At 40.4% G+C, this 288358-nt stretch overlaps 1 protein-coding gene across 6 annotated transcripts; it reads right to left on the reverse strand.

Annotated features, from left to right (window-relative positions):
* Nucleotides 1-43848: 43848 nt before the first annotated feature.
* Nucleotides 43849-152197, reverse strand: IKZF2 (IKAROS family zinc finger 2). Of its 6 annotated transcripts, XM_054381490.1 has the most exons (11): nt 152114-152197; nt 151524-151572; nt 150708-150815; nt 91052-91318; nt 81581-81748; nt 74129-74134; nt 73936-73970; nt 63366-63405; nt 57336-57497; nt 50143-50286; nt 43849-44573 (listed from the first exon to the last, which is right to left on the reverse strand). In XM_054381490.1, the coding sequence occupies exons 2-11, from the start codon at nt 151555-151557 to the stop codon at nt 43849-43851; spliced, it is 1689 nt and encodes a 562-aa protein (XP_054237465.1). In that variant the 5' UTR covers nt 151558-151572; nt 152114-152197. The 6 variants fall into 6 exon arrangements, with proteins under 6 accessions (XP_054237465.1, XP_054237468.1, XP_054237469.1 ...); XM_054381493.1 differs by lacking the exons at nt 63366-63405; nt 73936-73970; nt 74129-74134; nt 152114-152197 and having other exon boundaries at nt 57336-57473; nt 150711-150812; nt 151524-151557; XM_054381494.1 differs by lacking the exons at nt 63366-63405; nt 73936-73970; nt 74129-74134; nt 152114-152197 and having other exon boundaries at nt 57336-57473; nt 91130-91318; nt 150708-150812; nt 151524-151557.
* Between the last annotated feature and the right edge of the window lie 136161 nt (nt 152198-288358).

The raw sequence follows: 288358 nt of genomic DNA on the forward strand, positions 1-288358 counted from the left end.
CACATCCTGGGAGCTGAAGGTTGCAACAAAACTCGGCCCTGAAAGGAAAATGGAAGCAGAAGGTATCGAAAAACCACAATTCCCATGAGACTTGCTAATGCCATTTTGCACAAAAATACTTTGGTTTTCAGCCAGAACAGCTTGGTTGTCAGTAGTAGGATATATAAATACCAAGATTTGGGGTGGAAAGCAGACGTGCACATCAAAAAGGTCATTTTTAGTAAAAAATCCCCAACTTTGCACAAAAGGAGGAATCTGCAACATAAATCTGACAAGCTGTATTTCTAGGGGAGTGCTGTGAGATCTCAGCCCCGCAGGGAATTTGCTATCACCACACTGGGGTCAGGATTTCTCCTTTAGGATGTTAAATGTGCACAGCATTGACCAAAACTGGCACTGACCTTCACATGCACAAACTGGTTCTCCAGGTTATGCTCTGCATGTGGAGTGACAGAGACATCCCATCAAAACCATCTCATGACAATAGCTACTACTATAACCAGCACATTTTCTTGGGCTAAGGTTACCAGTCCAAAACCAGGCCTCAGTGTCACCAAACTGGGCCCCAATATTCAGGTCCCATTTCCACTGGTAGGTATAAATTTCTACTGGAAGTTATGGGTATGATAGGCACAACTAATTGAAGACTTGTGCCTAAGCAGGACACAGGCAATCTGAAGACACTGTGCTTAAGCAAATAGGCTGAACACTGCTGGAAGTATCACCTGCCAAGACTATCCCCCAACTCTTAGTTTCAAACTTGCTGCAGTGCAGTCATCTGGTGGGTGGAGTGGCCAGGTCCATGCAGTTCTGCCTGTAAAAGCCCTTGTAGGTGCAGTACAATCCTTCAGTTTGCAATCCTTTCAGTGGCATATAATACCTGCCCGCACACCTCCTAAAAGTACCTTTTCTTTCCTTGAGGCAAAGGTCTTGATTCCAGCAGATTCAGCTGAACTTTTCATATTAACTCTCAGATTGAAAATTTGTATGAAAATGAAGACAAATTAGAAGACAGACAAGTCCAAGTCTGTGAGTTTTTTGTGTACAGCAATTCTCAGCCATCTCTGATACTGTGGTGACCTGTTCAGAGCAATCAATTCTGTTGGACAGTCTTATTCATCCACTCCTACAAAACTTTGCTCTCAAAATTCATAAGATTTTCTGACTTGTTACTGCAAGGGTTAGTAGCGGTCCAGGCTGAGTAAGTATTGTAGTAGCTCAGGGCTTTTCTCAAGGAGAACTTAATTTTGGTTACAAAATGCAGGTATTATAGGAAATTGCATAGAAAAGCCAAGTAAACCACTCATCAGGTTTACACAGGTAAATATTCAAAGGATCTGAAGCCCACAAAATGGCAAAGAAAGAGAAAAAAACCTAGCTGCGAAAACTCTCCATGCAACCTTGCGCCCAGAACCTCTCTAAGGCAAGAATAAAACTGTGTCTTCACTAGTGCTGTGGCAAGACCAGCACAAGCACATAAGGTAAGGAAGGAGTTGTTCCCTTTCCATTTGAGTTATTCCACTTGAAATACTCCAAAAGAAGTTGAGGGCACACCTGTGAGTATGACTCACTAGGAGGAACAGCCATTGCATGTACAACCTATAAAATACCAAGATGAGCTGATTCAGAATCTGGCCCTTGGACTCCACAGCAGCACTTGGCTTCTGAGCAGCCAGGCAGAAGGACATGACACACCAGGGATGGGCTGTTAGTTACTGAGAGGGAGGGATATGTCTTTCCTACAGTCAAGGATGCAATTGGTATGTTCTGAAAGGACAGATTTTGGCTACCCTGCAGGAAAGTTTGAAAGTGAAGTTGTCATCCTTGAGAGGGCTGGAACACCTCTCCTATGAAGACAGCCTGAGAGAGTTGGGGTTGTTCAGCCTGGAGAAGGCTCTGGGGAGACCTTATAGCAGCCTTCCAGTACCTGAAGGGGGCTGCAAGAAAAGTGGGGAAGGACTGTTTGCAAAGGCATGTAGCACTAGGACAAGATGCAAAGATTTTAAACTAGAGAAGGATAGATTTAAATTGGACATTAGAAATAAGTTCTTTACTCTGAGGGTGGTGGAACACAGGAACATGTTGCTCAGGGAGGTGATGGAGGCCCCATCCCTGGAGACATTCAAGGTCAGGTTCATGAGGCTCTGAGCAACCTGATCTAGTTGGGAATGACCCTGCTTACTGCAGGAAGATTGCACTAGATGATCTTTAACAGTCCCTTCCAACACAGCACTTTCTATGACTCTATGATTCTACTTTTCCTGTTGCACCAAAGTTTCACTGAAACACTTATTTGAAAGGTTTATGGAGATTGCTGGAAAAAAACCTCAGTGAATTCCTATCTGTGGGTGTGCATTTTGCATGCACACAAAGTCCATCAAAAACTCCCAATAACTTTTAATATGCAAGTAATCACCTACTTGGGAGACACACCTCTGCCATGCCATGCCATGCCATGGCAGACGGCTCTGGGGACAGCCTTTGTCATATAGGCCACAAACATACAGAAGTCGTGCTGTAAAACATACTATATTCAGAGCTGAGAGCAAAATATATTTGCTGTCATCTCTGCATTGCATGGAAAATTGTTAAATGTGAATAGTATTAAATCATCATGTATCATGAAACCATAACCATTAAACCATCAAATCATAAATTTGGAGGGCTAAAGTCCTCTGTCTGAATTTCTTGAAGCATTGCACATGTAAGCACAGGCTCCAAGCACTGTGGTGGTGTGAAGCACAGCATCAATCCCCATTGTTCAGCAAAAACATGACAGAAAGAATGTTAGCGCGCCATGGAGCTGTGAGTGGGCAGAGAGGATCTGTGTAATGGATAGCAGAATATCTTTTCTTGTCCTTCATGAGATAGGCTGCTTTAAAGCATAGGGCACACACTTCTCCCAAGGAACCAGATGTATAGTTATAGAGTCATAGAATGACTTGAGCTGGAAGGGACCTCAATGATCACCTAGCTGCACTCTCCTGCCCTGGCCATCGACACCAGTTTGCTCAGAGCGTCATGCAGTCTGATCTTAAACGCTTCCAGAGATAAGGTGTCCACAACCTCTCTGGGCAATGTATTCCAGTGTCTCACCACCCTCATAGCAAAGAAATTCTTCTGTAAAAATTAAAAAGTAAAGAACTGTTACTATAAAATGAGGGAATCATGCTGCTATGGCCTGCCTACAATGCACTGCCACCCTGATCACTGCTGCTACAGTTCATACCCATGGTGCTTGTAAGGCTGCAGTTGCATCCTGGCAGTTCCATGACTGTACAAATAGGACACTTCTTTAAAAAAAAAAATTCATTACAGAATGAGCCACCTCTTCAAATTAACAGCCTTCACAATACCATGGACCTGCACACGCTGCAAGTGAGAACTGAGATGTAACGTCCCACTCTTCCACCACCAACACCACCACCACCACCACCACCAGCAGCTCATGCCCAGAGCTCCTACATCATCTCTTAGTACATCATGATGGGATTTGGACTGCCTGCATCTTACACAGTTGTATAGGGCTGCTCTGGTGGGTTTGCTCCTTTTCCTTTTCTTTGGAGATGAGGCTTTCAGGAAAAAGATGGAGACTACAATGATACAGGGTTCTTCTCCACATTTCCATTCATAAGCCACCGAGCTGGTAATTTTGTAAGCCATAATTAATGTTTTCTGACACCTAATCCTCTCAAGTGTCTGTTTTAATTTTCCCCATCGAATGTGCAGAGGTAGGCGACAGCAAAACAATACCCTCCTTATTCACTGCTCGCCAGCCTCTGGAGGACAGCCGCTCTGGAGAGCTGTGATGGCACATTTCTGAGCTCAGGGAAGTGAGGCACCAGCAGTGCTGGGAAAAGTGACGAGGGTGAGCCTAGAGCCTGAGCAGGGCTCTTCCCTCTGCTCCCCTGCAAAGGCACGCAGCCCAGCTTACTGTAAGCAGCAAAGTTTCCATTCCAAGCATAGGAACTGGAGAGGAGAGCACTGCCCTACTGGGGCATGCCGGACATAAGCAAGAACCAAAGCGAGCATTTCTGGACTCCTCATGGCTCAGGAATGCTGGCAGTGCCTCATGTTGCAGGAACTCAGGAAACCCCTCCTTTCCAGCAGGTTCTTTCTTTCTCTTTTTTTATTTTTCCCCAAACAATCCCAAATTTGCAAAATGTGCTTTACTGAACTTTGTGATGTTTGTGTGTCGCAGGCTTTGCTTCTCAGTGTTCTTGAAGCCTCATTCAGCTCACAGATGCACCTCTGTGTGCTGTGCCCCCTGTCCATCCCAGCAGCCTGGGCACATCCTTAACCACAGAGGCATTGCCCCAGACATTGACAGCACTTGTTCCAGCCTTGGGATGGTTCAGGACTCCACAAGGTAAATACAAAGTGACAGTGTAATTGATGTGGTTTTTCTCTGAGCAAGTCAAGAGTTTTGTTTGTCTGGATTTGAGTGTCAGATCACTGCAACTCATTTCATCAGTGCATTATCAAATTCCTTTCTTTCAGGTAAAAGGGTGCAACCAAATCAGGGCTAAGAGGATTAATGGACATGTGTGGCACCTGAGTCTGAATTAAGTTTAAGTGAGAGCAAACAAAAATTCATCATCTAATGACCAGATATCCACTAAAGGGCTGACTATTTCCAGAAAAGCAGTCAATCTCCAGTGCCAGATGCCATCAGCAGTCCATTGTGAATCATCCCTGTGGCGAAGCTGTAGAACAAAGTGTTAGTTTGTTGTGTTCTCGCTTGATAAGGCACAACCTTGCAAATCCAGGGAAAGGCAGGGAAGGTTCAAGAATTTTTAACATAAGGATTGTGAGGTGGGGTCTGCCCTATGGAACACGTCTCTCTTGAAGTACCAAATGGAAAGGACAGTCTGAGTAGACAGGAATGGGGTCCATTGGTTGTGTCTCGTCTGCAGTTGGTTGTGTGTGGCAATTTAGGCTGGATGCCCCCTGACACTGCTACATGAGATACACCTCTGGTGTCCTGGGTGCCCACCCAGAGGGGTGGACACAGGAAATGGCATATTTCTACCCATAAATCCTGCGCCCTATAAGGCCATCTGCAGAGTCATTCTCTTCCTCTTTCTTCCCTCTGCTCCCATGGGAGATGTCCTCTCTTATCGGGTAATGCCGGGGGAGTATCTCAGGCCTCTTAGGCCTGTCTAGGCCTAATGCCAGGAGGAGAATGGAGGGGGAGGCAATCTCAGACCTGGCCAGCCTGAGACTTGCCTAGCAGTGGGAGGGGGGGGGAAGGAAGAGCCCTGAGGGGTTGGGTAGACCCTCAGGTGGGAGGAAGGGAGGACTGGGAAGCTTTTGGGAATCCTGTGAGGGGATTCTGTATGCTTTAGGATGTTCTTTTCCACTATGCTTTGTAGTTTGTAGTTTTCTGTAGCTTCACCAATTCGTTTTTCCATTTTAACTTTTTCCATCACTCTCCAATCCGTTTGCGTGTGTCATTCTTTTGTCCCTTTCGGGGCAAGAGATGTTCTGGCTGGCCTCAAACCAGCACATTGTGTTACCTAGATAATTGACTTCAGCTTTTTTCTCTGAAAATGGAGGCAAATTCTCCAACACCTCAGTGGTTAATGTCTAATAAATGTCTTTACCTGAAGAGTGATGAGGAATTAGAACAGGCTGTCCAGGGAGGTGGTAGAGTTGCCATCCCTGCAGGTGTTCAAGAAACGTGCAGATGTGCACTTCAGGATTTAGTTTAGTGGTCTTGGTAGTTGGACTCAAAGATTTTAAAGGCCTTTTCCAACCTTAATGATTCTATGACTCTATAATATTGACTACAGGAGGCTCAACACCCTGGTGATGTCACTATACAAAATATAGGATGGAAGAAAGGTACTAAATAAATACATGAAGAATTCAGCCCAAGGAGAAACAGAGTTATGGAAAACATTGATGAGAGGTCACTGAGGAAGCAGAAACTGTCAGCTAGCCTAAGCCAGTGGTGATGAGGGGACTTGTCTCACTGGCTGGTAGGCAGACAATTTGATCTGTGATTAGGCAGCTGTATGTGGAACTAGGAAAAGGGAAAATGGCTGGGATTTTAAGAGAGTAGAACTCTTTTATCTATGAAGCACTACCTTTGTGAGTAAGTTGGCAGACTGTCCAGAAGCACTTGGGATTGGCACTTGCATTTAGTGTGATCAGAAGTGCAGAGAGCTGTGGATGAGGAAGGAGATGTTAATTTACTCTGAGACTAGCAGGGACCCACCCACGAAGTATCAGGTTGGTTTTCTGAAGGGATTAAGGAGTTCTCACCCTTTTGGGAATTCTCTGTGCTGTTTTTGTTGCTGTCATCCAACAAAGGTGCGGCACTGGAGAGGTCACAGGAGAGATGAGCAATGTGTTGAATGCTCTGCTTCACCCAGAATGGAGCAACAAGCAGTAACCAGACAAGGTGAGTCAGAAGATGGGGAAAATAACAGGGAAGACTGGGAACTTGTATTGGAGTCTCCTGTGATCAGCGTTCAGACCCTTACTGTCCTTTATACTGATAATCAATGTTAATAGCTCCTGAATTCATTGTTTGTCTTCATTTTCAGTTGAATAAGCCACTGAAGAAAGAAAATTAACACTCTTCAAATAAATAATTTGCCCTATGGACTTGCATGGCTTGGACTTAGCCATCCTTCCCATAGATTTGGTGCAGCTCTTCCCCATCTAGGGAGGTCATGGCCACAGAGATCTGCTTTCCCCTTTAACAGTAATGCAAAGACGTACACAAATCCCATAAAACCAGGAAATTGATGTCGTCTTCTACAGTCAAGCTCCCGCCCGTGGGATCTGAAGGAGAAATGCAGTGATGAGAGGGCCACTCTTCTTGGTAATGCCAGGTATGGGCAATGGCCACATCTTGTGGCTTATAAGGTTCAGACTGGACACTAAGAAGAAAAAAGAAATATTGCACTAGGAGGGAAGCACAGACCTGGAACAGATCACCCGGAAAGGTGGCAACATCTCCATCCACAACAGTGATCAAGCTTGGGGTAGTCAAAGTCATGGCTGACCTGATCTGGTATTTCAGAGAGACTCGCTCCAGATGGGAGGTTGAATTACAGACCTCCTGAGGTTCATGCTTGCCATCACTTTTATGAGACCTTGGGGAAGGAATAAAGCAGAAGTGGCTTAGCCTGATGCTTCCCATTCTGAAACATCTTGTTCTTTTTGCAAGTCATCAAATACGCATTTTCCCTCAAATGAGGACAATGCCAGACACCAGTGGGTAAGCATGGCATGGTCTGCCACTTCTCTTACAACTGCCTTGTCTCACAACAGGAAGTAATGGGAACCAACTCTTCTCCAGTCCTTCTCGGTGTGCAGAAGGTCTTTTGAGCAGTGGGTTGTGTCTTCTGAGAAACTGCTGGAAGGGACTGAGGACTAAGCTACGCAAGTAAGATGATGGGTCAGAAAATTGGGTATTTTGATCCCCAGATGTTAACTTTTTTTTTTTCACCATCTACAAATAGCCTTTTTATGTGGCACTCACTCACAGAGGTCTCACCAGGAAATTGGAAACAACTAGTTTAGAAACATGAGATGACAACCCAACCACCTCCTTACTGCTCCCATGTTGATAATCCACACAGCACCCCACTGTAGCTTCTAAAGATGCTTTTGTATTGATTCTACCAAAAAAGCCACACTTGAAGCCTTCACATGACAGGAAAAGAATGGTTTTCAGTATGAGACAACCAATACATGCAGCAGCTAGTGACTGGGCACATGCTTGGCTGATAGCAGCTCCGTGGATGCCACTGGAAATGACTGTGGGATTTTTTTTAAGGGCACATCAAATTGATTTCGATCTGTTAAAACCTAACGCCTTGAGCTCCATCTGTGTTTCAAGTGTCCCTGCTGGAGGAGCAGAGGGAAGAACAAACACAAGCAGAGAACAGGATTTTCCTTGCCTTATCCCCACCAAGTATGTTTGTTTAAACAAGATGGGTGGAACTGAAGCCATGCATGGGTGAAACTAAAAGGAGTCAATCTCTGTGCCTGAACATTTCATACCAGCACATTTGCTCAAGTGCATTTCCTTGCAATGCAAAAGCCGATGGAATCCTCACAGCTCACCCAAGTCAACACCTTCTTTTCTCTGAAAAATGTTGGTTACCACCCAGGCCTTTAAATTTAGCCTTTGCCCCGCCCCCCCACCTGCTTCTAGTTCACTTTTGCCTGCCTCCAATATTCCAGGCAGTGGGTTTACCTTCCTCACATCACACATCACCTTCTAAAACAGACAGTATGGGGTGGGGATCCCTACTCCGTGCTAGTGCTAGCAGGTAACGCCCCAGCTCCAGCCTGATTTCTCAGCCCTTCCTTAATGCTCACCCCATAAAGAGGCCAAACAGGTCTGCAGCTCATCCCCTTCCAATCCATTATTCCACTACTTTCACAAATTCAGTCTAGCAAATGAGTTGTGAGGGTAGAAACCTTTATGCCACACTACTATACTTAATTTCCTGTTTAATATCTTTATTGCTGATCTGGATGAGGAGATAGAGTGAACCATTAATAAGTTTGTAGACGACACCAAGTTGGGAGCAGGTGTCAATCTGTTAGAGGGTAGCAGGGCTCTGCAGAGGGACCTTGACAGGCTGGACAGATGGGCAGAGTCCAACAGGATAGCATTTAACAAGTCCAAGCACCAGGTTCTGCACTTTGGCCACAACAACCCCATGCATTGCTACAGGCTGGGGGCAGAGTGGCTGAGAGCAGCCAGGCAGAAAGGGACCTGGGGGTACTGGTTGACAGGCGCCTGAACATGAGCCAGCAGTGTGCCCAGGTGGCCAAGAAGGCCAATGGCATCCTGGCCTGCATCAGGAATAGTGTGGCCAGCAGGAGCAGGGAAGTCAGTCTTCCTCTATACTCAGCAGTGGTTAGGCCATACCTTGAGTATTGTGTCCAGTTCTGGGCTCCTCAATTTACGAAGGACATTGAGATACTTGAATATGTCCAGAGAAGGGCAACAAGGCTGGTGAGAGATCTCAAGTACAAGCCCTATGAGGAGTAGTTGAGGGAGCTGGGGTTGTTTAGCCTGGAGAAGAAGAGGCTCAGGGGAGACCTTATTGCTCTCTACAACCAGTGACAGAAGAAGAGGACAGTCTCAAGTTGCACCAGGGGAAGTTTAGGCTCGAGGTGAGTAGAAAGTTCTTCCCAAAAAGAGTAATTGGCCAGTGGAATGGGCTGCCCAGGGAGGTGGTGGAGTCACCATCTCTGGAGGTGTTCAAAAAAAGATTGGGTGTGGCACTTGGAGCCATGGTTTAGTTGTCAGGAGATGTTAAGTATTAGGTAATAGGTTGGACTTGATCTCTGGGGTCTTTTCCAACCTGGTTGATTCTGTGATTTCAGCAGTGAAATAGTTCTGAAGGAATTCTGCCACGTACAGAATGTCCTTTGCATCCCCTTGCTTACCATAGGTGGATATTTGCGCCACATCTGATTTCTGATTCACCCTTTCTAGAGTGAAGGCTGGGAATATGCTCAACATTCCTTGCAAAGAGCAAGACATGTTGCTTACAGTAAGGGAGAGATCTCTCCACTGTTTCTGGATGGCCCCGCTGTCAGACAGAAGGCATTTAAGACCTTTGAGGGCACTGAGCTAAAGCCATACCTATTGAACTATAGGTAAAGGAGCTGCTACAACAAACCAAGACAGACACAGATCTGCTTAGCCTATCCTGGAATAGTTTGCTAGCAAATGGGTGACACATGGCCATCAGGAGTCTGACAGCATTGCTCCAACATGGCCCAAAAATACTTCAGTGCTTGCATGTGCCTCCACAGCATGTCCTACCCCACCGTCAAGCAACCTCACTCCCACCAACAGCACCATGCAGAGCTTCACAGTAATACACACAGTGAGGTATCAGGAAACCAGGAGTAGAGTGGATGAAGAGTTTGGAAACACGTCCTTGGTGAGTAAACACTCTTTTCCTTAAAAGAAAACCAAACCTAAAACAACAACAAAACATTTATTCACACTCTTTGGAAGATGCTAATTAAAGTTTACTTTAAAATACTAGCAGACATGAGTGTGGGCTGTAACAGGAACATACTGTGAAGTGACAGGTCTGCAATAATCCCATGCCTCAGCCAAGTCTAATTCATTCTGATCACACACGGGTCCGAAATCCAGAGAGGCTCTTGGAGCAAAAGCATGTGCACTTGTGGGAGGTGCAAGAAGTGGCTCTGGAGCTCTGGAGGTGCGAGAGTGAGAACAGGTGTGAGAGCAAGGGTTAATAAATAGGGGGTGCCAAAATGCCCAGCTCTGCAGCAAGCAGAAGGAAAGCTCCCCCCGCTTTGCTACGGCAGCTCTGCAGAGCTCTCCCTTACTCACCAGCTCAGGGACGGCACCGCCTTCCAAGGTTTGCTTTAGTCTAGAGCAACCTGGGTGCAGAGGACTGGTAGGAGCCACAGAAAAGGCTGAACACAGCTCAGTACTGAAGGAGGAGATGCTGTGACTGCTTTGCCTCTGTGGAGATGGACACACACCATCATCACCCCAAATGGAATAACTCCCCTAGCAATTAAGAGATGACAAACCACTTGCTCCTCAGTGAAGATCAGCACTGCCTCAAAACTGATGAACTATTGAAGAACAGTTACTTTTCTCCTGTTCTCTCAAGGTTTTCATTCATGCACAGTGATGTAGGGACATGCTCTGATTGCACCTAGGTGTCCAAAAGAGACATGGGTGCACATTAGCAGGCACTGGGAGGGCCGGAATAAGTGGCTGGGGAGTAGCTGTGTTAGGGGCAATGCAGAGCACTGGACTGGAGCTGCAGATGAAGACAACTGAGCAAGGCCTATGCTTTCCAAGAGGAACAGAAGTTCTCCATACTGTGAAGACAGGTGTTAGGTGAAACATCAGCCACTGACAGTACAGGAAAAAAAAAAAAGTGAGGGCAATACTTGAATAAAAATTAGCTTGTTTTAGTGATGGGCTCCCCTAATGCCAGAGGAACACCACGACATTTAGGCCCAGGCAGATACAAGCTGTTGAGGAAAGGGCTAATAGAGATGGGCTCCATGCCCCTGAGCATAGCTCCACACCATGTGCTGTTCTGCTTGTTTAAACTCATATAATGTGTTCCAGGTTGAGTAAGAAAAGCTACAGAATGGGATGCCTGCAACTTTTTTAGAGACACCACTTCCTAACTTAAATAAGTCTGTTCCTAAAGGACTCAGAGTTACCTCCATTTCAAGGTCCTTCAGTTAAAGAGATCAAGAACACCAATACTGCAGCATAGAGAGGTCACTGCAGAGGCACAGGCAGTGATGGCAGCATAGCCTCCAGCAACCAGATTTCAGTGAACATGACCTGTTGCTACTCAGTGCCTGACAGCTTACTCAAGTTGTAAAGACAACATGCATCATAACTACTGCAAGGTTTAGGACTGGACCTAAACCACATCCAGAGCTGCCTTCCCTCCAGAGGAAGGGTTTGCAATTTCCACACACATGCCCCAGCCACGCATGAAGGGATGTGCCTCCCTGTCCCTGCAGAGGGAAAAATCAGCTTCAACACATCTGAATTCTGGGCATGTTTTAACCTGCTGAACACCAACACTGAGCAAAAGTGCCACAGAGATCACCTCCAATTTACAAAGGACTGACAGAGTTTTCTGAAATCACAGGAGTAAACTTGAAAGACCATCATGGCAGGGCAAGAGGCAAACATCTATGTGAGGCCTCTGCAGTGCAGAAAGATGGTAAAAACTCATTCTGAGTCTGCCATCTCTGAGTACAGCTTGGGAATTACCTCATGTGTGCAGCACTGCCCCACTCCTGCCTCTGTCCTCTGGGGGATGGCAATGAGGAGAAGCACACTAGGTGTAAGAGGAAATAATTTCACCCATTTCCTGCAGCCAGCATTATGTATTTTTATTCTGCCTTTCTTTCCTCTGGTCTGCACATACCCTGGGCAGGCATTTCAGGTGTAGGATTTCAATGGGATCCCACCTGTGCTTGCTGCAGCACTTCTCTCCCAGGCATACTTTAATTAGATGGGGCCAATAACCCATATGTCAAATGGGTGATTTCACTTCTAATTACATTTTCCAAAAGGTAATAAATAGTTCCATTAAAGCAAACATGAACCACCAAGAACTCGCTTGTCAAGCCTGGTGTCATGTCACCTCTCTGAGAAGTCTCACTTGCTGCAGTAACAGATCTGGGGAGCCCAGTTTGCTCCTCGCTGCTTTCTACCTGGCTGATGCTTATAGGGACCTGGCTTCCCCCACTGTGGTGACATGTAGTGCTCTGTGTTTCAGACATGGTGGCTGCTCCTCCTTTAATCCACTGAAAATTTCACACAGACACTGAACAAGAAGGGAAACATATTCCCCTAAGTTACTGTAGGAGGAAACGATGAGTCTCAAGTGCTTGGGAAAATCACAGAATCAGAGAATTGCCTAGACTGGAGAAGACCTTTAAGATCATTGAGCTCAACCATTAGCCTAACACTGACAAGTCCTTGGCTAAACTGTATGCCTAAGTGCTCCAAATACATGACTCTCAAATGCCTCCAGGGACAGGGACTCCACCACCCTCCTGGGAAAGCCATTCCAATGTCTGATAACCCTTTCAGTGAAGAAATTCTTCTTAATATCCAACCTAAATTTCCCTTGGAACAACTTAATGCCATTTCCTCTTCTTCTATCACTTGTTATTTGGTTGAATAGACCAACCCCCACCTCTCTACAACCTCCTCTCAGGTAGCTGTAGAGAGTGATAAGGTATCTCCTGAGTTTCCTTTTCTCCAGACTAAACAACCCCAGTTCCCTCAGTTGCTCCTCTTAAGACTTGTTCTCTAGAGCCTTCACCAGCTTTGTTGTCCTTCTTCGGACATACTCCAACACCTCAAGGTCCTTCCTGTCTTTGCACATGAACTTGAGGTCTCACGTCAGACCCCACCATCCATCTATGCTTCTAGGTACAGCAGTTACATGTTACACACTCTGCAATATAGCATGGAACTAACCTGAGCTTGCTCACATCCCACTTACCTGTCATTAAGTTTGTGTCCATATGACACATGAAAGCTCTCTTAGACCCTTCATTGACAAAGTTTCATTCATGTGATTTTTTCTCCTGTGAAATCCCCATTGCTCCCAGAGAGATGAATACATACAGATCCTAAAAACCAACCCAACAGATGGGAAGCAGTATAATGAAGGAGCCTCACTTCTTACAGCATCTCAAGCTTTCTCCTTGGGTCTCTGAGGAGTTGGAAAACAAGGTCAATATAAATAATTTTGAATCCCAAAGCTGTTTAATAAAAACATCCTATGTTTACCAGACTGCTGCTTAGCTGTGTGCTCACTGACATCTCCCTAATTGGAGAGCAAGAACTTCAGAGTAGCTACTTCACACTGATCAGAGTTTCTGCCTAGAAATCTGGGTCACATCCAGTGCTGCATGCACTGGAATTTGACTTTTTCTGCATTAAGAGTCTCCTCTTTGAGCTGACATGTTGCAGTTGAAAATAAATATTAGTAAGTAATGTCAAGTGTGAACGGCAAGCCTCGGGGAATTCTCCTTAAAAACATGGTTAGCTCCTTATCAAGCAAATGCTCCTGCACATACCTTGTGGACTTTGGGTAACATGGACTGTAACCTACAAAACCCAAATGAGCTTGTTTAATTTCTGCCATGAGATAGCGGTATTTGGGGATGAACACTGCAGCTACTCAGTCCAGAGCACAGCCACATCAAATGGCCTGACTGTGCTGATCTTGCAAAAAAGAAATCACATTTGCACCATGATTCCTGAGCAATGTGAGTCACAGACCTAAAAGCTTGAGAAAAACTCAGTCTTTAAGTTTAACATAAAGGTCTAGAACCTGAACAAGACTGTCTACATCCCACAGGCAGTTAGCAGAGAAAGCTGCTGTCGGCATCCATGGATGCTTCCCACTAGACCGCTTTTAAATAGTAGCTGCTATTCAGCATCCTACAGAAGAAAATCCAGCTATAATGTCTCTATATAAGGTAATTTTGTTTTGATCCAAAGCAGCATCTTCATTTCTGATTTAGCAAGTGCCAAGCTGTGTGTCAGATACTGCCCAGATGAAACCTGTCTTAATTAGAGTTGAAGCTGCTGCTGACAAAACATGACTCTTAACCTCAGGAAAACTTAAATCTTCTCAGTTACTGCCAGTTTGTATCTTCAAGATCGATGACAAGCTTCTGAGAAGGTCCACGAAGGACCTGAGCTTGTGAACTTGTTGCTGTAGGCTCAGAAGAGGATGCTGTGCCTGTCTGGACTATGTTTCTAAGGATACAGATGGACAAAAAGCTGGAAGAGAGCTGGACAGTCCATGTGTCTCTTACCATGGGCCTTTTCCTGACATGTCATAAAATACTGACTATGACTACACCAGCTTCCCCAGCTGCTTTTGGGCTGTCAGACAGCAAGGGAGCTACTCCCAGCCTTGGGAGAGACAGCGTGCACATACCAAGGAATTATGGTTTCAGATCTACTCTGGAGCCCTGTGGCACTGTGCACTGAGAACAGCATTTTTGTGACTCATTCATCATCTCTCTCTCCCCTCCGCCCTGCAAGCCAGCAAAGTGGGGCATTCTGGGGACACTTCAGGTTTGCCAGACAGCTGAATTTGACCCAGGCTGTCTGAGCTTGCCTTACTATGGGTACATGAGCTCACCCTCCCTCTGCCAACCTCAGTGTCACCCCAGGCTCCAGGGTTAAATTGAAATGAATCCACAAAAGGAAAGGAGGAGAGGGGAAAAGAGATCTGCATTCCAACTCTGAAGCCTCTTGGGAAGGTGTGAAGGAACAAGGAGAAAGGGGCTGAGAAATACCAGAGCCACATGGCTAGCGCAGGGCAGGCGACTGCAGTACAAGGATTTTTGGAGGGGTAAGGAGCTTGAGACTGATGGATTTTGCTGTGAATATGACAGATTTCTCCTCTGGGTGAGAAGGGAAGTAATTCCACCCTATCTACACACTAAACATTGGCTGTAAAGCTACAGAATCTGCTGGCTGAGGCAGAATAGTCTTGAAAAGGGTTCACCATCCAAACTGACACATCTTGTCCTTCTGCCTCTTTGCCAGCGCCAGTTGAAGAACATGCTGTTCTTCTCCTTACAAATGAAAATCATCAGCCTTTATATTCTGCATTGACATTACAAACTCTCTCAAAAGCAGACCCAAACCTTCAAATAATAGCAAATGTGTGGACAACTGCTAGAGCTGGACACTGCCACTGGGGCCATGACAGCAGCACCCTTATGCTCCCTGCCCTACATTCAGCGAGGGCTTCTCTTCATGTTTGCTCTTCCTCTCCTGCACATCTGTGTGTAGTAGGGGAGATGTGTCCCTAAGCATGGACTTTTCTCTCTGCCCAAACTTTCCTGAAACATTTCATCCTTTCCACCTCTACAGTTTTTAGAGTATGCATATAACTTATACCTACTTATAAATAAATGTAGCTTGCAGTTAACTGTAAAGGCAATCATGATATACAGCTTCAGACACTTGTAGTAATGAGGAGAGAGGATTTCAAGGCAAAGCTCTCTTCAGTTTCCCTAAGCAATATTACCACACTTGAGTGCGTCATTTTTGAGTCTTACTCCATGAAGAAACCGTGGAGAAATATCCTTTGGTACAAAAAGTACTGACTTACACACCTACACAGATTCCTGAAAGGCCAACATCACCACTATGGCCTTTTCAAGGCTGTATTATTCAATCCGAGATCAAATTCCTCCAACAAGGAAAAAAAACCCTCACCTTCTCCTGCAAAAACATGGACTGCCTGTTCAAAGTGTCAGTATTACCCTTCCCATACAGGTGGTGTCCAGCTTATGCATGCCACATACCCTAAGCTCTTACTGCAGTTATTATTTACTACTTAAAAATGTACAGCTCCCATTATGCGTAAAAATTCATTGTCAAACCTAATTCTTAGCAGGTTTAAACAGCCTGATGAGTTAAAAAAGGAACAAAATACACATTAATTATGCTTAATTTGTGGCTAAGAGTAAACATTCTTATCATCCATCCTCCAATTCCACACACACTGATTTCCCTAGCACAGGTATTTTCTTGCAAAAAAATAGTAATGGCTTACCTGGCCTCTCGCTGTCCATTTCAAGGAGGAGGGGAAGAAAGAGTTGGTCCAGTATTTCCAGCTGCTGTAGTCAGGAGCAGGTGGCAATATTCCTTTGGCAACTTCCAATGACAAGTCTTTTTTCTTCAAAAATGCCTTCTTGAATATTGTCTTAGATGTGCTGCTGCTGTCTGCTGGTATACTCTGAACCTTACAGGCCAAACCTCTTCCCATCCTGCATGTCCTCTGTGTTCGGTACCCAGCATTTCTTGCTGGAGAAGCAGAGGAATGCAGCAAGAGTTTTCTTTCCAAGGCTCTTCATACCCTACAGTGAAAACATGGTTAATGCTGATAGGAACAAAAGCTGTGCTCACAGGGAAATTTTTTCCTCAGCTCCATCAGAAAGGAATGAGGGAGTAGGGTTTGACAGAGCAAGCAGAAAACCAGGATCATCTGAGTTAGACAGGGCTGTTGGCAGTTATTTTCTTCTTAGTTTTGATGGCTCTTAGCTATTGTCATACCTGGAACCAAATCAAATGCATGTTTATCCTGCTGTGCAAAGCTATTCCTTTTAGCTTTTATAATAAATTAGGGGTATTAGCAAACTCTTACATAGGTTGCAATAAAGAAGCATCCTCTGTTTACAATGCATGAACTTCCAGCTGAGATCCATCATGCACCATTTTAATTCTAATTAATTTTAAGCCAGCTGAACTCCCCCTTCTTCCAAGACTTCTCATGTCAAATGCTGAATTTCCCAATAACCTTCTGGCCCCAATGGGATGGAGGCAGCCCTCAGTTCCCTGAGGATCCCACCTGAACATCTGCTCCCTGAAGAACTGGTCTCACCTGGGTTGCTCATACCCATTTTCACTACTCATGTGGTGAAGTGAATGCACAGCCTTTAGAACAACATTCTCCAGATGGTATCGAAAACCTCATGGCTCACCCTGAAGCATGCCTCTCCATCAGTATAGTTTGCACCTGTACATGCTGCCACTGCCTGGGACCTCCTCCATTCCCACCAGCCATGTAGCTTTGCTTCTGTTTTGTCAGGAGTGGATGAGCATCCACACTGCCGAGGATGCTCTCCAGGATTCTCATTGCACATCAGTATTTTCACAGCAATGCCATGATGCTCCTCACCATAACATCAGGGAGAAATTTAAACAGCAGCAGTGTCTTACAAGAGACAGGTAGCAAATCATCCTGTCCATTGATGGTGTCTCACTGGAGTGTTGTGCTTCATTTTTTTTATGTATTTGAAAAAACATAGTAGACCAATTTCCAATCAAACCAGCTGTTTGTACAGGCTTATTCCTCCCTACAAGCCATGCGTTCTGGAGATGAAATAGCTCATCAAGGCTTCCAATCAAGTGAATCTGGAAAGCCTGAGAAAACCCTTTTGGTGAGTTATGAGAAGAATGAGTTCTGCCTAACCTGAAAAAAAAAAAAAGCCAGAGAAACAAACAAACAAACAAAAATCCTGAAGATTGCCATTCCTACAATGGAAAAAATGTTTCACTGGTGATCTAACATCAGCTATGAACAGGCATGAAAATACCGCACAATTCTGAAAAATGGTGACTGACACCCCTGCTGCTGCTGCTCCTGCAAAAGGACGATGAACATTAACACTTTCTCTTCAGGATGATGACAACCATTCTATATTATTGCTCAGACCTGAGTATTTTAAGTGAGTAGAGAAATCTACTGCTCCAAATAAAATTAGACGTGAATAGCTGAGGAGAGTCTTGACCTTTTATGTTAGTTTTTCTGTGAAATTTTGTAAACTTTATTGGAAGCCACTTCCTGCATTCACAGAAAGCTACTTTTCTCTGTTAATACCCCAAAAAGTCTGCAGAACAACATCAGAAGCACAACTGCAAAAGAATTTTTTTAACTGTTTCCTTTCAGATAAATGTAATCATTTGCTCAAATGCAGTTATCAGAAATCAGCCAAAATCTTTTGCCATCTCTTCAAGAGCTTTTCTCCCCCCATGAGGAGCAGCATGAAGAACAGTCACGTAACCAACTGCTGACAGTGGGAGATGTGAACTTTGAATAGATTGACTATGTCATTCCAAGTCCTAGCTCCATAGCACTAACTTTAATTGCCAGATAATTTCCACCTGCTCCTCTAAAATGTTGTATGAATATACAGGATATTTCCGCTATGAAGTAGCTTTCAACACCATATGGGAGACTAAGTTATTCCCATTTCAAAGATGAGTTTGTCAGACCAAGAAAAACAGCTTGTTGACACTTGAAAATCGACTACAAGCGCCTTTCTGGATGCTCTTAAGCCAGAATAGGAAAATGTATTAAGTTAAAATAAATCAGCTCTTATTCCAGAATGAGCACTATGCTATTTTGCATTCAGTACATCAATCCTTATGGATGTGCTTCTAGATACACATGAGCCCAAAGACTCTCGGAGGCCATGATTACATCTTCAGTGGGTCAGGCTCTTGAGAAAGAGGCTGAAGGGCTGCAGCCTTGAGACTTACTAGAGCTCCCAAAAGTCTGGTTCCATAACAGAAACCTGAGCCTAGAGTGTATGGAGATATTTCTGGTAGGAAGAGTTGCAGCTCAGCAAGGGGCAGTTGCTCCAGCTCAACAAAAGGACTAGGAAACCTTCAGTGAGGGAATAATGAGGATGGAGGTATCTTTCACTTCACCTCCCCATAATTCTGTACTCATGGGATTTCTTCATGCTTGACATTGACTCCTCAATATGGCACTTCAATCTTTCAGATTAAGAATTGGAGCAAGATAATTCCTCTTCCAAAAAGGAAAAGAGGGAAGGCAAAAGCAAAAGTTTTGGTTCAGTATCTCATTGATTAAAGTAATTTCACCAAACATGTGGGACTTAATTTCAACCTGTGTCTGAAAATCAGACACATTTTTACAGGAGAAGGAAAGAGTGAAATTGTTGCTCAGACTGACTCAACCATGAGAAAACGTAACTATTACTACAGTGCCACCATCACTACACCACACCATCACTCTCACTCAGTGAGACTTGAAGTTATCTGATGTTATTAGTAATTTGAACATAAGCACTCATCAGCCAGACAAATTATGTTAACCTTTGCAGAATGCTGAGAAGCCCAAAAGTGCCATACAAGAAGAGTGAGACTCTGGTGCCCAAGTCCCTTACACACTTTTGTACATTCCATCCACAGCTTATCAAGTACACCACGGTACCGCACTGCAGCCCTTGCCCAGGCTCTTCTGCACAGTCCTGTCCCCACAGTGTCCCTCAGCAAGCCTGCAGATATGCAGTGAGCATCAGCTTCACACTGTATATTACCTTCAAGTGCCTGCCTGAAGTCAGACCCCAGCCTCTGTCACATGCACCTGCAACCACTCTTGGCACAAAATGAGACTTCTCCAAATCCTGCTAAGTCCAAATAAGACAACTCTAACAAAATGCTAACAGTGATTCCATTTGGAGCCCAGCTCCTTGATAACCACCTAACGCATTCACTCCCTTGCAGGGTCTGTTCTGCATTTCATCCACCCATTGCAGCTGACAAGGTGATTTTGTAGCTGTCAGAGCTAGGATCCTGTGCCTTCAACAAGACACATCCCTGGGCATTGTCTCTGTGGACACCTCTCATCATAACCATTCTCATGCTTACTGACAGCTATGGTTCAGCTCAGTGGACACCCCACAACTTCATGTACTACTTTTTTTTTTTTTTTGAGGAAAAAACCTGTTCTGGGTACTTAAGGCTTGTTTATTCCTGAGAATCAAATTTCAGAACAAAACCAAAGTTCTTCTCATCTTTCTTCCTAGACTGAGCATATTCTGTAAGTGCAAGGGATGCCAGCAGGTTGGGGAAACCCATAATGCCCTTGGTGCTATGTGCTATGTCAGATTTTTCAACCTTGGCCCATCACTCCCACCTGGAAAGAATAGAGTTATCAGCACCTTCATCTTCCTCTGACTTGTCAGCCTGGTGGTATTTTCTCACAGCACTACACTAGTTCTCAGCACTATGCTCTTCTTGACAGATTTCACAAGCCACACTATAGACAGATGCCTCAGTTTCCCATTTGCTGTCACACTTAGATAATACCTATGAGTGCAGAAGAAGCTGGGGGAGAAATTAGCCAGAAAAGCCTGAGGAAAATTAAGCAGAGGATGCCTGGAAAGAGCAGAGAACAGCAGAGGGGACCACAGCCTGGCAAACAGAAGAAACCTAGGTGGCAAAGCTGCCAGGCAAAAGAGGACCTGAGGATATTGGTTGACAACTGGCTGAACATGAGCTAGCAGTGTGCCCAGGTGGCCAAGAAGGCCAACAGCATTCTGGCCTGTATCAGGAATAGTGTGGCCAGAAGGAGTACGGAAGGGATTGTTCCCCTATACTCAGCAATGGTGAGGCCACACTTCAAGTAACGTGTTCAGTTTTGGGCCACTCACTACAGGAACACTGAGGTGCTGGAGTGTGTCCAGAGAAGGGCAGCCAAACTGGTGAAGAGTCTGGCAACAAGTCTTGTGACTGGAACTGGGATTGTTTAATCTGGATGAAGCTGAGGGTAGACCTTATTGCCCTCCACAATTACCTGAAATTAGGTTGCAGTGAGGGGGGGATTGGTTTCTTCTCCCTTGTATCAAGTGACAGAAAGACAGGAAATGGCCTGAAATTGTGTCAGGGAAGGTCTAGATCAGGTATCAGGAAAAACCATTACTGAAAGGGTGGTCAGGCATTGGAATAGGTTGCCCAGGAAGGTGGTAGAGACACTGTCCCTGAAGATGTTAAAAGACCATGTAGACATGGCACTCTGGGACATGGTTTAATGGCCACGGTGGTATTAGAATGACAGCTGGGCTCGATGACCTTAGAGGTCTTTTCCAACCAAAATAATTCTATGATTCTATGAATGGGACTGCTAGGATGGCTCCATCACTGTCCCTCATCCCACATCAGTCATCAGCACCACTTGTACAGGGAGACTCCATTCATAAAGCCATCCCAGGCTCTGGCACAAGCGTGCACAGCCGACGCTGGCAAGAGGAGCAGCACGGGTGCCGCAGGTTACGAACCGCCTGTGCTTGCCAAATCAAGCTGGGGAAATTCATAAGGCAACTGCCTTCCACTTTGCTTGGCTCCAGGCAGTGCTATTAGTCTCTCGGCTTAATGAGCATTAACCACCAGCACACACAAACAAACATGCCGAGCGTTTACAAGCCGGGCTGATGGAGCAATAAACAGATGAGCCAAGCTGCTCTTTACATAAGGATACATTCCACGCATCGGCACGGGAGGGAACGCAATTTTTCTGCCACAAAGCATATTCCGTGAGAAATTACAGGTGTGTTTCTCATGCTCAGAGAGAATAATAATAATTTTAGAATTCCTGAATTAAGCCAATCATTCATCCATGAGGAAAAAAAAAAAAAGAAAAAAAAAAAGAAAAAAAAAAAAGGCAAAGCAGCTAAAATCCTGCCTGACAAGCTGCCACCTGAAACCAGAGGCAGGTTATTGACTGAAAACAGGCCCTTGCCAAAAGGTATCTGAAGGAGGTAAAAAGAAACTCTTTGTTTTTGGAAAGATTGTTATTTATTATTTTTTGGAAGGTAAATCACATGGATGTTAAAACCAGCTGCTTGACGAGTAGGACAGCGTAATGTAAGGAGTTCCCATAGTATGATGAATAAAAGTATTGTATTTTTGCTATCCACACACACGGCAAGACAGGTTCTGCCCTAAAGTGTATGCAGTGGGGTTAGAATTTTATTTAGAGATCTGAAATATCTCAGGGTTGGATTTGACTTTTCCCTTGTCATCTCCTTGCACTAAAGTGTAGATGTAACTGGAAAACACTGCATCACCAGAGTTTCGTTTTCCTTTCTGCCTTTTCAGTAGCAGCTCCAAAGGTGGGGAAATCACTAGGTAGCCAGCAGCAAGGAGAAAAAAAAGCCTGGAAGGATGCAAAACAATAGGCATCAATTAGGCATTTGTTCAGATTTTTTTCTTCTTTCTGTGGTGAATGGGATGAGAACATTTTTTTAAATGCCCAGGCCTTTACAAATGCTGCACATTTCTGCCCCCACAGATGCAGGGGTATAAAGCATCAGTTAAAGCCAAGCACAGACTATACTGATACAACCTGCAAAATTATTTTTCTTGTTATTTTGATGCATGCTGAATAATCAGCAAGACAGCACCTGAAAGTCCCGATTTCTGTAATCCCAGTCCTTTTGCAGCCCAGCTCCTAGAGGCCAGGCAGGTGATTTCATCCCTTTTGGCCTGCAGCAGCGATGTTTGCTGGGGTGTGATGGGGAAACCACAGGACTGGAGCACCCTTCAGGGCACTGGGGAGATCAACCACATGCTGCCAGGATTTGCTGTCTCCACCTGCCAAGGTGGCCTGAGCAGGTGCAGGATGAAGATGGGCCTCGTTCCCCTTGCACAATAAATCTCCCCAGCAGACATACTGCAATAAATATTATCCTGATTTTTTTTTTTTAATTGTGGGAGTTAAACTGGCTCTTGTCTCTGGGTGGTGACTGCTTGGTCTCCTAAGCTCCTTTTTAAGCTCTATGTTTCCTCGTTTCTATTTTATTATTGGAGCTAGGTAAAAACTTGTGCAGGGAGGGAAGGTGGTGGATTCACTTTTTCCACCTTTTGTATTTTTTGCCAGTCAAGTTTTAGAATGACCTTATTCATGTCAAAACTCCCCTAAAACCAAGATGGGCTCCTGGCTGGTGCCTGCATCTCTGTGCATAAACCAATATTTTCCAAATGCAACAGATGAGGTGATTCCTGTCCAGGTTTTTCCACTTGGTCTTTGCTTTGCCCAATGCCTTTCATGACACATTGCCATGCCATCATTTCTCCTCATCCCCCAATGAGTTAGCAAACCTCACCCAGTCTCCATGAGCAGCTCAGTTATAAATCACTGATGGCTGCTTTGTGAGCTATACAAAAATTGACCATTTTCCTCCTCTCCTTAATTTACTTTCTCATGCCTGTGTAGGGGCTAACCCCCCCCCAAAAAGAAACACAGATGTCCCACTGCTGATTTGCAATTCATCAGCGCTTAAACCCACAGTAGACAACCCAACAACTGCTGGCTTGGGGAAAACCATCCTGCTTGTAACCTGGTTGGTGTCCTTATCAGAGGAAGAAATTCAGCTGTCTATGCATCTATGAGCCCAGGTCAAATCTAGCCAGTGCCTCTGAAGAGGATGGTACCTTCAGAGGTCATATGATCACAGTCCACCCTCTGAGACTCAGCATCTGTACATTACTGTATGAATTACAGCTATGGTACAGATGGACATAGATAGACCTCTGTCACCCTTGTCTTGATCTCTAGGTTAGCCTGTGGGTAAAAGCAGAAGCGAATCATGAAGTGGCACAAAACCCAAGCCTGCATAGCAGAGCTACACAGCAGACTGCACTGAGTAACAGGAATAATAGTTTATGTCTTTATATTTGAGGTCATTTAACTAACTTTTATCATCCCTTAGATGATGTGTCCAAATACCACGAACCCATTCAAGCCTTACAATAAGAGCAGTGGCTTTAGAACTTTTAGAGTTTTCCACAAGAAGAGCTTCAACAGAATCTTTGTTTGCAGCCTTACTTGTCACCTGCCCTGGCAACTGAGTACCTACCTGTTTGGTGCCAAAATAGGACAGTGCTAGTAGTTCCCATGCCAGGTCTCAGAAAATAGATGTTTGAGTTACACAAGAGGTATGGTACAGATGGTGATCCTGGAGAGACATGGTACGGATTCCTCCCAGGACAGGTCTGAGGAGCACTGGGGGCTTCACTGGAATTGAACAGCCTCAGCCTCAAATGCCTTACTGTAGCTACAAAAACAAAGGTTTCCATTCACTTGATGAAACAAGCAAAAAAGGTAAAATTATTTCTGAGTTTAACCAAATTCCAGCACATTTCAGCCAAAGCCCTGAGCAGACTACCTGATGGCGAGGAGGAGGAGGGCCACGTCCTGTAACAGGAATCATCACACATGCTCCACTTCCTCCGCTCACCAGATCTTTATCATGAGAGATCGTTCATGCTGCACTGTTTCCTCTTCTTGTGACAATTTCCTACACAACAGGGGAATTCTCAGAATTTTAATGCTTAATAATATATTTGATCTTTTCATGAGTCCAGCTTTTGGTTGGCTTTCACATTAAGTTCATCTCTGTTTTGGGTGGCAGACATTGTTAACCGGGAAGAAACAGGCACCGACACCAAGTCACCTTAGGAAACACTAAAAATCAGACTACTCTGCAACCAGGTTTCAAAGAATTCAGAAGTCATTACAGCGTGGGGAACGATACCACCTTCTTCAAAACAGAAGTGGTGCCAGGTGTACTGGAGATGACTAAGCTTTGAAAAAAAACAAGCCATACCTCTCATACATTGGTAAAATTCAAAAAGTTAAATAATATTATTTGGCATTGCTGGGGACTGAGCGTTCTCTCTTACTGCTGCAGAAGCGTAGGGCAAACAGTAGCAATACAAATATTAGCTGGTGGTGGGACTCAAATGCCACCACTTCTCACATCACCCTTTTTGACATTTCCCAAGAAATCAGCACTAACAGTTTCTTTGTTTTTATATCTCTGGTGCCTGCTTTCATTCTCTGTTATAAAAGCCTTATCTGGGATAATCTGAATGTATCTGACAGCAGTATTTCATGCATCGGTGTATTAAGATGCTTTCCAAGAGCCTGCATTGGGTTCTCTTTTGAAACAGATTTTAAGCTAGTCTAAATTGAGATAAATTTATGAATTCTATTAGTAATGGTTCATACTGATTCTGGTGCTTATTCGGGAATAAATAAAGTGAATCAATTTTACTTTGAATATTGCAGCCGCTTATAGGATTCCACTCTAACTGCCAGTGATTTTCTGGCTTCCGTTCTCTCACTTCTCCACAGAGATTTAATACTTGGTCCATTATTTTAACAAGGACAGCGGTGAAAACTACCTATTATCTGATGATGATCACCAGATGAACTCATCTTCTGAAGACCCCTTCTTGAACCACACTTTGACTTCTCTGGACATCTTCCATTGTTGACATTTTCCTAGAAGCCCCCTGCAAGCATAAGGCATCTGTTGAGCAGAGAAAGGGACTGCCTTGAGGTAAAAATTTAGTTCTATAAATTTGGCTTGAGGTCACACATCAAACAAGTCCAGCAAAGCCTTCAGTGCCCTGTCTCTGGGCAATTGTTGGTACCCAAGATGACAAACACAACACAGTAGAAATCCTTCTTTTGACCTGCATTTTTCTGCATGCTCTTACAACCCCCCACACCTCCTACATATCTAAATACACATTTAAATACAGGTGTACACACACATTAGGAAACAAAATAGTGAGAAGAGTTGAGGAAGAGAAACGTCCCTGTTCCTTCTCCCCTGAAATAAAGGGATTAAAATTAGTCACTGTCGCACTGAGACATACGAAGGATAAGTTGGGTGACTTTATCTTGTCATCGCTGGTTTACAGCTACAAGGGCCTGTTATTCCCCTTTGATATTTCCTCTGGGGTGACAAAAATCTGTTTCAAAATGTTCCCAGCTGTGGTTTGAGGCTTCTTTGCTCAGGGCCAGTAGATAAGGGGGCTCCTCATCACTACACGTGCTGCAAGCAGGGAGCAGAGCCCAGCAAGTTGCACCAACTGAAAAAGGAGCTCTGCCCTGATCTTATCCATCCGGTGCACGCAACAGCCTGGGGAGCCTTGCTCCATGCAGGCGTCCTGTTTCCCAACACTGCCATGATCTTTGCACAAGAAAAACACATCTGTAACTGTGAGGGTGCAGCAACTCCATGGTTGGAGATACTCAAAATCCAGCTGGACACTGCCCTAGGCAACCTTCTGTTTAGCTTACCCTGCTTGAAAGGTTGTCGGAGCAGATGACCTTTCAAAGTCCCTGCCATGCTCAGCTGTTCTGTGATTCAGAAAACTCCATCCTCACTCAGCTACAAAAAGTGACTTTGGCAATGACACAGAGAAAATGGCTACTCTTTAATGTAACTATCATTTGCACAGTGCTAATGCCAAAGTGCCCCAGTTGACCAGCAAGAACTGGCAGTGCTGCACCCTGTACAAACTCAGAGAGGACGACTTGACTCCTTTCCTCTTTCTGCTGCCTTGTATAAACAAAGTGATGTTTCAATGTATGGAGAGACAATGCTCTGACCAAAGAGCTACATTCATTATTAATATTGTTTAAATTAAATGTCACATATGGGATATATTAATTAGAGTGGTTCACTGGCAACTGCCAGGTTTTGTTTTTCCCTCTTGCCAAGCTCCCCAAATGAAGTATCAAGTGGTGCCTTGTGAGTAGAACAACATGTGTATCACCTGGGTGGAGTAAGTGATTAGCAATGAACTGATTTTAAAGTGAGACAGAATACTAAGAACACGGGAGGTGGCAAGAAAAAGATCTGTGACACACAGCTGCAACTCCATATGCCAGCACAGTGAGATAGCTCCACATTGGCTAAGGAAAGCAAGTTACATTCTTCCTCGCCACCTATGGATGAATGCATGGGAAAAAAAATAAAATCAAAGATGATTGTGCTTGAGAAGCACTGAGTGTAACAGTGACACTTCATATGATCAATGGAAGTAATGAAGGTAAATTCAAGAAAGCAAAAGGCTATGTGCCATGTGAAGACAGCCATCAACTGATTTGCTCACTTGTTTTGCCATTTCCCAAAAGCAGAATCCGACAACCCTTACTAGTTGGATGTGCATGATTACCTCCCTTCTCTCCTCTCCTTGCAGCTGAAACTATAAAGTCAACCAAGTCTCTTGTCACTGGCACCTTGGCAACAGTCTGACCAGTCTCTTAAACTGATTTTAGGTTGAAGAGGAAAACTCTTATTTTAGTCCCACTTTACAACCATGTCTTCTATGACAGTGTCCATAGTTCTCTCTCTGACAGTCTATCCTGGAAGGTCTAGAGTCCCAACTGTCCTATTCACAACTGCCAGAATTATTATCTTTTTTTTTTTTTTTGCCAAACCATCCAGTGGCAAGGTAAGAACAGGATCATCTCTGTCACAATGATGGATTTGTTTACACACAGATTCAGGGAGAAGAGCATTTCCTGAGCATTTCTTGTCACACTGTAGAACAGAGGCATTCACAGAACCTAATATTCAAAATAGGAAACAAGACCAAATTCTGCTTAACTATACACATGGTGACTCTCCAGGAAACTATCAAAATTAAGACCAATCAGCTCCAGCAGATAAAGCCATTTTGACAGATAATCATTCACTAGAAAATGGCTTAAAAGTATCATCTTAATTCCAAATAAATTAACACACAAGATTGCATTGGCTGTACCTGCTGCGAGGCTAAACCTGAAATTTAAGAGACAACACATTCACTACCTTGACTACCTATATTCAGTCCTTATCTATTTTTGGAGGCTCCAAAGGTGAGCACTAGTGGATTGCTAAAACATTGCTTTCACTGAAATTGCTTTGGATATCGAAAAGAGATAACACAGTTGTGTTGGGGATTTTTTGTTTGTTTGTTTGTTTGTTTTAACAGGCAAAGAAAACAAGGTAACAAGTGTCAAATTATACTATAAAGTTCCTTTCTTTGTTAGGAGATTCTTAGGAATACTTAAACCTCAATAATTTATATGAATTAAATGCACCAGAAATATATTCTTAAAGCTTTGCCCATAGATAATTTATCGGCTGATTAAGAATAGAGATTTCTCTCCTAATTATGTTAGCATGGAGCATGAATATTATTCATTAATCTGGTTTCCCTGCCCCCACCCCAGCTCTGCTAGAAGCAGTAAGTTAAGTGGGTCAGGAGAAGGGTTACAAGTGATGCTGCAAGACCAGAGATAAGCCATCAGGCAGTTGGAGGGGAAAGCATTTTATCTAGAAGAACAGGCCTGACTTTTGTTCCATCGAGATAAGCACTAGAGCTTCTTTATGTGAGGAAATAGCCCAAAATAGCTGTTGTGGAATACCCCTGCCTAAATAGCTCCCAAGACAGATGCATGATACTTTACACTAAACCTTCTTTTCATTCCAGTGTGCCGTGAGATGTAGCAGTGGTGCAAAGGCACCAAGAATGATGAATTAGAGGGTACCCTGAGAGAGCAGCAGTGGAAGAACTACTGTGCTATAAAATCACCATTTGGCCTCTTCCATCATCATTTTCCCCTAAAAAGAAAAATCAGGTTAGGGATTCCAGTAGTTGTAAGATTGGTAGAGGGATAGGACAAACGACTAAAGACAAAATTGTTATCCATGGCTTATACAGCCTTAGATGTGCACAGATCCTATTAATAGCCTGGGCCTCAAAGAAGTATCAGCAATGAAGCAATACAGGTGCTGAAACTAAGTATGTGGGCAGTATTGCAGTCATCTGCATTTGGCAGGATGGGAGACCCAGAGGTCACTAAAATATTGGTGATTTCACATGAGGCTGAATGAATTGGCTAGTGACATTGTCTTCAAAACCATTCCTTCCTTACGAGATCAAGATTTCTTTTATAACTGAGCCTATACCAAAGGCAGAAAGCCTCTCAACTTTCATCTGTTACATAAAGGTGTTTCCTAAGAGCAGTTGGAGTGTCTTGTACTGGGTGCATCACGCCAGCTTAATCTAAAAAACTTTCTGGCAGATATGACCAGCATAAAAATGGTGTCCTATTGATACTGTTATCTCTCTGGAGAAAAAACCAAACCAAAACAAAACAAAAAAATCAAGGCTCACATATTAAACGGACCACAGCCCACCTATGTACTGGAAAGTTTTCAGTAGGAACAGTGAACAGGACATCATCCAGCTGCAGTGTTTCTAGCAGGATCTTACCACAGACCATTTAATATCTTATCAAAAGATCTGACAAACCCCCAGATAAATAGAGCCAGTAATATTCACGGATGCGGCAGATCTGTGAGAGCGTGATAAAGGCTAGGATGTCAGTTATCCAGAGCCATCTGGATCTGTTGGGTAACTGGACTCATTTGACCAATGTGTCTTAGTACATCTCAGCTTCAGATCAGACACCAAGGAGCTACAAGGCTAGTTGCATTTATAAGGAGGGATGTTGTATTCTGAAAAGCAGTGATTCAGCCAAAGCCTAGAAGTTAGCTAAGCACAGAGTAAAAGTGCAATGAATAATGGTGAGCACGGCTCATTGCTCCACAAATACTAAAAAGCCCTTCACTGGACCACAAGGCTATAGCTTTCTGTATATATCCACACATAAATACATCGGGAACAGTCTTGAGAAGTAGCAAAATGTTAGAGGGACAGTTGCCAGAATACTGTCTCCAAGTCTAGTATCCATGCTCTGACAAATAAAGGAGTCAGAACAGCATTACCAAAATATCTTTGGAATTCTGAAAATGAGAAGAACCTTGGTTTCTTTTTATAATTAGATGATAACCCCATTAGAGGTAGCTAGGGCCTACTTTTCCTCCATGCTAGACACCACCTAGCTCTGAAGGGTTTCTAAGAACTAAGACAATGCAAATACTTAGTATCAATCTGGACTGACATAAACTTTGCTGTGTTCTAAGGTCTACTAACAGCTTCTGCTTTCTTACTGGAAGAGAGGAGGAAATTTCAAGGCAAATAGAACATTCAACTAAAGAAAGAAAGAAAAAAAAATATCCCAAGAAAAAGCACTTTCAGTGTCTTATGATGACCACAGAGCAAAAACTTAACTCTCAGGATGTACTGCAGGCATCCAAACTGCACATTTCACTGCTAGGGAAACACAGCCATCACCCAAACACTACACATTTCTGCCACTTCAGTCAAAGGAGAAGCTTTTCAGGCTGGTAGAACTTGGGTTGTTTTCAGGTCAACTATCAAAACATTTCTTCGACAGATAACAATATACACAGGTATCCAAGGACAACTATCCCACACTTCTGCTGGCTATAACAGTCACCTGTAGCCATCAGTTCTGAGTATGCAGCACCTAATCTTGAGTTTTCATGGAGATCAGTGACTGATACTAGCCACTACCTCAGGCACAAGGAGTCTAAATGACTCAAACTAACTTCTTTACTGTGAAGGTGATAGAGCACTGAAACAGGTTGCTTGGAGAGGTTGTGGAGTCTGCTTCTCTAGACTAGACTTTCAAAAACCTGCCTGGACATGTTCCTACATGGCCTGATCTAGATGATCCTGCTTTGGCATGAGGGCTGGACTAGGTGATGTCCAGAGGTCCCTTCCAAGCTCTACCATTCTACGATTCTAACCATGAAAAATAAAATTATAAAATCTGCAATAACTGTACTCCTAGATATCTGGATTTATCTGTAAATAAGGTACAGACTGAACTGACAACTAGAAGCTAAGTTGCACTAGCACAGGCAGATGCTGTCTCAAAATCACCTGTTTTGGTGGTTACAATGACTGTCATCAGAACAGTGATGTTAAAGAGGATTTGCACAGAGGAGATCATGCCCATAAGAGCACACACAGCAGAGAGACCTCAGAGACAACTCCTGTACCTCACAGAGAAACTGGGTAAATCAGCTTAGCTGCAGTAAGGCTGCTCAGGCCACCCAGATTTGTAGCAGCTGAGAATCTGTTCCTACTTGTGATGTACCCCCTTCACACCTTAAACAGCAGTCCTAACATGGGACTGGTTCAGAAAAGGATTTTGGGGAGCCAGAGAACCTGTGGTACCCCTGACAGGATGCTGCCAAAATGCTTCTTCAGAGCTTGGGTGAAAATACAACTGTGTTTCAGGCACATGTCTGCTGCAGCTCACATGGAACTGAAAACAGTTTGACAGCTTTACTTGAGTCCAACAGCAATTGTGGAGCTCTCTTTTGTAGAATAGTCCTTTTTCTTCACTGTCATGAATCACATTCAGAGGCAAACCTTTAAACTTGTTTTTTTTTTTTTTTTTTTTCAAAGTCAAGAGACAGCCAGTGGCAGGCTATCATGGGAGATGAATTTGAAAAGGGAGGTTGGTCAGATTTTGCAACTAACTGATAAAAACATATCAACCACAGAAACAAATTCCTCTACTCATTTCAAAGGAGAGAAAAAAAGAAAAAAACGAGAAAGGCTTCAAGCAAGATCTCTTTTTTTCCATCTCAGAGATTTCTGGGAGCACTTTGAATGCTTTATTTTAGCAAGGAATAAAAGTCCCTGCTCTTGATAGATTGCAACGTTCTCTGCCCTGAAGACAGATCAATATTACACATCACAAATAAAATAGTCAGAAGGATTGAAAACAGGATTTACAACTGAATAGCTACCACACCTACACGAAAATAATAATTTACATTCCTCACCACACCCTATAAACTACACACGGGCAGCCTGAAACAGGAAAAGTAACAAAAATAATGGGAAAGAGCAGCAAAGAGTGTCTTGATATTATTTGAACTGATATGAAAACAAGAGTTGAGGGCAGGAAAGTATTTCCTCTTGAAACCAAACAAAATAACCCAGAAATCTTCAGAGGGTTTAGAGCTTCAGGCTTTCTTATTGAGGAAAAAAATCCCCAAATCCTCCCAAATCTATGAAAACCAGACACTTTCCATAGAGAATGGATTCATTGAAAAGCAATTTTCTGTTAAAAATCAGTTTTGACAGGGTAGTTTCATCTGGGCTCAGATGTTGGAGGCAACAGGAATAAAAATAGGCATTCAGCTCCAAAGGGCCAGGTTGCCAGGGTTAAAGACTTCTTCCTGCCTTCAGGAGAGGTTCCTCTGTCCCAGGGGCAGCCAGTGACAGATCAGAAGGGATAGAGGTTCACGATTTGTGTGGGAGTCTTGAATAATCTGTTCCTATTTTAATGTGAACATGGGTGGTAACATGGAATTACAGTGTGTGGAGGCGGGCTGGTGTGTGTGGATTAATGAAAAATAATGAGATAATATTGAGCATTTATATAGTCTCATTAGAAGGGATCGGTTTCTCCACTGATAGAAATCCCTGCAAAATGTGTATTCTGGAACTCCATCCCTAATCTCTGTACTGGGAATTAATAGGACATACAGAGACTGTTTCACAAGTATATTCCTTTGAAAAGGGCTTTCATTCTTATACTTAAATTTTAAGCGACCTGAGTACTTAACAGTAATCCCTTCAACTCATATTTCATTGAATCCAGAAGTCATTATGGCTCCTAAGGTACTCTGCTGTGAAAAAAAAACCAACAACAAACATAAGCACTGATAATTGCACACTGGAAATTATGACATGCTTATACAATGCAGCAAGAAAAGATGAAAATAAGCACTGAAGGGCAATAAGGTAAAGCTGAGTTTATTGAGGCCTAACTACAGTAGAGTTCACTAAAAAGAAAAAAAATAAAATCAAGCATGTTCAAACTGCAATCCAAGCAAAAATTTTTAGTCCCTCAATTGTTGTGAGTTTCACCATTTTGAGGGACAGCCATCAACTCCCATTAAGACAGTTCTGTTAACACAGTCTGTACTGTCTTGGTGGGAAATGATTCATCGAAGGACATCACCCTCAGATGAAATTTTGGTAATTTCTTCAAAGTACTGCATAAAAATAGGAATGCTAGCACTACAGAAGCAAAAGCCAGGAACTGACAATGTTTATTAACTGGGAAAAATAATAGTGGTTTTGGTAAAGCACTTGTCAGAACACACTGCTCAGAATTCACTTGTGCTGTCATGGCCTGCTGGTGACACAGGGAATTCCAGTTTAATGCCAAGGTCAGAAATACATCACTTACCTGGCTACTAAAGTAAGCCCAGATGATCAGCCCAGTTGAGCAATATGAACAGTGATGGTACAGTTTAAAAGACCTGCTGTGATTACAGTTTTTGGTCCAGTAACAGACAAAATGAAGAAATATTTTTAAACCAGTTGCCTCCCAAAGACCAAATCAAGACTCAGTAACAGTATATGCAGACACTGGTTGCTGGAGTAATTCTTAAACCTCTCTTGCTATAAAGCAGAAAAATGCTATTTTCAATAGAGTTAAGAGTTTCCCAGCAAATGTGAGCAGAGGAAGGATTGGATCCAATTCCCTGTGGCCTAGATAATTGAATGGGTGAGGCCAACCTGCCCTTTGCTCACAACTGCTGACAAGGCAATCTAGAGAAAAAGGTGATGGCACATCATGGTGTGACTGTCGCCCAGACATTTCAACAAGCACAAACATCACATTGGCCCTGACTCACTGCCAGGAGATTTCTAATACTCTCTTCCCTAATAGCATGAGGCCATGCACAGAATCTCCCTCCTCCAACTGACTCAGCAGCCTGAATGATTATCAGTTATCCAGTTTGCACCTGCAAGCTCTCCCTGCATTTTCAGACCCTTATTAGAAGTCAATGAAAACACCATCATAATCTCCAGTACATTTTGGGACAGGACCTTTGAGTCCAGTCATTTTTGTCTGACAATGGCACAAGGTGATTTCTCCTTCATGCACTAAACATTTGGACCGTCCCAATAGCTGAATCCTGGGCCTTTCCAAAGCAAACCAGGAGTCTGGCAATCCTGAGTAAAAGAAAATGAAGGAAACTCTGCTCTTTAGGCAGAAGCATTCCTTGGAGACAACACATCAAACAGGACTTAAAGGAAGATTAAGTTTTATTTAGATGATATCTTAAGGAGTTTCCATTCTCACGTCAAAGATGAACACTTTTATTATGGGGAGAGGCTAGTTAATCTGTAACCGAGAATTTACAAGAGATTCTTAAAACAAACAACAAACAACTTACGAAGCTTCATGAGATCTTCCTTTTATTCTAAAGAGATTGTACTGTGAACGCTACCAGATTGATAGCTACATTACGAAAGAACGAACAAGTTCAGTGATGTGAACTACCCAATAAATACCTACTGGGAAAGATCACCTCTGGATACAACAGAGTGGAACTCAGCCAAAAAACAATGCTGAGGGAAGGGTTCAGAAGGAACTGTTTATATGGTCTGAGTGATTTCCAGAAAGTTGGGCTTCTCCTTATGGTAGACCAAGTGGCAGGTGACTGATGTCACCATTTTACATATTAGGACCTTAGGGGGAATATTTCCTTAGCTCATGCTGAAGCTGATGAAAAGAATGTCATTAGCTTCAATGAATATTAAAAGTGGATCTGCACCCAATTTGCCAGCCTCATAACCCATACTCACAACCCCAACTCATAACACATTCATTCTCTCTAGTTAATTAAGAGCATCTGTTATCAGGTAGAAGAAATGTGATTCCTGTGAGGTGCCAAATTGCCACGTGTATTGCCTGCTGCAAGAGACAAAAGTGTATGCATTCACCAACATTTCCAGAAAGCTTGAATAGAAAACCCTTTCATGTCAGAAGTTTATTTTTATTGGTAAAATATTAAATAATATACAGAATTAAAAACTGCACTTACACTTCTGAGAAGAAATAATTCTTGGACAAATTATATGCTTGTTCCTGAGATTCCCTACATTTATTCCAGTAGCTGTGCACTCAAGACAGTACAAACCTTTATAATATAATCCTTTTCACAAAGTATTACAAAGTTTCTGCAGCGTCTTTTATTTATACACACATACAGACTCACACTCTCACATGGCTGTACAACACTCACACAGGTACAGAGTACACACATACAGATGTGGAACCATATGTATGCATGTATATTAAGAAGGAAAAGGAAAATAATAACAAGAAGTCCCATTGTTCAGCCTATAGCGGCAAAGCTTTTTTTAGCAGGGGGATACAGGTTTACATTAGGGTTGCTCACATGCACCACTGTCACAGTGGTCATTTCTGAACTCCTTTTCAAAGGGCACGTTTCAATGACCACATAAACCAATGGGACAATTCCCAGTGTCTTCACTGGCTTTCGGAATAAACTCCAATTTATTATTATTATTTTTAACTTTTTTTTTTTTTTATGGAAAAGATTCCTCTATTTGCACTCAGAACATCTGTCACAGAAGGAAAAAACTGTAATCTGTGAGAAAAGTGGTCATTTGCCAGGTTACTCACCTGGCTTGCTTCAGGAAAACAGCACTAAAGAGAGCTGAGTGCAACTCTGTGTGGGTCAGGGAAGATGCTGTGACAAATGGGTCAGACTTGATAGCCTGAAATTAATGTTCATGAAATGGTGCATGCTTTGCTATGATCCCACTGCCTCAGTGCAGTCCCTGTTTGCAGGAGGATTTGAACAATCTATGTGAGGTTACCAGAATTTGGCCCTAGAAGCATGAACTCGTGGGTAACCATGACAGTCACCCACCAAACGCATTTTTCTTCTTGAACTCAAATCCAAGAGTCTGGGAAATAATTTTGGCAACCAATCAGAACAGGATACAGTCTCCTTGACTTTGTAATTATTAAAAAGAAATATCTCTAATACAAATTTAAAAGACAAAAGTGGCTACTGTGCATGCGCAGTAACTGCCTTTCAAAGAAATCTCAATGGGATATATTTTTTTCTTATGTACCTAAATACATATTTACAGAACAGCGGCTTCAGTCTACTGGGGGGGGGAGGGGGGATAAAAGGCATTAAAAATACACTATATATAAATATGTATGATATGTAAAACAAGTCCCATCTAAACTTATATAAGACAAGGACAACTCTACAGAAGCTTCTCTGGTCTCTCAGGTAGATAAAGGACATGAGTCCTGTAATTCTTACACAGGCAAATCTCTCCCATTAGAGTAAATGGCAGTTTTGCCCTGTCTAAGAGATTAGGCCTAATCCAAAATCCATCAAAGCCAACAAGAGTCTCCACTGAGTGAATTTTGGATCAGACCAAGAGATCTTTTTATTATTTTTTTTACTATTATTTTCAATAAACATCAATATTAAGTGCTTTTCTTAAAAAAAAAAAAAAAGCTGCAATTAGAAAAGGAAGGAAGAGGCAAGAACAGATATGTTCTTAATTCATACACTGGATGTGTTTCAATGTCAAATGTATGGGCTTTAGCCTTAACTTACAGTTTCTCACCTTTTGTCAGTCACATCTCAATTTACAGTTACTTGAACCTTATTTCTGAATGTATTTAAGACAGAGTGTTTTGCGTGGACTGAGGAAAGAAAAAGGAAATCACTGTACAATTATAAGATGTCAGGGAAAGTATTGCACTTGAACAGAAAAATAACTCCAAAAGGGGGTTTTGTTGGTGACTTTTTTTTTAAACTAATATACACAAATCTGCAGTGAGCAAGTTTAGAAAGCAGGATCCAAGAATGAAGAATGAGAAGCAAACTTGGGGTTGGTAACCCCCACCCTGGAATACAACAGTAGTAAATTTTTTTTTTAAAGCATTTTCTTCCAACAGGAAAAAAAAATTATATGACTTTTTTTTTTTTTTACTTTACAATTTTAAATCTTTCTAAACATTTGCATTAAAGTTTCCAGTTTCTCATAAAAAGATATACATTTTAGGAAAAAAAAAATACAACCAGAAAATAAAACCAACTAAAACCAAAGGCAAATATACAGTATTATAATTACATCACTGTGGAGTCATCTTGGAAGGTACCCTAGATCTTTAAAGTGTTACAAAGAATATGTACCTTAATTATTATTTTTTTTTCCTCAAATCAACTATCTTTTTTTCTTTTTCCTGTTTTAATATAAAACTACACTTGAGTACAAAAATATGTAAACAGACTGTACAGCCAATGAACAACAAGAACAACAACAAAAAACAACCAGAAAACAAACTCCCAGCTCTCTAGATAGCCCAAAGCTACCCAAGAGCAGGCCCAGACTTAAAGCTCAGAGAAGGAAAAGGGGGAGAGAGAAAGAGAAACCCACGGAAAGCCAGAGGAGACTGCTACATGGCAGAGGAAGTGAATGTGTTCAAGCTCTGAGGACACTTGACAATTTGTCAAATAATTCATCACAGTTTCAGAATCTGAATGACTACAAAAATAACCAAGAAGTCCTTCCCTTGTTACAGTATGTTCAGGAATGAACATCCATTTCCAGTAAGCAATGTCAAATCCCAGTAAGTGCATAGTGGGGGATTCAGTGACCTCTACCCCTTCAAGAAGCTTTTCTTGTTTGATATCACTTGAGGTAAAACTAAATGGCCTGATTTACTGCAAGCTAGCCTTGTTGTTCCAATAATGGAGTCACGTTCTCCACCATGCCTTGCAGAAGGTGTCCATATTTTTTACCCATGACTGCTAATACAGACTGGAGGCTACTGGTGCTGACGTACTGCCGAGCGCGAGGGATTAAGGCTACTACACAAATGTAAGCAAACGCATCTTCACCGCAGAGCCCTGCCACTGAGTGCTGACAACTGAGACCTAACCAGAGCTGCTGGGCTGCAACAACTAGGAAATAAGGCCCTCATCTCACAAATAATGGTAATTAATAATCACAGGCTTAACTGGAAAGCTCTTCTATGCTTCCAGATCTAATCAAAGGGATGGCAGGAGGCTAATCGTGTGCTCCAATGTTTTCTTGGGCTGCAGTGCTGTGGCCTAAATCAATACCTGCTGCAGGAAGGAAGCATCAGCCCAAGCTTTCTATCAAGCTTCTCCCTTTCTCCCAACAGAGTATAAGCCCCACCCCAGACATGAGGTGATTAACTTTGTCATCATTTACTCTGTTAAAATACTTCACAAACTGCTAGTAAATACATCACAGCATTTCTTTTTATAACAGTAAATAACAGTAGGTTTTACCACAGCAATGCAAGTCTGATGAAATGGTTGCTTCTGTCCACTGATTCATTAGGTCCCCTGACTTGTATGTAAAGGAAAAGTTTTTATGGGAGAGAGGGTGGGCAGCTATCCTCCCAAACGAGAATCCACACAAGCATACAAATAACCACCTTTCTGAAGAATGGGAGCAAACAGGAACAAGGAATGCTTGTCTGCAAGACCAACTGAAAAGGTAGGTGATTTCAATAGGTTACAGTTGTTATGTTATCTTGGACTGTTATGGGTGCAGCATGGCAAAACTTCAGCACACTACCTCCTCCTGACTGTCCTGTGTTTGCTTCAGAGTTCTCCTCAGTGGAGGAGAAGGATAGAAATCACATGCTTCCAGGCGTGGCTGTAGGAAGCTAAATTAGAAACCAGTGATGTTCTCCTTGGCCAATACTTCAGGACGACTCTCAATAGAAAAAAAGGGGATATATTTTCTATGAAGCAAACTCTGCCTCTTTTCTACCTAATTCCTAATTCCTCTTCCCAAATAGTCTTTGTGCCTGCCATGGGACTAGATCCCAGCAGAGAAGTGTCAAGGTGATGGCACAGGGCTGCTGCTGGTCTAGCCACCTTCCTGTTGGGAGGCCTCACACCATACCCATGCCAGCACGCTTAGGCGCTGCACCTGCACGGGGTAAGTAACTAGATCTGAAACTAGGTCACCAACCTACCAGGAAAGTACAGAAACAGGCACTCTGCTTTTCACCAAAATGTCCCAGCTAATAACCCCCCATAACATCTACAGATGGGCTTGCCTCATCTCTACATCGATTATTATTAGGGTGGCAGCAGTACGAAGGCAAGCCTGTAAACCACAGGACTTTGTACTTGCCAGATTTCTTTTTCCAGGTTGAAGCAAGTAGCAGCTGCTTTAAAGTCTGCACCTGTTCCTCAATGGGAATCTAAAAGCACAACAAAGCCCATTTTCAAGTAGGCTTTGCTTAAAGCTGTGGAGGGAGAGAAAGCAGGAGATGGCTCCCTGGCACTCTGTAGGGCTTTTGCAATGAGTCTCTGTGCCGCTGGGACACTGTGTTGGTTGAGACTAGATCTGAGACCAGCTGTGGCTGGATAACTGGAATGCACTTTGCTAGGGTAATTTTCAGCCCTTCCCACTCTGAAAAGCCAGCTGACTGCAGGAAATCACACAGCAAAGTACTCAGACTCTCTCTGGGTCAAGCTGCCAAGGAGGGTGCAGAAGGGGAGCAGGATCTGCCTCACTGCACCATAGGAGAAGGGATGTGTACTTTGGGTTGGGTTTTGTTGTGCATTCTGAAAGGGTATGGTAGGATATCATGAACGACATCACAAACTTCCAAAATGCATTTGAAAAAGGCACATATACAATAAAGCATATATCTAATCATATGGTACCCTATATATACACATGTAAATATACTTTCTCAAAATCCCCAGCTGCCCTAGGCTGCAGGCCATTACTACCATCCACCTTTGTTTTTCAACAATACTAAGCCAAGCTAAGATGCAAATTTCAAGTGCCAAAGCTAATTTCAACACATCTCTCCTAAATCCCGCATTGAGTTCAGGTGACTCAGGTGTCAGTGCAGCCTCCCTTCTCCCTCCCTCCTCATTACATTGTAAAACACAGTGAAGAGTTCAGGAAAGGAATATTACCTAGTAAAGGAACTGTCTTACTAAAATAAGCATCTTTCCAACTTATTCCCAAAGTTTCTTTCTAGAGGAAGGAGTGTCTGCTGCTGTCTGGCTTCTTTCAAATATGAAAAAGCCAGGACCTAGAAAACAGTAATAATGTCCTATTAAAGGCTAGTTTTGAAGGGTTTGGTTTAATTCCTGGCTTCCTCTTTTGCCTGACAGCCTCAATTTAGGAATGCCCTTGTAAACACGAAAAACTGGAAATAGTGTATTTTGTAAAAGAGGAAGAAATTATGCATCAGTTCCACACTGCTATTTTGTGAGCTGTGTTCTCATATTGTAGAAACTACTACCATTTAAAAAAATCAGGCCAATTATCAAATTTAGATTCTTTCTCTCTAATACAGACCAATAGAGGTTAATGCCTAGACACCTTTCACAGCACATTATAGATGGAAGAACTTTTTAAGGAGAATAGAATTGTTTTCATCCCATAAGTTACCAAGCAAAGAGCTGCTTTTTACTGAAAAATGCTATATATTTTGATGTGCACTCCTAACTGGCTGCAAAGACAGGTGGCTGTAAAATTTATTGGCCATAACAGCAAATATATAGATAATGCCCTTTGCTCCAAGAACATGGATCATACCAAAAGCAGAATAAGCAGTCACACTTCTATGTTAATTAATAGGTTTGTAAATCTCTAAATTGAGTCAGAAAGTTGCCGGGTTTGATATAAAAAGAAGCAAAAGGGTTTAACTGGCAAGGATGTGTGCAGAAATGGCTTTTTTTTTTTTTTTCCCTTCAAATGAAAATGAGGAATGCTCTCAGAAGCCAACTGTAAATTTGCAAATGCAAGTTTTTAACTGGAAACCGGATTCCAAGAATTTCAAAAGAGTCCAATAAAAATCAGCCAGGTTTGATTTCCAATATCAAATACTTAGAACAAATGAATCCACAGGCCAAGGATTATCTACTGAAATTCCTAGTACACTGTGGATGACTAATGAACTTGACAAAACTCAAGAGCTTTTCTTAGAAACCTGCAGAGAGCAAGCATGAAAAACATCCCTAAAATCTCAGAGGCCCTATTTTGCACATTTCCACATTGGGGCAAACTGCTTTATATAAAATCCTCCAATAATTTTCAGTAGAAAGTGGATGCTAAATTAAATGCTAGTCCAAAACTTGAATTAGAATTTAGTCCTTTTCCTTTTCCTAGCCCTAGGATGAAAACCTTCAGCAAGTGTGCAGAAAAGGACATTGATACCAAAAATTAATGAAGCTCCTCAGCTTCTTGCTCTCCAAAACATGTAGCTTTTGGAAGCTAAAGCAGCGTGTCCCCCCACTGCCTCCCCAGTTCTCTGTGCCTATGACACCAGGACACGGCAGTGCTCATATACAGATCTTGCACTGGAACAAGTTGGGCTTAACTGAAGGTAGCTACGAATCCACTGAGCCTCCCCTTGTCTGATCCTTTAAACATCTACAGCATATGCACTACAGGAGGTACCAATGAATCATCAATGACTGAAAGTGCACACTAACGAACTGCAGATACAATTGCAGTCAGCTTACTTGTGGATACACCAGAGATTCTCTGCCTTTCCGGTATTCTGGTGCTTTCCCAAACAGAGGCAGAACTTTTTAACGCTTTTTCCCTAGTGCTAACTGTTCCAATAAACCATAGCCCATATTTTTTCCACTGACCACAAAGGGAAGAGCAGAGTGTTGTCCCTCAGAGACTGAAAGGGTTTGCTGGAAACCCTTTCTCTGGCTAAGGTATGTCTGTTTCTGGAGGCCCAAGCATGCCTAGTGAACTTCAGGCCCAGAACTTTTCCCTTTGCACACTGTTCTTAAAAGACATTTCCTGCCTCACAATCACTTTTTTTTTTTTTTTTTTTTTGTTGGTGGCATGTTATAAAAGCAACCCTCTTTTATGAATTTCTAAGCACACTCTAATGCAGAACATGGCTGGCTGGCCACCTCCTAAGTCAAGCTGTGTCCTCCTCACAGCTGCAGAGAATCAACCATATGGAGTAAAAGTGATGCAGCATCTCCCTGCATACTCTTCTCCTGCACAAACTCCTTCGATTGCACCAAAAAAAAGAAAATGAGAATGGTCTGGAGGATGGCAGTGGTTCATTTGCCAGAGTTCCCTCTACATCAGGTGGAAGAAAGAAGGAGGGGGAGGAACCCGGTGACATTAAGAACAATGTTGGGAATAGGTCTTTAAATCTGTCTCTCCAAAGCCTGTATATTCCCAGCCTTGATAGCTCTCACATTACATAAGATGACATTTCTTTCCATATTGTATTATAATTAATAGGCTACTGCAAGACTTTACCAGCTCCTACTTAATAGCATTTCAGTGCTGGGAAGCAGTCATCAGGTATCCTTTCTAAACACAGGTTCTAGCTGCCAAGAATGTCACCATAAAAAGATTTCAATCAATACCACTCAGCTCCTACTTTCAAATGCTCCAGGTCTAGGAAGAGAAGCAGAATAAAAACCCAGTACCCTCAAAACGAACAGCAAACTGGCATATGCATCAAGTATGCAGATTGAAGTGAGCAGATGGGAAGTCATTATGGCCTGATCTTGCTCTCTCTTTTATACTTTAGTAACTTTATACTTTGGAAAAGGTCTCACCAAGCACATGGAGATCATGTGCTAGAGGGGGTTAAACCCATGCAGATCTTTCCATTCTCAAGCTGTGCTCTTGTTGCCAAACAACAACATTTCAATTGTGATTGGTACAAACAGTTGGGTTTCAATGGCAATCTGTCACGCAGGTTTAAGCTCAGTTTTCACTGATACAACCTGCAACTCACTGGGTGGTTACTGACTTTGTTATTTATTGGGAGAGAAAGAAAGGAAGCAAAATGGATTGGCGGGGTTTCTTTCTTATCTGTCTGTAGTTCAGGGACTTGTTCTGGAGTTTGTTTCTCTATTTGTTTTCCCTACAGTGAAATTAATAAATTAGGAATAAAAATGAAATCTGCAAATCCAAATCAAACCACAGCACCTGTATCTCCATGTATCACTATCTGAAGAAGCAAGGAAGGTTACATGCAACCTGTTCATTTGCAGGAATTCTGTGCTCTCCAAGAGCAAAGGCTGTCCAGCAAAACTTGCTAAATTAGAGCAGAATTGATGACTTGAAACAAAAAGGAAGTCACTGGTTCAGCAAATTAGCAAGTAAGAGGTCAACTAGAGAAAGAACAGTCAAGGCTTGTATCTTGATGCAGCTGAAGTGGTTGGAGTAGTTCCATTAAATTAATGGAGCTAGGAGGATTGATTCTGGCCAAGGATCTGGCTCCCAGCATTTTCCCAACTGCAAGTCTCAGTTTAGGCTGTTGCCAAGAGGTTAACACTGTGATAATAGAATGAGAAAGTATTTATATAATCATATATCTAGATGTACCTATATTTAAAGAACACTTTGCTACTAGTACTTTTGTCATTATAAAATCCGTAATTTTAAAAACAAAATTATTTCAGAAGAGCAGCAGAACCTCTTGAGTAAACTACAGACTCTCTCATCCACTCCTAGGTCACTTCCTGTCCTAGAAGCAAGTTTGGATGTTATTTCTAAATGCTATTTTCTTAAAACATAGGGTGCAACGAAATAAGTAAGGCTCCCGAGGGTCTCTAAGAAGCCAGTGAATCAACATGTAGGCATGCAGTAACAGCAAATCAACAATTCTAAAAAAGGTGCTTCATAAGTTAAGGAAAATAAAAATAAAAAGCCTCAGACTTACCACAGAAGGCCCTCAGACTTATGAAACTAAACTTCTGTAATGTGGTACAGTGTTAAGACACACATTTATTTATTTATTTAAGTTTTTACATTCTAGAGGGACAACACACACTGAACCCAGGAAAAAAGCTCACCCTAGGAAAGTAATTTTGAAAGGAATATCAACTTTAATTCGTGCTGCTAAATCCCTAGCTGCTTTGCTTTAAAAATAATTGTTCATTCTGCAGAATAAAGTTCCCCCCACTCTTCTGCAGCCACTGGAACCCTGTATCATACCTACATGTTTGAAAAAGGATCTTCTCTGCAACGTTTCTACCTATTTGTCTGAAACTGCAAATGAGTGGCATCTCATTGTGACTTTTAAGCACCTATTAGGGTTGAGCAATATCCCAAAACAGGACACAATGTACAGCTGACTGAGACAGAAATGGACTGCCTTTCAACTCCCACAGAAAGCAAGACGGCTCACTCACCAAAAAGTGACAGCAACAACAAACCCCTCTTTTTTTCCCTTCCTTTCCTTCTTTCCATTCTTAAGCTGGGCAGAGCAAATGAGGTTAGGTCCACAAAAAAATAAGGTTAATTATAATAATTAAACAACAGCAACAACAACAGCAACAACAACAAAATAGGTGTCTCAATGTCTGAGGAAAAGTGGGATTGTAAGTGCAGTATTTCTTCATGTGCAGTTCTACTTCATACAAGTCCCCTTTGGATGAGAAGGCCTAGTGGAATGTGTGCTCTCCTCGGACTATGTGCGACGAGAACTCATAGCGGTCCTGGCTTCGGTAGCCACAGATGTTGCATTCTAGTGGGTCCCGGTAGCCGTGGCAGCCCATATGGATGGTGTACATGACATGGTCCAGGAAAAGGATGCGACAGTGCTCACACTTAAAAGCCCTAATCTGCTCCCCTTCTCCGTTGATGACCTTGTAGATATCCTTTAAAGAGCCCTTAGAAGCTTTTGTGGCATCCAAAGCCTTGGCATCCTCCTTCATATAAGCTGGGCTTGGCTTTCTCTTGGGATTTAAGGCAGAGTTTCCTTGGTAGGACTGGCGGTCTTCGTGGCTGCTCTCTGAGTCAGTAGAATCCAGGCAGCTATTGCTGGGGGAGCCCTCTCTATCCTGGGTTCGACTCTTTGGTCTGATGAGGGAGATCGGGCCATCCATGTTGTTCTCGTGACTGTCAGCTGTTTCCCTGCTAATGGGCCTTTCTATCCGGCTGGGATGATAGACCTGAGCATAAGCTGAGCTGATGACCGGGGCCACCTCTGCAATTGTGCTTGGTGTGTGCTGCATCAGGGGGTGAAGTGCCTCAGCTCCAAGGTAGGTGATTGCATTGTTGATGGCTTGGTCCATCATGTGAGACTGCATCAGCTCAGCCTCCTTCTCATAGGTTAGGTTCATATCAAAGGGAATATCTGGATAGCCAAATCTCATGAGCTTTTCACCTAAGGGACAAGAGCAAATTTTAAGACAAATCAATATAAATCAGCTCCAAGGATTCATTGTAAAGGGGGTGAGGAGTGACAGAAAACTCCTGATTTGGGGTGAAATTCATTCTGAAGGCCAAAGCTGGCCTCCGTCTACTTGTTTACTGACCTCCTACAAAGTTTCTGTCCTGAGATGGGTAAACCAGCAACCTCACCAACAGCCTTTTGTTTTCAGGAGAAGCATGTGGCTGCAGTGACCTCCAGACTGACTCCGAACCTTCTGCTGGGCCTGACTGTGCCCATGCTTCAAGTTAGGAAATACATATTAACTGGTAGGAAACACAATTCAATGAAGCTCTGCTGGTTTCACTTGATAAAAGGCAAAGGCACCTTTCATTGACACAGGATAAATAAATGCATCATGACGATGAAGCTGGCTGATTCACCACTATATGAATCCCAGCTCATATCCTAATAATCTGTTTAAATCAATGGCATTACAGATATGTGAAACCAGAACCATGCTGTTAGATTACGCTAGACACAGAGCATGTTATGTATCAGAGCTCTCCTCTGAGGCTAACAAATTTACTGCCTTGTACTGGGGCTCACCTCAGTGGCACTGCTTTCCCAGTGATGGCTTTAGAGTGCGAGTACAAAGCAAGTTCATAGAATAACTCTTCTTATTAAACATAAAAGGCTATATGTCTAACTATATGTGTAAGACACAATTGACATACTTATATATGTTCACACACACAAATGTTAGGTAGTTATTGAGAGTTAACTTTTAAAAATGATTTTATAAAGTCTGATAAAAAAATTGGCTGGTTTTGTCTTTCTTACTTCTAAGTAAGCCTGATCTAGTGTGAGGTGTCCCTGCCCATGGCAGGGGGTTGGAACTAGATGATCCTTGTGGTCCCTTCCAACCCTGACTGATTCTATGAGTCTATGATTCTAAGTGCCTTGGTACATAAAATCAGACTTTAATTCAACAGTGTAAGCTAATAAATTCACAGAATCACAACATACTACTGGTTTGGCTATCCAAGCATTAAAGAAACCAGAAATCTATCACCTTTTGCCAAAATTGCTAGGAACATAGTGCATGTAAACCACTACAAGAAAGAAACAGATTAGTAATCCCCAAACTCTTCCAAAAAGCATTAGTGCTTTTCAGCATAGCTATCACTCAGCATTTTGACTGCACTAATTCATTCCACTTGGTGCAGCTTACCTTAAAGTGACACATAAAGGAAGAAACAATTTATAGTACCCATGGAACAATCAGGTTATCCTTGGAGATGATGCATCTCCTTTGCTTGGGAACTTAGCTCTGATTAGCAAGGTAATTAAATGCAAGTCTAAAGCGAAGCACAGGAATGTTCCTACTCTCTTCAGCAGTACTGCTCTCATGCTTGTGCTCAGACACCATGCGCTCTTGTACCTCACTACATTTCCCTATGGTTGGTTGCATTACACTTACTGAAAGGAAGCACAATGTATAAAATAGTTCCTTTGTTACACATTAGGCATTTGGAGAAAAACATGGAAGGAAGAAGCAAACAGTGCCACAATGATGGTCTTTGTAATCTTACATGATTTAAAGATGATTCTTGCTATCAGACATCCTCTTTTCAGTGCTTCTGGCTGGCAATCTTGCTGTCTGTGATTGGCTGTCCTGCTGCTAGTCAGGATGGACAGCTCCATAAAAAGACATGGTTCCAGCCTCACTTGGAACTAAGCATCTGCTTCCCAGGTGGGGCCAAAGTGGGACTGGGGGACAGCTCTAGAAGGCATGTGGTGTCTTTGGAATGGTGGAAGAAACATGTGAAAATGGGAAAGTCTGTTGATTCCTGTCACCTGCTCTGGCTACCTGTAATATTCCTGTCTCTGAATAAAGAACTGGATCTGGTGAGAGCCTCACCCAGCTAACAAACACAGTCAGTCATTAGTAGACTATATAAAGAAATAATACCTATCCTTTATGGACTACTTGACTGAATGATGCAAACATTATTTTGATACATTTTATCTTCAATGTTTAGTTACTCCACAGACAATGGAGTACAATGTAAATTGTCAGTGACCTGAATCATTCATTCCTTTAATTATGAACCAGTTCAAAAGATGTAACAGCCTTAGAAATGGAGTGTGACATAAAAAAGTAAAATAAATTTATTTTAACATAACATAATAACATGGGGAAGAGAAGGCATAAAACACAGAGCTCAGAAGAAACACTGACAAACCTGTCCAACATGGTTTTCAATTTTAATTCCTCTTTAGCCAAATCTGTACTGAAAAATAACTAATTAGAGTCATCATTTTGAATTTTCATGCAAAATTATGTTTGAAATCTAATTATTCTTGCCCTGCATTAGGGAAGTAAAAGAAACATTCTCCACTGTGGCCATTTATTGTATAAGATTAAAAAAAAAAAAAACACCTCAAAAGGTTTGAAGCTAGATCAAAGCACACAGACACAGCTGTCCTGTGATACCTGTAGTCCATCTTGTCAAGTATGTAAAGCAACTGCAGTGTTGGACACTTGGCAGAAAGCTGCAAGAAATCTTGGAGAAAACAGCTACAGAATTTACCACTGGGCAAAGTTCTTCCTGACCTCCATTAACTAGAAGTTGGCTCTAATTCTGAAGCTTGTTGATCTTCATCTGTTGTGAGATGTCTGTGTATTTTTAATTCTTACTATAACAACTGTGGTCTTATCATGAGCCACATAAACGTTTCCTTTTGTATCCTGCCAGTTCTTAACCTCAGCACCATTCTGTGAGAGTAAGCACTACATTCAGCTGACAATATGTGAATCTGCTTCATGCAATCAGCATGAAGATGTCTGCTTTCAACTCAGCTAGTGGCTGCTTCCCCCTTCATTGAAGAGGAAGCAGAAAGAAGTACTGAGACACCAGTGCATCATAAATTATACTTTCTGCACCCACCATTTCAACAGGTTTGGTAAGACTAGTACCTCGACAGCATATATATAACCAAGTCTCCTACTCAGAAATTAACTCTGTTTGCTGTATGTTGCTTCCTTTCCTCTTGAAATTTCAGCCAAAGTAGAGAATGTGGTCGACAACCAGTGTCCCCTGGAAACTGCTAATCAGAAAGAGCACTAAAGCATTGATAGATGTAGCATGCAAAGATTTCAGCTTATGCTTACATGACCTTCTCATAAACACCATTAAGTTGTTTTGGAACAGTGCCACACTTGCAGCATGCACAGGAAAATTTCCTGCAAGCAAGAGAACCATTACAAGTTCTTCCTGATAGAGTTGAACAATATGTCTTTGGGGAGAAAAGGGAAAGAAAAGTAAGGCCATGGTGAAACAGAGAAGACTAGCAAAGCAGATACTGCAGTTCCTTAATCCAAACACTGTGATGCCATGAAAGATCAGAAAAAGCAAAGAAATAAGATTCGGTAGATATGAAAGAGGATACTTTTTCCCTACAACTGGTTCTGGGTAAAAACTCTGCATGTTACAAACCCCTGAATTCCTAGCTCCAGAGAACTGGAATACCAAAATGATCTGTTACACTTACTGATGAAACAGGTTTATCTAACAACTAAGTAGTATATGCTACTGCACAGGTTAACAGTCTGCTACAATGTATCTCAGGTAAAGATTGCCAATCAGCACATTTACCTTTGAAGACAATAACAACACACGGTCCATTCCACTTGTGTGGACAAGTAAAATAACATTCCTGGTCTAAAAAAAGAGAACATAATCTACAGCTTCCAAAAACTGATCCAATTTATGACACCCAAAACCTGGGTTTCCTCAGTTGTGAAGTATACTTATAACCAGTAAAGGATCTTTCTTTGAGAGCAGGCATGGAACACTAGAATTTAAGGAAAGGGAGCAAGCTCTCCAGCCCTCGGATAAAGTCGCTATCCCCTGCAAAGATAGCTTCTGAGGAGTATGGCAAATACAATTCTGTTCAAGTCTGTGGACAATATGAGAGGTAAAAAAGAAGTGAGAGGTGTGAACTGCCCCTCTTTTGGAGGCAGTAATGTTTCTGAGGTCTAGACACACCAGTTTAAGTGTCAGCATGGTTAACTATTTCACCATTGATGACAAGCTGCAAGAATGTAGAGCATGTGCTAAGACATCACCAGGGAAACATGCTATCATGGAGCCATGTTTACAATCTCATAAAGCTGTATTTGGCTTGTCAGTAGAGAGCCCTTTCCCATTTCCACCCTCTTCAACCCCAGCTGTTGTCAGAGCAGTAAATTTAATCAGAGTATAAATCCTCCAGTTCTTATCAGTTATACAGTAATTAGTTTCAGATCACTCTTAAAGACAGCAGTCTCAGAATTAAGTTTTTATTTCAGAAGGACTAATAACAATATAGGAAATGTTGATGCCTTGCAGCATTCCTCCTGTGGGTTGGATTGGTCCTGACCTTACCTTGGTTTAGCATGCCTATTTAGGAATGGTCAGATGACAGAGCAGCCAGGTCACTGTGTCAGTGCCCTCCAGGTGAGCTGCTGCATGCTGCTAGCCCCCTACTATTCAAAACCCGTATGGGTTAGTTTAACACCACCTTCAGTAGTGATTTAACAAATCCATCTGAATCTGCATTTAGCTGAGGGTCAATGACTTTTCTAAATGGCTACGTTAATTGGTTACAGTCCTCTGATCCTCTCTAAGTGTCCTCAGTGTAAGCAAAATGAGTATATGACACCTTTAAGTTCTGTACAACTGTCCTTCCATGACAAGAGTGAAGACTTTAGGGTCTTGCAGCATACACTTACTCCAAATAATTCCCTGTTCCAGCTCCCCTCCTAAGAAGTTTAGCACTACCTCAACAGCAGTAAAAAGAGCTTTAAGACACAGCTCAAGCCACATAAAATGCCCCATACTGTCTGCTCTTGCAAGCTGAACAATTTTAAGATGTCAAGACACAGAGCATAACATAAATTCTGGGCCTGAGATTCTAAATTTGGTAACCAAAAATTATTTAATGCAGTTTGATATTCATGTGTTAATACATTCATTGTGTGCAGAATACTGCACTTGGAGGAAGAACTTCTTCCAACAGAAGTGATGTGATTATAATTCCTTGTGCTGGTATTATCAGACCAGTTGTTGCCAACTCTCAAGATTTTAATACAAGTTACAAATTTTGAGATAGTTGTTGTTTGTTGTTGTTTTTTTTTTTTTAAACACACACACACACACACACATACATATCAAGACAGATAATTATATGAGAGTCTTAGTTTTTGTTTGTTGGACAAGGAGAGGAAAGATGACAAGTCTAAATCTCAAAAGGACCAGAGAAAAGCTAAGAAAATCAAACCAGCTTTAAGGTGCAGTTAAAAGCTCAAGATTTTCTAAGTAATTTCGTAATTCTGGGATCTTACTTCTGAATTCTCTGAATGTTTGATGATTTCCAGGATTTCTTGCTGTGATTTGATGATATCCATTGTTGTCCCTCCCAATCACAACCAAATTCTGAGAGTGCCACTTTTCCCCTTGTTCTTTTTGCTATTCCAGATAACAAGTAACCTGTACCTGGGCACTAAAAATAACAAAAAGGCGTATTTCAAGCTTACCCACAAACTTCTGTGGGGTGGAGCTTTTACGCTTTCCCATGTTGCTTGTCAGCTTCTCTATAACAGCAGGTCTCTCAAAAGGCACCAGAGAAATATTGTTGTCCATCACAGGCTCTTGTTCCTTACAATCTTCCATAGGAGGTACTACATAAAACCAAAAAATCGTATCAGACAAGTCTGGTCTACACTTCACAAACAACACAAATCATTTGAGCCCTGGTGACTGTGCAAGTGTAACACACAATAAAGCAAGATGCAAGAACACACTGGGCATCAAGATAGCAATCACCTTTAAGCAGGGCCACATTTATAAATTTATATTTGGGACCTTCATATTTAGCAGAAGCCCAACTTTAAGCATTTATTAAAGGACTTGTTTTGTTTTGAATGTTCAAGATCCCTAGTGAGGAGGGGACACTTGTAAACTCATTCTAGCCAATATTTTCTGCTATTCTCCATTCAGTGTGGTCACCTGTTGCCAATGTAACTTTATAATTACCATTCTTTGTGTATTTCTTCTTGTTTACCATATGTCATGTTTATCATTCTTATTTTCTTTTTGTGCTAATCTCAAGGACCAAAACACATACAAGGCACTGATGACTTGTCTTTCCTGGGTCTGGCTGTGTGTTCCCCAAGACAAAGGCTTCCTGAATGAAGGATCTATTTGTTGAAGCATATTTCCTCTCTCTATACATGAGACTGCAAAATCAACAAACACTGTAATGAAGTTACAGGATTAACATTGTGTGAGTCACAGCAAGTATCAATTTTTTGATTGATATCTTATCTCTTCAAACACAGACTTAACAATCCATGAATGCAAGTCTTTGCATCTGTCTTCCCACTTTTTGGAATCAACACTGAGCATTCTTGCTCTGTGTTAGAGGAATGCTCATACATTGTCAAGAAATCAATGACCCCTTCTGTCCTTACTGATTTCCCCCTTCATTGCTTATTGGGTTAAGGGGATAAGGTGGTAGAACAAAAGATGCACAGGAATTGCACAGGCTTCTGATCAGAGTAGCGACTGACCCACAACAGGTTTTATGTCACTTGCTGACCTAGCTATTCACTATCTGCAAGGTCCTCTGTTTTTGTTGAGCATCCTCTTACAAACACCAGGAATTATCAGTGGTACCAGTGGTACGAATCTGGCCCAAAGAGTCAGAGTCAATTGCAACATACATTGAGTGTGACTCCACTCTTTCTGCTGCTGTTAATTTAATACATGACCTAATTGTTCCACATTCACCTTCAGAAGGTTGCAAGACAATCTTGAGAAGAATCAGCCACTACTCCAGGTGCTAATGGGATGTTTAAGATGCAAGGAATTATTTGAGAAGAATGGATGGTAGTGAAAGAGAAAGTGGGATGATCCTGCTCATAATTCCTACAGTTTGTAAACTGTGAGCAACCCTTCATATCCTCTCTATCAGGTGAGTCACAGTGAAGTCACATCTGGTATAGCAGAGGTATCTTTTGCTAGTCCTCCTCTGGTCTGCCACCAGAGCAGCCTTTAGTGTCACAGACACCTCCCTGATACTGTGCCTTAAACAAATACCATCAGCCTGTTTTCCACCCATGTAACTTCACTGCCTTCAGGATCCTAATATGTAATAATAACTCACCTGTTCTGAAAAATGCATCTGTTTGCTAGCACTTATTATATGAAAAATTGGGTGATAAAAACCTTATCTTTGCCTTCTTTCTAGTAAGGAAGAGCAAATACCAGGCAATTACAAAACAGTATCTGCTCAGGTGAACTTCTCAATTCAGATATTCATAATAAGAAAATGTTGCAATTTATTAATTTGATTCCATTTGTGCCTCTGCTGCTATGGAAAGCTGAGTACTTAGAGGCTTAGAATCAACTATATGCTATAAAGTGATTTACTCTGCTGCTGTTTTATTTGTACAGGATGCTCCTTCTGAGAAACACAATGGTTTCTCATTTACAAGGCAGTCCTGTTGGCATCAGTAAAAAAGAGGAAGAAAAAGCATAAATATGAAATGAACCTAACGTTGCAACAAAACGGGATGCAGTGTTTGAGTGGCCTAATTAGTGTCTGGTGCAGAATGGGAGGTCTGGATTATTTTAAGAGCTAAGGTTACATTTTCATGGCTATTTAAATACTGTGCTTGGTCAGAAAGTTCTGCACTAGTTCTACTCAAGTATTTATCGAGGAGCTTTTGGAAGAAAGGAGATTATGCTCTAAATCCCTCCTAGGAAGAATACCTAAAGATATGTTGGATTTGTAGGACTGTACTCAGCCACAAAATCACTCAGAAATTTCCTTTTACTTTCATAGCCATCTAATTAAGCTCCAAATGTAGTGAGATTTGTTTGTCTTATAACAACAAAGTAATAATTACATAATTCTACTGTTGGGCATACGTGTGTAAAATTTCCTAGATGGAATTTGAAACCTTTCTTCCATGAAAAATGAATAGTGCTAAAAAGGACATGCTTTTCTCTAAGACAGGCAAAAATTCTGCTTAGATTCCTTTTAAAAGTAAAATCACCACCTCAAAAGCATTTTCTTTTCTATCTTTCATATTGCAAGCTTTTTTTTCCCACCTCAGAACTCAACTCTGTAATCCAGGGCACAGCTCTTTTGCAACAGAATCACTGAATCATGCCAATACTTGTGTTATGGTGGGAATAAGTTACTGGAATGTGTTTTGTTATGTAGATTTCCCGGGAGAAGGGAGAGATGGAAACAGCCTAGTTTTTGAAACCACTTATACCACAAAAAACTCAACCACACAGGTGAGAAATAGTATTTTAGAAACCTGAAGAGTTAAGCTAAAGATTACATGGTCAATTCTAGAGACATTAATTTTTTTTATTCAAATAAAAATATATAAAAATAAAGGATAAATAGCTCAGCCTGCCCCCCCTTTTTTTTTTTTTGAGGAAAAACAAAATGAAAAGGGAAAAAGCAAACCAACAACACTCAGCTGACAGTTATCACAAGTCAGCTGCTCTGTGGTGGAATCTCATGTGTACACGTTTACTTGGTGGCAAATTTAATTCCTTTTTTTTTGTTGTATTACACTCCATTTTATTCCCTTGGTAGTGGGAGCTACCAAAGAACAGCTGATGTGTTATAACCAGCTTTGATGCAACTCATTTTAGGCTGTGAACTTTTGGTCTCAGCTTGGGAAGGCTTTGTAGTTCTAAAAGCTCATGGTTTAGTACATTTCTGTTCAGAGATGTTGTCAGCTACCAGGATGTGCTCCTGGACGGTCCATACAAATGTTCACCACCTCTGACACAGTCACAGTTAACACAAAATGTTGTTTCCAAGCCCAAACTCTAAATATACAAACATGGATGGTGTTCAGAACAAAGACATTATACTCCTGAAGGCACTGAGCTTTCAATCATAGTGCTCAAAGTGTCCATCTTTTAGTTTTTGCTTCTTAATTTGAGAGAAACCAGACATACTATTAAAAACATGTATACTTTCTCAGTGAGGAAAGAATAGAGGGGAAAAAAGAAGTAAAAAAAAAAAAAAATTAGCCAGTGTGCATTTTGCTGATAAATACTTTTGTGTGCAGACAACAGACACTGGGCTAAGTCTCAGCTGGCATAAATTAGCATTACTCCATCAACCTCAATTTCCTTTCCTAAACCCACAATATTGGTATTTAAAAGAAGTGTGTGCACAGAGAAATGACAGGAAATATTCCCATGGACCCTGGTGTGAAGTCTCCTGGGGGACCAGCATTTTAACAATGTTTTAAGCAACTATGTAAGAGGGAAGGACACAAAGCCATTGTGTGTTTTATGCAGAGCTGGCCTTTGAGCCTCACACAGCCTAGGGCTATGCTTCTTTCTCCTCCTAAAAAAGAGGATCCTTCTCTACTCAGCTTTAAGAATTTCCCTGGAGTTTCTGCTTTGTGGAAGTGGAGAACATCACAACTGGGTGTAAAACATAGCTGGCCTTCAACATTTGTCCATTTGTTCCAGCAAAGGTCATGTTCTTGGCACTTAGAGACTGTCACTTTTGCCTCCCCCAACACACTGTTAGCTGGGAGACCACAGACTGATTTCTATCTCTGGGGCCAGCACTGCTGAGCCAAACCTGCCAACAACAAAATCACGGGAGCTCCTGCATCAGCTGTGGGGCTGAGCAGGGAACAGGACCTAGCCACAAGGAATGGCAGCTCTGCAAGCAACTGGCACCCTGCAAGGGGATGGAGAGAGACCTGGAGACTTGTACGTTCCCATCCACATCCCAAAACTAGGCTTCCTATCCCTAACCCTTCCTCTTGCTTCCTCTTGTGGTTTTAGTCAGGTGATCTAGGCATCAGCATGACCAAGATCATTGAAGTTAAAGGGCACTGTGAAAGCATCCAAGTATATATGCCGGTAACATGTCTATAACTGATCAACTTGAGCACAATCTTTGAAAGATCCAAACTTTGGAAGGGCTGCCTCCAGTTTTCTGGAACAATTTGTCTGCAGAAATAATTTAGACCAATGTTAAACGTTGGCCGCATTGGTTGAGATCCAACACAGCCACTTGTGTCCTTAAGCCAGGATCTCAGTAGGGCTAATAAAAATCACCACCTCTACCCATTCTGTGCATAACGGTGAAATGATGACCAAAATGTGTTCAGAGGCTTCAAAACTCTGCAAGAACAAGATACTTTTAAAGTATTTGGAGAGATAGTCAGGAAAATTTAAACCCAGTGTGATGCAAAATAAACCAATGATCAAACTATTCAAAGCATGCACTCACTCATGCTCAAGAATGTCCTTTCCATGTGTGACATGGCAAGAGAGAAAAGGATATCAATACATTTTTCAGGGTTAGACTAAGACTTAACTTTAAGTGGAGTAAATCACTTGTATGCTCTTCCCCAGTGTCTACATACTCTCAGGAGAAAGGACTTTGCTACAGGTTGGTGCTCATGACCCTGCACTCCCACTTGATGAGTGGGAGTGATGCTGGGATGCAGGGTGAGATTTATGACTAGTCCCAGCTGAATTTGGAGCTCCCTGTCACTGTGCCTTTTTGCTGTGCCCTCCTTAGATGGCTAAATGAAGACAGTGGATCAAATACCTCCTTAAATGTTCACCAGGGGAGATTTAGACATATTTGCCCGGAGGAGAAAGAGGCACTAGTAGGGGAAAGAGGCACTAGTTGAATTCAAAGTGCTGTTTTAAGCTAATTTTGTTGAGAAAGGTGAAGTGGTTGTGTGAACATTTCTATTTTAAGCCCAAGCAAAGTCAGTCAGGCTGTAAATAAAAGAGCTATCCACATGGGGTTTGCACTGGTTTAACTTCAGTTGGTAGGAAAAATCAATGCAAGGTCAACCATTCCAGCTTCTTTGGATAGACAAGGTTAAGGACCTATTCCTCTTGTCATAGTATTAAGCAGCTTAGAAAAAGCTACAGGTTTCCTCAGAAGTAATCTATCAACAAGAGTAAACCCGATTTTAATAAACAACCAAACAATAAAGGCAGAAGTTGAGTGGAATTTGGGAAGGTCCCTTACAGCATGACCTCTTAAAAAATCCTTGTTGTCATAACTGTATCAGTCTACTGATATTCACCCATAAGGAAAGGCTGACTGAAACCATCACCCAGCTGGTTAATAATATTGGCACAGCCTTGTGGGGAAGAGGCTGCCTTTTGCTGGGAATGCAGTCAGTTGTCAAACTCCTACTATCAACTAAGTGCTCCAACAGACCGAGCACACAACAGGTACCTGTGAATAGCAAAACCTTGAAATCAGTCTTTCCACAGACTTTTACAAGCATCAAGTCAGGCCTACAGCAGACAATCACTAATTCCAATGTCTCTAAAATCACCTATTACATTTTAAAAGTTGATTTTAGTCTCCAGGATGTCTACCAATATTGTAATTTCTTAATAGAGCTGTATGAATACTTTGGAAATACATCTTAAATATGTTTAGAATGCCTTCTTAGGAATAAAATGTTCATAGAAAAGCACTCTTCACTTTTTTTTTTTTTTTTGGTGATTTGTTTTCACCAAAAAAAAAAAAAAAAGCCCAGATTAGAAATGCTGAAGACATTTTATTTCGGTTTGTCTTTTTAGATTTTTAGAAATGACCTTTTAGAACTTCTACATAATTAATTTCCAGATGAAGCCATATGACTCTATTCAACAATAAAAAGCAAAATGGAAGAAAAAAAAACCCAAACAAACAAAAGAGGAAATGGTATTTCACCTTTCTATTTATTCATTTACCTACAATCTAACTTTTGAGTATCCCTAGGTATCTGGCAATTTTTAATCAAAGTGGAAAAGGCATAAATTTATGTTTTCTGATCAGAAAGAAATTTTAAATACTTCAAGTACCAATCATTTGAAGACAATTAAAAACGTTAAAACACGTTTAGTTTTAGAAGAGTTTCTGAAATACTAATTTTGAATGAAATGATAGCAGGTTTTGAACAGCTACCATTTAGTATTTAGTGCTACAGATAAGTCTACCACCCTACAGACTGAGACATTATGCTCGTTATCCATACTAATAGCTGCAGAAATTTTTGAAAACAAATTCAAAGACTTTGACATTTCCTGCTTTCGACAAGCTTTTTGGCAATCTTCAGTCTTTATGTATATTAACACATGCAGTGTTAGTGAACATATTAATATGAACACATGTAAATGCATATAAACATTATTTTTTTCCCCGCTTATAATTACTTTCATCGACACTGCTGAATTCCATTCTGCTATAGAGATTTTTATCTATTCCTCCCCCTTTTTTGGGACTCTAAGATAATATTACAGGCAGAAGTAATGATTTCTGAATACCTCCATCGTCCTTATCTCATACAATTATCAGTCACTATCAGAAAGGAAGGGGAAGGGGAATTATTTTTTTAAAACATTTTTTAAATGGCTTAGTTAATTTTTAGGGCAACTTTTCAGAGGTGACTTTGCTTTGTTTCCATGTCTGCATAGTTACACATACTAAAACATTAAATACTACCTGAAATAAAAAAAAGAAATCAGCAAAACCCATGCTGTCAAATTGGACAGAGAATTTTAGCCCATCTTTTCTCCCCCTGCCTATCTGAGTATAAGTAATCTATAAGAAGGAAGCATTGCAAAGCTGAAAGAAAGGAAGAAAAGTAGACGGAAAAAAACCCGCAAGAGATGCTCCAAGTCCAGGAGACCTCAAAAGGCAGTTTCTACCCACCATGGTGACTCATGACCTGCCCAGCAGCCTCCATACTGACATTCTGCAGATAGTTGTGGCAGCGTTCCTTGTGCTCCTCCAGTGAACTGCGCTGCTTGTAGCTCCGGCCACAGTAGTTGCACTTGTGAGGCTTCCCCACTGCAGAAACGACGAGAGCATTAGGTCAAATTCATGGCAACTCACTTTTACTACCAAAAATCACACCTTTGCAACAAGCAACTCTTGTGATGGAATGGAACCCAAGAAAGCTTATGTAGGTACTTGACCTTTTTCCCAGCCACATTTTTGTACCATGCACACCTCCTCCCACCCACCAGAGACTTTATCCCGTTTGTTTTTCACACAAATGTGTGGTTATCAGCAGAAGGAAAAAGAGGTAGACTTGTTGGTTGCAAAGCAAATAAACAGATGACAAGAGGGAAAAATCAAACCAATCAGCTGAATCATACCCCAGCACTGCCTGAGTGTCACCAAGTCTCATGGGAAAGAAACTTCTGAGAGATTTTGCCCATGGTATGAACGATTGCCTTCAAAGAAACAAGCTGCCCCAGTGGCCTAATTCTGCTCCCAGCTGTGGGGAAACCCATTACGTGGTCCAGAGGAGTCATTCTTTCACTAAGAAAACTTTGCCAAAATTACTAAGGGAAGGTTGGAAAATAAACAGACAACAGACAATAACTTTGGTAACAGCAGTGTTACAGGCCAGAACTGAACTGCCACCAGTAATTTGCATAGTTGAAATAATATTAAAATATAGGTAATATAAATACATATATTAAAAGTATAAAAGGCCATGTACAATGAAAATCAAGCCAGAAGAATGCAAGACAACTTAATTTTTCTTGGTGTGGTTGTTTTGTTTCACTCAATAGCATTATGAACAAATGGCAAATGCCTCTTAAAATGTGCAAAACCTGGCACTGGATTCTCATAAAGTATATCCTTTTTGTAGCATGTCATTAAGAAACCACAAGAATGGCCTAACCCAAGGCCAGAAAGCTAGCCAGCAGCATATTTTGCCAAGCCGTGTTAATAAAGGCTTTTAATATAATTTAAACTTGTAGAACATGAACATTGATTCTTTAATAACTAAAGAGCTATTAAGTCAGTATTGCAAGTAAAACACCGTCAGCTACGATTTTCAGAGCTGGCTGACGCATAGGGAAGGTCAAACTTCTTCCAGAGTTTTGAAAGTCTTAGGTAAGAATTTCACTTTCTGGCCAAAGAAATTGAGAACATCCTCTGTTTGATAATACATATGTTTCTATTGAGTTTGTCCCAATATTGGAACCATTTCACAGTCATTTACTTAATGAAAACCAAGCTGCATTAATTGCAGCCAAAATGCACAGTCACCACTGGGATGGGAAAATGCAGGGAAAACTGTGGGAAGGACACCTGTAGCCAATGAGAAGCTGGACAGAGGGCTCCTTGCATTTGGGCTGATGCCTCAGACCTGAGAGACTGAGTCAGGGAAGTTCTTTGGGGCCTCTGCAAGACTAGTACAATGTATGCCGCACATCACCCATATGATGGAAGATAAAAAAAAAAAAAACTCTGAGCCTTCAGTATCTGAGTTGGTCAAAGTTTCAAAATTTTTGCCTCAGAAAAAAAAATAATTGATGAAATGAACAAGCTTGCAGAAAGTTTCTCTAAAAGCTTGTTTGCATGTGCAGTTCATTGACACAACCAGGTTGTCCACCAAGGAAAAAAAAAAATAAAAGCTGCTCTAAAGTAGGCATCCAAACTATGGACTTTTTTCGCCCTAAATTATTTAGAAATAAAAGGCTTATCCTCTAGGGAAGTATTTCATTTTAGACCAAACAGTCACTGTAGTCTTTATTACATTTTGCTTACTAGCTGACACTGTCGCTGATACTGGAAATCTCAGCGGATGCAAAATGTGAAGCTTATTATCATTCCCTGAGTAATTGTCTTTGAGGAGAATGATCTGAATCAATCCTCAGTTTTTCAGATTTTAAACATTAAAACCAACCATCTCATTCTGGAAGCACCTTTAGGCTCCCTAGGATAGGAAAACTTGAATAATCACCATTACAATGCTTTATCATGTACCTAGATGGCATCAATGTCAGTCTGAAAACTTTATTAGAAGCTAACTTGGTGTCTAATAAAAAAAAAAAAAAAAATCCAGTGCAATTGAAGGGATCGAGTCAACGAATCTGAAGCAGGAATGAACTAGCCCACCCAGTCTGGCTATCAAGTAACTTAGCTAAACGTTTAGACAGAAGGGAAAGGGATGATTGCTTTTGGCTACTCAAGAGATAGCTACAATTAGCTACCATTTAGCACAGAGAAACATGTTCTACTACAAGCTCACAGTACAAACAAATCAGTTCAACAACCAAAAGTTTGTAACACACCTCTTCAATCGGTTGCCCCCTGCACTGCAACCATTTCTGAACCCATTCACACACAACAAGGCTGAGCTTTTCAAATGGTATCTAGGATAGGCAGATACCCAAATTCCATCAAATTTCAAGGTTCATAGAGAAGATAAAAGCTAATGATAAAGGCACAATTTCTACAGGCAATATGGGATTTGAGGAACATCCCTAAGGAAAGAGAGACTCCAGGACACACACTTCTTTCTCTGGGGAGAAGATAAGAGAATAAACAACATGTGACAAACGTTAGTCATGTTGCCTAATATGCAACTGGAAGCTACTCAGAGACAACCACGAAAAACAAACCTTATGAGTTCCAGTTGAGTAGGATTGAAGAAAACTCCCCTGGGTTCATTTCCAAATTCTGTCCCCTCTGCTCTATAGATGCAACTACTTTATAGCCACATATGTGGAAAATCCGAATTATACTATAAAATCACACAAAGTGACTACGACTTGAGTTGCAGTGCAATTGATCAGGTCAGACCACAATGGAATCAGTTCTGATAGTAGCAGTATGTGTCACGAGCAGTTTGGTAAGAGGTTACAATTATGGTCTCAATTTTAGAAACCCTGTCATTGTGACAAATGTCAAGTCATTGAAATAACTGCAAATTAAACTGCTTTTATTCTCCAAGTAAGTAATGGCAAAAAAAAAAAAAAATATATATATATATACACACACACATATATATACTTGTGGACATGAATGTTGCAGCAGGTACATTTTTCCATTACCTGAGAGAAAACTGTGAAAGTGTAGAGAACTCAGTTCTGGTGATCTCCTCAACAGCATACTTTGCTTCACATAACAAACCACCGTATGAAAACAAACGACTGACAAAGGCTGAAGTCTGTCTTAACAAATATAGTAGGTAAATATTAACAGTCAAAATTTGCCCCCAAAATATGTGGCTTGCACTACTGGGCACAAGCAGTCTTGGTCTATAGGCCACTAACTTGAAAGTATAGTGTTCAACAGTGTCTACCAAAAACCTCTCCAAGCCTCCACTAAAGGCAGCTCTTTCCACCACGGAACTATTTCCACTGTGACGCCACTGAAAGTTTGGTTCAGCATGCTTGGTATGAAGCTGTTTCTCTGAGGTTTTCACTGTAGACCATGGTACACAGACTCCAGTTGGTGTGGTATGTAACAAGCGCTGCCGATGGTAGCAGTACCTAAAGTCAGTTTGGAAAACCCTAGTTTGAGGTAATTCTTCCTTTATCACCTTTTCAGGGTAAGAAATCTGATAAAAAAAAAAATTACCATCACTCATTCTCAAAGAAATGATACAATACAGCGAATGCAAAGTAGCGCAAAATCTTGAGAAATCTTCAATCACTTGTTAAACTGGGAAAGACCAGGGCACTGGGCAAATCCCAGTGGCCACACCTATGAACAAGCTAACTTGATGAATGGCAAAAAACACTTTATATTTCTTCCTGAAATGTCAGAATTTCCATGCATTTAAGCTCAGATTTGTGCAGATGACAATGTGGCATGAAAACCCCACAGTGGAGTCTCAGCCTCAAATGGAAAATACTATGACAGTCACAGTGAAAACAACACATTTCAATTTGAAGAACAATTTTTACCATGAAACAGGTAAACCACGTGTTGAAATTCAGAGTTTGCTTTTGAAATTGGAGGGAGGAGGGGGAAGAGGATGACATAAAAGGCAAGGTGTTTCCGAGTCAGGAATACTGTGGGTGAACTTTGATAGCCAAGAAGTCTGCGTGCAGCGACAATGAGATGGTGTAACTCTAAGGTCAATATTCAAGACAGAAAGCAGACTTGGGCCTAGGGAAACTTCTTTAAAGTCATAAAAAAAAAAAAAAAAGGTCAGTGAAAGAGAAAGAGCCCGCAAGGCATTCTTGCAGCATTTTGTTCTCAAAAGAGATGGGAGTGCATAGCAGAATATAAAGTAAATCAAAGGGAAATAAGAAGGCATCCCAGATAATACCTTGCCATAAGCACATAACATGAGAAAGACTTACAGAACAAGTTAAGAGCAATAATACACTTCTCTGAGCTAAAATCCTCCCTCCATTAGGACCACTGACAAAACATACACCAGCTTCAGCAGTCAAGATTAATTACTCCCCTACATTTCCCTACTTCAGGTACCACGTTATCCTCTGCAACAGTGCAGAGCAGACCTTTCGCCTGTCCACCAGCCCACATCCCAGGTCACTGTGACAGCTCAACTACTACTACAGCCAAGGGACCTGCATTAGCCCAAGCCAGGGACTAGAGACTTACACTGAGCTTTGTACCAGAACTCTACTATATTTTCATTATTGCACTACCAGGGCCTTGGAAGGGAAGCCAGCCAAAATTTCTGAACTATGTGACCATCTGAGGTAGCTACTTTTGGTCCAAGGAAGTCTGATAGCAGCACATTGAGCATGACTTATTTCTGTAAAATCTGAACTCCCACTCGACCCCTCACACCCCAGAGTTGGGGGAAACCCCAGTACTCTCCTATTGAAGGTTTCTCAAGCAGCAGCAAAGAAATCAAAATGTTCTTTTGGGCTGATACTTACACCTATCAGTGAGGCTGCAGAATTGTCTCTCATGCTTATAACCAGTACTAATTTGTCATTTCTTCCCCAAAACTGGAAGCTGCATGGGAGAGGCAGTTACATATTGCCTACCACAAAGCAGCCCTTTGCCTTGAACAGGACTTATCACAGTAAGATCAGTTTTAACAGTGAGTTAAGAAATACAATTAAGGCACAGGGTTGGGACTAGGGAGCGTAGGGTTCAACTCTTAGTTATGCTACAGATTTTGTGACTGCAGGCAAGTTATTCTGATTTCCTGTGCTTCAATTATTCATACATATGATTAAGGTAATAATTCCCTTCTTCACAGCATGTAAATGAATTTATGCACTGTGCGAGATGCAGAGAGGCTAATTTGGTGAGGCTCACACAAGGAGGTAAGCACAGAAAAATAGGGCCCGTATTTCTACTGAAAAATTAAAGTCTTAATAATACACTGTGATTTTATTAGATATGGGAGTGAACATTAAAGAGCAGGAGGAGATATTTAGGATGGCACAGTGTAGAGGATCAAGCAGGAATAAGAAAATCAAATTAGAAAGAAAAAAACAAATATGCGTATAAGGCAATTTGCAGGCATGGTGTCATTTCTGGCCATGAAATGGTCAGTCCTGGGAAATGTAAAATGCCCCTGAGCTTGCTGACATTTAACAGCACACAGGACAATAAAAGACAGTGTGCCATAGTTACAAGAAGGTGGCTAAAATAGCTGCTGTGCTCCTTCCCACTTCCAGCTTCCCGAGCCCAGGAAGCAATTGCCAGAGCCAGGGAGAGACGAGGAAGCACTGAGGTTTCAGCAGGAGGGCTGAGACTGCAGAAGAGACGCGGTCCCCCTAGGTTGCTACTGTAATTAAAGAGCACACTTTGGCTTTTCTAGAGCTGCCTAGCTCAAAGCTTCACACACAAAAATATTTACATGAATAATAGACCCCTGAACGAATTAATCACACAAAAAATTAAAGTGAGACCTAAGCCCATGCTGGCTCTAAGCAGCACGTAGCTTCGCAAAAGAAGCTACCTCCCACTCTGATGCTGTATCTCGCCGCTGTGCTTAATGACTGTAAATGTGTTCATTGAAATTCATGGGCGATCTTTGCTTTGTTGCCTTTTTTTTTTTTTTTTTTATTCCTGGGAGATTACACATACACACACACGTCAGTATATATTGGAATTCAGAAATAACAGCAAGTCCCACAACCAATCTGAGATTGTCCAAGACAACCTGCATGAAGAAGTCACAACAAGTAAACATCTAAAATAAGGCTCCAGGCTGCTAGAGCACACAAACACATAGGCTTGTGACATGCTGTGTGAAGTACCTCCACTGCTGAGTGCCCAAACACTGACGTCGCAAAGCAGTCTGATTTTCAGAAAGAATAAAATCTCTAATCACATTATGAAAAAATTTTCTTAATCTTCAAGAATGGCTCAGGTTGTAAGCAACCTTAGAGACCATCTACTCCAGTCTCCCAGCCATGGGCAAGTAGAGCTCTCAATTATACTCAGCTGCTCTAGGCCTCATCTGACCTGGCCTTGAACGGTCCCCAGGGAGGCGACATCCACAACCTCTCTGGGCAACCCATTCTAGAGTCTCACCATCCTTGTACTGAAGAACTTGTTCCTAAGATCCTGTCTAAACCTGCTCTCCCTCAGCTCAAAGCCATTCCCCCTTGTCCTATTGATAGACATCCTTACGAAAAGTCCCTCCCTAGCCTTCCTGTAGGCTCCCTTCAGGTATGGAGAGACACCTGTAAGGTCCCTACAGAGTCTTCTCTCCTCTAGACTGAATAACCCCAGCTCCCTCAGCCTATCCTCATAGGCAGAGGTGTTCCACCCCTTGGATCATCTTTGTGGCCCTCCTGTGTACTCACTTGAACAGCTGTGTCCTTCTTATGATGTGGACACCAGAACTGGACACAGTGTTTGAGGTGGGGTCTCAGAAGAGCAGAGTAAAGGGGAAGAATCACTTCTCTTGACCCAATGGCCACACTCCTCTTGATGCAGTCTAGGATATGATTTGCCTTCTGGGCTGCATGAGTGCACTGCCAGCTCATGTTGAGCTTCTCATCAATCAATACTAAAGTGTCTTCCTTCAGAGCTACTCTCTACCCACTCTGCACCAAGCCTGTATTTGTGCTTGGGACTGGCCCAATTCAGACACAGGACCTTGCACTTTGACTCGTTGAATCTCACGCAATTTGCACTGGTCTACCTCTCAAGCCTGTTGGCCCACTTTTCAAGCCTGTAATACTTGTGCATATATATGACTGCACAACACTTGATCAGCCTCTCATCAAATGAAAAAATGGCTTGTCCTGGCTTTTTGCACAGCAGCAGTCAATGGTGAAGTTATTTCTGCCAACAGCAACCACGTGCTACTAGAGTAGCCCGGCTAGCAGAGAAACACCACTACATATTTGAGGTACATCAGCACACAGTCAAACGATGGCAAAACATTGCACCTACACACCCTTTGTCTTCTAGGCATACCTGTCTTTCATATAAATATCTTCAGGGCACAGTTCAGCAGCTTGACACCTGCATCTACCTGCCAGTTGTTTATGGTATTGTAAAATAAGCAGCTAGCAGTGAAATACTGCACTAGTGTTCTGTCCTCCCTTGATCTTCTGCAGCAAGTAGGATTAAACAGACTATATGCAAACGCCAAAGACTTCACCACTGCTGCATTTGGGCTAGAACAGATCACAAAAAAATGCACATGTGGAAAACAAAGTAACACACTATTCAGGACAAACTTTCAAGCATCTGTACCTTCTGAACATATGAAATGAGAGGCCACAATCTGGTGTAAATCAGTAGACATTAGTGCTTGTGCATGAGAGCTAAGGGTTTGAGGTCCTTATTTGTACCTTCAAGGTGGTTCTGTTTGCAGCCTTTTATGACTTTAATAGTTTATAACAATTTGTCTTGCAGCTACTGGAGGCTCTGCTATTTAATCTGATTCATCAGATTGTGTTTATTTATTAACCAATCTGCTGGATTTTACAGATAAAACAACATTCCAATCTGCCACAAGGGTTATAAATAAGTAGGTGGCAATTTTGTGCCAGAAGTTTAACAAACAAACAAACAAACAAGCCAACTCCTGTTTCATTGGCACAGTCACAGAATTACTGAAATCTCCCCAACTGTCCAGATACTTGCAGGACTCCTGCCACAGTCTTTCAGCATCCATTAAATAATTAGAAAAACAAGAATCTTGCATCTCATTTTCTTCTTTTGCAACACAATTGCAAAACAGTTCAGGTTTGTATGTTGTACCTATATACACGTGAAAAATGAAGGAAAATGTACCTGTATTAAACCATGTAAATAAATCACATACTAAATCAAATAGATATGGACACTAATGTTGTAATTAGTTCTGCAAATGATTAAATTCGTGATTACTTGCTTCAGTTCCATGGCCCCAGAAACATACACCATACAAAGGCTCTCTTCATATATTTCTCCCAGCTTACCTTTATTTCCTTCAACCTAAAAGCTTCCAAGCTGGCAAAAGGCAGCTGACACTGATTTTTTAGTTTATATTAATGGCAATATTGCTTTTGGATTACCCCTTACACATACTTGAGAATTTAAAGTGCAAATGTTCTGCACTTGCACTGTGTGGCCACTGAGTTGGGCACACTGTCCTTGTCCCCTACCAACATTTCCCAGTCCTCCAGGCACTCCTGGCACTGGTGTGGTTCCCAGGAATTTTACACCAACTCTGAAATAGTTAAATATTATTAAAAATGGAAGTCTTTAAATAGCACTTTGGTGGTGAGATAAATTAACATGAACCAGGAAGTTCACAAAAAATAGCTGGGTATTTCACCACCTGGCCAGCTTCAAAATTGCTTAAAGACAGCCAGGTTTACGCAGCTTACCTTTAAAAGGGGAGAGGCCCTGGAATGAATATGAGAGGTGACATTGGAAAGGAGCCTCCTCCCTGCAATGCTTCCAATGTATCTGGATGTGGGTGGGAACTGGCTTAAGACAGAGGCTGAACCTTAATTGTATGTACCAGCTCTTTACTTTCCACTCCCCTTCAGACCTTTAACATTATATTAAAGCTGACTTAGTAAGCAGAGCATTAATTGATTCACACAACAAACTTCCCCAAATGTACTTGTTGCCTTCACTTCATTTTAACACTGCTCCAGCAATGGAGCGAGTAGGAAAAGTGAAAATAATTTAGGTTGGTCTGTTATTCTTCTCTGCCCTGTCCTGTCTGCTCCCCATCAATGCCACAGCTTAGCAGGAATTTAAGGAGGTGACTGGAAATCCACATGTCATTGCAAGCAGAGATCAGGAGAGACCAACTGCTGGCAGAGGAACAGCTCACACACAGAGCAGTGCAGGGTGTGGGTATCAGTGCAGATCAGGAATGCTGCTGGACAAACACTCCCTTGAGAAGTGCTTTCCTTTTTTTTAGGGGGGGAGGTTGTTTGCTTCCCCCACTTTGTGTCAGAAAAAGTGTAGTTGTTGGGCCAGATTTGTAGGCAGTACCAATGGAAGCAATATCCTGAAGTCAATTTACATCAGCTGCTTATAGTTTATATTGATTGTAAGTGCAGCCCCCTTGCACATCTTGCTGAAGACCTGTAGCATTATGAAGCCAACAGAACCTATGAGTTATATGAAGCAAGCATAGTGTTACCTGTTAGTTTATACTACATAAGCAAAGGGAGACAGACAGAATACACGAGGTTTATCTTTCACTATAGCTCTAAATAGTTTTATTCTGCATAAAACCACTGAATATGCCCTTAACTCTAGCTCATTTCTTCTCATCCCATGGCAGTGAATTCTGCCGTTCCACTTACACACTCCTGCACAAGAAAACGCATTTCTTTTAGCACCTGACACCTTTCAATTTTCTGCCTCATATTAGGAGATAGGAAGAACATGCTCCAATTTCCCTTTACATACGTAAGTTTTCCCTTTTCTTGTCACTGTCAGAAACAAAGTTTTGGAAACAGACTATTAACAGCAAGCTGTCATGAAGATAATAGCAACATGGGAGGAATAATATTGACAGGTCCTCTTCTTTTCCAAACCACTGAAGTTAGGAGTTTTCACTTATTTTGATCAAGGCCAGCAGTGAAGAGAACCTTGCTTCCAAAACCAGGTCAGACTATGAAGCTAATGGGCTCCTTCGGGACACGAGAATTTTTATTCCTACTTGCTTTTCTGCCCAAGAACCAGTGCAGCCCATGCCTTTGTATTACCCTCATAGATATCTGCTGTTCAAGCATGTGGTTTTGTCATGTCTTGCACAGATGTCAAACGAGGTCAAACAGAAAAAGAGCTGACTGACTCCTTTTACCTATGCAGCTTTTCCCATCTTCTCCTGTTGCTCTCTGCCTGACAACATATATATTTACTGCCAATGTTACAGAGGAGCCTGAAATAAGGGTGGGAATTCTCTAAAGCAGACAGTGCCAAGCTGTGCAGCATACTTCAGAAAAAAATTATATGCTAAAGGCTCCTGCAGAATGAGGCTTTTTTGGGCTAGCTCATTGCCCCCAAATGCTCTTCCCGACATCCAGAGCATATATTCCAGCTTCATCAAGGCAAATGAATCTGCCAGGGCTGGGCAGATGCCTCCTTTCCCCACCATGCTCATCACCAACACTTGTGGTCTTCACTGTTCCACATTCAAAGTTAGCCACAGTATTTGGCAAGCAGAGTCAGGAACGTATTGCATAAAAACAATTCTTAGCACAATGAAAGTTAACGGTAAAGATATCATTTAAAGGGTGATGGGATCCGTTAACTCTCTGAGAGATGAATCTGGTACACTGGACAGCCTCTGGTCTAGCACAAACCTCTACATCAAGTGCCTATTTCTGACAGTGAAGCCACCTTAATCTTCTCTGGGTATTAAAATGCAGCAATTCCTGTTAGCTTCAGTGTCTTCCCTAAATGCAATTTAAAAAAAAAAATTTGTAACACACAAAAAAATAAATAACAGTTCCAGATCACTTCCTAAAGCAGAGGAATGTTTAAGTTTGATCAGAGGAGAGAATGAGAAGGGAGGGAGAATAGATTTGGAGGTTTAACACATTTCTTTTTTGGTGCGATTAGTTTTGCACTACAAGCCCTGGACAGATTCAGAAACTGTTATTGTGGCTGAAAAGGAGGCAGACAAAATGAAAGAAAATTAACGATGGGTGTGAAATTAAACCAGAAGGAAGAAAACGGAAAGAAGGAAAGAAAAAGCAACTACTTAAGCTGAAAGTAAAGACAGAAAAGCTGAAGAATACAAAACAGAGCTCTCTGAACAGCCATAAATACTCTAAAAAGGTTTCCTGTAAAACTGGGGAATTTAGGAAACTCTAAAAGTCCTTAATTGGATTCCCGGGTGGATAAAACTCCAAACAAAAATTCATACTGATTGTTCCACTAGGCTATTAGAAAGAGGTCTTTTCTCTGAGAGATCTGAATCAAGAGTGAAAGAGTGTAAAACCTCTAATTTCTGAATACCTGGAAGAAGAAAAGTATTTTTTTTCTTACACCTCAGTCATGTAACTGAGTCAGCAGACAAGTTTATGACATCTGGGTTCATTCCTACCTGTGACACTGATGGCTTGAACACCTTTGACAAGTCCCTTTTGTCTATACTCTTGGTTCATCCTCTGCAAAAGGTGGTTGGGCACTAAACCCTGCTGCCTGCTCATCTTGGGCTTCAACAATCTGAGAAGTGACTGTCTCTCACTATGAGGTATATATTTCCTGACACAAAATGGCCGTTTTCCTTCTCTTCACCAATAGCGTGTTCCTATCACAAGGACTGTACACTGGCCAGGTCAAGCCAGTCCTGGACTTCATGTTGACCAAGGCAAAAATCTCATGCACCTCAACCGAAACTGGACTTGCAGTCTCCTGAATCTGGCTCATCATTAGGCCTTGGGACAAACTCATTGATTGTAGAAGACTAATGATATGAACATAATAGATACGTGTTTCACAATATAGCTAATGTGGACATTTTACAGTGGCATGCAAAGTCAAAGTACTTTTTCTGGTGGATGATATATTCTTTGAAGCCGAGCAGCTTCATTCCAACAAAACATGCCAAAAATCATTCCTTTGATGCCACTCATTGGAAATGTAGCTATGAATATGTAGACCTGATCCTACAGCATTACCAACATCTGCAGTTTCACCCTAAGTCAGATATGATACTATAGGCTCTCCTTCGACGCCAGCTCCTGGAGACAGTTAACTGAAGAGAAAACTTAGTGCTCCTTCCTTATTCATGAAATAAATATTACAAGGTAAATAAAAAAGCCAATCTATCACCTTTCACTGTCCTCTTTTGACAGTGTCTATGATCTAAGGGACCCAGATATATGATTTTTTTAGTTCCTGGGTTTAGAAAGACAGCAATAGCATGAACTCTGAAGGAATCATGCCGGTAGAGTTTCTTCAGATTCGTACTGCTGCAATTGATATAAAAAGTTCAGTCATTTTGTTCAAAGCCAGTTTCATGAAACACCTATTTTCCTATTAGAAATCCTTCACTCTCCTGTTGTTTAAAAATTCAGTGGAGTTAAGATGGCTTTTCTCCCTAAATGTGCTCTTACTTATGCCTTAAATAATTTTGCTATTCCATCCTGGTGTTTTATAGGAAGAAAACTAATATTATATATGAATCACAGAATAAAGTGCCTCCTACAAAAGACATCACTCTATTAGAAGCACAACATTTCATTTTCATTTACAGTATGTGCTCTATACCCAGGAACGCTGCCTGTATCAGCCTTTATTTTCATAACCTATTCCTGACACCTAACAAGAACTGGGAGTGCTGCTCCAGGATTTGGCAAGAAGGAACAGGTTGTGGATGAGCAGGTTTCTCTGACTCACCTACACGGATCAACAAGGAAAAATAATAGGGAGAGGGTGGAGATTGCAAAGGGTGGGAGAAAAAAAAAAAGGGGAGAGAGAGGGGAGTGACGTGTTCCTTTGGATGCGGTATGTAATGCAGCTGGCAGACTGCCTGCTCATGGTGCCACAGAGTTCCAGACATGCCAGTCCTGCTGACTCAGCTCTTTGTAAGAAGGAAAGGGAAGGGAGAAATTTCACAAATGTTTCTGATATCTGATGGACTGGGATCACTAGGTTCTCCCTGGGGATCTTCAAACATGTCTTTCACACCAGGGATTTGAATGGTGTCCCCAGAGAGGTGTATAAGTGAGAGACGCTCATTCGATAACCTCATACAAAACTGCTTATGCTTGTATCAAATCATGCCCCTGTGGCTGCTGGAAAATTCAGCAGCACAGCTTCATCCCACAAACCAGAAATGTCAGGCCTGTCCTAGCCAAGGCTAGCTGCTCTCAGACAAGCCTCTGTCTCCAAGGAGACGAGCAAAATGCATGCACATGAAGGGTATCCAAGTGAGAGTCTATGGCCCATGTCGCTTTTCTATACAAAAATCTCATCGTCAGATTCTCAGCCGTGTATCCTTTGCATGTGATTTATTTTCTAGGAAGAGCCTGAAGCCTTTAATCGTCTGGCCTCTGCCTACCTCTGAGACAGGTACTGTGCCATAGGCAGCTCAGAACAGTCTCAGTCCTGTTTGGCTCAGGGGAGATTCTCTGCTGACCTAGACTTCCACTCCAAACCAAAGAGGCTGGAGGAGGGAAGCGACTATTTCCCAGCCAAAGGAACGGAAACACAGGCTAACGCTTGGACTGTCAAAGCCTCAAAATCCAGCAGACCTCAGTGCTTCTGAAAATACAGGTCAGGGTGAACTGGCCCCAAAATCAGCACTAAGATAAATTTGCCTTAATTTTCTGTTCAGGATCCTCACCGTGAGCTCTTGAACATCTTTGAGCATGTGAGAGCATTCATGCCTGTCTTGCTGGAAGGGACAGAAAGGACATGTGCTTGGGGAGCACACTTTTCCCCATCCTGAATACAGAGTAGCTGGCTCTCTGGGTAGGACAAGTCTCAGGGCAGCAGCAACAGCATCCTGGGGAATTTACACTGAAAATCCTACTGAATTACACTGCCCCACTAATCCTTCACAGCACTTCCCACAGAGGTAACAGCAGCTCTTTCATATTTAAGACAAAAAGAAGGAAGCAACCTTAAAGCCCAGGCTTTTCTGAAAAAAAGTGCTTTGCCCCATACAGGTAACTGTGTGGTCAGGGAGGGTCCCATCCAGGTACTCTTTGTCAAAGTTTCAATAGGCAGGGCCTCAACAGCATTTCTCGAGCTTCAGGAATGAAGATAGAGATCTTGTCTCTCTGTTGCAAGGCACAGAGGGAACTTGGGGCACCCTGTCTGAAATCAACACAGCACAGTTATGCAAAACATGTATGCAACTGGCATCTCTTGTGTAATCCTGGCTGTAATCAACGTCTCTAACCACTCCAGAAAGGAAGGAGGGGCAGAGGGTGGAGAAAGTTCACACTTACATCAAATAAAAAATGGGAAAATATCCAGAAAGCTTTAGTCAGGTGAAAACACAGTTCCCTCTCATGGGAAACCTCCAGGACAAGTTTCCTTGAACTTCACACAGGGTTATAAATAGGAGGAGAGTCACACAGAGTTCAGTACAAGTTCACTGTAAAGAAATTTAGACATTCTCATTTTCCTTCTTGAGTGATATCCATCAATATCTTAACTGTAAGCCAATTCATAATTACAGGTTGCTGAGAGCTCAGGAGAATATATCATCAGCAGTTTTCTGCAGGCCTGCTATGGCACGGTGTTAACTGGGTGATTCCCTCCCCGGCCCTCCACTTTAGTTTCTCTTACCTTCCTTTCCAAATAGCAAATAAACCCTTCCTTACAACTTAAAGCACTCATATGCTGTAAAGAAAAAAAAAAAAAAGTCACTGGCGGTTCTCTATTTGCACTGGCCCAACACCCAGCTCTGACGTAGCAGTGAAAGATGGCCTCAAAACACTGATTCCAAAATTCAAACTTTCTTAAGCTGAAAGGTTTCAAAAACTCCTTCAAGAGCTAGCAAAGGCCAAATGCTGTGTAGTAAATAAGATCTCAGAATTTTCTCAGAGACAATACAGAAAATCTTTTTTCCCTTGAAAAATCACTTTCTTGGGGGTGGAAAAAAAACAGCCCACAAAACAACCAAAAAACAAACCCACACAACTTTTTCCAACCTTTTTCCTCCTTGGAGCTGCTGTTGTATTTTGCTGCTCAGAGTATGTGCAAGAAGTGGTCTTTGGCTTTGTCAAATCAAAACCATGTCCTCATCTCAAGTGCACCAAAAAAGCACCTCTTGGACCTCTGGTTCTGCAAAAAACATTGCTACCTCAGAAAACTGCCTCTGGAGCAGGAGGAATCCTGATGTCCCTCAAGACTGATGTAATGCAATGCGACACTGGGCTCTCAAAGAGAGTCTGAAGCCTGGGCAGATAATGCCTGTGTTTACACCTTAATTCTAGTTTTGTATGTACATACACCAGCTTCAGCATAAAAATGCTGGATTTGTGAAACAATCTCTGATAACAAAGAGAACAAGGCCAAAAGAGGCCTCTACAGCTTGATCTTAAAGAAACAAAGGACTACGTATCTTTCAATCCCTAAGGCACTGGACCCTCACCTCTCAGCCTGTCCATAGCTGTTCTGGTGCAGAAAAACCAGCGAAACTACCTTAGTGCTTAGGTACTTGAATTTGCAAATTGGGTCTCATGGGTTTTTTTTTCCTATTTCATTTTCCCGTCACTGAAAAATGGGTAACAATGAGGCAACAACACATAACCACTTCACACAGGCTTTGGGCTGATGAAACAGATAGTGTTCATAAAAGAAACAAGACATAAAAATTGCAGGCTAAGTAGTAAGTCCTTTAGCATTATTAATAATCACCTTACTATTGTGTCTAAGATAATCATGCTGCTATCAGGATATAATATCTCAGTGGTTATGGTAACAATACAAAGTTATTATTCCTTCCACTTTGTAATTATCTCATTTCACTATTGCACAAAGGCAAAGTAAATCCAAAGAGATAATATGCAATGCTATACAGCAGGGGCACCAGCAGCACGGGAATACTCTGCTACATACTGACATGACCTTCATTGCAGCAATATGTGTGCGCCTTGCAACCATTTGTGCAGGCTGCCCTCTCACCATCTTGACAAGGTTGAGAAGTGCTCTTTATTTTGATTTCACTGACAGGCAACTGAGGCAGAGATGAGGTTAAGTGGTCTGCATCTGTACTAGCCTGTGTTTCCAAAGCATAAAATGACTTAGCAATTTAGGTCCCTCATAAATTGAGTAAATTAGAGTAGCAAAAAATTCAAAATTAGCAATGAAAGAAAAAAAACGGAGGAGATGAGAGGACTGTAAGATAAAGACAGACTAGAACAGAATCAATGCCAGACATATGACTACAACCTATCACAGAGTAAACTGAGCACAGGAATTACTCACAGTCACAGAAGGCAGTGTTAAGAAGAGCAATAATCTGCAGCAGAAGAATGGATAGTTTAGGTTAAATATCAAGATGAGAGGCACAGCTATAAAAAGCAGATGGGAAGTGGAATTGTCTCCCTAGGGAGGAGACAGAAACAGCCTCTCTGGATGTTTAAAACACAGGTTAGGCATGCTGCTCTATATGCAGAAGTCTTACAACATTAGTCTGCTTTCTTGATGCCAGTGAAATTCCTCATATAGCACTGTGGCAGAATAAAAGCCCAGAGGAAAAAGGAAGTCACTGGCTTGTGTGCTCCTCCAAAACAGCATGGTTGGTGTAAGAACTGACATCACCCAGCAGTAGAGAGGTGCCTGCTTTCTCTCCAAATAGCAGCCCAGTAGGGCAGGACCAGGCACTTAGTTCTGGGTGCATATACCCAAAGGCAACAGAGAGAGGGACAGAATCTGGCTGATGATGCCAGGATGTGAACTGCTAACGTGGAGGGGAGACAGAAAACCGAACATCAGCATTCTCATCCCAAACACACATTTCCATCTGGGCACAGGCATTCCATCAGGATGAAAGGAACCAGTCAAAATTAATGAAGGATGATCTAATGTGAAACTTACACTACGAAGATGCTATCCAAACAAGGACCAAAGTTACTCCTAAGATCTGTGGTACTATCTGACCTTCTGAATGAGCTGACAGCAAATTCAGGAAGTCTGAAGAAAGGGGCAAAGGACATCCTGTCCCCTCCTTGTGAGAACTTCATTGTGTTGCAGAACAGAAAACTGCCCTGGAGAAACCTAGCTGCATGGTGAAGCTGCAGTGTTAGGGCATCAGGATTCTTGCCCTTCTTGGGATGCAGGACCTTCTGCCTTAACACAAAACTCTTCCTTGCCAAGGGTCCAGAGACTTGGTGTGACACCAAACACACAATTCTGCTACCCTGTCTCATTAAGGAGGAGAAACTTAGATGATCAAGGAAAGGAAGAGATGACGAAACCTCCTTCCAGACCTGCTCTCTGCCTTCTTTCTGCTGATAAATGAAAGACTTGATGGTAGACCTGCTGGTGGTATACACATAGCAAGGTCATGTTCCACCGAGAGATATAGCAGGAGGCACAAGACTTGTCTCACAGATACCACGATAAATCTTAGCACCTCGCAGTCTTACTGTGAACTGGTATTTAGAACACGGATACTCCCATGGTGTTAGCATCTCCCATCACTGGCAGACTAGTTGAGTTTTTCTCTACTCAGCCAATTCACAGGCAGACCCCGAGCACTAGGAACAGGCCACCTCCTGCTTACGCTGGGATACTACAAGAAGCAGGGAGCTGTACAAAGCGTGTTCTCCTGTCATCTCAATCACAAACCTTGAGGAGAAGGGGGAGAAAAAAAAAAAAATAAAAAAACACCTCCCCTGCTGCTCCTAGAAAGAGAAGCACCCCAAAACAAAACCCAGCCAACCCAAACCCCCAAACCTCTAATTCCACAAACAACAAAACAAAAGCAAAGCAAACCATCAGAAACTACCAGGAAAAGAAAAAAAGGAAAAAAAAAAACAGCTGATACCCAGTCCTAGGAGAGAGATTGATTAATGAGGCTGGTAGGCAGCACATCTACCTTTGCTTACCAGGACCACATCTCCTGTTTCTCTGTCTTATCTGCAGAAACAGAACTCTTGGGCTGATGCTTAACTACCGCAGGTTAAGAGGGATTCTTTATGGGATTTTGAAAGTACAACTCTCAAGAAGTGAATACTTCTCGCTTTGGGTGGAACCATGTCTTTTCACAAGGTCTCACCAAAACAAAGCCCAAATAAACATCTGTAAAGATCATGATGCTACAGCATCTTAAACTAAGGATGGTTTCTCAGTTATAATTATAGAGTGTAGAAAAGGCTTAGCATGACAAAGCTTGTATACTGAGATAAATCTGAGCACATAAAAGATGATTTTTTTTATAGCTGATACTAGTACTAGTCACAGTAGTGCTCTGGAGGTGAAGACGACTCCACCACTTCAAAAATCAGGTTCAGATAGGGCTTTAGCAAACCATGAGATCTAAGTTGGCTCTACCACAGCATTAAACTTTAAATAAGGATGCCCAGGGGTTGAAAGTTCTGGCATACCAAACTCTTATCCTAGTACACATTTTGATTTTACCTTCCAAAAACGCATATACAAACAATATGGAAAGCAGAATACCAGAGATTTTAGTGACTCTACAACACAGAGTGAAGGCCTCTAGGTACTGGAAGCATTAATAAGAAAGCAGAGGTGCTGCAATATTGTGTACATACTAATAACAGTTTGGAACAGGGAGTCTGATAAGAAAAACACAAAATGATTTTGTGATGAAGTTAATTCCACTGAGTTTAACTGAAACAGTATAAGAAAACCTGAGAGGAAGAGCAGCTCTGACTGATTAAATAGAGCTCTGAGTATCAGATCAACAGAATAAATGCCCACTGGCTCATCACAACTGAGGGAAGATGCTGTTTATTAATCTATTTGAAGAACTGGGATTTGTATGCAAAAGATCCCCTCACCTCTTCGTATACTCTCTTAGTTTTCCACAGACAGTGTCCTACTTGTGCACATTTAATTTCCCCCCCCCCCCCCCGCAATTCACAATGTGTTTGAGTCAGTCCAGCTCAGACTGTAATGAGAATTTCAGGTCCCAAGATTATCCTAATTATGATGTTCCCATCCTCAAAAACATGGTAAGCAGAGTCGATACTAGGCCTTTTGAGAGTAGAGAAGTTAATAACGGTAAAAGTCTCTTCAAGATGGAAAAAAGCAGCTTAAAACTTTGACTCTTAATTATTCTTAATAACCATCCTTGCCACTGCTTCAATAATTTTCACTGGCTTTTGACAGGCAGGACTTCACGCACAGCATTGTTTATTCCAGCACTGTGCTTGTTCATCCAAATTTTCAGCTGGACTGGGACACTTACAGGTAGAAGAAGCCTCCCAAACATGTACTGAGTCAGGCACTTTATTGGAATTAGGAACTGGGTTCCTTCTGTCTCTGAGCACAGTTGCACACACAGATATCACTTGTCAGTTTTGCAACAGCCATGCACTTGCAGGCATGCAGGACATCTCAAATGGCTCACTACCACACAGGAGGAGCTCAGAAGAAAGTCTTCACGGAGATGAAGCGATAAGAAAGACTTGCAAACACAGAAAGAGCCACTAAACTGCTTTTCCATGAATAGGGCATTTACCTTTTTTAATTATACATGTCTTTTATCTTGCACACTGTACATAGTTTGCCAGGATTATGTTTTTGGGAGTTTTTGCCTAAGACTTTATTTTCAAAACAAATGCTTCACTGCTTTTATTTTGCAAATAAAATGATAGCATTAGTTCAGTGCTACTGAAGAGCTGGGCAAACGATGTGCAGGAACAACGCAGGCAGAAGAAGAGGAGAAAAAAGCAAATATTTATTAAAGGCAGAAAAGGGGGAAAAGAAGTGTTTTCTAAATAGGGAAGAGGCAGCTTGGAAACAAATTTTAAAATGCATTGTGAGGAAAAGCTTCTGGGACTGGAAAAAATAATAATCTGACTACCCATTTTTTAGGAAGAAATAAAAAGTGAAACTGCTTTCCTATACAAATAACAGTTACATACTCCCACAGTAAGGCAACATGATTGAAGTTGCCAAGGTAAAGAGAAAAATCAGGAAATTCCAGAATTTAGGTTGCCTGAAAAGGCTGCAGTTTGTGTCTTCATGATGAGACAGTCTTTTAATCACAAAAATCACAAAACAATTTGCCCACAGAACCATTCTTGCTTAGTGCAAAGGATGGATGGATGGTTCTCAATCAAAACCTGTTTTGTTTTCCCTTTTCTAAGTGATTCTATCTCTCATTTACAGCTTACGGCTCAAATCCTGTTCTGAAAACTAATGCACTAATGTTTTCTACAGGCTCTTCACGATTGCTCATCATTGCAGCCTTGACTTTTTTATGAACTCCCAAAGCATTTAAGTTTACAATAGCATTATGAGGGGAAGGTTGATTTGGCTTCATTTTAGATTCAAGAGAAATTCATGTCAAAACATTACTGCTAATTTTACACATCCATTTGAGGATGCCTGGCTTTTCAGGGTAAAACATCAGGCTGTACATCATATCTTTCTATGTACAGGAGGTGCTTTAACCATCAGACTGATCTGTCAGATCAACTGTCTTCCTTAAAACTTCTGGATTTTACTCACTAATTGCCTACAGTAGAATTACTCTCATCTGGTTTGCATCTACCTTTGTCTAGTTACTCAGTTCTAGAGATAATGAAGATGGGCATATCTTGGGGTGAGATAGCAGGTAGGCTGTGACTGCCATCAGGAGATCAGCTTTGCCTGGATGCTTTCCTCTTTAAGAGCAGCCAAAGTTAGGCAAGGTGAAGCCAATCCCTCCTGGTTTCTCAAGTGCATTCTGCAGGAGGATTAGCTTCCAAGTGCTGCCCCAGCCCTCTCCAGCATGTCCTTACACTCACATTCTGTAAGCCCCCTTGGGCACCTCTCATGCGTTATCTTTGTTATGGACCTATAGAGTTAATTCTGAAGACAACATCTGAAAGGTACTGTTAAGTACCTTGAGGCTCATGCCCACTCTTAGCGTAATTTTGTACATGAATCTCTTCCCAGGCGTTATCTTACTGATGTCCTGAAGGCATCATTATATTCCTGAAATCAAAGAAGCTGTGTGTGGGAGGAAAATAACAGACACAAAGTTCATCAGAACTCCACATGTCAGTAAAAGGCAAATAATTGAAGGAGTAAATCACTGCAAGGTAAGGCCTTAATTATTTAGGGTTAAACAGTAGCAGTGTTACAGAATGCAGAGTTATATTTTGTTAACCACTCATCATGGGAACACTTATATACTAAGAAGTTATTCTGCACAAGAAGGGGAGGCAAAATGTGGATTGTGATGCTTAGAAACACTTTCAAATAAAGAGCAAATAATATCTGCAAGCATGAACAAAACTTCATCCAAAGCAAAAAAGCTGTCTTTTTTTTCTTTTTTTTTTAAGTTAATAGTAATTTTAACTATTTCAATTATCTCTGGAACACTTCTCCTAATTTCTGTTTGCAGGTACATTTCTTTATTTTTTCACCTTTTCTGTCTCACTGTATGAAAACCCTGCACTGAGCACAGGAAAATTTGACTAACTGGTAGTAGTGAGAAGGTGCAACCAACTAAGTGGTGACACAAACAAAGTGCATTCAAATTCACAGATCGAACTAACTGGGAGGAAAAAAAAAAGATACAAACTTATTCTTCAATTCCTTTCTTGCATACTCTGCCTCCCATTAAAAAAATGAGTAGTTTAAAATATTTTTGTGAAGGAAAAAAGAGTGGGGTGCTTTTGATTAATAGCATTCTATTATTTAAGGAAGAAAAGGACATATAAAAAAAAAAAAGGCAGTCTTGCATTTATGAAATCATGGCCATATTCTCAGCTGGTGCAAAACAGCAGAACTCTCCTTGCTTAGGAGATGCAATTCCAATCCATATCAGCTGAGAATCTGATATAAAACACTTTCCTCTTACAAAGATATAAACATATTCAGACTTACTCCAATTTAAACATTAAGTATGCTGGGTTGAAACTGGTTTCAAGTTTCAAAAGAGTTTTCAAACTCTTCTTTTTATATTTTACGTGATATCCTCTATTCTGGTCAGAAATAACAGAAGACATAAATATTCACGGGATTATTTAGGTTGGAAAAGACCTTTGATGAACTTTACCAGATTTGCTGTACTTTCAGGGTCTACTTACAGACTTTGATGTGTGCTTTATTAAAGCAGAAAGTGTTCGTATAGTACACTGATATGAAACTGTTTAAGATCTCTATGGAACATCTACCAATCTTCTCTGTGAACCCGGTCCATGTATGTATGCATAAACCAGCCATGTCTGCCTATATGACACAAGGACAACTTAACAACCATGCCAACTTTCAGATTGCAATTTCACCTTCTTGTAGGTGGGTACCAGGTTTTAGGGCAATATTCCAGGTTTTAATTCTTTATCTGTGAGTGCTACTCTAAGAATTGCCTTGGAGAGTATTGTGGGAGCACTCGTCTGCCTGCTGGCCCTCTGCTGAAAACCGTTTTGGCTGACTACTTAGAGAGGTGACACTTTACTGAAAACAAAAAGCAAAATTACAATCTGAGCACAGCTGAACACAGCTAAGTCAGTTAGGGACAGAGGTCCAGGGAAACTCGTGTGCCTAACTAGCTTACAAGCCTTCTGAAAATCCCACACCTTTACCTTTCATCTTCATGCAAAAAAGCTGAAACATCAGCCATATACTTTTCACACAGTAAGAAAAAACAATCTCTATCAATGGCTGTATCTAGGTAACAAAATCTATATTCATATTACAAAAACAATCTTCAACCACAATGTTCACATTTTGTAATGTGGGCTGTTTTATCTCATAACTCCCTTTTTATTTTAATTGTGAATATTTTTATGACGTTTTATTTTTTACTAAATTTCAAGTTGAAATTACAGTTACGGTCAGATGTGTGAAAATTGCACCTCACAGTTCTGCAGATATTTTCTCCTCTGACTTTCAGATCAAACCTCTCATCTGACAACTCTTAAGCAATTCTCTCTCAGCCTAGTCCCACATTTGCCCTCCCTTGGAAGCGGTATGCTTGCATGCACACAGCCTCGTGTGTACTCCAAACTCTACCTGGAGAAGCATACTAGCTTATCCTTTCTGAATCTTGGAAATGTCAAGGCAACTCTGTATCCTGAGACCAAGCTAATGCTCACAAAACAGAAACCCATACTGAAGCAAGGCTGACTCTGTAGAAGAAACACATATAAGGGAAGCTCCAAGATAACATTTTCACATGCGGAGTTTTTCTGTCTGCAGCTGCATTTCAGCTACTGTGTTTCAGTGGTCACACATTTGCTAACACCTCAGAAAAGTTCATCTGTAATGCTGTCACTTGTAACCAGTCCAATTATCTCTGCTCATTCAACAATGAAAAACACAGTCTCCTATAAACGGCCTGGACACAAAAGTTGAACATCATCAGAGATAAAAAATGCAGCAAGTTAAGATCTTACTCAAGAGTCCTACACAGATGAGTAAGTGGGCAGAATGTGGCCACTTACTGCAGCATACAGGGACTAGAAACATATCTGATCTTCATCATCAGGGCTCCCGATGTGACTACTAACATGCAGTTATGTGATGGGGTATTTCAGAACACATCAAGAAACTGTATCAAGTAGACTTGACATAGATACTATTAAGTAGCAAGGCAAGACAAATTCAATCTCTTTTCACAACCTTCTGCTCTAGCGTGAGTGCTGTGGCTGTCATCAATTAGGTCTTTACAGCAAGATGTAACTGAATCAGAAATGCAATTAGGAGGTTTTGGAAAGATGAACATATATAAATTCCACCAGCATATGGCATTTACTAGATGAAGAAATGGGTATGAACTGCAAAGCAGGCTTCCAAGGGCACAGAGTTATTCTTTGCCATCTTCGGAATTTCACAGCCACTTTGGGGCCTAGAGTGTCAAAAACAATCTGCCAGCAAAGCTTGGATACACCCATGGAGACATTCAAAGGGAAATGTGATAGTATCAGCAGAGGAACTCAGTTACACAAAAGGAGAGGTGTGGCTGAACCACAGCTTCTCTGATTCACATCAAGACTTTCCCAAACTTGAGAGCTGCGCTATCTGAAGAGGATGATACAGACCCAGAGCCACCAGGAACACAGTTATTTTCACTGCCTGCTTCACCTGAGCAGTAATGTCACAGGGAAAAACCCAAGAGGGAAGAGAAGCCAAGGCAGGCTCACCAGAGTGCGTCCTGAGGTGTCCTGTGAGGGCGTCCCTCCGTCGGCAGGCGTAGCTGCAAAAGGGACATTTAAACGGCTTCTCTCCAGAGTGCAGCTTGATGTGTCTCAGCAGGTTGCCCTTCTGGGTAAAAGAAGCTCCACATTGGTTACAGTGGAAGGGGCGTTCACCTGAAAGGGAAATAACAGGGAAAGAGCTGTCAAGAAACATCATGAGATGCATGGTGCCCATGACCCCACACTCTGTAACAGTAGCATCTTACATAGTCTGCCATTACGATTATCAAAAGACACTTGCAAGTCAAAGGCTGTTTCTTTTGCACAATGGTGAAAGCCTCCAACGGTGATTCGATACTTTTACTTTGAGGTGATTAATGCAGCCTGATTTTCTCAAAGTTCTCCACCTCAGAGGTTTCGTGTGCTCTGCTCCAAGTCTAGACCCATAAAGGTGGCTTTAATAGTATTTATCGCTATGGTTTTGCGCTTAGTTTCAGTATAGGTCCAATGTACGTAAGTAGTTTGGAACCATAACAATTGGACTTGGACAGGTGTTAAGGCCTTTGCTTCAAACCAGATCTTTTGCTTACATTATGCTTTTACTGAAATCCTTTTTGAAAGGCTGCTTTGCATTGCTAGAGTGATATGAAGAGAATTGATGCAAGTGAAGATCAGCAAACACTGAGAATAATCCTACACCATGAAACTCTGAAATAAGCAAATCTGTGCTCTAAGTAAAACTAATTGAAAAGACTTGTTTGATGGAAGAAAAAAAATTGAAAATTGCAAAATAACAGAAACTCCACACCTTGCCCTCTCCATTCATCCCATGCATTCACACACAAACATCCAAAACTTATTTTGATGTTAATCCCTTATATTTGCCTTGGATAGTGAGGAATGGATCCATAAAAACAAACATCCCTTTAGAAAAGTATTATTACTATTTAGAGGAAAATCCCTGACAAACTAACACAACTTTTGTGAAATATTATCAAAAGTACAGTCTATGTCAACATCTGTTGGTGACTCCCAGTGTGCTCCAGCATTCTTGGGCAGCCAGTCAGCTTTTGTCCCACTGTGCGAATCGATAGGGCACAGGCATATACTTGCACTGGCCACTTGCTTAAGCACTTTGCTGTGGCTGGGCTTTAGATGCTGAAATGTTTTCAACAAGTAGGGCCCCAGTTCAACAAGGTCTTGAACATCAGGTTTCAGATGTAAGCAAACTCATTCATTTTTTCCATGCATCACCTATTACGGAGCCTTGGTAAAATCCTAGTGGGAGTTTGTGAGGTTGAATTCACTGGCCTGAAGGACAGATCTTGTGAAAAACAAAACACGTTCTGTGATCTGTCACATCTTTCCAAAGCCTCTCTCTCAATTGCTGTAAAGAGATTACTCTCTTGCTAGACAAAATGAATGCTATGTTTTTATCAAACGTGTCTAGTGTAAAGCCCAAGATACATCCGCAGATTCAAATGGAGAGAGAGAGGATGTGCGCTCTTAAAGATGTCCACGAGCAATTCTTGCTCCAGTGGTTTAAATCACCTGTCAGCATTACAACCCTGCCAGGAGGGCATCGGAAGGCAAACGTGCCATACGGATGCCAAACAACTGCAACTTCACTTTCTGTGCGTGAGCTGGAAATAACACCTGAAATTACTGCAGATGCACTGGAGAAGATACGAAGGTTCCTACAGCCTTGCCAAAAAACGTTATAGAGTAAATGATTAAAAAATAAAAGTAAAAATCAGAGCATAAAGCTCTTCTTCAAATACACTGAAAACAAGCTCATTGGAATTGATAAAGGGTTTGTGGTTTCCCTTTCAAACTCCCACACTATACTTAAAGGTTCTGATTAACCATTATCTTAATTTATATCATTTCAAAACGTCCATAACACAGGTATGTAAAGAGACTGCAGTCGAAAAATATATGGTGGTGTATTGTTTCTTTTTTTTCTTTTCTGTTTTGCTTTCATTGTCTGAGAAAATAGGCAAAACCCCTTCCTCTGACATGTTTCTCAGCATTCAGGAATGATTACGTGGGTTTCATGATGACAATATTAAGATAGAGAGTTTCTTACCAAGTTTGAAATCTTTCCTTTTACTCCTGCTATATGTAAAACAGTTAATATGTTTTCCCTGCTACATCATCCACTTATCATGAATATTTTGGAGACCACATACGAGCAAGTATGATTCCTTGATAAACTGGCACGTTAAGAGATGCTGGAAGCCTTTGGTCAGGACTTCAGATAGTCACTGTGTTCAGTGGCAAAGACATCATGAAAATACTCACTACAAAGTCACCCATAGTCTGATCCTCTCTTGCAACAGACAGAACCTGCTACAATAGCACATTTTACCTTAAATGACCTTGGTACCTATTTAAAGCCAGCATGAATTCATTTTTCCTGCTGGCTTAATTCTGGGTAAATCATTGCTTTGATCTGTTATACTTTTGTCCAATCATTGGATTCTTGCTCCTTGTTTAAGCTGCAGTCTTGTGGGATGACTTAATTTTAGTCACACCTTTGTGCTATTGATTAGCAGTTTTTTACATTTAGCAGAGCTAATCTGAGAGACCATTATTGAACAGAAGGCTGCACAAAAACTGTAAAGACTGAACTGTAAGAAGATTTTGCTGGTTTTCTAAGAACTGTACTGTCTGATGCCCACTCCAGATACTGACAAAATGGCCTCTTTATCACTTCAGTGTCTTAAGAAGACTGTTTTCCAGTTATTTCTCCTGATGTCTTTTCCTAGTGGGTTTGTAAGCAACTCTCCAGCATTATTATTTCCTAATAAAAATCTTGGCACCCTCCTCCTTTCCTTACTCTTCTGTGAAAACTAAAAGTTTTTACCCATGGGCTGAAATTAATCACACTTCAAATTAAACATCCACTCATGAAAAGTCTTTAAACACATTTCTTTTCAACATGACAGTCTCTATTTTCCTGTCTTTGGGGGTGATGTCAGCACAGATGTACCAGAAACTACTGACCTATGAAACAAGTGGCATACACAGCTACTAGGGGGTAAGGACAATTATAAACATGGTGTATTTTCCACCATTTACAGCTATGCATTTACCATTCGAGTTTCTCTATTTACACTGATTTATTAAAATAAGAACTCCTTGTAAGAAAGGTAACTAGGCAAGCTTTTGGCTTTCAATCATTGGAAACTATGTGACTGCAACGTAACTGCAAAATATTTTTAGTTTAGTTTAAGTATTAAACCTTTTCTCTATTTCAGAGCTAAACCAGGGCAGAAAAACCTCAAACCTTAGTGATTTAAAAAAAAAAAAAAAAAAGACTTTCCGAGTAGGTAGAGGGGGAGGAAGAGCTAACCAAACAAAAAAGATGTTTCTTTTCAACTCCAGATTTAAGATCTAAAGCCAGACAAAACCAAGAATGCCTAAAAACCCCATTTCTCCAGCACAGGGAATGGACAAGGCAAGGTAAATCAGAGCTGCAAAGTATTACCTTCCCTAAAGGCTTAGAAAGAGGGGCCTGTGCCAGGAAACCGCCCTGATAATTAGGTTAACAAATACATAAATCCATGGGGTTTAATCATTTAACAGTTAGATAAAGTAATAATTCAAAGGTATGATTTCAAATATTTACCTCTAAATTACAGTAAAATACTGCTGAAACTTCACAGTTCATTGTTTAACATGCCTTCATTACAGCTATGTCTCCTCCAGGAAAAATAATAATGAAATATTACTGCTCTTTAGCTACATCAGTATCTAAAGTACACACGTTAACTTGCTGTTGTGTAAACAAATTCTGAGATGAAAGGTGAAGTGGGCTAACAGAATCAGGGCTATTAGCAAGACATGGTCCTTTCATAAATATATTTAATACACGGCAGCTGGCTGGAAACTTCATAGCACAAGCTACAAATGCTGTCTAGCTGACACAAACTGAAACCAGGTAAATGAAGTGATTTAACTTCCTAATGATAGCTTGCATATTTTACCATGTATATGTCAAGTATTATTCTAAAAAGTAAACCGACTCCTCTTTCTGCTTAATTGGAAGCTTCCCTGCACAATAGCTCTCCTTTCCCACCTTAGCACGGAAGCGCTTCACAGGAGTTTCACTATGAGTTATCCTTCTTCGAATTTCATACTGGTGCAAAACAGAAATTTGACTGGGGACAAGGAGCCTGCAGACCTTGCAACGAAGGAGACTCATATTTTCATAACCTTTGGCTGGTAACTTTAGTCCCTTTGAAATCAGGGGGAACAACTAGATTAGATAATTCATGAGTTCCCATTAACAGCAAGGCCTGATCATTTCTACAGTGGCGCTTGAGTTTCTTCCTGCTGATGTTTTAATTACCGTTATTTGAAAAACCGCTGGTTTTGAAGTCTCTTTGCAATAAAAAAGAAAGCCAAGATAAGGTCCTTTTACATATAAGAACCAAGTACAGGAGGACTATATTTAACATCTGTCCTGTATGCCTAGGATCTCAGCCTTTTGATATCCGAAGGATAGCTTTGGTACTTCTCAAATAGGATTTTTTTTTTAACCTCTAAATGCAAAGTTACTGTGCCCATACTGCCATCAAGATATTTGCTCATACTAATAATATTGATTTTTTCTCTTCTCTGTGGTAGGGTTTTTGTTAATATTCAGTTAAAATGAAACATTTCTTCTGATTTACCACATGCTGCAACTACTCTGTTCCAGGAGCTGTGCTACTGACACACTGACAGGTAGGGAGTTGCCACCTGCCTTTACTCAAGCGAGACACAGAGCAGCAGGCTTTGCTCCATTTTTGTATTTATTATTAGGGGGACTCTCTAAGCTGTACACCTAACTTACTTTTCTATCAGATTCACTTAAGGGGCTGCACATCACTTGAAATCAGGGAAAACCTGCTTCCAGATAAGGCAGTTTATCATAGAACAGCAGTGACAAATCTCTCGTGAAAAAATTCCTGGCAAATCCTCTGTACACAAATTTATGATCAAATTCTTTATACAGAAAAATCCTTTAAGTGAACTGGCAAAAATATCAGAAGAGCACTGTGAGTAAAATACCTCCTTATACAGAGTGGGATTTTTAAAAAAAGTAAATCTAAGCTCCTGATCCATTTACTTAAGTAGAAAATTGGACTTTTGGAAAAGTTAGATTTAGGAACATAATTTCTAGAAATTAGGCCCTACAGTTTTTGATTCAATGTCAAATTGATTCAATTTGTAAGAAGCTGAAAATTAAAACTTAAACAAACAAAATCTTTCTATTAGAAGAATAAGACAGGCAAGTCCAATGGAGTTAAAGGTAATATATTAATATGATCATTTAAAAAAATCTGCCCCTGTTTAGTTGCTTTCGGCATAAAAGTCTTGAATAGTGAAGGGCATGATTGGGTTTTTCCTCATTTATTAATTGCATCCCAAAAACTTGAACTCTGCACAACAATTAAAAAAAAAGTTATTCAGAGTTCCAGTACTGCATACGTTCAATTAAAATGCTATTGACCTTAAAGCAGAACTTTGAAGATTTTCCTCATGGGCACATAACGTATCTCATTTCACTGACTTCATGGTACTAAAGCACACACGTGTAAGTAAGGAAAGATTTGAGACCCTCCTGTAGTTACCACCCCAAAAAGTCTATAAATAACCTATGAGCAGCCCAAAGAGAGTGTGAGGCACAACTATCCTCACTGCCATCATGACCTGTACCTGGCAACCTGGCTGTGCTCTGCCACTGTCTCACTGCGTCAACACAGGGAAAGCATTTAACCTCTGGCTGTTCTTAAAATAACGATGATGATCAATGATCTCTAGCAGTCCCTTCCAACTCATAGCATTCTATGAGGCTATGATAAGAATCCTCCCTTACCAAAAAAAAACCCAACAAACCCCAAACAAAAACAAAACCAAAAACACACCCTGTTTCAGAACCCAGCAGTAACCTGAAGGACTGAGTGTTGCAGTAGAGAAAAACACGCAACCTCACAGATCACAGATGCAGCAGCACAGATATACCACCAAATGGTTTCTGCTTCACCAAAAATTAGGAGCAAGACAATTATAATTCAGGCCCACTAGCAGAAAGCTTAAAGAGGTAAGAAATCACTGGAGTTCCTTTTCATCACCTCAGACAAATTGGATTACTGCCCTTATCTTCTTCCTCTCCCCTTTCCTCAGCAACCCCAGGCACAAACCCCTGGAGTATCCAGTGGCAATATTATGTGACCAGTCATGTTCTGCAGTAACAAAAAACTCTGATAAAGATGCCACAATTTGGGGCATATGCTGCGGAATATGAAATTTGGACCAAAAGAAACTAGTACGGGAAAGAAGGAAAACAAATCAAAGTTGGCATGCTATTTTTTTGACATGAGGACATGGCATGTGAGGGAGGGTGAAGGGGGATACCCCGCTCACTAAAGTAGGGACTGCATCATGCTTAATTCCCACACTGAGTGCTTTATTTTTTTTCTGTCAACAATGACAAATAAATAGAAAGGATTTCTCTTGATACCCATGCAGATTACCAAAATGTTTCACCTGAATTTTCAGTGTTTCAGAGAAATCTTGCATCCTCATGCACATGTGGATCCAGAAGATGAACGGGAAATCCCCAGCTTGGTCTATCATGGGAAAGGGGTAACAGCAAGCATCAGAGGAAATGATGCTCCAGTACATAAGGATGCGATATGGAACACTAAGTTTATCTGTAGCACAGATTATTTTCCCCGTCCCTATATCTGTTTAATGGGACTACCATAGTGTGTCAGGGAAGACAACCGCTCTTTGGGGACAGATGAATAACAGCTGGTGAAAACTGTGCCCCTCGATGTGCCTAATGCAGCCAATGCCATAGGGCACTGTTTCTTGCAAAGCCTGGGTCCCTGCTGTAAGGAAAGCCACACTCTCATCCCAGCATACATACTAATTACAGCCTCTACTATGGACCACAGCATTTTGTGTGATTTACACAGAATGCTGACAGTTTTTTTGGGAAGGAGAAAGGACTTCGGTTTCTGCCAATCTAAACAATCACGCTTTGGTTGTGTACCGATAAAGAGGAGAGCAAGGCAGGATTCAGCTCCCAAAAAACACTTAAATGGACTTTGAGAGGTAAAGATTACATACCAGTTACATGAGTTGATAAAGAATATCATCCATTTTCACTCACTAGGGATGACCTCCCTTCCCTCCACCATTCTCCCTTGGGCTGCAAAACCAGACTACCCACAAGTCGGGGCTCATTCCATAGCTGGGACCAGCCCATCACTCCCAGCTGCCGAGGAAGTGGCAATATATTTTAAAATAGTGCAGCTTAAAAGACAGATACCAGCATGTTAAAAATACTCCTTAAAATCAAGGATGTGGAAATCGAAGCAAACTTCTCCTTCTGCTGTGGACAGTGAAGTAGCAGCATGCATTAAAAAACAAACAAACAAAGTGGGGGGAAAAATAAATCCCCCACAAAATTTGCCAACTGGTTTACTGAGAGGAGAGCATCAAGCTGCACATTAAAAGGAATGCCATTTTGATATGCTTGAAATCATCTGTATGGAGCAATACATCACAGCTTCTCTGCTCAGATTGGAAGAGAGTCATAGTTCTACAAGGAACAAGCAGTAGCCTGAAGGAAAAAGCTACCAGTTATGCAATTCCTACCCTGGCACCCGCATACAGCATCTTGCCTGCACGCAGCTGAGATTTGATTCTGTTGGATTTGCATGCCTTCTACAACGTGAAAAAGGGCAGCTTGTCCATATTCAAAAGATGGGCTAGCTGTTCAGTATCTCAAAAAATGCTGACCGTTTAATTAAGTACCTACATCTAAATTTAACAGGTCTAAATTAGCTGCTCAAGTTCAAATACGTGGACTGTGATGCACCTACAATACATATGCTCAGAGATGTGCAAGAGCCAATGACAATTTTAGGGAGGTTGAAAGCTGGGGACTCAGTCTGTTACATTCTCTATTCTCTTTCCCTTCCCTCTTAAGAGCAAGTCAAATTGTTACTCAACATTTTGGTTCTCCAGCTAATGCTTTTCCCTTGTCATAACTGCTGTCTAAAATCATGACTGCACCATAAACAATACTGCAATGCTTTGCATTATACATTTATGTTAAGTTATTATCAATACTGATTATATACAGGGCATTAACTATGTAATATATATTTATTATTCCTCTCTACAGAAATTCTATTGATTTTTTTTCTCACCAAGAACACACCACTTGACTGCAAACTATCAGGTTTACAAAGGAGTTACATAAAGTCTTTCTTACTTTACCTTGAACCCCCACTCTTCTTATCTTAACAGATATCTCAGCCAGTGTTAGTCTCTCACCCCATAAATAATAACAGCGAAAGATAAAAACCAAAGTATCTTTCCTTTTGCCCCAAAAATATGAACAAACACCCACTGAGGCTCCAGCCCAAAACCCAGAAAGATTTAAATGCATACCTTAAGCATATATTGTAGCACTTTGGGTGACTTATATGTGCTTAAATCTCACAAAAGTTAAGCACAAGCTTAAGTGCTTTTTGGAATCAAAGGCTCTCTGTAAGACTGGAGAGCATTGTCTTCTGGCCATCTGTACTTTTATAGTGTACCCTCATTCCCACCTGAAAAGTAGTAGGGGTGATGACCAGTCTCTTGGTTACCCCAGTTTGTCAGATTAGCTCAAACTCTCCTGAAATTCCCTGTTTTGAACTCAAGGCCTCATCTTTCAGGTCCCCAAAACCCACAGTATATTGCAAGGGTCTTGTCTGCTTCTTGAACTCTCACATCCTAGTAGTCTGCTTTCATCTCTAAACAGTAGTAGTAGCAATTAAAAAAAAAAAAGAAAAAAAAAAGAGAGGAAAATGCAAGCATTGAAAGGTGCTGCAAAAATAATGTGAATGGTGAGCAGAAGCTGAAGCCAAGCACTAGCCCACAAGGGCTGTTTAGGTGAGACTTCCCTGATGGAGCTGTTGTTCATCTGCCTGCTAGCCCACCCTGGTATCAGGATCACCAGTGCCTAGTGTGGGGCTTGTTAGTTCTGTGTTTGCCCAGCCACTTGCAAATGAAGTGTGAGACCCTCAGGAAGCTATTGGTGTTGTCAAGCTGTGAGCACCTCCAGGGGAAGACTATTTAAGCCTCACCTTAAAGACTTGAAAGCCTTGCACATGCACACACACTGACACACACATACCCCCATGCCAAAGAATGACTCTCACCACCTTTCCCCTGGTCAAGACAAGTTTCAGACTTTTGTGACATTTTTAAGAATCAAAGACTGGAAACCGAAGGAAGCATCATGCTTGCCAGAAACAGCCTCGCAAGAATCTGGGGAGAAGGAAAGAACCAAAACAACGAAGCCCATCTCTCCCCTCCCAGCCCCCTGCTACCCCATGAATGAAAAGGAAAGAAAAAAGAGTTGTCAGGTCATATCAACATCAGATGCCACAGGCAGGCATCGGATTTCTTTCAGCTGCTTACCAGTGTGGCTCCTCTTATGTACCATTAGCACATTGGGCCCAATGCAAACCATGCCACAGACGTCACATTTCAGTTTACCATTCGGAAGCCGGATTCCTCCCTCGCTTGATAGCTCCTGGATCTTTCTGTTATCCACCATCTCGTTACTCTCAGCGAGGGGCTCTTCCAGGCTGCTTCCTTCATCATGAGCCCTGATCTCATCTTCCTGACTCAGGAGCTTCCTGTCACATTCCTCATCACTTTGCATTTCTAGCTTTACTGAATTTGCTGAAATAAAAATAAAATAAAATAAAAATTAAAAACTTATATTTTTCTGTGTTCCCAATAGCTAATTTAATTGTAGTTTTCTACTATTATCAATATTAAAGCATAGCCTTGAAGCTCAAACCAACATGAAGGCCTCATGATGGTGATGGCAACACAATTAATAATCATATATTTTTTCAAGGCTTTTTTTCTTACATTTCTAATTTCTATCCCTATTTTACATTTAGAAACTAAGGCATGGTGTGATCCAGAGACCTACCAAAAGCAGCAGGCTTAAGAGCTGACCTCCTGCTCCTCAACTTGAAACACAGGAGCTTCCTGCCTTTCAAGGAGCCCGAAACACAAGAGCAAAGTCTACAGCCACAGCTGCTTCTTCCAGGTATCTGATGCACCAAGACACAGGGTTTCCAAAGAGAGGGCACTGAACTGCCACAGCTCACAGAAAGAAGCACTCTGCAGACAGGATTGTTCAAAACACAGGGACCTGGTGAAGGTGGGCTTGTGGACTGTGTCAGTAACCTCCAAATCACCCTGCCTGCATGAGCAGGTTTCTTGACAGGGGAGAGACCAGTCTTTGGATGACTGTCCACTGCTTTTTTGCTACCATCTTCTGATACAGGTAAACAGGGCAGTGCCAAGGCAAACAGGTCTGAAGCAAGGCCTATGCTGCTGGCTCATTTGATCTGCAAGCGAAGGAAGTGCAGCTGAAAATCTTTTATATCTACCTGGTTAGATGTATGGGCTCACCACTGATTTTTGTGATCCCCACATCACGGGACAAACTACCTCTAATTATCAAGGGCTCTTAGGATCAGCAAAGCTTTCAAGAAAATTAATGCATTGGGCTTTTTCACATCGAGGTGTCAGTGCAGGTGGAATAATCACCAGATAGCCCCATTTCAGTGCCTCATTGAAGGGTCAAAACTGCTGAAAGGCCTGTCCCAGAGTCACACTCTCCATCCACACTGTCAGCCAGAAGGCAAGCCCACGTGTCTGCTTCCCTAAGCCTTGATCCTGCTGAGGGGTTTAAAAAAGAGGTGATTCAGCCTTCATATCTAAGCAGTCTTTGACCTCTGTACTAAGGCCATTAGCATGAGTGCCAGTAACAGCAGAGGACCTGAAGAGCAAAAGCATGCTTTGGGCATAGTCAATGTCCAAACCCTGGCCTGGTGTGCTCCAGAGCAGCTGCCCACAGGGCCCTGTCTGAACCCAACAAAACAGGAGTAAATGTGTCTGACCACTGTGAGGCATCTCAGTTTCAAACAGTCAGCCTGGAAACGAACAAACTCTACTACTTCAACTTCCTCCTCCATCTGCCTTTCTCCACCTTCCCTACAATTTACAGTTAAAGAAAACACAAGATTCAGAGACTGACGTTGATGTTGCAACTCTAAGTCACTGCTGTTATTCCTTGGTAAAGCACAATGAATGGGGGAAAGACACCTGAGACCAAACAACGGTATGATTCTGCTTTTTAATCATAAAATTGTTGAAACACATCTTCCACTATTCATCAAGGCACTAATGGAAGCTAAGGAATGAAAATACTATTACAGCAAAGCACATCGAGAGCAAGGACACGGCCAGATCCGATCACAGCAGACTAATGTCAGCACCAGCACTGTCACTGAAACAGTCTGTAATTACAAAATACTTGAGTACAAAATATTTGAGTCAGAGAGATGCATTTATTGTTTACAAAAAGAAATAACAGCACAGACTGAGCTTTACCATGACCTGGCCCAAGCTGATGTCCAAGTGTGGGCACAGGATGGTTGTCCTCACCCAGTCCTATACCCAGTGTGGTGGAAGAATGCAGTCCCCCAGGGACAGCTCCCTGCTCCACAGTGCTAATCCTGGTACTAATAGCACACACAGGAAAATATGTGGAGGAAAGCAATCTCTTGGTGGCCATGACACAGACACCCTAAACTTTATGTAATTGCCAATCACCCCCAAGGTCAAGATATAGTTTTCTTAGTAACTTCTTCCATGGGGTCACCATTGCCTCAACGAGGGAAGGAAGGCAGAAAAAGGTAACAGAAGGTTGTTTTGCGTGATGAGCACGTTTGGGCTTGGCCCACTACAGTAGCAGGAGAAGCAAAGGGAAGCCATCTCACATTTGTGCAGAGCCCAAGGTACAGTGGGTGGCACACCAACCCCTAGCCTCATGACCAGGAAAGATGCACCCTTGGTGGAGGGGCTGGCAGAGTGGGAGATCTGCCCAGTCCATGGGCCCATAGGGAGAAAGCTGAGGTTCTAGTCCCACCTCCCTGTGGAAAGCACAAGTTGGTGATTTATGAACAGGCCACTTTCAGAGCTAAGGAATGGCAGTTCCCTCTAATAATAGCAGCCTTTTGGAGTATTCAGCAAGTCTGAGAATGAAGCCTGAATAAATGGTTTGCTGTCTTCAGGAGCAGGATTTAATACACTTGGCCACACAAGTAGCTAGGATTCAGCCAGAAATAGTGTCCTGTGCTCTTCACCTAAAATCCTGGGTGGCTGCCACAAGCCTGCACACTCTCCTCGCACAGTAATGCACAAAATAACCCAAAAACCTCATACCAATTGTGTATATTTATATATAGTCACAAGAAACATAGGAAGTCTTGTATCTTATGTGTTGTCTTATGCATATACATTTTTATCTCTATTTCTCTGACATGAAATAATAAACACTTGACTGTAATAAGTGCTGAGCACCACGAGTTCATATTCAAGTCTGTGGACCTCTGCCTGCTCAGCACATATAAAAGCTTGGGTGCAAGAGCTCACAAACTGGAAGATCACTTACTTCATCCTGCACTATCATTTCTTTATGCCGAATGATGGCTTCCACCCAAAAGGATAAACAGCTCAACAAAATGGAGCCAGCCCTCTGCTGCAACAACTGTCCCAAACTCACAGTGCCTCAGAACTCCCACAAGCACAGCTCACAAAGCCCAAGCAGTTCACGTTACATCTTTCATAATTTGCCAGCTATTCTGCAAACCTGTGCAGGCTGTTTACTCTCCTTATTTCCCTCACCTTCATACACACACAGAGCGCTGTCATTGCTAATTTCAGAAACCCTCTGCAAGTTCTTGTTGCTGCAGGAAGAGTTTCTTCAGCTGGGACTAGTTGCAGGTCTCCAAGGAGTGGTGCACTGGTGCAGCAGGGATCTCCTCAGCTCATTGTGAGGGCTTTGCTAATCATGTCATCTCTGCTACCTTACATCATACCTGTGTATATATTAGGCTTGTGTGGTAGCCTGCATACAAACAGGTGCTTAAATTCCAGTTTGTTTTTAACGCTCTCAGCCACTCTTTGAAACTACAAGAATTTCACAGCCCTGTCTTTGTTTTCACCTACAGCCATAGATTCCGAGACCACAATGAACTCTGCTGCAAAGAAAAAGCCCAAAATATTCAAGCGATGTTTATGGTTATCCTGCATTGTACACAAGTCTCCACGTCAAATTTCACCCTGGGTTCCCTTGCCTTTCTCACTCACACACTTGCTAAAAGCGGCAGGCTTTCTCATTCCTTGGCAGAACAAAGCATAAATAAGTAAATGGGGGAAAAAAAGAAAAGTTTTTGGCACTTTTCCTAAAAAATCACAGCAAAAGAGATAACAGGGATAAACTAATCCAGCTCGTTGCAAAAGCATGAAGTTGAAGTCAAACCATTTCCCTCCAGTTAATAAAAATTCCTTCCACTTTTCTCCAGTCCAGAACAACACCTCACAGGAAAAGAGATTCAAGCAGCCACAAAACTTTCTACCTGTGAACACAAAGCTAATGGCACATATTCACCAGATCACACAGCAATGCCTCTTTCTTTTGTCTTCTTTTTATTTTTTCTTTTTTTCTTCTTTTTTTCTTCTTTTTTTCTTTTTTTTTTTTTTTCCCCCCCAGAGCACCAACCAGCTAATCCTGAATCACACTTTATCCTGAGTGGCCAAATTGAATATAATTATTGTTAATGTCTCGTAACTGCTAATTAGATTGCAATTCCCTGTTAAACAGCATTTTGGCAAGTTTTCAGTACCAAAATATTTCCTTCACCCATAAATTAGCATAGCTACAAACCAGAATTTGGAAGATCCACCTAAGAAAAATATTCCTAGTATTTCATCCTCTGTCATGGAAATTTTTTTCCCCTCAAAAGAGCGATCCAGGGGCAAAACCACCTTTACTGTCTTGCTGAGACACAGGATGCCAGGTGGAGTGTACATTAAAGCATTGGCCACCTTCTTTTCTCGAGCAAGCAAGATAGAGTGCAATTCCCACTGCCAAACAATAACAAAATCTTCTGTCCAACACAACAGGGAACAAGATTGTGCCCCCTGTTTCCTCCACTGTCTGCTGTCCTAGGTCGTTTCTTATTTTATCTATGGCCTTGGAAAACCAGACTGGCCACTGTCACCAAGGGTTTGTGGTCTCCAGCTAGAGGTTAGCCTTTCCTGGCAGTGGCCACACATCACCAGCCTCTTCCTGCTGCCCCTGGTGCAGCAGAAAAGGCAAGCCTGACCCCTCGAGCCCTCCCACATCTCTTCCCCTATCCCTCTTCTCTTGCCAGCAGGAAATGAAGCTTTGGCCCAGCTTCAGATCCTCATCCTTGAGGAGGCAAAATTCAAACCTCCGCCCCCGAAGAGCCTTGGGGTGACTCTGTGGGTGAACACAAAAGAAGGACGTTTGCAGTTAATGTGGACACAACGTGTTCTCTAACCAAACTCATCTAATAATAGGAGGTAGGTGGTGCATTAGCTCTCCCAGGGTCTGCTGCAGATTCTCTGTTCAGAACACAATATAATGCAATATTCAAAGCCTGGATAATGTGTATGTCTTTACTGTAGAATACAAACAAATTGTTACTTCCCTCTAGAAAAAGACCAAGCCCTAAATACTGCAGCACGGTGACAGCCACAGCACAACCTTCTGCATATTGTCTTGTCAGCGGTCAGTGACACTATCTATTTTAATCATGAACTTCTCCCAGGTAGTGGATTAATGACATTGCTAATTATCAGCTAAAGACAAAGAGAAAATGACCTAGCTTCTCCCATGTTTTGCACCTGGGTACCTGGGTAATTCCTACATGTCCCAAGACTAGTCTGATACTTTTTGTGTTTCTACAGTACAAAAACAGCGGCAAAGATGATGAAGGGCCTAGAGAACAAGTCTTATGAAAGGAGGCTGAGGGAAGACCCCACTGATCTCTACAACTACCTGAAGGGAGGTTGTCTTGAGGTGGGTTTTGGCCTCTTCTCTCAAGTAACTAGTGATAGAACAAGAAGGAATGGCCTAAAGCTGCACCAAGTGAAGTTTAGGCTAGACATTAGGAGAAAGAAAAAAAAAAAAAAAATCACTGAAAGGGTTGTCAGGAATTGGAACAGGCTGCCCAGGGAGGTGGTTGAGTCACCATCCCTGTGTATGTTTAAAAGCTGTTTAGATGCAGTGCCTGGGGATATGGCTTCGTGGTGGACTTGGTAGGTTAGGGTTAATGGTTGGACTTGATCTTGAAGATCTTTTCCAACCTAAATGATTCCGTACTATTAAATGCCCTGGTTTTATACTATTAAAAGCACTGAGTGATGGTGAGTGGAATACAGTTGATTTTAAAACTTGGAAAGACAAAACAGTAAATGTCTTGTAAAATAAGAGAGTGGAGAGAGAACTCTTCCATCTTGGTGGATTTTGAAAATTCAAAGTAAGGAATGCCAAAAGCTGGAAACAATGAGCCCTAACTCTTGTTCAGCCTAAGAGCACTCTGGTAGAAAAAAAGGGTCCTTAAGGAGGGTGTTTACACCACTCCACAAGTGTAGTGAGACTCTGAGGCATGTATAAACATACTTTCCATCTGGAATAATAGAAAGCGGTCTTAGTGAGAAGAAAACTTAATCTGAGTTTCTTATTGCTAGTAGAATTTAGCTCTTAATGAGGTTTTCCAAGTCCATTTTGGCTTAATTATGAGCTATTAAATGTGTAAACATGGGAGCACCAACAAACCTTTCCTTTTAAAAAAGGCAGGCATACCGAAGGTGAGAATGCCAGCTGAGAAGCGACAGAATGAGGCAAGGAATCTGCTCTGTTGTCACCTCACAGCCACAAAGCACTTGGCAAACAGGCTGCCATTGAAAATACAATTTCCAGCTAATCTACTTTAGTTCCTAAGAGACAAACAGGCCTCCCCCTTCTCCTTGTGCTGGGCTGGTGTGAATCAGGTATTGCTCCAAAGCTGAGGAATAAGGAAAGTCTGTTCAAGGTACTGGCAGTGCATCTGCTGCTTTGGGGTTGATAACCATGATCTTCAGGAGAAAGAAAGAAATCTCTTAAATGACACCTGTGGGTAATGCTGCTCTAACAAGACTGGAATGGAAAATGTTTCAGTTGGGGGTTAGAAAGGTATATTTCAAGGGACCCAGTTCTGCTTTCAGAATAGACTGAGGCTTTCAGGAGGCTTACAGAGAAGTGAAGCTGTATCTGGATGGAAAAAATGAGGGTGAATGTCACCTGCAAAGTACGGGGAATTACCCAACTCCTTTCTCTAGTCAAGCAACAAAAGCCTAAGCAGGGCCTCTCAGATTACACATGGACATCCCCAATGCTGGGTGTCAAATTTGGATAGCGCAAGCTGCCAAAGACTTAGCTCTTGGCCACTGAGCAAGAGAAAATTTTATATGGTGACACAATGTTGTCATGGTGACCTCGGCAGGGTTATGTCCATTTGCAACAGTTAAATCAAACCAAGTACTTCATAACTAATAAAAATACGGAGGGAAAGGAAAGATTTAGAAGCTCTGTGCAGAGTCCCCTTTTCTGCATGCTACAAACGGGATTCTTCAAGCCCACATGGAGGTGGTTAATACGCCAGAAATTCAGTGAGAAATGATCAGCTTATTTAGGCATCCTTAGAAATTTCTTGTTTTCACATTGAAGTATCTCAGTTTAAGCCTGATACCTCTGAAGTCAATTTAAATTCTCGCTAAATGCAACAGAATACTTACTTCATATCTTCTGGAGGTGGTGTGTGCAGTAAGTGTAGACTAACAGGTCTGTTACACCCAAGTTTAGTTTAAATTAGGATGTGGTTGCATAGCTAAGCCAAGCTTCAACCAGGTTTTAGCTGACAAACTGTGCCTGCCACCCTCTTGTTCTCTACTCCTTCCATCTTTTGTATTGGTATCAGTGCTCATGGAACTGGGAGGTAAACCAGTCCAGCCGAAAACTAGCTTTCCTGAGAAAAATCAACAATTTTTGATCTGGATGAGGTCCCAGACTAAGTGTACTGTGCAGTTACACAACTGTCTTTGGCTGATGAGGAGCAGCACCCTGGATGCCACTGCACGCCTTCGGTAGCAATGGTTTTAAAATACCAGATGCCTTTCCCTATTCCAGACACAAGGAATGGCCTTGTCCATGGCCAGACACAAGGAATGAAGACTGAAGCAGTGAAACCTGTGGAACAACTTTTGTGCTCAAATGGCTATGCAAGCTTATACAAATACTATGCTGAAAAGACCAGTTACAGTTGAAGGGCTCTGATTGTGCTTATGTCCCGGCAAGTGCAGTATTGAGACCTGAAACTTTTTTTCCATCACAGAATCTGTTTCAAAAATTTTCGAGTTGCATTCAGTGAGATGCTGAGTAAGGAGTACCTTGGCAAAAGTAAGGATAGCAGTATCCAGTTGCATTCATCTGAGATGCTGAGTAAGGAGTACTTTGGTATAAGTAAGGATAACAGTATCCAAACCAGAATTTTGTCCAGATGCCCAGCCTTTCAGCATGACTGTTTGCTCACTACAAGTCACCCATGCTGCATACCTTCATCTGGCAAGAGTGAAAACTCCTAATTAAATATATATGATTACTCAGTGTTGCAAGATTCATCTCTAGAAGGACTTCAGGCCAAATTTCACCCACAAATGCATCCATGCAACTTGTACTTACACAACTGAGAGCCATGTATTCATAACCCATGGTAGGAAAAGTACTCCAGATGACCCATTCTCCTCCTCCTTTTTTTCCTATACTTACAAATTATGGTGCAACAAGTATTGTGTTTAACATAATACAAGGTTTCTGCTGACTCCTTACAGATGAGGAACATCTTCCTCATCTCCATGCCCCCCTATCCTTTTGCAATGCCAGAACTTGGTCCCTGTGAAAGACAAGTAGAATACAGTGGTACTCAGCTCCAGCTCCTGTCCTCTCCACTGATGCTCAAACCCCAAGACAGTTATTAGGCTTGGATTAATGGACTTTTATTTAAGGTCAAATTAGGGGCAATTATTGTATACCTGTTTGTTCATTCTGATTTGGGCTACTTTGATGGGGTGAGAGGAAGTAGGATTTTTCTTTTCCTCTCATTTTCCTATTGCATGAAACATGCTTTTCTGGGTAAATGTCATCTAGCCAACTTTCTGCAGTTATGTGCCACCTGGTCAGCCTCTGTGCTCTCCTGCTCTCTTCTGTCACGTATCGTAGTTACCAAGACTTTCTGCCCTCGTCTTAATGACTTTATGCTTGTTAAAGACAGGCAGGTGATGTTGGTGGTGCATATCAGGTGTTCTCCAGGGCCCCTTTTCATTGTAAACTTTTATTTCACAGTTACCATGAACTACAGGAGGCTGTGTTCAGTGATGTGGGTGGTCTTTCACAGCCCCTTTCCCTTGGTGGTCCAAGGCAAGTCTCTTACTGTCTGCAACATGTACATTAAACACTGCGTCTCCTCTCCCACCACCGTACTTTTCTACTTCAGTAGAATTATTTCTGATGCCCACTGGAAAGCAGAAAGTAAAATAAAACCAGGCTCACTCCTGTGTGAAACATACTGTATCTCTAAACACTAAACCATGAACACCTTTGTGTTTTAAAGAGCACCTAATAAGGGAGCAGAAAAAACATGTACTCATTAAGCAAAGACACACTCACCTCTAAGTAGTTTTTCTAAGAGGCTGCTGAGATCTCTATACAATACCCAAAACTATAAGTTTGTAATGGAAAATGCTGACAAATGACATCTATATAAGGATCATCTCTTACAAACAAAAATAAAGTGATTTATAACAGCCATTTTAGGTGACCAAAACCTCACTGCTCGCTCATTGTCATCTCTGTTTCTTAAGAAGTACAGGACTTCCTAAAATGCTTTCCAACATACGCAAAGAGTAGCAATTATAACAGTAATGATTATTTCATTTATAAAGAACTTTCCATTAGGGATCTGCACTATATTTGAAAATACACCCAAAAAAGTTGTTTGAAGCCAATAGAAAGACTTCTTTGGGTCTGGACCAGCTACTTGGCTTCATTTTCTGGCATTTTTACCACTAGAGACATTATTTTAAATAAGTGAAAGGATTTCATTACAAAATTACACCTTTGGATTGTTCACAGCTTTCAGGAAAAGATGCATTTATTTTTAATCATATAAACGCTAAACCATCTTAATGCAACCTGACCTAGCCATGTCCTCCTCCTCTAAAGCAAACACCTCCCCTGACTCATCAACCCACAGAAAATTATAGGATAAGCACCTGCCACAAAAATATTTTCTTTGCCAATATATTGTAAAAAGGAAATTAACAACAAAACTGGTTTCATTTACTTGAGTCATAGTCTTGTAGAGGCAGGTGGCTGATGTAAAGCAATGGGCAGCTCACCACATACAGAACCATTTGTAGCCCTGACATCTGAACGTAGAGACTTCTCACCATACACCTCACAGTCATTGCTGTGCTGGACTCCACTGTGATTAAAAGAAAAAAAAAAGCAGTTTTGCCTAATCACAGTATGACTGCATAAAGTTGAAGAGAAACTCTTAAAAGCCAGTGTCTGTAAATGCTGAGTTCTGTCAGCACAGTACTGCTGTGAGGCATGTATTTTCACTTGAGACAGCTTTACTCCTTTGAGATGGCCAGTGGGGACCAGGATTTAGACACCTGGGATCTGGAAAGACCATTTTTGAGATTCCAGCAGTATTGAAGCCAGCACATTAAAGGCAGAACATAGAGCACAAAATTCATGTGCATCTAATGATCCACATGAAAAGGCTACTCTCAGAAGCAGAGGCTGATGGTATGTTGTAAGGATGGTAGAGTCTGGTTTAGTCCCTTCATTTTTCCAAATTTAAAAGACAGAAGAGTTTATAGTAATTTTCTACGTTCAGAAGTCACTTCAAGAGTCTAAATTTTGAGTTTAAACTCAAAATTTAATATACTAAAAAGGGGGGAAGGGTATTGCTATTGCCTCCTTCCCACAACACAAAACATACCAGCTATTAAAGCTGCAAGATATTTAAATGACTATTCATTCTGATTTTTTTAAAGCAGTGCTAGGCTTTCACCTGTATCATTATTATGTAGGCAGTGACAGATGGCAATGGAAAAATATATATAAAAAAAAAACCTCTTAGAGTATTAACTTTTTTTCAGTACCGTATGTGTCAGATTCTTTAGCATAAATAAATGGCATTACACAGTCTCATTAAATCTATACATCTGTGTAGTAACTTGCAATTTATGGATATTTTCTGACACAATGTTCAAACCAACAGGTTTAGCTCACATGTTTCTTTTCTCACCATGCCATCTCCAAGTCACTAGAAAAGCAAACAAAGCAAAACCCTACAATAAATATTCCTGAAGAATTCTGTGAGAAGATTTGCTATTCATCAGCTACACATATTTAAGGGAGAGAGAAGGAAAGAGACTGGTGGGATTATGGAAGAAAGGCTGGAGGGAGTTTTTAAGTAAAACAGTTAATTAGGTACCTAAAATTTACATATCTAACAAGAAAGGAGTATTTCCTCAAGTTATATTTAAACAATAGGAACGGACACATTTAAGCATGAAAAGCAGCCACCACATTTTCTTCACAGCACCCAAGAGCACTGAGCAGACACCTTTATCAACTGCTCAAACAAGAAAGGATGAGGGACTGCAGGACTGAACCCCAAGCTGAGACATTTCAGATTGCTAAGGAATTCATATGAAGCACCATCACCAAACGAAATGAAAGATGCAGCAAGTGGCTTTAAGCACTGTTCAATATTATTCCAGAAGAGTCAAGAAGATGGAGACATAACAGATTCACAGACTGAAGCATATGATACTTCCTCAGAAGGTACATGTAGCCCTCCCTTGAGCACGTCCCATAAAGTCAAATAGTCAGTGGAAACTGCATATTCAACCACCATATACAGCCATGCACACAGCCTCTCTGATGGACCGCAGAACTATTTCGTTTGTTCTTGGTTATCTGTGAAGCAGTGTGTGCCCTTTGTTTTATTAAGGGACTGAGGCTGGGCAGCATCAAGGAAGGTCCTTGTGTGCTTTGTTCCAGCTTCTACAGCCTAAGTTACATGAGGACAGCAGGAACACTACTCCTCCAGGGGCACAGGAACCTGAGGAAGGCAGAATGGGAGGAGAGGGCTGGTTTGTACAGTTGTACACACAGATGTACTTCTGGAAGCACTCCCAGGCCCACCTTCACTGGAACAAGGAAGCTGCAGGGATCTCCGAGCTGCTACAGTCTGTCCCAGTTAAACAGTCTCTTTTTGGGCAACGAGTTGCCTTTGGGAGCCCTGCCTTTAACACAACAGGTCATTGGTGCAGCCTCGTGGAATGGGATGCAGCACCATTCACTGTTACTAAACATTCATTAAGACACCAACAAAAGATAAAAATCCATAAACATAGCTGCAAAGAAGCAGCACCTGCCACAGAGGAGTACAGCAGCCCTGCAACATTCCTGACTACTCTGTTACAAAAGATACCTCCTTTTTCAACTCCCATTATAGTACCTTTGGAGATGTTCTCCAAAGAGCTCCTCCAGTGAATCTGGAGAGCTGTCAATGTCTGCAAAATATCAGAAAATATCAAGAAACACTTCTGACATCAAGTCACATCTTAAAGACAAATTCAAACCTCATGTATGTGACACATTCCCATTGGAAAGCTTAAATTTGGCATTAGCAGCAACTTCTACACGTCACCCTTTTGTCTCCTTGGGTAAAGGATCTGTTGGGAGCTATTTAGGTACTGGCTCTTTTCCTCTAGGAGGAGCTGGTATCTCTGCCTAAAATTAAGATTGCTTGACACTTCCTACGACAAGGCCCTGTTTTTTACTTACTTGCTTATCACTTTGCAAAAAACAATTTAGGATGAAATTTATAGGCAATATTTTTTTTGTGTGTGTGAAACTGCAAATCAAAACAGTTCAACCAGCTCTGACAAAGAGGTCGGAGAAACCACCACCACTGATTCTCCGTGTCCAAGTAAGGTGATCCATGACTGACCACACTAATGAAGCCTGGCTTTCTATAGATTTGTACCCACAGCCTCTTTCAAGACCTCTTTCCTAGCACTAATCACAACTGGGGTGCCTGCTGCCAAACAGGATGAGTTTCTCTTACCTTTCCCCCTCACTAATGAAGGCCAGCAATCCCAAGAGATCCACTGACCATGTCCCAGATCTCATGCGTACACTTCTGTGGTGTTAGTTCAAGAAAAATGAGACTCAGAGTCACAAAACTGACATGCCTTACCTTGTTTTGAGGATGGGTCATGTATATTTAAAAATCATTACTCACTGCAATGAAGAGAAGGAAAAAAAAAAAAGAAAAAAAAAGAAATAATTTGGCATCCTAAGAGCCTCACTCACTAAAGCTCTTTAAAGTGCATAATTCCATCACCGTACTGTACATAGCACAGAATCTCTGAGGAGTAATTATCCATGAATTGGAAGCCAGTGTGAATATACACACAGTCAGTCAATATGATGTTGTGCTTGCTACTGCTGCTGCTTCTCTTTATTTTTTTTCTCTTTTTTTTTTTTTTTTTAAAAAATCAATTTTAATTGTTGTGGATCTATTTCTGCTAATAAAAGAGAGTGAACCAATTCTGGTTGAATAGATTTCTGGATACAGAAAATGAGTGAGCAAAACATGTGAGAGTACTTACTGTATTACCAGAAATATTTATAAATGGCTCTTCCCTCCCTCAGCTGGCAGAATGTCAAAGCACTGAGGAAGCAGCATGGATGGCTTCTGCAGGGATGGAGAAAGCAAAAGTCCACTCCTCCATCATCAACTCAGGTAAGAAATGTCTAATAGCTTCAGCAGAAGGTGATGCTCTAACATCAATTTCTCCTCTCCTGTCAATGGGCTAACATTATCCTGAGTTCAAACTATACTGGAAGGGATCACAAATGAACCTCTCTGGGGAATATATAATGTGTCTACTGGGTTATACAATCATAGAATCATTTTGGTTGAAAAAGACCTTTAAGATCATGAAGTCCAACCATAATCTAACTCTACCATGTCTGGTGCTAAACCATCTCCCTTAGCACCACACCTATGAGGCTTATAAACACCTCCAGAGACAGTGATGCAACTATTACAACATATGAATGGGAGACCCAAGGTTTTTTTTTTTTTTTTTTGTAATTCTGATGTGAACTCTGGGGCTGTCAGTCATTCCAGCTAAGGACAATCATATTCTCTAAAGGCTTGATGCCTACGTACAGCAAGACCAACCTAGACTCTTCAGGCTTGGTAGTAGTGTGGCCGTCTCTATAAAACACAGGACTATCACAATGTATTAGGTGTATGTTTATCACCAAAATAAAAATGTGGAAACAAGCACATTTTTAAAAGCCACACAAAGTCATTTGTATCCTTGTGTGAGAACTTGGCTGAGAAAGGATGGATTCTATACCACAAGCTCCTGCACAACAGTTTCTGCAGTGGTGCACACACAGAGAGCTGAACTAGAGTGCAGATTTCTGGCACAGACACGTCCTTTGGCATAACTCATACCTGCACACAGACTAATGAGACTTTCTAGAACTGGATCAACCAAACACACACTCTGAACTTTGTCTAACATCATGATTTGTTTCTACCTATTCCATTTCTTTTTATGCAAAGGCACACAGACCAACTGTGGTCTGCAGATTTACCTGGAGGAAGACAGGCACCCTGTTGGGCTGCTGTGCTCCCAACTCCCCCTGTGCATGGCCAGGCACTTGCAGCAATGGCTGGGCTGCAAGAGTGTCCTGAGCCTGCTGTTCCTTCCCATCAGTGAAGACTACAACAAGGTGAACCACTTTGCAAGTTAGCTTGTGCATGTGAAAATGCCTGGGGGTCCTGATTCAGTGCAATACTTCAGCAATCACTGATCTTTAACATTAAAGTCAATAGGATTTGAGTACATACATAGGTAATTACTTGAATTCATCACTGGGCTGAGCAAGCATGTTCCAGCTCACAAAAGCAATGAAAGGACAATGTGCAGGAAGAACGAAAAGCCTTCAGGAAAGGATTAGTAGTGTCACAAGTTAAACATCTCCTCCCTGACAACATACAGGATCGGGTCAACTGTGCAGACAAGTGAGAATACCGTAGCATGAAGTTAGAAATGGTAACAGCCTGATCAAACTAATGCCTGTAATAGCATTTCAGGTAACAAATGCAGAATACTAATTTACAACAAGCAATACTTTAATAGCTCTCCTGTACAGAAGAGGTAGAGACTGTTCAATGTTTAACTGCACATCATTTCTATTCCTGATCTCCTACTTGGCTGTTTAAACTTACCTAGCAGATTTAAGCATAAGAAATAACAATAAACTTCGCTCTGTAATCATCCTCTGAAACCCTGCAACTCTTGCTTTATGGTTCTAAAAACCATAACATAGGAAGGCTATAACCCAAGAGCAATATGTGGTCATTAACAGTCTACTGACCACCAACAAATAACGCAGAAAGACCTGAGCCATGACTCCACCTCACTACTTTAAAAATACCTAACAGGAGTTTGGTGACAATTTGAACACATTTCATATGTATAGTAATAAGTAAGCTACCATTAGTTATAACCAATCCTGGTCTTTAAAGAAAAAAAAGTTTTAAAAAAAGACATTATTTTTAAAATTGTCTTAATCCACACTCAATATACAAGTTTCTGAGATGATTATGTCTTCTCATAAATACAGGAAATATCAAGAATTTACAGGAGGTCATTTGAGTAGCCTTGCTCACAGCAAGCAGAAAACAGTTTAACACCTGCTGAAATAACTGCCAGGCAAGGAAAAGATAAAGATATAAACCAAATTTATTGACTGTCTCGCAGACTTTACGTTCTATTTTCTCTTGTCACATTCTCACCAAGTCTATATGCATGCACAATTCTAGTTGCAAAGGTTACGATCAGAACCCTGTCAGATTCAACTAGTATGGTACCAAATTTGACCTGAGGGGTTCATGAAAGCAGAATGCATAGTCCCAGGTAGAATATATAATTTTATGTATCACATGTGATGCTTCATTTATCTGTTTTCATGTGCAGAGTAGATCCATTGAATTCCTTTAATGTTTCTGAACATTCATCACCACCATTATTCATGCATATATGGCAAATGGTCTGTGCAGAAAGTGACTTGTTCATATAAGCAACACCTTGTTACTACTTAGTTGTTAAGTTTCTGGCCTGGGACTTTGGGATCATTGGCTTCCTTAAAGACATCATCAACAAAGGATTCTCACTCTAGGGTAAGAATAAAGCATGTACCATGAGGCAGAGCCTGTGATGCCTAAAGCTTGGAGATTTATTTTAGGCAGCTGCACCCTGGAAACATGGAGGTGGAATATTCCAGTCTCCAACTTTCAGTTCTGGTGGGAGACGAAAGGAAAATAGAGTTTTTGCAGTGACTACTTAAGACAAAAAGAAAGAAATAACTATATGGGTCAAACAAACTGAAATGTTTCATTTGATATGAAAATAATTTGACTCCAGACATTTATTTGAGCAAAAAGAAAACATTTCTGAAGTGGTATAACCTCCCCCTTTCAAGTGCTGGCCCTTTTGAGCTGAAAAGCATCACTTTGAAACAAACATGGAAATGTTTTCTGCTTTTAAACATCAAAAGCCATTTCAATGTTCCTAAAGTGTTTTCTCCCTCACTGTTTTCATCTAACTTGACTGAAATTTCATTCTGGTCCTGCTCACAAGCTGCCTTTTCCCCACAAATCTATTACTTGTCATTTTCACCTAGTAGTTTCCACAGCAAGTTCATTCCCAGCAGGCAAAACCAGTCTCAAGATAGTCTTCTGCATCAGGAACTTAGGAAGCATTAAATTAATTTAAATCAAAGAATTTCTGAAATAGGCATTGTATAAAACTAAATAAATATGGATTAAAAAAATTTAAAACTAAAAAAAGGCAAACCTTTGAAATCTCTGTAGAGCCTTAACTATATGATGACATGGTAACATAATATTTTTGGAGAGTGAAATAGTGGTGAAACAGCTGTGCCTCCTGTCCCCTTGTTTAGGTGGTTAATTCAGAAGCCTTCACCAGGCTCCTGGCTGCCCAGCTACAACAGGGATATAGGAACATAGCAGCCACTACACCTCCATGGGTCCTAGAACTATACACTCTGCTGTGTCTGGAACTCATCCAGCTGAAAAATAACCTGAGGTTGGGTTGCTGATAGAAGTACGAAACTGGGAATAAACAGAAAGGGGGAATAGTGGCTGTGGAGGCCTGTATAAGTAGTGTTGTGCCCAAACACAATCTCCAGGCTCCTCAAGGACCCACCTGTCCTGTCTTGCATGCACTTCCTACCTACCATGAAGTACAAACCTGGGTTCGGCTCTTGCTCTGCTCCTGAACACAGGCGAGACTATGCACATCAGCACAATACTGCTATAGATACACTCACCAGCGCCTAGCTGAATTTATGAAAGACCCTGACTTCTCTGGGCCCTAAACATCCACTCAAAATCAGTTAAGGCACTTTCATAAATCTTACTTGGCATTTAGCTGCATCTTTAGATGCCTAAACACACGTTTAAACAGGAATCTAAATCTCTCTGCAACTCAGTTCATCTACAAAACAGAGGTTGTAATTCTTGATCTTATGGGGGTTTGCTAACAATAAATTGATTAATGTTGTAGATTAATGTTCATGTGCTGAAGTCAATAGAAGCAGAAACAAATCCTAATTCAGCCTAAAGTGACATATAGTGCTTACAGGAATTCCAGCATTTGTAAAGCCAGTGACTTCTCTAGCAGGGACAAGATAAATCTGCATGCAAAGAAACTTGCACAATTTTCACTTCATATATTTTGGCTCAGGGAAGTAGTAGCAGCCTGCCTCTTTTGTGAGACTTTCAGGAAAAAAAAAATCTCCTATATGCTTTTAGTTGTCTGTCTGTTGTTGGATTCAGTGAAATTGAAAGAGAAGAAGTTGGATTGTAAATTCAAGTGGCAACTGAAGTTTAACACAGGCTGCAAGAAAGACAGGCAGGACTTTGCATATGCGTGCACAAAAGAGAAATTGTTTGAGAGAGTGGGAAGAAATTTCTAATGCTATGTCTTATAACATGACCCCATGCCAGCTGAGATATCTTTCACAAAGACCACATCATGTGCTCTTGATTGCATGACTCATTATTGTCAATGTTAAAAGTATGGCTGGATACTATCCTAAGAAGGAAAAATTCATTTGTGTCACTATGGTAGATTTTTCTTATATTGCAAATAGAATACAATTATTAAAAAAAGATCCGGAATCTGGATGTTAATTTAAGGCAAAATATATCATTAATAACAATTTGGGAAGAAAAAGTAACTGTATCTGCTAAAATAACATACTTGAAGAGACACAGAACAAAATCCTACCCGATATATTTTATTCGCACCCTCTATAAACATGCACTGGTTTTGTGGAGGGGCTGCATCCTACAGATAAACGTCAAGGTGGTCATTGAGAAAATCATGAAGATGAAGCAGACCCTGATTCAAGCAGAAAGACAAACTTCTATCTCCCACTGGGGTCTACAGTGACACTTTGAGCTCTTGCTCAGGTTGACTGAGCCCAGGCTCTCAGTGGCACTGTTACAGTCTCAACCTTCTAAGCTGGCAAGGGTGCTGATCACGCATCTGTTTTCCTCAGAAATTCCACCCGGATTTTAGAAATCTTCTCAATTTAGATCTCATCAAGACTTGTACACATCTGCAGAGGTCTTTGATTTCTAGACACCAAAGGCTTCCAGCAGGATTAAAAAAAAGCTTCTCTGAATAGTTTCCCACCCACTCTCACAGTAAGACAGACAATAACAGCACGTTTGTGCCTGTGCTTTTAGATACATACAGATATGTACACACATGTGCTCCACAGTTATCCCAGAATCCTGAACTCATCAGAACTGTCAGTTCTAAAGCACATCACCAGAGATTTTAATGAGGAAATGCCTATGCTGACACAATTTCTACAGTATCTTTATCTGCTGGCTGGAGAATTTAGGTGCAGGGAAGAGTGTGGATGTCAGCTGGATATCAAACGTTGTTGCCCACCAGTGAGTCAAGCAAACATCAGGACTGAAAGGAGTGGATTTGACCCAGAGGTTACAAACTTTTAAATATATTACATGTGACCATTCCTCACATAGATTAGATGACACATTGTCAGCCAAACATAAACCAGAAAATGGGATTGTTATCCTCCTATTTACCCTTTTTTTGGAAAAAAAGGGAGGGCAAACTTTCAACCTTCTTAAAAAGGCAGTGAGCTTTCTGCATTCCTGACCTTTTGCTTGCAAGAGAGAATGCTGATTTCTTGCTGAGCTATGGCTCTGATCATCCATACCAAAGCTGAGATGTACACGAGCTGGCTTACCCTTGTTTCCACTGGCTGTTGGAACACACCAAATAGACTGTGTGCCCTACTGCCTTAAGCACCGAGCCAAGCAACTTGATACTTTCCAGAACCTTATATAGCACTTTAAGAGCTGTATAAAGGAGCTTGAAACAGGATGACACAGAAGGCAGCAGTGCAGGGAAGTTGAGAAATGTCTTCTACTTTGGCTGTGAAGCATATCAAATGGTCAGTTCCAAAGTGGGGCAGGATAAACTCCCTAAATTTTTGGAGTCAAAAGTTAGTTGAAAGACAAGAATAACACAGAGTAGGAGGGGAACATGGATGTGATCACCCACAGACAAAAAAGGAAAGTTTATTCAAGCATTGCAGTATGACAATCATGCATTGCAAATGCCCCAGTGAAGTGAAAATTTGCAGTCAGTACTGGAGGCCTGAGGTTTCAGCATTCACAAGGTAGGTCAGCTAGCTGAAGCACTCTGGGAACTGTGTTTGGCTGTGCCATTTCTCCCAGTAAGTCCAACAGGAAACACTTGTGCTGAACTACTATTTATAAATACTCAAGTTACTGTTTGAACAGACTTACTACTACCCCTTCTATCACAGTTGGGTCTAGAGCTCCTAAATGATGCCAGGGTCCTTTCCTGCCTGGTGTTTTGTTTTACCCAGTGTAAGGAAAAGGTGCAACAGCAGAAAGCCAGGATGTTCTGTACCTGCAGTGCCCACTTATCTATCCTGTTATTTAGTGCAATGCCTAATACACACTGCAGTCTTATTACACTACTTCTGAATAAATAAAAGAGATCATAGTTTCATTTTACAATCATTGCAGCATATATCTGGGGTGCTCCCTACCAATATAAGCACAGATAGACCCCACCTTCTGGCCTCAAAAGAAGAGAATTTGGCCCAAGATGTTAAAGGGTTATTTTAAGGAATGCCTTTTTTCCCCCCTCTCTCTCTCTCCCTCCATTTGTTTGTTTTGGAATTGATACCAGGAAAAAAAAAAATGTAACTAGGAAACAGAATACATAACCGCCTGAGGTGATGTACAAGAAGTTTCTTCGCATTCTCTGACTTTTTCCTGGTTAAAACCAGTTTGCCTGGGGATGGGCCAGCTCTGTTTCAGCTTCCCCTGCTTTCCCAGCATTCCACAGACTAACATGACCTTCATTAACTCAACACAGCAACTGGATCCAGCTAACAAAATCCAACACATGTAGGCACTTGTCCCCCTTGTCCTCAAGGGTAGGGAAACAAGGATATAGTTGTTCCAGAACTGGCCTTGCCATTTCAAATCCTTATCCTCGCACAACAGATGCTATCAAGACTTCTCGTTGCTGGTCAAAGGCTGCAGCAGCTTCTCTATACCTTTTCCGCTCACTAGATTAACACACAGTTGCTCTCTTAAGGAACTGTGGATCTATTGAGGGAGCTTCATGAAAATAAGCTTACAACAAATGATAAGTAACTAGTAGCCAGCTCTCTACTTGTGCTGGCTGGGTGTCAGGGTATTTCTTACTGAGAATGTGGACTTGTCCCAATTTAAAACAAAATAAAACAAAGAAACCCAAACCACAACCAAACCAACAACAGCAGAAAACCTCAGAACTGTAGCAGTCTGGACACAGTTTGATGGATTAGGGAGTGTGGAGGATGGAAAGATCTAGTCAGCCTGCAGAGGTACCTATCTGGAGATGCAACAGAGATAGTATGGAATGCACTGAAGATAACAAACTGGTCTTATATTTCATTATTTATTCAACCCTTTCATGTTTTCAGCAGAAATTCTGCTATAAAACGTCCAGCAGCTATCAGCAGAAGAAATCAGGATGCTGTTATAAACTAAAAAAAACCATAAATATCTCCCCCTCTTACCATTCACACTCAGAACCAACACTCACAAACCAAGACTCAGCAGCAGCAGATCTTATATGCTGCATACATCCTGCTGCCTTTCAGAAGACTATTTTTCAGAATTTGTGGGTTAGTGAACAGGAGAAGCTTCAGGCCTAATACCTCCAAAATTTGACTCTGTACCTCATCCAGAGCAGAGAACCACAGTACATAGAGGGACTGCATTATTTTATTGACAATGCTGTTTGTCAGGCTGTACTATTACTTGTGACAAGCTTACAAATGCTAAATTGGATCCTCATCCACAAAGGCCACTTTAGTGAAACCAGCCCTTTGCACAGCGGTGATGCTGTCTAGCTGCAGATCCAGAGGCAGATGCTGAAACCCTGCTCTAAATGAAGCCTAATGTCCTTCTGAATCAATTCAGCTGCAAATGGATATCTGCTTTAACTGAGACAGGGAACCAAAGGCGCTTTGGATTTGATGCTAGTGTGGTTACTTCTTCAAGGAAGTGAAAACTGGGGGCCACATAAGAACAAGGAAGACTCCTGATGTATTTCTGACCATGATGTAAGTGTAAGCCCTTTCCAGACAGAGTTCTTCCCCAATTCTTTCTTAAAAATCACAGAAAATTCCATGAAATCCAGAGACTAAACAACCACAGCAGAGATAGGCAATGGAAGATAACAGAGGAATAAGCCTGAGCGAAGTGTTGCATAAGAAGCATTAGGGTTGTAGTGGAGTCAGTTGGTTGGTTTAGCTTGTCATATCAGCAAAGTGAGCAGAGAAAAGTGAAAGTGTTCGTATTTATAAAGTTAAACAAATAATTCTAAGGACTTTGCTCCTCTGTAAGGATTCCAGGTACTGCAGTACAGTAATGTCAGAAGGAATAAAAAGTATCTTCAAGCTTGTACAGCAGTTGCTGTATCTGTGCTATTTGAGCACACGAGAAGTCTGCCATTTTTACCCCCAGTTTAATCTCAGATGTAATCATCTGGTGGAGAGTGTATTTAACCAAACTCCTCATTACAGAGCATACAAGTTCCACTAGCAGCCAGCACCCTGGATGACGCCTCAAAGATCATGACTGTTATGAGCATATAGTATATCAAAACAACCACTGTATTTAAAGTAACCAACATGAGAGATGTCCTTGCCATGCTCAAATTCCAGAATGGTTTCGTGCATGCATTCCCATCTCTCTTTGTCCTTCCCCATGGCAAGTTTAACTATCACTTCACCATTTACTGCTGTGAGGGCAAATTTATGCCACCTAGTTTTACACATCTAACAGCTAGTTAGCCAAGTCCCAGCTAGCACTGTCTAGGTTCCCTGTGAAGTCAGTCCAAATAAATAAGCATCTCCAGAGGGCAAATAATTTCATCCCACCTGTTCTGTGAGATGATGATTTCTGGAGAAGCCTAGAGAATAAGATTAAATGACTAGTTTGGACTAGACATTGAGCTTCCATAAGGTTCCACAAAATGAACTTTTCAAAGATGGTACTACTCAGTGTAGAACTTCTCAGATCCTTCCATAGATGCTGGAAAACCTTTTACAAGCCATTTGAGCTGAAACCATTTACTAAGACAACAGTCCTAACTAATCTTCAGTGCAAGCCATGCTTACTATATAGCAAGCAAAAATGGATCATATTGCTATGCCTTCCCAACTTCAGGGAGACAGATTGCCCACCACAGCCTCAGTTCTACTTTCTTGCTTGTTGTATCCCTTCAAAAATCCTAAAAGGACATGGCTTACCCATGCCTTCATTTCCATATTTTCCACATGATGCTGAAGTAAATTTCTTACAATATTATAAGCCCAGCCTTGTCTTGAGAAAGTTTTCATTACTGTATTTTATGCCAGAATTTCTTATACCAAATGTCCTTTTATAGATCATGGACTAATTCATACCAGAAGAAAAATATTGCACTTATTTTAACTATTTTATTGATTATTGGAAAAAGAAATACAAACCTAAACTGTTAACAGGAAAAGATAACATGCACTTATCTTCCATACACAACGTCCTTCCAATGATGCTGCTTTTAATAATGCCCAAGATCTGCTCTTCCGCTCAACAGTGGTGAAAACCAGACACTTTTCTTTCCCCTGTTCTCAAGGGTGAAAGGATTATAGAGAAACATCAGGAGTGAAAAAACATGGAGAAACACATTCCTCTGTGAAAGCTTTCATATAATATGGCTTTATGATGAGATTAAAAGCATTCACGCAAACCATCGTAGGATGAGACGGAACCCACCGTTAAGTCACTGCGAAACAATGAAAGGTCTGAGAAGACCATTCAGGTAGCATTCAGGCACATTAGGATCAGAAGAGGCTACAGTGATCTCCTAGTCTGACCTCTGTACCCACTGAGCTTCTCCTATAAATGCCTGCATAGAAGCCACAGCTTGCTTTCGGTTATCTTTCCCTGAACCACTGATGCTCTTTCTCTGTGGGTGCCAGAGGCAGGTAGTAAACGACAAGCACATTACATACACAGCTCTTCTGAGGACAGCCCTGAACTCTAATGGTGTGACCAATGTAATTAGCTCAGGATTCATTACAGGCATGCTGTGATCTGCCCTGAAAATACTGGGACACGTGACTGTCCACCATGCTAAATCCTTCTTTCCATCAGGTTTCCAGCCAGGACACTGAGCAAGGCCAGGTTTAATCCCAGGTTATGAAAGTGTATGAAAGCACACCGCTGGAAAAGAGCAGATCTAGAGAAGCTGGAGCTCCTCACAGCTCACAAGTATTGCTAGGGCAGAAGTCCTGCTAGCTGACTCAGAGTTCCCCACCCTCCCTGAAAGAAGCAATCTTGTCAGTGACACCTATAAACTTAAACAGAAAAGAAACCCTATGGATTATCTCAAAGGGAAAAACAAGAAAAAGAGGTGGTAAAGAAACATACAGAGAATCTAGTTATGTTTCATTTTTTTCCTAGAACTTTTTCTTAAAAGTAATGAAGAAAAATACCTACTTTTTAAATTTTAAAAACTCTTATTTTTTGAAGTCATTTGTATAAAAGCTAGTTAGAGCTTAAGAGAATTGTATCAGCTTTATGCTAAACCAGATTTGAAAAATAGAAATGAAAAATTAAAAAAATCCACTCCCAGAAAACACTGTGTTTTGGTTTTACAGCTTTGGCTTTTCACAGCTTCAGGTTTTCTCCTGATTTTTGAAGCACTGTGTGAGTCTGGGTCCTGATCTGAGGGATGGAAGAAATAATCACCTCTTCCTACAGTGGAACTGTGAAGGGTCAACAAGTCTTCTGTGTAAGGGAAAAAAGATACTGTTCGGCTTTTATTGAGAATGGTTGCTCTCATGTTAGAAACTATTCTAACAGGCATTATCACCAGTTGGTTTGAGTTCTCTGGTTGCTGTCTGAGCAGAGCTGGAAAAGATTTGTACACCCTACAATAAATTATTGACTGCTATGACTCGCAGGAAGCTCAAGGTGTGGTCTTGGCTGGCAGGTGTGATGATCTGCACTTGCCAGCCTTTCCCTCAGCTGGAGAAAAGGTGCTCATAAAGTGAAACTACAGAACAAAAGTAAAAAGCAAGAACCAGTATTCCCCTAAGTGACTTTTTGGTCTTCAACTGACATGCACGTTTTGGTCACGCTGAACAACCAAAGTGGACATCAGAGGAGAAAGGCACCGCACAGCAGAAAATTGGTGTTTATACTGGTTTCTATTAAAATGCTTGAGGATAGCTGACCTTTGCTACATCTCCTTCAGAGCCACAAGTAAACATGACCAGGAATGCAGAAAGCACATATCACACATGCACCACACAGACCAACAGCAGAACAAGCAAGGACAGACCACTGCTGTGTATCAGACCACTGCTATCAGACACTAAAGGATATTCCTGTGCTGTATGGTGGTATTCCCAAAGATTCAGACAGGATTTAATGAACAATTCTGCCCAACACACATCCTGGGAAGCAGGCAAGGAAACATCCTTACCCCTTTCTTTGCAGAGGGTAGAAAAATGAAACAGAAAGGTGACGCAGCTCGCTTAAGTCTGCCCTGTGAGGCAGAACTAGATTTCACCACCTCCTGCCTCCCAATCCAGTTTTCATTCCTGCAGACAACACCACCTCTCAGATCTGCTCCAGGTAAGCAGATAGCACACATGTACTCCATACCAGAAAGAAGGAAAATTCATAGTGAAAACCGACTCAAGAATTCAAAGGTTTGGTGCGATTTATAACTAAGCAACCTGGGAATAATGAAGGCTATGGTATTAAAAAATGAGTAGGTAAAAGCATAAAATTAGGACTAGAGCTACAGTGCTGTGCTAAGTGTGGCAACATAACTGTAAACAGCAACTTCTTTCACACTTCTCCAGTGCTCTTAGAAGACTTCAGATACATGGCAATCCAGATTTCATTCCTTAATCTCTTGTACTACACCCAGTTAACATCTCAATACCCTTTCCCCACATTTTTCCTCTCTGAACAGCAAAAGATTAGTTGTAAGATTCAGGAAAAATCTTTATCAATGGTATCATCCCTTAGGGCACTGCCAGCACAAAACCCCAAGGGATGTAAAATTAAATTCCTTATGTCCTTAACTCTTGTAAAGTGTATTTCCTAGGGGTTTTGATTGCTGAAATATTCAAATGACACCAGGCTGTTCAGAGTTATCCTTCGTGGGTGTTTTCATCCTTCTGACCTCCTATTCTACAACACAACTGCTAATTCCTCCTAGTTATAAATGGTTTAATAAACCAGTCAGCTCTACCCCATGTCATTATAAAGTAATATCCCTTGCTTTCTCACAGTTGTAAGAAGTTGGACTTTAAAATAAATCTTAGGCTCTGGAAACAGAAAGATACCATGCCTAGACTTACAGCAGCTGGAACAGTACAAATATTCCAGGATGAAACCATCTATGGCCAGAGGCTCTGAAAAAGATCACACTTAAAAGCCCTGAAGTTACAGGCTAATTTCAGTACTTGGTGAATCTTAAAATAAAGTCCCCATGTAAGCCTTTTTAGGATTGTGGCCCTCATCTGTTTCTAACTGAAGAAATGAAAACTATCATTATATACCTCTGGAAAAGGCTTATTCCCAAATAGGTCCTATTTGCAGGCCAAGCTCTATCCTCCCATGCTTACATGCAACTCCCATTAAAAAACAAAACAAAACAAAAATGTCCCTGGAAGATCATGAGATCATACAAACGCACAGGCTCCCAAGAATGCTCACCCTGGCCAAAGCCAACTTTATCAAGGTTCCTCTTAGGCAGCACCTGTTGTTCCCTTGCTCTGGCAGGTACCAGTGCCACGGCCACAGTGCCTACAGGCTCCCCTGGGCTCCAATCAGGTGCAGTACCCAAAGCTGCTGGGGTACAGTGCTGGCCCCCCCTACATGTACACATGAGCTAATTTAGAGCCAGCCCAGGTACACCTGCAGAAGCTACACTCATGCCTCTGACCACACTACAGATGTACTTTGAGGGAAGCTGAGCAACCCTGAATTCTTCTGAAAAACTAGCCCTTAGTGGTCTAATTTCAAAGAGACACTCTCACCTATCACAGACCTGGCACATTTATGGTTACAGAAAAATGAGCTTTCACAGGCATAAGAAAGATGCTGCATTTTAGCTTATTTAAGAGTTAAGACTTTAAAGATCAGAAGCATTTTCCCCTCCCTCCTTGAAAGCACCACTTAAGCCATTCCTTGGTGGGCCAGCATAGGTGAAACTAAAAGGGCATGTCAAAATTCTAAATCAAAATCAGTACCTTTCGGTAAGACAAACTGCAGCATTTCTTAAAGAAAGTAATTTTTAAGTTCTTTTGGGGTTTTTTTTAATGGTTTTTGGGAGTAAGCAAATCTGCCTGGCAGCTCCTTCTCCACAGTGCTGCTGAATTTTGATCATGTGGGGATGTCAGGATGGCTGTTAACCTCTGTAGCATTGGGTCAGCATCACAACAACATGCCCCTCAAAGAATCCTACACCTCCTGTCAGAGCATTCTTCTACCTCTGCTTGTTTTTCCAAGTTTAATTAAAATCCACTATGATTTTTCCCATCTGCTCTGAGGGTTGAGTGCCTCTGCCTCATTTCTGCTTCTGGAAAGGAGCAGGAACAGAGGGGTTAACACTCTGTATTCAGAACAAAAACCACAACGCTAAGGCAGATCTGCACTCATCCAATCCATTCCCTGACAAAACTTGTTGCTAGTCCTGTCTGCACCATCCTAGATCTCCCAGGTTTCACTGGCCTCTAGCCAAAAGTGTCATTTTACTCTCATAATGAAGGGGGCCAGAAGGATTTATCTTTCCCAACCTCTCCCTATATTATGTCCATCCCTGCAGAGCAATCTTCTTGTTTTTCCACATTTTCTTGCAGTCTGAAACCCTCCCAAGGGCATATCCCCGAGGATCTGCTGAGATGGAGGGCTTCTCATCTTACAGCTTCTGCCTACAATGCTGTATTTAGCTCATTAAAAATCCCAATAAGGTTACACATAAAAGCTCCTTCAAAGTTTTGGCCCTGACACTTTACTTCTTGCCTTCTAAACCAAGTTATGCCTTATTTGAAAATCTTTAGAAATTGTTTGGAGGAATGAATGACCTATTCTGAGGCTTTAAAATTAGATCAAAAGTATAAAGTTGCTTCCTCTCAAGCCACTGTATTGCTAAACAAGGAAACGGTCACACAATAAAATTTCCACAAGAAGAATGGAGTCTGTAAACTGAAGCTGTCACAGGTAAAAGAGGTAAAATAACTAAAAAGAAAAAAAAATAGAAAAAGGGAAGGCTGATGCTTTGGTATTTGCTGAAGTCCTGAAAGCTGTTTCAGCAACACACAAAACAGAGGTGCCATCTTCCAACTTGCATCAAGAACTGCCTGTCCCAGAACAACTCTCCATAAAACCAAACCCCTAGGGTTAAACATTTTCCCTAGACACTAAGAGCAGGCTGAGAGACTTGGGTTAACAGGGGAGATGCCAATTGCACCTCTATCTGCTTCAGCGTTCTGCCACTCTGCCAGAATCAGGGGATTAGACAAGCACAAATAACAAAGTCTGCCCACTGGATCCTGCCTTTCCCTTTTCAGACTCTTTTCTCCTTACAGTGTATCATGACTGAGTTAGTCACAATATTCCCACTGACCATGAAAGCCTTCACAAAGCACTGAAAGTACACCTGAAAAGCAACCAAAATAATAAAAATAAAATTAAGCTCTGTACAACAATAGAGAATATGTTAGCTTTCTCTGAAAGGATTTATTTTCCTGGGTCTGAAACACAGTCTAAGACTTCAATTGTTGTCTTCCTGGCCTATGAAGAAAATTTAACAGTAAAAGTTCTGCAACTGGCACTTAGCAAATAATTCCATTGATGAGGCATGAATACCTTCTTGGTGTCAGTTGTGACCCAGTCAATACTACAGGTGGAATAGAAACCTCCCTTATTTTTAGGCAAAATGACCAAACACAAGCCTGAAAGTAGAGGGAAGGATCCTGAAGCCAGTAAGTGCTACTTTTTACACACTAATTGCTGATAAAACCACACCTCAGGAAAAGAATGAACTTCAGCAGCATAACTATTGTTTCCCCATTGCCATGGTCTACTGAAGGGACTCTCAACTAGATCAAGCCTGCATTGAGTTTTACTTCATGTTTTGATTCCACTTTAGATAAGGTCACACCTTAGAAGAGCCATGCACAGTGTAACAGATGGGAATAAAGCTCTGAGCTACTCCCAGACTCAGCTAATAGCATTTCTAAGAAAGAAAAATGGTATCTATATAAATAGGTATGGGTTTTTAAGTTACTTTTGCTCCCACCTCATCCCACCAACCCACATGGGGAATGATTTCTGCTGCAGTGGAGGCTGTGACAGCTGAGAGAGCACAGAGGCAAATATCCACTCAGGCAAGCGGAACACCTGCAACTGCCTCCCTAAAAGGACCATGATCATGCCTGGCCTTCTCTTTGCAAAGCCAGAGTCTTCAGGAAAGCAACTCCTACCACAAGCTCTGCAAACCACCCAGATCCTCAAACCCAGCTTTCTCCTATGGTGTCAAAGACCACTTTATAGTTCAGACCTTCCCTCCCAAAGAAGCCAGCTATCCTCCATGGTTGCTCCACTCCTGGCGCTGATTTCACACTCTCAATTATTCTCTCTGAAGCCTCAGATCCTTTCCTTCAAGTCTCCCTTACGCTGACAGCTTGGGATGCAAACCATCTTGAGTATCACCGGTAAGACAGCAAAAGCATCTCCTATGGTGTCAAAGACCACTTTATAGTTCAGACCTTCCCTCCCAAAGAAGCCAGCTATCCTCCATGGTTGCTCCACTCCTGGCGCTGATTTCACACTCTCAATTATTCTCTCTGAAGCCTCAGATCCTTTCCTTCAAGTCTCCCTTATGCTGACAGCTTGGGATGCAAACCATCTTGAGTATCACTGGTAAGACAGCAAAAGCATCTACTACAGGATACACTACAAAATTTACAAAATAAAAGATATATATTTAAAAAACCCCAAACAACAACAAACCACACAAAAAAAACCCAGTGAGGTAATGGTGACCTAAATTCCTAGACTGGCTATCTGCTAACCACAACTTTCAGGTTCAGAGACTTTTTGGTTCACTGTCAGCTTGCTCTGAAAATGCCTTTTCTGCAACCAGAAATAAGCATATTATGTTGCTTTCAGATAATGCCATTGAAAGGAAAAAAGAAGTAGGAAGGCCACAAACTTACATCCTCATGAGTAAACACTGTTTTATTCACATGAAACTTCTAAAAAAAATATGAACTTTTATACAGAAGGGAGCTTAACTCCAGTCTATCACAAGAATGATGCTGTCACACAAACGACCCTGTACCAAGATTTCTACAACACAGGCTTAATCTTCAGTGAATTATGTTGGAAAGGCCTTCAGTTGAGTATCACTTTATATCAGGTCAAGAGATAAGCAACAACATTATTAGCAATAATGCTGAAAATGAACTGTGGGGAGAAAGTTTGCCATAAGAATCAAATCTAGGAAAATGGGGAAAGCAATGTGTTTAAGACTGCGGCAACTGCACCAAGGAAGAAGAGGTCAAGCTCAGTGAAACCTCTGGAATTCCTAGGGATGGAACAGCAGTGACATGAGCGAATTTTGGGGGGTGTTGTATACTCAGAGTACTTAAAAAGCATATCACAAGATTCTGCACCAGGCAGCAAGATCTAAGGTGAAGAGTCCAGGAAGATCTAAAGTTGGAGTGTACACAGTAAACAGAGTTAAGAACAGTTGCCAAAGGGTACCAAAAGTGAAAACATTTCAAGCTGGTATGAAATCAAAAGACCACACTCACGAGGCCAGTTTTTACCTCTTAAAAAAAAATTGTTATAGGCACTCATTTATTTATACAGGCTTTTTTTGTCCACTGATGTGACTGACAGGAGTATAATAAGCTCCTAATGTGGTTTTAATTTGCTTTCCTTTTCCATGTTTCCATGTGCAACATTTGCACATCATTTTACATTTAATTAAACTAAATTGAAACAGGACTAGATCAGTGAATAAATAGAGCCATCATATGACAAGTGACTTGACAGATGTAAGCCTGAAGTAGTCTCATCAGTATACAGCCATGTCTGCCTAAATAGTTCATATTTGGGGTTTAGTATATACAAGTACTAAAAACCACAACTCAGCACATTGATCAAGAGAAAAACAAAAAACACCCCATAAAAACAAATCCCCAAAACAAACAAACAAACAAACCTCTCACCCAGAAAACATGAGGCTGCATTCATAAAGATGTTTATTCTGGAATTTAGAAAAGGTCTAGAAAAACTGTGGGGGGTGAGGGGACAAAAAGACTAGCCAAATTCAAGACAGAGCTTAACGGAACTGACACACAGTTGCCACTGACACAGCTAAAGACAGAGAGTTCCTCCATTGTTGGCTAGGGATCACAGTAGAAACATGGCTGAGAAACTCCAGTACCATACACAGGAACCATTAAGAAAAGCAGAGTATGTGGTTATTCTTTTAGAAGGCTCTTAGGTGTATGCTCAAGTCTTGTAAAAGCCAACAGGGGCTTGCTAGCATCTTCATACCCCTGGTGAATTACTCAAAGATAAACAAGAGCATAGCTGTTAAACTAAATACTGTGCTATCAAACTCAGATCTAAGACATTTGCTAATACCCATATTGATTAACTTGTATAAATCCCAGTTCAGTTCCTCAAGGACATATCATTACTGTTCCAGAAACAGTTCAATGAAAAGCAATCAGGAAAATGCCAAATATTAAACTTCATACATTATGAAGAACAACTGAAGGAGGCAGGTTGATTCCCAGTGGAACAGACAATTTCTATGAGACTTTTGGGAATGTTTTTATCAGTACAGGAGGGACAGACATCGTTCACACACCAACTGTTTCACAGTGGTAAAAGGTCCAGAAAACAAGGAGCAGTGTAAAAAGAACAGAAGTAAGCATTTACTTCAATGCCTGGTTATCTCAGGCAAATGTAAGTTGGAGAAAAAAATTGAAGCTTTTAACAGTGGAGAAGAAAACTGTAGTTTTTAACTGGGCTTAGAGGAGACTTACTCAAGGGTAGTTCTGGATGAATCCACCTAAGCTCCCAGATCAACTGGTTTGTTTTGAACCAGTCTCTGCTGAAAAGCCAGCCATAAGCAAAATCCAGTTCCAGGAGCTTGGAAGGAATAAGACAGTGAGCAGCAGGCCACCTAAAGCTTTTCTTCAGGAAAGAAGTGAAAAATAAAAACGTTCCAAAGACTGCCTCCTTTCCCTAAAGTGTCCTCAGTTTTCCTAGTTCCACCACTATCAAGCAGACAAAACCAGCTTTGATCATTTGCACAGAGCTAAGTACTTCAAATGCTGCAGATAGGGTTTAAAGAAAAAGAGGACATCATTTTCATCACACAGCTTCCCCTACATCTAGCTAAATGTCAGCAAAGCCTTTGGCCTCTCAAAATATCCTACACCTAAACTGCAACCATGAGCCTCTCTAATGGATTATGGCTGTTTGCCAAGTGACTGTCCAGCTGAACTATCACAAGAGCAGAGGAAGATACTTCTTTCCTTCCTTGCTTTTCAACACATATTTCTCAAGTCAGCTGATTTGCTTTCCTCCAGCTTTACTGCAGGTTGTGGGCATAGAAGAATCCTAGACCTGTTAGGTCTTACTTATACTGCTAATGCAATATTTAAAGGATGCTATATTACACTGAGGTCTATTTGCACCCATTGACCTCAGGTATCATTTTTTCTGAATGCCTCCAGAAAAATTTCTTGATAAAAGTAGAGATGCATTATCTTCGTCCTTCCATTTAAAGGAAACAAGTAAAAATTCAATGATAGTTTTCAACCCAAAATGTGTTTTTCCTTCCTTCTGTCAAGCAGACCTTGTAGAGAACGTAATCCAGCAGTGTAAATAGGTGTAGACAAATTTGCAAGAACTGATCCCCATTTGTTGGGCTGACCATGGGATAAAGAATTATGCTTCAAGAACCAGCCTCAGGCTGAGCAGGTACCACTCCATGTTGAATCTTACTCCCCCCAAAACCCACCAGAACACCAAATTATATTCAATGCATATACATGCACAGTTTCTTACTGTTCAGGTTTCACAGACAAGTTATCTTGAGGTAAGAGTGGCTAGAATAGCCATTCGATTGAATAGTACTACAGATACATTCTCCTAAATAAACATAATTAAGGTATTTATCTCCCAGAAAAGCCCAGCCTCTATCACGGTTTCATCAGGCAGCCCAGATACATATAAACATGAAAAATCAGCATTAAAAGATAATTTTGAGATAGTTTGCTTGTTGGGTTCTTTTGTTGAGTTGAGGTAGTTTGTTGGGTTCTTTTGTTCATTTGTGGGGTTGGTTTGTTTTGTTGTTTTTCTTAATAATTTCTTATAAGTGGTTTTTTTCAGTATGTACTCTAGACAGAGTAAAAGCTGAGAACACTGGGAAATCCCAGTTCTTAGTCTTTAAAGAATACAGTAAGTCTTAAACACGCATCCAGAAAACTCTGGACACTTAAGGGTATGTTTTCCAAGCAGCTCATGGGAGGTACATGCACAAATCTCATTATTTGCTAACAGGATTACAAACACTGCTTTGAAAATATATCCCAGATTGTTTTGGCATTAACATGCACATTTACAAACCTCAAAGACATTATAATTTATTATTCACAAGAAAAAACTGTCCTGCTAACTAATGCCCAAAAATTCCAGTTAGCCAGCCCCAAATAACCCCGTGTTTCACTTAGCATCTGAGTATCATACCTTGTTTGTCTGACAGAAGGGACATTACACCATCCTATTCTATAGCAGAGGAGAGGTAGGTTGTAAAATTGAATTTTGATCCTTAGAGTGAATTCATGATTTCAGCCATACTGCAGAAGAAGAGCATTCCTCCTCACGATAAATATATGGGAAAGGAAACCAAGCAATGTTTTATTATGGAGCTTTATGTTAAATAAAAATGATGGAATGTTTTAAAAAACTAACTAAATGATAGTAAACTAGAACATCAGATGCTCTAAATCAGAAACACTTTATTAGATCTATACTTATGGCACTTTACATCAAATGAAAATTTGGCACTACCTGAGGATTTTCGTTCTGTATGAACATCTTCTATAAAAATCAAAGCAAATTTACCAGAATATTTATACACAACTTACAGTGGGTTTCAGGAAGAAATGACATACAGTTGAGCCAAAATTTTTCTTAGCCATTAGAATTTCAGTTAGTCAACTCAGAGCTAAATCTCCAGTGCTCCAGACATAGGTCTGACCCTTAATTTTTGCAGCTACTCATTCATTTAACATGGGCCTAACCTTGCTCTGAACAAAGTGACTAGGAAAAAAGAACACAGTAGGTTTTCAGACGCCACACATACTGTCACTCATCAGTGGGAATCACTGAATCCTCAGATTTATTCTCTTGACCTTACTTTCTCTTGTACTTAAGTCCCAAGCATAGGGATATAGAAAGTAATATGAAAGTTACTTAAAATGTGCATGAGGTGTATGAAACACAATTTTCAAGGTGAAAACATCAGACTAAAAATCGTGTTTTAATTGTATTTATTTAGGAATAGGGACATATTGTTTAAAATAGTCTTTTTATCTGCTCATTCTTCCCCTCCTCAAAATATTTAGCCTGCTGCATGGCTAGCCTTGAGTATGGATTGCAATGGTTATTATAGAGAAGCCAAGTCACCAGCTAATGAAAGAACAAATCTGAGCAGTGCCAAAATGTCAGATTCCTTCCAGAGCTGCTCAGTGAGAATACTTTCCTTCTTTCACCCTCCTTTTGGAAGTGGAGGAGGAAACACAAATGTCTAAAGGCTTTCATTTCTGCATTACCTTGTGGCACAGCAAACTAAAGAGAGCCTCTTAGTCCACACTAACTCCAAGATCCCCCAGTTCTCCAGTAAAACATGGAACACATTTTCCAGCTAACAGAAGTTCATAACCACACCTCCATGTATCTTGAGGCTTCTTGTAGGCAATGGATTCCTTGCTATAGACCTACCATAGGCCTACCCTGTAGAACATTTTGGGACATGGTTTAGAGTTCATGGTACTGTTGGGTTGATAGTTGGACTCAGTGATCTTAGAGATATTTTCCAGCCTTAAAGTTTCCATGATCCTAAAACTTTGCTTTCCCTACTGAAGCTCATATCAATTAACAGGGTAGAAAACCCATGCTAGAGTTTCACAAATTTGTGAAAAGTATATGGAAATTATGTTTCTGCTGCTGCACAACTAACTGTGTCCTGCAAAAAGCAACATCTTGCCTATAGACACAGATATTGCAGGCCTTGTCTTGCTCTTCAGAGAAAGATTGCCACCAATCTTTTGAGTGAGAACTCAAGAAGATAAGGAAGGCATTGCTTACAGCTCCAGGCAAGCTACACATTTGGTTACCTCTATGAAGTCAAAAGGTGCTTCATGGCCCTATGTGACTTTCAGCCCTCTGCTGCCAGGCCATCATGCCATATGATCCTCATCAAAAAAAATGTCAAGATTCCTGTCCACATTCTGGAGAAGTGGAAGGGTAACTTTGCTTTATTTGTTGTCTGCTGCCTGTCATGACAATTTAGTAAGTTTAAATAGCTTACCTCCTACCTGATATTTGCCTCTTTTCAATGGGCCCAATCTCATGCTCTTTCAAAAGTTTTAATTAACCAGGCTGACTAGATGTGGCAGAATACGCCTTCATTTCTTGTCAGAAAGGAGAGATTCCTGAACTAGTTTGAAAAAGGAGATGGTGAAACGGAAGACGTCTAGTCGCTGAAGCACAGACCTCTGCGTGGGCTAAGCTACCCTGGCTCTCAAGCTCAGAAGGCAGCATCAGTATTTCCCTTCTTCACTGGAAACGCTTTACCTGCAATATCACATCATGGCATTGGCCTTTTTTATAACTGCCATGTTGGTGCCTGACCTGACAGTATCTGGTGTCACCTACAAATATTCAGATCTTTTCCTCCTCTATCGTTTTCAGGCATGCAGGGTTACAACAGAAATTCCTATCAGTCCCTGTGTGTCCCTACCTTGCACTGTGCACTACCACATTTCACCTCATTTTCACTGGTCCAGCCCAAGTGTGTCAACTCTTGCTGTACAATTTTCTGATTCTTTTTCATGTTGATATTGCTTTCTGATTTGACTTGGAAGATACATCAATACCTTCTCATTTGAAATGACAATTCATTAGCAAATATTTAAAATAATTTAATTTTAATACTGAGCTAGACGAAGCTTGCAAGCTTCTTGCAGCCTGGTAATTCCCCTATATTATAACTAATCATGATCTTCCACTTAGACCTTTTCTCACATGCTTTATAGTAGCCGTATTAATTTATATCTTCCTAGTTTCTCAGTAATAGCAGATCAACTGCTCTACCAAAATACAGATATATTAGGTACATTGTGTGTCTTGTTTCTAAGATAAGTATATTTTATTAAAGAGAAAGACATGGTGAATCAATTCATAATCAAGTGATTTAAACACCTTTTAAAGCTGAGGTTTAAAAAAAGCAAATAGGAAACTTCAGTTTAAATACTGTAGCTTAACCTTGCCTCACATTTGGACTTCTCAGTTGTTTTCTAGACAAAAACTATTAGCCACAGAGACCAATGATTTTGTAAATAAGTGCACGATCTACTATAAAGCTTACAATTTTTTTTATTACCTCAGGGGACATACCATGCACTTATTTAAAGCTTAACATTCATTTATTCACACATTTGGTTTACATGTAAATATATTAAAGATAATTAATGGCTTCATTTCCTAGATGATTTTAAAATTCATTATTAATGTCAACCTTATCCTGAACACAAATTGGAATTGGCCTCAACCTCTGAAACCAATTTTTATTCGCCAGCTTTCAGAGGAGAACAAATTTTTCTGCTTTTTCATCTCCTAGCCGTTGTACCCGCTTTGACTGAACTCTGAATAAACTGAAGAAAATATCCCTGTGCCAACAGAAAAAGCAACAACTACAGTAATAAAGCATTTTCAGCAACAAGCTCCGCTTTTGGGTGGTGATTTTGTGACATCCCCAATTTTAGCAGCTAGACATTCTTTAACATTTCAGCAGCAAATATTTAACTAGCACTTCTGCTGTTAAAGTGATTTTTCTGTTGCAGTCATTTTATGTTTTAAAATAGGGTCTCCCAACTTAAACAGTATTTTAAAAAAGTTACTGAATCGAACCTAAAAATCCAATTGGCAATTTAAGTCTTCCTTTTTGAACTATTGGATACTTATGTACTCTGCTATACAGCTTGCTCAGCCTGCCTTTGGACAACTTTGTTTGCACATGTTCCTGAAGGCATCTTAAGGCATTTTCCCCCTCATCTTCTCTCTCTCTTTTCTTTCAATTCTTTGTACTATTGAGGTCACACTAATCCAGCTATAATTGCTCACATGACTTTTGTCCTGAGATATGCCAGTGGCTACAGTGCCATCCCTGTGAGTGGTATTTATTAAATTATGCCTTTGTGGACATTTATTTATTTTAAACCCCCCAGGCCTGTGCAAAATAGTGTTAGCTAAGAGGAAGTATACAGAGTTTAATAGACAGGGATGGGCATGTTTTGCTAACCAGCTAATCAGACTCAGAAAAGCATAAACCCATTTAAAACTTCCTGGTAAAACCTGGTGCTGTCACAACCATCCAGTCACTGGAGTACAGAGGAGTTGCTCTCCATATTGTCCTCCTCCCTTCATTTTCTGCTCTGTTCCCTCTGTGAGTTCCTTCTTTGAGCAAACCATTATTTAAGGCAATGTGAGCTGGACTCATCTGCACTGGCTGGCCAGGTCAAACAGCTTCACAGGGACACTTAACATCTACAAGTGCTATACGATAATCCTGGAGTCCTGCCCATCATTCCTGCTCTTGCTTTCATAATCATACATAAATTAACCAGCACTAATGAAACGTTCATAACTGTGTGTGGAATATCATGTCTATCTTCAGGTGCATAATTAATTGCTTTGTGAAGCATTTTGAGGCAGGGGGAATAAAAGCTCAGCATAAATGCTGGTCTAACAGTCTGTAAAGCCAGTGAACTAGAATAGAAAGGCCTCTGAGATCAGTAGCTTTCAGCTAAGGCTCTCACTATCGTTATGCACAGGACTAATTAGGATATTATTTGCTACCATTTGGAGGAGCAGCTTCTCAGTTTGGTTAGAGGTGAGCTCTAATCAGCTGTTGAAATCTAAACTGATTATGTCTGAAGTGTCGACAGATGCAGAACTCCCTGAGTGAAGAACGAACATGTGTCAGCTTTTTGTGACAAGCTAAGGGAATACTTGTTCAACAGAAAAAAACCCTGCACATTATTTAGTACTGTGTTACAGTTCGTGTACAAATAGAATGAATCATACAGAGAGCAGTGGGATTGAATGTAGCAGTCTGACACATAAAAATAATTATATAAAAATGTCCTTTTTGATCTCAGTATAACCAAACTCTTCCCCCACCAACGCTTTTCTCTTAATAGAGTTGTCAGGTGTAAGAGAGGACAGAAACAAAGGCAAAATCTCTCAGACTTGTCAGTAAAGCATCCTGGTTTCCTGCTCTATGTGTATTAACACTATTGTTTAAACAAGCATTTATTTATAACAAGCATTACTTATAAATAAGTTTTCCATCCCTCAAATATCAATCCCCAAATCATTTGTGCACTTACAATTTAACAGTAACCTATTGACACCTAGTATAACTCCATACTACAAAACACCAATCTTTGCCCTAAGAAATTTTACAAGAGAATCCAATCCCTGCTGCATGACAGCTCAGGAATAGCAGAAAGGTCCTAGCTGTAACCAGGAGTCATGAAGGCAGCCAGGCAAGGCTGCCTGAAACTTGACAGGCCCTATTTTTTTTTTTTTTCCATTTTGCCAGGGGGACACTCCATCCTGTTTCAAAATGCCATAGGACTGAGAGAGAGTGAGTGATCTGATCCTCTAGAGAAGCAGGGTCTCATTCAAAGTACTTTGTAGAGTCAGGACTCAACAGCTCAACATGTAGCAGGAATAAACATCAACAATCCACTCGATAACTAGTTACGCAAATGCATTAGTATTGCCAGGACTGGAGCATCAAAGACAAGATTTGAACAGTGAAAAGAACAGAGGGATACAGCATCAGAAATGGCATGTTTCTGCACAATCACCTGCTCACACAATTACCAGATACAAGACAAAGAAATTGCAGTCGTCATGCTGCACTGAGGCAACAACTTGCACTCTTATCCTGCCTGCACTTTGCTGGACCAGCTCTACAGATAAAGTGCAACAGTTCATACTGCTCTTTCATAACTCATAGCATGATTTATAAAGACACAGCTAAAGCATCTAAACTACATAAGGTGCTGAGCATATATATGGAAACAGACAGCCCATATCCCAAAAAGCTTTAATCCTCCTGAAAATTAAAATCCAAATGAATGTGTGGGTTTGAAATGTCATTGTTCAGCACCAGCCAATGAGATACTCCAGTCTGAGTTTCTGAACCATCTGGTAAAGCATCACAACAGCTTTAGGCATCCAAGGATCTGTCAGGGGCTTTAGTTTAGAAATACTAATAATCCCATCATGTGCAGCTCCTCCTGAATGGAAGATAGACCTACTCAATGATTTACTCCACCCTCCTTTTCCCACCCGAGCTAGAGAGAATTAGCCTGAACAAAACTTGTAACATTTCTCCATTTGAATACAGCATTGCCCAAATGTTTTGTGAACTGTTACCCTCCTTCAGATCACCAGTCTTGGTGAAGACCTTTGGTGGGCCAAAAGACAATTTCCAGAACAAGAATTTAAGGAAGAGAAGGCATTTTGCTTTCAACTGTTTAATTCTACTGATTTTATGCTATGGATTTCCTTCTTTCTTACAGCTTACCTTGACTTTTAGAGGTGACGTTTGGGGGAAGAAAAAACAACAACAAAAAACCCAAAATAACCCCAAACCAATCAACCAACCAATAAACCCCTCAAATCCCACTACGTTCAAACAAAAACCAAAAAACAAAAAAGCCCCACCCAAAAAAAGAAAAAAAAGGGGAAAACCCCCCCCACACACAAAACCCCCACAACAACAACAACAACAAACCCCAATAAACCATCAAAGAGCTTAATTAAATACTTTTAACACTTCTACACAACTCACATAGCAAGAAGCACTGGTCTGGTGAAGCGAAATCCTAGCGGGAAGACAAGCATTTCAGCTTGTTTGTGGCTTGGTCACTGACTCACTGCATGCCACTGACCAAGTCTCTTAGGACCAACTCTTCAACGGTCCAACTTCACATATACTTGACCCATTTTCAAATGGTCTAACAATCCACGCTCTCTTCAAAATCCAGGCCTACAATATCCCAAGTGAGGCATCCCAGGTGGCTCTTGCTGAGAGTATGCTCTCACCTCTATTCTCTGAAAGTACAGAGGACGCTGCTTGTTCATCATTAAAGACAGCTTTGAGATCGTTGAATGAAATACGCTTTCTGCACCTTATCCATAGCCTGCCAGCACTAATAAGGGGGTTTGGGGTTCTTTACCCTTTCAATTCTAATTGAGTTTAAGCCATGTCTACAAGCACAAAGTTGAGATAGCAGTTTAGGACCACTGGCCTTTACACATGGCTGGTGGTCACTGCGTCGCACTCAGGAGACTTTGATAATGCTCACAGCAACAGAAACAGAAAAATGAGGGGATGCAGAGACCTGACAACAATACATTTGCAATTGCTGTCACCCACATGCTGAGAGTGGCTGGTGACTGTTTTGTAGAGCAGAAGTTTGCAGTCACTAGTGCATGGGATACTTCTGGGGGAGCACATGCACAAGAAAGAGGAACTATAAAGCTGTTATTAAACCATCGTCAATTAACTCAGTGAGACTCACAGCTACAATGTACAATGGTTTGGGTTCTGGAAATCAGGAAATCAACAAAACTGAAAATAAGCACTTTTTAGAAATAACTGTTCTTTGAAAGTAGCCTCACAGTCTAGCCTCAAAAGAAAGGCACTAATTCTAAAATGCACAGTTTAAAAATGCTTTGTACAGAGACAATTAACTCTAAGTTATTGATTTTGATGGCATTTCTAAATCACTCGATTTGTTAAGTATTTCTTTCTGAAAAATTCTTTTCAAAGAGGCACTTACACCAATTTCTCTAACTTGCCACTCAATCTACTTGTAGACACATACACATTACAAAGAGTTATATACACAGTGATGAGCTTTTAGCAGTTAAAAACCCACAAAACAAACAATCAAACAAAACCACCCAACAAAAAACCCCACTCCGCCCAAAAAGAGCTGTAACAAAGAAACAAAACCAAAAAGAATAGTCTGTCTTCAGAAAACCACACTGGAAAATAACAATGCACAGGTAATTCTAAATACACACTTGTGAAGTAAAGACAAATACAACTGAGAGCTAATAAAGCCCTATCTGTTAAACTCAGCATCCTGTGTGCTGATACTGGGCTTTTAGCACACACCATTCAGCAAACCACTGGAAAAAAATGGTAATGGGTAAAACCCCAAAAGATGTGATAAAGTCTCCCTATTTCACTCAAAAGCTATGTGTCATCTGCATCAACATTTCAAGCAAATCATTACAGAAAAATCAGCTGTCAATCAGCTGCTGCTTCTATATCACAAGTTGACCAGAGCAGGGGAAAACCCCCTGATTTTGAAAATTAAGAATTGTGTTTATGTGCAAAAGTGATCAATTGGTACTTGGGTCAACAGAAAAGTGATGCAATTTACATGGGAATGAATTAAGATGAGTAAAAACCCACAAAGTCCCAGCCTTCACTAAATTCATATGCTACCAGCAGCTGAGTTTTAGGTAAATGAAGAAGTACTCATTATTGATGGGAAAGCAACTCAGTATGGGGTTTGTGGCCTTAAAGAAGGTAAAAAAGCAATTCATCAGACAAAAAGTCAATGCTGATTGGAAACGTACTGAACACAATTGACAAGACCAACTTTTTTGCTGGCATCTGGGCCTTTTCCTATTAGCATCACAACTTAACACTTTCCAATGCAAACCAGGGAAAGGCAAGCTGCTCCACAATGAAGCCATGTGGGAAATCTCTCCCTATCCAGGATTACAGTGAGGGAATTTACCACCACAGTAACCTTTATATTGGTTTAGAGTATCTGCACAGATGAAAATCAGTGTTTGACTTCTAAGTGTCAGGTGTTGCTCATCACCAGCTCTTCTACACCCCATGCCTAAGATGCAAGCCTCTGAACACTGAAGCACATGAATAATTCTACCCATGTGGGCATTCCCATGGCCTGTTCAGATAAGCCAAGGTATACATATGTCAAATCACAAGCAAAACTCAAACTTTACACTTGCTGGATATCTGGTTGCAACCTAGATTCTCAAACCTGTAAAGGAAAGATGTGATGAACACTCTGGTCTTTCTCTCCCTCTTGATGCTGAAAAAGCTGGTGAGCATTCATGCACTAGCTGACAACGTTCTCAGAACAGTACAAGACAGGTACTGAGTTGTCACACCCACTCCAACTCAAGCATGTTTTTTTACTGGAGCAGATGAGAAAAAGTAAAATTAGGCCTGAACAACAAATGTCATGAATCAAAGACACAACACTATCATTAAGGAATGTCCCATTTTTCAATCAATAGCAGAGCTGGCTAAAAATAACAGTAATTTAAACAGAAAACAGAGGTATTTTTCATTAAAACTGATTTTTCAACTGCTCTATGAAAACAGAAGTAGAGAAAGAATGAAAATAGAAGATATGGAAATGTAATATTATAAGTAATCCATGTTTTGTGGCCTTTGCTACAGCAATAGCATCTCCCTGTCTCATCCACAATTTTCTTTGCAAAACCAAAGCCAGACCAGCACAGTATCTTGCTCCACGTAATTTAGCCTTCCACTATGAAACATAAAAATGCTCTCAGTTTCCCTTATACAGTCTACTATTCATCAGTTACAAACACCTTTACTCTGAGATAAAGTAGGTTTCCAGATCTACTTCCAGTAGGTGTTTTGAAAACATGTTTGCCCAACTGGGGAGAGTATAGAACAAAAAGGGAAGTCCTGCAGGATGTGCTGGCCTCTGATAGTCAAACTTCTGTGCAGTTACACGAAAAACCAAGATTGAGTGAGGAAATATACACCAACTTCACACTTAAACAATGCTTCCTCTCCACAGCTCTCTAGAGAAATAAAGTATGAATCTTCACACTCCTCATCTACCAGGGATGAGACTGAGACAGAGGAGAGGGGGATTTCCCCCAAGATCGAAAGGGTACTGGAGGGAAAGTAAAGTTCACATTAAAAGTTTTACTGGCTCTCAGGATTATGCTAATACTACCACTATTGCTCTTTCTAAACAGAAGAGTTCTACCACATAATTGTTTCTCCAACACAGCGAAGGACATTGAACTTGGAGTTCAAGGAAGCAGGAAGAAGAGAGCAGAGAAGGGGAGACAAGCAGAGTTTCAAATCTTTGGTGTGTATTTATAATGTTGCAGAGAAACTGCATTTCACGATGGAATGATTATTGATTTCTTAATGGATTAGTGCTGCATAAATTTACACTCCCCTCAAAGAACATCAATCTTAGGATAATAATTATAAATCTATCACAGTCTATAAAACATTCTATGTAGAAACTTATCGCTATCTGCCGGGAAATGGCCAGTTTTCTATTTCTCCCACCCCAATCACGTTACAGCATGGCAAGGAACTACTGAAAAATACATGCTATTATAAAACAAAGTTTGCAATAGATACAGGACACACCACCAGTCAAATTGGATTAAATGGACTCTTTTAAGCTGCTGCCCTTAAGACAGACAATGTTTGATCCATTAATGAACAAGTTAATTAGAGTCCCTTTATGTTATTTTTATCATAATAATGAAGCAGCCCCAGCAGAGAGTGAGACTCCTTAATGGGCAACATATATTCAGGAGCCCACACACCCTCACTTTTTCTGCTTGCCAGCCTACAGTCAAATGTTTCTGTAGCTAAGTAATTTTTTAGCAAAGGCATCCACAGAACAGCTTTGCTACAAGCAGTATCATGTTGCAAAAACAACTGAATTGCCACAAGGACTCCACCTGACTTCAAGAAGACCAAATCACTGGAGACAGGGCACTATAAAAATTTAAAATAATCCTAAAAAAACCCACCACCTTAGTACCCCAAAGTTTGCACAAGGTGCAGGAATGTGAAGATTTAAGTCTGACTCTGTTTAGTGGTTCCCACCCATTACATCACCTAACTTCAGGTTTAACAAGAGACTTTATAGTCCAATTGTGAGCCAGGAGCTAAAGGCGACCCGTGAAAGGGCTGGTTGGGAAGCCAGTGCCTCAGAGCTGCTGGCTACATCTCTCTGCACAAGATGATCACCTTCTGCACTGGGGCAGAGGCAGCAAAAAAGCCAATTTACTGCCTCCTTGACCAAAACAGTTTATAGATCTGTTAGCTCCAGGCATTAGCACAGCTCAGCATACTTTTGCCTCTGCAGAAACACCAGCACCAGGAGCTCCCACCCCTGCTCAGACATCACCCCCTCACACTGTGACAAAATGCAATAAATTGGATTGGATAATCATTCCAAACTAAAAATACCTCTTTTTTTCTTTTTTTTTTGGGGGGAGGGGGGTGGTGTGGTTTTGTTTTTTTTTTTTTCTTCTTAAAAAAACCCACAAAGAAAACTAAAACAAAATACTGCTGGCATTGCCACAGAGAACAAGACATATTGAACTCTTCTTTGGACACTTGCCTTAGGAATAGTCATCTCTGCTAGAAGGGCATGTGGGACACTTGCCAGTCAGATCATCTTTAAACAGTTCTAACTAATGATAGCCAACACATACAGTGTCATTAAAACACATGCAGGTTAAAACTTGGCACACAACAGATTTTCAATCTCCTGCAGCACTGTTTGACTGCAGTTTGCTCCAGCAGAGCTCAACCTTCCCTGCTCAACACCAGTCCTACTGTACTAAGCACCAGTGCTGAGCCTCACTGCAGTGTGGAATAGAACAGCTGGTAGAAGCCAACTGCTAGAATTTAATTGGAAAGATGAAGTACATCTTGATTGTAAGATGGCTGTTCCCTTCCTTGCCTAAAACATTTTCATATACAAATGCAGCCAGTTGATGTTCCTTCAGACTAAGCTTGTCACTACTTACAAATTGCCCCAATGATAGCAGTCTCCATGTGGAACCAGATGGAGAATCTCACACACAGTGCAGTGGGTTTTGGATAGGTCCTAAATTATTCCTATGGAAGCTCTCCAGCTACACAGCACAGGATCAGCACCTTATCTCTCATTTCTCTAAGAAGCTACAATTCAATTAGTGCAGCAACTTCTCCCCTTCTCATATCATTGCTTCCCTAGCCCAGGAACTAGTCACAGCCACTGTAGGACAGCAAGAGCAACTTCAAGAAAACCTCATCTACTCAAAATTAGTTAACAAAAAAAATACAGGCAATGAATGCAGTGTTCTCCAAGGAACACAGGCCACATAAAATAAAAGCTAAGGGCCTAAAGTGCAACACTTGCCATCAGCTTCAATTAGCAGCAAAGTGGGGTTTGGGAAAACAAGGGCCTCTTCAGAGCTGCTATAGGGCAAAGATGAAATCCCAGAATTAAAAACAAAATCCCCACATGCACATTAATATTCAGAGGCAATTACCTTTCAGCTTAAAGTCAGTCAACATGCATCTTACTACAGCAGCTCTTAAAGCAATCTTGTTTACAATTGGAAATAGATTACATTATCTCAGCTCCACCTATCCACATAATGCAGAGCAAACTGTCAAACATAAAATTACAAAATGGTTATTGTAAGGTATCCCCTTCAGCATAAGAATTAATTTGACCTATTTTATTACTAAATTATTACTCCCACACAAATTTTCTATCACAGATATCTATCAGCGCTGACATTTATATTCCAGCAAGGCATTCTCAGATGCATATTTTCCTCTTCTCCTTCTCAAAGGTGTATTAAGCAGAGTTGATTGTAAACAGCCTCCTGCCAAGCTAGTTAAAAATCTTTAAACATTATACATACAATTAGATTGTGACAATAAGCATTTTCTCTAAAAAAAAAAAAAAAAACTCCACAGAGTTTCAGATTCTGAAACAAAGTGCTTAAAATGCTTCACAAGTTAAAGAAATAATTAATATAAATTTAAGAAGGACATACAGTTATTTTTACTACAGCTCTGGCAGGTTGTTCTGATTGTCACCAAGAGACATGATTTGGCCCTGATTAAGAATGTGCTTAAGTCCTATTAAAGTCAATGGAAGTTAATCATCTGTTTAAGAGCTTTGCTAAATCAGGACCAGAACAGGACACATTTCCAAAAAATCTAGGCCTAAATTGAACACACTAATTAACCGCACACACCAATTACATGATTATGGATGAAACACAGTTGTTTAGCACACTTTGTGTGGAATCATTTAGAAATAAGGTCTAATTATCATTCTGTAACAGGTCCCACAATGCATTATAGACCACATACACCATGTTAATTTTCCTTGAAGGACTAGCTTAAAAAAGAATGACAACAACAACAAAACAAAACCACCAAACAAAAAAAACCCAAACCTAAACAACAACAACAACAACAAAAAACACAGAAAAAAGTCCTTCCAGTAGTGTTTATCCAAATTCTCAAGTAGAAGATGATGTGACCCTTTTGGAACTTCTATGTGCTCACAGTGAGGACATCTGAGCCCTCCAGCTCAGCTCTGTTTTCTTATTGCAACATTTCGCTTACAGAAAATACTCACTCTTGCATTTCGAAATGTAACATTTGTATTCTGTACCACCTAACAACTTAAGCCCTGCACTCAGGAAACAAACAAATTGGCACGGATGTACATATCCAGGATTACAAAAATCGGCAACTTATTTCTAGCAAATTATTGTGCGTACAAACCAGGAATTGCTGGATGTGTAATTGTGAATGATCTCAACCATTTGAGCTATTTTACATTAGCCAGGATTACCAAGTCTCACTTATGTCTCTTAGCCTGGTACTTGCTGATTTCTTAGCAGCAAGATTTTCAGATAAGTGACTACGAGAATGTCTTCTTCCATTAAATTAAGAGAAAAAAGGCATTCCCAAATCCAGAGACTGCTGAAAAGCCATGCCTCATCGCAGAACACAGCTCAGAAACGAAAAGGTGCATTGAGAATTATGTTTATTAAACAAATAGACACACACACAAATCTCACGGCATATAAGACACTCTTGTGATTTAAAACTTGACTCATGATTGTAAAAGTTTGGAGTTGGCATGCCAACTTGGTGAGCCATCTGCTCACCAACAATTTATAAACGAGACCGCTGCCAAAGCCACCCGATTACTCAGTTCTAATATTAGTGATGTAACTAAAACATGCTTGTAGGTTTTTTTGTCCCCATGAACCAGGAAGCACAAGAACAAAAAAAAACACAGAGGAAAAGTTAAAAATAAAATAGGTAAAATGCATTTATGCTCAGTATTCCCTTCCAGTCAGATTAGTAGGAACATTCAAGTTTAATTCAATGCTTTGGTTTCATAATTTCCTCTAAACCAAGTCAGAAGGAAAAGAATTGGTAGAGTGCTTACAAATGCTGAGACAAGGTGAATCACATATTGTAGATCCAATACCCATTTTTTTGGTTAATGACTCAAATGGTAGTTTGTTAAAATAAAACACAGTATACTATAAAAACCAAACCAAACCAAACCAAACCACCAACACCCCATAACAGTATTTAAAATACTTTGACCACAGATTAAAAATAATTAAAAAAAAAATTCTCAAAAATGGGCACAAAGGCTAGCAGGTACAATAAATGATGCTAATTTTACTGTTAGAACTGGGCAATTTGGGATAAAACCTACTGTCATATTTAAACAATTCCTTTCTTATTAAAATCGAGATTACATACAGCAGTGAAAAACTGCTGGAAGGTAATCTACAGTAAATAATGTAATGAAACTGCATGGAAAATTACTCAATCATTTTTAAAACGTTGAGTCACAATTCAGTTTGGTTGGCCTGAACCTCCAGATCTATCTCCATGGCAAGTCAGTAGCAAATCCCAAAGCACAGCTGGTATTCCCAGAGCTCAGACACACGGATGCACTGCTACAGTACTAAATCCAGGAGCGTGCAGTGCCTCACACCAGCAGTTCCACACAGCACCTACTTCCCATGGAAGTGAAAAAAAAAACCAAACAGTTTAACCACTGACTTCAGTGTGAGCAGAATTAGGACATTTCTGAACGCTCTATAGGGGACAGGCTGAAAACACAAGCAATCCTGGTCGTATTAATCAAGAGGACAACAGTGATAAGCAACCAGGTTCATTTCAGCACACCTTGCTCTATCCCTAACAAAAAGAGTAGCTTTTAAATCTGCATTTTGAAATCAAACACAGCATTGTTACACAATTACCGTTTTAATTAGCCTCCCGAACAACAGATCAGCTTTATTTATGATTGATTTTGTTTAATGAGGTAGTTGTAGTTTTATCTGGCAGATAATGGGAGAGAATTAATAACTGCTTAATCCACACAAAATTTAGTTGTTCACATAGTGCACAAAATTTTGACAAACGTTTCTGAATCCTAGCCAACAACCACCAGCACATTTTCACAATCTGAAAGCAGACAAAGCACAGCAAATGTTACCATATTACATTATAGTAGATTAAACTGTTTATATATGTAATTAGAATTATTATAAACTATGCTTATAATTATAAACTGAAATTTCATTGCCAGTTCCTAAGGAAGCTTTCCTCCTTCCAAAACACCTGGTCAGAACAATTCATTCAGGTCAACTCCTTGATAGGCTACCAAGACCTATTTCATTACAGTTATACAAGAGAACAATACAGAGACCCAATCTGGAAAAGAAGTTGTCTTCTCCATGCATTGGGCATTCCATATATCTCATACCTTTGTCCATATCCCTCCAGTGAATCCTAGTCTGCCTCTAAGGCCAGTTTTAAGGTCACAGTCCTACTATTTCAACTAGACATTGGTTTTAAATCATCATCTCGACTTGTCACATTGCCACCTTTTCTAAAAACACTTTCTCCTTCCCAAATGCAGGGCTGGTTTTGCCTCCACCCAAACCCAAGTACTGACCTCACAGCAAGAGACACGTCAGAAATTCCTCAAAGGGACTCTCACACACCAGTAGTTTCATAAGGGCATTCACATGCCACAGCAAAGGTGAGGAAAACATGACAAGCTGGGGCACCAAATGACATTCACATGTGTCAGAAACCAGAACAGACAAAAGTGATCAGCATAAGGAAAGCAGAACAAATACCCTAGCACAACTCTCTTCTAACACAGTAGTCTGTTGCTGGGGTGCTGTCTATCAGATGCAACATAAAACTTAAGGATCTCCCTGTACAGAGTCACTAAGGAACCTTGGATAATTATACTGCAATTACCATTTTTGATTCTACAATGAAAACATTATTTTTACCCTTTTCCTAAGGCACTGTAGCCTGTTGTTCTAGGCTGCTAAAAAAAAAAAAAAAAAAAAAAAGGCAAAAAAGCAGGGTTCCACTGCAAAAATGGCTGCAGCTGGGACACAGACAAAGCATCTTGACATGAAGATGAGCAAGTACTTTACAGAGCATGATTATAGATTCTTTCCTGGAATACACTGCAGTTTTATTTGGTTTTGAATACATATGTGATATATATTCGCTAGAGAAAAAATTCCACTACTATCGATTTTTCTATAAATATTTAATGGTTATCAGTTAGAAGCTAAATTTAAGTAACAATAGCACTAATGAGATTAAATAAAAGAAGCACTTTAAAAGTGCAAGAAAAAAGCAAATATTTCTTTGCAGCATTCTAGCACAAGAGCAGTAAGTCAGCAACCTGAAACCATGTTACCTGCTGATAGCCTGAGTCATGTCTGGTCACACAGGCTGACCAGCAGAAACATCTAACAAAAAGGTAGGTTCTGTGAAAAGCAAAATTAGCAGAGACTGGCTTCCAACAATTTTTTCCCATGCATCTGACATTTGAAAAGGGTGGTGCTTAATAGCTTTTCCTTCAGCAGAGTCACATTTCACATACCTCTCCTCTTTCTGGCTTCCTGATTTCACGAAATTTGCACAATTCTAGTATTTTTCAAGGCTGTACATCTTTCTTGTGTGTGACCAAAACTCCCTGTAAGTGCCTTCAATTTGTATTTGCACACATTACACGTGTACGGGCTTGTCATAAATCTGGGCTGGACTCAACTGTGTGTTGTGTTTTGTTTTCCTTTTTTTGTGTGTGTGTGTGCGTGCGTGTTTGTTGTTTGTTTTTTTCTCCAGCTGCCAACCTTTTCTACTTGGCATGAGCTAATTTTGGGGCAGCTAACTAGCAATAGCATTTATACTCTGAAAACACTCTGGTTTGGGATTCTTATACAAGGGGTTTTGGAGAAATAAAGAAGTTGTGCAACTTACAGAATACATATTTAAAAGAATGCAAGAACAAACTCACAGGGCGCTCGTAGTCTGCTAACGTCATATACTACTTGACCCTTAAATACACAACTAGTACATCATTTTTCTGAACTCTTGAGAGCTAGCTATAATCTGATGTTTTGAAGTCACATACACAAATGATGAATCTGACTGCCTCCCACTTACAGAAGGGATTCATACTAACACTAATTTCTCCAATTTTTCTCCACCTCTTCAGCCTGAAATTTTATTCACCCATTTGTATCTCTTCAACTGGCATCCTTTGTGAAGCTCTTAAGATCCATTGTTAAAAGAGTATGCTATAATAAGGAGATATTATTACATTACACACAAGAACAAGGATAACTCCTAGCAGTGATGAGGACAGAGTCCAGTGTATTTAGACTAAAGGAAATTTTCAAACAGGGAATTTCAAGCAAAGCTGATACCCACAATTGTTCCACACAGCTGCCTGGAGATGCATTAAACTCACCCAGAGACCACCTGTTCTGGTAACGAGGTCAAAACAACTGCTAAAGTTGACCCAGTTTTGGGAGATTAAACCATAGAACTATTACACACATCTATGTCTAGGACATGCCTACCTCTGAAAGCAGAGGAGGATTAAGGCATGGTGTGAATTTGAGGACCAACAGTATATTCCAAAATATTGTTGTACTTGGGCAAACTCTGCTCAGGTGGCAGATCACTGCAGACTCTCCAGAGATGCAGGGAGAGAAGCGCCTCATCATGATACTGCACAGTGCAGTGAAAGGCAGTACCTAGGAACAGACAGTTAAAAGCAGTATGCAAAACTGCTAATTAATAAGATTTGCTCCACTTCAGGGGCCATTATCTGGACAAGGCAAGACTCACACTCCAGGATATGAATTTCTCAGGAAACAAGATTAAAACCCACCAAAACCAATCCCCATTTTCTTCTTTTACTTGAGCCTTCTCCCCCTATTACAGGCCTGGCTGCTAAACAGAACAAGGTCTTCAACCTGCTGCAACTTTTTCCTGAAAACTTTTAAATCCATCTATGGCTTAAAAACAATAGCTACTCTTCTCCAAATGAAGAGACCTCATATCTCTTCTGTATTAAAAAAAAAAAAACCAAACCAACAAACTTTAAAAAAAAATCGCTGTTTTTATATAGAAGGAGCAACTTCCATTTTCAAAGGGGAATTCACACTATACTCTTTTCTGCTCTTTTGCCAGAAGCAGGTGTTTAATCCACACTGCTGAAGTTAAAGAGATGCACAGCTACAGTTATCAAGTCTCAGTTTCTGTTTTATTGGCTACACCATTGCCACCTATTAGAACACATTCTCTTTCAAAAGAAATCATAAAATGTCCAAAGGCTGAGCTGAGGACTAAGAAAGAGTAGGTGGAATTTCTTGTATGACTGTGCATATACAAATTCCCAAATCAGAGTAATTACGAGAAAAATTAACAAGGACCTAGGCATATCGCAGGCTTCACTAGTCAATTTTCTGGGTCACACAGCAACATAACTTTCATGGACTGAAGGAACAAATATCCCCTGAGAATAAAAGGACAACATCACTCTCTTCTGATGGAATTAGGGTTTTTTGCAGGCTGAGGGGAATGCAAGGGAAACGTGACTGATAAGGAATTGAGAAGACTCCAGCTTCCTGTTGGAGGTCACAGCATTAATATCTTTAGTATAACATTTGTTTTGTTCAGGTGGAGGAACAAAAGGGATAAACAAGAAAACATCCCTCATCCAAAACTTTAACTTCATCGCATACGTGGTTTAACTGCAAATGAAGCACTGCAATTGTAAGCCCTGCCCAGATCTTCCATTAGCTGGAGATGAAACATGGACTGTCTTACTTGCTCACGTAAGAGCAAACTTTAGGAGAAAAAAGGAGGTAAGTGGGACAGGCAAAGTGAAGATTTTCTGTGCCTCAGCACCTCTTACCTTCTTTGGAAACTGCTTCAAAACTCTGCTCTCCAGGGCAAAAGCAACAGCAGCCAGATACAGCTGGGTCTTCTACCATCACTGAATGAAGCTTCAGGGGGAACAGAAGAGATGAGCCCTCAAAAGGCTTTCCCCAGCCCAGTGATAGGGAAAGGACTTTAATATTCCCACTAGTCTTACTTTTCTCCCTCCCCTACTGCAGTGACTACACCTGTGCCCAGAACAGCCTCACAGGTGGTACCAATACCCCAGCAGGAAGAGGGGGTGAAAGTAAACAGCTTTTGCAGCTTCTCCAGGTAACATGAAACCAACGTTGGGAGAGCAGAGGTAGGTCTGGAGTGAATCAGAATCCTTGGCTCATGCCTTACACAAAACCTACAGCCTGCTAAGAAGAGCGACTCCTACCTATTTAAGAGGGATGATGCACTTAAACACTGCTGTCTTGTTTGTTCATCAGTGGCTGGTAGATGCAGATATTCACACCCCTAATGCAGGGGCTAGGAGTGTAGTTTGGCCCAAGGACTGACCTCCAAACACCTGCAGGTGTTGCCCCATTCCTGAAGGGGTACAGAAATCCAAACAGCAATTTCAGCTTCACCAGGGGGGAAACTGAGAGCCCTATGACCTCTCTGGACAGGCCAAATGCAGCGACCATGAGCTAAAAGAGCAGGTATGATGCATATGGAGTTCACCGCCTCTGTGATGCTGTGCCTTGGCCACACAGAATTAGAGGATCAAACCCCAGAAATAAAGGATGTAGGGAAAGCAAAAGTCAGTTTAAATAAAGAGATCCTAATTCACAGAAGTTTATATGACCTAATATCACAGAAACGAGGGGGATCGATCAACCCCCATGCTCTTCCAGGAACAGTGTCTGCTGTTTTACAGTACACTCCCATGTGCCACCTGTAACACCACTTGCAGGTGACCCTGCCAGCCAGGGCTATGCTCACAGCCAAAGCTTCTGCCAGCATCACTCTGCTTGTGAGGGATTACAACTCTTCAAAGCCACAGGCTGACAAAACAGTGCCAGAAGAAGCTGATAACGTAGACCTGGCTGTGGATCAAGGACACTTTTTCCTGGGTAGTGTAAGTAGGGGTTTGTCCAAACAGACCTGATAATGCTCAACTGTATGGGAAGAGTTAAAATGTTGTGGTTGCTCTAGTGTATTCACAACAGAAAAGGCATATTTAGGACTATCACAATTATTCCTGTGCAGGACAGGAAATAAGCTGTGCTGGTGTTAAGGTACTTCTGAATGTGTCTCATTGTGGGGCTGTGAAAATTTGATGTAAACCAACCCCTAAGCAAAGGAGGTATTGTAATGAAATTCCTACTTTTGACAAGGCCTAACAGGTACCATCCAAGCCTCCATTCTACATGATCTACAGCCCCTGTGATTCTGAAAAAAAGGCAAGGGGGAGAAAACAAAAGCAGCACCAAAAGATGAAAGGACACCTCCATGATACAAGAGTCAGAAGGAAAACTAGGCCTCTGGTCAGCCATTATCCGGAGCCATACCTGTCAAGCCTCATTCGCTTCTCAGTGATAGCAACAACTAAGCTTCCTTCCATTGGGATGCAGCAGTCAGCTGCCTGAACTCTGAACAAGGATTCACTACTCTAGGTAAGGGATAACACACCACAGCACAGGCTCCATGCCTGGGCTGGCAACAGGTCTTGTCACTACAGAAAGCAGTGGCTCTTAAATTTTCTTCGGAGCTGCTTCAAAGTGGATCCACTAAGAAGTTTCATTCACTGAGATTACTGAGGGGCTATGCCTTTTCTTGAAAGCTTGAACACAGCACTCCTTCACAGTGCCCTCTTGGCACTGGAAAGAGGATGACCACTGCTCACCTTCAGTAGTGCATAGAAGACACAGGTAGCTGCATTTCCACCTGTAAAACCTCATCATGGAAAATGGCATTAGCTGGAGGACTAGACAGAGGCTGTGGCCCATAAGAATGGGAAACAAGCCCTCAATCCAATTTCCCAGGAAAAAATACCCAGAGATTTCAAGAGGAGTGGCAATTTCCCCTGGAGATGGGGATGGGAAGGACAGAGTGCTCTCTAACAGGTATCTCATTGTCCAGCTGCTATCAAAGCACATTTCAAGGAAGATGAGGAGTGTTCTTATTGTTGGCATGTCTGAAAAGGAACTGAAATTCCAGAAGCAAACACTGAAAACTTGCTGACTACCAAGCTAGTAAGAGCACTGAGTGTTGTAATAGGGTGTGTACCAAGGAAAGTTAACTGAACCTGACAGTCCAAGAGAATAACAGAAGCTCCCTAAGAAAGGTGTGTGCTGCAACAAAGCCCTGGCAGATGACCTCTCAAAAGACTTCCATCAGAATGAATAAAAACCTATTTAATGAGATTAACTGATCATTTTGCTCCACCCTCATTATAACACTCACTGAGAGGGAGGAATGTTTTTGCAGCCAAGTATCTGACTCCATAGGGAATGCCAGAAAGGCTTGGACAGAAGGTATGAAAAATACATAGGGAACCCTCCATAGCTGAAGTGTTACCTATAGACAGTAGTTAATTAAACACCTCCTAGTTTCAGAGGATACTCTGTATTTGTTTACATACAGAGTTTGTATCAGAAGAACTATTTAACTATTTTAACCATAGTGAAATATCTAAACTGTTATGGATGAAGCTAAAGCAACCCAAAGCACATCACATAAGTAACTCATTTCCAGGTCAACCTTTTTTCTCGCTTTTTGTAAAAAGAAAGAAACAGAGCAGCACTACTCTGCAAAGCTTTCATTTCTTAGGTGTGGACAAACCCCCTAGATTTCTTTTTAAAGCCTGATCATCATCTTTTTATTTATTATTTTTTTCTCCTTAAATTTCAAGGAAGCTAAACTGATTGGCTAAAGCTTTGATGAGTACTCCCCCAGCAACCCTGAAGGAGTTTGAGGTTAAAACAATGAAGTAAAGTCAGTGCACCTTTAAGTGTCAAAGGAGCTCACTTCTTGCAGTTTCCTGCCACACTTCATTGAGTTTATCCCTTATGTCTAAGCTCATCTTGGCATGGTCCATCCTCATTGCCCTTCCACCTGTGAAACCACAGGTACATCTGCATCAGTTGTGAAATTTCACAACTAAGCTCTCTAAATATCAAACTGAAAAGGTTGCAAAGTCAGACACAAAGAACTGGAGGACTGACTGACTGTCAGAAGTCCACCTCCCTGCACTATGGCAGGATCAAAGACACCCAGATCAATAGATGCTGCTTATCCTATACCCTAAAGGCTACTGCGGAAAGAGATTCCTCAGCATTCCTCTTGAGGTTACCCAGTCCAGGTTTTTATCATCATATGCAGTGTTTCACACTTTCCAAGATATTTGGAAGAACTGGAGACCTGAATCGCCACTTCAGAGCAAAGCAGTTTAGCTGCCAGAATTCTTCACGCCCCAGTGCACGTGTCAGGGGAGCAACTGCTGCAAAGCACTAATTCAGAGTCCCCTGCAACCCAGCCCAGACAGCTTCAACCATGCTCCCTAAAGAATAGCCTCCTGCAGAGGCTCAGCCTCTGTCACTCCATCCTACAGAAAAAAAAACCACACTGAGCCAAGAAGAATCCCAGTGCAAGGTACATCCTCAGGTGCCTGGGCATGGCATCACTGTGGTGATGGCAAGGCTTGTTTGCTGTGTGGCTGAGGCATTAAGCAACCTCCAATTTTACAACTTCACTTCAAAAGGCAGGATCCATGGCTACATTTTGTTATCCACACAGATATGGTGCTGATAAAGCTGTAGTACACAAAACCTTCTGCTTAGGTCAACACAACTGTGACAGAACAGTCAGAAAATGAAAGTAATCATGAAAGATCTAGAGCTTTTAAGACACAAAAAAACCCAAGGCAACTGATAGGTCACTCCAGTCTAACCTGATAACTGGAAATACAGCAGTCTATATTAATAAAGACCTTGCCCAAATTCTTTTTAAATACTGCTGCTGAGATCACTCACAATACTGTTGTTCCAACAGCTACCTTGTCAAATAGCGCAATCATTCCCCATCACCAAGAAAATGCAATTGCCTCATTATTTTCAGCAGAGTCAGTTGACAATGCATATTTTCTTAATCAATTATTTCTCATAAATTAGTAACACTTTAAGCTAATATAAACACATCTTGAAAACTTACCACAATTTTAATCAGTTTCAAACATCAGATGCTGGGTTTGATATTTATGATTGCTCTGACTACGTTTCATTTAAGAGCTCCTTTTGTCTATGAAAGCAAAGATAAGAAAGTTATCTGGGACACACACTATAAGAGGAAATTTCCTCTGTAACTGACTGTCAGATGCTAATGGCTGCTATTACTTTCCCTATGAGACCAGGCAAGTGGTCTTAGCAAAGTATTCTTCACTGTACACAAAGCAGTCATCAAGTCAACTAACCAAACAATTATGCTCCTGCAGTTCCTAAAGCAGATGTTCTTCTCAAGACAATTTTAAGACACAGGAAAAAAAAAATCTCAAATAACTATAGTAAGAACAGAGTGTGTTATTATGAGGAAGTGACTGGGAATTACTTCTTTTTAAAGCCTCTTTTATAAGGGTTCCCTATCAGCCTTTAATTAGCGTGCCAGTTCCTGATCATTTACAACACAGCTCAATATTCCCTGAAGGCATCATGACAGGCTCCCTTGAAGTCACTGGGGTCTACAGGAGGGCTTAGGGCCATGCAGAAAACTCTCTAGAACCAACCCAAAATTAACTGAGCAGGCCTTTGATACCAAGCTCTAAGTGTTAGCCTTTGGTAGACTTCTCCTACAGAAGATCAGAAGAAAATCTGGACTTCCAGGTTGGGGTGGCATGTAAATGTATCATCTGGGATCCACAGGTGTAGCACTAATTTGTCTTTTGCAGTAGAGGAAAGTGAGATAATCTATCTACCAATTCAGTTTGACTATTTACACATATTTTAAATCTTTGCTTACATAAAATGACAATAAAGTATTTTAGAACAGAGCATCTGCCAACACACATCCAGCATTCTGCTAAAGGCAGATACATACCGTAAGGGATATGTAAGATCATTAGTTAGCTATGACAGACGATTTACTGTGATTTATCTTTTAGGATCATCTCATTCACAAGGAAAATTGAGTGTCAGCCGTATCCATAACCTATGCATACTGTCTAGATACTTGAAAATGATAATAGGCTGAAGGATGCAGCAGACAACTCCAACACAAGCCAAAATATTTAACCCGAAACCTTTTGGAATAGAACCTGAAAACATAACTAGCCCAGCCAGAACTCCTACTAACAGGGATTGCCAGGGGCTAATGAACATAGAAAACTCTTTACCTAGCACATAATTTTACTGTTGCTGGATGAACACTGCTCATTCATTTCAGTACAGATCTAAGAAATGTGCTTCTCATGGTTTTGTCTCCAATTCAGCCAGATACAAATTAAGGCTAAATTAAGAGCTGTAGCTCAAAACAATTCAATGGAACGTAAAAAGAAAGGTCAAAACTTAGATCTCTGCCCTCCAGGTGCACATCCTGGGCACACAGCTAAACAGGATCATTCTCCTACTGGGGATGACTGGCAAAAAAATCCACGAATTTGGGGTCCAATCCACACACCACCACATACCACCATATGTACCAGCTCCCGTACCACCTCCTCTATTAACAAACCCATCCCAGCCAGAATGACACATCCTGGGCTTCACTATAAGGGCAGCCCAACAGCAGATAACCCCCAGTGAATACACTAGAAATTAAACCATACTGAAATATAATGCAGCCACTTCCTTCACTTACAATGAAGGATCATGGATTGATCCAATAGGAGCTACAAATTTCATACAAAATATTCTGAATAGCCATTCCTCCTCACTCTCCCACCTTTGCCTCTCAAAAAAAAAAAAAAAAAAAAAAAGTCACAGGCCCCTGGGTTACTGGGCATTTAAAAGGATTTCCTGCACCCCACAAAAGAGGTAGAAAGCTCTAAAGGACAGCCTGATGATTTAGTCTACACATCAGAATCAAGATTTGGCCAACGTAACAGTTGCCACGAAAGCTGACAACTTCTAATCAATACTTCCATGTTTAAGACAGAACAATCCAAATCTCTACAAAACATTCTTATGCCTGCAAAGAATTAATTAATTAAAACAAACTTAAAAAGCTCAAGTTTTGTTTGGTTTGAGAACCCCAGCCAGAGCCCCTAATTTTTCAACAGCAGCACATGTCTAACACAGAGCAGCAGCGATAAAAGCAGTTGAGACACCTGTGAGATACCACAAAACATATTTAAAAAAATTGAGGTGTTCATCAAGGCTGCAGATACAAGTGTGCTGCAAGAACTAACAAAGCTTAAAAACATTGAAAATGTTAACACAATGAACAGGAAAATATTGAATGTGTTCAAGTATTTTTGCATTACTTCATCCTAGATCTTTTTATTCCCAAATTTGACTCTGGTTTTTACTCTAGATTATAAAGAAGATTTAAAACAGTGAGGTCTTTTTTTTCCTTTCATGAGGGCATCCCATTAATAAAAAGGAAACAAAGAAAATAAACAAAGTGAGTAGTAAAACTTTTACAGCATAACAAAATATATCAGAATCTCAGTGCAGCAGTATGGGAATTGTCTAAAGATGCTGAATTATGATCGGTTGTCACATAAAGTTCATTTTGGAGTATTAGCAATCATATTCGCTACCAACATGTATATAACTGGGAGATCTTCATAATAACCCTCAGTTTTAAAGGCTCATAAAAACTGTGTTTAACTCGTAATTTGCAGGAAGAAAGAAGAATTCTTCAAGGAAAGTAACATCTTTCTCTCAGTAATAAAGATTTCAAGGGCAATACGCTGTGTATTTTAGAGCAAGCAACCTCAAAAGCTCTCTTTTTCTTTCACAGTCTTGGGTGGGTTATACAAACTTATTTTTTAAACTGAGTGTATCTATGGTACACATGTTCAGAAAGAAAATCATTATCACATTGAAAAGAACCCTCTGAAAGTATATGGGAAGCAAAGCATATTATATTATTCTTGAATACAAGTACAAAGTTACTACAAGGTAACTATGTTGATGTAATGTAACCAACAGTAGGACAAGCTATGGCACTCACACACAAAGAAAAGAATGGATGTTCGGTCTATGAAATGTGTGTAAACTACATTTATCTGCTGCCAAAATACTTTTGCAATTACTTTCATGCTGTATTATAAGCACTTGACACTTTGGGTAGACTCCCAAATGTCTCTACACTTCCTCAATTTCTCCCTTGACATTCTAAAACAAAATCCTTTCAGTCTGTTAGAAAGTCAGCTGGTGAGTGCCATAAACTTCGAATTATCCTAGTCACTTTTGGACTTGCCAAAGTAAAGCTAAAATAATGAATAGGATGCTGAACTTTCTATGTGGAATAGTAAAATACAACCTGCCATCAAACTCAGATATTATAACTTCACACTTTTGCCAGAGTATAGACTTGTATTTCCCTTTGGTAAATAAAACGTGTTTGTTTTCAAATAAAGCGATTTCAGGCTGTTTAGGGAAGCACAGTAAGTAATAATAATAACAATAACAACAATTTCCATTTGGATTTGAAAACCTGATGAAACAAAACCAGCACATCAAGCCTAGTGTTTTCCTACCTGGAACAGGTAAGGACCAGCTCTCAAATGCGACCTTGGCATAGTTCAGACTAGCAGTCCCGTTCATGTTTAAATGAGACACTAGTGTGAACATGAAGAGAAAAATAATAAAAATAAATCCACCCTGTCCTTCTCTTATTAGAGATGCATACACCAGTGGTTAAGACCCAGTAAAGAAGCCAAGGATCCAGAGGACCAGACTAACCCAAACCCACTGCTACAGAGAAACAGGTTTAAGCAGAGACTTACTGCTTGCCATGTGACTGGGGGAGGTATGCTGCCCATTGGGTGTGCTGGAGGTGAGGTCAATGGCCATGCTGGAGTGCTCCCTTTCGGGCGAAAACTCATTGTCACCTGCTTTCACAAAACAAGTCCCCTGTAAGTTTCCATCCCTTCCTTCAGCAGAACAACACAACAAATAAAAAGTATGACTGACTTGCTCCCTTCCCCCTTCTACCAGTGGGGTCTCGCACAGTCTCTAAAAGCTGAACTCTCAGTGGCCACAAGTAAGTTTTTGACTGATAGATTTTAAGAGCTCCCCCTAAACCTACTGCCACCAGTCTGCTGTGCACACACCTGTGACAAACCTTACCCCAGCTGCTTTGTCTCAAGTTAGGATTACTTTTTTCAGACACCGAGAATCCAGGCTGGGCAGGAGAAGACTGAAACAGTACTTCCACCATACAGACCTTCCCCCACAGAGCTCTGAATTAACTGACAGTTAAACAAGACACCTATACAACTCCCAGCAGAGAAAACAGGAGAAATGCATAGTGAAAGGCATAAAAAGTTTTTGGCTGCAATTCGAATTTCTGAAAATGAGTTCTCATTCGCAAAGGCAAAGCTCATTCATCCTCAGCAAATATTTAAACCTGGAGGTACTCACCCATGCCCTCATCCCCATGCATTTTTCAGCCATACATAAAGTTTAAATGCTATTAATTCAGTGCCATCTCAATGCAACGACCATACACAAGGAAGCTAAAGTTTCAGGTGTCTACATTATAGAAAGGATAGTAGGAAAAGAAAAGTAATTTAGAATAATCAAATTAAATGACTACTTACACGTTATATATCCATCAGCAGCCTCTGCTTCCATAGTCAAAGTGCAGTGCTGCAAGGCAGAAAAGTACACCCTCAAAGACGCCTGTCAGAATGAACCACTAAATGATTAAACTTACTTAAAGCCCTAAGTAGTTGCCCATTTTACTGCTGTTGCAACCATTGCCTAGAGAAACACTCAAGTGTACTGCACGTGTTCATTTGCAAATCACTGAACTCTTCCTGCAAATTATGTGAGAAATTCAGCTGCCTCCTGGGCAGAAGGCACTGCAATCATCTTGGTCTGACTGTACCCCTCTCTGCCCCTCACTCACATTTTCACTGGATCTCAGAGTCTTTTCCCAGACTTTCCACTTGTTTTGTTTAAACTGGGATAGTAATGCTTTATCAATTATCAGCTCTCACAGCCAGAACTATTAACTGAGATGGATACTATTAACAATTGCTCTTTTCACATGCACTCCAAGGGACTCCATTCTGGTCTAAATAAAATAAAACAAAACCCTCCAGTGCCCATTTCCCTTTGAGAGAGGTATTACAACTCTTGGTCTCACATCATACACACATACACACACACACACCTGTACACGCACCTGTTCACTCTAACCCTATTTATTTGCCACAGCATGGGGCCAGACGTCACATTTAATACTCTCAGATCATGCATTTTGTGGCATGAACCAATCTTAAAGTTTCTGGAAGCACTTTGCTGACACAGAACAAGCTATTACTTTCCAGAAACCCAAGTAACTGTATAGAATGACACCCCCTAGCTATCATTTGATATATATTGAGGGAGAAAAAGAAAGAGAGAGAGAGGGAGATCAATAATCATAACTATGTTCTTTTAAGTGGAAAAGTTAAGAATCTGACATGACCAGAGGAGAATTTTATTTCCTCTCTCCCTCCACGGCCTCCTTTTTGCCTTTAGTTTCAAAACTCTCACTGCACCAGGCAGCTAAATTATTCACAATGAGCCATTTCTGTATTGATCGCCAAGTATATTTAGCCCTGGCTCCTGGAATTTCTCCATTACTTACTGGAAAACAGGCAGCTTCACTTCTTGTCTCCAAAACCACTTCCCTCCCCCTCCCTTAACCCGCTTTCCTCTCCTCCCCCCTCCCTTCCCCGCCTTTCCCCCAATAAATAAATACTTTTCTCTGTGCTGTTCTTTGGTATAAAGCAGATCAAATTCCCAAGGCATTCAACACATAACACTTAAATTTCAACCTGCCCAGCTGCTACCAAACTCCCTCCAATTACTGATTTTCACAGGACTCTTAAAAGGAAATCTCAAAAAAAAGTTTCCAAGACAGGTAAGCCACTTCCTCAAGCCCTTCAAAATTACCTTATCTTCCCCCTAGTCCAGGTAGGCAGGCACACACTGAGAAAAAGAAAGAAACATCAGAAGCAACGGGGAAAGATCATCCCAGCCAATGAAGTGGAAGGAAAGAAAGGGGAGGAAGGGAGGAGGAAGAGAAAAAAAGACAAAAAGAAACACAGAAACATCCATAACCGAAATCAACACACGGTTTGATTTTTATTTTATATTTCTTCAAGGCAGGGAGGAGGGGGGAGGGGGGTGGGTGGAGAGGAAAGTTTGGTCACCATTTTTAGGCTGGTGATGTCAAATCCCAGCTGCAAAGCTTCCCTCTCCACAACGAATGGAGAGAGAGAAAGAGAGTTTTGCTCGGGCTGAAGACAGAGCAAGATGGGGAAAGTTTGAAAAATTATTTTTAAAAGAAGGAGAGAGAGAAAGAGAGAGAAGTGGGGGCAGGGGGGGGGGGGGGGGGGGAAGGGGGTGGAAGAGGAGGAGAGGGGAGAGATACCCGCCCCTGACACTTACAGGTGGGACATGCGGAGCCGGGCAGCCCCGGGGATGAGCCGGCGGGGAAACTCGCTCAGGAATGGCACATACTTTGAAGGAAGATGAAGAACAAAAAAAAAAAAAAAAAAAAAAAAAAGAGGGAGAGGGAGGGAGGGAGGGAGGTCAGCCGGTGCTACAGCAATGCGATTAACCAGCGGGAAGAGAGAGAGAGAGCGAGGAGAAAGAGAAAAACTTGATCCACCGGTTCGTTACGAATCGGCACGAAAAACGGAGGAGAGGAGGGGCTGTAGTGCAGGATGGGGCGAAGGGATTCGGAGACCGATGGGGTGAGGGGGGAGCCCAGCAGACGGACTCACCCCGCGCAAGAAACCTAGGCCAACTTCCCCAGAGCGCTGCCCGGCCCTGGGCGACACCGGGCTCCATGCCTCATCCTTGCCTCTCCCCGCCCATACCACAACCTGTCAAAGTCATGGAAGTCTTGCCTCGTTTGTCATTTTATTTCATTTCACCCCTTTTCCCTCTCGCACCCGGCTCCCGCCGCCGCGCCAGGCCGCAGCCCCCCGGGGGCCCGCAGGTGGCGGCGAGCGCTGAGGGAAATGGCAGTTGGGGCCGGCGCTGGCTAACGGACCGGGCGAGCCCCGCCACCCCCGACACACACACACACCCGCCGCTCAGCTCCGGCGCGCTTTTTGCCATTTTTGGTATTTTTTCTTTTTTTTGGGTGGGGGGCGGTTTATAGGGGCTAACAGCAACAAGTCACTGGAGCCCTACCACCGTGCGGGAGATGCAGCAGAACCTCACTTTAGTCGGGGACCCCTCCGCACACACCACAGACACAGAGACACACACGGAGCCCCGCCGTCCCCGCAGCCGCCTCGCACACCGGACGGAGCTTGTCCTCCCCACCAGAGAAAGAAAGGGGTGAGGGAGGAGGAGGAAGAGAAGAAGGGGGTTGGGGGGGAGGGGGAGAGGGAAGAAGAAAAAAAAAAAAAGATAAAAGAAATAAAAAGAAGCCAGGCGCAGATTTACCTCAGCCGCGCAGGCAGTGAATCACTTCCATCCCCCTTTTGTTTGTGTTTTTATTAGTGTCGGCTCTCTCTGCCTAGTGGAGGTGTGTTTGTGCACGGCAGTTGGCTATGGAAACTAAGGCAGTGGAGCTGTAGCTAAGGGTAATCCTGTTTTTACTTCCTCCATCTTCAGAGAGCAGGGTTAGCCTGGGACAGCTGGTCAAACCCCGAGAAACCGATCCGGCGGCGGCGGCAGCCGCCCGCCCGCACTCACTCACTCACTCACTCACTCACTCACTCACTCGCTCACGGACACACACGCACGGACACACACACGCGCTCGCGGACGCGCGCTCTCGTGTACTGCCGCGGGCGCGCAAACCCGCGAGCGCGCGCCCGGGCGCGCGCCGCCCCAGCCGCCCCGCGGCACCTCACCCAGAGGGCTGGGGCGGGCGCGTGTGATGGAATAGGAGTGGAGGGAGGCGAGGGGGGGCGCGCCGGCAGGGCTGCTCGGCTCAGCACGCTCGGCAATCGATTACAGGACAAGTGCCGCCGCCGCCGCCGCCGCCTGCGCTCCGCGTCTTACGCGGACGGACATACGCGCGCGCCGCCCCCTCAGGGCACCGCCGCGAACGCGGTGTGTCGCGGTTGTCTGTGTGTCTGCTCTCTCATGCGGACACCGGGCTACTCCGTGTCACCGTCCTGCCCCCCCGTCCCCGCTCTTCCTCCTTGCAGGAGCGGCAGTCGCTGGGCCGCAGCTACCGCCGCCGCCGGGCGGGTGAAGTTGCTGGCAGAGTCATGATTCAGCAGTTCTATTTTTAACCGGTGGGCAGCCGCGGGTGCGCAGCGCCCACTGCTCCTGCCCGCGGCCCGTCCCGCCGGGGCTGGCTGGGCGCTGCTGGCTGCCGCTGCGATGGAAGGACGGGGGGCAGCCAGGGGAAAGGTTCGGAGCTGCCGCACTCCTCTGATTTAATATTCGAAGTACAGATGAGGTAATTTTTTCTCCTTTTTGTGAGCGTTGCTGTCAGGGAGAAAGCCTAGCTAAAAGAAAGCATTTCCCCGCTGTTTCCCCCAGTCTCCTGAAAACTGGGAAAGGTATAATGGGAAAATCATTAGGAAAATTCTTGCTCTGCTTCCCGGCCAAGCCTAAAGTAACACCTCTGAGTGCCACAGTCCCCACCTCAGGGGCCTGACCCAAACCCAGCGCAGCAGTTGGTGCATCTCCAGCATCCTGTGACTTCTGTGCAGTGGGGGAACGCATGGTGTGCTTTCCCACAGGAGCTTTCCCTTGCCTTTGATGGGTCTTGGATCAGGTGGCATAGCATCATCGTATTTTCAAGCATCGCTTCATCAAAGGTGAACCACTGGTGACCAAGGTAATGTCTTTAGGCATCAGAGTTAACAGTCCCTTATGAAGCTGTAGTTGTGTATGTCAGTCATTACATACCAGTATTATTAAATTTAAATTTGCAAAGTTCAGCACAGAAACACTAGGAAGCCTTGGAATTAAGGTTGCCCATACACCCCAAGCCTGTTCACTCAACAGAAATAACAGAATTATCCTTTACTTCGACTGGTACCAAAGAGGAATAACTCACATTTTGACAGCTGAGTTTCAGACAGGCAGTGACAAGAGTATCTCTATTGTTATGGACCCGTATTCCTTGTGAATCAAGACCCTACAAAGGCTTTAGTTACCTCTTAAGATTTGCTTTCAAGCAAAATCTTAACTACAGCTTTAACTCTTTCTTCAGCTACATATAAGCACAATACTGTTAGAAGCAGTAAAGTACACCTAGGTTTTACTAGCTCAGGCACTTCACATTAAATGACATTCTGCTTTGTAGTGGCAGAGCTACCATGTCCTGAGAGAGGGAGACAAACTCTACTTTTAAAAATACATTCAATTATTCAGCAAGATGAAGACAATGAAGTCAAGACAGCTCTCTTCCCCAGCACTACAAATTTTATCCAATTAGTCATTGTGCTATATCTGTGAAGTAGGTTAATTTAACTCTTTTCATTTTGCATAGGAAGGAGGCAGAAAGGTTAGGGGACTGGCCCAAGGCCACAAAGAGCACTCAGAGCTGAGCCTAGAAAGCAGACTTCTTGTTTCCCACGCCTACGTTTCAACAACTAGACTTGGCTTGCCTGCATCAGAAAATAGACTGGCATAGCTATAGCTGTGTAATTAGACCATAACAGTTTATGCCGGAATAACTCTCCTTGTGGACATTTTTCTCCAGATGGAAAGTGACTTCTCAAAATCTGTCCGTATGAATTCACTCTACAGCACATACTTTGGGTTTTGCCTTCCCTCTCCTTTTAATTTTTAGGGGGTCAAAATCCCCAAATGCAGGTCTCGGCAGCATTTTGGAGCTTTTGATCACTTTTACAGACTATTGAAAAGCAGGGGCAAATGCAAAACATGTCATTGAAATGCTACAAGTCTTGTCAAGATTTTTATGGTGCTTTTCATCAAAATGTTGAAAACTGAAGGCTTCCAGCTGGCTTTCTTTACAGGTAATAATTTAACAGCTAACAGCTTTTTCTCCCAAAGCTGCTAGAACCTGCTTGAGCCACGACAGATGATGGGAAAAGTCAGACCCATCTTCCATAGTAATTATTTCTGATTTTTTAATCCTGCTGCTCCATAAGCTATCACAACCAAATGGAGCTATGGAAACAAGGAGAAGTAACCAAATGAAAAGTAAGGGACAAGGATTAAAGTGAAAGGGTTTGCCTTTGAAAAAACAGCCTGTTAACTCCAAGGACTGCAGAGATGAGAGCCTCTTCATTACAACAATACGAGGGTGAATCACTGATTTCAATTCAAAAACTCACCTGGACTTCAGCAAAAGCTCAACAGGGATTTACATCCATCACACACCTGCTCCTTGGCAGAGCAGCTGTGATGATCTGGAGGACCCAGTGATGGTTTGGAAGGAAGGAGACCAGAGTTCACATCCAACCATGGTCAGAGGTCCTCAATGTAACTTCAGCCAAGTCTTTACTTCTGTGTTTCAGTTCTCCATTTCTAAAATGTGGAGAGTAATGCAATGAGAGTTTTTCTTCTGCCAAGCAATGCCTTGAGAGTGTTTCAGGGCTTTTTCATGGACTTCTGCCGCATTATAGAGGACACTTCAGCACACCTCTGAAAGAGCAATCTCTGGAGCTCCTCCAAGGCTGGTGGGCAGCCCCTTCCATTTCTACTGACAAGACTTTAGCAGCCTCCACATAGCCCTGCCTGCTTTGGGACAGTGTCATGCCACACAAGCCTAGCTGCCTGTATCACAGCCTGTGCCAACAACTTTTGAGACCCATGATGTCCCTCCAGGCATTAGCTCAGTCTCTATGGGCCTCAGCTCTCCTCCCGTGCACTGGTGATAGTTGAGGTTTCCATGTCACCAAGACCCTGGGAGGAGAATTTAATTCCTCATTGCTTGTAACTGTGATGGTTTTAAAACTGTCTTTTTAGTTTTTCTTCACAGAGTTAGGGCAGAGAAAGTGAAAGAATGTACATAAATCACTATTGGGTGTAAGAAAGCAAAATAATGATTATTCTAAAGGGAGCTTGGTTGTACTTTTCTGTTGATTATACATATTTGTAAATGTTGGGAATAGTGTATATTTGTACATATTCATTGCATTTCATCATAGATTGTAGATTTGCTTGTGAATACAGCTTTCATTTGCTTCCCCCAAAGAGTAAGTAATGTGCTTTGATAGGTCAGTGGTGGGCTCAGCCTGCTTTAGCAAAATATTTTAAACATTTAACCCTTCTATGTGCATATGCACAAAAATGTGTGTGTGTATTATTATTCAGATCAACTATCACTGCTTTTATGTAAATTCTGGTTTAAATTATCTAATTATTTTTTATATGCGTGTATAAGAACAAGGCCTTCTAGAAGTTCACTCCTAAAAGCTTGTATCAAGTACTCATATAAACAGTAGTTCATCACAGCAAAATTTCAATTTAGCTTTATTTCAATTTAGCAAATTTTAAAAATATTTATTTAACACACTGATGCCTTGGACAGCTATGAACACTACAGAGCAGCAGACCCCTGCATCAGCATTTTTGCCTTTAGACTGAACCCTCTCTTCTCAACCTGCAGAAGGGGCACTTTGAAAACAAACTGGAATAAATCCCAAAATACTTTGAAGAGGACAAACGTAGACCTTTCTTTACTTAACTGTGTGTTGGACAATCTAAAAATCATGTAAGCACTAATCTATTTATTATTCCATCTCCTCCTCTTTACTACAATAAAGCACTGTTTTATGCTTGCATGCATCAATAAAGAGACCTATAAAGAATATAATGAACATCCTTGAATATCTTCAGAGCATACCCTATTAATTTTAAAAGGGACACAGCATACTGTACCCCTTGTATTTCACCAAGATAAAAGCCTATAGATTAATTCCTATTAAAACAGTTGGTATTTTCACGACATGCAGATGTAATTTATGGAGAGGCACAATACTCGTAATAGCTTAAAGGCCACAGAAACTGTAGATCTGTGTCTGTTACTGTAGTTGTACAGGCATTCATTGTACAGAGAGAGTTGAAAAGGCAGAGTATGTAATCTGAATACTAAATTTGTGAATAGTTTCTCACTTGGGCTGGTTAGGCTTTTCAAGAGCAGCGGATGCTTTGTGGGGGACTTTGTAAAACATTCTGCTAATATATCACATGATTGCAGTATTTTCTTCCCTTATCTTTACTGTTGAAGCTTTATTCATGAAAATACAGTATTTCATTCTTAAAAGGGCACCAGCTCCTGCTCTGTACTCTCCACCTGAATTCAGTGTGCTCAGCAAGGAACAGTTTTCACAACAAATGCTTCTTCCTTCTTCTAGAAAGTAGACAACTTCAGGTGTGTGTAACCCAAAAGTACACAAGAAACAAAGATCCTTTCAGTCACACTTGCGTATTCCAATTGCTATACCCAAGTTACTTGGCAAACAGTATTACATTTTCTGTTTTATTATCAATTGTAAAAGTGTGCAGGTTTTCTCTTTTACTATGGAGATATAAATGTATACGAACATATCACTTTTGAGTATGTGCAATTCTGAAGTGTCCTAACAAAATTTAATTATGACAAGCCACTAACAGAGAAACCTTGATCCTGGGATCGTTTTTATTCTTTGCTTGTACAGCACCTAGCACAATGAGGATTTATGCAAGACCCAGCTTCCAACTCAGTACTTCAACAAAAATAAGAATTAACTCTTGCTTTGCTTATGGCAATTACATCACTGACAGAATTACATACATCTGAAACTGAACAGTGAACAATGCAGAATTCTGAAGTTGATGAAGCAGCTGATACAAAAGCATACTGAATCTGCCTGAATGCTGGAGGCATTTATGCAGGTAGTTGCTACTCAAGCTGAAATCTGGCAAAATTCTAGGTGCCAGTTATGTTGAATATTGCAAAGTACCAGGGAACATTCAGCAACAAACAACCATGCTTTCCAATATCTGAAAATTTGGGGGTAATGGAGTTCTTCCATTTCTCTATGAAAGGATTAACATGAAGGTAGAATCATAAAAAGTCAGAAGTTTCCATTTGGGTTTGAAGAGGCTTCTGCAATACAGGAAGCTTCTACCAAATTAGTCTGCAAACATGGAAGCAGGCCTTGTTACGCTTCTGACAACTGTCTTCCAGGTTCAACAGGATATACTACAGCTATATTTATAGTTCTCCTCCTGGGTGAAATAGAAAATAGAGATAAGGCCACCATGTGCATACCTTTCTGAACTTGAGAAGAGTTACCCCTATAGCTCTTCAAAGCTTCTCAAAGGTTTGAGGAATAAGGACTTTGGGTCTTTGAATTCAGTCTACATGCAAGTGCACAGCAGGAGCCACTGTCTCCCAGAGGGCCAAGAGTCAAAGGGGTGCCTCAGGCCAACGTGGCAAAACCTCAGCAGCCAGGATCCATCCCCCACAGCAAGGGAGCAGAGCAGGCCGGAGATGATGGGCAGTTCTAGCCAAGAATTCTGATCTTCAGGGAAATATGCAGTGATGAGGCAGGTGTGAAGTCAAGCCAAGTAGTCAAACTGCAGGTCAGGATCAGCAAGGCCCCTGACTAGGCAGGAACATAACTAACAAAGCAGGAGACCAGCACCACCCAAACATAGAGCAAAGTGTGGGGCTGAGGTTAAATGGGCTCCTGGCCCACTGTCAGGAGTGTGCATGCGTGCCTGAGTCCCAGCTGAGGCTCTTTGGGGTCATTAAGGTTTGTTAGTGCTTTTAGGGTCCTGACACTGCCAGCCTAGCTCCAACTCTGAACAACGATGGGTAGCAGTTTTCAAACGAGAACACTAATAGCTGTCCTTACGAGAAAGGTAGATAGTCAGATTGACTGCACACACTGTCCCTCAGCAGGAGCTGTTCAGCATCCCACTGCTCCTTTGCTGGAGAGCGATGCTGTGCATGAAGGAAGTAACTGGCATGGTTTAAATGTTTAAATTCACCTTACTGGCAGGAGCTGATTCTACCTCAGTGTTTGCATGATTTCTCTCAGGGTCCCAGGCCCTTTCTTCAAAACATCTGAAGGATATCCTCTTTAGTCATATCACTCCTCACTTGCCACACTTCCAAAAACATCACCACCCCTGTTCAGCATGCATCACTACAGAAAAGCCAGTCCAGATTTACTGACATGTACTTTATCCTTGTTGCTGTTTGTTCACCACTTTTTCAGCATCATTATGATGCTTGTAGGGTGCTGGGAAGGGGCAGTGGTGCTGGTCAATAGTTGCTGTGGCAGTCAGGGACTAAACAGGCTGACTGCAGCTCCTGTAGGTGTTGGGCTCTGTAACATGACCAGGGGACAGGCAGTGCCAGGTCAGGGGAGCAGAACAGGAAGTTAGCCCCCTCCGTGATGCTCAGTGCAATGTGTGGATTCAGAGTAGGCAGTTCAGTGTGAAGTACCACATCTGCAGTGAGCACTGGGGGTGAAAAACCGCCATCCAAACCAATCTTTTGATCACTGCAGAAATTGTAGGTCATCAGGGTCTCAGGAGTAATGAAGTCTGAATGTGAAATTGTCTGAGAAAACAAAACACCCAGTCCTCCACCTCCAGAAGTGGCACAGCTGAGCCAAAGGCTGACACTGTCATCTCAGAGGTGAAGGACAGCCCAGGGACTAAGCTTAAATCTGGATTGTGGATAACCCACTTTCAATGCCCTGCTTTGGAGGAGGATATTCATTTCCCCCTCCATTTACAAGGGATAGTCTGGTGTAGGCACCTTGTTTATCCTCCTATTCCTCAGCTGCTTCTGAAGTCCATAGAAGAGACTGATGCATCCAGATTGCAACTCCAAGCACCAAAATTAGATTCTCTTTGTAGTCACTCTCCAGAAGAGCATTTCTTCCTCCTGTGACTACACAGGGAGGCTGGAGATACCAGCTGGCTAAATTACTGGTTGACAGTTGGTAAATAGTCTTGTTCACTTTTCTGTTCTTCACCTAGAAAGTAAAGCCAGTAGTATTTCTTCTCCTCTGTCAACTGTGTTGAGAATCAGGAAGAGGTGAGTAAAGAGGGCCATGGACTTGGATACAGCTATGACGGAAGCTGTGCTAGTGTGCAAGAGAGAGACATTCTTTTGTGCCTGTAAGCAGTGTCATCATAGAAGTGTCCTGGAGTTTTATTGGAAAAATACAGTCACCTCAAATTAACTGGCCACATAATGAGTTTTAAACTGGAGTCAGTTTAACTTTGATTAACCACAAGCAACAATTTAGATCATAAAAATAAACCAGTAGCATCTTTTTACACTCCTCTCAGTGTTACATGAAATGTTTGACCACAGCCTTTTAAAACTGCATGTTAATTTTTATCGAAAAGCATTCCTCCGTCTTGCTGTAGCAGAAGAGCTGATGCAGTGCTCCACAGCTTTTCCCTAGCAGACTGAATCATTACTTGGTGGAGGATTTCTTCATTTTTTAAAAGTTTTAATTATAATTCTTATTTTACTCCAGCAAAGCAATAACATTTCTCTACATCCAGACATTACCCACACATAACTATGCAAGCAAAGAAAATATAACCTCATTCTTGTGGTTTGAAAATGTCTCTTTTTTCCTGTTTGTTTGTTTTTAAGAGGGAGGTGTATCTGTTTTCTAACTCTCCTTTGGAGATTTAAATAAACTAGGACATCAATTGGTTCCTCTATTAAAGACACAATCTTTTACTGCACTTCATTTTTTTTTTTTGAGATCTGGAAGAACAATTGTTACTTTCTGTTGTTTATTAGCAACACGAGGGATTCTTCTAATTAAGATTATGGGTGGTGGGATGATGGCCAAAGATGTCTTTTATTCAGGTACCTTTTCTTCATTGCACAGGTCTGAGCTTATACCACGAATACCACCAGAAATTCTCCTACTGACTTCAGCTGAAAAGACCCCATCTAAAATTTACAAAAGTAAAAAAAAAATACAGATTTTGATTCTACAACATTACAAATGAGAACATGAACAGAAAAACCTTGGCAGATATTACCATCATTTATGTCTTCAAAATTCTTCTCTGGAATGCTTTTCCTGGTTTCTTGTATCTGTATGCTGCTAAAGAGCATTCATCTCACAATGAAACTTTCCTCATGCAAGACACTCACAGAGTTTATTATGAAGCCCTACAGAAGTAGCAGATCTTGGTTTACTCATTGCATTAGAAAGGCAAATGCTCTTCATATCGGCTTGCTGCTGGTTTGGCTTTGTTGGGATTTTTTTTAATTCAACAAGGGTATAATTTTTACATTCATCAGTGAAGTTTGGTTTAAAATAGCTTATTGAAAAAGATCCTTAAAATCTGAAGATGTTTCCCATGGAAATTGTATCCAAAGTAGCTACAGGTCTTTAGTGTTGACTGGATCTGTAAGTCATTTCTATACTCTATTGAGTATGTCTGGCTGACAACCAGATCATGATTCTCCAGTGAGGTTATCTTAGATGGCTTATGCAAGACTTTTGCACATTTGCACACATGGCCATTTCAAATAGTGTTTGTCTGACTGTAGATGGTGGCTGCTTCTTTTGTAAGACAGAGCTCTGTTGGAACTCCTCACTTAGTTGTCATCACCCTAAAAGCAGAGATACTAGAAGAGGAAAAACTAAGACAACAACTTCTTCAAGAATGTGTGAGCACTCTTAAAGTAGAGCTATGGAAAAACCAAAGTGCCAAACTGTGGGAATGACCTCATATTTCTCCTTGGGAATGTTTTTATTCCACTGCCTCCCTTAAGAAGTAGTTTCTTACTTTAGATAAGGGAAGTTCCATCAGCTGCTTCATAGAGCAAAACTGACACCCACTGGCCACCCCCAGTACTTGAAACATTTTGAGGTATTGAGCAGTCATTGCTTCAAGGCAGAGCAGGAGAAACAAGAGGTGAAACAACCTTCTAGCTCATTTCAGCCCTTCTTCCTTACAGTACACAACTTCAGCTTTGTCAGTGGTAACCCCAAACCCCCATTGCCATGAGGTGGGACAATGCATGATGTAACACTCTGTCTCCTTTTCACTCCTTAGGGAATCAGTCATATAAACTTATTTTACGTGACAAATGACAAGGCTCCTATCTCTCTCTGTAGGAAGATGGAGCAGGTTTACTGACCATTTTTTCCTGAAATTCAAGAAGACATCTCATTTGATCAGTCTCAGTCTTGCTGTGCCCATGGTCCACCACACTTCCCTGCATCAGCTATTTACAAGCAACCATCCATGCGCTGGTTGCCACTCAGCCAGACATATTCAGTTCTCCTCATGGAGAACTTCAATCTTCCCTAAGATTCAATCTGATTCTTTTTATTTCCTCCACATGTCATATACCATCATGTGCTACTCTCTGGTATTATACCTTACTTATATATCTGGTCTTTGAAACTCTCCTCTACTCTCTTACATGTTACTGATTTCATATAGTACATTGTATTCTACATGGAACATGTCACTCTGCTGAAGTTATTGTATTTTATGTAACCACACCGGTCCTTTATGCCTGCATGATCAGTTTGCACTTTAGCTGTTTTAAACATCCTGGTAGTACATTATTCAGAATTTAAAGCATGGTATCTCTGAAGCACTGTCCTGTTTCTCATCACAGTTTCCAGGCAGCGTAGACCAACTTATGTCATTAAAGAGGGAAGAATGTTTTTTAGCACTGAGCAGCTTCCTCCCTGCATGCTCTCTTTGCCTGTGCTGCTGCCAGAATTGGCTCAGCCTCAAGGGAAAAAGGAACTAGGGTAAGCTATGCCCTCTCTTTCTGAACACTCACACATTCAGATCATCTCACAAGGGGTTTTGAGAATAGGCAAACTACTCTAATATTGTAAATGATGATTTTTTAAGATCCCCAAAAGAAATTGATACTGACTTCATTTTACAGTTCTTCAGGAGAGCAAAGCAGCACCTCACACTGCTTTAGAGCAATTTGATGAAGTTAGAAGATTATTTGAAGATGTTTAATAGATGGTTAATTAATAAGTTGAAGACAATGTGACAGCAGCTTCTTTAAGAGGAAGAGGCCTCTGATAGTGCCATTGGGGAACCAGCTGAAAATATTAAGGCCACTCATTGCCACACACCCAGCATCAGTTTTATGAGGGAGAAAGATCCCACTTTGGCCTCCCAAGTCCAGGGTCCAACTGCTTTGACTTAGCCTGGTTCTTAGTTTAGCCCCCACTATGAAGAATTAGCCTTTCACAGGGGTCTGCAAGGGACATGTCCTGGGCCTTGGTTAAAAAGGCAAAACTACTTGGTCCATGGCTGTACAGTGGTTTTTTTTTTGTGAGCATGCACAGGCATTTGGGAGCAGCAGGGAAGGAGCTGGAGGGAAAGACCCATCTCAGCACAGACATATCGAAGGGTTGCTGGCTTCAGCAGAGTTATTACAGAAAGTGCCAACCAGAAACCTGTCTCTCCCCGTACAAATATTGTTTATTGCCTCTCACTTTGGTTTCTAGTCTTGCCTGAATTACAGTTCTCCCAAACTACAATGTGCAGCCCTGTGGCTGGAGGATGAGGTGGTTACTTGGAGACTATGGAGCCTATTGATCTCCAGATGGTCACCATATCCCAGAAGTGGTGGCTGCTGGTAGGATAGAGGGAACACCCTATGGCCTCACTGTAGGGGACTGAGCTCCCCAAGCTCCCTCTGCAGAGGAGGGGTCACATACAACACTGAACTGAAGCAGCAGTCACATCCTCCCTGCCTTTCTTCTGCACTGGTAAAATAGCACTGAGCTGCCATACACGTGGCTGATGGCTACGTATCATTTATTGATTTTTCTTGCTTAAAGCTTAGCCATGATTTCAGGTATGCAAAGATCCATTACATCAGAATTTTTTACTTTAAATGGCTTTTTATGATAGAAAGGGAAGGAAAGAAAGATATTCAATACAGAATTCTGGAATTTTCGGGCTATTCCTTAGGTAATCATGGGGTCATGAGCATATGGGTAGGTCCCCACCTTAATTCATGCCTACACAAATGATATGCTTTCTCTGCTGGCTTCTGTGTGAATATTCTTTTCATTATTCAGATACTAATTGTCTCTATATAGTGAGATTCTTGGGGGAAAGAATTGTTTATACAGATAGATGAAGTTTTCAGATTTCATTTTTCAAAGCATTTTCTGAAAAAGGACCCACCCCATCACCCCCTTGAATATTCGCTTATTCACGGTCTCCAAAGAGAGATAATTTGCTCTAGCTCTCAACATGGGGGCACAAGAAGAGGCTGTATGTTTGTAGAGGCATAGGCCAAATTGGTCACCAAATTTGGTGGACATATTTGAACAGAGTCCCTACTCTCTTCCATGCTATCGGGTCATGGTTTTGAAAGCCCAGGCCTGCCTGGATGTGAGTTATATTTAATGGCTAGTAAGTTACGCATTGGACAGTAAGTTATCCATGGAACAGCAATGTGCCCTTGTGGCCAAGAAGGCAAACAGTATCATGGGGTGCATTAACAGGACCAGTAGGTCAAAGGAGTGTCTTTGCTTTGCAGTTTCCCAAATCTATATTAAGCCTGCAGTGTTGATGTACAACCCTGACCTCATTAATTTTAGACTTTTTAAAAACTAGACATCACATCCACTCTACTGCATCCTATTGAGACCTCTTCACTATGCCATAAACTGTGAGGTTAGTGTTTTACTACCTGTTTCTGTCTTCTCATGTTAACATCTGGCAATACATCTGCAGCAACAGAAACAAGTAGTCTTTCCTACATAGCAAAAAAAATGATTTGAGGACACTTCTGAAAAGCACACAGAAGCCCTTTGCAAACTGACATGGATATGTTGTAACGTTTGGATGCTGAGAAATCCCTCCAAGAGAGGCAACATGAAGACCTTTCAAAGTCATTATATATTTCACTAAGGTCACAAATAGAAACAATATCCAACAAGTTTGTGTTACTGGGTAAAGACTGGTCACATGCCCCATAACTTTACTGTATGTATCTGTATATGCTTACTTGTTGCCTGAAGGTTCAAGAGAAGAACTTCAAGATACTGAAACCCTAAAGCCCTTCTGACTTCCCATACCTTCACTAAGATATCTCAACATCTATACAGAAATCCAGACATTTAGTCTCGACATGCAATCCAGACACTTTCTGTAAGTGAAATTTTGTAAGTGAATTCACAGAGAAACCTCCAAGAGCCAGTTTTAACTGTGTTTTCAGTGCAAGTTTGTTTATACACTCATAACCAGTATTTCCATGATTTTACCAGCTATGTTTCTGTTGTGACACACCTGCTTATTTTTTCCTTTGATAACTAAAAACTGTACATGTGCTTGGTTTTTTTTGGCTCCTGATATTTCAGCCTCCCTTTCAGCTGTGTGAAACGTAGAATTTTTCTTTTCAATTTTCAAGTTTAGGTCTCAATCTAACATAGCACTTAAACCAATATCTTAATTTGTATTTAGCTTTTTTTTCTTTTTTCATCAGAAGGTTGAACTAGGTGAACTCCAGAGGTATCCCTTCCAGTGTAAGTCAACACACACACACACAAACACACACACACACGTAGTAACAATCTTAACATTTTCTGTAAGCGTCTTCTACGGCCATAAGAGAATGAAAAGGCTCAAAGATGTTATAATTGACATATACAAGAAACAAGGAGAGAAGGAAGAAAAGGCAGCATAGGAAAAGGGATTGGCTTTCAGCAGTCTAATAATTTTTTGCAGTATCATGGATATCAAGGAGAGGTTTCAAGGGAAAATGTGCAGTCATCCCAATTTGTTGCCATTTGTGCATATTTAAAATCCATATCCAGTTTCCAGTCTTTCAATGACTCTTCTGTTTTGGGGTTTTTAATATTAGTTCTAAAAGCATTTGAAAAATAAATGCACCGATCAAAGGATTTTCTGGAATTGTTGCTTGCTTTCTACCTTTTCATAAATAATGGAAATACACAGCCAAGGCATAGAAAGCGTGTGGCTGTACTATTTATTGCTTTCCTCTGGGGAGCCATTTATCTTACAACTACTACAGTTTACTTTCAGAAACGTGTCTGATTGTAACACTTGCAAATGCATGTTTCCAAAGATGGCTCTGATAAGTTATGCACTCACGCTTCCAGATCACACGTTATTTTTAAAGCTTCCTTTTTCACAATGATGTTCCCCATTTTCACTAAAACAAAGCAGGAAAAAAACCCCAACCAACAAAAAACCCAACGAAACAACCAACAAAAAAAAACAAACCCAAAACATCTGTGACATACCTGTGTAGATGAAGAATAAAATTTCCATCATGTTGCTCTCTGTATCACGTTAGTCCTTTTGGGCCACAAACTACCCCATGAATAGTAAGATTAAAAACAAAACAAACAGAAGGAAGGGTAGAATTTAGTGCAAATTACTATAAATTTGTCAGGATCATCAGTTCAGAGTAGAAGAAATAGAAAAAAAAAAAAAAAAGGTGCTATGCAAGTTTATTGTACCTGAGGACCCATCCTTCGCTATGTACCTCAACAGAGAAACGTGCAATTTTGTGGAATGTTTTTATCCAGCCCCCCAAACTCTTGGGGTTTTCCCTCCATTTTCATTTCTGACAGTTAAATTTGAAGAATGTCTACCCCAAACTTAAGTTCTCTACTTTTGGAAATATATTTCTGGATTTGAGGTATTTAGTTTTCTTAAGGAAAAAAAAAACCAACAGCACAGTAAATGAAATTTTGTGTGTGTGTGTGTTTTGTTTGTTTGTTTTTTAGTTAAAGTGCAAATTTCCTGTTAAAACATTTTTATTGCACATTTTCATCTAGCTTTAACCTTTCCTCTGATTTTAGTCCATAACTTCAGGCATGGCAACATACTGAAGAAAGGACAGAAACAAAGAGAAGTCCCCGGAAAAGGCTCTGTGAAAGGGAAACACACAGAGAATGGCTAATAAATAATATTATTTACCTTATTCTGATCACATTCATTGTTGAGAGTTAGCAGGCCCCAATATTCAATGATTTCTTGCTATCCTATGTAACAGATTAAACCAAGGCCGCAGTCACAGATAACTTTTTCTCTGTGTATTTTATCCCCCACACAAACTGAGGTTCACATTGCTAAGGGTGAGTGGTTGCCATCAACCAGCCCTTACACAACAGGATCTATAATATTTCTGGCCGTTTTTATGTTTGCCACTAGAAAACCAAAGTGATGTGTACTCTTGTACCCCTATGTATGGCCATTTTTTTTAGGGCACTATAAGTCAATTTTGGCATGGCAAAAGCCATGCTACCATATTTTGTCTAACATTAGCTACTTCTCTGGGTATATGAGGGGATATTCTTTATCATTCACAGTTGGCTGGGTACTCAAAATTAATGGTGACTATTTTCAGGTGGACACTTTTGAAGGACCAAGAGCAGATGATAGAACACTGCATCACAGAGACTGCCTTTGCAATTGCAGGTGTTTGCAGGGAACCACTTTTGAATACCCTTCCCACAGCAAAACATGCTCCATGTCTTTCTTCTAACTTAGCTCCTAGTGCTCTCCAGATCCATCTGCGTCGGGCATTATAAATCCCTCATGCCCAGCCTTTCCATAGTTATCACTATCCTCATGAGTATATCCTGGTAAAATCCACACACAAGAAGAAGGCAGGGTCACAAGTGCCGCTCGCAAATCTAGAATTAGGAAGCATGTGGGCTGCTTGCTGTCTTTTCCAACTTGGAAACTTTCCCCCACAGAAGGTTTTAGAGCAAGAAAGCGAGGGGTAGTTTACAAAACAACCCCCAAAACTTTCCACTACGCTTGTAGTTTCTTTTTTTTCCTGTGGTAAAGGACAGATAAGTTTAATGTTATCAGTTTTTCCTATTGTCATTGTGCAGAGTTCATGTAACTGCCATGCTACAGTGATACACAGCTGCTCTTTGATATGCACCGGTGAGTGTCAGTTAGGCAGTATGTAGGTTTTTCATGGTGTCAGAGTAATTAAGATCCCCTTAGTTTTAAGTATGCAAGGAAATAATACATTAAAAGCTCCCGCAGAACATACCAGAAAGGGTTTAAAAGGTGGTAACAAAAACAAATCACAAAGATCAGGGCTGTGTTTCAGCATGTCACTTTGGGTATTGTAAAGTTTAAATGGAGGGCAAAATCCCACTGATTTAAGCGAGAGGTGTCTGGGCTACCTGCTGACACTGAGATGGGGATGGAGGAGCATCATTTGCTGAGGCTCTGGGCTACCTGCATTGCTTGGATTCTCTTTTGTTCTCCATTTGTCCACCCTAAAGCCTCTCTCTTTTTTTTTATTCATAGAGCATCCAGTTTCGTTATATGTTTATGACTCTATTATAGAATACAGTCTTAGATTACTATAATAAAATAGAGTTGATAAAATTTCATTATCTGTGGTGGCAGAGGCAGAATAAAATCTTACACCTTCAAGTTTGTCCATAACATTGGTTGTAATAACTTTTTTAAAAGCCAAAGCACACACAGAAATACTCTCTGAAAAGCCAAATTCACTGTTCCTGAATTGTAAGGGGTTAATATATTCTTCACCTCCCCTCTCTCTCTCTCCCACTGACTGGGAATAACAGAAGGGAGGTAGAAAGTTTTAGTTGAGATATACTATGGTTTACTAATCTATTGCAGGGATTCATAGATTCATAGAATACCAGGTTGGAAGGGACCTCAAGGATCATCTAGTCCCAACTTTCAGGGTAAGAATATAGTTTAAATGAGTTGGCCCAGTACCCTGTCAAGCTGGGCCTTGAAACTGTATAATATAGGGTAATCCACCTTTGGAGTTTATTCCAATGTTTAACAATTTGGTGATTTTTCATTTTTTTTCCTGGTAGATTACATCAAAAGAGACAGCAAGAAAAAAAAAATACCTGACCAAAATTGTGCAGGTACCCATGCCAAGTCCCCACATGAAAATCGAAATTGGAAAGGAGAATGCCCAGCCCCAAAACTGGAACAAGGAAATTTACAAACTAGGTACATCTTGTGAGCCTCACACATCCCAGCAATGTCCACTTCTGTCATGCAGCAAGCACTGCTCAGAAAGGTGTAGGATTTATATACGATTTGGCTCAAACCATTAAATGGATTTAATGTCACAGTGTTGGAATTTGGTGTATCAAGCATATCAGCAGAACTTTACTAAAGCCACCATTTCTATGTCATTACATTTGTTATTTGGGGCAGCACCTTTTTGTTCCCCATGTTACTAGTGCAGGAAGTATAGGACAGTTAAAGTATAGGAATGTCCCCTCAGCATGGACAAATTTATACCTGAGTCAGGGTGTGGAAATTCCTGGGATCCTTTCCTTTAAAAAATAAATTGCTGGCATGTTAATCATTTATCAGAAAGAAGAAAGTGTTTGTTTCAAAAGGCACAGAATGAGGGCTTTAAAATTAAACTCTGCTCATCTTTGCCTTCTGAGTGAATGCAGGAGTAATAAGGATTTTAAGATCTGCAGAGATGCTTTAATTCCTTTACATTCCAGGGGTAAAAAAAAAAAAAAAAAAAAAAAAAAAAAAAAAAAAGCTGTTTTCCTCCCTCTTACCAGGTGTGCAAGAAGGGCCATTTTGATAAAATCCAGTTTTGAGTTTTATAAAATAAGCATAAAAAAATGTGATCATTACAAAAGTGCTGGACTAACAGCCCTTGCAAAATACTCACCTCTTCCTTCCTATGGCATTTTAAGAGTCTACTTTTCTTCATAAGATGAATTAAGTAGGGACACTGAATCGCCTACTGCTGAACTGAAATACAAGCTACCCCTGAGAGGTATTGCATGTCTCTGCAGCCTGGGGGAGGCCACACATTGGGCCAAGATGCACTGTAGGGTTCAGGCTGTGACACCCCCAAGGAGGGAGGTTGAGTGTTGCAGAACCCAAGGCAGGCAGGGATAAGGAGGGAATTGTGTAGCCAGGGTTTGGAAAAGCTTTTTGCAGGAGAACCTGTTGCTCCTGCAGGTCTGACCAAGATGGGTCTCAGAGGAGCATATTCCAGATGGTGTGAGAAACTAATTTCATAGGGTCTTTTGAAAGCGGAAGGCTGGGTGAGTTAATCAGTTTCCCCTAAAATGTCACACAGGAGATAGTGGCTTCCCCAGCTGTCCAGCTACAGCTATACCACCTCATCATGGCCCCCTCAAAGCCCTTTTCTTGTGCTTTCTTCACCTTTCCCCCCAAAAAAGTTTCTTTTCCATGGAAGAGCCACAGCCAGCAGGGCAAGCTGCAGCCCCATTTGCCAGATGTGGGTGCCAGATGTGTCAGTGAAGACCAAGCATCCACCTGGGTGCCTCCCCTCTCCCATGTGGCTGCCCCTCCATCAAACCTGGTTGAAGAGTGCCAGTGGTACCCAGAGGATTGAGGGCAGGTGGAGAGAGGAAATAAGGAAATGCTTTGCAATTGGGGTGTCCCCTGGCCTCTAGCACTGTGCTGAAGACATCTTTCTGCAGGCAGAGGAATGAACCCAGCCAACAAAAGAAAGAAGCAGGTGTGCAGGGGGAAGGGTGAGATGAGAGATATGAGTCAGGATGAGGTCCTGGAGAGAAAAAAAAAGCTGCATTTAAGGAGTCATTTTCATATCTGAGACAGGCAGAAGGAGCACACAACCCCTTCTTCAGTCATGGCACCATGGCCTGTGTGCTGGTATTGCCTCTGTTTGGAAAGTCTTGATTATGTCTGCTCTACAGCATGCCAGGAGGACAAGATGACCCCTACTCAATATAGATGTCCTAGATATAACTCCAGCATGATTGCATTTAGACTAGGAGCACTCTGCATCACCAGGACTAGGAAAACCTAGTTCTCCCCTTAACCATTTGAAAATACGCCTTCAGTTTGTGATCCTGGTCCTTGCTACTGCTCTGGTTTGGGCTTTCAGCATGTATGCAAGGTCCCACACTTGGCCTTTCAGCTGGAAGTACGAGGGCTAGAAACAGCTCTTATTTTAAACCCTCATCATATTTACGTCGTCATGCTGTGAGAGTTAGCAAAATCAGGAACTTCTTGGCTGTCCCATTTTTAATAAAAGTTAAAAAGGAATCTTGGTGCATTCCTGATCCAGAAAGGCACAATAACCAACTTCGTGCACTAGAAAAACCCTGTCACACGCACAGGATCATAAATGTGTGAAGTCTAGACACAGGATCACGTGTGTGTGCTTGAACCAACAGTCCCTTGTTGTAAAACTAAAGCAGGTCCAGGCTTTGGCTCTCCAAACTGCTATGAGTACAGATGTCCCACTGGGGCACCCAGTGCTAGAAATACAGCAAGCCAGGAAACAAACTTTTGTTCCTACCTGGAAAGAGGAGGTTGGGGAGAGAAAGGAGATGTTTCAATTGTGTTTTCTAAAGTGGAAGCAACCATATCATGGTTGGATGAAACTTTCTGTCCTGTAAGAAACTAACCTCAGATACACTTCCTACATCAAAATAAAATTTTGGTTCAGTGTCTTGGATGGAAGCTGCTCGACATGAAAGAGACAGTTGCATATAGATGTCATTAGGGTTCAGGGTTTCTGCCCACATGCAAGAGAGTGGAAAGCTGCTTTTAAGATGTTGTTGGAGCCGCCTCATTTGATACATCGGTTTGTGAATTTAAGTAGAGTTTTAACTTAGTGTGGCTTGAGCCTTGGGGGAAAAGAGGGGGTTCAGTGACTTATCTGCCAAAGCTCCTCAAAGGTAAAATGAACTTGGTGCCTATTAGTCAGAAACCACCACAAAGCTGCGGAGCTGGAGGATGCAGAAGCCCTGGGTGTGCTATTTAACACCTGCCAGCTTTCAGTGCAACTGTATCTTATGAGGCTGTTTGGCTGTTTCCACTTGCATTTGTGGTTAGCAAACCAAACCCCAGAGCAATTAACACTTTTTCTTTTAAAGTTTCTGCTGAAAAAGGACTGTCGCTTGCTTGGCTGAATCTCAGTGAGGAAAACCCAGGCTGAATGCTTGAACTGTCTCTCCCTCTTTTTTTTTTTTTTTTTTTTTTTTTTAGTGGAGGCTTTGGTTTCAGGAAAGACAGATGTGGCTCAGTGATGGGGAGAAAGATCAGGGAGATGAAAAGATGGCATGAGAAAAGGAGACTACTGAGAATACATGGCCTCTGCAGCATTAAAAAAATTCTGGATACTGAAATTCCTTTGAAAATCCACAGCCATCGGGATAACACAATGAAGTGCCTGCCTTTTAGCTTTTAAAATACCCTCTGGCCTGTGACCATTCAAACAGGGGTTAAGGAGGGGGATTAATTCACACTCCCCTCAAGTAGCCTCCTGCCTGAAGCCCTGCCTCTCCATTCTGTTTTGACTCCTGCAGCCCAGTTCCTATACACACAAAGAGCTGTAGTCTGAGCTCCATCCTTCGGCTTGGAAATAGGCTCGCAGCTCTAGAGATGCTATTTCACTGTGCTCCTCTCTCAGTTTCACTGCCCTGACAACAGGGTAGGTCTTCTCTCGAAGCCCGTGGGAAGCTTACAGACATCCATTTGCTGCCAAGTCAAGGTGCAGGGAGGGGAAGGAAACAACAACTTCTTGGAGGGAGGAGGGGTCTGCTCCTCACCCTTACCCAGGGAGCAGGGGAAATGTCAAAGAGCTGCCCCTGCAAAGGGAGATCCCTTCTGGCCCCTCTCCCTGCCTCAGAGCAATACAGGCTGCATGGACATAACAGTCCTTAAAAAGCTTTGGAAACAGAAATGCTTTTAAACTTCAGTGTCCCATAAGTATTCCTCTTTAATGAGACGAGCTAGAGGAAACAGCCACTTGGGAGCAGAAGCAAATATTTATGTATGAGCTGCATTTATTAAATTCCCTTTCATGCCTGACCTATTTTTTTTTTGTTTATTTTAAGGGGTTAAATAGCTTTAAAAACAAACCCTCTTTAGATCAGAGTTTCAGGACCAGTTGTCCCCAGTAATCCTGCTGTTTTAACTACAAACACAGGTTGTCACAGACTTGTTCCCCACCAAACATCTCAAACTTCCTAAATGGGAAGCTCTGGCCTTCCCTTGCTCTTAAAACAAAAACAGAATGAAGGAAAGAAGACAGTATGCAGCAGTGTCAGCTCCAGAGCTGTTGGGCTGTTCAGGAGTGGTATAGCCCTCCTTGGTCATTAGTAGGTGGCAGATTTGGGAAGAAAGAGGATGAGGAACACACATGGAGGGGAAAAAAAAACAACCCCAAACATACAGATAAAAGCTCCCTTCTCCTCTCTGAAAACAGCAGAGCTCAGATGAGTTGCCCACAACGTTGCAAAGAGGTGAAAGTAAGTGAAACATGTTAAGCAGAAAACCCAAATGCAGGCTTACACAAATGTAAGATTTCCAAGGACTGCGGTGTTGCAATTGATATGAGGGTTGAAATTGAGTCTCTGGTATGATTTGGTGCTGCCTGAATTAAACCAACACTTCTCCATGACTGCTGTGGGACATGCTAATGCCACAGGTCAGTGGCTGCATGGTTAGTATCTATACTTTATCAGTGTGAAGAGCAATATACAGTTACATAAGGCCTTTCTGCTGGAATGAACCATTGGGGGAAAAAGAAACCAAAATACTGGAAAAAGCAGCAATAAACGGATTCAGATACGTTAGGCCCACTTTACCTTCTGAGAGCAATTGGTGGCCCCTGAAGTATTTTGATGGTGGGTTCAGTCCTGTTCAATATATTCATCAATGACATGGATGAAGGGATAGAGTGTACCCTCAAGAAGTTTGATAATGACACAAACTGTGAGGAGTGGCTGATACACCAGAAGGCTGTCCTGCCATCCAGCATGACCCAGACAGGCTGGAGAGATGGGCAGAGAGTAACCTTATGAAGTTCAACAAGGCCAAATGCAGGGTACTGCATCTAGGAAGGAATAACCCCATGCACCAGTAAAGTTGAGGGCTGACCGGTTCAAAAGCAGCTCTATGGGAAAAGACCTGGGATATCTGGTGGGTAACAGGATGACCATGAGCCAGCAATGTGCCTTTGTGGCCTGAAAGGCCAGTTGTATCCTGGGATGCATCAAGAAGAGTGTGGCAAACAGGTCAAGTAAATTTCTCTTCCCCCTCTGCTCTGCACTGGTGAGGCGTCATCTGGAGTGCTGTGTCCAGTTCTGGGCTCTCTAGTCAAGAAGGACAGGGAACTGCTTGAGAGGGTACAGCAAAGGGCTGATGATCAGGGGACTAGAATGTCTCTCTTACGAAGTAAGGCTGAGGGACTTGGAGCTTTTTAGCCTCAAGTAGAGAAGACTGAGGGGGGATTTAGCAATGCTTAGAAATAGTTAAAGGGTGAGTGTCAGGAGGACGGGACAAGTCTTTTTTAGTGGTGCCTATTGACAGGACAAGAGGTAACGGGCACAAAATTCAACATAAGAAGTTCCATCCAAACATGAGGAGCAACTTCTTTATATTGAGGGTGGTAAAGCACTGGAACAGGCTGCCCAGAGAGGTGGTGGAGTCTCTATCTCTGCTGTCATTCAAAGCCTGCCTGGATGTCATCCTTGGTAATCTGCTCTGGCAGGGGTAGCAGACTAGATGATCTCCAGAGGTCCTTTCCATCCCCTACCATTCTGTGATTCTGTGAACTGACCTCCATCAGCTGCACCTTGCTAACTGAGCAGGCTGGGCCTTGTATATATGTCCATGTAGGTGCCTATGGAATAATGTTCTGATATGATCCTGGGTTTCCCACGAGGTTTCACACAACCCTGTGACCATGGTGAGGGTGACTCCAGTGTTGTACTGGGAAAGCTTTTTCAGAAAGCCTCCCTGCTCTGCTTTTGTGATCTGGGCAGCAAGCAGTCGCTGCACGGACGCTTGCAGACAAGAAATAAATCCTATAATATTCCTGCAGAACCAACATTGTAAGTTAGACTGCATTCCTGTCTTTCAGCTGTCAGGAGAGTGTGGAAAGAAGATATTTATCGCATTAGCCCTGCATGATCAAGGAGAAGGCTGGCGGTTTAAGGATGCTTTATTAATGAATGCTAGAGGACATCTACCCCTCCTAACGTACAAGTGGCTCGTTACTGAAAAATGCAGGGAGATAAACAGCCAAGTCCTCTGTCTTCTGTGGCTGTTCAGTAGGTGTGTTACACTTGACATGGGTTATTTATGAGTCTCAGATAGTGCCCAAGGCTAAACCTACCATTGCCATTAAAAAATAAAAGCAGATGTAACCAACAGTGCTCTGCTGCTGCTGTTTTAATAACACGAATGTCTTTCACATGACTTAAAAGGCCCAATCCAAAGCGTACCAAAGTCAAGGATAATTTTCCTATTGACTTCAAAGGGTTTGGGATAAGGCTTAGTAACACAGCTGGTACCTCACCCCACTCCTTGCTGCCCTCCTCGCCCCACACCCGCCTGGCTGGAGGCGTATCAATACCTTAGACAAACCCAGTGCTGTGTGACTATTGGCTGCTCACTCACACTGCACAGGACATGCCTATGCCCAATGGGGGATGCAGCCTGGGAGAGTGGGCAGCCACAGGCATCTCCTTTCCTATCTGACTCTTTCTTAGCAGTGTATCGACAGGTCACGTGAAGCTTAGACTCATAGAATCATTTAGGTTGGAAAAGACCTTCAAGATCATCTAGTGCAAGCATTAACCCTACCCAAGTCCACCACTAAGCCATATCCCCAAGTACCACATCCAGGGAAGGGGATGCAATCTTCTCTCTGGACATTCTGTTTCGACGCCTGACAACCCTTTCAGTGATTTTTTTTTTTTTTTTTATCTAATGTCTACTCTAAACTTCCCCTGATGCAGCTGGAGCCTGATGTTCTATCACTAGTTACTTGGGAGAAGAGACCAACACTCACCTCAAGACAACCTCCCTTCAGATACTTGTAGAGAGCAATGGGGCCTCCCCTCAGCCTTCTTTTCTTCAGAATAAACAGCCCCAGTTCTCTTAGCAATTAAGAGAGTGGGTTACCTCTCCCACCTTCCAGGGCATTGGAAATGTGTTCCTGTCCAAAATGCAAACATGAAGGTGTTTTGTTAAAAGGGAAACCCTTCCCTAGGGCTTCACCTTCCTGCTTTTCTCCCTCTCCTCAAAATCCTCACACACATACTAGATTCAACCTACAAATAGCAGGGTAGGGGGGGAAAACCCTGCTATTTGTCACATGTCCTGTTAAACAATGAGACATAATTACATCCATGGCATTCCCTACGGCTCATTCAGTCCTGTTACTACTGAACAAAGGGCAATCTTACCATCAGAAGGCATATAACAACCCTCCGGCCATCGTATACCATCCTAGCAATCTTTTCCACTCAGAGCAGGCAGGGATCGGTAGCTGGTATATGGTTTCCATACCTTGTTTACTCTCTCTTGCACCAAGGGCCTGGGTTTTTACCAGCCAACTTTAACCCAACACAAACCATGATATGGAGGCCCTTGTAACTACACAGCTCCATAAGCCAGATGGCTGAGACTTCTAATTAAAACCATAATGCCTGCAAGCACCCCAGCTGTGGAAGGGGACTTTACTGTCCCCCCCAACCTGCACAGCTCTGAAAAGGCTCAGGAAGGCACCCAAAAACATGGCTGATGGGGATGCTGGAAGAAGCCAAGTACATCATTAGCCTCACCAGAGACTGCAAACCACTAACACCAGGTATGCACACAGCTGGAGTGGAACCTCTTAAAACATAAAGTTAATGAAACTCCAGTTCCAGACAAGCTGTTAGCCCTTTAACACTCTTAACATGAGGGAAGGCATAAGGGCACTAACCTGAGCAGAGCTGTCCCTAAACTGGGATGGGTGAAGCATCACTGGCAAAATGCCCTGGCTGCAGTGAGCTTTCTGGTGCAGGGAGAAAAGTGTATCACAGAGCACAGGGTACCCGATGGTGGTAGCTCTCCCCTCCTTCCCAGCATGTGCTCGCTGCTTGCTGCCAACACATTGCAAACACTCTGGAAAATGCTGCTCACTTGCTCTGCATTTGCTCATGACAGCTTGATTTGGAGGAGAAGACAGAATTAAAACAGTCTTCTGAAGATGGGTGACCTGCACCCAATGCTACTTTTGTTTCCTTTTTCTTTTTCCTTTTTTTTCTTCCTTCTTTTTTTCTTTCTCTCAAAGCAGTGCTATCATCCTTCCAAGGGCCAAGTCCTGAAGGCACCGTAAGCAGCAGTACACTTTTTTGGAGACCCTGCAGGCACATTACCCCCTTACAAACACGTCCATGCAGAAAGGGTAAATCTGCCCTCAAGCAAACAGTTCCAGCAGCAACACAGTCAGGTGAACTGTGCTGGGTTTATCCCACTGTGCCAGGTGCCAAGCCCTCCCTCCTTAAACCAAAAGAGAGCCCTGCTTCCAAGAATTAAGTTCTTCCAGCACATGCAGCCACTCATTTTAATGACTACACTTTGTTGTAATATTACCAGATATTTTAAAGACTGTATCACTCTAGCAGAAGCCACTGCCATCTGTGCTTCCCCAATTAGGAATGCAAGCAAATATGTATTTTACAGTAACATCAATAAAATGCAATGCACAAATGATGTATCTTTGTTTTGGTTTTTGGGTTGGTGTTTTTCTTTTCTCTTTTTGTTTTCTTTTTCTTTTTGTTTTCTTTTTAAAGACACAAATTAGGGAACCAGTCAGTCTTGAAACTGTGGAATTCCCTCGCAAGAAGAATGGGGTTTTGTAACAAAAAGAAAAATCCAGGCCAGGCCTCTAGCACATGGATTTTAGTTTTCAAAGCAGAGCGGAGCTGTAACATATACATTTTTTTTTCTTTTAAAAAAGTATCACTTTGAGAACATGGCCTACACTTTTTTTTTTTTTTTTAAATAAAAGAGAGAGAAAAGAAACCCTGCTCACCAGTGTTCATTAGTGAGCAGGGCATACAACAGGCCTGAAACCAGCCTCCTGTCAGAAGACAGGTGTTAAGTGTTTTCCAAAATCTTGGCTCTTCCCCCTGCCCAGTGCTAGCTCAGATCAGTCACCCACAAGCTAACCCACCATAAATCAGCTGTTCAGGGAGTAAAACACTTTCATTTCTCTGTTACTTGCAACAAGATGTGGGTGCTCTGAAAATAGTTTTTCCAGAAGGTCATATGCCTAACAGAGCTGGACCACTGCCCTCCCCATCACCCTACAGTACTCAGCTCCCCTGGGAAAGCATGAAAAGGTTTCAGAGGACAAAAGAAGAAAATACCAGGAAAGAAAGAAAGCAACACTGCAGGGAGAGAAGTAGAAAGGATCAAGATACTCAGTGCAGGGCAAGAGAGCCTGAATCCTCTGCAGGAACGAGGAGATGCCTGTGGGGTAAGGCTGGATTCTGTGATTCTGGATACAGTGGCATGTCTCACTGGTGATACTTATCAGGCTGCAAAGTTGCAGGGCAAGGGCTTGCCGCAGGCTGGGGAGGTGCTTGAAGTTGGAGGGGAGCCGTTAGAAACCTCCAGCCTGCCGAAGCAGTGCTTCACACTGCGGTCACTTGCCTCTCTCTGCCTGTTTTTGGTTTGTTTTTTTTTTTTTTTCTTTTTTCCCATCCAACTGTGTCTTATACTGTTTCTCTAGAGCCTGTGGCCCCCCAAAGGGAGGGGGAATCAACCCAAACAAAGTAAAAAAGCAACATATTGTCTACGACTGCCAGCAAGGCATCCCCTCCCTATCTCATGCTTAATGCGATAATGAATCTTCCCGTAGGAGCTTTTGTGGTTTAGGGCTTACTGAACAATAATGTAACATGGAAAACACACAAAGCCACATTTCTCTCTCTTCTCTCTCCACCCCCCCCGTTTTTTTTTTTCTCTCCAAAATATGCATCTGATCAAAAGCCAGGCTGCAATTAAAACATAATAGCATAGTTTGGGGTTGGTTGGTTTGTTTTTTTCAGTGCCATTAGAAGGTATTTCATCAGCAAAGGAAAGATAAGACAGCATAAATATTTTCTTCACCATGGTCGAGATACAGGATACAGTTTGTAACTTTGCTTTCTGTTCTAGCACTTAGCCCTTTAATAAAATATATTAAGTGAACTTACTGTGGAAATACCTAAAAACTGTGCGTCACCCAGAAGGGTGACACCTCCTTCGTGACCAAGGGAGAGACATGCAGGACTTGCCTTGTTCTGCCTGAGTTTCCCATTTTGGCATTCCAAACCCCCATCTCTAATTGTGTTGCATTCACAGGTGCACCTCCTCCACCAGCTTAACCATGAATAACTTTTTGTGTGTGTATGTGTGAGGATCTTGGAGCATCCCCACACTGCCTCACAGAAAGAGTAGTCAGACATTGGAATAGGCTACCCAGGGAGGTGGTTGAGTCACCAACCCTGGATGTGTTTAAAGGTTACTTAGATGTGGTGCTTGTGGACATGGTTTAGGGGTGAACTTTGCAGAGTAGGGTTAATGGTTGGACTTGATGATACCAAAGGTCTTTTCCAACATGAATGATTCTGTGATGATGCTGCAGAGACCCAGAAATGATGCACCTTTTAACAGCAAGGAAAGTCATCAAGCTTCTGCTGTCAATGTCTAGTTTTTTCAACAACTTAATGGTAGAGAGAAGTACACAATAAAGTCCTCTATGACCTCTTCTCCTCCCTATGCTGTAACTTGCTGTGTGCATATTAATGTACTCAAGACTGCTTGACATAGTTGGAGGCCACACACCACCCAGAAGAACAGATATTGGGTAATGACCCCTAACTAATCAAAGTGAGGTGAACATGACCTGTTAGCATCACCTGTGTGCCCTGGGAAGATCACGGAACAGATCCTCCCAGATGCCATGCTAAGGCATGTGGAGGACAGGACGTGATTCAAGACAGCCAGCATGGCTTTACTAGGGGCAAATCCTGCCTAACCAACCTAGTGTCTTTTTGTGATAAACTGACTACATCAGTGGACAAGGGATGACTTATGGATGTCTATCTGGACTTCTGCAAGGCCTTTGACATGGTCTACCACAACATCCTACTTGCCAAGTTGGAGAGATTTGAAGGGTTCAGTGGAGGTGTTCAAGAGGGGATTGGACGTGGCACTTGGTGCCATGGTTTAGATAGTCATGAGGTTTAGGGTGACAGGTTGGACTCGATGATCTTTGAGGTCTCTTCCAGCCTTCTTGATTCTATGATAAGGAATTGGCTGGATGGTCACATCCAGAGAATGGTGCTCAATGGCTTGAAGTCCAGATGGAGAGCAGTGACAAGTGGTGTCCCTCAAGGGTCTGTACTGGGACCTGTGCTGTTTAATGTTTTTATCAATGATAGACAACAGGATTGAGTGCACCATCAACAAGTTTGCAATTGATGCCAAGCTGTGTGGTGCTGTTGATATGCCAGAGGGATGGGATGGCATCCAGAGGGACCTGGACAAGCTGGAGAGGTGGGCCCAGGTGAACCTCATGAGGTTCCACAAGAGCAAGTTCAGGGTTCTGCACTTGGGCCGGAACAATCCTCACTATCAGTACAGACTAGTGGATGAGGTGCTAGAAAGCAGCCCTGTGGAAAAGGACTTGGGGCTGGTGATCGATAAGAATTTGGACGTGAGCAGGCAGTGTGTGCTTGCAGCCCAGCAGGCCAATCACATCCTGGGATGCATCAAAACAAGTGTGGTCAACAGATCCAGAGAGGTGATTCTGCCACTTTGCTCTGTTAAGACCTCACCTGGAGTACTACCTCCAGCTCTGGAGCCCTCAATACAGGAAGGACACGGACCTGAGGGAGAAGGTCCAGAGAAGGACCATGAAAATGATCAGGGGGTTGGAACACCTCAGCTATGAAGACAGGCTGAGGGAGCTGGGGTTGTTCAGCCTGGAGAAGAGAAAGCTCCAGGCAGACCTAATAACTACCTTCCAGTACATGAAAGTGGCCTACAAAAAGGATGGAGAGAGATTGTTTACAAAGGCTTGCAGTGATAGGATGAGGGACAGTGGTTTCAAACTACAGAAGAGTAGATTTAGATTGGACTGTTAGGAACAAGTTCTGTGCCTTGAGGGTAGTGGAATGCTGGAACAGGTTGCCCAGGGAGGAGGCTGGGGCATCATCTCTGGACATATTCAAAGTAAGGCTCAACAGGGCTCTGGGCAACCTGACCTACTTGAGGATGCCCCTGCTTACTGCAGAGGGGTTTGGACTAGATGACCTTCAGAGGTCCCTTCCAACCTGAACCATTCTATGAATGAGAGTGAGATGTGAGGACTCTCAGATGTTCACCATGGAGTGGATAGTGTCAGTCATGGCATTTAAGAAGATACTTGCAGGACAAGAACATTGTTTTCAGTCTGGTTTTGCATAAATTCCAATAGAAAATATCAAGCTCTATATTGATGTGTAGAGATCCCTTCTTCTGCCTGTTGGTAAAGAGTTGCATTCTCAGGGGAAAGCTTCCTCATTTTCATCAACTTGAAAATTTTCAGACAAGAGAGGAAAGCAGGTCACCAAATCTTCACTGTCCATATACTTTCCCATGCACTAATAGTTATGGTCTTCCTTGTGGGATGCAGATGCATCTCACTTGAAACCCTGATAGGAGTCCCTCAAATACACAATTAAAATTAATTATGTAGCTGCAGAGATGTCCCTGAGCCTTGCTAATAGAGAAATAATTTAATTTGACGGTCATCTTCATTTCTATCTTAACCACAGCATGTAAGATTAGAAATACATGTGTTTCACTTCAGTTAATTACTCTGGGCACACACACAAATACATGTGCTCCGCAATTAATTACTCAGAGCTCAATGAACTTTGCAGGGACTCTGCCACAGTCAACAAAAGCCTGTGCTCCACAATTCGGCCCTTCACTTCCCTGTGCCTGTCTGGCAGCCCCTTACAGGGAGGGGTGGGGACAAGGTTTTTTTGGTGCTCTGGGAGCCACAGCCAGATGATATATGGCCAGCAAGGAGGTTAGGCAGGGGAAAGTGCCTTCCTTCCCCTCCTCAGGCACCTCTGATCTCCGCCAAAGACAAAATACCAGGCAAGAGGTAGCTTGGGTCTGGCCAAGTGCAGCTGCTCTTATCTGCTCGGGTAGGAGAAGAAAGCCTTGGCACTGGCAAGCAGATTGAATTAAAGCTTCTTAAGTTCCTCCAGAAAAGGTTTTGCGTGGGAGCCAGCCCAGAAGAGCTGCAGCTCCAGAGAAATGCTTTTGTCTGCGCCACCTCCCCAGGCTGTCTCAGCTCCTGCCCTCCAGAAATGACCCCATTTAGTCAGGACAGTTTCATATACATCATGAATGACACCTGTATGGTTTCTTCTGGCAATTTCTCTTGTCACACGCAGCCTACCAGCCCTCCTGGGGACAGCTGCCGCCTCTCCTGAGTTTGTTCAGTTCAGGACAAGGCAAGCTATAGATGCTACCTGAGCTAAGGGAGGTATTAAAGAAAAACTTTCTAATGACAGGGGAACACAGGCATGAGAATATATCACTTGCCCTTGAAGGTTGTGGTGTCTTCTAAGTGTTTTCTAAGACTGAGGAAACTTCTCAGAGGTAACCTAAGCAGATATGCACGTCTCAGGGCAGATCTAATCATCTTGAAGAGTCTCTTCTGACCAAGCTTGCTGCCATTCCCAGGGGCCTTATGCCTCACTGAGAGTCAGACACCCCCCTGCAGCACCAATCAGCAATGTAAGAATTTATGATCAATTCAGGAAGTTATTTGATACACAGATAAAGTTTAAGGGTTGTGAACGATGATCAGGACAGTACAGTATCTGCAATGGAAATTCAGCAGATCCCATTCAGAAGACACTTGCTGCTGCATTGTGTTTATTTTGAATTTAGAGTCTTGTGCTTAGCGACAGGTTGCCAGTGTCCATCTGTAGCTTGTTTTTTGTTTTCATCCCTGCTGCACATTTGTGTGACAAGACGTGGGCATGTTGAGCGTGGAACAAACCTGCTTGTTTTTCACCTCCAGTCTACCCACAGGGAAGTCTTGGCAGATCCCAAGCCTGGCAATATTTTCCCCAGAGGCACCTGGAGAAGCTCAGCATTCCCATCCACCACCTCAGGCATGCCAGGGTCAGGGAGGAACTGGCTCTGCCCTGTGCAGGAAGCCTCTCCTGGCCAGAAGCAGAAAATCCCCTAAATCCTGATGCTCTCAGAGTTAGGATGGCTTCTTCCTAATATTTCAACTATAAAAGTCATTAGTCCACTATGTTTCTCACAACCTCCCCAAAGCAGAGCTTTATCACTGCTATTTAACACCTGGATCTACAGAGCAGGGACATTTGGCCATTAAACCAAATCCATTTCCCTGAAGCTTGCAAGATCCTTTAACCAGTGATCCCCATGTGGCTCATCATTCAGCAGCGGTGCAGAGGGTTAACCTCTGCAAGCCTCACATGTCTCTTCCCTTGACTTGGGTACCCTCCTGCAGGCCTGAAGCTGGCATGTATTAATTATCTTGGTCAGTTAATTAAGCATCCTAATTTATTTTTCCTTCCCTATTGAGGCATTCCCTTGCATTTAGGAGAAATAAATGTGCTAATAGCCCACCCCTAAGTGCCCTTGGCCACTGAGAGGTCAGGCTGCCGCAAGCTGCTCACAGAAGAGAGGACAGAGAGACAAGGCTGGCTTCTGCAGCAGACTGGGGGATTACTGGAGCCCTCTGAGCAAATTCACAAGTATATACAATTAACCAACATGTATGTTTCAGTAGCTGAAGAGCCTCCTTCTGCCATCAGTCAAAAGGGGGAGTAAACAAAACAAAGAAGAAGACAAAAAAAAAAAAAAAAAAAGAAAGGTTGATTTTTAAAGCAAAAGGTAGGAAGGGAAGTGACGCATGTTGTGTGATTGCAGTGACAGGTAACGAAGCTCTACCTGGTCTCAAAAACAAACAAGAGGTACAATGATGCTGACATCCACCCCTAGTCACTAAAACCCAAGCTAACTAATTCACACTACATCTTGCAGAAGCCTCAATTTTGGTTTTCCTTTTTCTGTTTCATTTGGCACTGAGGGAAAGCCCCAGGAGGGATATCGCACACCTAACCTGAGGACTGGCCACATGCTGCTGCGCCACATCCCAAACACAGGGCAGAGACTTCATGGTTCTTTGCTAAAATACATGCCTGATAGGGCCTTCTGTGGGTGCCAACCACCATGCAAAGCATGCACTGCAGTCAGATGGTAACGTAGGAGAGCCAGAAATTGTGCCAAGGCGCTGGCTGGGGCGGGGGAAAGAAAAAAAGGAAAGAAAAGAAAATAATCACCCACGCAGAGCAGCCTTTCTTTGCAGGCTCATTGGCAATGGAAAGCTCATTGGTGTGCCCTGGAACAGCACCTGAGCATCCCAAAAATGGCAAAGAAGAGCCAAGCAGGCAGCTACTTTACCAGCTGCTGGCCCTGGTTGCACAAGTTTTCCATCTGTGATACACACTTTTTAGGAGAACCATGAGAAAACACATGAAGGAGAAAAAAAAAAAAACAAAGCAGCAATCTCTCTCCCTGAGCACTGAAGCAAACACTTGTGAGGCTCTTCTCTTACTAAACTTAAATTTTCACAATAACTCAGCAAAGGGAAAAGAAAGCCTTGGTGGCAGCAAATTCATATGCAATACTTTGTCAAAGCCCTTTCAAGTGCACACCTGGAGGAGGCTGCAGCCTGTGCTCCCTGGGAAGGGGGACAGAGGATATAGCCAACACATGAGATGTGTTCAACAGGATGACACCAAACAGAGAGAGCTTGTTCCATATGCTCAAATGCTACAGCATCAGGATTTTCAGGAGAAGACCCCTGAGAAACAGGAAAGTGAGGAAGAATAGACGACAAGAGAAACTGTTGATTATTTTTGTAAGATGTCCCTGCCCTGTATGGGTGATAGGGAAGCCGACAGCCTACTCCTGTTGCAGGAGCTATGTGCAAGCTCTGCTAGGACAACTGGAAAAACCCAGGTCTGTCCTCAGCTCTGCCCTGAGCTATCATGTAACCTGGAGCAACACCCTTCCTCCCAGTGTAACCATCCTGTACCTGCACTGTACACTGTAACCAGCACCAAGCTCTTCAAGGCAGAGACTTTTCGTGTGTCTAGCACCTGGGAGAACAGGGTCAGGGGGATATGAGCTCAGATACTGTATTTTCCATAATAATGACCCACCCTGCAGTCATTCACCAGCTCTGACAGTTTGGCCAGAAATTTAATTTACTTGTTGATGTCCTGATAACTCCAACCTTTATCACAGAGAGCTTCTGCCTTTGATCTACTCACAGTAGGAGACTCCAGCCATTTCAAAGGCTCCAAGCAAACTCCCTGAAAGAGCAATCAGCCCAGTATGGGACTGGAAAAGGTTTATGACCTTGTTTCTAAAAGTGAGGCTTTTCTACTCAGGCTATCACTGAGCTGAGCTTTGCAAGTGGTCTGCTCCAGAAAGCTGGGCACATGGGGCAAGTAGTTATCTCTTTAAAAGCAAGCGAGGTAAGAGAAAAAGCCAACCTAGCACAAAAAAAGAAATATTCATAGAATCATAGAATGATAGAGGTCAGAACAGACCTCTAGAGACTGAGTTCAGCCTCTCTGCCAAAGCAGGGTTACCTAGGTCAGATTGCACAGGAACACATACAGGCAGGTTTTGAAATCTCTCTAGGGAAGGAGACCCCACAAACTCTCTGTGATCAGCCTGGTCCAGTGCTCTGTCACCCTCAGCTAAAAAATTTTTCCTCATACTCTGCTCACCCTTGGAGGACCAAGGTAGGACTAAAATTACATTGTAAGAGACAGAGCCACTGTTCTGTGAGGACCCAGGACCAGGCTTGCAAAACCATTACAGGCACAGAGGACAAGCTGCAGAACAGACTTCCAAATTCTCCAAAGGATAAACACCACAGGACTCACCAAGCAACTTCACAGCCACATGTAGCGAAGAACTCAAATTTTTCCCTCCTTCGTTCAGAGCTCTCTTAAGCGGGGTGCAGAGGGCTTTTAAACCAAAACTACTCCTTTCTTAACAAGCCCCAGACCCCAGGTTGTAGCTGATGGTAATTGAAAGCTGTTAGTGACTGCCTTCAGCTGCAGCCAAATCCCAAAGGCGTTCCATTGCCAGACTTTTGTAGGCGCACCAAGTGATTTCATAGTTTTGTAGAAGCAAATGTGTAGCTTTCATGGTTATGGAAAGCCCTGTTTCAGCAACACTTAATGGGCTCAAAAACCCTCAAAGAAAACAAACAACAGATCAATGAAAAATCCTGCCTTGAACTGCTTTTCTTTAAAGCCACTAACTCAGTTTCTGCAGGATTTGGTTCATAATTTTTCAATAAAAGTCAAAAGCCAAATACTGAAGGTTTTGTAACAGCCAAACAGGACTCAGATGTCCTCACTACTCATGCCATGTATTCACAACAGGACTTTCTTTTGGGGATTTGTGCCTTTTGGGGGTCTTACTAACGAAGAGGGAGATATAAATATGTTGGGTGGTTTTGCCTGGGTTTTAGCCCTGCTTGGCATTGCTTGTGAGTTCAGTCCTGGGACACCACCTCATTTTCTAGATGTCCTACTGGAATTAGAATCTCCTCCTTTTTTTTGTAAGTAAAAGCTCATGGTAGCAGGGGAAGTAGAAAAAGCACCTTCAGCTGAGAAAAGTGAAAATGTGAGCCCTAAATGCTGAGACATTGGCAAGAGAAGAGGTGGAAATTAAGATAGACTATAGCGTCTTTTTCTGGTTTTTAATCTCTTGCTGCTTGGTTGGTCAGTTACAGTTTGACTTTGTGGGGGGTTTTTTGTTTGTTGTTTTTTGTTTTCCTCTGATGCCTGGGCTTGATTACACACGTTGGTTTGCTGTTTGTGGTGGTGGATGGGACGAAACACACTACTTGTTTTCCTTCTGTGCTTAGTCTCACACTAGCTATAGCCTGAACTGGTCAGCAAATAGCCCTCCCAGCATGATGTTTTATACTGTACAAGCAGACAGGACTCCCAAATTCAGCACTGATTGAGAAGGAACAGGCATCACTCATATTTCTCCTCCCAGTTTTGTTATGAGGAGCATCAAGTGGCTCAAGATTTTGGAAGCAGCACACAGGAGACTGCAGGACCTCAGCATATGGCCTTGCTCTGACAAGGGAAAACCTGAATTAATTCTTAAAGGTTTTCTTTTTGCCTAAGGATGGTAGACTGGACTCTGAGTTTTAAGAGTTTCAAACATTATTAACCCTTATTCTCAAATGGTATGAGCTGAGAGAGACTTGCTGCAGGCATTGGGTTTCCATTCCCACACACTCTGAGCTTTTCCTGCTAAGTTTACAGTGTGAGGACAGATGGACTTTTTCAAGGCTTTCAGCACTGCAGCTCTGGCTTTCATCATTCCCCCAAATCCACATTCAAATGTAATGAGTTGGCTATTGGGAGAAAATAAGACACCCCAACTTGTAAAATCTGCCATCCTACTCTGGGGAGAAACCTGTGGAAGGATGCACCTCACACTGACAGCTGTCTGTGCTCTCCTGGGCGGTTTTCCCAGTACTGGGAAATAAATAACAATAACAAATTGTGCTTTAGCCATGCTCAGGCTGTGGGAAGACAACAAAGTTGTATGTTAGCGGTGGTCCTTTGGACTGCTGAGCTACAGTGGTGGGATCCCCAGGGCACTTCAACAAAGGCTGGGTACATGCAAAACAACTCCAGTGGTTTATTTAATTTTCTGTGAAGTGCAGGACTGCCTGAGCTCTGCAGGCTTGGGGCATTGTGTCAAGCCAAGCCCAGCTCACTTGCTGAAATGAGTTTTGTTTGCTCCTTCCCATGAACAAGAAGGACAGAACATCAACCCATAACAACCCTCTTGCTCACTGAGCACCATCTGACTGCAGCTGGGTTCTGGCATGTTGAAGTCAGACTTTATCTGCTAGAATAACCAGCCAAGTTGAAGAGAACTGAACAGGTGAACACCTGAACACTCTTCAGGTGTTCAAGAGGGGATTGGACATGGCACTTGGTGCCATGATTTAGTAGTCATGAGGTCTTGGGGTACAGGTTGGACTTGATTATCCTTGAAGTCTTTTCCAACCTTATTGATTCTGTGAAGTCTCTTGGCTAACATTGATTTGACAGTTTAGGGAAAAAAAATAAAAAATCCCCTCCCTCCTTTCACCCAACCTGTTCCACTTATCAGATGCTCACTCCTCTCATCCCATGCCCAACCCACTACTCTTCAACTCACACTTCAAAGGCTGCTTTTTCTGAGCCCACTCCCAACATTAGAGATACTTTGATGTACCTGGGCCTCATCTTCATCACCAGCAAGGTAGTTATAAATGGAGTCTAAGGAGAGAAAACCTCTTTGTCCCTAATTCTGCCTCAGGAGCTGCTGCCCTCTCCCCATTATTCTACCACACCTTGTTAAATACCTGCAGGAAATTGCCTGCTTCCCTGGGGTCCCTCTCTCCAGTCCCTCACACAAATGCAGAACAAGGATTAAATAAGTTATTAGCCTAACCTGGCTGTGTTTTGCACCTGCCTGTTCTGGTGTAAGAGACTGCAGGAGGTGTGGGGAACAGATCTAAGGTGCAGCTCTCGCTTTACATAGTTTCAATGTGAGAGGCAGAAACCTCTTAAAAAGGTATCCCTGGCTGAGGCCCTAATCACAACCTCACCAGAAGAGGCACTCAGACTCATTATTGGCCTCTGACATTGCTCCTGTGGCAATGCTGAATGGCAGAGCAATATTTTATAGGTAGTAATTTTGCAAACACATATTCTTCTGCTTACCAAAGTAGCAGATCCCTCATCCTCCTGCATGATTCAACGGCTGGTGTAATTAAAACGAAGCCAGACTCAACTAATTTGATATTCAAGCAGTTCAGATTTAAAATATTCTCTTGAAAAAAATTGCTGTTAAGAAGCAGCACATATGTTTATGTATGGATAATGAGCCTTGCTGGCAAGGACAATTAAGCATCCTGTAAGCATCTGTGGTCATTCTCCACCCACATTTCAGAGGGAAGCTGCCTGTGAAATGTTTGCCATTCTCTAAGGTAACTGTACTGTCCCTTGCATTTGGCTCTCAGGGCTGCTGCAGTGATTCTGGAGAAGACTTTTCCTGGCCATTTTCCTGAGGCACCTTCCTATCTCACAGGTGGATGGTATTGATTGCCTAAATTTTTTTTTAATCATTATTCTCCTTTTACATCACATTTCTGCCTTGAACCCAGTTTTGCTTTTAGCTGTAAAATAAGCACAACCTAAAAGACAAGACTGTCAAGTACAATGACAATATATCCAGTAGCAATTCCTTTCATCCAGGTTTTTCCAGGTTCTTGATTTGGCCCTACCACATGTCCCAGTTACCAGTGCAATAGCTCACGGGGGTTTGTAGGAGTGGAAATTCAGTGAGAGCCTGATGGGAGTTTATTCCTTTCAAAATGGTGCTGGATGGGGCCAGCCCTTCTCAGGGACAAGAGGTCCGAAGTAGATCAGGTGACATCACCCATCTTCACTGCCAAAAATGACCACATTTCTGAATATTTATGAGATTTTTCAGCCCCCTCCCAGGTGGGAAGCCACATTTTCCTCCCTCTGGAAAAGAGGCATATGTACTTGCTTCCAGTATCCAACTTACAAGCAGCTCAAGCATGATGCTTCTTGCTGGCTCCCAGCCAGCTGGGCCAGAATTCTTGCAGGCAGTGTCACAGGCACAGCAGGACAAGCAAGGGCAGGATTTCACCTGTACCTGTGACAACATGTGCAGCAAGGAAACCTACATCTGCAGGAGAAGGAGGCCACTATGACCAGTTTCCCAGCTACTCCCAGGGGAGGGCAGAAGTCTTGTTGTATTTTAAGCAGCAGGATACATTAGCTGCCTATAATTCTCTCTTAAAATAAAGCTTTCCCTGCAGCTAGATGGAGCCAGTGCAGTGTTAATTTGCACTGGGGCTCTGCTCAGGCTGGAGTGATTTCATACACCTTTCCCCACTCAGGGAGGTTGCTGAGCTCTTCTCTGCATTCCCAGCAATTCCCACTTGCTCTAATCCTAGGGTTGCCATAGGATCATACTGAAATAGCTCCTGTTGCAAAGATTATGCACAGGGAGAAAGTTATATGCTGGGCTGTATTCTTATGACAGGAGCCAACAAGGGACAGGCGTTATCTATGGGGCCATCCCTATCTTTGCAGGATTAGTGAATTCCAGTTATCAACTACACCCTTACCTGACCTAATTACATAAAGAGTGGCTGAGCAGAAGAGTAGCAAAGAGAGCCTTGTGTGTATCAGCTCTCTTGCTTTTTAAAACGTGCACACACACACATATATATATGCACACATGCACACACTTTTAGAGCAAAGAATAATCCAGTGTAGTCCTCAGAAATGCCCTTCTGAAAGTGTCTTTCCCCCCACCCACAGCTGTTTCAGAGTAGTACACTTTTGATGTTAAATACAGGATTTTTTTTTAAAGCAGCACACTTGGGAACAATGATTTAGTTCTGGACCCATCCATCTACTTACACCCATCTCCACCCCTTTCCCTCTGTTATATTTTTGGCATCTTTAATATGTGTCAGATTCTCAACAGAAGAGTAATAGTCCTGAACGAGAGGCTTGAGAACAGCAAGTAGAGCATGTTATTAAAGGACCAACTTTGCAGCATTGTACAGTGAGGATCTGCACTCACGGAGCAGGACTGTTCAGGGCATTAATATTAAGCAGTGTAGTCATCTCTCTCTTAAATTCCTCCTTTTAAAAAAAAAAAAAAGTATCCTATTATTTATTCACATTAGGAAATGTAGCTGAGGCTACCCTAAGCTCAGGTGAAAGCAAAAGGCAGCACTAAAATATCATTAAAAACGATAGAAGGTTGCAGGTCAAGTTGGCTATTGCAGATAAAGCTACTATCATCTCCCGTTAGCGACTGGGACTGAGAGCCAAGTGTTTTCATTACACACCAAGTAAGAAGTACTTTATAAATCACAATAACTCCTGACACGCAATAACATCCAGGCTTATTAAGGATTTTTTTTTTTTTTTAAAGTCTGCTGGCAGTAAAACCACCCCTTCCATAAAAATCTGGCATTCACACATGGCCTGCAGCTCCTCACAGCACCTTTAAGCATTAAAGATGTTCATTACCTCATACACTGGAAAAAAAAATAATAGAGTGGGATTATATCATTACTTCAAAATACTTTCCCCTACCTCTCTGTCAGTTGGAAGGTGCTAGTTGTAGACATCCCAAACCCCATGGAGATACCTGACTGATTTAGAGCAGCCATCCCCAGTCCAGCACCACATTGTCTCTGTTCTGCTGATGCACCATCGGTTTTAGCACCCTGGCACGCAGGTGGGCAGAAGAGAATTGCGCTCAATGCTTTCTCCCTCTTCCATTTAGAGACAGCTGGAGTTTATTTTACTGTGTCAGAAAGCACTTCATCTCCCTCACAACAGCTTTTCCACATAGGCCATAGTTTCCCCTCAGTTTAGGCATTGCGGGTGGGACCTCCTATGCTATAAGGAAAGGACTGGAGATTCCCAGAAGCTATCTAGATCTCTTCTTTCCCCAAGCAGCTCCAGCCAAGATGACAACATATTAAGTCAGATACCCATTGCTAAGTAGTGGCAGGGTTGTCTATGGCCAGCAGCATCCCACAGACCCCAGCCCTGACTTTAATGGCTCATGTAATTCTTCTTCCTCTTCTGGTAGTTCTTCACTGCTCAGTGCCCACAAAGTTAGTCTCCCTACTGAGGCTTTGCAGATATTTTCTTAAGACAAATGAGCATCATCACAGGAGATGATGTGCAGGAGGGACATGCTAGTTCCTGCAGGGAGGAAATAAGAACTAGCCACAAAAGAACAACTGTGATAAAGACAGCACCATGACCCCACTGGTCTTCCTGCATCCATCCACCAAACAGCTCTTTGTAGCACATATGCACAGCAAGCATGTTGCAAGAGGCAGATGGTGTTGCAATATAAATACTAGGATAAAGAACAGTTCAGTAAGATACCATTTCTAATCTTGCAAAAAGGGGCCTCTTTTGAGGTCCTTCTCTTTCCCCAGGAGAACACGATATTGTTGAAGCAGGGAGAAAAACCTGTGCTCCTCCAGATTAGCCAACACTAAAGGAAGTCAGAAAGGGATTTGAGCCCAGATTGAGCAACAGAGGGGCTTGGCTCAAGCTCTCCAACATACCAGAGAATGCCACTATTACCAACCTGTCTGAGGAGTTTCTCTTCTTGAGGAAGTCTTTGATCAGACAATTTCTAACCAACCCAGCTGCCACCTTCCTCCCAAGAGCCTCACTAAAATCATCACCCTCACCAAGATACACCTTGTATTACAGTTAAAATGCTCATCAGGTGTTGATCTTACATAGTTTCATGGGAATGCACCACAGCTGGGCCTTATGCATACCTTTTCTGAATACTGATAAAGATGTGAGAGGAAAGACAAGCTTCAAGCTTCTCTTATTTTCAAGTGACTTTTGATGACAGACATCAAAAATGGCAGAATCATTACAGAAGTCTGTTGTACTTTACACCAAGAGTTGCTTGTGGTGCTTCAAGGAGATGTGGGAATGGCTATAATACCAGTTCATAAATAATTTTTTAGAAGCTGGCAAAGGGCCTGGAGAAAAAGTCTTATGGGAGGCAGCTGAGGAGCTAGGACTGTTTAGTATGGAGAAGAGGAGGGTGAGGGGAGACCTCATTGCTCCCTACAACAACCTGAAAGGAGGTTGGAGTGAGGTGGGGGTTGGTCTCTTCTCCCTAGTACCAGGGGATAGAATGAGAGGAAATGGTCTGAAGCTGTGCCAGAGGAGATTTAGATTGCATATCAGGAACAATTTCTTAATTGGAAGGGTGGTCAGGCATTGGAACAGGCTGCCCAGGGAGGTGGCAGAGCCACCATCTCTGGAGATGTTCAAGAAATGTGTGGACATGGCACTGTGGGACATGGTTTAATGGCCATGGTGGTATTAGGTTGACAGCTGGACTTGATGATCTTAGAGGTCTTTTACATCTGAAACAATTCTATGATTGTATGATTAACTAGCTTATAGTTGGGCATGCTCCAATAAGAACACTCTAAAAACGTCATTAGGAATAACTCATCTTACAATAACTTCTGCAATGTTTTGACACACAACCAAACGCTGCTTTTCCTGCTTTGCTGTGTGTGCCTTCTGCATATCCTCCTAATGCATGCACAGCCACACAGAATTTCTGTGTTTCTATTAATTGCCAGTCTCTCAACATTCTGTTTGCTTTGCAGCTTTGAGGTTTATTCATCCCCGCCCTGTTGATGGTTCTTACAACATACACAACAAGAGGCTCCCGAATGTCACTGAAGTGTTATTGGAGATGCAGCCTTCAAACAGCATGGCAAAGGCACAAACACCATTAGAAGCTTAATTTGTAATCTTTAAGGCTTTTTTCTTTTGGGCAGTTTATTCTTTCTTGCTGCAGGGAATAAAACATGTTTCCTATCTGCATGATGGTGAAAAAAAAAAAAACAAAAAAGAAAGAAAGAAAAATTTTAGTACTAATTGGATGAAAGAAGCAGTGTAAAACTTAATAGAGGAAATAAATCTAGAAGGAGGAAAGAATTAATGCATAGAAGTCCTGTGGGTCGTCTGAAGAAAGCAAATGTTTATCTGCACTGGGTATGTATATTTTCAAGAATGGTAGAGGTTGTAAGGGACCGCCAGAGATCATCTGGTCAGATGATTTTGACAGGACCTTAGCCCAGAAACAACAGTGAGATCAGCGCAGTGCACCCTTCTGTAAACACCTGCACTTCAGCTGGTTTTCCCGGCGTGGACAATCACGGCGTGAGCTCTGTTTCTGTGGGTTACTGGCCGTGTGTGTTTGCCCTGGGCTGGACTCGTTGAGGCAGGGCTGGCTCCGCGGCCGTCAGTAGGTGTCAGCATTGCCATTCCCTAACGGCAGCGGGACCGCGCTCTGCGCTCCGGCCCCCGCCGCCTGTGGGGGGCAGGCGGTAGCGGGGAAGGAATCACGGAGCAGAGGCGCATGGAAGAAATGCACAAGCAGCAGGCAACAGGGTTTGTTTTAACCACTTTGCATATTTCTAGGCTTTTGGAAAATATTCATGTTCCCTCACCTCTTAAATGGATAAAAATGACAGTGCTGTGTCTTTTGCCAGTTTAATCCTCTACCAGATACTCTATTAAGGTTTCTTTTAAGGATTTTTCAGAGTACAACTGAGAAAGAGCATGTAAGAAATTATTATTTCTTCATTTGCCCACGCAGGGGGTGAGAAGGGCAAATGGCCTCTCTTCTCCCCGTGTCCCATCAGCGAGGGCCTCCCCTATAGCACCTGAGCATCAGTTTCACCAGCCTGGGATGGCTTTCCGACCAGTTCCTGACCAGTTCTCGCACCTTGCAGGAGACTGGTTGCACCTACTCTTGAATTGCTGAACTTCAGCCCAGGGTTCCGTGCCCCCAGCTTGGCTACGGGGCGGGATCTGTGTGATGGGGATGGAGGCTTTCCACTCTTGCCTTCTGCAGACAAATTCTTCGTTTTGCTTAGGGTGGCAGCATTGGCCATACAATGGGGACTTGCTTCGATCCCTGCTGGGTATCCTGCATGAGCTATAGGTGCTGAGCTATAAGAGCTGTGCAAGCAAGGGACATGAAGCAGTCTGGTAGTGCATGCACCACCAGACCCTGCAAAATTCCTCCTGATGTTTCACCAGGTTGAAATTAGAAGTGATACTCTGACAGCTCTGGGATATTTTGTGGCATGAAGTGGCCCCAGGCACCTATGTGTGGCCAGCTGTATTCACTGAGCTGAATCTGAGCATGATATTTGGTACAGTGAGGACACGTGAGCAACCAGACTTCTTGTCTCTGCTGTCCCCTCCTGCTTTCAATATCTTAGAAAGAAGATGGATGGAGTTTGAGGAAGAAAGCTCCTGCGGGGTTGAGGGGCATTGATGCCAATGAAAGCGACTTCATCCAGAGAGAACCTGAATCAGAGCAAAAGAGACCAGTCATACGCCAAAGCTGCATCCCCCCAACCCTTCCTGTGCTTCCCCTGATGTGGAGGGAGAAGGAATGTCTGGCACGAGGGAGAGGAATCAGGCAAATGGATGAGAACAGGAGGCAGGATATAGCAGTGCATTTAGTTGAAGACATCCCTGCTCACTGCGGGGGTGTTGGACTAGAAGACCTTGAAAGGTCTCTTCTCCCTCAAACCATTTTGTGATTCTGTGATTTATTTACATGGGAGGTTTCAAAAAGATGACAGAGTGCAATTGCCAGTAAAGCTGAGAAAGGATCATTCATCTCAGAAGATTTCTCTCCTCCCAGTTTCTGTTACAGTCCCTCTCACAGCAAATGTGTTTTCAGGAAGGCATCCCTTTGCTTGTGAGATTTCAGGCTTTTGGATATGTAAAATTAATTATTTTATTAGAGACTATGACACACCCAAAGTCTTGCAGTCTTGTTCCACCAGTGCTCTTCAGATCCTAAAGTGGCATTGAACTATTCTGCCAGAGCTGAATTTCATTTTAATTTTTGCAGGGGCTTGTGAGCCTGGAGCAGCACAGTTTATGGGCAGTGTAGTCCCTCTTCTCCTGCCCTGCAGTGGTTCACTGACAGGAAATATCGTTTGAAGATTGTCATCATCACCTTAAAAATGTACTCCCCAGCTACAGCTTTCAGACCAGCTAGCTGAAGCTTTTTTTTTTTTTTCTTGGGCTCCAGACCTAGACTCACAAAACCCACAAACCTTTGAACGACATGAGTCTTCAGATGGTGTATGTGGGATGAAAACCACAGAATATCAGAATTTTTCATTATCATACACATGATTGTTTGATTGATCACAGCATGATTCTTTTCTGTGGTAATTATACTGGCCTTGAGCACCATGTACTGACATTCCAATGCCTTCCTGATACATGGTAACTGCTTCTGATCAATGCTGATGTGAATGAATTAAAGTTAATAATATTGCCTCCTATTAGGGCAATGGTTGCTAGGCTCTAATTCAATCCTGCCAGCTGAGAGCCAGCTTGAGCAGGTGCCTTCACTTTGGATGTAAAAAGAGTCCCAGGTGAGGAGGCTAAGGTGGTGTGGTTTTTTTCTTTCTTTCTCTTCTCCCCCTCCCTTGCTTTCTTTTTCCCTTCTTCCCTGGAAAGGAGAGAAAAGAGGTAAGTGGTAACTTTATGTTGGAGACAGACTTTGCTAAATGTGGTTGTTTAGTATTTTTTTTTAGCAGATGTTTTAATAATTTTTGTTACCTTGATAAATATTCAAGAATGAATTTCAAGATGGAAGGCTTTACTTGGGTTTTGGAAGAAAGATGCTTATATTAATTTGCTTCTATGTTGTAAATGGATTATGTCAGGACAGGTAGCTTTATAATGAAAAATATATTTGTTTAGTGCATGAAGCTAGCACCAAAATCCTTTAAACCCCCTGTATATCTGCTCATATTACTCCTGAGGCCTGAGTTCGCTGTTGTCCTGAACTTTGTTCACCTCAATGCAAAGCAGATGCAAAATCTCATTTGTCCTTGCTCTAGATGAGTGAAATTAAAAGCCAAGGTACTAGTCAAAATGACAGTATAAGACAGCTGGCAATGGCTCCCATTCTCTGCTACTACTTTCCTTCTGGTTAGGTGTCCTTGCAAACTGACAAAAGATATATCTTTGCAAATCATTTTCTAGCTTACACATGTGTTTAATTAATCTCTAGTCTGCATAAGGAACTGCAAGGAGAAAGATAATTATGCAAGCTTCATGCTGTTTTGAGCTCTTGTGCTTTGCAATTTCTTTTCCAGCGTTCAATTAAAAGTTAAGCGCTTTTTGAGGCTATCCAAGTAGACAGATATTGATTCTTCATTCTGTAGCAGGAGCCCTTCTTATAGTTTGTCAATTTGTAAAGTTGCTAGTTGGGAGAGAAACTAGTTAGGACAACATCCTTGGGGAAATACCACAATGAATTCAAGGCATGAGCTACAAGATGGTCTCACACTTAAGAGACAAATATCTGATAATTTCAAAGTGCTTTACTTTCCCTAAACATTAAAAAAAATAGCTCTCTTGGTAAATGAAAGGACAATCTGATGCATGGGGAAGTTTTGGAAAGGTCTTACTGTATGAGCCAGGCAAGGAAAAGGGGTTTTTAGGTTTGTTTATGCTTGGAGAAGGTAACCAGGGGATGAGGATCTGTGGACTGTTTAAGAAAAGCATTTCAAGACCTTTTACTTTTAGCTGCAATTTAACATTTATATCTTTACTATGTGCACCACTTACCTGCTTTGGAGGAAAGAACTATTTTCTTAGAGATTCACTGTCTCTCCTTTGGTCAGGGACAACATATGTGTCCTCAGTGGCCATGGTTTGTCATTGCCACAGGAGAGCATTTTGAAGTGACAACATCTGACAAGATGAAAAAGGAAGGAAAACTGCAAATGTTTGGGTTTCTTTTTAATTTTTGGTTTGTTTTGGTTTTTTTATTACTAATGTGTCGCCTCAATAATGTTTGATCTGTGGAAACTTACTCTGCTGTGTCAGGAGGAAAAAAGCTTTCATGGGGACCTAACTCTCATGGGATCTTTTCCTTTGTTTTAACAGATCTCAAACCTTTCCTCTAGTAAAGGAACAGCCAATGCATTATTTGAGGAACTGACACAGCTGGAATATAAATTCCCTGCACAGAAGTTAAGAATTCTATGAAGTAATGGCTAAGGAGTAAAAGGACAGGTTAGAGAAAGATTATAAATATCCCCATTAAGGGCCCTTATTTCCACTGATATAATTGCAGAAAAAGCAGGGAATGTCTATGGGCAAAATCAACAGTCCTCACAGAGGCTATCAGCATTCATAATGGCACATGGCTTCATGGTGAACAAGTCAAACAGTTCCTTCTGTAAGTGTTCAGATGTGGAGACCCTCTCTTCTACTAATTTTTCCTCTCTCTCTGATCTACTGGACATGAGCTGCAGCTGGACACAAGCTTTTATGTTGAAACCAGCTGAGCCTGGTCCCAGTTTAACTCAGTCTGTCCTTCTGGACAGCTCTAAGGAGGATGCAGAAAACAGCAGCTATGGCCAGGGAAGCCAGGACACTGCTATGGGGGCTCCTGCTTCTGCAAAAGGTTCCTTTTGCCCTCCCATGTTGAAGGCATAGGCAGGAGATGGTTGAGCTGCTTACAATATGAACATTCTAGATCTACAATAGCAATAGCTCACTCAGTCTTAATTAGCTGTGACCAGTGGAAACATAAAGCTGACACAGTACAGTGAAAGAAGCATAACTGACTGCATGCCTAGGAGGAAGGCTGTTATAAAACACTGTAGTAGAAGATGAATCTCTCCTTAATTAGCAGATTTATGGTACAGTGGATACATGATAAATTGAGATGGTATAGTTAACCGTGGTGAACAAAGCAGTGTCCTAACAAGCGATAGTTCTATAAAACTTCATTTGCAATGAAATGTCATTGTGCTTGCTAACTCCTGCTTGATAAATCCAGGGTGGACTAAGCTGAAAAGCTGAGACTTTGACTTGCACATGTGTGGAAGAATAAACGTTTAGGTGTGGTGTCTTTGCCTGACTTTACAGAGTCCCCCTGTGAAACCTGGACCCAGAGCTGGTTTCCAGTTTCCAGTGCCAATTCAGACTGGATTTGCAGAATGCAGCTTTTGCTCTGTGTATATTGATACTGCTGTTGTACCCAGACACAGGGTTTTTCTTCACTGTTAGTTGTTAACATTAATTTACACTAATGACAGTGCTAATCAAATGTTAATTAAGGCATGGTGTTCAACGTGACGATGGTCACATAGAACTTCAATGGTCGCATTTGACTTATGTAATTTAGTGTGCAAAGCTCAGAGGTTATTCCTTCATTCCTCCTGTGTTTAAAATTGCTGGGTTTTAGGCGCTGTTTGGGGGGGATGATAATAATTTTTAATTTGACTAGCTGGTGTAGTTAGGAAAAAGTGGCCTTGCATTTGGTCCTACCTGTCCTCCTTCAGATATAAGAGGATTTGGGCTAGACATTGCAAGAAAAAGTCTAGAGGGAAAAATGTTATGTTCTTACACCTTTTCCCCAGAGATGTTATTTAACACAATTATCTTCTTCCTGTGTAATCTTATTGCTGAAATTTCATCTGTTTCATTTGTACAAAACAAGGTAACCCACAGGGTATTATACAGATGTAAGAATTAGGTTCTCTGCGCTATCTTAATATATTTATAATAGAGGTGCATGCACAAATTGGGAGAAAACAGACTTAGCCATGTGTTTATGAAGTATGGCAAATCTCATTTTTAAAAAGCAGGGTGAAGAAAACACTGCTGACATCAACTTTATGTTCCTTGGCCTTAGATTTGCTTGGCAGTATCATATTGCAGCTACTGCTAATTTTATAAGCTTTGGTGCAATTCAGTGTGCCCATAGCTATTGAAAATACCAAGTAGCTTCCAAAAGCCAGTGACTGGTCTTGTGATGAGAGCCTGTGAATGGTGGACATTACGAGTTGAGTTTATCAGATCCATCTTAGGTTGATAGGAAAACCTCATCTGTTTTCACTAAGCATTGGGCAAAGAGGTAGCTTTTTGTCTTGAGCAGTAAGTAAAATCACTGGGCAATGCCTGCAGGTGTGGTATAAACAATGATTTTCAATCTGTCTATTCTGTAGTCAACACGTTTCACTAGGTTGAATGGGTGCTGGTCAGAGACAGAGTCTTGTGTTGGAAAAATTGACCATGAAGATGATTATTTCTTTCTGAATTATTCATTAGCACTCTTCTGCTTGTAAATGAGATACGTCTTTGATGCACGACCTGACCACATGTCAGTCTGAGTAATTGCTGGCTCACTGCAAAGTCACCAAACATGGGCTAAAGAGGGTGAAGTCTTGGCAAGATGCTCTGTGGAGTGCGAAAGAAAGACTGACCAGGTTTTGAAGTGTTCCAGCTGCCGAGACACCAGGGCTTTGACATTATGTGTAGTCTACCAGGACAACTGAAGACAGACATATACTTGCATTGTGCCATATATGCATGCTCCCCCTTGAGAGGGGAGGCAGAGAAAAAGAAGAGAAATTTGGGGTTGGACAGGTATGTACTCCTGCAACAACTCCAGCTCACTCAGAACTCCATGTGTGAAGGTGTTTTTGTCTGCCAAGTGTTTCTTTGTCTTGTTTGTGGTTTTTTGTTTGTTTGATTTTTTTTTTTTTTTTTTTTAAAGCAAGTGATATGCCTTCTGCAAGAGTACAACTGCAAACGCTTGTCATATGTTCACAAATACTCATTTGTAGTCACTGGCTTGTGAAAACTGCAATGCTTCCTTCTGCTTAAAAAAACCCCTTTCTGTAAAGTATAGGAAGTGAACATTGCATATCCATGATGGAAATGTCAAAAGGCCTACTCAGCCTACTTCCACTTTCTTTCACCCTTTGTTTTGAATTTTCCCCTATGATATGGAAAGGACAATAGGGAGCTATACTCTGATGTGGGGTTTGAATTGCTACAGTAGCTATGGAACTGTGCACTGCCCAGCCGGTCTCAAACAGTCATTTCTGAACAGAACTGTTTCCAGAGTGAGCAACTCTAAAAGCACAGCAAGGTGAGTTGTGGATCATGGTGTGACAGATGGCCTATGAAGTTACTTGTGTTATGTCCCAGTACAAATGCATGTTCTGAAGTTATTAGAGGTGAACTGAGATGAGGGATTTCTGACTCTTCACTTCTGAACCAGCTGTATATTCTGAGCGGTCAGAAACATATCTATGGGGAGGTATTTGCTTTAAAATCTGGCTGAACAGGTATATTTTGTAGTCCTTAAATAGAATCACAGAATGCATCTGGTTAGAAAGCACCCTCCAAAGACATCTTGTTCAAGTCCCCTGCAATGCGCATAGACATCTTTAACTAGATCGGGTTACTCAGGGCCCCATCGAGTTTGACCTTGAATGTCTCCAGCAATAGGGGGCTCCACCACGTGTCTGTGCCATCTGTTCCAGTATTTTACCTCCCTCATAGTAAAGAACTTCTTCCCAATGTCCAACCTAAATCTACCCTGCTCTAGTTTAAAACCATTCCCTCTCATCCTATCACTACATGCCCTCATAAACCATCCCTCCCCCTTCAGATAGTGAAACGCTGCTATAATGTTTTCTCTAAGTCTTCTCTTCTCCAGGCTGAGCAATCCCAATTCTTTCAGCCTGTTTTCATAAGGAGAGGTGTTCCAGCCCTCTGATTATCTTTGTGGCCCTCCTCTGGATCCCACTCCAGCAGGTCCATGTCCTTCCTCTGCTGAGGACTCCAAAGCTGGGTGCAGTATTCCAGGTGAGGTCTCACCAGAGCAGAGTAGCAGAATCACCTCTTTCAACCTGCTGGCCACTGGAATAAACTGCTACTCTCTACTCCTGACCAGTGGAATCAGCAACCCTCAGACTGCCTTGTAAATACATGTTTAGACAGCCAGCTGCCTCAGGAGGGTAGTATAGCAATCAACACACAGAGCAAGGAGCTGTCTCATCTGGTCAGAACACAGAGCTGCGAAGAGTTGTATCTGAAATGACAACCTTCTCAAGGGTTTGGGTACCTCATCTCTGGCCTCAGGGAGTGGACTGAAGGAGCACTGGAGCCTGCATACAGCAAGCCTCTCTTGGACCCTGGCACTGCAATTGCTCTTTTCAGACAACGCTGGCAGAGGCAATTTTAAGGATTCATAGTCTATGGAAACCCACTGGGTTTTCCTCTTGGTTCCTCTTGGGTCCCTTTAGGCCACTCTAGATTCTCACCTTATTTTAGAGATATGGCTCTAAATTAGTGGGCATGTATCTGAAGTATCAAGTGGCAAGAATCACAGTAAGAGTTTACAGTAAGTGGATAGCGTGTGAGCTAGCAGGTTTTAAACCATTTTGGGAATCTTCAAGCGTAACACAGGGTGCCCAAGATTTAAGTACAGTTTAAGAAAATCCGAATTACCAATATTTGTTCATTCTGTTCTATATCAAAATGAGCAAATGGCTTGATAGCAGAAGTTATAGCTGTGCTATAAGCATTATGAAGGTAAAAGGAAAGAACTTAAACATAGCATTTTCAGACTTCAATTTCGTGGTACTTCAATATTTAACAAAATGTTACGAAAGACACAAAGCAAAGCTTTGACATTTAAGTATAGGGTGTCAATATTGTACTATTGCTTTCATCAGAGATGCATGAAAATGAAAACCATTAAATGCTTCATTCACATCAAACTGCAATCAGGATTTGGGTAGAAGACTCTTAGAAATATACGTTTTATCCAAAATGTTGGATTTTTACAGAATTGTTGCCCAAAGTAATTTATTTCTGTTAACAATGAGAAAGCAAAAAGATGGACATAAAAACTGTGTTGTTTCCTTTATATGTTGATATACAGAAACTAACATACACTAACCCTCAGCTAAGACAGATTAGAGGTGGATGACTTGACTTCTAATTATTTATATCTTCACATTCTCTCTGTGAGAAAATGACACTGCAGCAAGAACAAACAAAATAATAGAGAGGGAGTTAAAATTCCATGTTCCATCTCAATCAATACAAATGGTATTAAGCAGCTAGTGAAAAGCTGGGATAAATATTCTGGTAGCAAACAACAGGTTTGGCTATGAATCCCCTGCTGGTCCTTGCCCATCTTGCTTCAAATTCTGTGACCTCTCAGACAAGTTTTTGTTATGGTTTCCTGTTGTGTTGTTGGTTTTTTGTTTTTTTTTTTCCCCTTGGAACAGGAATATGAAGTATCTTCCAGCTGTATCTGTGAAAAGGTGGGTGTTGAAGAAATACCCCAGGTTTGCTGAGCTTTCTAAACACAGATATGGAAATGGCCAGATTTCAAAGGAGACTGGCCAGAACAGGGAAAATCTGAGCAAAAAGGAAGCGACAAGCCCAAGTAAGGAAAGTTGCAACAAGCAGGCAAATGTGTTTGGGGGTAACAAGGATGAAAAGAAGTACTGTAGCCAATTAAGATATAGGTAACAGAGAAAGGATTGGGTGCAGGGAGAAAACTGAATTTTGAGGAAGCACCCAGCAATTTTGAATAATGTATCATTTTGCTAGATATATTCCTTTATGTTTTTAATCTGATTTTGACAGGGAAAATTTGGTCATGTGAGGTCTAGCTGTCTTCATATACATACTCTCTCTCAAAACAAAAATCAAGCAAGAAACCTGCTAAATTGATTCTGGCATGTGCTAATGAGTACAAGACTCAGACTTCCAAAGGGAAGATGCATTACCTGGGTAACAAGTAGTGGATTACTTGGAAGCACGGCAAAATAAACAAACGTAATCATGTCTGCTAGCTTTTCTGCTGCTTGTCCTTCAGTTTGTGTGTTTCTTGACATGATGGCACCTCAATTCTTGCCTCTATTCCTAAGAATGGATTAGGAGAGTCAAGCACTTTGTGTTCTCTCATCTGTGTTAAGGATGGTGGCTCTTCTTTTTACAGCTGTCACATATAGCTAAATAATTTCTTTTAGCCTGTAGCAGGACAGTATTATCTGCTTTGTGGTCACAGTTACCTGAATTTGAAAAGCATATTAACTAAACTTAACCTAAACTTAACTTCAAAGAGGAGATGAAGATATGAAATTAAAAGCCTCTAATTAATCAGGAACAGATGATCATTATTTTCTGTAAGCTGCATAAATAACTGTGTTCACATGGCTAGAGCTTAGAGAGAACATGGGTCACTTAACACTTTGAAAATAAAAAATTACTGTATCTCTCCTCTCTTCTACCTCTTAGCAGAATTTATTCCTGTGATGCAAAAATAGTCTCAAATTTAGTACACAAAGAGCCAAAGTGAACCATCTGTCCAATGCTCCTGAGAATTTTCAAGGCAACAACAGCAGAAGATTGGAGGTTGTACTTCTTGGAAACAGCAGCTGCAGTGTAGGTAGAATAACTATTATATGTTGGTGTAAAGACCATGCTGTACACCTTACAGCACCAGTTTGCAGTGGGAAAGTTGCATCTCACTGTGCTGTGTCCTATAAAACTCCTGATGAGTTGATCACTGATGTGACTGTGTTAGTGACAATGTTTGACTGTTTGCTCCCAAATTTTTCTGTTAAGTGGAGTCAAACCTCTTCATACTTCTTCTGTTGGCACTCATTGAGTGTTGAGCAGAGCACTGCCTCTCATTCTTGTGAAACAGCTGTGGAAAACTGAAGCCAGTACAAACTTTTGAAATTTCTAAGAGAATCAGCTTTGGGATTAGGTGATTAAATAGTGTAATAAGTGTTCCAGCTAATGCTAGGTATGCTCTTCATAAACTGCTTAAGAGAATGAACATCAGCAGAAGTGCTGATGCATTAGGAAACTGACATTCTTGTCTTCATACAAAGCTCAACTCAAACCCTTGTTTTCAGAGATTTAGTATATCCTAGATCTAAGTTATAGAATATCTGGTAACTTAGCAGAAGATTATATATTGAACATTCTTCTACAGTGTAAAGACAAAACAGTACTACAGTTAGTAAGTTCAGTTTAACTCAGAATGACAAAATTTTAGCATTTTCCTAGCATTTCAAAAAATCCAAACCAAAACACCCAAAAAAAACCCCCACAAACCAAACAACAGAAGCAACTAACCAAAAAAAGAAAAAATCCCAACAAAACCAATTAAAAAACCCTGACAACAAAACCCAAACCTAAAAATCAACACCCAAAAAACCCCCAAAAATCCAAAATAACGTTTTTGGTTTTTTTTTTTTTTTTTTAATGTCTGGATTAGCCTTTTTTTTTAAGTTTAAATTATTTGAGAGTTATATGAGCACCAGTACTGGAGTGAGGAAAGCAGCAGGAATGTGCAGCAGGAGGTAGAGTAGGAAATGTATTGATTTAAACTGTCATGGGATCATTATTTATTGCAAAACCTGCTCAGTTTTTTAAAGCACTCCTTTCTGTTACATTTAAAGCCCAGCAAGGTTACCATGGCCCCTAAGCTTTGCAAATGTGACCTTTACAAATATGAATGCCTGGCATTACAGCTATTAAACTTTATTTCATGCTGTGGTTATCCTGTATTTGGCAACCCCTAAGTTTGCAGGTGAATTTTTTTGTTAAAGTACCATCTTTTTGAGACTGTTTTAATCAGTTCCTTTAATTTGCTTCCTTTATCAAGAATTGAACAAAACCAACAACAACAAAGAAATCCCACTCAAACCAAAAAACTCACAATAAAATAAAAACCAAAAATCAACCGAACCCAACCAACCAGTGAGTCCTGGTCCTCTTATTTTGGAAAAAGTAACTGTATTTCCATACCATGGCAAAAGTGGTGATGCTTTTCAGGAATGAACATTTCACTGGATACAAAGCTCACATCCTCTGGAAACTTGTATTCTTCTTTAGAAAAACTTTCAGGAACTTTGTTTCAGAAAACATAGGGATGTGTAACTTCCCACTCCCCATTCCCCACCTGCAATATTCCATACATGTAATGCCCTCAGTGAAAGAAATTTTCCCTGTAAGCTGTTTTTTCATTTTAGAGTTTATGTTGCAAGTATCCTTGACGTGTTTCTTAGGATAACTCTTAGCCAAATTTTGCATGTTACTCTGTTGTTGTACAAGCAGCTGCCAGATGGTAATATGGAGAAAATGCATTTAACGTCAGTCACCTAACTGGAAGCCAGATGGCACAGCAGAAGTTGAAACAGGATGTTTGCCAACTCATTCTGGCTTCCAGCTGTGGTCCTGTGCTCCACCATGTCCATACAAACTATGGCTTCTTTACTGTCAAAATGATAGCGCCTTTACGGTGTTCCTGATCAGGTTATGTGCTCATTCCGATCAATGACATTCCCTTGTCTGTTCTCCCCAAAAGCTGCACTGAAGAACAATCAGAAATGGCTGTGTAAAAGTCAGTGGGGCAGATAATTCTTTGCTGGCAGCTTGTCTGCTGTGATGACGTGTGTAAACTGAACCTTTGGGATGTCTAGGGAAAGTCACTGGAAGTTGCTTACATGGATGTCCTGTTTTTTAACTGAACTTGTCTGAACTCAGTTCACTTGTTGAATTCAGAGCAAAATATCCCCTCCTACTGAAGGAGAGGACAGTCTCGCAAGCCTTCAGTTGGTGGTATAAAGCTGGATGATTATCTGCCCTCAGAGCTCTGGTGCATTCCAGTTTACCCAGTTTTCATGAATGATCTTTCTCAAACACTATAACTTGTCTGGCTGATATATGCGGTGAAGGCGCATGGCTTAGTTTTTGCTGTGTGAGAAAAGCAAACAGCCTTTCTAACGAAATGTTCCAACTACAGCAGATGCTGCTTCTGTGTCTTTCTCAAGAGAAGTTATGGGAGAGAGTAACAACATTGGTTATTGCCATTTGGGAGAAGATAATAATTTATAACTCAGACTGTTATGAGGCTATAAAGCAGGGTGAATCGGGTGTTTGGAATTCAGCTTAGCAATAACGAAATATAATGTATTTATGGTAGGTGGCTCTCAACAAGGTAGAGAGAAACAACTGGCTTGTTATGTCTTTTGAAGGAAAAATATTGTACTACCAGGTCATTTATATAGACACGATGGGATGACATAAACAGTTTAAAGGCTGCCAAACAAACGCTGTTGCCCAACAAAGCTTTAAAACTTTAGAAAATAGCGATCAGTAACCAACCGATACTTCTTTAAAAGCAAAAACACACCAAACCTCTGCAGGTCCTTTAGGATACTGGCAAATCTCCACATACAGTAGAACTTTTTATCTTCTCATTTCGCTTTTTTCCTTAGAAAGAACAATTGCACAGTGATTATATCTGACTTTTTGAAAATGCAAGCCCTAGGATGCCCTGAAGTAGCCGGTGTCTGATTGTAGAAAATAACTTCTATGAAAAACCCCTGTCTTGTCTAAAATAGTCCAGGAATAGTTTCCCTTGTACTTGAAAATTGGTCCAGTAGATATTTGTTAAAAATCTGCTTTTTATGTTTAATTCATTTTAATTCTTGATATGGTTTTATCTTTGCATAGCCTTTCTTATCAAATCTATTACCCTTGCACATAGAACTGTTAAACTACTCCCTTAATAAACCGAGAAGATAGATTCTTTTGTCCCTCACAATTAATTGTTTTCCAGTCTTAATCTTCCCTGAAGCACTTCTCTGAGCCCTTCTTAGGCTTTCATCAGCCTTCTTCAGTTGTGGATACTATACATTTCCATATTGTAGTGAGATAGAGGAGTCTTGTGAAGGATTTGTAGGGACAGAAAACTCTCAGAAGTGGAGAAGGATACTGCTTAGCATTTTGTTGTTCAACTCTTTATGCAAAGGCTTACAGAAAACCTGTTGCTGAGAGAAGAGAGTGGTGTTCACTTGGAGTAATCAGCCACGCTTGCCTATGTGATATAAGTAGAGCTTGTGATTTGTGGTGAGAGAATGAGACCTTCTTGTGCGAGGACTTTTTAATCCCACAATTTTGGAAGTACTGACTTATGGATGTTGTGCTTTATGAGGCCACTTCTGCTTATTATTTTGTTATTGGTTTTGAGATACTTTGCTGCAGTTCACAACTGCTCTTTTGGGTTGGATATGGTGGAAAAAACTCTGTTCTTGCCAAATCGCTTTCTTCTGAAGGGAAAAAAAGAACCCTACAAGACAAAAAAGAAAGATAGGTCAGCGTTTGCCCTCTATCTTTTGAACCCAGGTTAGTTTAAGCCCTGACATACATCAGACTTAGGTGTTTGCTTTTTTTTTTCTCTTCACAGATAATTTGGACATTTATTTTCATTTACTTTCAATGAATTCAGACACTGATTCTGAATTCCTACTGTACACAAAGCCCATTAACTCAAACGAAACTTAGGACTGGGATCTCTAGGTTTATTTTAAAATGCAAGAAGGAAGAGAAAAATTTCTGACTCCTGTAACTTTGTCTCAGACGCTTAAGTGCCATAACATGTATTCTCCACAAATGTATAGGCTATGGTATGCTTAGGATAGCAACAGGAAATACCCTTGAGTTGAACCAGAGAAGGTTTAGGTTGGATACTAGGAAATATTTATTCCCCTAAAGGGTTGTAAATCCCTAATAGAGGCTGCCCAGAGCAGTGGTGGAGTCACCATCGCTAGAGGTATTTAAAAAAAGTGTAGATGTGGCGCTGAGGAACACAGTTTAGTGGAGGACTCGGCAGTGCTGGGTTAACAGGTGACTTGATCTTACATGTCTCTTCCAGCTAAAACTGTTTTATGATTCTTTCCCAAAGTTTTGACTATGAAAACTCCTGCTCATTAAACTTGAACATACGGCAGAAACTTAAATTAAGCAATCATTCTGACAGGACTGAGCTCAGGTGAACCAGCAAACACCTGTTTCAGCTACAAAAACATTCCCTCTAAAGAAATGACTCCTTTTTACTGAAATTGAAGTAGTTTCCCCCTCCCTTCTGTTCTGTTGCTTCTACTAAAAAAACCACAGTATCCTGTTGTCAGAGTGGCTGCAGAAGCATCAGGGAAAATCCTGAGAGGATAGCCACCTGCTCTGGCTTTGCCATTGACAACCCTGGGAACTTCCAGGAACCTCCTCACAGTCTCTCTGGCTCTGGGGTGGCTCCTTTGCTAGTAAAAAAAGAAGCTTCGTCTTGACTTAAACCCACCATCTGCTGGCACCTCTGGGGGCAAGAAAGTGAAGAATGCATAATGCAAAATTGAACTGCAGGGCACTAAATATTCACGGAGTTAATATTCATAGAATGGTTTCAGTTGGAAGGGATCTTAAATATCATGTATTTCCAATCCCCTTGCCATGGGCAGGGACGCGTTCCGAACTTGGCCTTGAACACCTCCAGGGAGGGGGCACCTACGACCTCTCTCTGAGCAACCTGTTCCAGTGTCTCATCACCCTCACTGCAAAGAATTTCTTGCTAATGTTTAGTCCAAATCTTCCCTCCTCAAGCTTAGAGCCGTCCCCTCTCCTATAACTACAATCCCCGCTACAGCAGCCGGGACGCTGCCCCTGCCACCACCCCGCAGCGGTCGGGTATGGGGCGCGGGCACCGCCTCTCGCGAGAGGCCGCCCCTGGCAACGGCACCACGCTACAGCGGGCGGGCAACGGCCATGGAGCTGGCGGCGGCAGCGGGGGGTTCTGAGGAGTCCTTCTACCTCCAGAGTATCCTTCCCTGGGAGTGCGGGCAGCCCCGGGATCCCTCCGGTTCCCTGCCTCGGGCGGCGACGGGTGCGAGCGGGCTTTTGTCTCAGCCTTCCGCCCTTCTCCCCACGTTCTTCTACAGGCAGGGAGACCCCGAGGGCTGCCTCGGCTGCAGGTGGGGCGGGAATCGGGCAGGGCGAGGGCTGCTCGCTGGGAGCCGGGCAGGAGCGTCCTTGCAGGAGACCCCCGGGATGCCAACTTGTGTCACTAAGAGAGGGGGAAAGAAGCCTCAAAGCCCACCACTTGTTGCTTCTTTTTGTGGGTTATTACCCTTAAAAGCAAAAAAAGGACAATCCGGGGGTTTGGGATTTTTTCCTGCAGAGGCTGGAGGGTCTTGGTGGCTTTAACATGGGGTTTTCAGTGCCGATGGCAAGAGTCCTTGAGCGACCCTTAGGAAAAGTGGAGTAACTTTGTCCTCCCCTGATGATGAAGTAATCCAAGCAAGAGTTAAAATCCTGCCACGAAAGATGCTTGTCGCCTCGCTTGTGTTAGTTGTTTGGAAGTAAATGCAAAACATTTACAGAGAAATAAGCTGTTACTAGGGCCCACAGTCCTATGCTGCTCTTCTAATTTCCCATTGCCTGATGCACAGATAGATATCCAGGGTTTGGTTTAGTGCTGTATATGACCAAATATAAAGATTGTGATGCAATAACATAGACATAATTTTGTTTGCTGGGACTTTTAGAGGAAAAAAACCCAGAACAGTATGACATATTTTTACAATTGAGTTTAACAAATTCTGTTAGGACATTATGGCTCTTAAATGTGTAATTTTTCATCAGATGACCCAAACTCTGTTTTTATTTTTTTTTCATTAGATCAGACTAAATCTGTCTTTTCTCTTACAGCTGTGAGCTGCCAAATCAAGGTCTTTTAAGCTTTGTTTCAGAGGATTAAGTGTTAGACCCTACCAATACCTTAGTTTTTCCTGCCTTTCTAGAAGCCAATTTTAAAGCAATTAAAAAAAAAAAAAAAGATGGAAGAAAAGAAAAAGATGGTAGGTTGTCCTTTGCAAGCTTGTGCCTCAGTTTCTGCCTTCTTGAAGCTGACAGCTGTTTTCACACAGTGCTGTGTGCTGCGTGCTGCATCAGGACATGCTAAAAAATATATAATTATAAATACATTATTATATTTATATTAATATAATATATAATATATAATATATATTAATTATATATTAATATAAATATAATAATATATAAATATACATATTTATATATATAAAATATATATATTTATATATTAATATATAATAATATATATTATTATTATATAATATATATTATAAATATATAATATAACAGTGTTTGGGAAAATACAATAGTTTAAAAAAATAATTCCTCCATTTTATTGTGCATCTGGCTATGATTTTGGGGGGGAAAAAAAAGGGAAAAATAATAAGATTTTTTAAAAAGTATTGCCCGTGCATAGTGTTCACAAAGATGCGTTAGTTTTGACCATAGTAGACTGCAAGGACAGACAGGTCAGTAGAAAAATTACTAAAAGAGCCAGTGTTTGAAAGTGTTGTACTTTTCGAGGGTATACTCGACATGTGGTGACATTTCTGCACTGAAAGATTTGATAAATGCAGAAAGAAATAGTTGAAGTGGGGGAAGATCATACAAAAGATAGCTTAAAAAAAATGTTCTGGTCAAATCATTAAATATGGTATGAAAAGTCATTGAGTTCAGTATTTTATGTAGATGTATTTTATTTAAATTAATTTCAAGTTGGTAAATACTGTGCTATAAAGTAATGCAGAGACTTTGGATTTCCAGAGAAGTATGCAGGTACCTGGTTTGTACATGGAATCACTCTATGTATATATGGAAATGTTCCCCTGCTTCATACTAAAAATGTTGTACCAAAGTATTCACACCATTCAAACACAACCACACTTAAAAAAAAAAAGTCTCATTCTTTAAAGAGAGAATGTGTAGTGCTAGGATGTCTTGTTCTTAAAAGCCCCTTTGTAAAATTGGATTCTGTAACTAGTCAGTCAGCATTGCTGTCGTTAATCTTGACTGCTGCAAGCACCTTCCTTGCTTTTTCAAAACAATAAACAAAACTTCCTCCTCCTGCAGTCACACCTTGCTCTTGTTCCCTTTTTCTGGCATAGACAGCAGTTAAGATGAACTTTTCTCCCTCTGAGTTGAAGGAACAAAGTCCAGAAATTAGGAGCTGGTTGATTAGGATGTGGTAAGACACTGATGTGAGGACCAAAACATTCCTGTTGCACTGAGGACCAGGCAGACAACTGAAAGCTAGCCTGATGCCCAAGTCTCTGATTGTGGTCTTAGAGGTCATTTCCAACAGAAATAATTATGATTCCATGATTTTGAGTCTATTGGGTCAGCTCTTCAAAGTTGTGTCTTAACATGAGATGTTTTTATCTCTGTTCTCTCTGTCTCTCTTAGTGGACCCATATGTGGTCCTGCAATATCATACCAAGAAAAGGTGCATTTGCTGAACCACACAATTTCTTTGTTCTCTATTAAAAGCCAGAAGAGTTAATCTAGATTTCTTCTGGTGAGGTAGAGAATGGACTTTGGTCTGTTGAATCTAATGGCTTGGGGATTCCTTTTTTTTTTTTTTTTATATCCCCTTATGAAAGAAAGCAGATAAGCATTTTTTGAGATTTAATTTCTGCGTAATTCAGATCTTAGAATTAAGGATTTAAGAATCAATCAGATTACAAAATGAAGCTTTTTCAGAGAACGAAATTTGAGACGCAGCGAGGTGGTGACCTGAATTCAAGTCCTGTGTTCCACATCTGCAGTCTGTGCCACAGCAGTTTGGGAATTCAATTTGGGGGTATATAGTAACAGACATTTGCTTTCAATATTAAGCCTAGATAGGAGGTTCTTAAAAAGTGTTCATGGCAGTTTCCTATATAGTTAAACAATTTTTATAGAAAGCATATAATGTTATCCTGCACTTGAAATAGCACAGGTGTGCTTTGACTTGATAATTTGAAAATTATGCCTTTCTTCACTCAATGACTTCCCTATTTGGTTTGTTTTGTTTGTTTTTGTTTTGGTTGGTTGGGGGTTTTGTTTATTTGTTTGGGTTTTTTGTTGTTTTTGGCAAGAGAAAATGAAACCTCTCCATTTTTTATCTCAAACCTCTAAAAAGATCTCTGTAAAACAAATGGTAGTTATCCTTTTTTTTGGGATGTGATCTTCAGTTGTTACACTTTTAGATGGTTACAGTTTAACTGATGGTTTTGTTGGTCCAGCGATAGGGGGAGTCTTCAATGTAGATGATATTTTTACATGTATATCGTACTGTGAGAACTGTAGCAAGAGGTCTGTTTCTTAGGAAAATAATTCAGATTTGGGAAACTTGATGCAAAGATGGAAAATCATCCGTTTTTTTCCCCCCTCCTCTGTGTGTGGAGTACTGAATTGCCAGCTTTTCTTCAGAAGTTAATTTCTTGTTTATTTACAAAGGTCACATGTAGGTTAACAGATTTCCTAGGGAAACTGACAACAGAGTATCTTTCTAAAAACCATTTTTGTTATACTTCTGTGGGCTGTGAGGCTAGGTGATGAAAAAAAACCAACTCTGTTTGGGTTGCATTTTATACCAGTTGCAGTTACTTTTAATGAAAAGTTTGTCTCGAATGTTTGGGGGAACTGTAGATAATTTTCAGATGAATTATTTGTATTTTGACAGTTCCTTGTCTATTTATTGTAATCTGTGTTGTATTTATTAAGGTCTTTGCATCAGATTCAGTAAATAGGCCTCCAATGTTCAATCTTTGATCTCCTATGTTCATGTTTTAGTTTGTATGTCTGAATTTGATAAAAAAATGCTGTTCTGAGAACATGGAATCATAGAATCATTTAGGTGGGAAAAGACCTTTAAGATCATCAAGCCCAACCATAACCCAGCTACCATGACCACTAAACTCTACCCTGAAGCACCACATCTACATCAACACCTTAGAGAGCATGACACTAGTTATGCCTAGAAGCATAAAGTCTATTGAAACCTCAGTGCAGTAAGACCCTGATAAAAACTGATGATTGTGTGAGAGCAAAATGTAGCTTCTCTTTAATTCCAGTGTTTAGCTTCTAACTTTGATAGATCCGATGAGGCAAATTTTAAGTGTTTAAACCTGCTATAAAAGCTATAAATTCTATCTCTCAGCATGTAGTTTCCACTGGAGCTGGGTTTGTTCACCCAAAGGCTGAAAAAAGCCTTGGGAGTATAAAGTCTTGTGTCAAAAAAGAAGAAAGAAAGTGGTGATAACAGATTTATAGATGGTTGTTTTAAGATTTTTTTTTTTTTAAGTTGGAACTCATCACATACATCAGCTGTTTAGACTTAACAAAATCTCCAGAACTGACCATAACAGATGAATCTAAAGATGATTATCAGTATGAAGAGGTAATTTATTAAATTCATAATCTTCTGACATATGTGGTAGAGTATTCATGTTTCATTTTTTCGTTTTACTTTGCATCAATCACAAAAACATCCTAAGAAAACCAACATGAATCACCTATAAAGAGCGATGATGCTAGGCAGATCTTTATTTTTCAAGAGAAAATTTTACTGTCAGCTGTTCTGTTATGTTTTGCTTTCATTTGAACATTAAATACTTTATTTAAAGAGGCAGGTATTTAAATTTGGATGTTTTGGCTAATTTATAATGGAAAGTTCAGTAATATATATTCTATTTAAACATGGCAAAATATTATTTTAACAAGAATGAGATTATCTTCAATAGCTGTACCAGGAGTAGAAACAATTTTGTTCTGAAATAAATGTGTGTAAGATATGCTTATACCTAACCCTAAATAATTTCATTTAGATTCCAACAGATGATGAATTTAGTCTTGAGGAGGAAGATGATGAGGATCTGTCAAAGGCTCTGCAGACTATTCAAGAGCAGGCTGAAGATGCCCGGATTTTAGTAAGAACTTCCTAAGCATTCGAAGACTCTGTCTGTAATTCAGTTGGCATTAATGGCTTAAAATGTACACATCACAATTTACTTCATCTATGGAATATTTGTATGGAAGAATTTGTCTATTATTTTGTAGAAGTTTCTGGAGATAAGCATATGCCGCAGGCAACTTACATTTCCTGGTTTTCATCAACATTTAACTGCTGTACATTCTGAACAACCTGATACTGCAAATACATGTGACAAATATAGAAAATCAAAAATACGTTGTTATTGCAGTGTATCAGTATTTTAAGATTTGTTTATTTGAGGAGATTGAATCACAGAGAGATCTCCGCACAGGAAAAAAGCTTTTGCTAAAAATATTCATATATTTTATGTGTATTTTATTTGTATATTTTTATGTACTTTGCTAAAAATAGTCCTATACTGAAAATACAGAATGGGCTGTGTTACATTATGTTAAATCAAAATATTAATGAAATGATCAGCCATTTCACACCATTGGTTTTGGACACTTGTTACAATTGCAGTTTTATTTCACCCCAGCCCTGAGTTCCACAATGGGATTCTTACACTGCGTTACCTGAATTTACTTGCTTATAACCATCTAACGGAAAAGGGCTTTTCCTGCCTTGTTTCTAATGCCACCACTATCCCAGCCTCATTAGTAACTATCACTGTAGTCTTTGTTTTGCAAAAGAAAAGGATTTATAATGAAAAGATAAAATTATGCTACTCATTCTTAACATCAGAATAGAGGGAAAAATGTGCATTTCCTTCTGCACTAGCGCGTATCAGCAGATCACTACTGTACTGTAGACCACACTTGGAATGAAAACTCCCAATACTGAAGTCTTACGTGTTTTGAAACTGGATATGGTTGAAAATTAAGGGAAAGGTAGCAGAAGTTCTTAAGACTGAACATGCTTCTTGTTTGATTGTAGTGGAAATTCTTAATGTCTTTTAAGGATAATTAAAACTATGGTTTTATTGGGTTGACATTCAAATTAAACGTGAAAAAATAGTTTTAATCTATTGATCTTTTGATGGTGCTATATTTAAATAATCTTTAACCTCTTTATTGATTTGTTAAACTTCAGGTGCTAGGGAATATTTTTGATCTATTGATCTTTTGACAGTGCTGTATTTAAGTAATCTCTCTATTGCTTTGTTAACATTGGGTGGTAGGAAATGGTATGATAATAACTCATTTAATCAGACTGAAAGAAGTGTTACATTTCTTTAAAACAAAAAGAAGAACGTGTGTGCTAAAATACAGTTTCTCTTTGGTTTTGTGCATAATGCTGATAGATGTTTACCTTCTCACTTCTTGACTCATCCTTGGATAGGGGTTTGAGCAACTTGATCTAGTGGAAGGTGTCCCTGCCCATGGCAAGGGGGTTGGAATGAGATGATCTTTAAGGTTCCTTCCATCCAAAACTGTTCTGAGATTCTATTCAGAGGACTCATTTTTTTTTCCATAATTTTGAAATTATGAAATATTGTCAGACTTTAGACAGAAAGACATGAATAGAAAAATGCTTTTATACACTTGCTAGCTTTTTGACAGCTTTCATAACGATTTACTGTATATTTTGTGAGACTCGGTGACTAGATTGTTTGATGCTAATTCACTGGAAAAACCAAGTGCTGCAGCAAATGCTTGTGGTGACTCAAGTTAGAAGCACTGTTCCCTGTGAATTAATATTGAACCAGTATCCAGTCTCTGAGCTAGGAAGCACAGTAGAAGGCTGTCTTCTTCACATGATAAATAGTGGGTACGTGTTTTCACTTATTAGCCTCTAATATTGGCTAAAAAAAGGTTAGATTAGGTAACAACCATGTCCTAGAATACCCAGTGTGAAACAGTTTTACGTGATTGTATGTATGTGCTGTAATTTACATACCTGATCCCATATTGTAAATTACTTTTCAATTCTAGAGGCAAATATTTTTGCTAAAACAATAAAAAGAGAACCTACATAGAGACGGCACACATCAAGTGAGCATCCAAAGATATTTAAGTGATTTGCCAAAGCCACGTACTATAAATATCCAGAGTTTCTAAATAGAGGGAGTACAGGATATTTTACGCTCTGTTAAAAAGGTCAAGTATAACCGGGAATATCTAAGAAAAATGCTTGTTTTCAAACTTCTTTCCAAAGTAATTAACACTAATTACTAAGTAAAGAGCAGCAAGCATAAGTAAATGATAGATGGTGTTATTTACCTTTAAAAAAATAAAGAAAAATGGATGTGTAGGAATTAAAGGTGTTTCTGGAGAGGGTATTGAAGCATGTTCGTTTTTCTTCTGCATCTCAGCGTGCATGCAGTAAAACTACTCATCTTTAAAGTTTGGTGAGGTTCCCTCATCATTTACCCTTCATGTGTTTGTTTTGATCCCAACAAGGAAATGAGTGGTGGAGCTCTAATCTCTAAATGTCATTTTCCTTTAGTCAGGTGTTGAATTGGCAGCTGATTCAAAATGCATCTGTGCTGGGCAATACATGCTTTGTAGATGCCCCGTCCCTGAAAATGATTTCAGGTCAGGTTGGTTGGGACTCTGAGCAACCTGATCTAGCTGAAGATGCCCCTGCTCTCTGCAGGGGAATTAGACTAGCAGACCTTTAATAGTCCCTTCTAACCTAAAGTATTCTATGAGTCTGTGATTTTAATTAAAAAATAAATGCTTAACCAAGAAATTAAAAAAAAAAACCCAACAAAACCAAAGTAAATAATTAGTTTGGATTCTGACCATTAAATCAAAATAAACATTAACAAGGTATTTTTGTGTATATAGTTTCTATAGGGTGACTTTTGGTACCACATTAATAGATTGTATTTCCCTCATTTTGAGATAGATGAATATATTTACCAAAACAACAATAATGTCATTCTATGGGAAGCCATCAATGGTTAGGATTATAGAAAGTTATGACCCTAGCATCAGTATCACTCACAGAACTCTTCTGGTTTCCTGAAGCCTTGCTCCAATGCTGTGCCTGTTAGACTGCATTCATTTTTCCCTGTATTGCTCCTGAAATGATTCTCAGTGCTAGTATCTAGTTAATAAATTCTTTTCTGCAGGGATGAAGTGAGTTCCTATCATATTTCCATTTATTAAGGGAATCAAGCTGTGTCATTTCTTCTGAAGACTGGCTTTATAGATATGTTTGGGAAATTACAAGCAACAGTGTTAGACATTTGCCTCACTTAAAGAAAAGAAGCTAGAAAGGGACGCAGCTGTCTGTGTGCAGATGCACCCTCTTTGGTTCTTCTACTACCTCAGTTAGAAGGTAGACCTGTTTGATGTGCTGTGTCTCCAGTGATAGAAATATGCTAAATATTGCATTGCACTTGGCATATTGTATTATTCATATGACAGTGTTACTTCGCCTTCATTGTATGTGCACAATTCTTGCTGTTTATAGTAGGTAGATTGCTTGAATTGAACAGAGTCACAGAATGGTAGGGGATTGGATGGGACCTCTGGAGATCATCGAGTCCAACCCCTCTGCCAGAAGAGGATCATCTAGGGCAGGTCACACAGGAATGCATCCAGGCAGGGTTTGAAAATCACCAGAAAAGGAGACTCCACAACTTTTCTGTGCAGTCCATTCCAGTGCTCCAGCACCCTCATGGTAAATAAGGTTTTCCTTATGTTGAGGTGCACTTTCCTCTGTTCCAGTTTGTGTTTATTGCCCCTTGTCCTACCACAGGGCACCACTGAAAAGAGACTGGCCCCATCTTCTTGACACCCATGCTTAAGGTATTTGTAAACAATGATCAGATCCTCTCTCAGCTTTCTCTTCTCCAGTAACACAGTGCTTTCGGTGTGGTACAAAATGCTTATGAGATTTTAGCAGTGTTTTTATTTTATCAAGAGAAATGCCTTTATATCTAGGTAATTTATGCAGTTGTGTTGATAGAACTCCCACTAAGGACATGAATAAGCCATAAATGTATGGAGTTAACAAAAACCCCTGGTCCACGGAGGCTTTTTTTAAATAGATGGAATAAGTAACTCACAGTCATAGCCCTTATGTCTTGATGAAAATCTCACTGGACTTTTTTTCAGTTTTGTTCATACTGAAATGAAGAAAAGAAGGTAGGCATGTGTGGAAGCTGTTACTGCTTCTCTTTTCTATGGTGATGTCTTTTATTTGAACAATATGTTGCACACATGGTAGAACTGGAGTTTCTTTCAAGAGCATACTAAGTGATAGCTGCAAGCTGAGGGAGCAGGTATGTGCAGTGCAGTATCTTGTCTTGGATAGTAGCCTGCATTGTTGAGCAAGTCCAGTGCAGCATTGTACCCATCTGGAGTTCCCAAATGCTAAGATCCTCATGTTTAGGTATGTCAAGTTGCTGCAATAGATTTGGAGACTGAATGAATTAAATCCACCTCTGGCTGCCAAGTTTGGCAGTCTGTATCATCTGATTATCTTTAAATGCATTTTTCAGAGGGGTAGTCTCAGAATTGATTCTATTTCACTTTTTTTTTTTATACATCCCTGCATCTTGAAATCTTTCTAGAAAATCTTAATATCAGCCTTTGCAGTGAGTTAGCTGAATAGGGCTGGATGAAAAAAGAAATTTGCATTGCAACAGAAAGCTGTGAAAGGGATGTTGTTGTTGGTTTTTTTTGTTTTGTTTTGTTTTTTTCCTCTGTCGTGGGATTGCTTTGGGCTTTTTTTGATATGCTTTTTGTGACTGTGCTTGACCCATGAGCTGCTCTTATCTGAGTAGCTGTCTATCTTGATGGCACTGGAGGAGCAGTGTATGAAGCCTAGGTGGTACACCATCTGCATTCTTCTAATACTTGTAGCAGTGTTGCCTGGCAGCTTCACTCAGTGTCTGCATGTGGATATTGTGAAGGGAGAATCGATCTTCATGAGACTTCCTCAGAGATCTGATGATGGAGATGCAGTTCTTTCAGTCTCTCCCTTGCATGCATCATTAGAAAAAAGAATGTAAGCTGTTTTACTATCACCTTGGACTTTTGTGTTAGGTGAAGTACTGATTTTTCTCATCACCAGGTTTAAAGGTTGCTGAAGGGTGCAGGATTCTTAGAACTAGTGTTTATTGTCTGATCACTGACAGAAGATCATCAGTTTAAATAATTTCAAATTATGTATGGCTCAGAATGCTTTCTTCAATAAGGTGATTTTTGAGTTACTTCTTGGCCTCAGGCCTCAGGCCTCTTGGCTTCTCAGGCCTCAACGTTAAAAGAGTCAGACCTCAGCATGAGAAATATCAATGATTACAGATCTGATCAAGGCAAACATTCAGGTGTACTTCAGTAGATCCCCGACTTTAGATGATTTCAAAAATAGAAAGTATGATGATTACATTTCTTGCGTAGGTTTAATAATAATTATCAATTTTTTAATTTCAGGCTTTACAATCAGTTCTGACTTCTGAGAAATCAGTTTCTGAAATACCTGAAGCAATTGATGACTTCTTCTGCAATTTCCTGGTCAGACTGGGAATGTCCAGAACCCTTGATTGCTTCCAAACTGAATGGTAACTATTTTAAATGCTCATGTTACTTTGAGAATTAGGAATTAGATGTTCAAGATTCAAATATTTCCAGCATTTCAGAGTATATTTGCAGAAAAGTCTTCTGAGGACAAGTAATTCTTGAATATGTAGTGTTTTACCAAATATATTAATATTGAGAGTGAGAATGCAAGCTGTGGTTTTAGTGGCAGGCTTTCAAGAAAGCTGGCTCTGGGAAGATCCTGAACAGGTACCTTTGAAGGACTAAGTGCATTTTACCTAGCTCTAGACATGTACAAGCCTGAAGTGGCCACCTGAGGCCTCTTGTGATCAGTGAGGAGCAATACTCATTTTCAGGACATGACTTATCTGAGTTGAAGGCACCACTTTTAAAACAAAATGAATTCAGTTATATGTTTCAACATATTTCATACTTTCCACTGATTACCAAGGAAAACTAAAACCAGGTACAGTACAGGAGTCATCACTGGATCAGATGAGTCCAATGCAAAATGACCAACATTTCCCTTCAGCTGTGCTTGAGAAATCATGTATTTTTATTTTCTTGCTTTCCAGAACATGGGTGCCTACCTAAAAAATTGAATATTTTGTATTTTGCTGTGGTATTTGCACCTTAATTGTTTTGGGTGGGTTTGGACATTCATTATAGCTGCTTTGTATTTTAAGTAGAATATTTAGTATTTGTGGTACTTGATAATTTGGGGTACATCAGTCAAAATAATATGGTTGGTTTGTTTTTTCTTTTAAAATTTAATTCCTATAGTAATGAGAAGAGTAGACATTTGAGCTGTTGCTATCCTCTTTCCCCCCCCCCCCCCCAGCTTTTATAGATTACAAGGATTTTGTCCATACTTTGTGCAAAACTTTGTCTAGATACTCATTTCCTCCAGCACCTTCACATATGAACCCCACAGGATGTGTATGCTTTTTTATATTAAGTATGACGTACCAGGAATGGTACAAAGCTCAAGAGGACAGATTAACTATTTTGCAGCAGAATATGGCACATCTGTTAGTTTCATTGAATTGCTTCCAGTTACAAGCTCACTTGGAATCTGAAAGTTACATTGGAAAGATTTTGAAAAGAGGGAACACCTCCCTTTGAATTATCTTGTAGTCAGTCATTAAACGTGAAAGGTTCCAAGTTCTTTTAATAAGGTCTTTTGAAATTGTTCAGTTTGAAAAATAGTAAATTTGAACAGGTAGAAACATCTTATTTTTTTTCTACAAAAGCCCTGAAGCTTTTACATTTTCTTAGAAATATTCTCTAAAGGGGAATCATTGCTGTCATTTGCAAGGCTCTGGTCTTGTTAACGTAGAGCTCACCCATCCGGCATTGCCTTTGGAAATAATGATTTGCTTTTTCATAGCATTAACAATGCAACTTAAATGACTCCTTAGGGAAGGAGCACTATAATTCTGCATTCTTTCTCAACAAAAGAACTGATATGAATAACATTAAATTTGAAGTTTAATATTTTTTGTGCTAAAAGATAATTAATACTAGACAGATATAAATAGTGACCTTTTAATGAAGCTACAGCATTCTTTGAAGCACTTAGAGTGTGAATTTATATCAATGGCAAACTTCAAATTACTTTTTAACAGAGGAAGTGCAGGCCCTATCTTGTAAATTCTTAGCTGTACATATTTTTTTTCCCCTTTGTAAGTAATATTTTTAATTTCAGTAGCATCACAAATGAGCTCAGCGTGTCAGGATCTAATCTTACTGTATTGAGATCCTTCCTGCATTAATACTTTATTTCAAAATGTTTCATGTTGGTTTGAAATAGATAATTTACAATATTAATGAAAGTAAGAGCAGATTAGTGTACTCAGATTCCTCATTATATATTGGGACGACACTCTCACTCTCATGCTGTGGTGATCAAGTACTAATGGAATTTAAAATGAGAAATGAATTAACGTAGGGAAAATTTATCAAAATGCTTGCTTTGAAATTATCTGTCTGAGATCTAAAGGTCACTTAAATTGGACCAAATTATCTGTGCTTATTCCAGAGTTTGAGAAAACAATCTGTTACTCTCCCTAACTGTATGAGATGTCATCATTTGGTTATGCTTTGGGTTTAGCCAAACTCACTCTTTTTCTGTGACATAATGAATAATTTTATCACACTTGAGGTGATTTTATTTTTTGCCGTAGCTTTTTTTTTTTTTTTTTTGCACATATGCTTTTTTTCTTCCAGTTATACTTGGAAGAACTTAAAATTTCACTTAAATTATTTTTAGAGTACCTAATTTCGCGTTAAATTTTCTATTCCTTTGCCATAGCAGACTTTATAGTACTTTTGTTGCATATTAAAGATACTGGATTGACAGCTTTGGAGTATAAAGTGCAAGGGCTGATTGACTATAAATTCATGCATCTGACAGCCTGTACCTCCTGATCCCAGAGAGCTCACTGCAGCTGGCAGCTTGTTGCCAGTCTGATGAGCAAATGAATCATTTGCTGTTCACACACATGCACCAAGCTATTGCTGTGATGATTTTATACATTCCTTGAAATGGTAATCTCTGACTAAGTACTCCTAGAGACCTGGCTGTGTTTCAGCTTGTGAGTAAAAAGGAGAGCTGCAGGCTAATTAGGGAAACATTATTTGAAAATTATTTTGTTTGATATGCTTAATATTCTGAATAAGTTTTGTGGCCAAGGCAGGTTAAAAGCTGTCTGTTTTGTACATGTCTTACAATGATTGCCTGGGTTGTCTATCATGGAGCACATGCCTATGTGCTACTATGTCTACTTTGAGAATAAAGGTAGGCTCATTACAAAACCACCTCCTTTTTGCAGAATGAAGAATTGGATGTAGGTGGTGATCCTCCGTGTTACAACTCCCTGAAGACAGTAGAAACAGTCTGCTTATTTTAGGCAGACCTCAGTTTCCTCTGCTCTGTGTCCTCTTTGGCCTGGAAATCATATGGTCATACTAATGTACATTATAATTAAGACTTCATAAATCCTGAAAGGAACAAGGGTTATCATTTTCAGGACAGCATCAGACTGAAACAGATTCCAGTTTTGGATTAGAACTGAGAGCATAAGTGAAGTAACTTCCAGTTTGATTTACAGAAAGCCACTTGGACATACCTACTTTCTTCCCTATATAACAAGCATAACATGGTAATCAAGATTTTCTACTTACATGCCATAACAGATTGGAGGAGTACACTTGGACAAAAAAGTGCTTTCTTTTCCTTGGCTCATTTCTTTCTTAGCCTCCTGTTGAAACTATTTAAGAGGTTATCAGCTGGAATGATAATTTTCAGCAAGAAGTTCTTGTAAAAGCTGAAACTTGAAATTTTTATCCCTGCATGCATCTCTAGGAGAGTTATCTCTTGGTAAAGGATTATCCTGAGCTATATAACATTTAGAGTGCAGCTTGATTCCTTTAGAACTCTTAGAAACTTGTATTCAGTGTAGCGTACATAGAGTATTATTTTTATTCACCCTGCACTGGGCTTTGATCATAAAATCACGGCTGACCATCTGTTCCTTAGGTTTCCAGATTATTCATTAATTTTAAATAATCATTCAAGAATAATAACTTAGTTGTTCTGAAAAGCTTATCTATGCATGAATGGAAGTAAATAATTTAATTTGCATCACAGTTGCCTTCCGTAATGGGAAGAGGTGAGAACAATGGCTATTTGGGAGTTGGCAAGGTATGTAAGAGTCCTGCAAGTTTTACAGGGCTAGGTTGATGAAAGATAATGAAATTTCACAGTGCAATTTTGTTGCATGGTTTTCTGCTTCATTTCTGCTGCATGCACAAAAGCCTTCAATTTTAGTAGTGTTCTTAGACCAGGGAATAGTGAATGTACTTATATTAATTGTATTTCATTAAAATTGTCTTTCAGAGTTCTTAGCTCTGCTGGAGGCTAAGTTCATCAGTTACCCATGTCTAATGTCTCTTTATGCAGAAATTCTATGTTTATCATGCAGTTAGGGCATTCAGTGGAGCTTATTTTCTGGCAAACAAAGGAGTATGTACAGTTGTTATCATTTGCACTGAGAAGTACCTGAGAAGTACTTGCTTATTTGGGGGTGAGGGGAGACAGGACTAAGCTCTTGGTTTTTTTTAGTGTTAAAGCCTGTTGTTTAAGAAAACAAAGTGATGACGGAATAAATCTTGCTTTGGACATGTTCAGTTTAACTTTTAAAAAAAATCTCTTTCCTACTGGTGGTGAATAAGTGTTGCTTAGCTGATAGGGATGAACATTCCTACAAGTATCCACAGAACGCAGATAAGCAGCTGACTCTGGGAAGTGATTTGGACATAAGTTGCTAATATTCCCCTTACTTTTTTTGAGTATGTTTAGTAAAAGTTGGTTGTCAAGAATCCCTTACTCTGCAAACACTTTGTTTCTGCAATGTGTTTTACTGATGTAGGAATGCTGTGCTTCCTGTCTTCAAGTTACAAATCTGCTCCTTGTGTCCAAGTGCTGAGAGATGGCATTTAGTATAGTTTTTATTTCTGATTACTGCTGTTCTTTTCATACTTCTATACTACTTAGTAAAAAAGTTGCATGGCTTCAGTATATTTTTCACCTGAAAAGGTAATGTGTGCTTATATAGAAGCATCTTGTACATCTCTTGTACATGTAGAGTTGAGTCTTGATGTCTTTTGAAATGCTTTAGTAAATCTTAGTAGCTTCTAATAATTTCTGGAACAAGAAGGACTCTCTGGAAGCATTTATTTTATGTAGTGACAGTTGCATTTTTTGAATCAAATTTTGCTTTTCTGAATTCTTTGTAACATCTCTTTTTTTTTTGTACAGAAAAAAAAATAGATTCTTTCAGTTGCTCTGTATTTAAATGCCTTTAAAGTAAGCCTAAAATTAATAGTATTGATGCCTAAGTCCTTTTTGCTGCCTGTTTGAGTATTCTTAGCTTTTATTTGCATCTTACCAAAAGATGTCTGTTCCTAAATTCAGATGATTGACTGAGTAAGCTTTATCATCAGTGTCTGCAGAGGTTCCTAGGTTTCTACACAGCATTACATGCTGCTCTAGATTCTCTTTTGCTTCTCAACAGCTTAATCTCTACAAGTACTTAACTAATGCAGCCTTCAGGCACCTACATCATGGAATTATGTTTTCTTAGGGGCTGGTAAAATAGGTAAGTATGAGTAAATATAATCAAATAAGTAGAGGGTGACATAAGTAAATGGGAAGTAAGGAAGATAGTTCCCTAGGTAAGCTCTGTATTCCATGTTGAAGTTAGTTCCTAGAGTCATTCATCTGGTTATCTGCAGTTTTGTTGCCTTATTTGAGTCCTAAAAAAAATGAAATAAAAAATCTTGCATAAAATAAAAATAAAGTAAAAATCTTATATTTGAGCATATGAGGTAACATTTGTTTATGCTCCTTATGTTTGAACCTTTTTATTTCAACAACAATGTAGTTTTTCTGTCTTATTTAAGCTATTTGCAAGGAAGGAGAAGAACAAATTGTTTAAATTGAATTGCTATATTATACAAGACATCTTCTGACTATTATGAACAACGACTCATTCTAGAATGCAAAGCAGTAAATTAGAGCACAGTGTGATGGGATAGTACTGTTGCTAATTGCTAATGATTGTAAAAGATAAATGTCTTGAGATGATAAATGTCTTTGTGATTCTAGTTTAGGAAAACGCTAGCATGAGAAGAGAGATATCCATGAGGTGATAATAAAAGGAAAAAATGTATAAAATATATATTTTTTTTCCTACTAGGTATGAACTCATAGAGAGAGGTGTGATTGCAGTTGAAGATGCTGGATTGGTTCCAGCTGTCTATACCCGCAACCAACAACTTGAGAATGAGAATATGCAGTTGAGGAAAGATTTGGAAAACTATAAACTTGCAGCAAAGTATGTATTTGATCTTGATGAAGCTTTGATATACAGTAGTAAATGGCCAGATAAAGTAAACCTGAGTGCTTAGTGGAAATGCTAAGTTCCAGTTTGTTGTGCTGGATGTGCAAATTTTTGCTTGTAGGTGATGTTTGTAATGAAAGTTCATGTTTCTCTGAGCTCTATTAGAAACCTAATTTCACAGAATCACAGAACATTAGGGGTTGGAAGGGAGCTTAAAGATTGTTTAACCCAGCACCCCTGCCAGAGCAGGATCTCCTAGAGTAAGTCTCACAGAAATGGATCCAAGCAGGTTTTGAATGTCTTCAGAGAAGGAGACTCTACAACCTGTCTGGGCAGCCTGTGCTGTAGAAAATCATCTTCAATGTCCAGCAATCACAGCAAATTGTTACAAAGAATCATGAGAGTATAATATGTAGAACTAAAAATAATGGTTATATGCATTTTGTATTAAAATACAAAATTAAAATTAAAATTACAGCTACCACAAATTATCAACATGGGGAAAAAAAATCACTCTACACCTACTCATCATGTTTTTAATTGCAAAACATCTATCACAATGGCTCTATAAGTAAATAATATGTCAGAGTCAATTACCATCATTACTTATAGTTGTGTGTATGCTGTAGTAGTTGATTCGAGAAGTCAGTTGTATGAGAGTTAAAAAGTTTAGCCTCTTTAATGGTGAGATGCAATATTGAAATATATGTAACATAGCCTTTTCTGAAGACAGGTAGGTCTGCACATGTACATAGTCATGGAGAATTTACCCTGAAACCTAATAATACAGTCACTTCAGTTTTGGCAGTGCATAGTTTTAAAATACGGAGCTGTAAAAGAAATGTTAACCCATCTCTGATTTTCCTCAAGATTGCTCAAGTGACTAATTTGCATTTAGATTGTTTTTTTTATATGAAAAATAGCTACTCAGATCTAAAATAATCATTGCTGCTGATAAGAATGATAAATGAGTTTCCAATGATAATGATGTATCACATTTTAAATTAATAAATTAATTTGCCATACTCTAATAGTTAAGGAAACAGCAAATATTGTGCAGTCTGATTATACTGTTGCACTGGGAGGTGGGCCATATAGAAAACATTGTTCTTACCTCTGCAGCTTCTTTGGGCAATGGATAGTTAGGGATGGGGTCTCGTTTTGAGTAGTAGAGTAAGAAGCAGTAATGTTTAGTAAATGAAGGAAAGACAGACTCTGGCCCCTCTGAAATGTAGTACTGGCTGTTTAACAAGCTTTTCTTTTTTTTCACCTTTTTCTAATCCACTGACACCCCCCTTCCCTGAGCAGAACATGCTATAACAAGATAATCTGTGTGGATTATGACTTAATTAAGTGTTCCTGTCTTCGTTGCATTGCTGCTTATTCTACCTGTGCCTTGTTAAAATATTCTTAAAATTAGAGTTCCTTTGCCCACTTGACTTGTAGGGAGAACCTTCTTTTCATAGCCTTTCTGCTAATATTAGAATGAAGTATATGTAGGTGTGAAAGATGGTTTGTGTTAATGGTCTCTATGTAATATTTCAACCTTTTAATTTCAAATAACTTTCCAAGTTTTCATTGGTGCTGATATTAATGTTCAGCACCTCTGTGAAATTCATTTGACTTACTTTGTTTTGAATAATTTGTGAATGAAAGCAGTGCTGTTTCTGGAATAATGGATGAAATTGACCATTTCTGCTGTATGAAACATGAATTAGTGTGTTCCTTTGTGTCTTTTGGGTAAACCCTGATCATAATGCTCTCCACTAAATCCATTTACTGTAGTGACTGTTAACAACATTTTTTCTTGTTCATACATTGAATAATTGGAGTCATCCATACCCCTGCTATGATAAAGCAAATATTCCAGCAGGAGCCAAAATTACCTGGAGGACAATTTGAGATTTCAGGTATTGAGAGAGAAACTCACCAGCTTACACTGGAAACAGAATGCCTAGAGCACTATAGAAATGCTGATCTGACTGGTTAGAAACTAAGGCTTTGTGAGAAAAAAAAAAAATTCATATTTTGCTGGGGGTGTTAGTCAGAAATCTTCCATTGTGAGGTAAAGTGCTGTGAAGTGTATTTGAAGACAGCTTTTAATTACATTTGGTGTGTCTGGTCTTGGTACTCTTGGCAACCATCTTGCAGAAAAGAGATGTAATTTGGGACTTAAGCAGCATGGGGGCCCAAAATAAATAAATGACTGTAAACCAATTACCTCCTGCTTTAATGTTGTTTAGCAATTGTTGGAAGAGATTCAGTGTCTAGAAGCTAACTGTAATTGCATTTTGGGTATTTTAATACAGTATTTACATGAATGCATGGCAAGCAGGTGGGCAAAGAGTAGACTGCAGGCTGTTGGTGACATTCCACTGTGGTGTTTCATTATTTAGAGAGAAAATCACAATTAGCTTCCTTTCCTGTATACAGAGTATGTGTTTTTAATAGACTGTCCAGTTTCTGGAGGCATCTTGAGATGTAACATAATCTCTGAATGCATGTATTAGAAGAAATAAGTTTCAGTGTAATTCTTTTATGCCAAAGCTAACGGTAGTTGTTATGTTTAGTTATGCTACTAATCTGTATTTAAATAATTTCTAAAAACATTGTGCTATGATAGAAATCAAAACTAATTTTACCTTGGTTTTCCATGTGACTGTAGTTAAAGTATACATTGAGTGTACTCCCTTTTCTCTTTCTTTGATTTTTGAAGGCTACAGCTGAGCCTTGATTGATTGGTAAGGGATGTTAACTACTGCAATTTTTCTCTAATGGAGGCATAAAAATCCTTTTCAGTATGCAAGAAAAAATTGGGAATAACGTCTCTGAAAACTGTTAACTCTTACAGGAAATCAGTTAATTTTAGTTCATTTGCTTTAGTGGTGATTTGTCACTCAAGCATTTAATAGTTTAGTCATATTTGCTTGAGTTGTTGTCCTGGGTTAAGTTGAATATTTGCTGCTGTTATTCAAAAAATGAAGGTGCTGGCAGGAGCAAAGTATTATAGGGCTTGAAGTTCAGGTTGTAGCATGAGAGCTTTCCTGTTCTGTTCATTGCTTTTGGGTTCCAGGGTTTTGGGTGTTGGCTCTTCAACTGAGATGGTGATGGGGCAGTAGCTCCTGGCTTGGCCTTTTAGCTTGCTTGCTTCTGCTTGCTGCTGCTTTCTCCTGTGCTTTTTCTGCAAGTAGACTCAGGTAATTGTGCATATTATTATTATCTCATTTATTCAGTAAACTCTTATCTCAACTCTTTATCTCAACCAAGAGTTTTTTGTGTGTTACTTTCCCCTCACTTTGCTGTCCTAGGGAAAAGGCTGCATTCAACCAGCACAGTTTTATAACTGTAATTTCATAACAACATTAAACTCTGCCTATCTGTTAATTTAAATAGCTTCAATCCCATACATTTCAGTGTTCTCCTCTGGTCCCTTTCTATTGCTTTTGTATTTAAACATGTAGGTAGACAACATCATCGTGTATCAGATTTAAGTTTGTGTTAATCACAGGGATTGCTAACTGTGATATTTTAAGTTCTTTAAATGTTTAGGAATTTATTAGCTAGAATGATTGTTTGCAGCTTTTGTCTAACGTGCGTAACTGAGTTCACAAATGTCAGCTGGAAAGTTTAAATATTTACAGGTATCTTTCTGTCCTGTTCTTTTGGAGTATGCTCACAAATACACATCCACTTTACAGCCACAGTAACAGTCAAAATATAAAGCAATCCTGGAAATCACATTTACTATTACTGCTAGTGCTATTAACAGCAATGAAATCCCCAGCTCATCTCCTATTTCTTTGCCAAAATCTAGTCATTCCTGCACACACTTCCCAACTTAGACCATAAAAAACGAAGTGCACGCTTTCTGTATTGTGCACAATATTTAAATGAATCTGTTTAATTATGTGATACGTTTAGCATGCTTGCTGCTAAATGCTATATAAACTAGAAGGAGTTAAAGCATAAGAGTATATGGTTTCTAAAACTGTGTTGATTAAATTTTTAGGGCTGCAACTTGCAGTGTCTTGGGGAATAAAGTCCCACCTAAATTCAGTGGGAACAGGGCATGTAAGTCACCTTTGAAAATTCCTCTTTGGATTTATTGGACCCTGTACTCTTCTGCTGCTTTTATGAAACTACTTGTTAGAGAAGAGTTTAAATGGAGAGACCTGCAGTCTTTGATATATATCTTCACTAAAAGGAATGGATATTGGCTTTGCTGTGGCTGTAGCAACATATTTTGTTCTTAGAACAAGCCGTGTACTGAGCTCTGAAGTGCCAGGTTTTGTATTCAAGACCTTACGGCACGTCAGATTTTGTGAGTGGTGTCGTAATGGAGTTGTTTCACAGAACTGTCCTGAGACCACTGAGTCATTTACCTCTCAAATGTTTGGCTGTTCACAGGAGCTTGAGCAGAATCATTAATCTGTAGTTTGTATCTCAATACCAATGTCCTAAGTTACTCTGTTTCTCGACTGCTGGTATTTGTGTACATGTGTACACAAAGTTCTGTGTGTGCCCACAGCTCCTTTGAGCTTCTCAGTGTTACTGTGGGGAAAGCCCTGCCTGTTTTCATCTCCTTGCCAGCTTTTTCTGAGCTTTGACTGATATATATAGGGACACTGATTTACTGTGCTCTTCAGGTCTTTCTTACTGTTCCTGCTACAAGCAACTACATATATATAAATGTACATATATATATATATATATATATATAGGGTAGCTTGTATAGGTAATAAATATGGAAAATGCATATATCATAAATATAAATTATTTTGACAATTAAATATAATGCACTGGCAGTTATGAGTTTTCTTCCTGGAGCTGTGATTTTGGCATGCTCCACTGTTACAGAGATTTTTTTTCCCTAATTCTTCAACTCCTCTTGGAGAGGAAATGAGCTTTATTTTTGCAAAAAGCAAGTAATCTAATTTCTGTGAAAGGTAATTTCAAGCTTCCTTTGCAATTAAACAGTTAATCACCTAATCTTTCCTGCCAATCCCACATCAGGAGAAAATGTAAAGATATGCAGAGAGTATTTGCTTTTATGTTTATGGAGCAGGGTATCCCATAGTTGTGTGTATAATGTGTTTAGAGAATAACAGGTTATCAGTATGTTTGCAATTAATTTTGAAATGGATTCCTTTTGTTTCCTTCTGTCACATACAGGGGAGACTGGGGGAGCGACTACAAACACGACTGAATAAAGCCTAGAACCTTTCTAGCACAATTTTTTCCCCAGAAGCTACAACAGTTATACTTCTGTGTGTGTCCTTCTAGCATGTATCATGATGTTGGGCTCAAATGTGATGTAAACAGCAGAAAATCACTATTGCAATCCATTGTCATGTGGAATTTTAAACCTGTAACAGGGATATTTCATTCTACTCTCCTGGAATTGGAATATGTACCTCCACTAGACCCCGTGTGCCTAAAGTGAGGTTGACCTCATGTCCTGAGATTTATAGTGTCACAATCACTTATTCACAGGTTGCAGTGAGTTGGAAGGGACCCTCAAAGGTTGTCTTGTCCAGCCCACCTCCAAGTAGATAAGGCTGCCCAGGGCAGCATCAAGTCTGATCTTGAATGCCTCCTGGACAGGGCCTCAATCACATCCCTGGGCAAGCGTTCCAGTATTTTACCACTGTCATTGTAAAGAACTGCATCCTTATGTCCAACCTAAATCTCCCCTGCTCCAGTTTCAAACCATTGTGTCTCATTCTATCACTATCAGCCCTTCTAAACAGTCCTTCATCAGGCTTCCTGTAGGTCCCCTTGAGGTTTTGAATCACAGAATCAAAGAATGTTAGGGGTTGGAAGGGACCTCCAGAGATCATCAAGTCCAGCCCCTCTGACAAAGCAGGATCACATAGGGCAGGCTGGATGCACAGGAATGCATCCAGATGGATTCTGAATGTCTCCAGAGAAGGAGACTTCACAACCTCTCTGGGAAATGTAGCTATAAGGTCTCCCTGAAGCCTTCTCTTTTCCAGGCTGAACAGCCCCAATTCTCTCAGCTTGCCTTCATAGGTGAGGTGCTTCAGCCCTCTGATCATCTTGTGGCCCTCCTCTGGACCTGCTCCACCAGGTCCATGTATCTCCTGTGTTGTGGGTCCCAGATTTCGACACAGTACTCCGAGTGAGGACTCGCTAGAGTGGCAGAATCACCTCTCTCAACCTACTGGCCATGCTTTTTTTGATGTAGCCCAGGATGTGATTTGCCTTCTGGGCTGTAAGTGCCCATTGCTAGCTCATGCCCAGCTTTTCATCCACTAGTACCCTCAAGTCCTTTTCTGCAAGGCTTGCTCTCCATTTCATCATCCCCCAGCCTGGATTGATATTGAGCTTTGCCCCAACCTATGTGCGGCACCTTGCACTTTGCCTTATTGAATCTCATGGGATTCTCTTCAGCCTACCTCTCCAGCCTGTCTGGATCTCTCTGGATGCCATCCCTTCCTTCACTCTTATCAACTGCACCACTCAGCTTGGCATCAGCCACAAACTTGCTGAGGGTGTGCTCAATCCTTTCGGATTCCAGCTAAAGACACTGAGAGAGGGTGAAGAGTACCCATGATTTTGTACATCAGATGGCAGCAAAAAGACCTCAGAGGCATGTTTGTCATCACAGGGCATGCTACCAAAAGTTTCCAGTGTGGATACAGTAGGCATGTATATATCTGAAAATTAATTCTGTATGTATTCGGTATACCTTGATCAGCAATTATTAGGAGACTGAAACTTCTGTCTTGCATTTTCTGTTGACATCTAGCAATGCAAAAGAAGCTTTCCTGAAAATGCAGAAAGAACGTGACTTCCATCGAATGCACCATAAGCGAGTGCTCCAGGAGAAAGCCAAGCTTATTTCTGACATTAAAAGGTAAATACTTTAATATGCATGAAGCATTAAAGATAATATCTTCAATTATTGCCTAGTAATGCGATAACATTGTGAAATTCAAAGTGCTAAAGTAAAGCCAGCTGCATTTAGTGTCCTGGTAAAGAGCAGTTTCATCTGACCATTCTGCCATGTCTCATACCAAGAAATCATTAGAAATTGCTTAAATTTTCTCTGGTGTAATGTGACATTAATAAGTACATAGTATGTCTAATAGTTGAAAATATAAATGAGATTTTCTTTTACACAGATTTTTCCCTATAAATATGTAGTGATTTGTGACTTCAGAACCCCTTTAAGGGTAGTTGGTGTTACACTGAGTTCAGTGGCATTGCTATAACATGCATTCATGATTGCTATAGCTGGGATTTTGGGTCCTTTTCAGTCTTGACCTTCCTATATGAAACCTGCTGTGTTGCTTTGGCCTCAAGTCATAAGTCCATAGACACTGAGTTATAATAATTTATAATATTTAGTTCAGTCACTTTGTCATTTTGGAATTCTGTAAGTTTTCTGATATTTGTCTTCATGAATAGATCTTTGATTTTGTTCATTGAAAGATTGGTGGACCAGGTGAAAGAGTTGAGTTTAAAATCTCTTCTGTGCACATTTTTATGCCAGAACTTGTTTTAAAGTAACGTTGGGGAGTGGCTTATGTCTGCAGCTCCAAACCCCTCACAGAGTTTTGTTGCTGTTATCAGTCAATGCATTTAATAGAGGCTACATGTTCTACATCTTTAACTTTGAAATCCAGATGTAATAATACAAGAGAGCATTATTCTCTGGCTTAGCCTCTGCATGTCAGCTTTTTGCAAAATGCAGTATTTTTGAAGCTGTTAGCATTGTGGGTTTTGCTTGAGAGATTATGTATCTTAACTTTTAACTGGTCTGAAGAATTAAAGTTAACTATTGTAAATGTGATGTGCAGTGGAGAAAGAAATAGTAATCATATTATGACTATTTTGTCTAGGTTAGGATCTTAGTTGGTAGTCGAGTAATAGCTGTAATTCTTTCTTCCAACAAAATATCCCTCTGCAGGAAAACAAATAAACAGCAATGTGCAGTATGTGTATGAAGGATTAAGAACAGTTCCAAATTGAATAGGTTATTTTAAAAGATATGACTGAACAAACTGAATCCTCATATTGATCTGACTTCTTATTTTTGTGAGGTTGTTTTGGTGTTTTTTGTTTAGTTGCTTTTGGTTTGGTTTGGGTTTTTTATGTGTATGTGCATTTGGTGTTTTTTTTTTTTTCTTGTGGCATTCCTGTTTCATAGATTCATCAAATGGTTTCAACTGGGGACCTTAGAGATCATCTATTTCTAGCCCCACTGCCCTCCTCAAGCTTCAATCCATTTCCTCTCATACTATCACTATGAGCCCTTGTAAAAAGTCCTTTCCCAGCTTTCTGGTAGGTCCCCATCAGGTACTGGAAGGCTCCTTTGAGGTCTCCCCAGAGCTGCCTTTTCTCCAGGCTGAACAGCTCCCATTCTTGCAGCCTGTCCCCATAGGTGAGGTGCTCCAGCCCTTTGATTATCTCATGCCCCTCCTGTGGACCTGCTCCAGTAGTTCCTTGTATGCTGGGGGCACAGTGTTCCAGGTGGGGTCTAATGAGAGCAGAGTTGGGTGGTTACACACTAAATACCTTTTCTGTCTCCTCTGTGTTGACCTTTTGCTGCTTTTATTTGGGGAAGGAAAAAGTTACTGTGATGGTTTGAAACTGTCTTTTTAATTTTTCTTCTCAAAGTTCAAGCAGAGAAAGTGAAAGAGTGTAAATAAGTCACTATTGGGTATAAGAAAGCAAAATAATGATCGTTCTAAACACTTCCATTGGATAGATAGAAATGTTTAAGAACTACTACTCAAAACAAAGTGGGGCAGTCTACAGTGGGGGCAACTTGCTGGGCTATCTAGCTGCTGTTTTCTTCTTCTCTTCTGGCTGAAGATAACACACTGACCTTGGCGAGCTAAGTTAACAACTTTTCTGCTTTAGCTAACTCTGCTTTCTGCCAGGGGGGTCTGGGGGGGAGGCCCCTGGGAGAGAGAGGCCCCTTGGGAAAGGTCCCCTTTGGGGGGAAGCAAAGGGAGCTTGGTTGTGCTTTTCTGTTGATTGTATATATTTGCAAATGTTGTGAATTTTGTATATTTGTACATATTCATTGCGTTTCATCGTAGATTGTAGATTCTGCTTGTAAATACAGCCTTCATTTGCTTTCAGACTGAGCTAGCGGTGGAGGGGAATTTCAGCTCACACTGGCACAGTTACACAGGCATAAATCTCTGATTTAACTCATCTTTGTCCTCTTGTTTGCAGGCTGAGGGCACACTATGCATCATATGAACCAGTGCTGAAGCAGCTGACTGAAAAATATCAGACTCTACTGAGACAGAAAACGTTAACTAGTTTGGAGCGAGACAGGGCAGTTGAGCAGGTAAAACTATGGTGAACACCACTTGCAGAGCTGTAAGGAATGCTTTGGGTTTTAGTTTGGTAAATACACAGGATATTTCTGTTAAATAGTTTGAAGCAGAATGTTTTAGTGAGTTTTGTGGTATCCAGTGAAATGTCAGTATTGAAAGTATGTGAAGCAGTGCCCACAAGCAGTGGTTTCCAGTCTCTACTTGCTCAGTGCTGTTCTATGTGAGTCAGAACGTGCAGACCCTGTTCTACTTCCAGCATCAACAGCTTAAGAAAAGGCAGGGTGTTTCCACAGATTCACATGCTTCTTTCTATGCCTTTAGAAATCTCTAACTTACTTTATTATTTTTTTCTTCCGTGAAATATATTTAGGAATGAGCTACTAGTGTAGGAAAAAATACTTTAACATACCAGAGACAAGATTTTGTGTTTCTTTTTGTCTTGTGAGTGAAAAAAATGGAGGAGATTTAACTTGATAATCTTCTCTGATGTATAGATTGGTATAGTTCCTACCTCTTTTGCAGTAAGTAGTATAAGCATAGATTGGATGGATGAAGAACAGAAAACTTGTCTTGCATGTGTTTAACCAATAGGTTGTTTAAAAAAAAAAAAGGCAGGGAGGAAAGAAAGAAAACTCAAAATGCATGACATTTCAGTAGTAGCATCAATTATATGTGGTAACATGAAAGGAATTTAACAGGCTTGCACTTCCTTCTATAACAGTCCTCATCTCTAATTTTCTCCTTTCCTTTGCCTCCAATTTTTCTCAGGCCACCTGAGAGATTACTTTTAAAAGACTGGGGATTATATGTTTGAAATTTCAATAAGTAAAAGAAAATGTGATCTAAAAAAAGCAAAGTTAGTGTCCATATACAGTTAGGCTGAATCAGGAGTATAAAACATTAGAACAGTTTCAATGCTATGAAATGACAGAAACATATGAAGGACCTGTCCTGTTATGAACTGTGCACATTCTGGAGCAATGACCTTTTTTTGGCAACACATAACACCATATTTTGAGGCATTTTCTCATTACAAAGCTGTGTGTCATATTGTGCCATTAAGTTAAAGATCTGTACAGTGATAGCTGTGGCTAGAAGTTGATGGTGCAGTAAGAGCCCTAGTATTCCCTGTCTGCATTGGTTTAATGGAGCTGTAAAAGATTTTGTGTGGCCTGTACTTTGCTCCATTGTTTCACTGGGCTTTTCCAAAATCTTGAATTAGGATTAATGTTTATAACTTTGAGAAAGTAATCAGCAAAGTAAAAAATGTTGAGACACAATTTATTACTTAAATATGCAGGTATAAATGCTGCATGTGTAAACAGATAGCTATGTGTTCATATTACCTCTTCTTTTTTCTCTCCTCATTTCAAAATTAGGTTACAGGTTTGCAAGCCAAATTGCAAAATTTAGCGTCCATACATGCTCTTCAGATTCCTTTGCCAAAAGGTAAAGTATTCTCATCCCCAAACTCAGATTGGTTTTGGGTTTTCTGTTGTTACGCATTTCAAAATCTTTTATAGCAGTAAGTCAAAAATATTTGAGCTATAAACATTTTATCAGCTGTCTTGGTGACAGAGGAGGAATTTTACCATTGGAATATTTATTCTAAAATGTATCCACTGAGGACAGTGAGGTTTCTGATGGCAATATGGAGTATGTGAGTAACTGTGGAAAGACTTCATCCTGGAAATCTGTTTTGTGTCTGATTTTGTTATTTTATCCACTAATATTCTTTTGGTTGGTTTGTTCGTTTGTTTTTTCATGTGAGTATTCTTTTTTACCTCACTCTTAAGAAGATGCATCTGATAGTCTGGAAGCATTTTGAAAATACTCAGGAAATCCAGCCTCTTATTTTTGCATGTCTCCTGTAAAAATGAGGTTGCTAGGGTTATACAATACCTGCTGGAATAATATCTGTATCTATATGGTACTACTCTGCTTCCCTGGTGTTTTGAATAGGGATATAATTACTAAATTATTTTTCTAACTCCATCAGAAAAAAGCCTAGCACCTCTGGTTTCTTAGTTAAATGAAACTCATAGTCTTCGTGAACATAGCTCCCACTAATAGGTTCAAAATTATTTTCCAATTGCAGCTACATTTGACAGTGAGACAAGCCTCAAAGAAATCAGGTTTCTAAAAGATTCCTGAGAATAGATGAGAGAATGAAAAAGGGAAGCAGTGAACACTCATCTTCTTTGGCAACAGGGGGTATGGCACCTGCCTTAGTCATGAGTAGAACTCCAATTGGAGACTGCAGTGTATTTGACATTAGAGCACCCCACATTTCTTAGCCGTGTAGGTGAGCAGGTATCAAACATACAACTTCCAGGTGAAGCTTCTGTTACATTTAGAGCAGGTTTTTATGTCTGTTTCTTTCGTGGGTGGGGTTTTTTTGTTTGGTTGGTTTTTTTCCCCAGTGTGTTAAAGGCTTAAGCTTCCTTTGGCACTGGTAATATACCCCAGGTAAAAAGCCACTCAGTTACCCCAGCCTTTGGTATCAAGCTTCATTTGGTCCCTTGTTCATGGAGTTACTTCCGTTGTTTAAAATTCCTGTAGGAAAGAAAAGACCAAGAAGAAGAATGGTATCCACAAAGTTTTTTTGTTTCTTTTTGGATTTATGATTAAGTGAAGAACAAGCATTTCTTTGGCTGATAAGAAGGTCTTATTTACTATTAATGCAGACACTTCAACTAGGTATCTTTCTATTATGGGCATAGCACATTCAGTTTAATTTTTTTTCCTCTCTGTTTAACGTAGGTTGAAACAGTTGTTCTCCTAAATTGTCATCAATTGCTATGAGCACTGGACTGAGATCTAATAATCTGAAAGTTGCTCCTCTTCCTAGCTTAGGTCTTTCCATGCAGCAGTGGGAGGCTTACATTGCTGAGGAGTCTTGGAGCACACCCTACTCCTTTTCTAAACTACTGTTTAGTTAAGAGCATAATTGCTTTCAGTTCTGGGAGAACACGGAAAGGTTCGGTAGTCTTACCTTACCCAGTATAAAATAAGCTACGATTTTACTTCGTATACAAGCAAATAGCTACTAAACTAATAACTTTTCTGAATGCAGAATTCATTTGTGTTAACGTGGTGAAATAATGAAGTACTGGCAGCAACTCTGTTCAGTGTTTACAGTACCCTTCTGGTTTTGCATTCTGATGCCTTTTTTTTTTTTGTATGTGTCTCCTCAGCAAGGCATGTTTCAAAATGTCTTTCTATGGTTGTATGAACTACATGTGCTCTGCTGTAGTCTTTAAATGTTGTTACAACTAAAAGCATAAACCTTTACCCCACTAAAAGGCAAAGTGCCCATTTTCATCCCCGTAATGGTTTTAAATCAAAACCAGGGGTTGAGACAAAAAAGAGTGAGATCAGAGTTTACTGAGCAATATCAGATCATCATAATACAGACACACAATTGCCTTCCTGTTTTCTACAGCAGAAAGCAGCAGCAAGCAGAAGGAAGCGAGCTAAAACCCGAACCAGGGAGCTACTCCTCCTGTCACACTGCCATCTCAGTGGAAGAGAGGCAACACCCAAAACCCTGGAGCCCAAAAGCAGCAACCAGAACAGGAAGCTTCCAATGTTAACAATCCAACCTTCAAGCCCCATAATAATTCGCTCCAGCCAGCACTTTGATTTTGGAGCTGGCATGAGGCAGGATGGTTTTGAATAACAGCAGCAGATTAAAACTCAGCATATGACAATCCCACTTCTGATAGGGAGGTAGGGAACAGCCTTTTTGTTTTATGTTATTTAAGGGCATGTAGCATTCAACTTTGCCTTGTACTCTGGCTTGAGGGTATAATGTGGGGTCTTCTCCCCTGCTAGTGTTTTACACTATAGGTTGCCCCATCCTGTCTCTTTCATATTACATATACTTTCGTTTGTTGTTTGAGTGATTCTAAAAAGCTCTCTCTTGCTGTTCACAGTACTTGTACTCTCAAGATTTGTGGAAAACAAATGTTATAATACCAAAAAGTAACAAGCAGGAAACATTTTATAAATAATAATATTGAAAAGAAAATTGTCACAGTCTTCAACACAAATTGTTGTCTCCTCAGCCACCTATATGCTTGTACAAGACTTAATTTGTGTATCATAAATTAAACAATATTCCTCTTCATTTATTTCCAGAGCTTTGTCCTCTCTATTCTACATAAGTTTTATTTTCCTCTGTTTGCTATATTGATGTTTCAGTGGGTGATTTTTGCCTCTTATTCAGATGCTTTCTGATGCTTCTTGAAAGATGGTCATGTTCTGTTGCCTCTTGATTTCTTATTCTTGAGGCAGTATAAATGTAACCTTGAGAAGCAGGCGGGCTGTAGACACTGGACAAATGTTTGCTCTAAGTTTGAGTTCTTAGCTGGGAAGGAACCAATGCTCTTGGACTTGCAAATGTCTGCTGTAAGGAGAGCAGCATTTTTTTTTTTCAGTTGCTGCCTTTTTAGGGCTGGCTTCTGTGTATTACTATATTGTTACATTTTAGTTAGAAGAAAACAGCCATTCAGACTGGCAAGTTACTATTTGCCAAGGTAAGATGTCTTTTCTGGCCAGCTGTCTGCTTTTGCTGCAGTGCAGATGATGAAGGACCAAAAATGGCTATGCCCAGCTGCAAGAGACTGCCTGGTGCTGCTCCTGGTGCTGCTTCTGTCCCACAACCTGACATGACTGCAGAGAACATCTGGAATGCTTAGCTTTGGTTGGAGTGCACTGAGAGTGGCTTTTAGTTAGCTTTGGACTTGCTGGATTGTTTGAGTTTAGAATAGTGGCAATGAGGTCCTGCACATCCAACCACTGTAGGTTCATTTTTTGTTTGGGGTTGTGTTGGGGTTTTTTGAGTCATACAGTGCATAATGGAGAATAAAGGGAAGCTCTGCAGTATTCACCATGAGTTTGCAGTATGAACTTGTATCCAATGGCTAGTTGGAAATAAAATTTAACAGTAGTTAATGTTTATTGTAGGACAATTATTCTGGACTTACTACTTAGACTTTTGATGTAGCAGCTTTCAGCTTGATTCATGTCAAACAACTGAAGGGAGTTGCATCCACAATACAGATCATGTAATTTATTTGCTATGGTTTATTTGCAGTCCCACTGCCAGACTGCTGTTTATTTTTGCAAACAGTGCTTTGTGCACAAATCCTTCAAGGGAAAACTTTCTTTAGGTATTCTAAAAACGAACAGAAGTTTAAATTCTTCTTTCCTATTTACTTTGCTTGATTAAAGTTTATATGAAGGACATTTAATAGCTGGAGAGGAACTAGTTAGCAGTTAGGACTAGGGCTCAGTCATCTTCTAGACTGCTTTTTTGTCCCTGCTATTCTCATTCAGTAGCCAGCTCTGAAAGAGAAATATTTTCAGTTAGATTATTTTTTTTTTTAAAGGCTTGGATGTTTTGTGTAAGAAGGTGTGTGTTAAAAAACTGTTTTTGTTTTAAATCTGGCCCTACCTGATGTGGGATAGAGGGATCCAATTACCAAAGAGAAATAACTGATGTTTTTGTTGAAGTTATTGGTGTATATGAATAGAAGACTTCCACCTGTACTTACAATTCAGGACACAGCATTAAGTAGTGCTCTGAAAAAGGGCCACTTTTGCCTGAAGGAATTAAGCACTGTTGATCATGGCTTGCTTGCAAACACAAGTGAATGCTGCTGTAACAGCTGGTTCTAAAAGCATGTTATAAAACAGTTACTTGCTCAGTACATTTCTTGTCCTTTCTAAAAACAGCAGCTGTTTATTTATTACCCAATTATATTCAAAAGTTGAACTCAGTGAGTTTCTTTACTCATGGTTGAATTAACTCATTGCTAAGCCTGTTAACTGTGCTTTTCCTTTCTTGATCTGATGTAATTGCAGTTAGAAGGTCATGCAAAAAGAAATTTCAAATGCACCAGTTAAAGTACTTAAACCTTGTTGTCCCCATTCCATCTACAGAGCAGTCGGAATAGGAAATCTGTAAACACAAGCTGTTGACAGTAATCAAACCACTTCTTTAGAGTTTGTTCTTTCATTTTTTAATGGTTACTGACTTTTAAAGCCTTTCAAATATCATCACTCTGTTGGTTTGTAAGTATTTGTATTTCAAAAGCACCAAGAAGCCAAACACGCTGTGAGTGAGGTACTAGTGGGTAGCAGTTACTGAGCGTGTAGCAAGTGTTTGACATATAAACCAATTTTGCAGGATACAGTTCCTCAGAGACAGTTATTATTCAGGACATCTGTGACAGTAGCTTTAACTTTTAAAGCACTGAGAATACATACATTTTGTTAGGCCAGTTCTTTTTGTCAGGTTCAGCTTCAGTCACATTATAGTATCCAGGAAGGTTTTGTGTTTACTTGATCTGCCTTTTTATTTTCCTCAGGAATGGAGAGGATGGGGTTTTTTCTGCTTTAAGCCAGAAAATTTGTATTTTGGTGTCAAGATCTTAATAGAAATATTTTACAAGAGCAAGCATTTAGAAATACTTAGTGTGAAGTACATTTGTTTCAGTCTGGATTTTAGCTGTAAAATATGTTTTTCAGTCTGAGGTTTTTTTCAAAGAACTAAAATGGCCGAATGCTGTTGGAATCCACTATTCTGTTCTTTTTTTTTTTACTTTCTTTTTTTTTTCTGTAGACACAAGCACATACTGCAACAGAATACAGAGATCACAGGGAATTGTCTTAAGATGCATGAGCTGCTAATACAAAGATAATGTCAGAAAGCAGTGTTCTTTCTGCCAGATCACGGCAGATGTATTGTGCAATAGCCCACATGAGCTGTACTGCTCCTTATGCACCTTTCAGCCTTTTCTGTTCATTTGCAGCTACACTACCTGTTTAGGATTTCTTTGCTTAGTTACCTGTTCAAAAGTAATTCCTTCGTTGAAAAGTGGGTTGGGAGAAAGTGCAGAGAAGCAAAATGCAGGCTGTAAATTGCAATAATGCTTTGGGAGCAGATAGTGGGTATGGTACAGTGAGGTGATGTCTCTTCTGGGTCTGAGTGAAGAATTGCAACCATTTTACTGTGACACTCTCCTGTACTGCAAGATTCAAAATCAGTGATGTGTTTTCAGGGCAAAATCTGGGGTACCATTAGATAAGCTGAAATTGGTCACACTGAAGTAATTTGTGGAGCAGAGTTCTATGTAGTCTTGGAATACTTTATATGGATGGCACAGTAAGCTGAATATTCTTTTATAAAAGAGTGTTTCTCATAGAATTTCACCTCTAGCTAATATTGAGAGATCTTCCAGAAGAATGAGTTAAAAAGTGCATTCTGATTATATTACTGGTTTTTGGTTTTTTGTTTGTTTGTTTTTAAGTGGGCCACAAATGTCAAATGAAGGAAGGGCTGGAAGGTCCCACCCAGAAAGCTCTTCGGGAAGCCAGGCAAAAGAAAAATCCTTGATGCTGGAAGCTCTTCACCAGTCAAAGATGAAGGGAAGACGATAGGCAAGAGGTACCCAGAGGTATGCAGTATTCTTTCCAGTTGCTCAGTTTCAAAGTACACTTTCAGCTTCTAAGCTGTGGTGTAGATAACAAGACTTTTATTTTTAATATTAGTTTCTATTGCAATTTTTCAGGGAATAATTGGAAACTGATGAATTGAAGCTAACAAGCCACTTTTCAGGAGTTTGTTGTAATCACCCTACAGAGGAAGAGCACCTGCTTGTCATTCTGTTCTCTTTCTTTTGTAACTGGAGAAGTTCTGACCTGTTTCATATTGTGTACAAACATTTTCAAGCATTTCAGTGTGTCCATTGCATTGCAGCTGGATTTAAAAGGTGTAATATCTGGGAGACTAATGGCAAAAAAATTGGTTATTTCTTGATAGTCAGTGGAGGTTTCTAAACTTGAGTATACCAGATGCATGTGGCTGTTTCAGTTTTGAAGTTGTGGAAATAAAAATTCATCCCTGATTACTTTTTGTTGTTGTTGTTTTTTTAACTGTTGGAATGCATTTTTCTTTATTTACTTCATTGTACTTGATGGATTTATTTGAGTTGCATTTTGGGACTATAGAACTGCTTTTTACTTTCCCAAGTCAGTGAAAAACATCCTAATACCTAACATTTCTTTAAGTCTTAAAACTGTTACACGGCTTATTTTTGAACCAGAGTTACACTATGTTTTTTTGAGAAGATAAAAAGAAACGTCTGTAGTTTACATTGAGGTAGTCAGAAACAGCTTCAGTTGTTCCTTTCCCTGTATCCACAAAAATCCGTGGTGATTGTTAGTTTTTGTTTGTTTGTTTCTATCTGGTTTTGTAAAGGGATTTATTCTATCTGACAACTCTCCTCTGACAAACAAGCCATTTTATTTCTGTTTTTATCTCTTTGCATTCTTCTGAGCCCCAAATTACAAACATTACTTAGATATTCTGTTGCTTTCTGAAACATTTCTCACCACATACTGGAAATAATTCTTCATGTCTCCCTTCCTATTAGTGTCTGATTATTTCTGAGGCACCCACCAGTTGGTCCTTCTCCACTTTCCTGTTTTTCTTTCAGTGTTTAGAAATTTCCATCTTAGACTCTGATATATATCTCTTCTTTTCATTCTGACTTGTGAACAGGTATTTCTTGGCTTACGAAATCTTACTTTTTGTTCCTGTTTCTATTGAAGTCATCAAGATTTTCACAGTGAACTTCAGTGCAGTTATTTTTCACCCCATAATGTATGAACTCTACACAGGTAGTGTGTTTGTCTAGCTCTCTCTTGCTCTTTCAAATTCATGAGCACTGTTAGTTGAAGGGTTCTGGCAAGTATCTGTGTTTCTGCAGATCTTATGTTTCCCAAATGAGTCCTAGTAGAGACCCTGATGTCTTTATTTAATCAATGAATTAGAAAACTGGAGTAGCTCCAGAAATAAGGCATCAGAAAATATGGGCATGTTTGAATGCAGTGGATCTTAGCATCAGCAGGCAATCTTTTCCAGCAATGGAACAATACCTTTCATTCACTTCACATTTCCTGAATCTGTTATTTCTCAGGGTGCTGCCATTGATACCACTTGTGAATGATCCTTTTTCTTAGGCTGCCAGAAATAAATGGCAGAGAGGATGATGAGTGTGTAGAAGGTAAGAAGAGGTGAGTTAAAATGGTTTAAACCATGCTCACAGAACTCTGTCTTGAGTGTATTTATTGAACTACACTTCTGATGTAAGCTATTTTAATAAAACTAGTCCATTCTTACTCAACAGTTTAGTCAAAAAGATCAGATGTAAATGAGTCACTTCACAGAATCACAGAAGGGATGAAGTTGGAAGGGACCTCCAGAGGTCATCTAGTCCAACTTCCATCCTCAAGCAGAGCCACCTAGAGCTGGCTGGCCAGGACCACATCCAGGTGGCTTTTTAAAATCATCTGTAGGGTAGAGACTTACCTTCCTTATATCATATTATGTGATCCATGGACCTGTATCAAAATACTTTTGTAATTCTGACATGTCTTATGTAACTTAGTTGCTTACAATGATTCAACATGGCAATGTCTGTGTTGAGGAGCACACCAGAAATAATAGTTTCGTTCTCATTTACCGTAATAAAAATACACTTTAAATGTTTTGAGGAGGGTAAAATTAACTTATACATGTTCAGATTAAGGTCACACTTCATTTAAATTCTTTTTATGCCACAAAGGAAGTAAGGTCAGAGCATGATCTGGTCAGTTCCCTGCAGTTCACGTGAGGAATATTTAGAACTAAATGCAATTAAACCTTCTGTATTCGAACAGCACGTTTATGACAAAAAGAGGAAAAGGAATGAGGAAATAAAGGCAGAACTAGGTAAAATTCACTGTCAAGTGTTATTTAGCACTCTCCAGTAAGTGTAAGTGAATGCTAAAACCTTACAAAAGTTCAGAGTGAACAGTTAATCCAATTTTAAAATATAGGCATTTGGATTATAACGTGTTCAGTAAAAAGCAAATACTTTGTCATGAAATTGTATCCTTGAGACCAAATAATAAATGTTTTTATTAGCTATACTGTTACACAGGAGTGAACTATGGTGATGAAAATGATTTAAAATCTTTTCTGTTTCTTGTAGCTACATAGCCATCTAACAAATGCCTGTGCTTTTAAGTAGATGCAAATATGACTCATAGCTGAGCTAGAACATTTACTTCAAGGACAGACATATATTGTGTTATTGTAATGTCCTGTAAAAGCTGGCACGTCATTTAAAACCTAAGGTCGCTTTGGTATGGAGTTCATCACTGAAACAGTCAAAAAGCAACTGGAATTTTTCTGAGAGAGAATGTGTTCTCCTCAATGTAATGCCTTTGTTACAAGACTCAGTTGAATTCTACAGCAGCAGGCTATTAGGCTGAACTGTTTACATATCTAGCCCTTAATAAGCCAGTATCAATACCATAAATATTCTTAGATTAAGAATGTGCATAGAGAATGGCCTTAAACATTTAAATTAATTAAAACGAACTCACAGGTCATTAACATTGTAGGGAACCTTTGATAATGTGATTTTCATTACCCTGTTGAAATACACTTTTCCTATTTATGTATTTTTGGTCTCCCAAGTTCCTCACAGAGAACATTCTATGCTTGATTCCTTTTATTAGTTTCTAGCAGGGCGATCGCAGCTTCATTGTTCAGTAAGTTTCCACACCTACTGTATTACAATGCAGTTTTGTTTTCTGAAGTTTTACTTGGTGTAAAACTTTATCAAAAGGGCATTGGATATTTCTGGAATCGAGTCAGTGTCTCTTTCTGTGGAACAGATTTTGGAACTGCAGCGAATGATAAACTAAAATCCAGTGATCATACAGGCATAGTTTTTTTAATTGATAAGACTTTGGGTCAAAATACCACATGTGTACATTGATAAAACCCAAATTTCCCCTCATTTCTATGGAAGAAATTGTACAAAATGTAGAACAACACCCATTTCTGTGTTCTCAAACAGAAGAGAAGCTAAAATCATACTAGTACTTAAACAGACTATTGAGCTTGAATAAATTAGCACAAGCATATTGGGACAGAATTGGAAAGCTGAGGTCTCGAAATAGTTAGGAAGGGTTGTAATGAAATAGGCAATCATTTTGTGTTTGTAGTAAGGTTACTAAGAAAGCACTGATTTAATACTCGGTAGAGAGAAGATGACTGGCAGGTAATATTAGAAATACTTTTTTCTACAGTCTTTCACTGGAATAATAAAATGCCAGGCAGATAGCTAAGAAAATTAATACCAGTTCCAAGATATAAGACTGCAGTCTAGGGAAAGGAAAAGAAAATACAATGTCTGTATTTCAAATGAGATTAAAAAGTAAAAGCTAAGAAATTACAGAGTCGACAGTATAACTTAAATCCCCAAGGAAATCTGTAATGAATAAATGAAATTTTACTGAGCATCTGGAAGAAGCCAGGAAAAGTAACTGTGAAAATGGATTTGCAAGGAAGGTGTTTCAATCCAGTCTAAACTGCATCTATAATAGGGTACAAGGTCTCATGGAGCAGTAAATGTTGTAGCTTTATCTTAAGATGTGAGAACTTTTATGTTTTTTAATAAGGATTTGGATCCTGTCTTACAGATCATTCCTATTAGCAGCTGTGGAAATCTGACTTGATGGAAACTTTCCTAAATTAATGGAAAATGGATTGGAAACATGCACATATATTGAATAGGCTTTTGCTGGGGTATGTTTGCATTGATGATCTGGAAAATGGAATGGAAAATATGCTGACTAAACTTGCAGACCAAGTGCACTGGGATTGGTGGAGGTGGAACAGCAAGTACAAGTGAGGACAGGAGCACAATTGAAAACTTGACCTATTGGAGAATCGATCTAAAGAAATAACATGCAGTGTAAGAAAAGGTACAAAGTCCTACCTTTAAAAAATGATCAAGTGTACAAATACAGAACATGGAGATAAAAAAAAAGTTGATCAAATAGCTTTAATTTGGAATAGGCTCTGGGGGTTGTTGTATAAAGCAAGATTAGCATGAGTCAACGAGGACAGAAATATTGCAGAAAGTTGAACACCATGCTTCACAGTAAACCAGAAATTCTGTATGGAGGATGTGGAACGTTCCTCTTGCTTTGTTCAGTTGGCATGTAGCTTTGGCTGCAGTACTGGGTTCAGTTGGATCACAGCTCTTCAGGAGGCTATTGGAACATCTATAATAGAGCAGTAAGAGTGATTAGAAGTCTACGAAATCTAAGTGTCAATGTAAAGATGAAAAGGAAATTTTGCATAGTCTGCAGAAAAGAAAACACTGAGGGGAGACAGGATACATCCTTAGATCTGGCAGAATTCTGTTTAAAAATAAACAGAAAAACCCCAACTCCCCCAAAAACAAGAACCACACTGAAAACAAAACACCACCGCAACCTGTTAGAATAAGAAATGGTAATCCAGTAGGAATGATTCATATTACATATTAAACAATTTATGGTAGTACGACAGTGAAGCACTGGAATGGATTGCCTAGGGAGTTTGTGTTGGTGAAGTAGGACAGATCTTTCTGAAGAATAACTTAGGTGCGGTGACCCCTTGGGAAAGGGGAGGAACTGTTTGAGCAGGAGTGGATTTGGAGCTGTCTAGCCATTGATTACTTCGGTTTTCCCAGAAAAATTCTATTTAAGGGAAGAAGCTTTCTGCCTTGCCCTGAAGCAGCAGGCCACTCTTTAACTTTCTGTTTAAGAACAGCAATGTAAAAATGAGTTGTTGCCATTCCCTTTAGACCTGATGGCTGTGGAAAAAAAAATTCACATCAGTGCTTGCAGATGGGAGAGCATTGGGAATACATACCAGGCAGCAAATGTGTATTTGTGAACTGGCGAGCATGCCTGTAGCTCCCGAGCAAGTACAGCATTGCAGCCTCTCGTCCAGTGGGACTGTCATCAGATACACAGTGGGAGATAGTGAATAGTGAGCAGCAGAGAACAGGTCTTTAGAATATGATGCCTCTCTGCTTCAACTTACGGAGTTAATGTTCTGTGACTCAAATGTTAAGGATACGATGCAAGATTAACTGGATCTAAGCTAAAAAGTGTTCTTCAGTTGGTTTTGATGGAACTTAATATAAAAGAATTGCAGTATCTTACTGTTTTTAAAAATTCCTGCTGTAGACTTGTAAATGGTAAAAAGAAAAAACTTTTTAGATTTAATCCATACTTTTTTTTTTTTTAATGATATTCTGTATGTAATAGAAGATGTGTGATGATGGCTTTAGTTTTAGGCTTTGCCTGAACGTTTGTTTTTATATATGTCAGACCAACACAGAGAAAATAAGAATATGTTTAAGAATGTCAGTTACAGATAAAGCTGTATAGAAAAAAATATTTATGCATCTGCAAGAGGAATTTATAAAAGACAACACAGATTTAATTTTTCATCCATCATTGCAACTTTGCTGAATGAAAACACGCAAAGCCATGCATTTCTAGAAATAGATCATTTGGTATTTGAAACCTTTGGTACTTGACAAAATTACCTTGCAGAGCCCCCAAAGGGCTGAAGAACATTGCTTATTTCGAGTCATTGGACTCTGCTAAGACTAACAAACAGGTCCCCAAGAATGAAAACTAAGAAAAGTAACATGTGTTCTATCCTAATTCTGACTGTAGATATGCTTTACCTATCTGTATAATTCTTTTTGTAAATGTTGTTTCTGTAGTTGTTTGCCCTTTGAGACTATAATCATTAACTCTGGAATAATGCTTTGTTTTCCTTTTAATTAAAATGTCAAGACCTTCAATTGCTCTTGGAAGTCATTTGGGAATTTTGGAGGGGTCAAGGATGAGAATGATTTAGTTGTGTTTGTTCTTTCACTAACATGTACAGTGCTTTACAGCACACTTTCTGAAACGTGCTACGTGAAATGCCACCAAACGGGAAACTGCCTGTAACACTGCAGTCCTCCTTCTCTTTGCAGTGTTTCACGTTTGTGCTCTTTTAAAAGGGAAAGGGAGTCACTAAGTATCCTTAGAACGCTCTGCCCAAGGCTTTGTTGCACTGCACCCTTGCTTCGGGACCTTTGTTACAAAGTTATTGATGCAAAGTTTGTTGCAATTGAAAAATAGAAATTCTTTTTAATAATTTTGTGTGTATGTGAGAGAATTAAAAATCTGAATTCCACAGAAGTCTATTTCCAATTGCAGTTCCTTGTGTTTTTAAGGTCTGTTTTTATAATAAAAAACTTATACTGCAAGAAGTAGGAAGAGTTCTGTAATATTTTTTAACCCTATATACATAGTTTTAGTTTCCAGTACACCAAAGCAATCTGGCTTTGTATTTTTGTGTATTGATAAAATACAGATTAAAATGTTAATTAGTTAATTTTAATTGACATGAAATTGCAAATCAAGGTGTTCAGAATAGTAAATGTATTTGAAAAAACACTACTATATTTTTAAGGAAACTTTTTTTTTTTCAGAAGAAACTTTTGCAATATATAATTCAGCAGTTGACTTACATCAGTGTTGAGAAATGTGGTTAAAAGGAAGGGAAATATATGAAGTACTGCATGATATACTTACACAGGCACAAAAAAGTAAATTAAATGAGGCCAAAGTTATCAACTAATTGTTTTCTTTTCTTCCATTTTAATGTAATTCAGCTTGAATTATTCATGCATAAAATGAGATCCCTTTCAAATTATTGAAATGTGATTGAAATATGAAATAAGCACTCAGACTCCTAAAATCTGGAATGGTGGGCTCAGGTGCTCACCAACTGTGGTATTTGTATTTTAAATTAACTATTCTATGCTAAGTTATGGATTTTGGTGTTTCAATCTCTTTTCCCAATATTTAAACAAAGCCTTTGCATGTGTAAACATCACTTTAAGGAAAATGAAATTCAAAATTAGCATTTAGTGTTCATGGTAATGAACCTCTCTAACATGCCATAAGTACTCTGGCAAGAACGTGTGCTGCTCATCGTGTTCAGGGTTGTTTGTCTTGTATATTCAAACAATACTTCTGGGAGTAGAAAGTAAAGCCTTAACTGTTTTTTTCTGAATACAATGAAATGAAATAAAATGCTAAGGCTGTATTCCAAACTGTTTATGAATTAATAATCAGACTTTTTCCTCCAGAAGATTCAATTATATTTTATTTGAGTGTTACGTACTATAAAGATAATACTAATGGGTCAGAGGACTTTTCATAATTGGATTTCCAGTTCAAATCTAGGCCTGACAGGTTTGATCATGATTAAAACTAGTTGTTGTATAATCATGGATTTGTTGATCTTGCCTTCTTTTACATGCAATGATCAAAGCCAAATCTCTGCCCGCAGAGAGACTAAGGCCTGGCAGAGTACTGAAAATTTATTATCTCCACAGTCTTCAAGAGAAACATGACTGAGATGGAGAGGAGCTGTTGTTGGCCTTCCTGTGTCTGAAATCCTTTGAGGTTGCTGCCCTCCACCCGTGTTCATAATTGCTTTGTGCTTAACACTAGCTCATTTTATAGAGCTCACTGAGCAATTGGTAAAGGGTAGCACCTTCGCTCCTGACAAGTAAGGGCTTTCCTTTCCTGGGGAAAAGTTCCTTGGTGAAGGATTTCTGCTGCAAACGAACCTGTAATGACCTGCAATGTAAATACAGGTGGGAGTTTTCATGCCCATGGAAGACAAGTAACTTCACAACGATGTTTAGGGAATAGAGGTGGATCAAATCCGCTGCTGCTAAGCACAACCACTTGTGAGAAGCACAGCTGCTGAGCAGCATATGCTTCACAACAGACAAAAAGTTGTGGACACATTGGGAATATTTTCATACTATGTTGCAAAAAGTATTTGGTTTTAAGTCAGTGCAGTCAAATCTCTACTATGGAGTCTGGCCATGATCTCTCAGAGCTTTGTCATTAGGGCAGAAAGCACAATGTATTTTTTGTACTCAAGTGGTTTCACAGGTCATCCAAAAGAGTGCTTTTTCCTGTCTCTTTTCACTCCTCTATCACCCCTAACAGCCTTCTCTTTCCTACCTCTGCCCTCTAAATTCTTTCAACTTAAGGTGCTGAATTAAAACATTATTTACACAAGTTTGAAAGTCTAGTATAGAATTCAGTTACTCCAAACACAGACCAAAACATGCTGAAGTGATAGCAATTTGCCATGTATTCAGTGGACAGTTTCAATATAATTTGTAAAACTATAGTAGAGATGAAATAGGATATATTCTTTTAAATATTATCCTTTGGAAAAAAAGCCCACAACACCCCAAACCTCATTTGGAGTGTATTGTACTTGGAATTTTTGATTAGTTCTCATTGTTCTTGTGTGATCCTTTTTGTCCAAAGATGATAATTAGAAAGAGAGGTTCTTTTGAGTTCCAGGATATAAGGCTCTGGGAGCTTTTCCTTCTGCTTCTTCTATCCAGTTGCTGACTAAAATTCCTGTGCTCTGATTTTGCCTGTCTAACATCTCTTCTATTTTGCAAGCTATAGGTCATGGCCAGTTTTTGCCTGCCACCAAAGCTTTATAGAACCAGTGTATACAGACTTGTTTTGATCTCAAAAATCCACCCAGGCTAAATAGTTCTGAAAATAATGAAGAGAAGCTTAAAGGTCTTTGTTGGCACTGTTGTTCATAGATTCTTGTTTTATTGCGATGTAAGACAGTCTATTATGCACTAATTAAATATTTTAGAACCTATGTAAGCATAAAAAGAATGAGAGGGGAAGTCTGACAATATTTGGAACATATTTAAGGTTATTTGGATATGTTATTATTTGGATAGGTTGTTCAGCCTGGAGAAGAGAAGGCTCCAAGAAGACCTAATTACCACCTTCCAGTACCTGAAGGGGGCCTGCAAGAAGGCTGGAGAGGGACTGTTTATGAAGGCCAGCAGTGGTAGGATGAGGGGCAATGGTTTGAAATAGGAGAAGAGTAGATTTAAATTGGATGTTAGGAAAATGTTTTTTACCATGAGGGTGGCTGAGCGCTGGAACAGGTTGCTCAGAGAGGTGGTTGAGGCCCCATCCCTGGAGATATTGAAGGTTAGGCTAGAGGGGGCTCTGAGTGACCTGCTCTAGTTGAGGATGTCCCTGCTGACTGCAAGGGGGTTGGTCTAGATGGCCTTTAGAGGTCCCTTCCAACCCTGGGTGATTATATGATACTTATGTATTCAATAACTCTTGTACTCTTTCTAAAAACACAGCTAGGCTGATATGCTCACATTTATTCTTAACCTTGGTGCTAATTTAACTGACTCTCGGTTTGAGAATCACTCTAAGGAGCTCTTTACTTCTGAGAGCAGGTTATTTCCTATTTTTGTCAGGATACACACAGAGTAAACTTCTAGCCATTGTGTGGTAATGAGTAGACAGCCTCAGTGGCAGTAAACCAGTCTGTATGTGCCAAAGCTGTGGTTAGGAGCTTACTCAGAATATGCCAACACTCTGCTGGAGACTCTTCTCATTCAGCTATATCATCGCTCCAGCAATGCTTTAGATAGTCTTATGTTTTATGCCTTTTGAAACAATCCTCTTCTGTTTCTTTGGAATAAAGAGTTTGTTCTCTTAAATCATTTCTGAATGTCAGGAAAGCTTTTAAATTGGAGATTTGGAGCTATAAATTTTGTTCTTAATATTACAGATCCTGGTTGTATTACTTCTAAAATTCTTTTTACTAATTGAAATCATTCATCATGAATGTAATGTCAGAATTTACTTTAATAAAAGTAACGAGGAAACAAGACAAGGGTAACCTTTTTGTTTCCCTTTGATATAATTTTAGTACATCATTGGATTATTCTAGTCAATCTATTAATGACACAGCTGAGATTTGATTTTATTAGTGCTATCTTTTTGGTGATTCTGTAGCAGCTCTGATTTGCCTATTCTTTTTAGCTACACTATAAGGCTTATATGCTTAGATTGGATTAGCATTATTGTATAATGAATTTTCCAAGCATGCTTAAGAGAGTTAAATACCCAGGTTTTGTTTAAAGTAAGTCATCATTCTATAATGTACTGTGGAGGTTAATTTTCTGGTAATGTAGTATCGTGATGGTCAGGCAGATCTAATGGCTTGTTGCCACCAATAAGTTTCCAATTTTCTCTCTGTGTCTTCCTATCTCTCTTTTCCATTCTTTGCAGAGCAGAATCAATTTTTTCTGGTGGTGGTTGTTTCTGCAAGTTTAGTGAGGTGATCAGTCATTGTGGGATGAAAGTAAAGCTGTTCAGTGCAAGGGAAGGAGAAGCTGCACTAGCTTGTGTGAGGGTAGAGTATCATCTCTATGGCTGCTAGATGTTAAATAGTATGTGGCATGAAATCTGATTTCCCTTTCCTATTCACTGCATAGTAGGTGACAGTTTCTGGGGAGAATTTCAAGTTTATGATGATTCTGAGGGTGACAAAAAAATGGAATACTGAGGTTTTGGAGTCTCCTCCCAGCCTGGACACGTTCCTGTGTGACCTACTCTAGGTGACCCTTCTCTGCCAGGGGGGTTGGACTTGATGATCCCTGAAGGTCCCTTCCAACCCCTAACATTCTGTGGTTCTGTAGACTTCACAGCCTTTCTACATCTGAGACAGAATTCTACTGAAGTTGTTGCAGAGTGAGTAAACTAATCGAACCAGTGGTGAATGTTTGTCTAGTTATAATGAGGTCTTCATGCTTATATGCTTCATATTCCATTTTCCTCTGAACTTTACAACTTTAAGTGTTCTGTCTGGTCCAATTCAGATAATACAGTAAAAGTACGACTTGTTTGGGGTTCTTAGGCTTGAGATAGCTGAAATTCTAGTGTTATGATAAAGGCTTATCTGCTGTATAAATCACTGTGTTTAGCTTTGACTGAAGTGTGTGTGCAAGCTACAAATATGGAGACTTCACATATCAGTGCAAAACTCATACTGGTTATCTATTTAGACACCACATTCAGCATTTTTTCTACATATATTTGAACTCCTGCTACCAGCTGTCACTTTGAAGGCTACTTTTTGTGGTTGTTTCTTCCCCTTCCCCTTGCCCTTCCCTATCCCTCTGCCTCCTGCCAAAGAATACCCAGGTAATTCTGTCCTCTTTTATTCTCATGTCCTTTATGCAGCATTGTAAGTAAAATTTGTAAGCCTTAAGTTGAATAAAAACCTGATATATTTAAGTGTTACGCTTTTGAGTTTCTGTGATACCAATTTATCTTCTGCTTTATTCAATTTAGATTCTGAGTTAGAAAAGGATTTTTTTTTTATTTAATTTACTTGTCAATTTGATAGAAACCTCCAAAAAATGTGATTAAGACAGTAAAAAGGTCACAGACGCACACAAATAATGTGAGTTTGTATTAGCAGAAAAACCTTGGGTGAAAATATCCCATATAGCTTAACCTAGACGGGGAAATTAAGAGTTAGGATCCTGCTTCTCAAATGGAATTATGCAACCTGTTTTAATTATGCTCTTGCAGCATATTTTTTCTCTTTTTCTCTTTTCCGAACTCTTTTCCTGTGTTTTTTCTAACTGTTTTCCTCACCCACTCTTTTCCTCACCCACTCTTTTCCTCACCCACTCTTTTCCTCACCCACTCTTTTCCTCACCCACTCTTTTCCTCACCCACTCTTTTCCTCACCCACTCTTTTCCTCACCCACTCTTTTCCTCACCCACTCTTTTCCTCACCCACTCTTTTCCTCACCCACTCTTTTCCTCACCCACTCTTTTCCTCACCCACTCTTTTCCTCACCCACTCTTTTCCTCACCCCTCAACTCACTCTTTCTCTCCTTTCTAACTCTTTGAATGAAAATGTGGTTGTATGTAGTAGGTTTTACCCAAAGAAGTTGTCATTACAGTGCGTACTACACACTGATGACAATACCGAAGTACTTCAGCAATCAATTTGAGCATTCACTTTGAAGGCAAGAAGAAAAAGAGATGAAGCATCAAAAAACTTGAATTCCTCTGTAGAGGCCTCTTAGTGCAGTAAAGTCTCCAGCCTTCATTAGCTGAATCGACACCAGTAAAAGGACTTGGAAGTATTTTACACTTGCTAGTCTTTCTGGATGGTGTATTGAAAACCAAAGGTAGAGTAGGTTTCTTAATTATAAAATGTGTTTTCTTTTAAATGTTTCTCTTTTGAAAAATTAATATACTGTTTGAAGAACCTAATGGTCTGAAGGTAAACCTGAGAGAACAGAATCAGAGATGCTGTCCTTTTTTAAATTCAAATTTGTCACCTGTATATATTTAAGGTAAACTTTTTTTCAACTCCAGACGAAGGATAAGTATGTGTTTAATGTTGGGAATAATAGAAATTGAAGGAGGAATTACGTTTGGTATGTTTTAGTGACCATTACTTTTTGTAGCTGAACTTGAATGTTCACAACAAACAAACCAACCCACCCCAAAACCAAAACTCTATAACAGCTAAAAAATTGCCAGTGTGATTCCAGTAAATTTCTGGAGTCTGATTTGGAAGCAGAGTATTGCAGAATTTGTCATCAGTTAGCAGCTGGAAGTTGGAGACCTTATTAGGATTTCCTCCAGGGCAAATACAAAGCAGGTCCAGAGATAACGGTTTATGGCTGAAACATTACAGGCTTCTTATCTGATGTGCTGCAATGGCTGTGATAATGTAGAAAAGATCTTTAAAAATGTATTAAATGCCTTTAGTAACTTGCTGTTCCTTTGAGTAAGAATTGTGTTGTTTTTCCCCAGTTTTACTGTGTTAAAGCTCTTGCCAAATATTGCCTTCAGTGCCTGCAGATTGAAAACAGAAGCACAACAGAAAATGAAATGATTTAAGGTGTTGGTGTGACACCTGAAGATAGAAATGAAAGATAAAAGAATGAAATGCCAGGTGAGGAAGACAAGGCAGGCCTGTAAGTGAGATGACTGGATCTTTGGGGAGTTTGAAATAAAAAGGCAATATCAAATGTAATGCAGAAATTAGCATAAGCTTGGAGAAGCATAGAGGAGAGCAGGTGCCTGTTAGGCCTGTGCTGCAGGTGAAAAGTGAGCTGTAACACTTCTATATTTGCTTGAATTACCAAGAAGTGGATGTTTGCAGTCATGCATTCTAGATCAGAAACGAGAAACTGAAGATCTGCCAGCAGAAACAGGTCTTATACCTAGATGCAAAAGGCATTTTCCAGAAATGCTCTTTCTCTGAAACTGTTCCTATGCTCATGTTGTTTTCTCTCTAAACACTTGATGATCTTGAAGGTCTTTTCCAGCCTAAATGCTACTATGAAATACATATCAGTTGGAGTAGGAATTAAAATGGGAAAGGTGGCAATTATTCTGCATAATCAGAATAACTATGGTCCACAGAGTTTTCACATACTGTGTAGGTACCTAGGAATACATGGGAGCCAGAAAAAGAATAATAGATTGAAAGGTTGGCAAGAACATTGCAGATGACTATGCACTGCAAGGAAACAAAGAGTGAGGCAACTATAGTATTATAGATGATAAAAATAAGGAGACAGAAGATTATTATGGTTTAGAATTTCAGAGGAAAAAGTAGAGCAAAAAAACTACAGTTAAATTTGTGTATGGAAAAGTGTGGTGGTGTTTATTTTGTTGTTGTGAAACCAACCTGAATGTTTCTGTGATACTGTGAAACTGTTATCCTAAAGCTTTTACTAAACTCATAAAGAAAGATGCCAAGAAGATGAGGTAGAAGATGGATGTTTACTAACACAAGTGATTTTATAATACAAGTGGGAGTGTAGTTCAGATGTAGAACTGATTAATTAATTTTGTGGGGTTTATTACTATGGGTAAAGAAGGGTCACAGCTGCTCAGGCATATTCAAAGGGCACTTAACACATAATTTTATGACCAGTGAATCAAGACTCAAGGGAGAGTTTAAACCACTATAGATTCTCAAGAATGGGGGAAGTTATAAAAAGAAGCCTTTGCTAAAGAGAGGAGTAGATGGAGGAAAGTAGTCAAAATAACAACTGGAGAGGGTAATTTCCTGAAAAGCTGGATTGTTATGCACTGTTTGCACAATTTACTTTGTTGCAAACTTAGTTTAGATGCTGCTAAGTTCTATATGTTCTATGGAGAATTCTCTGGGAGGGGGGGGGGTTCCACGTCTCAGTTTGGTCTTTTCCCCGGTTATGTCTCACTCCCCTTACATCCAGACTGTCTTTTAAGTTTTTCTAAAACATTTTGTGTCCAGGGTTTGTCTCTGTAAATGTCCTATGAATTACAGCACACTGGTGCAACTGGTGATCAGATAAATTTTTAATTTTTCTGGGTAGCGTTTTAGATCTCTCTCTGTTTTAAAGTTTTTAGCATTGTCTTTTTAAGGCTCAAAACTGTGGTCAGCGAATCCTGTGGGGTTTTGCACATTAGCTCAAAACTGGCCACACCACTACTCTGGGAGCCCACAGAGGTATATTGATATATAACATTCTTAAAAATTAATAAAGCTAATGCCCACATTTTTCATACTCTCCTGTGCTGTAGGATATATCACTGCTGAATGAAATTTGACATCTCCAATAAAAGCTTCGAAAAAGCAGTGCCCAAGTGCCTAGATACAGAATGAAATTGCAAGTTGTCTTGGTTCTGTCTGTGGATCAGCTGTTGTGGAGAATTGGGTTCAGATATTCCTTATGACTTTTTCAGAGTGAACAAAACAAAAAGCTACTGTGTATGAAAGAGTATCCTACATTTCTATGAGGGAGACTCAAAAATACAAATAGAATCTAGTGCCATTTCAGAACATATTTGGTTTTGAGGGGCTAATAGTAATAAAGAGACATATAGACTATTACTTGCATTCTTACTTAGACTTTATTATTCAATACTTTAAATTAAAAAAACCAGTTTTATTGAGTAAACCATTGACGTGTTTCAGAGCAAAATTCATTCTGAGTCCCTGTGCCATCTGGCCCAACTCACATAAACAAATTAGGTCTCAAGAACTAAATAAAATCTTGAAGATTTTGATAAAATCTTGCAGGTCCCCCACGAAAGCTCAGTCTTTCAGTCCTGTAATTTAGGAGTCAGGTGGTAATAAACTAATTCCATTTTTTTCATCTACTTCTGGGCTAAGAATTTATCTCAGTAAGATTGTGCCAGCAATCTCTGAGTTATCTTTAAGGTGTTAAAAGTGACTCATGAAATGGAGAACTAGAATAATACAGAAATCTTGAAGTGTACATGATTAGTACTAATATTAATAGAAATTATCTATGATTGTAGAAGATGGATTTAGCTACATTAAGCAATTGTACAAAACCAACATAAATAGTGTTACTTGTATGGTAAAGTCTGACATGAAGCCTTAAAAGGAGAACCATCAAATGTTTTTAGAGATTATCTTTGTCTCATTAACTATTTAGCAATTTTATATGTGACCTAAAAACCAATAATCCAAAAATCTGATTAGGATTTGATTCAGAGCTGCTGCTTAAATTAAGAGATGACACAAGGGTGATGTATTACTTAATGAAGAGACCAAGTAAATGAGGAGGGGAAGTCTGCATCACTTGGTAAAATAAATAGAAATAAAAATCTACTTTTTACTATTGTATATGTTAAAGCTCACAGAATGATTAGGGTTGGAGGGTCTTTTAAAGGTCATGTGGTCCAGCCCCCTGCAGTGAGCAGGAAAATCTTCAACTGGATCAGGTTTAGTTAAGGACTTCTTCATCATTAACTGTGAGAAATGTACCAAAATATATTCCTAATAGGACTGTTTACCTAGGAGACAGATAGAGTATATTTTAGTAGATATAAATTGAATCTAAGGACATTCTGGATTAGAAATGAAGTGTTGCTTTTTAACAGAGAATGTGCTTAGGCATGTCACAAAGGTACTGGCAGTTGCAGAAATTTATCAGTCTTTTAAAAAAAAAGGACAATCTCTAAATAATGACTTTTTAAAACCTGTGTCTAGCTCAAGTAGAAATGAATTCAAGAAGGTGCAACAACTTGGGGTTTATGTAGTCCAAAATCAATTACAGACATTGCCTGGTCTGGCTTTATATAATCTGTGTCTTGATGAATTTAGAACATACTGACTTCTTTGCACCTTAAGGCAGTGTTTAGCAGTTTCAGTTTCACTGCTGGCATGTTTGTAAAATCAGTCTGGCAGCACCTCACAGATTGTGTAGTAGCCACATTCTGCAGTGATGAAAATATTTATGCTGAGTTACAGTAATATTTAATCAGCATTATCACTATTTGATATAGTACTTCCTGCTAACAGCTATAATAATCAATTAATTAGCTTTTTATTATAAAGAATCCATTGTTCTCCAGTATTGGCAAGCAGAGTGCTTCGTACCTGTGTGTCAAAATACTCTTACAGCTTTGTTTTCACTATTTATCATTATGTGGAGCTTGGAATGAGCATTGCAACCTATCCTGAAACTGTATGATTAAATGCAAAGAGGAGTAATATGGACAGCATCTGTACAGGGTAATTGCAAATAAATCAATAACTAATGGTCCTTGAATGTGTTTACTAGTTCATTGTAGTGATATATGGACCTTTGCAAACCCTATGTGCCTTATAGCAGTTACTGAGATGGTTACAATATGTACTTCAGTCATGTGAAAAATTAGTTCATGCTAGATACTGAGAATATAAATGCATTTTTGAGGTTCCTGACAATGCTTTAGACATGGAGTATTAATCTGAGGGAAAATGAAACTGCTTTGGTAGTATTTCTAATGCTAAAAAAAAGGGGGCAAAATTTAAAACTTGTTTGAATCTCTAGCATCAGAATTTTGACATTACTAGTGACAGGAGAACATTTGGGAGAGTATTTTTTTTTTCTCTTCTTACAAGCTCAAGGTAGGATCTTGTCAAAGTAAATAATCAAAAAAATAATAACATTTCCCCACAGTTTTTTACAATGAGTGTGTTAGAAATAAAATAAAAAATAATTCATATTAACTGTAATTTGGAACAGCTGTTAAATGAATGTATGATCTTGTATTATCTTCTAAGGAATTTTGTTCTCTCTTTCAATGCTGTTCCTTCTGTGAAGCTTTTCACATGCACTCATTTGATGTTTTGAGGGGGGCTTTGCTGGTGCTTTATCATCCTTCCTTATTTCTACCGAATTTGTCAGGACAGTGCTTAAACTTCTAGGATTCCAACCATGTGTAGTTGCTGCTGCTCAGCTTAAATACATGAGCTATGTAAAAAGGCTCTGCTCTTTAGCCAGTAACCTTGGGAAAACTTAGCAATTTTTGTTTGGATGCAGTTTGAGCTTCATGGCAAATCTTTCCAATAGCTTATATGATCAGAAAACTACTCTGATGAAGATCTTACTGTTATTTCAAAGCTAAGCTTGTGGGTTTGCTGCCTTGATCAGTGGGGAAGATGCTTCTTACAGAAGACATGCTGCATGTGCTGGAGGAAGGAATTAGGGAAGAAACATTTGGCAGCATTCTGTAGCATCAAAACATTTTGATAGCTGATTAGTGATGTTCATTTAAATTATAATCTTTTGGACTAAACTCCATAATGACTTAACAAGCCTGTGTTGGCAAAATATTATAAATTAACTTAAATAACTATAAATCAATATTTAACATAACAGCCTTAAGCCTGACAGGGCCTCCATGAGAGTTTTCACTTTCTATTTCTTTTCATTGTCAAGTGGCAACTTTTTAATTTTCTTTTTCAAAGGATAATTGGTTTTGTTTTTCTGGTTTAAATTAAAAACAGCATCCACTACAGGCAGTGAAACTTAAAATTGTCAAATTCAGATTCTTCAGCTTGCTTCTGGTCTTGTACACAGGTTTTATACAGAGACTTACAGGTACCTGTGTGTATAAAATTTATATTTTATTTATATTTTGTACCTATGCAATAGATGTAGTCTTTATATATAATAGCTATTCTATAACTAAAACACTTTGTACTTATTATAGAGCAATGCATTACTTTTACTGTTGCAACAAATAAGCCATTTATAATCAGTATTCAGAGCTATTGTAGTGCAGTCTTGCTATATTTAAAGAACCAATATTTGTCTGTGTAAATCTCTCATCTTCCCAGCCTATTGTGCAACTACATTGTTGTTTTTCTAGTGTGCATTTGGATTCTGTAGACAGGTAGGCAGATTTTCTATTTTGGGGTATTCAGAGTTTCTGTATATCCCTCAGCGGGGTGAGAGGTGAGAACCCCAAACCCTAAACCAACCAACCAAAAAAACCAAAACCCCAAAACTGGTATCAGGATGATATGGATGTGGTGCTGAGGGACATGGTTTAGCATCAGACTTGGTAGTTAAATAATGGTTGGACTCTGTGATTCTGTGAAAGGTCTTTTCCAACCAGAATGGTTCTATGAAACACTGGGACTTGATAACTGGGGATGAAGCAGCCCATAGAGCTTACAGCTTGACACATTCCCAGGGAAGGTGAAGGTGTGCTTTGCCTTGGTGGTGGTGTGAGCATATTTTGTTTTCACAGCCAAACTACACTGTGTTAGAATGACATGCAAAAAAGAAAAAAAAAAGTATTTTCTAGATGCATAACTTGAACAAAATCCAATTTTATTAAGCACATCAGAAAATTGTTTTCATTAGGTACTTTTTATTTTTCACTTTAACCTCAGGCTATCAGTACAAATATTTCATGGTAACTTATCACGTAATGTGTACTGAATTTAAGAGTATCTTTATTGACATTTGTTAAATATATTTATTCTGTTAATGCTAGGTTCCCCAACAGTGGGCAGCAAACCAGCTGTTGCTAGCTCTAATTCTAGGATTTTAAATCAGTTTAAGTACTGCAATGGGATGAATCATACATGAAGCATGGCTTTGATATAGGTTATGATTTAATAAAAATGATGCTTTGGTATCTATGATACTGTACCATGCATCATGGTATATGTATATGTATGATGTAGGAGACTTTTCATACATTTAGATCTGAACATTTGGTGTTTAATAACTATTTTTTTTTAAATTCATATGGCTGTTCCAAGGAAGGAAATAGAAATTTGACAAGTTGTTTGAAGAAAGCAGCTAAATTTGTTATTTGATTCTACTAAAGGATACTTCTGTAGTAGAGAAAATTCATATTAGAGACTCGAAGAATTGTTTCAGTTGGAAAAGACCTCTAAGATCATCAAGACCAACCACTGACCTAACACCACTGTGACCATTAAACCATGTCCTGAAGTGCCATGTCTACATGTTTTTTTGAATACCTCCAGGAGCAGTGACTGCACCACTTCCCCAGGCAACCTATTACAGTGGTTGACGAGCCTTTCAGAAAAGAAATTTCCCCAGGCCAAACAACCCCAGTTCCCTCAGCTACTCCTCATAACATTTGTTTTCCAGGTACTTCACCAGCTTTGTTGCCCTTCTCTGGATGCACTCCAGCACCTCAGTGTCCTTCTTGTGAGGACCCCAAAACTGAACCCAGTATTTGAGGTGTGGCCTCACCAGTGCTGACTACAGGAGCATACTCAATTCCCTACTGCTGGCCACACTATTCCTGATAAAAGCTGTGATGCTGTATTAATTAATATGGACAAATTTAAAAATACATATAAAAAGAAGACAACACTGCAATGTATTTTGGAGTGTGTCAGAAGACTGAAGTAATTTGATGTCTATCATATAATCTGCATTACCTCTTTAACACGCCCCATTGGAGTATATGACAGCAGTGCATAGTGCTGTAACTTAAAATATTGCTGAAGTTTAATTGCACTGTAATCAACATTTAAAGCTACAAAATAAAATTATAATTGCTAGAAGTTTCTGTATTTTATTGCACCATTGTTTGTTTAAACGCTGATCATAAATTTAGTTGCTTTTTCAAGCATAGGCCTTTTAAAGGAAGGGATAGGGAACATCTTTGGGAATAGCACATGGTTATTTGTGACTTTAAAAACTACTAGGGAAATCCAGGCAACCAAAGGCATGCCTCATGTCACCATAATGTATAGCAACACTTTCATTAATGTTATTTTCTTTCTTCTTGGCAAAACATCAAGCTTGCTTTTTTCAACAGTGTTTTCACTGGTTTATGCAACATTAGGTTGTATATATAGTTGTGATATGCATCTGTATGATATGAACATAAATATGTTCATGTATTAAATGCTATATATATAGAGAGAGAGTATGTGTGTTATATATATCATATGTTGCATATATATAAAATGTGTTTTATATATATATACACACTATATATACACATATACACATATATATACACATATACACACACACACTATGTAGAGATATATAGAGATATATAAACACACTATATAGAGATATATATACACACTATATCTATATCTATATATAGAGTGTATTCAGTACAATACCTACGTGTAATGTATGTTCTGCAATGTAATGTAATGTTATATGGACATGCCTCTGTGCCCAATTCAAGAGAGACAGGGATCTGCTGGAGAGAGCCCAACAGAATGCTACAAGGATGACTGGGGCTCTTGAACTTCTCTCTTAGGAATAATGACTAAGAGAACTGCATCTTTTTAATCTTGAGAAAGCTGTCAATAAATGTCTGAGAAGTGGGTGTCAGGATGAAAGTGACAGTCTCTTTTTGGTGGTGCCCAGTGGTTAGACAAGGAACAAAAGGTACAATCTAGAACACAGGAGGTTCCACATCAGCGTGAAGAGACATGGTGAGGGTGAGGGAGCGCTGGAACAGGCTGCCCAGAGAAGTTGTGGAGTCTCCTCCTCTGGAAACTTTCAAAACCCACCTGGATATGTTCCTGTGCAGTCTGCCCTAAGCAATCCTGCTTTCTCAGGAGGGTTGGACTTGATCTCTGGAGGTCCCTTCCCACCCCTAAAGGTCTGTGATGTTGTAATGTGGTTTTGTGCTTTGTAAAAGGTTGTTTATCTGTCTGATAGATAATACTATTTTGAAAAACAGGAACATATTTTAATTTTTTGGTGTGGAGAGGCTATGATGACACAGATCAGGTCAATGCATTCCAGGTTGATACCAGTAAAATGGTACTGAAGTGATTCTTTTGTGTGTGATGATTTTACATTTACAGTTCCTGTTAATGGTAATCAGAAGTAGATATTTAAAATCCAAGCATATAAGCACCATTTTCTTACAGTTGTAATATAGAATTACAGAATTTTAAAATAAGAAATTAATTTTAGTTGTATATATTAAGTTAAATTCTCACTGTAAAGGAGTATTAAATTAAAAGCTGAATGATTATTTTATCACTTTATTGAGACTGTAACTGAATTCAGAATTATTAATACATTCATGTACTAGAATAACTTCAGTGTAACTATTCACTCCCTTTATTAACTCCACAGAAATTGTTGGCCATGCTATATCCTGTAACAGACTAGATTAATCAGCAAGGGCTAAAAATGCATTTGATGATATAGCTGGAATAGCCAAAGTGATGGAAGAAGCTGCATGTGGTATTTCTGCACAGTACAGATATCTTTTCTAAGATAGAGCAGGTGTTCAGTGAAGAGGTGTGTTTCTTCTCTGAAAAAATAATTTGTTCATCTTTATAAAGCTCAAGTATTTGTTTTCCATTCAGTGTGGGTTCATCTTAAATGTACTCATCTTTCTGTGGTCAGTCTTGAGCAAGCTCAATAAGGCATTCTGAGGTTCTTGGCTATTCATCCTGAGATTGAAGCTGTCCTCTAAGGAACTGTGCAACTCACTGGACATTTGTCTCTAAGTGTCCAAATCATGCTACAGTCCCCACATGTGAGTAGCTTGTTTATCTGTAGCAGCAGCATCTACAATCATATTGCTTTAAACTGAGGAATATGATTTACTTGGGTATTTGCCAAGAAGTTTTTGAAGTTTTTGCAGGAGCTAAAATGTTTCAGTTGATTTATTTCTGTAGGGTTGGCAGCAAGTTTTGCATAGAGCGTTTTTTAAATCATACTGTTACTTTCTGAAATAGTGGTAGTAGAAGTTAAACAAGCTGTAGCACTGAAACTTGGAAGAAAGATACTGCATTTCAGTGATGGATTTTTCTATAATTGTTGGCCTACTGTAATTCTTCAAATCTCAGTTTATTAATCACTGAAAAATATTCTTTTTAAATAGACATCATAAAAGAAACAAAACACTAGTGAGGTACAGCAGCTTTCAGTCTTCATCTTTTTTACAGTAGAAAAAAATTTCTGTAAATTAATCATTGAATGCTAATAAGACCTCTAGTCACAAAGATACCAAGTGTCTGTAGTATAGCTATACTTTGATAGTAGTAGTGCTTTATAGTTGTTTTTTTCCTGCATAGGAAATGGCCGTAGGAAGATTTTATTTGGCAGACCCTTAAAGCTGACATGGTCAGGAGCAGTTTCAAGTTTAAATTTACTGTGAGCACCAGTTCACAAACTTGTCTGAGAGCTTCATCAATACTCTAGCCCTGAACATGGGGACAGAACAGATTTACCTTTGCTTTTTTAATTAAAACGACTTTTGCTTCCTATTGCATATTATCTTCTTGTTTATTCTATTAAAAAAAAAAAAAAGAAGGAAAAATTGTCAGGATTATAAGCTGAATAAGGAGGATTTATTTGGCCACAACCTTTGTAGGTAGTTTTTTTTATTAGCAAGCCAAGCAAGATGTAGTATATAATAAAAGTTTTACTGTGCATTCCTGCTATTGCTTTCAACTTCCTCTCCTTACATTTCAGATGTTTGTAAAATAGCTGTGGTCATGATTAACATAATGAAATGAAGGGCAGGTGTGTTGTAGTACAGATACTATAAACACTGCACCATTTTGACATTGAGTTGTTTCAGTATTACGAATTGTACAGCATTGGCTACTGAGTATATTGCTAACAGCATTCTTTTTAGTGGGTACACTAAATATCTTCATTCACTTTTTGTCATAGCCTGCTACAAAAGGATAATTTATTCCTTTAGTTACAGGAAAAGAAGAAAAAGAAGACAAAATAATGCTTGGCTATACGGTTTACATTAATTTGCTGTCACTCCTAGAATCTTAGCATCGTAGAATGTTTCCAGGGATGAGGCCTCTCCACCAACTCTCTGGAGATTGTTCTAAGACTGTGGTCAACACTGACACAAGGTACACAATCAAAGTCCCATTCAACTTAAAAAGCAAATACTAAATATTTTGTTCATAAGTGAGAGCAGATTAATGAAAATTAATTCTTGTTAGGGCAGGTCTACTATTCTTCAAGATAATCTGAATTCTATTACTAAATATGTTCATGGAAATACTGTGTTCTCAATAACCACCCCAAAACCAGGATTCTGTTTGTTTTGCTCTACTTGGGCAAGTACATACCATGGACATGGGTGGCTGCAAAAGGAACAAAATACTTAGCAGGAAACTATGAAATTAGCAGTGATTTAATAGCTAATACTAAATTATTAGTTAATACTAAGTTAATAGTAAGTGCTTTGTGGCAAGTTGTGGTGGAGACTCCATCCCTGGAGACATTTAAGGTCAAACTTGATGGGCACTTGAGCAACCTGATAAAGATGTCCTTGCTCACTGAAGGGGGGTTGGACAAGATGACTTTCAGGCATCCCATCCAACCCAGTGCATTCTATGATTCTATGACTGCTGATTTTCAGATTGGAACTACTGGTGATGACAGTCATCACCAAAGGATTTTGGATCACTGAGTTACTGTGCAATGATCTTTGCCTCAGTTAAGCTTGTATTTTCTTTCAGAAATAAAGTAACGAGGCCTGATCTTGCTTGTAGTTGCCTAGGGAAGCTATTTCTTTTCAACTTCAATTTTTAATATCTGAATGAGAAGAAACTAAGCACTATGTATAATAATGATGTAGACACGGCTGGGCTGTGATTTAGATAAACTGATTTGGATGTTTTCTGTTTTGTATTAAATTAGGCTACATTTTTCTCAGCTGGGGGATGATTTTGATCAGTTCCTCTTATGTCCTCATTGCTTTCTGTACATTTTGACAAATTAGTCTCTTGTGTCTTCCTCAAGGAAAACAAAAGCTGTAGAGTTGCTCCAAAGAGCCCCTTGTTTAGAAGTGAAAAGACAATCTGAGTGTACAAATTCAGGATAGGAAAGAAAATAAATATTTCTGAGAGCTTTAAGGGTAAATTTTCTATCAAGATTTGTGTCTTATTAGGGAAAATTAAGTAATAGTTTGAGACTCTGAAGATGATTTTGGTTGACAAGGCTTCCTAGAGAATTCCATCCTCACCTGGGGTAAATCACTATGTCCTCATACTGTTCAGGATATTAAATAAAAACAAACAAAACCAACACCAAAAAAACCCAAACACTGAAAAAAACCCCAACACCAAAAAAAAAAAAACCCAACCAAATAGCAACACCAAAAAACCCAATCCATTTCTCCCCACTCCCCCTCTTAAAAACAAACAACCAACCTCCCCCCACAAAATCCAACCAAGCAAAATCCAAAACAAAACAAAACCCCCCAAAAAGCCCCCAGCCAGGCAAGCTGTTCCTCTTCTCTTCCAGTTTGTTTTTGTATATGAATCTGTAAGGTCTTAAGGCAGAGTATGCTTTTATGACTTCATGCAGTTATGGTTTCTATAGAGCTCTCTAGGTAAATCATAATAATCAGGAGTAGATCTTTTTATTACTTGAGGGTATAGATGGGTTTACATTATTACCTTTCCAAGGATCTGGCATTGGAATATCTTCCCAGTGCCTATTGAACAAATGGAGATAATGATGCTTATTCCCTCCTGCTAATCTTTTTTTAAGAGCTATGGAAATACTCCATGGACTAAGAGTCATGGCTGACAGTCTGTTGCACCTGTAACTGTAGACAGCTATGGCAGTGTAATTTCTAAATGACAGTTTGGGCAAACACAAGGCACCATTTGCTTTTACCATCATCAGTGACTGAGGACATGCATTCAGAATGGTTAAGGTTCACAGAGATTCTTTCTAGGACACTATTTTGAATGCAATGTTCCTTGCCTTTGATGATAAAGTAATAGGATGTTTAATTTCACAGGCAGGAAATGCATTACTTTCTCTTTTATACTGATGTAAGAGGAAAGCTTAATGGCTTCTCATGTTCATCATAGTACAGATGTCTGGTACATTGCAGATACAAGACTGAATGACAAACAGAATGCTGTGCTTGGGCTCCTCAGCACTCAGTACACGTGTTTCTGGAATTTTGGCATGCACATTGCCATTGCTGAAGGAGCATCAGACTTTGCAATCAAAGTTTGTAATAACTGTTTCATAAAGCCTTGTTATGCAACAGCTCAACTTGAAGGTTTAGCAATTGAAAATTTCTAGAATCACAGAAGGCTTTGGATTGGAAGGGACCTTTAAAGGTCACCTAGTCCAATCCCCCTGCAGTAAACAGGCACATTTTACAGAATTGTAGAATCATAGAGTTTGTTCTGGTTGGAAAAGACCTCTAAGATCATCAAGTCCAACCATCAACCTGACACCACCATAGCCATTAAATCATGTACCACAGTGTCATGTCTACACAGGTTGTGAACGCCTCCAGGGATGGTGACTCCACCACCTACGTGGTCAGTCTGTTCCAATGCCTGACTACCCTTCAGTAAAGAAAATTTTCCTAGTAGCCAATCTAAACCTCCTCTGGTGCAGTTTGAGGCCATTTCCTCTCGTCCTATTACTTCACACCAGGGAGAAGAGACTGACCACCGCCCCACTATACTCTCCTTTCAGGTATTTGCAGAGAGTAATGAGGCACAGGTTACAAAAAAGCATGTTGATTGAATGCTTTTGTAATCTTGTAATTCTAGTTGTTCAAATTTGTAATTCTTGAAAGGTAAAACTTTGTGAGACATGGAGCACACAAAGCTTCTAAGATTTGAATGAAGGCAGTGGCACATAATTGGATTATATTTGCTTTTAGCTAGCCTCTTTACTCTTTATATATAAGCAGTTCTGCAGAGCCATTTTAAGCAGTCCTAAATTTGCAAAATATGGAATTTTCTTGAAACTCTCTTCAGAGTTCTGTAGGAATATTACAGTCAACACACAATCAGAACTTCACAGGTATTTCTATAACAATGTAACTTTAGCCACAAATGTATCATGATTCCTTCCTGGGAGATGGGACATTTCCAAGATTGAAGCAATCTCTAATTTTACTTATTTGTACTTCACATATTCATTATTAATTCTGAATATTTTTTTATTTTTTTTTTTTTTAAACTTTCTTCCCCACATGGTTAACTTTTCCCTCCAAAGCTTTTCTTACCTGTGGGGTAAAAACTCTGATTTCTGTTAACAGTTGTCTTTTACAAGTTTCAAACAAAGCTTTTAGAATGTGGGTGTTCATTTGAGGTTTTTCTTTCTAGACTCCTCCTGGCTTCTTAGTACACACCTAAGTGCACATAAGAAGTGGAAATAAAGAAAACTGTATTTAGACACAGCTAATCTGTGTGAAATGGCTAGTTCAAGGCATAGATGTTTAGTTAGCACCTTAGTATAAGATGTAGGTGTCTTGCTAATGTCTGAGTTAAGACATTAAAGTATGACTTTGGTAATCTGTTCTCTGTGATTCCCAGATTGTCTCTCTTTAGACAGGAAAGGAAGATCAGATGAGACTGATGTCCTGTGTCAGTCACCATTTTAAGTCCCTACCATTCCATGGAAATTGAGTCCAGTGTTCTGGGAAAGTGATTTCTGAACATCATTACAGCAATTTGAAGCTAAGGTTTTGCATATCTACAAAAGCTTACAAAATAATTGCATAGGATAAAAATATTGAGTTTTTGTTTGTTTTTGTGTTTTTTTTTTTTCTGCAGGTGAAAGTCTGCATGTAGCTTTTTAGCTTTAAAGAGGAAACATGAATTTGTTTTAAGTGGAGCAAAAACCGATCGGTGAACATCTACAGCTTCCGTCAGACACAGTTTTACAAATTTTTTAAAAAAATATATCTAATCAAATACAAACACCCTTCCCCTCAAAAAAAAACCTCCAACAAACCCTAGATAAGGTAATGTGTCTAAAACCTAGATTTTTAAAAAAAAAAATATAATCAAATACAAACACCCTCCTCCCCCCCAAAAAAAAAAACCAAAACAAACAAACAAACCAACAAACCCTAGATAAGGTAATGTGTCTAAACCCTAGATTTTTGTAGTGCTTTTGTTAGGTAATGTATGTGATTTAAACCACTTAAAAATATCTTCCAGGTCTTGGGTCTGTAATAGATGTGCTTGCACTGACCATTAAGTCATTAGCTTAATTACTTTCATAATAATTTAAAAAGTTGCTCTCAGGTTAATGGCATCCTTCTAGAACATGCAGTGCAGAGAGCTTCTGAAATGGGAGCCAAAATGATATTCTTTTGATAGTCTGTAGCTCTGAAATTTGCTGTACACTCATTCCTACAAATTAAAAGGATGGCTGCCCTCAAGTTAAATGAAACAAACTCACAACAACAGCAGCAAAAGTAGTGAATATCCCTGCTGTGTGTGTACATTTTCAGATTAAAACACATTGATTTTATTTCACTCTTAATCTTAGTGTTTGATGGACATTTTAGAGAAATTGGTAATTCAAGCCTTTGCTTTGAAGCTTCTCACAGCAGGGTGTCTGAAAATGTTGCAAATGTAAAGGATCAGCTAAGTCTTCAGAAAACTGCATAGCCTTTGTAAGTAGTTTTGTCATGACTTGTGCAATCCTTAAAATATACTGGCTGCAGCTACCCTCCTTACATTCTTTAATGACAATCTATTTTTTTAATACAGCCATTTACCTTGGTTAATTAGAGTTAGTAATAAATTTCTTATCATTTTAGAAAACACATCAATTGAAAATGAGGCTTCAGCATCAACTATATGTATATGTATATAGTTGAGATATATATATGTATATAGTAGATATATATATATATATAGTTGATATATATATATATATATATATATATATATATATATATACACACTTTGGCTTTTTATCAGCATTATCCTTGCAATAGAAGTCTTTTGAAGAAGAATCTAGGTGATCCTGCTCTGGCAGGGCTGTTTGACTAGATGATCATCACAGGTCCTTCCCAACCTCTACCAGTACTTTTGCTATTCAAATAACCTTTTAATGTATATTAATCCTGTTAATTCTGTTCTAGTTGCACTCAGACTGGTAGTACCTTGCTTTTGAAGACATTGCCCCAAAGAAAAACTATTTTCCTACACTTAATTTTGGAAGCTTAATTTCTTTTTGCATCTAAGAAACACAATCCAATGTTTCAAAAGCCCAAACCCTTGGATTTTGGGCAATGTAATTCTCACACAGATTAAAATTTTTAACAGTTGGCTGACTTGTTAAAAAAATATAAAATTTGTGAAGAAATAGAGTAGTGGACCATAAAACCAATAGACCAAATCAGAGCTGAGGAAAACAGTGGTACAAATTAGAGTGTGCTGATGTGGGTGGGTGGTAAATCTTTCTTTGAAAATAGGAACAATATTCACAGCATTTATAATCACAATACAAATCACACAGATACTTTTTCTTAGCTGACTGCCCCTGTTTTGTAGTAAATACCTGCCCTGAGTTTTGGTCTAGCTGGGCAGGTTCTGCTTAGTCTTTTAGATGCTAAATTCTGTTTTTCTCTAACTTATATTCCTAAGGTAGTATCTTGAATAGTTTTCTTCTGTGTTGTATAGGCATATTGGTCCTATCAGGAAAGAAAGATTGCAAGCCATGTCTCTGCTGCTGCTCTGAGGAAGCTCTAGTAAATGTCAGTGGGTTCTTTGGCTTCTGTGAAGAACATGAGGTGCAAGAATGGTGTGTGTTTAAAAAAGAAAAATACAACACACAAACTAACCCCCCCAAAGCAAACAAACCCAACCAACCAAAATTCCCCAACAAATAAACGAAAAAACCTGCCACCTCCCAAACCCAAAGAAACAAAACCCGAAGAAACCAAGCCCAAAGAAACAAACCCCAAGGAAACAAAACCCCAAGAAAAAATGAGCCACCCAATCAAATCCCCAAACTAAAAATCATCCCCAACATAAAAACACTCCCAGTCTCCAAGAAGACACTTGCACACTTTCCAATTTTTTCAGTGACTCAGGTGGAAGGGTGATCAAAATTACAAGCTACATCACCAGAAGATTTACATGCATGACAGGCTGTAGAGGGGCAAACTTCAAGCAATCGTTTTCATCTTGACGTTCCCCTTGTTAAAAGTTTGCCTTTACCTGTAGTACAAAGCTCATTTCAAGTTGAAAATTACATTTGAATGCTGGTGCAAATTATTCATGGGGGTTGAAATATGTCCTGTGTAATTGAAAACAGTAAAGCTCATAGGCCAGTAAGAAAGGACACCTTTACCTGAGTTTTTCAGATTATCTTCTACTTGAACAATAACAGATAAATATCATACATGTTCACGTAAAACTGTTCCTTGTATTCCTTCTCTTTCTGGGACAGCGATGTGCCCTTGTGGCCAAGAGGGCTAATGGCATCCCTGGGTGCATCAAGAAAAGTGCATCCAGCAGGTTTAGGGAGGTTCTCCTCCCCCTCTACTCTGCCTTGGTAAGAGTACACACATAATATTGTGTCCAGTTTTGGGTTCCTCAGTTCAAGAGAGACAGGGACCTGCTGGAGAGAGTCCAGCTGTGAACTACAAGGATGACTGGTGGACTTGAACATCTCTCCTATAAAGAAAGACTGAGAGTCTTGAGAAGAGAAGGCTGAGAGGGGGTCTTAGTAATGTCTATAAATATCAAAGGGGTGGGTGTCAAGATAAAGATGCCAGGCTTTCCAACATTTGCCTGCCCCAAGAGTATGCTGAGAGGTGGGCAAGGTCTTGGAAGGGGCCATCTGACCCAAACTGACCACAGGAATATTCCATATCATGAGATGTCACCCGCCTGATGGTAATTAGAGAGTAGTATCTTTGTTTGCTTTTGCTTCCACACATGGCTTTGCACTTTAAGAAATTTCTTCACTCTCAGCTCCTGCACTTTTGTTATATTTTCTCCTCTCCCCTGCCCATCTAAGAAGGGGAGTGATAGAGAGGCTTTGGTGGGCACCTGGCCCCCAGCCAGGGTGAAACTACCACCACAGCGATAGGACGAGGAACAACAAGTACAAGCTAGACCACAGGAAGTTCCACATCTACGTGAGGAGAAACTTCTTTATGGTGAGGGTGCACGAGCACTGCAACAGGCTGCCAAGGGAGGTTGTCAAGACTCTTTGTATGGAGACTCAAAACAAGCCTGGATGTGTGCTCTTGTGTGACCTGCCCTAGGTGATCCTGCTTTGTCAGGGGGGTTGGATTCAATGATCTATGGAGTTCTCTCCAACCCCTAACGTTCCGTAATTTTGCGATTCATTTTTCTTTTTCTGTCTTGCTAGAACTCATTATTCTAGGTCCTTATATTCAGTGCTTCTAATTATTGCTAGAAGAGACACTCTTATGTATGGAGGAATTCTAAGTATTTTCTAAATATTAGGCTATATCTAAGTGTGATATAGCCTAATATAACACCTTAAGGATACAATGACACTTCAGAAAGCAGTTTACTGGAATGAAAAATAAATAGGATGTTTTAAAACTAATTTGGAAATCCTTCAGAACTTGCTTGAAGAAACAGCAACTAAAAAACAAACCAAACCAAACAAACACAAAAAAACCCCACTGAGGATGTACATTTAATTTCATATCCTGGCAATATGATGTTGCCTTTCATGTAAAGATAATGCTTTAAAGAGAGTGAGAGCCTGCAATAGTGCTCTGAAATTAAATTGAATGCTTATTTAAAAGATGTGAAAACCTAATAGCATGTAAAGAGCAAAAGAAGAATTTTCAAGTGTTCTTGAAAAAATGTAAACAGAGTAGTTGAACTTGTCATTTGCTTAAAAACCTTTGTGTCCATAGTGAATTGTAGTCTCTGCAGATTTAACAATGTCTGAAAAAAATGCTTAAAATTTATAGCCATTTTGGAAAACAAAGTTTTTCCTATCGGAATATTATGGGTTATCATTTTTGGTTTGACACACCAACGATTCAGTCCTGAATCTGCTTTTCCTTGGAAAAGGTTATTAAATGCATAAATCAAGATCTTTCAGAAAAGAATGACTTAGATTAAATTCTCTGTACAGGGAATAAATCGAAATGGCCCATTTAAAGATATTCTGAACTTTCACTAAATGTATTTGAAGTAATTATGATTGTCTATTTGATTTTACAGACAGAAGGTGGAAAACAGTATCCACTGTTGAAAATCAATTCTTTCTTGTACTTCATAAGATAGGAAACATACTATTGACTTAAGAAACCAAACTTGCTTTGTTATGGTTTAGTCTTTTCTCACAGAACCAGTGTATCAAAAAGACAAAATGGAATCTGGTTCATATATATATATATATATAATATATTACTGGCTCTCTTTGCATTCCTCAAGAAATTGGAGCACTTGCAAATCCGTATTCACAGCTTTTATGTGCCTTAAAGCTAATGGAGTTTAGTTCTTTAGCCCTTCATCAGCATTCATTGAGGCTCGTATTTGTAAAAGGTGTGTGTGCACCTGTGTGGAAATATCCTTGGGCAAACATGTTAGTCTTCTGCAAATCTGAATGTTTCCCACTTTTTAAATCATCATACAGTCATATCTTTCCTACATTAAGCTTACATTTCTCTAGTGTCCTTGTGAACATCATGATAAACCTTACTCTGTCTATAAGAAGTCACTGTAAGATCTATAATGCTGAAACGATCTTCCCAGTCTTGCGTACTCTTCCCTTTCTCCTCACCTGCTATCTACACCTTTCTTGTAACCCCAAGGGGTTTGCCTGGCTTTCCACAGAAGGTACTTCTACAGTCACTGTATACAATAACACATCTGGCATGGTTTATATTGTTTTCACTTGGCAAAAGAAAGATATTTGTGCAAAAACTATTCGTGCATTCGGTGATGCCCAATGACAGGACAAGGGGCAGTGAGTGGAAGCTGAGGCATAGGAAGTTCCATGGAAACAGGAGGAAAAAATTTTTCACTGTGAGGGTGACAGAACACTGGAACAGCATGCCCAGAGGGGTTGTGGAGTCTCCCTCTCTGGAGATATTCAAGACCCAGCTGGATGCATTCCTGTGTGATCTGGTATAGGTGATCCTGCTCTGGCAGGGGGCCTGGACTGGATGATTTTTCAAGGTCCCTTCCAGCCCCTAACAATCTGTGATTCTGTGATTTTTAATGGTTAGTACAGTGTTGAAAAAATAGGAAAATGTCATGTATTATTTTGGAGAGATGATTACCTAAGATGCAGCTGAAAAATTAGCAGTAATAGCATTACAGTTTCAGATTAGCACAACACTATATTTAGCATACAATTTAATGCATTTTGTAGATAGAAAATAGTTCTATTTATCATGTTTAAATCCTTGATCAGAAAATTAGTGTTCTGAAAATAGTAGCTATTTGCAATTTAAGTATTAACTTTTTTTAGAGACCCATTAACTCAAGCAGAATTACAAGTGAAGTCTCCATCACCTTGCATTTTGTGTTTTTTTGTGTTGCTGATTTTTTTGTATGTTTGTTGCTGTTTTTTTGTTTGTTTTTTTAAGACGACATCTTCTTCTCCTTCTTCTTTCCCATGTAACAGAGGTTACAGTTGTCCATTCAAAGCTGATTTGATGTTCATCATGTATAGCAATTGCTGTAAAAATGATGCTGTTGATTGTGGGCAGAATTTTGTGCAGTATATGGCTTAATGTTTTAAATGGATACTTTGTAACTGTATCTGTACAAATGGAAAATGTCTCATGTATTACTCTTGTTTACATGTAACCTGATGTTCCCTAAACCTTTATCCTTGTTTGACATTTTGTAAAAGAAAAAGATAGAGAATTGCAAATGCTCTGCCTAAGCACAGTAATCATATGAAAGTGAAGATAAAATATATTAAAAAAAGGGGGGGAAAGTTAGATACAAAATGTTTAGTTATTATCTAGGCTTTCCTGATGGGCTTACTGAAAGATAGCTTTTGCTTTTCCATAGGGACTAATTCATCGTTATATATTATTTTACTAGCTTCTTCTTTATTTTTTTTTCTTTATCAGTGGATTCCAGAGAAGATTTTAAAAAAACTTATCTCCTTGGGAACCATGCAAATTGATTTGCAGCATAAAATTGTGTAGGTGAATATACAAGACTCATTCACAATTGGAATTAAAGTTACAGTCTTGTAGTGCCTTGTGCGAAGTTATGGAGGTAAAACCACACAGAAATTATCTCAAAACTCTGTACTTCTTCTCTGTTACTGTTTCTCCTTTTTAACATGCAAGCACATTTGTACACACAGATGTACAAACATGCACACAGAGGAATAATCTTTGCAGGAAAGAGAATTCTTTGTGAGTGACATGAGAGACTTGCTGTAAAATTAGATGATTCTGAGTTGTATCTTTAGAATTTCAAGTTTTCCTTTTATATAGTGGTGAGGCAGGGAGAATTTGGAAGTAATGTGAATAACAACACATCTTGTTGTGTGGGTCAGACTTTGCTGTTGGGGCTATACTCTTTTTTGGTCTCTTTTAGACATAGCTCCAAGTTTTCTGTTTCATCCCCAAAGTCCTGTTTTCGTGGAGCTGCTAACGGGAAGAGCAGCCTGTGAAGACTGTGTTCTGTATAAACAAAGTAGCAGAAGTACTGCAGGTTATTTTTTAGCAAACATCTTGATAGATCTTTTTTTTCTCCTATTGCCTCTCCCATTTGGAAAAAGCTCTTTATTCTCAAAGCAGCTTTCTCATAGTCTTGTCATTCCTTGATATTTTTTCTTTACTGTGATGCCTGCAGAGTTATCCTGGTGGTTTGCTGAGGCTGCTGCCTGTCATACTGATGAATGTTTTCTCCCTTCTTCCTGTGTTCTGCCCATTTGTTTCCATCTCTCAATTGTCTTAGAGATGGTGAAGTAATATCATTGTGTTCCACGTCTGAACAATGCCAAGCAAAATAAAGTCCATCTACCAAGAGGTGATAAGTCATATGAATCATATTGTGACCTCTTACAACACCAGCTAGAAAAACAAAGAATTCAATGTCTGAAATTCATGTGGTGAAATTTCCTGTCAAGGAAATAAAACATAGGGAGGTAGAAAAATCCTCAGTAGTTATGTAAACACTGTTTTTGTTACCCTAGAGCATCAGAAAAGATATATATATATATATTTTAAATTAAACTGCATTTTTCCATTAACAATAAAACTTTTTAATTGTGCCATCATGTGCTGATTTCTTGCAAGAGTAGCTGCAATGAATTGGAGATTTACATTAGCAACATTAGCTGATGCTTAATTTTCACAGAATCATAGAATGGTCTGGGTTGTAAGGGACCTCCGAAGGTCATCTAGTCCAACCCCCTCTGCAGTAAGCAGGGGCATCCTCAACTGGATCAGATTGCCCAGAGTCTTGTCAAGCCTCACCTTGGAAATCTCCAGTGATGGGGCCTCAATTACCTCCCTGGATAACCTGTTCCAGTGCTCCACTACCCTCATGGTAAAGAACTTGTTCCTTTGATTTTAATGGAATAGGACACACAAGGTAGCTACTGCATATCCTAACCTCTCATGCTGTAGTCATTTTGATGAATTTAGCTTCAGCACAGCAGATGTAAAGCTTTTTGGAGTATGCCTTCCATGGATTGCTGAGGCAGTATGCCACTCCCTGCCTTCCAACCTCTGTGCTTCAGAGGACACATGGTTGTTTTTTTTTTCTTTCTTTCTTTTCACTTCAATTTGTATCTTACTTATTTCCATTGCATAATTCAGACTCAAGTCCACAACTCTTAAAAGGAAATTTGGGTGTCTTTAAAGTATGGATTTCAAAGCTGTACCTCTGATAGCGAAGCTTTAGCTCCAGAATGGAATTTGCTTTCCTTATCAAACTGCTCTGGAAGCCTGAGGCATGCGTATCTCCTTGGGACAAACGATCCCAGCATGTGATCTTTTATGTTAGCACTTTGAAAACATTTATATAATTTGGCTGGGACAAAAGAGCACCTTTCTAAAAATATCTGTAGGAGAGAAGGTCCTTGTTTTCAGATCTCAGACATTCCATTAAAACCAATGTACGTCCTTGTAATTCTGTAAACAAATAATTTATAATAATGAACCTTTCAAGGACTTATAAGAAATTATTTTTTTGTTAGAACTACAGTTATTAATTTTCCATTATTGTTCTACAAAATCCAAAATTATTTCTTCAACTTTACATATAATATTGCAGTCAAAGTTGAAGAAAGTTAGTCTCACCTGTGTATAAAAATACTCCATCTCCTACTACATAGGTTTGCCTTTTTTTATAGAGTGAAATGGATTAAAAACTTGCTGAAAGGCCAGGTGCAGAGGGTGGTGATCAGTGGCACAAGGTCCACCTGGAGCCCAGTAACAAGCAGTGCATCCCAGGGGTCAATACTACATCTGGTCTTGCTGAAGCCCTTCATTAATCATCTGAACAATGGGGAAGAGTGTACCATCAGCAAGTTTGCAGATGATACACTTTTGGAAGGAATGAATGACACGCCAGAGGATCGTGCTGCTATCCAAAGGGATCTCAGGAGGCTGGAGAAATGGGTCTACAGAAACTTCATGAAATTCCAAAAGGAGAACTGTCAAGTCCCGTGCTTGGGCAGGAATGACTATCTGGAAAGCAACTTGTCAGAAAAGCACTTTGGGGCCTGCATCAAAGAAGGTAAAAGGTGTCTGGGGCTGCATTAGGAGAAGTGTTTCCAGCAGGTTGAGGGAGGTGGTGCTTCCCCTCTGCTTGGCACTGGTGAAGGCACCCCTGGAGTGCTGTGTTCAACTCTGGGCTCCCCAGTGCGGGAGATGTATGGACACACTAGAGAATGTCAAGCAAAGGCTATGAAGATGATGAAAGGACTGGAGCATCTCTCCTGTGAGGCAAGGATGAGAGAACTGGGGCTATTCAGCATGATGAAAAGAAGGCACAGGGGTGGATCTCAACAATTAATGTGTGCAAATACCTCAAGGAAAGGTACAAAAAGATGGCGTCAGGATCTTTTCAGAGGCACTGGGCACAAACTGAAGCACAGGAGCAGAGTCCCTCTGGCCATCAGGAAATGTGTTTTCACTGTGAAGGTGGCTGAGCACTGGCACAGACTGCCCAGAGAGGTTGTAAAGTACTTCATACTTGCAGATACTCAAAAGCTGTCTGAACATGGTGTAGCGGGTACAGCCGCCATGACAGAAACACGAAAGCCTGACAGACGCCTGACAAATGCTGAGGCTTGCTAGACCAGCTTGGTGTCTCTCACGTGTGCATCGGCAGCTCCAGGCCCAGGCTCTCACCCTGTTTTGGTGTGGTTGTCTGGGCTTGGCCCTCCAGCTAAGTAGGCATTACCAGAGTGCACTCTTGACTTGGATCGCCAACGGAATCCTGCTGCAGACACATATTGAGTTGGACTCCCTTCAGCAAGCAGCCTGGCAGTCAGAGCCTCTTCCCTTAGACCAGGAAGCCATCTAAGGATACTTCCAGGGATGGAGTGAATCCTCATCCCCTTTTTGATGAGTGTATGTTTTGAGTACCCTTGAGGGAGAGATTTGCCCTTTGTGAGCGAGTGCACACAAATTTTGGTTCAAGAATATTCCTTAAATCTTAAGGTCAAAGCTTATTTGATTGCTTAGTAGTATACTCCTGACTGGCACCTGAACTTGGAACTTAGTTGTGTCATAAGGGGTGCTGAGTGCTTTGGTTACAGTAAATCCTCATTTTGTGGTGGCTGTTGCTGTTGGTTTTGTGGGTGCCCCTGTGACATGTTTTTGGGCAACAGTCTCCATGTAGCCCTGTTCGAGCAGGCGACTTGGGCCAGACGACCTCCAGAGGCCTTTTCCAACCTCACCTCACCCTGTGACTCAGTTATACCTAGAAATGCACATGAACACCTCTGTAAACAGGCAGAACATATACAGAGAGCTGGACTTGATCTTAGAGATCTTTTCCAACCCCAATAATCCAATGACTGTATAAGCCAAACGTATCTAAAAACACTTTCAGGTGTATCTGCTATTAATGTCTGCTGGATAAGCGTAGGTCAGTAAGGTTTGCACTGCTGGATTTTTGTCTGGTGAAATATTCAAATACTCGTATTGCCTCTTTTGACATAACCAAATTCTGCCTTTTTCTTCAAAAGTAGAAGCAATACGAGTGAAAGCTTCAGTTGATTCTTATCTCCTTGCAAAGAAATTCTTATTTCTTCTGTTTTATTTCCCTTCCTCCCCATTTTAACAACCTTTAAATATATTTGAAGGAGGTGGTTAAATGTAAAATTAATAGCAGTCACTGAGTGGATCTTCCAGACACAAGAGAGAGACAGGAGTAATTGCCTGGGTCTCTGGACAGATCAATCTGCACACTTGAAGAAAGTTCTTGTTTGTGGTGTTTTAACTGTTATCTTTATCTGATACATCCTGTCAAGTATTTTAGTGTTAAATTAGTGCTAATCATGAATTTGCTATATTGATCTTTAAAATGGAGGAAATTCAAGTAATTTCCTTTTGTAAATGCTTGCATTAATGACTGAAAAGTAATTTTTCTGGCCTTGATGAGAGGTATAAAGGAATATTTACACTGCAAGTAAATGAAGTTCTTATCCTCCTGCCAAAGAACAAGTGACCAAGAACTCTAAAGCCTCATGGTGTGGTGGCTACACCCAACACCACCTACAGTGGGTTGGCAAGAATATATTTGGTCTAACTTTTGCCTCAGCTGTGTCTCTGTTCTCATCAAAGCATGTGTGGCTGAAGGCAGGCATGTGGACTGGCACCAATGTCCTTTCCCCAGAGGGTCCAGTTGCATCTCAGGCACAGCTGGATGTGCAAGACAGCTTGGGCTTGAGCTACTCTCAGAAATGTGGATGAAAAGCTGAGTCATGGAGTGAAGAGTGCCCACCAGCAGGCAGTGCAGATTTAATTTAGATCTAACATGCAGCAAAACCAGAGTAGGCATATATATATATCTGTGTCTGTGCTTGCAGAGCTCTGACCTTTGTGATGCATGAGACCTCATGCACACACACATCTCCCCAACAGTCCTATGAGGTGGTCTTATCCTCATATGAAAAAATACCTGCAGGAGTACCTAAGTGGAAATTAAATTCATGTTTTTTGAGTCACAGTTCAGTGCTTTAACCTTCGATTTCAGAGTATTGCTGTTTCCTATACCAATTGAGTTCTTAATTTCTTTCTGCATTAAGGGCCACGTTGTAACAGAGAGATTATTTCATGGACTTCAGCCTGTTCATTACTGTACAGACTCTGTAACAGCTTTAATGCAGTTTATGTGCGAGATGTACTCATAGGAAAATGTCAAATGTAGTTTAGCTCTCTGTAATGCAGTGTAATAAGGAGTAAGAGGAAGCACTCTGTGAATAATCAGCGGGAACTATGTGGCTCCCACTTTGATAAGCTCTGCGAGGGCTTGCTGCAGCGACAGTATGAATGCATGGCTCCTGGCTACAACCTTTTCAACTTCATTTGTAGCCTTTTTCTATCTAACACAGTAATAATAAGAGAAGCAAATGGTTCCCCTGGCTCCACAATTGCTTCTTCCCCCCATTCACTTATTACCCAGTAAATGTTCCTTCCTATTCCTCTCTACAAGTTTTTGGTTATCATAGTCTTAAGAAGTCTTTTTCTTTCTCATTAGCTTTGTCTGCAAATTTGGCCACAAGTGATTACTCCTGTGGGAAGGCATTGGCCATCACTTTCACAGGCAGCTTGAAAGTGTAGCAGTAATAGGTTGAAGTCATATTGTGTTCTTTTATGGTGCACACCTGAAATGAGCTTGGGTATCTCTGTAATTTCATTAGTGAACAAACCTCTTTGTCAGAAAACCAGAAAATGTTCAGGGAAGGTCACCAGAGGGAAAGAATGAAGTTGTTTGGTATTTTTTTTCTTCACTAGTTACCTTCATAGACTGTAGAAAAGTCTGGAAGTACTTGTTCATAGAAACATAATTGTAAAAAGATATTGTCTTAGCTTTATTAAGGCACTTGCATATTCTCCGTAGACTGAAGGTTATGATACCTGATAACTGTCAGCTCTACTAAATATGGGTTATTTTCTTTTTATTCCAAATAGTCTGTGGACAAGAGGAGAGTTGAATAGATTGAGTCAGTAATTTTAACTGGAAACAGTCAGCCTGTGGTGATTCAACTGTTCTGAGCACCAAGTACACTAATAACTAAATATTTAATTGAAGTGTGCTGACTTTGAACAAAAGTAATTTATAAAAAATAAAAGAAATTCTGACACCTGCCATATGGGATGAAATGTTAACTTAAAGAAAATTATTTTGAAAATAAATTTCTTTATCCATGTATTTTATAAAGTGAACATGAGGTTGAGATGCTATGGAAATGAAATATATTGGTGAGTTTAAAAACTCCCCATCCATTTGCATGAGGGAATTCACACTAGGGAAATGTGCTTTTGCTTTTGTTTAAAAAGTGTTCAATCTATTTCAGAATAGAAAAAAACGCTGAACTCCAGGAATTCCAAGAGTGAATAGTGTCTGTCTTGACACTTCACTGGCTTCAATACAATTCTGAAGATTTATCTGCAAAAAGATCCTCAATTAAGGTACAATGATGAATTTTTTTTTCTAAACTGAAAATGCATTTAAATTTTTATTATATTTTTAGCACCTTTTCAGATTGGCTCTTTGTCAAGAAACGTGAAAGAAAGTTTTTATCTAAGAAGCTTTCTTTGTTTTCATGTCTGAGGTTTTACATTGTGGTGGTTTGGCCCTGCCTGGGGGCCAAATGCCCACCAGAGCCACTCTATCACTCCCTTTCTTGGATGGACAGGAGGGAGGGGAAAATATAACAGAGGCCAGTTAAAAGATAAAAGCAATTTAATAATAACAGTAAGCAGAGCAATAGACCATGTACAGAAGTGAAACCAATGAGAGATACTGATCTCTACTTCCCATCAGCACACAGTGGTTGGTGACTCCCAGGAAACAGGGTTCTACGTGTAGCAGCTCCTGTGTAGGACAGACCATGGACAAATATCCCACACTTCCTTCTTCCACTTCACTTTTATATCTGAGCTGATGTCATATGGTATGGAATACCCCTTTGGCCAGTTTGGATCAGCTGGCTTGGCTGTGTCCCCTCCCAAGATCTTGCCACCCCTCAGCATACTCTTGGGGCAGGAAAATGTTGGAAAAGCACAGCCTGGATGCTTGTTCAACAGTAGCCAAAACATTGGTGAGTATCAGCTACAGGACTGTAAAACACTGCACTAGAAGGATGCTGTGAGGAGAGCTAACTCCAGCTCAGGCAAACTCAATATATACATTTTCTAGAACTTTGCAATTAACTTCTCAATACGAAGAAATAAAAAGTTGGGTTTTTGTTTGTTTGTTTGTTTGTTTTTTAAGGAGAAAGAGTTGCATCAAGACTTTAATTGACATCAGCAATATATGTACAATTAGCCTACAGATAAAGAGTTTGTTTTCTGAGAGAGCAAGGAGCAGTGCTGAGCAATGTTTCTGAGAACCAGAGAGTGTTCAATGCATAATATGTCGTGGTTTAGAACAAAGGAAGAGAAACGCAATGTAATGCCAAAGTAAAGTTTATATTTTAAATAGGTAGAATCACCTTACATCAGTGCAAGAACGATGTATAATGTACAGAAATCAGTTTCTACTCTAAAATAGTGTGTGAAGTTGGACATGTTATGTTTTAATGAGGAATTTTATTTTCCAAAACATTTAGGGCATTGCAATTAACACCATAAAGCAGTTTTCAATTTCATTCTATCTTGTAGAAATCGTAAACTGATCTCATAATGCTTCTGTGCTTTCCTTATTCCTAGTTTGACCTATGAAAAGATGTGCGTGCATTAGAAATCTACCATAGTAATGATGCCTTTTTTATCGGTTAAGGTAATGGAAGCTGAAATTACCTACTATTCATTTGTAGGCCAGCTGCATAACCCAAATGTAAAACCACTAAGGGCTTTGGGTGTTTAGGGTTGGTGTGATTTAGAGATACAACAGTAACAGAGAGGTACATAAAGATGGTGCTGTGGTCGAGGGGAGGCTTATTTATTAATTACCCTCACAACAATAATTAATAAACGATATGGCAAAAGGGTATTAATAAAAATAGTAACCCTTTATTAATATGAAATATGCCCAACTCATTAAAAAATCGTTGTATGGTTAGAAGATATATTTACAGTAGGAATTATGCAGTCTTAGGGCAAATACAAACTATTCTATGCAAATTAGGAGGCAACAACTTGGAAAGAGAAGGTCCCCGAGAGCAGGTAGCGCTCAGTGACGGCAGGGAGGAGGCTCAATAAGAACTGTTAAACCCAAAGGGAGTGAATTAGTTACTCACAGCTAGTTTCATCCATATAAGGGATGCTGCTGCATTAGCTTTGGGGTGCTCTTGTAAGTTGCAGCATGGCAGATTGCTGGCAAGAAAGGTTTACTGCATGGTCCCAGGCTGGTCTGCCACCACAGATGGTGGTTTCTGTTTGCATAACTCTATCTTCTAACCCCTTCAGCTTGAAGATCTCATATTGGTGTTTTATCCCATGGGTTGTTACTATCCAAAGTTTAAAAAAATTATAATATTTTTTCCCCACTATCTAAATATTTTTAAAGGAGCTTTTCAATTGTTAAAATGAACTTAGTATGTGAGTTATAGTAACTATGGTGTCTCTGAAGAAAAGAAAGACAAATATAAGAAATGTAAAGAAAACATACATATTTACATCTTGTGTTCCAGTAAGTAAATATGCAGTAGGAAAAAGAAATAATGTTGGAGTGTGGGCAAACTTGCTGCATTGCCAAATAAAAGTTCATAAATACTAAAGTGCAAAAAGGAGCAATATCTGTAAAAACAGAACTGATGGAATCACTACAACTATAATACAAATTGTTTCCTCAGGACATTCACGTTATTTGGCTTTAATATGGTTAAGATGAAGCTCAGCTTTTAATATCCATTTTAGAGGTTTTTTTGGATACTCTCTTCTGTATATCATCAAATAAACTTTTAAACTATCACAAAGTGGTTGGATTATCCCACACAGATACATAATTCTGAATTTTTGCCCAGGACAATGTAAAAGAAAAAGCATAAAAAAAGGTCTTAGCAGTTTTGTACACTCTGCATGAAGATGAGACAAAACAAAGGACAAAGTGCTGTTCTTAAAATAATGGCGGACTGCCTTTTCTTTACACTTACCAGGTGTACCTGCCTAAAAGATAAGGTAAGACAGCACTGTCCTGTGGTTTCACACTACAGGGTGATCTGAACTGCCCAAAAAAACATCTCCAAGGTTACAACTTTAGTATCTTTGGCTCTGTATTCTTGAACAAGAGCCAGTTCTTTTGCACTTGAAATTACTCTGTATTACACATCTTCACTTCCAAGACAGAATTATAATTAAATTAAATTAAAGATACCATATATTTGAAATGTCTGATTTTATTGCTAAATGCTGACCTTTTGATTTCCTTACAAATCAGATTATGGGAACTACTCCATGTTTCCACTACTGTCCCATTTGCAGGCAGATTTAATCTTTTTTGGATATAAAAGAGTACACATTGAACATGCTCATAAAATACACATATTGCTTCTTTTATTTTGCCACTCCTAGTGCTGACTTTCTTTTTATTCAATTTTAATATCAAAATTTTCTTCATGGTGATTTCTGAAAATATCAGTATTGACACACTTGCAGCTATGCAACCAATTAGACTAATAGAAAAATTAAGTGCTGAGTTCAGTTTGAAAGGTGAAGTTTAAAAAACATTGAAAACCATGTTCAGGTCCCATGGGAGGAGAGTAAATTCCCCTGGCTTTATGACCTGAAATGCTGAAACTGATTGTTAAAGGTTTCTTTCAACTGTTGGCCTGTTCTCAAGACAATTTCTCCCATGTTCTTCTACTGACTTCTATTCTTAATCTTTCTCCCTGGAGAATTTCCAGCATTGTATTGAAAGTGTCTGAAACCAACTGGCTGGAAAAACAAGCAACAGAAAATCCTTTCTATTTGAGGTGCTGGACCAAATTTTGCCTTTTTTTGAAAGAAAAAAACCACACAAGTTTTCAGTAGGTAGTTTCACTTCGGTACCCAATGCCAATTTTTGTACCGACATTTTAAGCCAAGAATGTATGTATTTCTTTCTATAGTTAACACTGCTTGGAATAACACACCACTGCCAGGAATTCAGATTGCAAAACTTCTGTTTGAAGTACATGCCATGAATGTAAGAGGATGTAATGGGTGCTTGTGTTTCTCCCATCTGTGGGAATGATGGTACGTCCTTGTACTGAAGTACTCAATTAGGAGCAGGTGAAAGATGCATGACAATGATGAGTTATGGTTAAGGGCCTATTTACTGAATAGAATTTAATTGCCACTGTTACAAATAATTAGGACAGACATAGAACTGGATAATTTATTTGGCATCATAACCAGATCTCATTCGTTTGTGTTTCTTACTGACGCTAGGTTCTGTGTAGATCAGCTAAGGAGTAAGGGGAGCTCCCCTGTCTAGGGATTTGGGAACTATGAAACGGAGCAGGTCCGTGGCAGTAATAATCATACATGAATATTTTCATTCATGTGAAAAATTTTAGGGTCTGTGCTCCGTTTAAGAGACAAACTTCCTATATGACTTAAATGCTCAAATACTAATTCAGATTCGGCTTTCAGTAGGTACTATGCAGGTACGTAAACAAGCATCCATATTCCAGAAGAAAGAAGTTCCCACAAGGAGACTTGGACAAAATGGTGGGGATGCACAGCATATTCTGAAAACCTCATCACAATATTGTTAAAATTAGAAAATCCATGGGGTTTTTAGTTCAGTCTTAAAACACATATTTAAATTCAGTGTAAGATTTTTCTATTACCAACATAGGACAGAGTGTCTACTGA

Source organism: Indicator indicator, chromosome 5 (genome assembly GCF_027791375.1).
Source record: "Indicator indicator isolate 239-I01 chromosome 5, UM_Iind_1.1, whole genome shotgun sequence".
In the NCBI taxonomy this organism is placed as follows: Eukaryota; Metazoa; Chordata; class Aves; order Piciformes; family Indicatoridae; genus Indicator; species Indicator indicator.

Excerpts from the sequence above, each read along its gene's own strand:
- IKZF2 (XM_054381490.1), bottom strand. The coding sequence starts at position 151,557 with ATGGAAGCAGAGGCTGCTGATGGATATATAACGT. Across the intron at positions 81,749-91,051 it reads ACATAAGAGGAGCCACACTG|GTGAACGCCCCTTCCACTGT; the intron begins GTAAGCAGCTGA and ends TTTCCCTTTCAG. Across the intron at positions 63,406-73,935 it reads CAAGAAAGCAGACTAATGTT|CAAAGATCGCCCATGAATTT; the intron begins GTAAGACTTCTG and ends AAGGCAACAAAG.